Source organism: Lichenostomus cassidix, chromosome Z, assembly GCF_008360975.1.
Source record: "Lichenostomus cassidix isolate B80296 chromosome Z, HeHo_3.0, whole genome shotgun sequence".
Taxonomy (NCBI): Eukaryota; Metazoa; Chordata; class Aves; order Passeriformes; family Meliphagidae; genus Lichenostomus; species Lichenostomus cassidix.
Window position 1 is genome coordinate 65,591,944 of NC_139511.1, and position 225,927 is coordinate 65,817,870.

The following is a 225,927-nucleotide window of genomic DNA, read 5'->3' on the forward strand; positions in this document are numbered from 1 at the left end:
GAAGTGCCCTGGTTTAATCTGGGATAGGGTTAATTTTCTTCTTGCTAGTTGTTTTGGTGCTGTGGTTTGGATTCCGTATGAGAATAATGCTGATAACACACTGATGTTTCAGTTGTTGCTCAGCAGTGTTTACCCAAATCCAAGGACTTTTCAGTTTCCCATGCTCTCTCAGTGACCAGGTGCACAAGAGGCCAGGAGGGAGCATGGCCAGGAGAGCTAACCCAAACTGGCCAGAGAGATATTTCATATCGTAGAACATCATGCCCAGGAGCTACTGATAACTGCTGGGCACCAATAAGCAGATGGTGAGCAATTGTGTTGTGTCTCATTTAATTCACTTGAGTTTTTTCCTTCTCCTTTTAATTACAATTATATTTTTTATTTTTAATATTATTGTATATAACAACAACAACAACAATAACATCACAATGACAACAACAAGAACAACAGTAACAACAACAACAACAACAATTTAAAAATTATAAAACCTCTCTTATTCCAATCCACAAATTTTACTTTTTTCCCCCTGAATCTCCTCCCCACCATGGCAGAGGAAGAGTGAGTGAAAATCTGTGTGGTACTGAGTGGCTGGCTGCAGTTAAACTGTGACATCAGGGCGGCAAGAGCCTTCACCCATGATTCATCACTGCCCTTTGATCTGAGGCTTGATGTTGCTGCAGGGAGAAACTCAGAAGCAGCCCAGCAATATGTAGGGAAAGGCCAGTGAGGGCATGCATAGCTCAGCACAGCATCTGCCAGAGACCCTACAGAACACACCCAAAGGGCACAGTTCACCCCAGAGACCCTGCACTAACAAACCAACATCCTCCTGCTTGCCCTGGCTTCCTTACCTATTCTAGAGCTGACAAAAAGAAAACCTTTTGGAGGGAAGCAAAGCTGGAGAACCATTCTCCTTCAAATGCTGAGCTTCTGTTTGGGAAGGGCACATCCCACCCCAGCTCCACCAGGATGGGTGAGAGAGACGCTCTCAAGTCCCTTCTGCTCTGCTGACCTCAGGTAGAGACAGTGGAGCCCTGCTTATTTTCCCAGATGCCTGAGCAAGAGGTGGGTTCTGCAAGGAGCTCCCCACCCCTGAGACAGAGGTCACTCAGGCTGCATCTCTCTGAGTATCTCCTCAGCCTGTCCATGGTCCTGTAATCATCCACACCATGCAGTTTTCTTTCCTGACACAGCTATGGTCTGGGCTAAATAGGGCAGGTTCAAGGGAGGTCATTGCTCAGATTATTCACAAGAGGCTACATGGACACAGCCAGCTCCAGGCAGAGAATTTATTTCTGGGCTTGTCTTCCTCTGTCTGTTGCCTTCCCCTTTGGCTTCCCCTCTCCCTGCCAGGGAGCAGTTTGACAATGCTGGACTCTGGATGCCCATGGGAGCCCTTCCCCTGGAGGTCATCATTGCCACAGCCACGTGTGGGCAGTGATGCTGTGTTCAGGTGTTGGAGGAGTTGGAAAGCGAAGCATCAGTTCTATATGCACTAGAAAGCTGGGAGCTCTCTGACTGTAGGCACTTCCTCGCCCTTTCCCGTGTCCTTGTGCCCTTTCCAGGCAGGGCAGGCTGAGGCAGCACAGGCTGAGGCATGGCCTCCCTGAGTGGGGAAGGAAGGCAGCAGTGCTGTGTTTGTCATGGATGCCACTGCTTGCAGCCAATTCAATCACAGCTCTTTTATTGCTTCCCCCAGCTGCTGAAAATCTCATTATGTTTAGTGAGCTCCGTGAGCAGCCCTGCCAACCTTCCTCGTGTCCTGTCTCCTTCCATGAATCCAGGCACCCTGACTGCTGAGGAAGTGCCTCAGCACACTCCATGTGGCCTGGGATGAAAAACTCACACCCCAGCATACACAGATGGATCCGGCATGGACAAGGTGTACTGGGATTTTCCACAAAGACAGAAGCAAGGGAAGGAGGTGTGTATTGTTCTAAGCAGGGACATCTCAACAGCCTGACAGCGAGGAGACAGTGCTATCCACAGATAGCAGCTTTGTACTCCAGAGTGGGTCAAAAATGGGGAAAGAGGGTGGGTCCCACTTGGCTGTGTCAGGGTCAAATGTGATCCTGATGGTCCCAAGCTAGCACCAGCAAAAGGAAAGGATACTTCAGCCAGGACAAATGGTGGCAGGTGGGATATATGCTGGCTCCAGCACAAGGCAGAGCTGAGACAAATGGGGCAGGGCTTTGATCCTGCTGTGTCCTGCATGCTGGAGCCCAATTCCATTAATACCTTTGATTACTGTGACCTCATTTCTGTCCACCTGTGTCATGGGTGGCTGGCCACCCCACCCTGCAGAGCCCTTGTTCTGCAGTGGTCGATTGCACCAGCACTGGACTGACTGGTCTCTGGGGGGTAATTACAGACAAGAGACACCCGCTGCTGCAGGCTGTGGGTGAGCCAAGTGTGTCACCACCAGCCCAGCGCCTGGGATGTAAGTCACACCATGATGCATGGCAGGCCCTTCCTTATGGGTCATTCAGGAGCATCTCTGTGGATGCCCTGGAGCCTGGACTCTCGCAAAGAGGGACAATAAAAAGCATTATCTGTGTTTCTGCTGGCTGAAGGGGCAGAGGACTCCCCATGGGAAGTTGTGGCATGAGACAGGACCTTTCCTTATCCCCCAGGTCCACTGTGATGTTGCTTTAGGTCTGCTCAGGATCTTGCCCTTGGACTGATCTTGGGCTGGAACACACGTGACTTTATGCACGTATTTATACAACAAAGGGCAGCTGCTCTCTGAGCTCCGGGCACTGTGCCATCCACACCACTCACACTGACTTGCCAGGACGCTGTGCCCTCTTCTCTCCTTCTCCCCCACCTGCCCAGCCTCTGTGGGGAGCAGGATCATTCCATGGCAAGCCTTGGTCAGCAGCTGAAGGCTGGGGAAGACAGCAGGCTCCCGGGGGTTCTGCAGGGTCACACACTGAGGAAAGGTGTGAGCAGGAGCCCAGCCAAGAGCTCACCTTTCCAGTGTCCCATGTGTGGAGGAAGCTGCTTTGGGGAGGCATAGCATCCTGGTGATGGCAACTGCAAACCAGGACATGGACAGGCATCCTGGGATAGGTCAGTCAGGAGCTGTGCCAGCTCAGGGTCCCACTGGCAGCAGTGATGCCTCTTCCAATGCACCACTAATGCAGCAGAATGATGGGGCTGTGCAGACCACGGAAGACTAGATAGCATCACTAGCTGTGCCAGCTTTCCCCCTCCACTATGCTGCTGGCTTCATTTCATTAGAGAAACCCCTGCTTGGCTTTTTCTTCCCTTTTCATCTGGTTCCCTTTGGGGTCGGTATATTTTGAGCACTTCTCCCTTCCTAGATACCCTGAGTGGCATAGGTGGTTTCTCTGGATTTGCTTTTCTCTGGAAGCTGTACAGGCAGAGAACTGTAAAGGGGAAATCCAAGCTCTTTATTTAATGGGATAGAAGGAGAGACTCCGGGCTCCACCAAACACTGCATCTGTTTTCTATGAAAGAATTGCGATGACAGGGGTCAGCACATGGGGTGGGGTGTAACGTTCACATGGGAGCAATGCAGAGAGGCTTGGGCAAAGAAGGAGGTGCACAGTGAAGAGTCTGTCAAGGAGATAGCTGGTCAGGCAGTGGGACAGACCACTGGCACAATATGCCACCTGTGATGGAGAGCAGATGGTGGGAAGTGGGTATAAAGCACGAGGGCCGAAAGAGCAGATCAGGAGCTCTGATCTCAGTGCAGACAGTCTTCAGGCAGCAGGGTTCAGGAGAAAGCTAGTCTGACCTGAGATACTGCCCCAAGTTCTAAAATTCCCACCTGCAGGGCTTAGCCATGTTTTGTGTCCAAGAACCAGGGTGGGACATGCTGAAGATGATTCTGGGGATGGAAAAAGGAATAGGTGGGCCAGATGTGGAACTGCTTGGATGTCAGAGCTGGAAACCCCATTCACAAGCACATCTTCCTCAAACCAAAATGCAGCATCCAACATCCGCCCCAGCCTTACTCCACCCTGCTCCCAGCTGCGAACTGCTTATGTCCAATTTTATGTGCTAAAAATATCTTTCTGGGCAGTCAGCAAATGCACAGCCAAACGGGAGACATTGGCAGTCTGAGCATGAAGAGGAGTTTGGGTGTATTTGGGGTTGGTGTGGGCTGCAGTGCCAGGCCAGGAGGGCCTGGGCAGCGAGCAGTGGGCTGGCAGATTTGCAGAGGGACCTGCAAGGTGGCAGTGCCAGGGCAGAGCCTTGCTTGGCTTTGGTGTGTGCTTCTGGGGAGAAGGCAGGCACAAGTGGACTTGGAAAGGTGGGGAGATGCTTCCTGTGGAGAGAGGCAGCAGATCCTTCTCTATGCAGCAACCATAGCAAAGGGGTTATCCAGCCCCCAGGGCCTTACCCCTGCTCTGCCCAGCATCCAGAGTGCCGTCCTGGGAACCCTACGACATGCTGGGCTCTCCCCTGACACAGCTCTGCTCTCAGCACACCTGTCCTGGATCAGGCCTGGCAGCTCCTCAAGCCACCACAGGAGCAGAGACAGTAGCCTTGTGCTAGGCTTGGTAGCCTTGGGTGACCTGTTCCACAAGAGGGAGTTCCTGCCCCTGCCGCTGTCACCAACTGGGTGACACCAAAGGTGCCCCAGTGCCACCACTCTTTCGAGTCAACAAAGCTCCCTGCAGACCTCCCAGGTATTTCACTAGGTCCAAGGCAGACCATGATAACTGATCATGGCCAGGCTGTCACTTTGGAGGGATCCCTCTGCACCCCAACACTACTGGGACTCCTCTTACCCTGCTTCTGCCCATAGCTCTGGGGTTCTACCCCCAGCTCTGTAGACGAGCTGTAGCGGTTTGAGATGTCTGTGTTCTGTCCTCATTTTGGGAAAGGTGCTGGAGGGTTCCTAATTTCAGGGGGGCATGGAACATGGAACATGGGCCATTGTCCTGTTGATGGCACTGAAAGATCCCTGTGTGGAAGGAGGTTTGGGCCTGGTAGGGTTGAGGAAGTCACTGGAGGGGTGAGGAAGAGCCCATAGCTGGGTTTGAGGCTGGGTTCTGGCTGGGATCCTCTGGGCATTTTCCACTTCTCCCAGCCAGAAGAGGCTCTATGCTCTGCCAGCACAGGCTGCAGCCCTGACTGAGGCAGACTCTGCATCCTGGAAAGGGACCAGCAGCATGTGGGGACCCAGACCCCTAGATCACACAGGGTCATGTGCTTGTGCTGTGCAGGGAACAGGCGCCTTCCTGGCTTTCCTGGAGCTGGATCTGACTGGGTTACCCTCCTCAGGGCTGATCCTGACCAAGCATCCTTGGGATGACATCCCAGCCCCCATCACCTCACCATCATCTGATGAGCTACAGGTACACCCCACATTGGGCTTCCTTAGGGACACACATGAGGTAGGGATGGGGATAAGACCCTAATGTACTTCTGCTTTTTGCAAGTTCTGACACAGTAATAGACTTTACTATCGGGGAACATGGTGGCTGTACTAGCAGTGCTTTTCACAAAGCCTGATTCTCAAAAGCCACAGCTACTTCTCCTTTTCCTTGTGGTTTTGTGGATGGTTTTGAGCCCTCAGTGTTCTTCTCTATCATAAGTAAATCTGATTGTAAATTTGAGGTGGTTTGGGTTTTTTGCTCTTCGGTCTGAAAGTCTGAGTCTGGGTAGCTCTTCAGTGTCCAAATGGACCTTCAGGAAACAGACCATCAATCATGTTTGCAATGATACTGAATGCAATGCATATGGCTGAATGTGCTGGCTTTCAGTATTTCTTCAGTGTTTTCTAGTGGATGGTATACACCAGCACAACAACGAATTTCAAAACAATGATAAATTTCTAAGGAGGAAGAGGCCAAACACAGATTGCCAGGCCTCAGTATGTTTCATAATCACATCAGCTGCAATAGGAAGCCTGTTGTATCACATGTGAATTTTTGAAGCTTGGCTGTTTAATTTCATTGGTTTTGCTTCTTTCACATACCAAAGAGTGTCTGTGAGAGTGTCTGTGTCTAACCCAGGGATTTTATTAGGGCGTTACCCAGTGAGTGCTGGCTGTGGCCATTCTCCTGAGTGCTTGCACCATTTTTGACTGCACAGGGACAAGAAAAGCCTGGTTCCCAAAGCACAGGGCTCCACCAAGGAAACAAGGAGGATATAACTTAGTGCTGCTGCTTCTCTTGCTGAAAGCTTTCTAGAAGATTCCCCCCATTAACCTCACAACAGCTGCATGTGACACAGCTGGACACGATGTACTGATGTTCCCAAGTGGACCTTGGGTGACCAAGTTTACAGAAACCCCTCAGTGTGGCTGGTTTACTGGGATAATACAGATAGGTACACCAAGCACTGTCCTGAGGATGGTGGTTCCTGGGAAGGATATGCCACATGCAGCTGTTGTGGGACTCTGGGCCAGCAAGTCCCACCTGGGTGGCGAAAAACACCCTGGGTGACAGCACCTATTCCCAGAACACTGCTAGTGTTGGACCATAGAGCAATTGTGCTTGTCTGTCTAGGAAAACACAGGGAGGCTGTGTAAACCACAGAGATGAAAGAGGAAGGGCCCAGGAGAGCTGCCAGGACACAGGGAGTCAGGGCTCATGGAAGCTTGAGGCCATGCAACAGTGTGTGAGATGGAAAAGGGCTCAGAGAAGAGCTTGGTGGTGACATCTGTAGGGGCAGGAGAGTGGGGGAGTGTGAGCAAGCCCCAAATGGAGAGCACTTAAAGAATTGTCTCCCATGTCCAAGGACCCTCCCTGATTCTGACAATAAAAGGAATAAGACACCTCCATCCAGCTCCAGGAAGACCCTCTTAGTCCCATACTGTGCACACTGTGCCCATGTTGAGGGTTTCACATCCTATAAGGCACTGACAAAGGGTAGCTCAGAACAGGGTAGCAGCAATGTTTGGAGAAGAAAGGAAATGAGAACACTTCCAGGTTGAGTAGCTTGTCTTATCTGGAAACTCTGCTGGTGGGGTCCAACAGCAAGAATTTTGTAGCTGGATCAGTTCAAGGTAATAAGAAGAGACATTTTTGGAAGTATTTAAAAGATGGGTAGATGTGGCACTTAGGGACATGTTTTAGTGGGGGGCTTATTGTGCTAGCTTAGTGGTTGGACTTGATGATCCCAGAAGTCTTTTCCAACCTAAATGATTCCATGATGTGAAGGTGAAAGTGATGCATGATGAGAACACCCTAGGGTGACCTTGGGTACATTAATCTGGGGTGTGTTCCTCAACATCCTCCACTGAATCTGGAAAGAGAGAGACAGACATGAGAAGGTTTTGGAGGTGTTTGTGGGAGCAGGGCTATGGGAACCTGAGGTAGCCAGGAAAAACACTGGACCAAGACAGCTGGGAGACCACATTGAGCCTGTACCCACTGCCTGTGGGAAGATGGGTGAGAATCAACACCGAGGCTGGTGGGATGCTCTCTTCCCAAAGAGGAAGTTTCTTGCACCACATGATTCCTCTGCCTGTGAGCATTTCTGTGCTGAGTGCCTCTCCTGTGTGGAGTTACACAGACACCTTTCCTGAGAGGCTCACAGGGAGTCCTGCCTGGGGACTTCATGCCAGCATGGCCCTGCCAGGGTTGGCTCTGGCATTTCTCCTGGTCCTTGCTCCTCACGGTTCTATGAGTCCGCAGGCATATGAGGAAGCAGGTAAGAATGGACTGTGCCTCTGTCTCAAAAAAATGGGATTGCTGCTCCTCTACCTGCATATTTGCTGCACGGCCTTACCCTGCTCAGCCCAAAGCTGAGGCTGTGGGAGGGCTGAAGCTGGTGCCTGTATCAGCCTGAGACACTCAGGCATCCTTCAGGTTGTGGTGGGGCAAAGCTCTGACTGGGATGGAGAGCAGCAAGCCTTGGGGTGCTGGGAAAGCCTCCATGAGGGTGGGAGCTGTAGTGTCCCACTAGGAAGTGGGTAGTGTCCCTGGGAGCTGGAGGTGGCTGTGTCTTGTTATGCAGCAGACAGATAAATCTGGGGTAATCAGAGCAGTGAGGGCCTTTCTGGGCAGTCCAAACAGCACCCATGTCACAGGGAAAGGTGATGATGGTGTTCATCAAAGATGTGGGAAACTGTGAGATTATTCCCTCTGTTAGTTGGGATGCCTGCTCTCTCCCATCCCTCAGACCCTGGGGCTGAGGGAGCTGTAGTTTGGTGGGATTGTTCCCATTGAGAGGCTTGTTCTGTTCTTCTCCATGCCTGGAGGGCTAGGGGCAACTCCTGGGTCTCTTCCTACAAAGAAGGTGGGCTTTCCTATGGTGACTGTTGGTTGGTGGTACCTGTTGAGGTTCCCATGGGGCACAGCATGGCTAGGGGACCCGAGCTGTGAGTCATTGTCTCTGTAGGGAAGTGGGAGCAGAAGTGGCTACCAAATCGTCAGATGGGTCATGAGTCATGCTGCCCATCACTGGTGGCTGAAGTGATGCTGCCCTTCCAGCAATGGGCAGCTCTCAGCTATCCAGGGCAGGATGGAGCCTCTTCTCCTCTCACAGTCTGTACTCATGTCTGGGACTGACCCAAAAGGATCCTGGATGTCACCCTCGGGCAGGGGGTGTGTTACTTCAGGGGGTTTAATGGCAGGAGGGGAGAAGGTGTGTGAGGGGGATGCCGAACGAGGCTGGGACCAAGTCAAGTTTCAGGTAGTTTGTCACAGTGAAGCGTGTGATCTGAGGGCATTTGGAGAGACCTAGCTGAGGGGGAATAAGTTTCGTGTCTGCACCATGTGGTCTAAAAGGATGGGGCTGGTGACCACTGTCCTCAGTGGTGGAGAGCTGAGAACATGGGTGAGATGATGGCATGGAAACCTGCTACCAGACAAGGGAAGTGGTGAGTGCTGGCTGGCAGGAAGTGGGCAGCTGTAGCTGAAGAGAGGTGCTCCATCTTCGTTTAGGGAAGGCTGCCTCCATGCCCAGTGCCTCCTCACGGACTTGTTTTGCACTGAGTGAGCAAGTCTAGGTGATGTGTCTGCCAGGACAGGGCAAGGCAGACTCATTTTGGGTGAACTGCAGAGGCTGGGCTGAGCACACTGAGCAGGGTGTGAGCTCTGTGGCCAGAGGTGTGAATGTGGGTGGTCTGACAGGCAGACTCTAGTTGAAAGCTTCTTTCACTCAGCGTGGAAGAAGCTGATTAACACACAGAGTCAAGGCATTTGATTTATTTACTGTTCTATACAGAAAGGTGTGCTAAGTGGCAAATCCACACAGCCAGCACAGTGAGGCACACAAAAACAGGTACACTTACAATCTTTGGCTATTAGTGTATCTTTGGCTATTAGTATATCAATATATACTGAAGTCACTGCTTGCCTGCCTTACTATGACTCATCTTTTCCCCTCTTCACTGTAAAAGCACAGTGTTCCAAGAAGTCATGGTACATGCTAGGTGAATGGTGGTATTTTTGAGAGAAGGAGGCAAATGAACTAGGATGTGGGTTTTTTACTACTATTAAGAGCAAGGATTCATCACTAGGGTGATGAATAATGTAGCAAAACTCGTCAAAACGGGGTGTTTGTTAGCTCCCAGTAAAACATCCTGGATGAGAAGGGTGTTATCATTTTTGTTTTTTCCCTTTCAAGGACTTAGACAATTTGTTTTCTCTCTGCCTCATTCCTGTAGTTATTGCTTCCACTGCTGTTTTGCTTTGTTCTCTCGCTTGTTATCTGGCACTTTGTTCCTGTTATTCTGGCAGTCACGTCATGAGACCAAGCTGTGGAGTCTGCAATGGCAGCAGAGACTCTCTGGGTCTGGTGCACTCCCACAGCCCCTGTATTTGTGAGAGAGAGCAGCACCCACCAGGCTGCTGGATGCCTCTGGCTGGGGTCCCTCCATAGTGGTGGGTTAGCAGGATGGCCTGTGGATAACCCTGCTGCACTGTCCCTGAGGGTGTGAGGAGGGATAAAGCCCCTGGGGACTGGAGCTCATCCTGGGAGGTGGCATCTCTGCCACTCCTCTGAAGAGAGGGGGACTGGCACCCCTCTGGATGAGACACCCTCACCCCAGAGGACGTTGCCAGAGCCCAGTGACCCTCAGGCTTTCCCTTTGCACACAGGAAAATGTAAAGTTCCCAGCTGGGACCCCAAGCTGCAGTTTACCCCGATGAAGAACATCTATGCCTTGAACGAACTGGTGCAGCTGAGCTGTACTGGGGAGTCTGTGCCCTCCATCACCCAGATCAGATGCATTTCCAGAGGGGCCCAGGCTGAGTGGAATGAGACTGCCACCTGCAATGGTAAGCACAGCCCTGCATCACTGTGACCCAGGGTCCCGAGATGGTGACAGACCCTCCATGACCTGGCCATGCATGTGACAGTGCAGGAATGGGAGAGCTGGATGCCTTGGCTTTTCCCCATGTCCTGGCAGTGATGATGTTCTTTTTGTCTCACCACCTTGCTGTAGGCACCTGCTGGGGTATGTGCTCCTGGGGAGAGGAATCCTTCCCAGCCAGCACCTCCTGCCTCAGCATGGAGTAGGAATAGCTGCAGGGGTTCTGCTTGTTTGCCTGGAAAGCTTCTCTAGGGTTTAGGTTGTCTCTGGTGTGGGAGGTTGTTACTGCTGCATGGGTCACCTGCCCATGAGGGTGTCAGGGTGAATAGGCAGAGTCATGAGAGATCTGTTCCAAGTCTTCCCTCATCATCTCCCAAAAGTACTCCTCACCCAATTTTACCTCTGACAGAAAGATGCCAAAGGCCTACTTGGTGGGACCCCAGACTCCAGCTGGCACCAGCCCGTGAGAGTTACAAAGAGAATGAAGAAGTGACTTTGAGCTGCAACAGTGGTTTCCAGCCATCCTTCACCCACATCAAATGTGCAAACAGGGTTCAGCCATCCGATTATTCTGGATTTCTAAAGGGAGATGTGTGGCTGGGGAGAAAGAGCAATGATGTATGGATTGAAGTTGAGGGGAACATAGTGTGCATTGGTAAGCAGGGTGTCAGGAGGTGCTTCCTACAGAGCTCTGTGATTAAATCCTGCCCCATTCCTCCATCTCTGAGCTTCCATCATCACCACTGTGGCCAGGTATGCACTTCTGATGCTGTGTCAGGGCCACTCGGATCTCAGTGCTTTTGATGCCTGAGACCATTCCCCTGCTGAATTCTGGCATGTCTCTGTCCACCACCTGCCTGGACAGGCACCAGCCCCATCTGACACCAACAAGGACAGTCCCATCCCAAGCAGACAAATTAAGGGGTCCCATGATACCAGATGGTTGTGTCACCTTCCCTCTCCTTCCAGGGGCTAGAGGGACAGCTGGGGATTGCTGAGACCACCCCCCACATACCCTGCTCCTCCTTGAAAACTCCCAGCCCAATTAACACCCACTTTCACCTCTGCCAGAAACATGCCAAAAACCCCGCTGGGGCCAGAGACTCCAGCTGGCACCAGACCAGGAGAGTTACAAGAAGAATGAAGAAGTGATGCTGAGCTGTCCCAAGGGTTTCCAGCCACCCTTCACCCATGTCAAATGTACAGGAAAAGTTCTGTCTATTGTCAATGGAAAACCTGTACACAGAGAAGCTTGGAGTGGAAGGGACAGCAGAGGCAGCTGGATCAACATTCAGCCCATGTTCAGGGTACAGTGCCTTGGTAAGGAGGCCTCAGGAGCATTCCTGGCTGCCCTGCTCTGCCCTTCCTGAGCAGGGGAGGCAGGCTGTGGGGGCATAGGAGGTTTCTGGCCGTATGCTGGCTGGGGAAATGGCAGGTGCTGCTGATGGCAGTGTTGAGGCAGCTCCTGAGTCTGCCCTGTACCTACTCTGGGGGTCCAGGGGTGCCCTGATAGGGAGGGGGCTGATACCAGCTTTAGTCCCTGAGGGTCCTGGCAAGAGGGAACTTTGGTACAAAGGTCCCCACCTTGCTACCAAAGTAGCTGTTCTGGCAGTAACCAGCACTGCCCATGGCACAGGAGGGCAGGAACGATGCAGGGCTCCAGGCTGTGTTCTCAGGGATTTGGGAGGTGTGTGGGAGACACAAGTCTCCCTGAGGGCTTCTGTCAAGAGCATGTGCAAAGAAGTCACAGCTACAGTGTTGTAGGTCTAACAGGTGTTTGTGGCATAGGTGAAAAAGAAGCCTTGTGTCAGGGTCTAGAGGACCACAGGACACTGCTCTCTGTCACGAAACCATAGAATTGTTTAGGTTGGAAAACACCCCTAAGGTCATCAAGTCCAGCCATCAACCACCACTGCCAACTCCACCATGCCCTAAGTGCCACATCTTTTTAATATCTCCAGGGATGGTGACACTATCACTTCCCTGGGCAGCCTGCTCCAGTGCTTGGGAACGTTTTCAGTAAAGGGTTTTTATTCTAATATCCAATCTAAACCACCCTGACATAACCTGAGGCTGTTTTCTCTTCTCTATCAGTTGTTACCTGGGACAGCTGAGACCAACCCTCACCTCCAGCCCTCTTCATGTGCTGGCCCCCTCCTCATGTGCTGGTTCCTCCTCCCTGTCCCTGCTGCATGCTGTCACTGCAGAGCCAGATTTGGGGCTCAGGCTTTGTGTTTTCTCAGGAGGAGTTAGGGTGTTGTCATCCTGCTTGAGGGACAACCAGGGCAACAGAGTTTCTGGGCAGGTCTGGTGCACAGTGCAAACCTCTCATGGGCTCCCCTCAGTCCCTGACTCCATCTTCTCCTGACCTTTCCCAGGAGACCTAGGGGAAGAAGTTTGGAGTCCTTCTTGTCCTCATCCTCTTGCCAAGAATCTGATGAGGAAGGTCCACTCTATGCAGCTCCATCTCTTGCCCTGATGGGCCAGGGAAGGGGATGCCCTGCTCCATCCCCTGGAATGCCCTGTGGAGCCACGCACTGCCCAGCTAACACCTTCCCATCTTTTTGGTGCAGAGAAATGCCAGAAGCCCCAGTGGGACCCCAAGTTTATCTTTGACCAAGAACAGGGGATCTTCAACCCTAATGAAGTGGTGAAGATGAGGTGCCCTGAGGGGTACTGGCCCCCACCCATGGAGATCAAATGTGTGATGTTGAAGCCAAAGGAAGGTTCCATGATTTCTCATAGTGGCTGGATAGTGAGGAATGGCACAGACACCTGGCACCTCATGAACGAGAACTTGACCTGTGTAGGTAAGTGAGCAAGCCAGACACTCTCCCAGTGCTCTCAGTCTGAGCTCCCCAAGCGTGGAGGGCAGTGCAGCATGTGCACCCCAGGATCAGTGCCCTGTGCTTGGGGTGGTCAGGGCATGGCAGAGAAATACAGAGAAAATTCTGGATACATCTCTGGTTTGTGTCTGTGCTGTTGGCAGTTCTGGCATTTGTAGTCTGGGAGAGGGCAGAATGTCTTTGTCCACTCTGTGCTGGGGACTGGCTAGTGAGGGAATAGTGGGGGTAATGGAATTCGGTGTCAAGGCTTGAAGGGGAAAGGAAGAAGTGATCCTCTTGGAACATTCCCTTCACAGACATCCTCCAGGTTGTCCCTGAGAGCTTGGAGATTTCCAGCACCAGCATCAAACTAAACTGGACCTGCATGCTCCCTGCCACCTGCCAGCAAATTCGGGCCAGGTGCCGGCTGGAGCATCATTCCTCCTCAGAATGTGAGGCTAAGGAGGTGAAGGGAGAGCAGATGCTACAAGGCCAGGCGGGAACTTTCATCTGCTCCCCTCTGAAGCCCTTCACTGTCTACAGTGTCACCATCTCCCTGCTACCTAGCACAATCTTGTACACACGGCACCTCAGCACAAAGGAAACGGGTATGTTTAAATGAAATGTCAGGATGCCCTTCACCGTGAAGCTCAGCCAGGGAATCTGCTCCCTGTTGTGATGTTCTTGGGATCAGAGCTGCATGGAGCTTGTGGGGATCTGGGGAAGGGGCTGTGCAGGGCCCTGAGCAGGGCATGTCCCCTCCTCACTTTCCCCCTCCTCACCACACCATTGCTGCTACAGAGGCACAAGGAGCCTTTGTGGGGGGCAAATACTTGCTATCCATGCATGATCCTCTTCTCCTGTACTTCCAGTGCCAGACAAACCAGAGATGCTTGAGCTGGATGGCAGCACAGGGTCCCTCAGGTGGAAGGCGCTGCCCCCGTGCAAAGGGGAGATCATTGGATACCAGGTACCAGGGTCCATGGAGTGCCTGTGGTCTCCCCCCACCTTGTCAGGCATCTCCCTGCCTCGAGTTCTGTGCAGGCAGCCTGGGGTGAGATGTGAGCCCTCCTTGGCCAGGGCCCACAGGCTGTACACTGCTGGTGTTCCTAGTGGGGCCAGCCTCCTGTGCCCAGCCAGCAGTAGCAACCCCTCTTCACAGAGCTGCCCAGTGCAGGAGCAGGACATTGGTGCTAGCAGCTCCCTGTCCTTCCTCCAGCTGAACATCACCACCATGAGAGCAGATGATGGCAGCTTCCTCGAATTCAATCAGGTGTTGGTGAACCAGTCTGTCACGGAGTACGTGCCACCCCATCAGACAGCTGGCAGCAAATACCTGGTGACAGTGCAGGGCCTGACAGCAGCTGGGGCTGGGGCTGCATCACAGCTGGAATTCCAAACCTACGTCGTGGGTAATGGTGGTTCTGCCCTGGGTCTGGTTGGGGTGGGCTCTTGGGGGTTGGGTGCTGAGCCTGGAGCAGCTCCCAGACCTGTGTGTGCATCAGCCCTGTCCCAGCTCAGACAGGGGCAGGGAGTGTGGGCACCTGGCTCAGCAGTGGGCATGAGGCTGGGTGAGTCCTGCCTCGAGAGTCTGCATTGCCATGTCCCCAGAGGAGCTGCACCCCTTCAGCCACTGTGTGTGCCTTTGATAGCAGACCTGCCCCCTCTATTCTTCCACTGAAGAATGTAGAAGCAGCCTGCTGCAGCCATCTCAAGGGCTCTGTATAGAAGCAGTGGCCTGCTGCAGCCATCTCAAGGACTCTGTATAGAAGCAGTGGCCTGCTGCAGTAATCCTGACTTTGATAAGCAACCCTGGGAACTTTGATAAGTTCCCCTGGGAAAGCGCACACCAAAGGATTGACTCTAGCCATGAACACCTGTGTGTTGATGCCTTTCTTGCCACCCAGAATGCTGGGTGGGAGTTGTTTTTGTGCGAATGACTGACAAGGGCAGAAACATCTGCTCTGCCGGTGCTTGGTTTGGTGTTGGCTGTTTTGTCTCTCCTGCTGTGCTTTCCCAAAACTTTCCCACAGAAGAAACAGAAGAAACAGATAAACACTGAAGTGTGTTTAATAATGAGGGATCCTGCTAGATTAAGCAGTGGTCTCTGTTTTTTTCCAAGCAGCTGCAAGGAAGGCAACATCCATCCCTGCATTCCACAGGTGCACGGGTGGCTCAAGGTCAGAGAGCACTAGGGCTGCTGAGCCAGGGTCTGTGTCCTCCTGCTGTGTGCAGAATGGCTCAGCAGGCTGCCAGACCCTCCAGCTGGGGACATGGGACAAGTCCCTGTTTTCCAGACCCCAAGCACATGTGCAAGCAGGGGGAGACTGTCTCACTGCCTGTCCCTGCAGCAGCCAGGGCAGCAGGGCCTGGACACACATTTCTGCACACATGTAGACATCCAGCACCAAGACTGGGACCACTGCTGGTGCATTGGGACCACTGGCTCAGGCTGTGGCACCCACTCCTCTCTGTGTCAGTTTCAGGGCAGCCTGTGGACCCTTGGCCTGGGTCAGCAGTCACAGTAGTGGTGGTGGTGGTGGTGTTGATCCCCTTGACTGCAGGAATCATCTGGTTTGTGGTGTCCAGGTGAGTGGCAGATTTGGAGTCTCATCACTGCCTCAGGCCATGTTGTGATGTGGGGTGGGTGGGGATGGAGAGGCTTCTCCAGCTGTTTCCCACCCTTCTCTGGGTGCAGAGGATGCAGCTGGCTGGTCCTACCACAGTTTGGCTCTCAGGCTCCTGGCTGGGGCTCTAAGTGTCATCCTCAAGGCTAGGACAGGGAACCTGTGTGCCAAGAGACCCTCTCCACTTGTTGCTGTTACAGCCACCACTGCTCTCCCCTGGGGTGTGGGTGGACAATGCCTGCCAGGGCAGAGGGAGAGTGTGCAGAGCCCTCCATGCCACTGCTGCTGGGTTCAGCAGGGTCTGGTCCACATCAGCCTCTCCCTGACTCAGGACTGCCCTTTCCTTTCCCAGAAAAAAGAAGGCCTTGCCCAGCAAAGCCGAGGAGGATCATTACACAGGTAGGGTCTCCAGCACAGAGCTGACTGTAGGGCTGGAGCTGGGAGGGGAGCAGGTGTATTTCAGGAGAACCTGTTGGCATTCTGAAGGGGCTGCAGGCAGCCCAGCTGGCTTTGGCTGACCTGTTAGACCAGTGTGTCCCACATGTATTCTTAGTTGGGACCCTGCTCTCTTCCAGCAGCTCCTGGCTGGGATCTCCCTGTGGTGCCAGTGAGGGTTGGGAGCTGCCCCTCCTTTTCACCCTCTCTTCACCTCTTCCCAGCCCTGCTGTCCTGATGGTGTGCATCCCAGGGTGATCTGCAGCCCCCAGAGATGCTGCCTGAGGCTGCTCTGCTCCTTCTTCCACAGCCCCCAAGTTCCTTAGGCTGTTTCTGTCCTGTTCTCTCCCCAGAGCTCCAGCCCTATGAGAACGTAGATAATTACTGCATGATTGAGACTTTTCTGGCAGAGCAAGATGCAGGTAGGAAATGGGTTGTTCTGTGTGTGACCCCACATGGCACAGAGGGGACTGGCAGCTGTGATGGAGTGTCTGAGCTCCCTGTGCTGCAGAGTGCATGCTGCAGCCTCTGCCCTGGGTTCTCTTGCTCTCTGCAGGTAAATGTAACGAGGTTGGAGAGCCATTTCCCAAGACCCTGCCTGTTCTGGAATTCTCAGGAGACAGTCAGAGCAGTGAGGAACAAAAGAAGCAAAGTGGACATCGGAGCCTCCGTGGTGATGGCACTTCTTGAGGCTTGGTCCTCCACCACCGTGACGTCCTGGGATTTCAGCTTCTATATTGTCATGTATCTGTAATCCTGTGATTTTTAGTGTATAACTCTAGGCTACATATAGGGCGCTAAGCTACTGGTCTCAGCATTTTTAGACAAAACAATTCCTATCTAAGCTCAAAACTCAAGGACACCTTACTGTCTCAGGCTCCAAAATATGTAAACAACATTGAATTGGGATGAGCAAACTTAGAGTAACTGACTGCATTACCTGAAGCTGTAATTGGAGGATTAACCACCGACATACAAATACACAAAACTTACAAAGTATGAAAAACCTGTGACCTGTCATCCATTTTGGGTGTAGCCTCTGAGTGGGCTGTGACTGCCCCAAATGTACCTGAGGGCCCTTCAATAAATAGAAATGCTTTTAATTATCTTAACTTTGTCTAATCTCTGTTTTAAGTAAGCCTGTCAAGGCATCACCAGAAGCAGGACCATGAATCTTGTAGTGGGTTATTGCTCCCTCTCAAATTTTGTCCTTCATCAAGCTCCAGAATCCTCTGTCACAGCACAGGAGCAGCTCAAGGCATGGGATGACCTGCTTGTGCCAGCAAGGATGTGTCCTGGTTGTTCTGCAGTGCTCTAGCAAAGCCATCTCATTGGCATTCTGGTGCCTGCAACTCTGCCCTGAAACTCCTGTTTCCACCCTGTGTATCCCTGTATCCATCTAGACCCTGTGCTCTGCTCAAGTTTGGTCCAGCTGTGCTGCTTTGGATGCTGTGCTGCTCTGTCTGCACAACCAATACCTTGTTCTGGTTTGCAGGGGCTGCCTGGTCCACAACACCTCCCACCTTGCCATGGGTCCTCCTTGTTTTGTGTGTGAAAGACCTGACCCCACGAATCTTCATGGAAGAGCTTGGAGTAGGCTTTTCCAGCCCCTGGCAAGGAAGCATGTCTGATGCACTGCATGCTCCCAGTGCAATGCTTTGGGTGGCTGCTTTCCCTCCTGCCCATCCTACAGGTAGCACTGTCTCCACTATGCATAGCTGGACCTCGTGTTGGTCAGTGTCCCCCCTGTGTGGGTGTTGGTGCTCATCTCCCATTCTGAGAGGTACAGTTGTCACTGACCCTCTTGGGACATTTGCATCCTGCAGCCTTCGGGATTTGCTCAATCTTGGCTGCTGCTGCTGCCCCAGGTCCCCTCCAACAGCCACTGCCTCTCACCCTGTGGGATGCCAGTGCCCAGTGCAGCCTGGATGCTGAGGGACAGTCTGAAGGCTCTCCTTGGTGAGGGGCACACTGCTAGAAAATGGGGCAATCAACCTCTCTTTTCTCCTGCTGTGAGTGTTGCTTGTGGTTTTTCCATCTCCTCCTGCCCTCGGGCACACAGGCTCTGCTGAGCTCCCTGGACTTGGGTATGACAAACTGGTTCTGGCTGAGCTTTTTACAGCCCTGAATATAGAGTTGTCATGGGTTTTTTGCTTCAGTGTTATCTCCCTCCCCTGTCAAACCTACCAATACCCAGTGCAACCTGGAAGCTGAGGGGCAGCCTGAAGGCTCTCCTTATTGAGGAGTGCACTGCCAGAAGATAGAGCAATTGACCTCTCTTTTCTCCAGCTTTTTTTTTTAGCCTGGGATGACTTGCATGTGCTGGTAAAGACATATTTTGACAGTCTTTCATATGACCTATCTGCCTATCACCATGGTACCTGTAACTGGCCTCTGGGACCCAAGTATCTCCTTCCTGTGGACTGCTGCTGGTGTGACTTGTGTGCCTGATGGAGTCGCTCTTTGTGGGTATTGGGCAGAGAGGGGAAGGGGAGCTCAAACCTGTGTGGCTGCTGCTGTTTGAGGAATGGGAATGTGCAGGCTTGGGATAGGGAAGAAGACTTGCCATCTCCTTGGTTACCCTGCTTCCCATTCCATATCTCCATACCCAGTCAAACCCTGGGCTGTCAGCCTCATGACTCCCCCTGCTCTGTCCAGACAGTAAAAGCTCGTGGTTTGGAGAGTGCTACCCGCTGCCCCCCAGCTCCTGCCTAGTCCTCTCACTGCCCTTGTGAGGTGCTGTTCCCTGTGGGGTGCTGAGCTAATTGCACCTTGTTGAGGGGAGCCATGAGCAGGACACCATTTTTCCTGGGCAGGAGGGTGTCCTGTGCAAGTGCCACATTCAAAGCTGAGTGACAAGAACAGTCTCAGTGCCTCTGCAGCCCCTCATGTCTGATCACCCAGCCTTCTGTAACCTGAGACATCCAAAGTTAATGGATGGTTCTGGAGGAAGAGAAAAGCAGTGGCTGCTGAAGAGCAAGGGGGATGGTTTAGTATTGTGAATGTTTGCTCAAGCACCCATCTGGCACTGTAGAGCTGTGTCGTCTGCACACTTGGGGTCAGAGGAGAGTGCTGCCAGGCTGAGAGGGAGCAGGAGGAGGAGGCAGCTGAGGATAGAGAAGCGGGGAAGGATGAGAGAGGGTGTGGGTTGAGTGTTTCTTTCAGAAGGGCCACAGATTGTTTCAAGCATTGAAGTACTCCTTGCAGTTCATGTCCTCATTCCTATCTGTGCTTCTGACCAGTTCTTTATGTGCTTTCTCAAAGGTCCTCCATCTCCGGTGATCATTGAGGGGAAGTGACTCATCACCACTCTAAAACCCACGCAGTGTCAGGAAGCACTTGGATATTACCTCAGAAACAGGAGTAATAGTTCTTGAATGCTCTGGTAACTAGGAGGGTTTTGGGAGGAAACTCTGGGATCTTGGTGACAAGGTTCCTTCTGTTGAGTCCCAGAGCCTGGATGCACCTGGGGCAAAAAGATATCAAAAGACAGGAGTGCTGACAGTGATGGGAGGTTCCCTGCCCAAAGAAGAAGCTTCCTGCATCTCATGAGATGTGCCCATTTCCTTCCGGTGGTTGCAAGTCTTGCAGTCAGATACGGATGGCTAGGCTCAGAGGCAGCTAGTGGGGCTGAGATTTCAGTCCTGTCTGGGGATTTCAGGCTAGAATGGCCCTGCAGTTGCTGGCTCTTAGGTTTCTCCTGGCTCTTGCATCTCTGCTGTCAGCACGGGGCCAGGATTTCAGCATCCAAGTAGAGCCCCAGGGAACAGGTAAGAAGTGGTTCTTTCCTCTTGGAAGACTTTGCTGCCTTTCCTCCTCTAAGGTGGGTATTCATCTACACTGCCAGCACAGCCCTGGGCTGGAGCCCAGATGGACCTCTGCGGGCTGTGTCAGCTGGGGCACCCACTGTCTCTGCCCCAGGGGCAGGAGGTACCTTGCAGTGTACGCTGGGGGTGTGTGGGAGAGAGAGGACTGGGCTGGATGTTCAGTGATGAGTCATGCCCTCCAGAAAACCAGTCTGCCAATCATTACCTGGAGACAGTGGGCATGAATTAGGTGAGAATTCACACATTGTGAATCAGGGGAAGGGTCTTCAGGGAGAAGAAGTGTCACCTTCTGTGCACATCCTATTCCCAGGTGTGCCTGAGGGACAATCTGCCTGCTGAGAGCAGAGCAAAGGGAACTTGCTGCTGCTTTGCCAGACAGATGGGCTGGGGCAGGATCAGGCTGGATGCCTGTGCTTGGGGTGGATCATGGTCGTGTGGCAGGAGACAAAGCTGCTGGTTGTGGTGCTCAGATGGGCATCTCTGGCCTTCTGCTATCAGGGCTGTTTGAGAGGAAAGCCCGAACACAAGTGGCTTGACACCAGCATTTCCCTTTGTGGCTGTTCAGAAGTTGGTCTGAACCATGGGAGATCCCATGTGTGCTCATGTGGAAGAAGGAAAATTATATTTCAAGCCCTTTCAGGCCTCACAGAGCTTCTTGCAGAGCTTTGAACAGGCAAGAACTCCTTCCCAGGAGCCAGCAGCCTTGTCTGTAGGAACTCATTGCCACAAAGCCTCTCCCTGCAGCACTGGACAAAGTGCTGGGACCAGCTGTGCCTACTGAGCCTGGAGGATGGTGAATTTGGTGAGGAGGTGACATGAAGAAGGAAGGGTTGTGCCAGGAGAAAGGGACAGGGACATTGGTAAAGCAGGAGATGTGCAAGGAGAAGGCACTGCTCACCCCCATGTCCCACTGCCCAGCAGTGTGGGGCAGAGGGAGAGCAGCCAAGGGGCTGAGTGAGACACAACAGGGACCCCACAAGTGTAACAGGGGTGTGGCTGATCCAGTGGGAGGGATGAGCTATGGCTGAAGGGACATGCATGCCAGCAGGAGTGGTGGTGCCAGGGCCCAGCAAGTGCCACCTGAGCTGGGTTGGGTGACCTTCCTGAGTGAGAGATTGGAGGGAGTCTCCTCATGCAGGGATGACTGTCCTGGGCATTTCCCTGTGGTGAGCTATGGAGAAGAGAATCTGGTGTCCCTGGACACAGCGAAGTGAATGGGGGAGTTTGAGGGATGAGTGATCCTTCACACTTTCCATGCACAAGAAAAGACAAAATCCCCTCCCAACAAGGCTTGCCTGCAGGTCACATCCCAGCAGATCAATGTGTCACCTTCCTTCTCCCTTCAGAGCGTTGCTGGGGATTTCTCTCCCACCACTCACCCCTACCCCATCTCATCCCCTCCCAGCCTAAATAACACCCCCTGTCACCTCTGACAGAAATATGTCAAAGACCCCGGTGGGACTCCAGACTCCAGCTGGCACCAGACCAGGAGAATTACAAGAAAAACCAACAAGTGATGCTGAGCTGCCCTGGAGGTTTCCAGCCACGCTTCACCCATGTCAAATGTGGGAGCCAAGTCCAGTCCTTCACTAATGGGAAACCTGTATACAGAGAAGTCTGGACTGGAAAAGACTCCAGAGGTAGCTGGGTCAACATTCCATCCGGCGTGGAGTGCATTGGTAAGGAGGCCTCAGGAGCATTCCTGGCTGCCCTGCTCTGCCCTTCCTGAGCAGGAAAAGCAGGATGTGGGGGCACAGGAGCTTTCTGGCTCCATGCTGCCTGGGGAAATGGCAGATTCTGCTGAAGGCAGCATTGAGTCCAGTCTGCAGATCACCACCGGGGGTGTCACAATAAGGGTGTTCATGAGAGGCTTTGTGGCCTGTGTCCTCTCAGACCATACAGCTGTGAGTACCACAGCTTGCTCCCTGTAGGCTGGGCTCCTCCAGGCTCTGTGGCTTGGTGGGTGCAGGCTTGGCATCATCTTCTCACATCTTAGACATTCCTGTCCCCTCCAAGAGAGAACCGAGCTGCACTTGTTGGACTGTAGAGATTCTGGGACACTCAGACACCTCAGTTTTGAATCAATGGGGAAAATTGCTTGAGCAGTAGAAGTCCACTCATTCACCCACATCTATTCCTGTTCAACTCCTCCTGCTCCCCTTCGAGAGAGGTGGAGTGACCACCTCCAGTCTCTCACATTCCCTCCCAGCAGGCTGGGTGGTGAGCAGGCATGCCTCACTGCAGCATGCTTGCACACCTGGGAGGGGAAGGGAATAGAGTGACCCTCTGGCAATCTTTCCTTCACAGAAGCCATCCAGGTTGACCATGAGACCTTTGAGATTTCCAGCACCAGCATCAAACTGAACTGGACCTGCAGGTTCCCTGATGCCTGCCAGGGCATGAGGGCCAAGTGCCAGCTGGCAGTGCCTTCCTCCCCTTCCTATGAGGCTGATGAGGTGAAGGTAGAGGAGATATTACATGGCCAGGAGGGAACATTCACCTGCTCCCCTTTGCAGCCCTCCACCGAGTACAGTGTCACCATTGAATTGCCCCCCAGCACAACCCTTTTCTCATGGTTGTTCAGGACAGAGGAAGCAGGTATGTGTACAGAAATATTGGAGAAAAGGGCTGTGTCACAGGTGGATAAATGGTCCCCTCACCTGTCAGCTCAACCTGATCATCCCAGGCACAGGCCTTTGAGAGAGCTGGAGTGACCACCTTCAGTCTCTCACATTCCCTCCCACCCGGCTGGGCGCAGCTCATACCCCAGCAGATCAATGTGTCACCTTCCCTCTCCCTTCAGAAGCTGGAGGGTTGCTGGGGATTTCTCTCCCACCACTCACCCCTACCCCATCTCATCCCCTCCCAGCTCAAATAACACCCACTGTCACCTCTGACAGAAATATGTCAAAGACCCCGGTGGGACTCCAGACTCCAGCTAGCACCAAACCAGGAGAATTACGAGAAGGATGAAAAAGTGATGCTGAGCTGCCCTGAAGGTTTCCAGCCATCTTTCACAGAAATCAAATGTGAGAGTGAAGTCCAGTATGACTCTTATGGGACGCATGAGTACAGACTCTTGTGGAAGGCCAAAGACATCCATGATGACTGGATTCAGATATCAGAAGTGAAATGCATTGGTAAGAAAGGGTTGAGGAGCAGGATAGTCCTTTGCAGGGGGGATCCTTAGAATGTCTCTGAGGGGGACAGCATGGAGAAGGGCAGGACAGGGTTTTTCCTTGGGCCCAGTGCTGTGGGGTTGGTGACTGTGGAAGCAGCTCCTGCTTCCAGGCCAGAATGAAATATCTCCTGTAATGCTCTCCCATGGCACCAAAGGATGAAACATCTCCTGTTGTTCTCTCCTGTGGCACCAAAGGATGACTGCAGCCACACACAGCTCAGAGGCTTTGAGGGAGGCAGGATGCCTTTGCTGTGGCCTGTGAGCTGTGATGTAGCCCAGCTGGGCACACACTCTCTTGGATTCCCTCTCTCCCCTTCGAGAGAGGTGGAGTGACCACCTTCACTCTCTCACATTCCCTCCCAGCAGGCTGGGTGGTGAGCAAGGATATCTCACTGCAGCATCCTTACGTGGCTGGGGTGGGAAGCGAATAGTGTGACCCTCTGGCAATCTTTCCTTCACAGAAGCCATCCAGGTTGACCATGAGACCTTTGAGATTTCCTGCACCAGCATCAAACTGAACTGGACCTGCAGGTTCCCTGATGCCTGCCAGGGCATGAGGGCCAAGTGCCAGATGGCAGCACCTTCCTCCCCTTCCTATGAGGTTGTGGAGGTGAATGTAGAGGAGATATTACATGGCCAGGAGGGAACATTCACCTGCTCCCCTTTGCAGCCCTCCACCGAGTACAGTGTCACCATTGAATTGCCCCCCAGCACAACCCTTTTCTCATGGTTGCTCAGGACAGAGGAAGCAGGTATGTGTACAGAAATATTGGAGAAAAGGGCTGTGTCACAGGTGGATAAATGGTCCCCTCACCTGTCAGTTCAACCTGATCATCCCAGGCACAGCCCTGCAGTGATGTGCTTGGGATCAGGGCTGCCTGGATCCTGGGGGGCTCTGGGGAAAGGGCTGTGCAGGACCCTGAGCAGGCCATGTCCCCTTCTCATTGTCCCACTCCACACCACACTGTTATCCTTCCCACTGCTGCAGCACATGCAGCCTTTGCAGGGCACAAGCCCTTCTTAGGGAGTCCCTTTGCAGCCTGTTCCATAGCCAGGAGCTGCCTGCACCCTGCTCTGGCCTCAGCCCCTGCTCATGGGCCTGTGTGTGACCCCATCCTCCTGTGCTTCCAGTGCCGGACAAACCGGAGAAGCTGTGGCTGGATCCCGACAGGGGCTCTCTCAGGTGGAAGGCGCTGCCCCCCTGCAAAGGGGAGATCATTGGATATGAGGTACCAAGGGACCAGGGCAGAGCCTCACCTCATGGCCTGGAGCTCTGGGCAGACAGACTGGGAAGCATGGGAAAGGGACAGCTGGGATGAGCCAGAGTTCCCAGCCTGTGAATATCTGTCTTTGATGAGTACAGGTTTTTCTGTTTCATTCTGAAGATTCCTCATGCTGTGGAGATGCCCAGTGAGGTGTTGAAGGCTCCCTGCCCTCTGGGCTTACTTGCTGGGTGTGCTCTGCTTTGGGTTTGCCAGACTTTTGCAAGTTTGGTGTGCAACACATGATGATGTGTCTTCTGGGGTGGCATCCCATTGTTTCCTGTGTTTCTTGCGTACTTGCTTCTGGTTCCTGCCACAGAAAAAAACTGTGGTTTGAGTAATCCCCTGAAAGTCCCTCCTGAAAGCCTTTCCTCCAGAGAGCTGCACCATTCTGTTGAGTTTTCCTCAATGCATAGCTAGAAGCATTTCCTCTGTCTCTGGATCTGGGACCACCACTTTCCACAGCTCAGCCCTGCTCTCTAGCAGTGGGAGCTGGATTTTGTGCTGATGAGATCCTTCTCAGAGTGCTCTAGGCCCTCGCTCAGGACAGAGATCTCTACAGTGTGACAGGGACCTTGCATGCTGTTTCTTAGCTCTTTCCTGGAAACTGTCACACAAGATCTTGATGACATTGTTTGTGAGCCTGTTCAGCTGGTTACCTGCTCCCAGACACCTGTGTTTGTAGAAAGAATCCTTTTTTTCCACTTTTGAGCCTGGTGGGAGGGAATGTGAGAGACTGAAGGTGGTCACTCCAGCTCCTGCCCATTCCTCTCCGGTGCCTTCCCCGGCCGGGCAGGCACAGGGAAGCTCAAGCTGGCACGACGGTGCCAGCGGTGAGCACCTTCCCAGCGGGCAGATGGAAGCTGCTGCTGATGCCTAAAATGCTGGTAAAAAATTTGAGACGCAGATACACAGTATAGGAAAAGGGCAAACCTTGGTTTGAATAGAATCCCAGGTGCACTACAACAAAAAAGAGAGCGACGATATCACGTGTATACAATTTATGGACCTCATAGATTAGCATACCTATCTAAAATTCCCCAATAAGAAGCTTAACAAATGAAGTAATTGCCCTCTTATTCAAATTACTTCCCCCCAAAAAAGTTACAACTTAGTTTACAAAAACATGTCCCAGTGATGGGGCTTTTTCCAGGTTGGTGCTTCATGCTCTTGAGATTTTGGAGATTGTTTCGTCTTCTCCAAAGAATTCTGAGCAAGGCAATAGTACAAGGGTTATAAACATGTGGGGCTAGATACAGGGAGTAAAAAGCACATGAATGGGAAAGAGTAAAAAGGATATAAAAAGAGTATAAAAGTATAATGAAAAAGGACAAAAAACCCATCAGGCATCACTGCATTCCAGCTATGTCTCCTGTCCGCAGCTGAGCATCACAGCCAGGAATGCAGGGGACAGCAGCATGCTAGAACACACGCGGCTGTGGCTCAATGGCTCCGTCACCGAGTACCGGCTAGCAGAGCACAACCCTGGCACCAGCTACGCTGTGACGATGCGGGCACGGACGGCTGCTGGAGACGGGCCTGCGCTGGTCAGGGAGTTTCAGCTCAGCAGCTCCGGTAAGCTTTGCTACGTCCCTGTCCCAGGAGTCTGGGCACAGAGGAGCTGTGCTCTGCAGCCTGCCTTGCCCGAGGCTGCCCCTGCTCCTCACACGGCCCTGCCATGCTCGTTCTCCGGCTGTTCCCCTCCAGACACCGCGCAGCCCCTGGGCATCCGCTGCCGCAGCGTCCGTGACATCGCCCCATCCCAAGGGACAGCCGTGCTTCCCCTGCGCCCCATCGCCCTTCCCTCTGAGGGATCCATGTGAGTACAGCCCCCGCAGCTCTGCAGCTCCGGGATGGCGCTTCCCACCCCAGTAGTGGCCTGCAGAAGCCTCCGTTCCACTGTCCCCACTGTCCCCTATGGAATGCCTTAACATCCCGCTGACTTTCGGCCCTGCAGGGAGCACGGGCTGCTGGTGGTCCCGACGCACAACACCTCCGTGATCGAGAGCATCTGCTCGGGGCAGCCACAGTTCGTCAATATCAGCTTCTACCAGGCCGCTATTTTCAACCTCACAGCCCCCATGGACTTCGTGCTGGGCGACGGGAGCCGCGGGCGGGAATACCACAATGCTGCCCTCCACCCGGGCTGGGACTACACAGCCGTCCTCTTCCGCTTCTCGCAGCAGGTATTTATCGGTGTGCTCCTGCTCTCTGGGGATACTGGGCCCCTCGGGGTGTCTGGGCTGGCTGTGAGGGCAGATTCCTCTGCCATGCCTTGGCAGGATGGTGTCCCTGGTGTCCCTGGGGTCACTCAGTGGCCCTGGGTGGGGACCTTTGCTGCCAGGTAGGGTAGTGCTGCAGGAGTGGGCTGAGCTCTCTCTCCCTCGTGTCTCCTCCAACAGGTAAAGAAGGTCATCTGTGTCTGCTACAGCTTCTCCCAAGGTAAGTATCTCCTTGCTCCTGGTGCCCAAGCCTGTCTCCTGCATGTTCTCTTTTGCCATCCTGGCAGCTTCCCTGGAAATGAGCTTGCCCAGGGGTTTGAGCTCTTGAGTCTCACATGGAACAAAACGAACTTTTGTTTCACACACCTGTGGTGGTCCTCCCTCCCAGAAGAATCCTAAGCCAGGACACAGACCTACACACTTGCACATACCCTTCGCCGTCCATGGGGGCATTGCCAGCAGGAGGCCAGGCTGTGGCACCCACCTCTGGCTCTGTGTTAGTTTCAGGGCAGGCTGCGAGCCAGTGGCATGGGATTGTGATTGGACTGGTTGTGCTGTTGGCAGTCCTCCTCGTGGCTGCAGTCATCCTGTGGCTTGTCCTCTCCAGGTGAGTGTGAAGGGGACAGGTTCAGCAGGGACATACACAGTGCCAGTCTCTTACCCAGAACTCCCCTTTGCCTTGTCAGGAAAAGGAAGTATTTGCCCAACAACACCAAGGAGGATAATTAAAAAGGTAGGAAAATGCAATTCCACAGACAACCATCACAGAGGGGACCTCAGGGCTGTGGGACAGCTGGGATGAGATCAGCAATCTCCCAGGAGATTCTGAGTGTCAGAAGAAGCAGCAGCTCATACACTGCTCTGACACATCTCCCCATTTGCCTTAGCTGGGGATGGTCAGGATGGCTTTGCCCACTGAGCCCTATATAGCAGCACAGTGTGGCTCCAGGCAGAGCTTCCAGCCTGGAGCAAGGGCACAAGCAAGCAAAGATGGGATTCCAAAGGGTGCCTCATGGCTCAGCCCTTTGAGGACTCATGTCTGTGCCATCCCTCCCAGGGGATAGACCTGCAAGGAGGGGTCTCAGAAGGGTCAGGCTCAGGGACTGCTACTCACCCCTTGGCACTGACAGGCACCACTGCAGCCCTATGGTTGCACACAGCTGGGATGAAAGGGTCAGGCTGTTGGGTTGGAGGGTTGGAGCACTGCCCTATGCTCCAGCCTGTTCCCGACACTGGGGGCCCTTTTTCTCCCTAGGTAAATGTGTCTGGGCTAGAAATCAGTCACTTCAGCCCCAGCCAGGACCATGGAGACATTCAGAGCAATGCCGAAGGAGAGAAAATAGGAAGGATTACCCCAACTCAGTGCTGATGGCTGCCACGTGCCCTGGTTGTCCTGTGACTGTGACCAACATGGGGATCCTATGCAATTTATCCAATTCAGCAGGGCAAGAGGAAAACAGAAGGCCAAGGAGGGTTGCGAGGTTTTGCATTCCTCAGGCCCTTCACCTCCCAGCTTTTGCTTACCGCTTTTGTAAGGTCTTTGAATTTGGCTTTCTGTAGTTCCTTTTTTCAGGCTTTGCTTTCATTTTTGCTGTCCTGGAAGCAGGACTTGTATGCCAGATTTCCCAATCCCAGACTCACACAGGCTCAGGTTGATGGCATTCTCCTGCTGTGCTCTGGGTTCCCAACCCTTCTGCCCTCTCTCTGCTGATATTCAGCCAAACCTAGGGCTTTGCTTGGCCTGGCTAGACTGCTTTATAACTCTGATTGTTCTGTCTGGACAACAAATAAAGGCTTATGGTTTGGAGGACCTGCCTGGTCCCATCATTGCCCCTGTGGGGTGACATCCCTTTGTAGGGAGCTGATTGTTCCTTGTCGAGGGAAACCACAAGCAGGATTGCTATGGTCTCATATTCCCCTGGTGGTGCCTGACAGCTTTTCTGACTTCCTGGGCTCTGTTAGACAGCTCTCATTGAGTTTGGAGCAGATGTGTGGTAGGAATCCATCAAGGGTGATGTCCCTCAACACACATTTTGGCCAAGAGTGTGTTCTGTGCCCATGCTGTGGTCAGAGCTGAGGGATCTCTGTGCATTCAGCTCCTCTGTGGCCCCTGTAACAGGTCAAACCTGGAAGAAAAGTGAAGATCAGAGGTCACCACCACCATGGCCTTTATTAGTGAGACACAGGACAGAGAGCCATGGGGTCACTCCTGGTTCTGAAGTCTCTTGCCTTTGCTGTGCCACTTGAACCACATCCAGGATATTCAAACTGAGCCACTAGAACCTGAGATTGCCAAGGTGGAGCCAGACAGGCTGACGAAAGAGCCTCTCTGGAGCTTGTAGGGCAGTGACACTTGGAGCAGCACCACAGAGATGGAGCCCCAGGAAGAGATTGTGTGGGGCTGGAAGGACCAGTTTAGCCCTGCAGGACCATGAGTTTTTCCACACTTGGCTCTTGTTGGCCTTGGACTTCATGCTTCTCCCAAAGTAGGACAGATATCCTGTGCTTCAGAGCACCATGGATCTTACAGCAATTTGATACTTCCCTAACCAAACACAGTGTGGGTGTTGGTGCTACCCCATTTTCCTTGGGGCTACCTGAAGGGATAAGGGAACCTGCATGTTCTCTTCATCCTTGGCCAGGAAGGACAGGTCAAGTCCTGGTGCCTCTGTTCTGGTCTGCATACTCAGGCTGTGATTCCAGGTAAGTTCCTGCACAAATGCTGGGCAAACGGTCAGGTTCCCATTTCAAAGCCTGGCCACAATTTTTTGACACAGTCCAGCCTATGCTCTGCAGCCACAGAAGACCCTTGGGGTGGTTTTTCAGGGGAGTAAAGCACCTTGGGGCCATGTACATCCTTTTCGTTTCCTCTTGCTTTCAAGGGCTGATGAAGGGCTGTTAAGGGAGTCAAAGTCCCGTCCAGAGATGTGCTGTGGTCTTGCCCCTACTTGAAATTCCCATAGGTTTCAAATGAATTCAAGTAACTGAGGGCTAGTTCATAGCAGAGCCTGTACTGTTCCTGTGGAAAGAAGGATGCACATGAGACTGGTAGACCAACACCTGCAGTGGAATGTCACCATTGGTTTCCAACAGCTTCCTGAGCATGCCGGGCACAGGTACAATCCACTTCCCTCCTCACAGCTGGATTCCCCGGCTGAGGAATCACAGGCATGTGCTCCAGGAGCTGGAGGGCTGGACAACCCCAGTGCTGGAGCCAGCTGGTTTTGGGAGGAGAGCCAGCCTCCACAGCACAAAGTGTTGAGCAGCCAGATGGACCAGAAAGGGGCCATTCATCATTCAGAGTGCTTTGGTGCCAGTTCTGTTCTGCAGAACCTGCCTCTGAGTGGGTGGGTATGTCCCAGCCACAGAAAATGGGGTTTTCAAAGATTTCAACCACCCTGCTGGCCCCAGGATAATCTGAGCACAGAAGGGCTAGGGCAGCTACTGGGGGAATCGAGGATATGGCTCTTGTTCTGGTGTTGCCATCTGGGTTTGAAGGCAGCACCTACCACATCTTTAATGAACTGTCTCCGACGCCTCTTCAGCATCCTCACAGCCTGGGACACATCCACCACGCCCTCACTTTGGATCTGCTCACACAGGAAACCAGCAGCACAGAAGATCCCACTCCGGCTGGCTCCATCCCTGTGGAGGAGGGCAAGGGAAGAATCACTTGCTCTGGGATCAGGTGGCAGGGCTGAGCCTCAGAGGTGTCCCCCTAGACACCCACACTTCTCAGGATGATCTTGCCCATAGGTCCTGCACCCAGTCAGTCTCCACAGGGAAGCCTTCTTCCCTGAACACAGACAAATTCACATACATCACCCAGGTTCACTGACACAGCCTGAGCTGTGTCCAGCTCTATGCCATGGCTGCTCCTCCAGAGACATCACTCACCAGCAGGTGACAAGGATATGTCCATCTCGGCTCTGACGGTGGTGTGTCTCCACTTTCCCTAGCAAGCTGATGATGGTGTCAGGGTGTGGGGGAAGATGCTGTTGCATGGGCCAGTCTGTTAGTTGATGTAACTGGATTTCCACTGCAGATTTCTTGGGCTAGTGGGGAAGACCAACAGTGGGCTGAGCAGAGAAGAGACCTCTTGGCTTCACGGAGGAGAGGAGAGGAACAGTGCATGCCAGTCCTGGCTGAGCCATGAACACTGGATCAAGGGAGCAGCTCCACAGTGGGACAGCCCAGCCCCAGACTTTGCCCTTTTCCACTGAGTGCTCTGAGACTGGCAGGTGGACAGAGCACAAGAGGGGAGCTAAGCATCAGGTGCAGCTCAGACTGATACCAGTCCCATGTCCAGCTATTGGCAATGCCTATCCCCTTCCATGATCCACCAAAATGCACAAACTCCTACCACAGCTGGTGTCCTCCAGTTGGAAAGGCACACAAAGATACCTCTGACTGGTTCCTCTGCTTGCAGCTTCACCTTCTTGGCATTAACCTCTCTCCCAAGGCAAAAGACCCTGCCCTGGTCAGTGCCCTTCCAGGGCTCCACCAGATCCCTCTGCCATCTTTAGCTGTGCCTTTGACCCCAAATTATAGCCTGTTGGCAGCTGGTCCTCCCAGCTCTTGCAAAGGCTGTTCTCAAAGGAGTTTGCTGTCTCTGAGCAAAGGGCCCACCTGCTGCCTGTTGGTGAGGACAAGTGTCCAGGTTGTGAAGCCAGCTCCAGGCTCCTCTGAGATCAGCTCGACATGGAAACGGCCATAGTCATCTTCGCCCTGGGTGGGCCAGAACTGCACATATGTCTGGGGGAGGGGGAGAGGTGCATGATCACACACAGCCCCAACCTGCACACAGGGCAGGGCTTGGCACCTCGCGGGGTGGGCTCACACCAGCCCCTCACCCATAAGCTGTGTACACACAGCTCTGCCAGACACCTGCTGGGCACCAACCCAGTGCTGCAGCCAGAAAATAACACTCCAGCAGAGAGGACACCTGGGCAGGGTAAACAAAACCTGAGAGATGCTCACTTGCAGTGAGACTGGGGACAGACCACTGCTGTGGTGGTGTGGTGCTGGGACTGACCTCAGGGTTCTCCCAGGTGGATCCCCACAAGCAGTGGGTCCTGGTGCAAGCAGGGCTCTCATGGTAGGAATTGTGCAGGGTCAAAGGCAGCAATCATGCTGCTTGGCTCCACAGGGAGCCAGGAGAGGGCAGAGACGTGCTCAGGCTGCTGACCTTGTCCAGCTCATGGAGCTGATTCAACACAACCACCGATGTACAGGTGTAGTCCCAGACCAGAGCCCAGAAATCCACCAGCGTGGTGGGGAAAGGCAGCTGGGTGATGATGATTCTCTCCTCCTCAGTGTACGTCTGCAAAACACACCGCAATGAGTGTGAGGGGAAAGCCACAAAACCCACTCCCCGAGAGCCCTTCCCACAGCGGGAACAGCTCCCTGCCTCCCTGCCGAGATGGAGAAGACACCGGCCACCCCCGCGCTGCTCAGAGCAGCTCAGGTTTGCGCCCTGCTGCCCCCTCAGCTGATCACACCCCGGCTCAGCTCCCAGCAGGCTGTGGCCGGCACAGGCTGCTGCGCTGTCTGCACGGGCAGGGCTCAGCCGATCGCGATCGCGGGGGCCATCTCCTGGCAGCAGGGCCAGCATCACTGAGCAGGAGCCCGAGGGCTGGGACACCTCCGCCCCAGGTGGGATGCTCTGCCCTGGCCTTGCGCAGGGGGGTTCCTGCCGCCCTGAGCAGCTCCCTCTCCCGCTGGGGCCGGAGCCTTACACTGGCAAACACGGCGTTGATGTAAGCTGGAGAGCCGTCTGCGTTCACGGAAGACATCAGGATGGGCCGGCAGGAATCCGCTGCAGAGGCAAGGGGCAGAGAGAGGGAAATGGTGGGTCATCCTCCCCCTACAGAGAGGCAAGGAGCTTTCCCTGAAAGAGGTATGGTCAACATAGCTCCCTGAGGCATGGGCTGGAAAGGCTTTAATGGACAGGCACCACCAGACCCATGGCCGTGACAGGTCAGGGCACCTGGATGTGGGATGTCCAAAACTCCATGGGTAGAGGCACAGCAGGTCCACCCTCTCCATTTCTCCCTGATGTGCCTCTTCTGAGCTTCTCCACTGGGAAAGTTTAGACCAGGGACATGTTTATCCCAAGTGTACCCTATGCTATCAGGCACTGGGTTTTAAAGCAAGGCATTGCTCAGACTGGCCAGCGTTACCTGGCAGGATCCCTGGCTTGCGGTTCTTGGGTTGGTTTCGGGGTTTCCCTGCTTCTCTGCATGGCAGGAGCTGGAACAACTCAGAAAATCTCTGCAGGGCCTGTAGAAATGATTCACCCAAGTCAGTCCTGCCTGTCAGCACTTCACCTTAAGCCATCCCACAGAAATGATCCTCCATCTCCACCCCACAGCTGGGGAGGGGAGCAGCGAGGGGGTTGGCACTACAGACCAGCACCAGTGCACCATATCCTGTTGGTACCTTGAACTCTTTCTCTAGGACACTGTTGTGGCCTGAGGTCTCATCTTCTCGAAGGGAGTGGACAAGGGTGGCGATGCTCTCCACTGGGACTCCGGTGTTGCCACAGAGCAAGCCTTCGAGCAGTGCCTCGTACAGGAAGCTGTATTGCTCCTGCATGGGGATACGGGTCAGCTGTGCAGTCTGGAGACACTCCAGGAGGAACCCTGGAACTCCAGACCACCAGCTGTCCTCAAACTGTGCCAGAAGTGAGCCACGTTCATCCTTCACCTTCCTGCTGCGAATGCCTGAGGCCAGACACTCCTCATTGCAGCTAGCCCTGCTTTGGGACACATCCAGCAACTCCAGCAACCCAGAAAAGATCATCTTCCTGTGGTTTAATGCTCCCTCTCAGACCAGACCCCTGCTCTGGAGAAGGCAGCCCAGAAAACCTTAGACAAGTATCTGGTTGGTCCAGCCTAACCTAATCTTCTCCAAGGGGACCCAGCACTAAGCAGAGCATGGGGACATAGTCCTTAGGCCAGGACATGGCTGCCTAGGAGATGCTAGGAGGGCACACATCTTGAAAGCCTGAGGGACAGGTGGACTCTCATTAATGATCCTTGCCTGCAAGACAGCCCTTCTACATCAGGGTGACCAGTGCATACAAATACTGCTGATACCTCAGTCTCAGGGAAACACAGATCCCAACTAGGTTTGGGAAAACAGGATCCTGCAGTCTCCACCACCTGACAGCCCCAGTCCCTGTGGCTAGATGATGACTGGCATGGCTAGTGTGGCTTTTCATGCCACATCCCTGGGAAGGGTGGTGTTGAGAGCAAAGAGTCAGAAGCAGAAGAATGGCAAGGAGGATGGTGGATTCACTCAAGTGGCCTTACAGCTGGGAAGTGACAGTGTGAGAAATCCCATATATTGTACATAAACACCTACTGCTATTTGCCCTCTGTCTGCTTTGAGAAGTAGAAACTCTGTGTAGTGATAATGTAGGTATTTACAGAGATGTGGAAGCCACTCTCACGAACATGCTTGAGCTCCCTGTTTTGGGAGAGAGATTGAAGACCAGAGATCATGAAAGCCCAGAGGAGGTCACAACATGGCTGGTAAACCACACGCACATGGGCCCTTTTATCAAAGGGACAAACAGCATCCCTGCCATCCCCCAGGATGGACTGAGCCTGCTGGTGCCAGCATTCCTGTTTTGTGTCACCTCCTGGGTGTTGCTTCAGGATCCTCCAGCTAGACTCTTTGCTTTTCAGCCATAGTGTTGTGGTTGTTCTGGTCACCTGGCTTTGTCAGCTCCCACAGGTGGGAATTGGATCTGCAGGCTGAGATGTGCAGGGAACAAGTAACTCTCCTCACCTTGGTCTGCACCATGCTGACCCGCTGCTCCCGCAGCTGCTGCACACAGTGAAACACATCCACCTTCCCCTCAGCCTTCCCCATCTTCAAGAGGAAGTCCAGGGCGATGAAGGTACCTGTGCGCCCAATCCCTGCACTGAGGACACAGAAGATTGTGGGTCAGTGCCACCCCTGCCAGCCATGCCCAGCATCCAAGCACCCCCAGCCCAGTACCTGCAGTGCACCAACACGGGTCCAGCAGGCGATTCCAGCACCCGCTTGTTCACCACCTCCACCAAGCACAGGAGCTGGGAAGGATTTCTGGGGACTCCGTGGTCTGGCCACAGCAGGTAATGAAACTGCTCCACTGCTCTTGGAAGAGCACAGCCTGCCTGCAAAGAGACAAACATGGCTGGCAACATGGAGCTGGAAGCGACCAGGAAACTTGTGTGAAGTGGTTGCATGCCAACAAGGAGAGAGCAGTGGAGAAAACTGCTTCTGAGGGGCACCAGCACACACTGCTCCCTCCAGCACCCACACCATAAGGACTGCTCTACTATAGTTCCTTAGACAGAAAAGGGCAGATTCATCCATCACACAGCCATGCAATCAATTTTGTTCTCTGCTTCACCATGCTGTGAACAGTGAACACAATGCAGTAAATGCCGCTTGTGCCCCAGAGGAAATTATAAAAATCACAATTTTGGGTGCTTCCTTAGTCATCAAAAAGACCTGGCTTGCCCAGAAAAGATACTGCCAAAGGCTGTTACTACACAAATGTGAATGTAGTCACTTTTGTTACCAGCCCATTATGCATTTTCCCCTAAACATCATATTCACTTGGCATGAACTAATGAACTAATGCTACATCTTACCATCAGGTGCTCTTGAAGCTTTATCTTTCAGCTACATTTTGCTCTAGGCAAGACAAGAAAGGCCAGGAATATGCATAACTGCAATTTCTTTATATTGCACCTCTTTTCCCTCCTTGCAGCTCCTTCAGTTTATGCTCTTTATCTTAGGTGTAACTTCAGCAGGAGCACCCATCTTGAGAAACAACCTTATGTAGGTTATCTTAAACCATAAACTATCAAAACTATTTGTCCAGGTTTAGGACTAAAAGTGACCAAGGAGCTTCAGTGTGGACCTTCTGCAGATTGATTCAGGTGACAGGCAGGCACCTGTCCCGTCATCCTGGATGTGCAGAACTTCCATTTTATAGCTTTTGACTGCTTTTATATCCTTTGTAATCACCTCACCCAAGCCCTCAGGAATCCACAATATTCCCAAGTGCATCATCAATCCAGACACATCTGGGGTGACCACTGGAGATGATTGACTGCCTTTGCCTGACACAGAAACCTGGGACTCATGTCCTGGCATGGAATCCAGTGATAGCAACATGCTAACACCAGACCTCATGCTGGGGACCAGGCAGGGCTCCCCATGGTGTAAGTGGCTGACAGCTCTCACCAGCTGCTGAAACCCAATTGTATCCTGCATTCCCACCTCAGCTTCATGCCAGGCTTACCTTCTGCAGGCAGAAGATGCGTTTTACAAGGCCTGTGGTGGCCCAGGTGTTGTTGAGTGTCACAGTGAAGTCGCCGTAGACCTGCTCCTGCTCCGGCCAATACTGCTCACACTTTATCTGTCAACAGCAGTGAGACCTCTGGGCACGAGCAAACTCACAAGAGGAGCATTGCAGGGGTGCAGAGCTGCTCCCTGCCCTCACTGACAGCAACACCGGGAGCACAGCAGGCGTGGAAGCCTGGGCTCTGGTGGTGCCCAAGCTGAGTGTGGTCTGAGGGGTTTTCTCTACCTTGTTCTGCTCCACTAAGCCCGTCAGCATCACAATGACTGAGGTCTTCTCCTGCCAGACCATCTGCCAGAAATCCACCACCGTCCCAGCCAAGGGGCCTTGGGAAGGAAGAGGAGAGCCCTACGCTAGTGTTGAGGCCATGGGGGTGTGTTCCCAGGCACAGTTCAGATGTTCCCAGGTTTCCCTCTCCCCAGGGACAGAGGTGCAGACAGAGGGCATCAGCACCTGGCAGGGTTGCTGGGCACATCGGCTTCATCACCATGTTAGGAATTAGGACAAGGAGAAGGGAGAGAAGATGAGCCCAGGACAGGTCAGGGATTCACTGCTGCTTTAGGGGCTCCCACATGCAGACCCTCAAGATGATTGTGAGCTTCTCCCACATTTAGGGTCCTATTTCCCAAAGAGCATTTCTGCAGCTCTGCAGGGAGCCCAAGACCTCCTCATTCCATGCTGCACAGAGCAGACAAACACATCCAGGCTTTGCACTGTTGGGAGGAGACTGGATCCAAGTGAACTGGGAGCAGATGTGACAGGCATTTGCAGGATTGTCCCTGTCACGCCCCCCCGCCAAAGGGAGCAAACTAGGCTTGTGGGTGGAAGGACCATATCCTCAGACTGGGCAGTGCAGACACCAGCTCCAGCTGCTGCCAAGCCACCACTGAGAGCTTCCACGTCCTGCAGCTGCTGTAGCCACTGTCCAGGACAGAGACCCTGGAGATACAGGGCTTTGGACTGAGCCATACACAGCTCCATGGCTGCTATCCCAGTTCCCCACTCCCCAGATTGCTCATGGCAGTGACTGGCATCTCCTGAGGATGAGGTTTGGGAGCACCTACCTTGAGCTGCAATAAAGAAGTGTGGACTTCGGTAGCTCTGCAGGGGAGAGATTCAAACAGCTCTGATCACATGGGTTAAATGTTTAACAGGGTATGAAATAAAAGATCCACCTCCACAGGCACCAAACCCAGAGCCCCCAGCACAGTGTGTCCCACAGCACTACTCTTGGCCAGCACAGAGAGTGGGTACCCAGGGGCTGTACCTCAGCTCCTCACACAGTCCCCTCACACAGGTCCCTTTTTGTTAGAGATGGGAACTGCACTCAAACCCAGAGTACTCCAGGCAGCTCAGAGTGGATTCAGGGGAAGCAACATCCCAAGACCTGCTAGAACTTGAAGGCAAAAGTGCCAGACCTCAGAGCCTCCCATGTGAGCAGGACTGTCCTCACCCAGCACCTCAAGCCAGACACCTTTCCTACTCTTCCCAGGGCAGCAATTCCTCACTACCTACATCCACGTAGCTGGCATTGATGTAACCATTCCCAGTGTCAGAGGGCTGCAACACCACACGGCAGTGATCATCTGAAAGAGAAGGGAGGTGGATGCTTTAGGGCAGCCACAAAGAGACTGATTAAGGGGGAAGATGTAATTTATTAAGGTCTGTGACTGTCTGTTGTCTCCTCAGCAGCACACCAGGTCTCAAGATATGTTCAGGGGCAAAGAACGGCTGATGAGACAAAGGGTGACATGGCACAGCAGGAAATGCAATGGGGTTTTAGAGATTATGAAATGGCCAAATGTACACACCATGTGGGGCCCAGAGGAGCTTTGAATTTTGAAAGAAATTGGGTCACACTTTTCCACAAATACCTGCCTCTGGGTGGGACATGGCAGTGTTCAGCAATAACTACCATCAGGAACAGGAATATAGTGATGTTTGATTAAGTTTGCAAGAGGATTTGAAGAACAGAACAAGGATTCTCCAACTGGATATTGAACAGTGGGGCCAGAAATCCCTCTGGGTTTCAGTGGCCATGGAGGATGAGATGAATAGCTCAATATTCCTGAAGCGCTGGAGGGGCACCTACACCAGCCCAGCACCCTGTGCTACCCCAACCAGCTCCAAGTGCCTGAGGCAATTGCTGCAGAGCTCTGCTTACACGGGATGATGCTCTTGTAGCGGTTCTTGCTTTGATTACATAGCTCCCTTCCAGCCTCGCAGGGGTGCAACAAAGTGGAAGATAGTTGCTGCAGAGGAAGAAAACAAGACCACTCAGCATTGGGATGTATTCTGGGGCTGGCCAAAGCCAACTGCGTCACACATCCAGGGAAGGGGTGAGGGCTGGGTGGGCAGTGCAGCTGGTTGGGAAAGCAAAGCTAAACCAGACCTGATATTCTTTAAGAAGCCCAGCATCATGCCTGTCAACTGATTCATCATCTGTCTGATCTGCCTCCATTTCTTCCCTCTTAAACATCTTCAGAGTCTCCAGCAGTTCCTCCACTGGAATCTGTGTGTTTGGTTTGCATACATCTGCAGAGACCACAAGGATAGGACTTCAGCATCCAACTGATGCTAAACTGGCCAGCCCTGGAACTCTGCAGCTGGGACTGAGATGGTATTGCAGCTGCTAGGACCTCTCCAAACTTTAGATTGTCCTTCCCCACACAGGTCCCTTCTTCTGGGAGGCATCCCTTTCCCCATGCCAGCCAGCTCTGATCACCTTGTTCCTGCAAGGATCTTATGGACCCTGCAATCATCCCACCTGTGCTTTTAACAGACAGCCTGTCTAGACAAGGTATACAGGGCCTTTGCTCATACTTCACCTTTTTGACATCCTCTCAGGGGTATAGTGCTGTTGTTCTCTGATGCTTTTGAATTGTTGCGCTTTAGCCTGCAAAACAGCAAATCAGACCAGCAGAACAGAGAGACAGAGGAGAGGCTGTTGCCCATCTAAACACCCTGCCTCCCACCCTGCTTCATCTCAGGATCCATTTGGACACTCCCTGCCACTCAAGCTGCAGAATGCCTCACACAGGGAAGGAAAGGTGAGGCACATACTGACCTGAACAGAACAAAGAGCAGCAAAATCCCCAGTGCCAGGAATGCAACAGTCAGTGCTACTGCTATAACCACAGGCTTCCTGTCCAGCAGAGATGATGGCTCCTGCCCTGCAAGAAGCACAGCCCAGGCTCAGGCTTCTGCACAGCCTGAAGGAAGCATTGGGAAATCCCATATGGTCATGGTGAGAAAAGCAACTTTCCTTGTCTTCCACCCTAGTCTGTGCATTAGAAAAAAGATAAATAGGGGCAGAAGGAGCAGGTGCTTGCTTTATTATGGACCCTGTGTCCCTGACAGTCCCTGTCAGCCCTGACAGCCCAGGCACTGCCAGCGTCTGGCAAGGTTATTTGCATTTAGGGGTTGCACACACACTGGGGGAGCACTGGGACTAGAACTAAACATGGGGTGATGGCAGGGGTGATGTGCAAGGTCCAGCAGCCAGTGGGGCCACACCTGCCCCAGTGTCCTGAGGATGTCCAAAGTCCATCTACCATAGATCGCCTCAGGACCCAGAGAATTTCTATGAAGACTGAAGTAGGACAGCACCCAGCCACATCTGCACTGGGCAAGCTCATTTCCAGGGAAGCTGCCAGGATGGCAAAAGGGAACGTGCAGGAGACAGGCTTGGGCACCAGGAGCAAGGAGATACTTACCTAGGGAGAAGCTGTAGCAGACACAGATGACCTTCTGTAACTGTTGGAGGAGACACGAGGGAGAACTCAGCCCACTCCTGCAGCACTACCCTAACTGGCAGCAAAGATCCCCACCCAGGGCCACTGAGTGACCCCAGGGACACCAGGGACACCATCCTGCCAAGGCATGGCAGAGGAATCTGCCCTCACAGCCAGCCCAGTATCCCCAAAGAGGGATATCCCCCGAGGGGCCCAGTATCCCCAGAGAGCAGGAGCACCCCGATGAATACCTGCGATGAAGGGCGGACGAGGAGAGCCGTGTAGTCCCAGCCCAGGTGGAGGGCAGCATTGTGGTATTCCCGCCCGCGGCTCCCGTCGCCCAGCACGAAGTCCATGGGGGCTGTGAGGTTGAAAATAGCGGCCCGGTAGATACTGGTATTGAGGAACGGTGGCTGCACTGAGCAGATGCTCTCGATCACGGAGGTGTTGTGCGTCGGGACCACCAGCAGCCCGTGCTCCCTGCAGGGCCGAAAGTTAGCGGCATGGGGGACAGTGGGGACAGTGGAACGGAGGCTTCTGCAGGCCACTACTGGGGTGGGAAGCACCATCCCGGAGCTGCAGAGCTGCGGGGGCTGTACTCACATGGATCCCTCAGAGGGAAGGGCGATGGGGTGCAGGGGAAGCACGGCTGTCCCTTGGGATGGGGCGATGTCACGGACGCTGCGGCAGCGGATGCCCAGGGGCTGCGCGGTGTCTGGAGGGGAACAGCCGGGGAACGAGCATGGCAGGGCCGTGCGAGGAGCAGGGGCAGCCTCGGGCAAGGCAGGCTGCAGAGCACAGCTCCTCTGTGCCCAGACTCCTGGGACAGGGACACAGCAAAGCTTACCGGAGCTGCTGAGCTGAAACTCCCTGACCAGCGCAGGCCCGTCTCCAGCAGCCGTCCGTGCCCGCATCGTCACGGCGTAGCTGGTGCCAGGGTTGTGCTCTGCTAGCCGGTACTCGGTGACGGAGCCATTGAGCCACAGCCGCGTGTGTTCTAGCATGCTGCTGTCCCCTGCATTCCTGGCTGTGATGCTCAGCTGCGGACAGGAAACACAGCTGGAATGCAGCAGCTCCCATCTGCCCGCTGGGAAGGTGCTCACCGCTGGCACCATCCGTGCCAGCCTGAGCTTCCCTGTGCCTGCCCGGCTGGGGAAGGCACCGGAGAGGAATGGGCAGGAGCCTCAGCCCCGTGCATGGACCTCAAAGGAGAGGAGAGGAAAGAAGGCATTTGGAGCCAACACTCCGAGGGGCTGCCTCTGTTAGCAAAGGGCTGAACCTCTGTGAAGGGAAGAGGAAGGCTGTTTGAAGGGGTCTAGATACATGTATTGAGTCTGAGGACAGATCTTGCAATATCACAGGCACTGTGTTGACATCCTACACAGGAGGAGTTCTGAGCTTTTCTTTCTTCCTACAAGTCATCACGACTATCCCTTTCCCCTGCTTCCCAGTCTGTCTGCCCAGAGTTCCAGGCCAAGAGGTGAGGCTCTGCCCTGGTCCCTTGGTACCTCATATCCAATGATCTCCCCTTTGCAGGGGGGCAGCGCCTTCCACCTGAGAGAGCCCCTGTCGGGATCCAGCCACAGCTTCTCCGGTTTGTCCGGCACTGGAAGCACAGGAGGATGGGGTCACACACAGGCCCATGAGCAGGGGCTGAGGCCAGAGCAGGGTGCAGGCAGCTCCTGGCTATGGAACAGGCTGCAAAGGGACTCCCTAAGAAGGGCTTGTGCCCTGCAAAGGCTGCATGTGCTGCAGCAGTGGGAAGGATAACAGTGTGGTGTGGAGTGGGACAATGAGAAGGGGACATGGCCTGCTCAGGGTCCTGCACAGCCCATTCCCCAGAGCCCCACAGGATCCAGGCAGCCCTGATCCCAAGCACATCACTGCAGGGAGCAGAGATGCTCTGGCTGAGCTGACAGGTGAAAGGCACTTTTACATCTCATCTAGGTGGACACACACCTGTTTCTTTCGTCCTTTCGTGTTTTCTGTAAATGACCGTGCTGTGGGGTGAGTCAAAGATGACAACGTACTCAGTGAAGGGCTGCAAAGGGGAGCAGGTGAATGTTCCCTCCTGGCCATGTAATATCTCCTCTACCTTCACCTCCTCAGCCTCACAGGAAGTGGAGGAAGGCACTGCCATCTGGCACTTGGCCCTCATGCCCTGGCAGGCATCAGGGAACCTGCAGGTCCAGTTCAGTTTGATGCTGGTGCTGGAAATCTCAAAGGTCTCATGGTCAACCTGGATGGCTTCTGTGAAGGAAAGATTGCCAGAGGGTCACACTATTCGCTTCCCACCCCAGCCACGTAAGGATGCTGCAGTGAGATATCCTTGCTCACCACCCAGCCTGCTGGGAGGGAATGTGAGAGAGTGAGGGTGGTCACTCCACCTCTCTCGAAGGGGAGAGAGGGAATCCAAGAGAGTGTGTGCCCAGCTGGGCTACATCACAGCTCACAGGCCACAGCATAGGCATCCTGCCTCCCTCAAAGCCTCTGAGCTGTGTGTGGCTGCAGTCATCCTTTGGTGCCACAGGAGAGAACAACAGGAGATGTTTCATCCTTTGGTGCCATGGGAGAGCATGACAGGAGATATTTCGTCCTGGCCTGGAAGCAGGAGCTGCTTCCACAGTCACCAACCCCACAGCACTGGGCCCAAGGAAAAACCCTGCCCTGCCCTTCTCCATGCTGTCCCCCTCAGAGACATTCTAAGGATCCCCCCTGCAAAGGACTATCCTGCTCCTCAACCCTTTCTTACCAATGCATTTCACTTCTGATATCTGAATCCAGTGATCATGGATGTCTTTGGCCTTCCACAAGAGTCTGTACTCATGTGTCCCATAAGAGTCATACTGGACTTCACTCTCACATTTGATTTCTGTGAAAGATGGCTGGAAACCTTCAGGGCAGCTCAGCATCACTTTTTCATCCTTCTCGTAATTCTCCTGGTTTGGTGCTAGCTGGAGTCTGGAGTCCCACCGGGGTCTTTGACATATTTCTGTCAGAGGTGACAGTGGGTGTTATTTGTGCTGGGAGGGGATGAGATGGGGTAGGGGTGAGTGGTGGGAGAGAAATCCCCAGCAACCCTCCAGCTTCTGAAGGGAGAGGGAAGGTGACACATTGATCTGCTGGGGTATGAGCTGCGCCCAGCCTGGTGGGAGGGAATGTGAGAGACTGAAGGTGGTCACTCCAGCTCTCTCAAAGGCCTGTGCCTGGGATGATCAGGTTGAGCTGACAGGTGAGGGGACCATTTATCCACCTGTGACACAGCCCTTTTCTCCAATATTTCTGTGCACATACCTGCTTCCTCTGTCCTGAACAACCGTGAGAAAAGGGTTGTGCTGGGGGGCAATTCAATGGTGACGCTGTACTCAGTGGAGGGCTGCAAAGGGGAGCAGGTGAATGTTCCCTCCTGGCCATGTAATATCTCCTCTACCTTCACCTCCTCAGCCTCATAGGAAGGGGAGGAAGGCACTGCCAGCTGGCACTTGGCCCTCATGCCCTGGCAGGCATCAGGGAACCTGCAGGTCCAGTTCAGTTTGATGCTGGTGCTGGAAATCTCAAAAGTCTCATGGTCAACCTGGATGGCTTCTGTGAAGGAAAGATTGCCAGAGGGTCACTCTATTCCCTTCCCCTCCCAGGTGTGCAAGGATGCTGCAGTGAGGCGTGCCTGCTCACCACCCAGCCTGCTGGGAGGGAATGTGAGAGACTGGAGGTGGTCACTCCACCTCTCTCGAAGGGAAGCAGGAGGAGTTGAACAGGAATAGATGTGGGTGAATGAGTGGACTTCTACTGCTCAAGCAATTTTCCCCATTGATTCAAAACTGAGGTGTCTGAGTGTCCCAGAATCTCTCCAGTCCAACAAGTACAGCTCGGTTTTCTCTTGGAGGGGACAGGAATGTCCTAAGCTGTGAGAAGATGATGCCAAGCCTGCACCCACCAAGCCACAGAGCCTGGAGGAGCCCAGCCCACAGGGAGCAAGCTGTGGTACTCACAGCTGTATGGTCTGAGAGGACACAGGCCACAAAGCCTCTCATGAACACCCTTATTGTGACACCCCCGGTGGTGATCTGCAGACTGGACTCAATGCTGCCTTCAGCAGAATCTGCCATTTCCCCAGGCAGCATGGAGCCAGAAAGCTCCTGTGCCCCCACATCCTGCTTTTCCTGCTCAGGAAGGGCAGAGCAGGGCAGCCAGGAATGCTCCTGAGGCCTCCTTACCAGTGCACTCCACGCCGGATGGAATGTTGACCCAGCTACCTCTGGAGTCTTTTCCAGTCCAGACTTCTCTGTATACAGGTTTCCCATTAGTGAAGGACTGGACTTGGCTCCCACATTTGACATGGGTGAAGCGTGGCTGGAAACCTCCAGGGCAGCTCAGCATCACTTGTTGGTTTTTCTTGTAATTCTCCTGGTCTGGTGCCAGCTGGAGTCTGGAGTCCCACTGGGGTCTTTGACATATTTCTGTCAGAGGTGACAGGGGGTGTTATTTAGGCTGGGAGGGGATGAGATGGGGTAGGGGTGAGGGGTGGGAGAGAAATCCCCAGCAACGCTCTGAAGGGAGAGGGAAGGTGACACATTGATCTGCTGGGATGTGACCTGCAGGCAAGCCTTGTTGGGAGGGGATTTTGTCTTTTCTTCTGCATGGAAAGTGTGAAGGATCACTCATCCCTCAAACTCCCCCATTCACTTCGCTGTGTCCAGGGACACCAGATGCTCTTCTTCATAGCTCAGCACAGGGAAATTCCCAGGACAGTCATCCCTGCATGAGGAGACTCCCTCCAATCTCTCACTCAGGAAGGTCACCCAACCCAGCTCAGGTGGCACTTGCTGGGCCCTGGCACCACCACTCCTGCTGACATGCATGTCCCTTCAGCCATGGCTCATCCCTCCCACTGGATCAGCCACACCCCTGTTACACTTGTGGGGTCCCTGTTGTGTCTCACTCAGCCCCTTGGCTGCTCTCCCTCTGCCCCACACTGCTGGGCAGTGGGACATGGGGGTGAGCAGTGCCTTCTCCTTGCACATCTGCTTTACCAATGTCCCTGTCCCTTTCTCCTGGCACAACCCTTCCTTCTTCATGTCACCTCCTCACCAAATTCACCATCCTCCAGGCTCAGTAGGCACAGCTGGTCCCAGCACTTTGTCCAGTGCTGCAGGGAGAGGCTTTGTGGCAATGAGTTCCTACAGACAAGGCTGCTAGCTCCTGGGAAGGAGTTCTTGCCTGTTCAAAGCTGTGCAAGAAGCTCTGTGAGGCCTGAAAGGGCTTAAAATATAATTTTCCTTCTCCCACATGAGCACACATGGGATCTCCCAAGGTTCAGACCAACCTCTGAACAGCCACAAAGGGAAATGCTGGTGACAAGCCACTTGTGCTCGGGCTTTGCTTTCAAACAGCCCTGATAGCAGAAGGCCTGAGATGCCCATGTGAGCCCCACGACCAGCAGCTTTGTCACCCTGCCCTCCCAGCCTGCCAGGAGGGAATGTGAGAGACTGAAGGTGGTCAGCCCAACTCTCTCAAAGGGGAGCAGGGTGTGTTTGGGGTCATGGCGTACTAAGGAAACGGAACATGACCCTTTGGGTGAATTTCTCCTGTGAGAAAACTGCACCTGTTCAGTCAAACATCAGGACATATTGGGGGGAAGAGAGGGAATCCAAGAGAGTGTGTGCCCAGCTGGGCTACATCACAGCTCACAGGACACAGCAAAGGCATCCTGCCTCCCTCAAAGCCTCTGCGCTGTGTGTGGCTGCAGTTATCCTTTGGTGCCACAGAAGAGAACAACAGGAGATGTTTCATCCTTTGGTGCCATGGGAGAGCATGACAGGAGATATTCATTCTGGCCTGGAAGTTGAGCTGCTTCCACAGTCGCCAACCCCACAGCACTGGGCCCAAGGAAAAACCCTGCCCTGCCCTTATCCATGCTGTCCCCCTCAGAGACATTCTAAGGATCTCCCCTGCAAAGGACTACCCTGCTTCTCAACCCTCTCTTACCAATGCATTTCACTTCTGATATCTGAATCCAGTGATCATGGATGTCTTTGGCCTTCCACAAGAGTCTGTACTCATGTGTCCCATAAGAGTCATACTGGACTTCACTCTCACATTTGATTTCTGTGAAAGATGGCTGGAAACCTTCAGGGCAGCTCAGCATCACTTTTTCATCCTTCTCGTAATTCTCCTGGTTTGGTACTAGCTGGAGCCTGGAGTCCCATGGAGGCCTTTGGCATATTTCTGTCAGAGGTGACAGGGGGTGTTATTTGTGCTGGGAGGGGATGAGATGGGGTAGGGGTGAGTGGTGGGAGAGAAATCCCCAGCAACCCTCCAGCTTCTGAAGGGAGAGGGAAGGTGACACATCTGTCTGCTGGGATATGATCTGAAGGCAAGCCTTGCTGGGATGGGGCTTTTCTTATGCATGGAAACTGAAGGACCACTCATTCATGAGTTTCCCTTATCCACACGCTTCTGTCTGTGGACACTCGTATCCACCTCCCACAGCCCAGAGCAGGGATGTTCCCATGTTATCTCTCCCTGCTCATTTCTTCCTAGCACTGCCACACACTGCCATGCCCACATTGAGCGCAGCTCTGTTCCTGCCTGGGACAGCTCTGCATCCCCTGATGGACAGCATTTATCCTCCCCATGGTCCTTCCCATACAGCCTCCAGTCCCAATGCCAAGAGCTGAGTCAGCCCTGTACCATCAGGGTCCCCTTCATTCTCCTCCTCTCCAGCTCCTGCAGGTGCAGGACATGTTCCCCAGGTCCCTTATCCATGGACCAGCAGGGGAACAAGCAGACCTGTGCACTCCAGGGCGGCACCTGGAGCCACAGCAAAGTTCATGAAACCTCCATTGGTGCCTGGGTGGTGGCCTTGGATTCTGTCCGAAGGCCAGGCACCCATCTGGGAGCCCCAGACTTGGCCTGCTCAGGAACCACTGCAGGAGCTTTCAGCTTGCCCAGCTGGTACTACCTGGTCTGTTGTCTCCTGGCTGGGTTGTCCCCTTCAGCAGTTTGCACAGGCAACACAGCCCCAAGGAAGGACTGTGGTGTGTCTGCTGCTGAGTCAGGCGGCTGAGGGAGAAGGTAGAGGGAAGACATGGGAGAGCTGCTGCAGCCTCACTTACCCATACACACTATGTCCCTCTCAATGTGTATCCAGGCACCTGTGCTGTTCTTGACCCACCAGACATCTTCATAGAGTGGTTTTCCAGAACTCCCTTTCCGAAGTTCCTTTGTACATTTGACCTTGGGGAAGGATAGCTGGAAACCTTCAGGACAGGTGAGTGTCAGTTCTTTATTCTGTTGGTATTTATTTTTGTTTCCGGGGAACTGAAGTCTTGCATCCCACTGAGGTTTTGAGCACTTTTGAGCTGTCAGGGAGAACGTGTGAAAGTCCTTTTCAGACAGGGAATGCTCAGGCAGTAGAGAGACCAAGGCTGCTCCATGACTGACTGTGGTATCAGCATTCAATACCATGAGGAAACCTAGTGGCCCAAGAGCACAAAAGGAGCATGTGCCTGGGCAAGGAGGTGATACAGGACACTGGGAGAGAGGTGAGGGGCAGGACCTGCTCCCCTCCATCTTCGCCATGGCCTACAACTCAGGAATAGATTGGGAGGACAAGCAGGGACAGAGAAAACCTGTCCCACATGGAAGGCTTCTAACCCTCTCCATCTTGGAGCCTGCTCCCAACTGGGACCTGTCTCTGAGCTGTGCCCAAGGTGTCTCACAGATGTGGCAGGATGTCCAGGTCCCCTCCACAGGAAGAAGTGCATGCAGTGGGGGAGATCTACTGATCTCTACCCAACTTACCCATGGTGCAGTTCAGGCTCTCTGTCAACACATGCCACATTCCCCGAATGTCCTTTGCCTCCCAAGCCTTTTCCCAACCTGTAGAAATCCTGTTTGTGCATCTGATCGTAGCAAGGGGAGGAGTGTTCATAAAGCATCTCACTGTCACCTCTTCATTGAGTCTGTAAGACCACTGATCTGGGATAAAGCGAAGCCTTGAGTCCCACTGGGGCTTGTAGCATCTTTCTGCTACAAGCAGAAAGAGAGGAGAGGAGAAGCAGCACAGATAAGCAGGATGGGAAAAGGTGTGATGGGACATCTCTTGCCCTGGTTTTGACAGTGTCAGTCTCCTTTGGTTACTGCATTCAACTCCAAATCCCTCTCTTGCAGACAGCTGTGCTGCTGGCTCTCTGCATGGCACTAATTTGTGTCTCTACCCTCTGCCCAGATTCCACTTTTCCTATCATAAGAAATGCAACCCTCTGTGAGTGTTCATCCATGCAACAAATTTAGCTGTAGCTACCCAAATTTTGCCCAAAGTTAGTGGGGTGCAGCCAGGAAGGCACAGTGAGTTTTCACTGCTTCCTTCAACACCCAAATTGTGTCAAGACTCACCACAAAACCAGGAGTGCTCTGCACGCCTCACACAGCACTTCAGTGAACAACAACAGCTGCACCACCCCAGACAGAATGAAGCACCTCATGAAAAAGTGGAAAAAAACAAATACCCCTAGCCTGGCAAAACTGAGCAGCAAGTATTTCAGGCAGGTGAGAGCACATGAAGGTATTTCCCATGTTTTAATGTGTGTTTCAGGGCCCCAAATTGTGCCTGTACAGAAATTATTCATTGATGGGTATTCTTCAATCCTAGAGTCACCACAGAAATTGTTGCTTGAAAAGAATTGTGCAGGGCCTGGCCTGAAGCCAGGAGCAGTTTGAGGGGATGAAAACTCTCCAGTGGAGGCAGCCTTAGAAGCTGAGGGGGCTGTGAACACTCACAAGCATCACTGGCCTCTCCTCCGTTGCCCCACTCTTGACTTCAGTGCAAGCAGACCTCATAATTTTTTCATTTTGTAACTGTTCCACACCTCCTGGTAGCTGTGAGAGTCCCCACACCACCCAAACCACACTGGCAGCACCACACTTGACAACCAGCTGGGCAGCAAACCAGGAGGAAACGAGAAATTTTCCTTTGCAGGCACCCTGCTGACACAGGTGCAGGTTTCAAGAGATATCTGGGCCAGTGTTTTCCAACAAACATGGATGCTCTGCTGGCAGGGGTGATGGCAGCTGTACAGCACAACTCTGCCTTGCTTCCAGCTTTCCCTGAGTCTCGTCATTTAGCAAAGCTGTTACTGCTACAACAACCATGAAAGGGCCTCTCTCAGCTTACTGGGCTTCTCTGGGCAATGTGTTCCAGTGGATACCAAAATACTGACTGCAACTCTTTGAGAGTCGCTATCCAGCTAACTCCTCCTCCACTGAGTGGTCCATCCATCATTCCACACCTTCACAGTCTGGAGACAAGGATGTCTGTGGTACAGTGTCAAATGCCTTGCACAAGTCATATTGGGTCTGGCTGAATTAAAGCTCACAGCCCTCCCAGTGCTTTGCTTTAGTAGCTGGAATGATGCTGATAACAGACCAGTGTTTGGCTACTGCTGAGCAGCACTGCCTCTCTGACATTCCTTCCCCCATCAAAGGAATGGGAGTGAGCAATATCCTGAGAGGGGACACAACCAGGCCTGCTGCCCCAAATCAACCAAAGGGATATTCCATACCACATGATATGAGCTCAGATACATAAAGCTAGGGGAGAGAGGAGGAAGGGGGGCATTGGTGACTCTTCAATGTTTCAAGGACTGTAGCAGGTTGAACCTTGGCTGGGTTGAACCTGGCCAGGTACCCACTAAGCCACTCTATCACTCCCCTTCCCAATGGGATGGGGGAGAGAGTAAGATGGAGAACAACGAGCGGGTGAGATAAGGCAGTTTTATTGCAGTGAAAGGAAAGCAATAAGCAAGAGCCTGTGCAAGAAAAAGCAAAGAAAAAAATCAGTCTCTGCTTCCCATAAGCAAGCAATGGTTGGACACCTCTTGGGAAGCAGGGCTTCAGCTTGCATAATGGTTCCTCTGGGAGGCAAACACTGAAGAGTTACAAATGTCTCCCCTTCCTCCTCTCTCCCTTAGCTTTATGTCTCTGAGCTGATGTCACATAGTATGGAATATCCCTTTGGTTGATTTGGGTCATCTGGCCTGGTTTTGTCCATCCCCAAGGTCTTGCCCACTCCCATCCTTCTTCATCAGTTCCTGTCACTCCTGCCACTTTACATCCTGCAACGTACAACTTACACCATAGATTATTCTTAGCCCAAGGTTAAATCCTGAGGCACACACCAGGTCTCCTCACCCTTTTGCCTTACTCACCAAGTACATCCAGGTGCTTGGGCAAAGACAATACCACAAATCAGTTTGCCTTTTTCCATGGGGAAAGAAATCCACAATGACTTCCCCAGCCACTTCCCTATGTATAGTGTGGGGATCTTGACTCCTTCCACAGTGTCTAAGGGCTTCGTTTGGGCAGGACCAGGGTAGTTAGGAGATCCCCTTGTGTTGAGTAGCCAAGTGGCTTCTGCTAAGTTCACATCCCAGTGCTTCCATGTCCCATTAGGTTATGTCCTTAGCATAGTTTTCAGCAGCCCATTATACCTTTCAATCTTCCCAGAGGCCTGTGGATGATAGGGAATGTGATATATCCACTCAATGCTATGTCTCCTTGCCCAGGAGTTTATAAGATTATTCTGAAATTTAGTCCCATTGTCTGACTCAATTCTCTCTGGCTAGGAAAAAACTGCGCACTCTCACTTTGCTCTGAATTTCTTCTTAACTATGTTATCACAGAGGCATAACCAACATCTCTAATCGGACCAGCCTTGGCCAGTGGCATGTCCATCTTCAGAGCCATCAGGGATTGGCTCTGCTGGATTTGGTGGTAGCTTCTCACAGAGGCCACCTCCATGGCCCCCCGCCACCAAAAACCAGGCTGAGCAAAACCAACACACAAGTCCAGGTGGATGAAGTCAGTCACCCACCATGGAAAGCCAACAGATTTCTAAGACATGATTTGCTCTTAGTGAAGCCATCATCAATCACTTCCATATGCCTTAGAATAGTTTCCAGCAGGAACTGCCTTGTGATCTTGCCAGGGAGACTGACTGGTCTGCTGTTCCCTGGGTCTCCCTCATTCCTCTTTTTTAAAAAGGGGGTTGTGCTTCTCCTTTTACAGTCAGTGGGAGCTTTATGGGAAGTTCCCTGCTACAGCTTCTCAATTTGACTGGTAGTGGCTTCGTCTCTTCCTCAGCCTTAAGGACCCACACAGGTATCTCATCACGTCCCATGGATTAGTGTACCTTCAGGTACCTCAGATGCTCTCAAACCTGATCATCTCCTACAGCAGGCTGGTCTTCATTTTCCAAGTCCCTGCTTTTGCCCCCTGCAACTCAGGTAGTTACTTTCCCTCAGGTATGGATACAAGAAAATAGGTGCTGTGTAAGACTCCTGGACTGGAAACAGGTAAGAAGGGATTGCATGAACTGAGCTGGCATAACAGCCACACATTTCTGACTAGGCTGTTCACCTTGACTGGGATTCCAGTGAATCATTTCTCTTAAACCTGGGCACTTATCTGACTTAATCTTTTGCCAGGAACATCAGCCTATTTTCCGTTGTCTTTGTTTCAGGTGAAAAGGGCTTCACAGAACTGCAGACTTGCTCCAGGTTTTCCTCAGTGTTCCTGTCATTGGCTGCTGAGTTGGGGTGGTGGGATGTTCCAGGGATGCAGCGTGGTTTCCAGGCAAGAGTATACACCTGAAATGTGCTTCTACAAAGACCAAAGGTGTGCCAGCAGGGCGTCAGTGGCCACACCTGCCCTTCGGATGCAAAGACTACAGGGGAGAGCAGTCCTGAGCAAACCCTCTTGTTCCCTCCTTGCTCCTCCTCTGCCCACAGAGCCCCTTGCAAGCACCAGGGGGATTCCTGTCTTCTGTGACTCATCCTTTCCTTCCAAGCTCTCTGAGCTGTGTTTGATGCCATGTGCTAGATGAGAAGAGCTAAGAAAAGCAACCACTGTGTCCACAGAGAAAACCACTCTTTTTCCAGTGTAGAGTTGCACTGCAAGCCACTAGGAACACAAACACGGGTCTTAGAGCACATCTCTGAGCTTGGGAATGGAGGTGATAATTTGGACCCATTTTAAAATTTTCTACAAGCTCTCCATGCCCTTTGGCGTGCCTGATGTCCCCCTGTTGTGCTCAGGTATGTGACCCAAACTGGGCATGGACTGTGCTGAGCAAAGCCCGAGGTCTGGGAGGGAGAGATCAGAAAAGGTGGGCAGACCCCACAGTTCATCCCCACGCTCAGAGAAGCCAGGGACTGGAGAGTTCCACTACAGGGGAATGCATCAGCATCAGACAGTATCCTGGGAATTAACCCTATCTGACTGAGAGATGGGTATGACAAAACAGCCTTGCTTGCCTTGCAAAGGGGCAGTGCACACCAGCAAGGCAGCCTGGGGAACTGCCAGAGCCTATTTACCTCCTGCACACAGAGCACCCTGCCTGCAGTGCCCCAACATCACAGCCCTTCCAGGGCTTACCTCCTGCCCACATTCCTGTGGTTGCAGGGGAGCTGAAAACATGCAGAGTTTCACAGCATGACACCATCTGCATCCAGGCATCTACAGCGATCTGAGTCCCTCCTGGTGGCATTTCTGATGATTGTTTGAGGGTAAAGCCTAGAAGGCTCTGCTTCCTTGCAGAATGGGGAAGAGAAGACACTTTCGGTTCATGTCTGTTTTCGTACCAAGAACATCGCTGAATACAACCCAGCTTGACCTCACATCTCCAATAAGTCCAGGCCTGTCAGCCATGTGATTAGCACTTGAGACTCATTGGGAGAAACTAATCCATGACTGCTGGGTGCAGTCAAGGTGCACAGGCTGGGAGGGACCCCTCTGTCCTCACCTTCCTTATACTCCTTTCCAAATAATTCTGTAAAAATTCCCATGGGAAAAGGGCACCTCTGAGCAAAAGAGCCCGTGCTCTAACCCAGGGTGGCTGTTTGAGTGCTTTGGTGGCATCCATGGGAAGCTGTTAAGGGATCTCCACCAAAGAGCTGGAGCTCACCCCTTGTGCAAAGCCATTGAATGTACATAGGGGGCTGGGGCACTGATGGGGAGAGTGCTCAGACACAAAAGGGAAAGAAACAGCTTCCAGCCTTGTAGGGACTAACAGCATCTGGGAGAGTAATGGAACAGTCCTCAGAAACTGTTTTTCACCCTGCACAGTGGCATGCAGAGAGCCGCCCACATGCTCTCCGCCCCAGCTAGAGGAAAGAGGCTGAGTCAAGTGAAATTTCAGCAAGGAAAATAAGGTGTAGATATGACCAAATAGGCACCTCTTGTAATGTGCAATGTGTGCTCACTGTGAAATGGGAAATGTTGAATGCCTAAGATGGAAGTGACAAAAGGTTTGTCTATTTGCCTCCTAAAGGCAGATATTTACTCTTTGGAGATTTTTTTCTAGTTGATGCTATTAAATGAATACCTTCCTTACTGATATTGTTTATTACTCATGAATATAGAAAGCCTTTTACAGAAATATCTGGACTGCCTGTCCCTGCTGCAAGGAGCTATGAGGCTGGCAGGCTAAACAAAGTCCCAGCATGGGCCAGAAGGGGAGGGCCAGGAGAAAGGAGAAATAGCTATGCTGGTAATTCAGGTCAGGCTCCTGGGTTCAGCCCTTTGCTTTATAGCAAAAGGTGTTCTTTCTTACATTATATTATTTCACATACAAAGAATAAAGGACAAGGTGAAATCTAAGAAGCAGCAGGCAGAGTTCAACCCTTTTGCCAGGGCAGCTCAGCAGCTGAGAGAGGTGACAGCAAAGTGCCCTGCAGTCTTGCTGTGTTTGATGCCATGTGCTTGCTGAGAGGAGCTATGAAAAGCAATCACTCTTTCCACCAGTGGAGAGTTGCGTTGCAAGGCACTGAGAACACAAACATGGGTCTTGGAGCATCTCTGTACTCCTCACTAGCAACCAAAGCTGCTGAGTGGGCTTTAAGAGTGATAGAAAAGGAGAAGAGAGACCTCAGGGATGCTCTGCTTGGGATTCATGGCAGGGAAAAGAGGTGGCAAAGCAAGTCACTGAACGAGGCACTGTGGGAAGAGCTGGGAAATGGTGGCACTTTAACCTGTGCCGGTCCGCCAGATGCTAAAGGGCATCTGAGAGCTATGTAAGAACAGGAGGCAAAATTCATGTTTCCTGCCCAAGGCACTTCTCTGCAGTACCTCTCAGCATTCGTGTTCCCCACAGGATCTACTCTAGACACAGTTTGGAATTTGACTGACAGAAAAACCTTTCAGATTGGGTGTGGTTTAATTTTAGTTACCACCCTCCCACCCCTGGTCATTGCATCTATGCTGCTCGTTAGAACTTCTTGTCAGCTGCCACTAGATCACTACACAGTATGAAACAACCCTGACAAAAAAGGGCTACCTTTGATCACAGACCCTGCCTTTGGACAGAAAATATGCCCTAGTAACTTCTCCACTTGCTTTCCAGGTGCACTGGGACTGTAAGGGGAGGAAAGTTTTGTACAGGTAAATCAACTCAAGGAGGAAAAACGCCCTGTGAGAGCAGCACAGCAAGACAATAAGGTGACACCAAGACAAGAAGACAATGCACCCTGCTCAGTGCACGGTGTCCCCATGACAGAGTGAGAAGAGCAGCAGTGCTAACCACCCGTAGCAACCACATCCTCTGCTTGTGGCTGCACTGCTCTTCCTTGCACTGTTCTCTGTGGCACTATGCACAATGGGTTCGACCAGGGTCATGGAATATGCTCAGGGATCCCTGTATTTGATGTCTCTTGGCCAGGGTCGTGGGATATGCGCAGGGATCCCATCCTTATGCCCCCCTCTCAGTCCAGCAGCTTTACCCTGCCCCACTGACACTGTCAGCCCGTTCCACCCGAGCAGGTATGGGAGGGATTCTTCTGCCTCACCCTGGCCATCTTCCTTGCCCTGTCCCTCTGCAATAGAAGGACCCTGATCTGTCAGGTGGGACCTTAGCAGAGGTGCCAGGATGGGATGAGCCCACGTGCTGAGGACGCGGGCAGTGCTGCTCACACTGCTGGGTGTGGCCACCACATGTTTTTGTCTTGGTTCCTCTCTTCACAAACACCAAGGTGCACACTCAGCAATATCATCTCTGTCACAGGCAGCCCCAGACTCTGGTGATGGTTGGGTGACTGAGATCTGCAGAGTGTGACAAGAGCCTGCAGGCCTATAGGCTCCTGTTGCATCCCACTGTACACAGACAGATCCTGGTCTTAGTGTGCACCTTGAAAACAAAAAGGAAAGCCACACAATGCTTAGACATGGTTGCCCATGCTGGCCTGCCTGGGAGAACAGCTTCATCAGGGATCTCGGCAATGGGAAGACACTCTGGGCAGGAGAATATCCTCTGTTGCAGTTTTAGCCTTCATTTTAGCATGCTGTGTTTACACTCTCTGCAACCACATGGACATATTTTCCCTGGGGTCCTGTGACACATCACACACAGAGCAGACCCTGATGTCACTTCATATCATCAATTAAAGTTTCTGATCCCATTCCCTGGACTCTGTCACAGCCAGAGTACTTAATCAGCAGTTTTCTCTAGCCTGCACCCCCCCAGACACAGCAGCACACTGGACCAGGACTACATGATTAGACACTAATTTAACAATTTTTATCATCTAGCTCTGAGTTTAATGATTTTATCATCTAGCTCCAAGAAAATTAGTTTAGGGAAATACTCCAGACAGATACAGAACAATGCAAGGTCACAGTCCCTGGACGACAGTTCAAACGCCAGAAAATGCAGCCTGCTGGGAGGGCAGCTAACATGTGGCCCTGAAAATTCCCACTGACTCCGCTGGCATCACAGTGTGCAGCCTGTGTAGGAAGAGCCCAGCAGAACCCTGGGGGTCCTCTGACCCTTCCAGCACCAAGGAAGCCCATTAAAGGGCAATCCCAGAACATTATAACTCCTGTCTCCAGGCTCTCCTGGACACCCAGGGGCTCAGCTCATGGCTCCCCAGGTCTTTATTGGGCACCAGCACCAATCTCCTTTGTGGTGAGGATGTGGCACCCACACACTGTGCAAAGACAGATGGACACCTTGTATTCCCAACTCCATGGAGGGACACTACAGACCCTGCAGAGGCTTTTCCAGCACCCCAAGCTTTGCTGCCTTCCATCCCCAAACAGAGCACCACCTAACCACCACCCAGCTGGTGGACTTGGGCCCCAGTGTGGACATCAGACCTCTCCGATACAGCTGCCATACTCTGCACGCCATGAAGATGCCCAGCAGCTCTGCAGCAGAAGTGCAGTAAAACCTTCTCTTGGGGGCAGAGGAATGAGCATTTCTTACCTCCTTCCTGGGGTTTTCCATAATTGTTGGGATAAGGCTTACCATAATTTTGTGCTGCCAACAGAGGGGGGAGGAGCAGGAGAAACATCCATTGCAGGGCCATGTCTGGCTGTGCTCCCAGGGCAGGACTGAGGTCTCAGACACGCTGGCTGCCTCACTGCACACCCATCTGATTGTGAGAGGTGCAGGCACAAAAAGGAAACAGGCACACAGAGAAATCACATATGGTGCAAGAGGCTTCCTCATTGGAGAAGGAAACTCTGCTAGTGTCAGCGCCGCCTTCTTTCTTTCATCTCCATGACCCTTTTGCAATCTTCCTCTCTCGAATTGCTTGTCTAAAATCACAGTTTTTAGGTTTTCTGTCACGAGCAGCTACTAACCACAGCTGGATTGCCTCTTATCCCAACACAGATCTTAGAAGGACTTGTGAGATGTTCTGGTTCATGGCTGGGCTTTAGGAAGAATACGTGGCTTCCATACTCGCCTAGAAAGTGAAGCAGTGACTACATCAGGACAACCCTCACCTTACTGCTGCCTTGATGAGGATTTTGATAAAATGGACTTCTGAAAGACACAGATGATCTTAATTATCCAGTAGTGTGTGCCATGGATGGGAAAGCCAAGGTTTAGCCAGAAGTGGCTGTGTGCTCAGGACTGGACTGAGAGAAGAGACTTGGTCAGAAGGTGACAAGAGCCCTGGCATGCAAGTGCTATGGCACGTTGTGTTGTCAAAACATGGCAGCAGCAAGAATAACCACGAAGGAGTGAGAGGCCAGCACAGACAGTGGACAGTGGGATAGAAAAGGGCTGCTGGTGAGGCTGTCTGTGCAGCTGGAGGCTGATGGCCACAACAGCAGACCCAACAATCAGAGGTGGTCCAGGGCAGCAGGTGCTGAATTTGTGTTTTCCCAGCCACCCAGCAGCCCTTGCTGGATGTGCCTGGCCTCCATCGCAGCTGAAACACACAGCTGGGAGAAGAACAAGCCCTGAAATCTTCTCTGAGGCTTTGGAGCCAGGCTGCAGCCCCCTGTGATGACCCTCCTCTGTGGTGCTCCTGGTAAAGGGCTGGTGCTCCCACTCCTGGGGTCAGGCTCTGCTTTCCTCAGATTTGCACACCCTGCAATGCCTTTATTCAGCAGCATTGAGCAGGCTGGTGTGGGGTGATCCTTTCCAAATACACTCCCCCCAGCCATTCCCGAAAGCTAGCTGTGAGCAAAACATGGTAAAGTCTTGTTTTATTATTTTTCTGCCAATATACGAAGTGCTTGGGGGCAGATACTCCCACAGTATTTTACCTCTCAGGAACAGAGCTGGAGACTGCCCAGCCACATTCCCTCCTAGGCTCAGAAAGGCAGTCTCAACCTCTTCTCCCTTGTCTATTTCACCTCTTCCTCCAACAGAGCTGGCAGGGCCAGGGGTGCCCACCCCCACAAACCTGCCTTTTTTATTTCCTTTGCTCAAATATGAAGCTCACCCATACAGAGTTCACTGCACTCAAACTCACTTGTCTGAAAAAGGTGTCCTGGAGCTGCAAGTGCACAGACAGGACCCTGGCATCACAGCAGGGCACAGACTGGAGGTGCCTGGGAGGTAGCTGTGCTCTGCCTCAGGTATCTGGGAGGTTTTGGGGAGTGGGGGGAAGTAACTGCTCCTCTGCCTCCAGCAAGAGCAGCAAGTGAGAGGTCACCTCTCCCTGCTCCCTGCCTATTCAAGAAAAAAACTGAAGAGCTGCAAAAGCTCTTTTGGTGTCAGCAGGCAAGTTCTTCAATTTGGAGAATCTTTGGAAAAGGAGTGGGAGAATTCCATAAATTAAAAAAGACGTAAAAAAATCTCATCCCTGCTCCCTCTCTGCACCAATCCCACCAACACAATGGTTCTCAGCTCCTATGTTACCAACATCTGGCATCTCTGAAAATCCTCCATGGCCCCATGTGAAACCTCAAAAGCCATGGAGGAAGTGTGGCCGAAGTAGCTGTCAGAGAGATCTCTAATTCTTCCCACTTCCCCTTGCTCCACATCAGAAAAATTCAGCCTTGAGTGTAACCCAGGCTCTGGCAGGAAGGATGGAGGGGTGTTGCAAGACAATTCTGCCTTCTCCAGAGGGTCCAACCTGTTCTGGTCACACCAGGCAAACTGAAAGCCACACAGACAGCTGCACCTGGCAGGTTTGGCTCAGCTGGGAGGATGGACAGGCTGGATCTCAGCAGGTGTAGACAAGGAGCTGTGTCCTGCTGCAATGCCAGGACCCAGGCACACTGCCTGAGTGTGTCCCATTTCACCATAAGCCTTGCAGGGTGCTGGCACTGGAGCTACATATTGCAGCAATCGTGTTACCCTGGGGATGTCACTACTGCGAGGACATGGTCTCCTGTCAACCCTGCAGATATTGTGGCAGATTTGGAGCTCTTGAAGTGTTTGCAAAGAGGGCTGCTGGCTGCTTCTACAGGCTGTTCTTTGCTCCCTTTTTTGTTTGCCTTATCAAGAATTTATGTCTTACCTGTCTGATACTATTTTTGTCCTCTGGACATGACTTCTTCTTTTTGAAGGGATCTCTCTGTTTTGAATAACCTCTGCCCCTGGTGGTTATGCCTGCTGCTTCCTCTCTACCTTTTGATACCAGGAGACCTGAAAGACTGCGTTAACTCTCTGCAAGATTGCTGGACACTGTGACCAGACTGCATTATCTAAATTTCCTCATTTCCACATATTTCCCCTTTCTGATGCTGATTAAGACACTCCTGGACTTTTCAATCTTTGGTAATTGTGCAGTGTCATGGAAACAAAGCATGTTGTGGCTGTCACCAGCAGGCAGCCCTTTCCTGGGAACATGCTTGGCTCATATTTCCTGCACAGAGCTCAGTTCCCCATCTTCCCCTCAGTCTCGTGGTGCACGTGGAAAAGTCCCACACTGACACCTTGCTTGCCCCTGCCTGGTATTGCAAACCAGACATGGGGGTGCTTGAAGGCTAACAGCAGAAGCACTACACCCTGTCCTTTCCTTTCATGTGGGATTGCTGTTCCCAAAGGCGTATCCATGGTGCAAAGCGGTCTGCATCCCTCCTCTGAAGCAGGAGCCCCATCACTGGGGTCATACGTTGGAGAATCACAGAATGAGCTGAGTTGGAAAGCATCCACAAGGTTCATTGAGCCCAGCTTTTAGCCCTGCACTGGACATCCCTAAGAGTCACAACATGGGCCTGAGAGGACTGTCCAAACTTCTTGAATTCTGTCAGGTTTGGTGCTGTAATCACTTCTCTGGAGAGCCTGTTGCACTGCCTGATCATCCTCTGAGTGAAGAATCTTTTCCTGATACCCAACCTACATCTTCCCTGTCTCAGCTTCAGCCCATTCCCTCGGGTCCTGTCACTGGTCACCACAAAGAAATCAGTGTCTGAAATGTCTTCTGCCTGCAGCTGGAAGTCAGTGCTTGCACCCACATATGCTCCTTCCCTGCACGAAGCTCTTGAGAAGCAGCATCAGGATTGCCAGTCCTCCCCTGCCATGGAACACATGCAGCTCCTGGTGCCAGACTAGGCCTTGCCCCACAAGCATCCAGGCCAGGGGGAAAGGGCCCTGGGCCGTGAAAGCCACTTGTGGGCTATGCTGCCACTGAAGTTCACTCAGAGGAAGCCTCCTGGGTTTCACTGTACAGCTGGAGGCACTGAGGCAGAGAGGGAGCCAGCAAAGGGGCCAAGGGAGGAAGTCAGCACAGCAGGAGCAGATTTCACTGCCAGGCCCCAGGATGGTGCCACAACAGCAGCGCTGTCCTTCCTCCAGCTGAAGGGGAACCAGGCTGTGCCCCAGTGTCAGCTCAGCCTCAGCACTCCTGGCCCACTGCCACAAGTGGGGTCACACCCACCAGGGACCTGGAAAGTGGTTCCTGTGACACTGGGCTGGGCAGTGGCAGTGCAGGGAGGTGGCCTGTCCTCACGCTAGGCTGCCGCTGGGCTGGCCCAAAAGCTGGATGTTCAGCTGTCAGGGGTTAATATGAGCTCCTACTTAGTTTTCTGTCCCCAGTGCAGTGGTCACAGGTATGTCAGAGTCACCTGCATGCTCATCCCCAGCCTGGCAGCCGCTACCCATCCCACAGCTGCTGGAATTTCAAATGTTCAAAGATGGGGCTGGGTTGGATAGGCCTTTGAGCAACTTGGTCTAGTGAGTGGCATCCCTGCCCACAGTTGCAGGGGTGGGACCAGATGATCTCTAATGTCCCGTCCAACCCAAACCATTATTTGATTCTATTAACTGTGTGTGTGTCACTGCCCGCTGAACTTGCAGTCTGAGCATAGAATCTGGCTGCCAGGAGGGCCATAGGAAGGAAAGGCATTCCCTTCTCTCCTCCAACATGTGTCAGGCCTTTCTATTGGGCACATGCATTCTGGAGTTGCTGTAGCACTGACAGGCAGCTGGAGTCCATGGTTAGAGCCTTTGACCCGAGGATGAACCAGGTCCTGACAACCCAGGTGGAGAAGGTCCATGAGGACCTGCCAAGATACCCTAGCACTTGACAGCAGCAGATCCCCCCTTTCAGGTGGCACATGTTCTTCAGATTGTCATGCACATCTGGACTCCCACACCATCCTTAATCTGCCCCAGCCCTGCTGTCACCCCATGACTTCAGCCCTCCCACCACTGAGTCCCACAACCATATATGTCATCACCCCCAACTCCTATACCACGCAGAGCAGATTCCTGTACCATGAAACTGAGCCCCTCTTTGCTTCCCACAGGATGAATCTCTGCTCCCAGTGTTTACCCACAGAGCCCAGAACTTCTTTACTAAGACGTGCTTTGAGATCTCAAAGGAAGCCAGGAACAACTTTGCTGAGCAGTGGCTCAGAGTTGCCTGCGAGGAGTGGGAGAGGAGGATATTACTGCTGCTCAGGTGACATGAGACAGGTGACATGACACAGGCAGGACTGACTGTGCATCTTGATGCAGGTCCAGAGCTGCCCCTGGCCTCACTCTGCACCTGTGAGAGTGCCTGGACCAGCTGAGGGGCCTAGCTCTGGTCAGCAGTGTCCCCAGAGAACAGGAGCCCCCATGATGAGTATCTACAGACACCCTGTGTGTCTTCTTCGTGCTTAGCATGACCCTGACAGAGCTCATAGGCCAATGTGCCCATCAGGATCCAGGACCAGGCGACCAGCAGGACAACCCAGTGACAGCTCCATTACCGTCCCATATTGTCCCAACATCCCATGCACATTGCTGTGTGCTTCCAGCCTCACAGGCTTCAAGAGCTTTGTGCCCCCTGTCCAGTTCCTGGTTGGCACAGACTATCTGATAGCCACCAACGTGGATCTGCTTGACTCTACCCAGATGACCCCAAAGAACGCCTCAGCAGCTGCAAACCCCATAGCAGCAATCCCAAATCCAGCCTCTGACACCCTAACCACCCCTCTGTGCCTCCCCTGCATCCCATGCTATCCCAGCAGCAAGTGCCCAGTGAGCTGCTCAGTGTCAGCACCCACAGTGCAGGCAGCTGGAAATCCCCTTTCCTGCCCCAGGGCTGACTCAGCAAGGTCCCCTTCCTCATTTGGGCCAGCCACTGCACGTGGGGAGAGCAGCCTGGCTCCATGCAATCTATAAACAGCCCTGACCACTGCGCCCTCTGAGAGCTTAATCACAGCAGCCTATGTACAAGCCCTGTGCTGCTCCAGGCCAAGCCAGGGCTTTATGCTGCTTAATTTCTGTATTTTTTTCAGCAGTTTTGACGCACTGCACACATACATATAATTTGTCCGCATGGATGAGGCAAACTCCAGAGTGGTGCTCTTGCAGCGAAAGCTGGAGCCTCAAGCAGAGCTTTTCCCATCTTCTTTAGAGCTACTGAGAGGTAAAGATGTGGCTCTTGGGGTTTATTGCAGACTTGGAGGTCCAGTGTTTGTTGTGAGTCTAAATTTAAAATCCCTGCAGTCTCTCCTTGTGAGTGACTCACAGCCAGTGAAACTCATGGCCACATTGTCCAGGCTATAAGTCTCAGCCCACAATCCCTCCTTCACCTTTCCATGATCCAGGAGAAGCAGATTCCAGGCTGAAATGTGATCTCCTGTCCAAAACCTGCTTGGGTCTCTGCAAGCAATGCACAAGGAGCCCTGAAGAGTGCTGTCTTCCCAAGCCATATCACCCTTTGTAGTGCTGACTCCCCCCACCCCTCAGGCCTGAACTGACAGGTCTGATTGCTGGGGCAGCCCATCTCCTCCTGAAGGTCTGGTGTAGGCTGTGGTGAAGGTGACAGAAAGCCTACAGTGCAGTGTACCAGCTCAGGTAACCCCCAAACCCTTCCCAGAGATGCACCGAAATCACAAGGCTGGGTAGCAGGGAGGTCAATCAGCACCTTTTTTATTAATATGCATCATAAATAAAGAAATAAATAAAGGCGAGACACCTCATTCTAACAGGGAAATACAAATTAAATATGGTGCAACATCCGCTAAGCGATGTACAAGCAGGAGGTAACCTAGCAAGACCAGGGCCCCTTGCCATGGTGAAGCCAGCCCAGGCACGATGCTGTGAACAGCGTCAAGCCGGCCATGGCACCAAATACTGTCATGGCCTTTCATTAACACTGTTCCCCACCTGACAGGCAGGTGAAGATCCCCACTACAGCAGGCGGCATGAACATGGCAAGGAAGGGGTTGACTGGCATTGCCTCGACCAAGGACCCCAGGACCTCCAGTATCCCCTTGTGTTTGTGCACAACACTTATCCCCCCCACCCCACGGCACTGCTCAGCAAGACCAGAAACCCTGTGCCAAAGGGAGCACCACCCCTCCCTCCCCAGGCTCCCCAGCTCCCTCTGGGAGCACCCCCAATCTACTTGCTGGGAGCACTGCCCCCAAATCCCTAGCCCAGTCAGGGACCCTGCCCTCATTCCCTCCCCTCCAGCACCCTTCCACTGAGCATCCCAGGGCTTCCCAGGCACCGGTTCCTTGCTCAGTGTGAAGGGCACAGGGCCTCCCCCCAAAGCACCCATCTCTGCACAGGGTGGCACTACCCATCCCTGACCTACGTAACACTGAACATGCCTGTGCCTTCCTCACAACCCCACACGGCCCTTTGCTCCACACACACACACACATACCCCGTCCCCCTCCCCTGGCTATGGCCACGCACAGCCCCAGCCCTGCAGTGTGGCACCGCCAGGCCACTTGTCCCGGTACAATCCACCCGGAACCACTACGGCACACTAGGACAGGGATGCTCCAGTGTGCGGGAGCCTGCCTTGCAGTGCCTCATCAAACACAACCCATCAGTCCAGCCTCACAGGGACCTTGCCAACGCAGGATGCTCCCACCCCTGTGGCTGAGGATGCCGGGGATGCTGGAGGGTACAGACTGCACTGACACCCCAGGGAGGGGACAGCCAGCATCCTGCAACCTCCAGCATCCCACAGCTGGGCAGCAGGGCAGCGCTGCCCTGGCAGGGACTGCTTGGGTTCCTGTAGTGTACAAGTCCATGGCCTGTGGGTGCTGGAGACAGTGTGGGGTGGAGGGGGGGGTCAGGCGGTCCCTGGTGTGGCTGCATGCATGGCGATGCCTGGCAATACGAGGTGCAGCTCGCAGAAGACCCCGGGAGGCTAAGTTGGCCTTTGGCAGCTGCACAAGGAGGAGCAAGAAGGAACCACCTACGGTTACTGTATTCTGTAATGGCAGGAAAGGTAAGAAACTAGCAAGAAGCTGTGTTTGTTCCTCTGGCAGGGAAGGCTACCCCAGAGGAGCCTCAGCAGCCCAGGAAACTGTGCTTGGCCTCCTAAACATGTCAATAGTCCTCGTCCTCCGGGTGGGTGACATACATGATGGGCACCAGTCCCTTCTCGGAGCCAAGGCTGCACTGCAGCCAGTCACCATCCACCTTGGAGATGACCTGCAGAATATCCCCTTTGTTGAAGCTCAGTTGTCCTGCCTCAGTGGCAATGTGATGGCAAAGAGCTTTCACCTCACTGCAGGCAGAAGGAAAGAAGGGTTAGCTTACCTCAGGACACTCACCCCACCCAGGAACCACCACAGATGCAGAGGAGGGAGGAAAACACCTCCTGCCTCCCTTCCTAGTCAGGCTCCCAGCTGCCCCCCAGCTCCCCATCACCTGCAGATTGCAGAGTTGTGGTGGAGGAATGCATAAGCTGCATCACTGCCCAAACTGTTCTCTGGTCCATGACTATGAAGGAGGCCAGCCAAACTGCAACAGGTAGAGCTGTGCCACCCTTCACCTACCACATTCCAGCATCTGCAGGATCGACCACTTGATGTCACTCACCAGGAAGGGTGAGGAAACATCCCCCGGGCTGGTTGTGCCACAGCGGGTGTCTCAGGTGGCTCTGGATTGGGAGGGTCTGGCTCTGGGGCTGCCTCACGCCACATGCTTGCCCCAACTGTCTGGGCCACCAGCTGGAACACAGACTTGTCCAAGCTCAGCCAGCCAGAGGGCAACCTGGAAGGAGGAGAGAGAAGCAGTTAGTGGCAGGGAAGGGCAGCCAGGGGAACAGAGCAGCCCCTCTCATGGCAAGGTCACACCTTAGAGGTTTGGCTTCATGCACAAAGTGCACGGCAGTCCCCAGGTGGTGCCCCAGGTCTCCTGGCACGGAGGACTCAGCTGTAACACCACAGCCTAGACTGGGAAGACCATTTCCAGTGGTCATTTTCAGGAGCAGTAAGGGTGTATAGAGGGAGAGACAATGCAGGGAGGTCTCATACTGGGGGCAACTTCATGCCTCCCCCTCCCCTGTGGTGAGCAACAGGGATGGCTCCATGTTCTGTTTCCAATACGTGATTTTGGGAGGCAGGCTTTGGGAGGTGATGATGGGGCCATGTAGCAGGGGCCCTTCCACTGGACAGAGGGTTTAGGTGCCAAGGCAGTGGTAGAGCTCAGGCAGAAGAGGAAGGCTCAGATAGACTGAGTAAGGATATGGGAGGAATTTAGCCAGGCTGGCAGGGCTGAGTAGGGTTACAGACACTTGATGTACCACTATGGTGTAGCCCAGCAGTCAGCTATTGGCCTGACTTCCACCTGTACTGCCGCACTCCAGGTTAACCAGCCCTTCTCAGCCCCAAACCACCTCTGCCCTTACCTGTTTGGTTGCCTGGGCTCTTTTGGTACCTTCCTGGATCCAAACAAGTGTCCCCACTTGATGGGCTGGCTGCTCTCTGATGCACTGGTGCTGCTGTCCTCTTGCGGAGCTGCTGCTGCTGCTCCTGCTCTTTGCTGAGTCTCCTTCTCCTTGCTGCGCTTCAGCTCTGTAAGCACAGAGTCTGGGGGGCTGCCCATCCAGAAGGGCCAGCTCCGTTCCTTCACCTCTTCGCCGACTACTACCTGCTGGGGCTTTTCCAAGGGCTCTTCCATGGCTTCAGGACTTGGTTTGCTGGCAGCCTTGGGCCTCTCCTCCAAGGTGCCTTCAGCAATGGGACAAGCCTCTGCGCCCTCCACAACTCCTTCTCGGGGAGGTGGTGCCTTGTGGGTCTCCACTGACTTGGGCACAGGATTCAAAGCTGCTTTCTTCTTCTCAGAGCGGATGAACTTCGAGCCTTCGGCCGAGCCCTCGATGTAAATCTGAGAGGTCTGCATGAGCTGGTACCACCAGCCTGCCTGCTTGTCCTTCTTCCCCTCCCATGCGCTCTCTTGCAACTTACTCTGCTCTTCTTCCCTGTCACCATCTCCACAGGAGGCCCCCACTCCTTTGACCCTCTTCTCACTCACAGCTTGCTGTGGGCTGTGCCCTGGTGAGATGTCACCATCCCTGGCACCCCCTTGGCATGTTTCAGGGGCGGTGCTGCAACCGTCGGGATCCTCACTGCTGCCCCGGGTTCGCATCAGCTGCAGGGTGGAGTGCACAGAAAGCAGGAGGTCCTGCTTCACACGCAGCAGCTCCTTTTGCTGCTGCTGCTCTTTGCCCATCTGCATCAGGTGGTGCTCGAAGAGAAGGTCGAGGTTGAAGGGCAGCAGGGAGAGAGGTTGGAGCAGGAGCAGGAGCTCCTCAAAAAGCGGCTGGCACACGCTGTGAGACAGGCACAAGAAGCCCACTGGCTGGTAATGTGCCAGGATGATATCTGTAGGGAAACAGATATTAATTAGAGGCAAGGCTCTTGCCTCAATTCAGAGTCACCATGAAACAAGGAAAGGAGCTGGACACTAGTTTTTGCTCACAGTGTGAGGCTCAGGCCTGGGTCAGGGAGCATCAGATGCTCTGTGAGGTTTCAGCAAACTGGCCCAGACACTGCTTTCCAGGACCTACTTGGCAGACTATCAGCCTGGATGACCTCTGCCACAGAATGCCATAGAAGTAGAATGGGAATAAAGAGCATCAAAGGGTTGGCACATGTGAAAACTGTGTTCTCCAATTTGGGGAGATGAACGAGGAACTGCAGATATGGCCAGTACCAGTCCCCTGCAGATAGAGATGACAGCTGAGTACAGTCTTTCCAGGGACCTGTGGGCTGAACTGTGAGTCTTCGCAGAGAACGGACTAGCACTTCTACCTGTAACATTCATTCCTCACTTGATTTGACCACACCCGCACTACCCCTCTGTCTTGCTTTGTCAGGTCTCATGTCCAGGGAGAGAGCTGGGAATAGGATTTCTGGCCATTTGGCTCCAGTGAGATAACAAACTACATAGACAGGATTTGCACCTTACCTTCAACCCCCTCTGCCTAGCCCTCATCCCCCTGACAGCCACAGTTTTTGCTCACACTTCCAGTTCTTAATGATGGCTTGAAATAGGTGGCTGTCTTCAGCTTTAGAAAACCGGGATATGCAAAGATTCTGTTCTATTCTGTTCTATTATATTCTTTTCTATTCCACTCCATTCCATTCCATTCCATTCCATTCCATTCCATTCCACATGCATCCAGTAAAATCTGCTTTCTGTTTGTCAGGTTTTCCTTTCCATTTCTTTCTATTTCCCATGCCTGAAGAGTTTCAGCTAAGTGTGGATATTTCCAGGCATATAAAACTCTCATCCACTGGGCAGGGAACACAGAAATTTGGGGATGGTTAGATCTGATCTCCTGCAGACAGACTGAGGAGTCTGCACTGATAACCCTTGGCTACCAGCTACAAGTGGGAAGGAGAATGGATGTCCAGGCTCAGGTGGAAAGAGCTGCATGGAACTTGGACTTCCACCTGGAACTTCCCTGATACATTGAGACTGGGTATAGCTTAGTCCTTCAGCTCAGGGCAGAGAAGAGCAGCCCAAGCCAAGACAGCAACAAGAGAAACACATTTCCATCCCATGCTCTATTTGTGTGCAGAATTTGGCTCCCACTGCAGCCCACAGCCCTCAGGCTCTTACCTTCATGGTTGTAGAGGTGGTTGAACCAGAACTCCAAGGATCGGATACTGTAGGAATGGAAAATAAGCAGGGTAAGAAAAAAAGAGTGAAAATCAATTCACCACATTCATCTTCCCTGCTCTGCTACAAGAAGTGTGGCTGGAAAAGGGCATTTACAGAGCATGAACCTCAGGAAAAGGACAGTGGCTTGGTCCCATCAGCATGCCCTGATCACAGACACCCAGCCTGTCACTGAACATCCATGCAGCTTTACATGTGCACGTGTAACCCCTAACAACCATTTTTCCAGCCAGATTACTTACTACTCTGCTCCTATGTCCTTGGCAGATGTTTGCTTTGCTGAGAAGAGGCTGCTGTGGAAGAGGCAAATCATCTACAAAACTAAGACTAGTGCAGGTGGCTCGGCCCAAAATATGCTGGTATCCTGTTTCAGCAGGGGAGAGCTGGGCCACCCTGGGTGGAGAGAGCAGGGCAGAGCTTGTTCCTGCTTGCAGGGGTTCTACAACATCTGGAGATTGTGGGGACTCTGTTGCCACTGTCAGAGTTCTTGCTGACCACCAGAGAGGAGCAGAGAAACACCATCCTAGCAGCACTTATCCCTTCACCCACAAAAAGGTGCTGCTGTCCTCCTCTGTTAAACACTGAGCAGAGTGTGTACACTCCTTATCCAAACTGGAAGAGCCAGTCTGGAATCTGGGATGAGGGCAATTTCGATTCCAGAGCCTCATGCCCTGGAATCCACTGCAGCTCCAGGAAAGAGTGGTTTAAGCAGGGATTTCCTGGAGTAATTAATGCATATATTATGTCTAAACTCATATAAAGTTGGACAGACAGACTCTTCCCACCTAATGTTTTGAGGCTAAAACAGACTGACCCTGTTCCTCATTGGGCTACAGCCACCCATTCTCAGTCCTGACCTGCTGGGGAAGGTTTGATCCATGTGGAGTTACCTGAGGCTTACAGCTTCCTCTTCCCCTTGCCTACTTCTGGGAAGTGGCACCCCAAATTGTTAAGGTTTTTTTCATGGTCAACTGTGCCTGCAGTCAAGGACCAACAGCTGCTGCCAGCCCTGGACAGTGACATGCAGCCATCCCAGGAGTCCTGCTTACTTGAGAAGGCCGAAGATGAATGCATTGAACCTCATGGTGTGGTTGGTGAGCTCTGTGTACTGGCTGATCTTGCTGTAGAGGCTGTGCAGCAACTTTGTGGAGGGGCCTGTGGATAGAGGTGAGTTGTAGAGATTAGTTGTGCTGAGCAAAGCCAAAGCTGCACCACAGGATGGAGCATCAAGGCAAGACAGACGTCATCTGGGTGTCCATGTCTGTGTGTGCACTGCCTCTCCACCATGCCAACATGAGCTCACTCCATCCCAACACAGACTACACCTGGGAGATGGTCTGTCCCAGACTGCCACTCCAAAACTCTGGGAGAGTTTCAATGCCACAAGGACCTGCCTCCCACACTTCAGTGACCATCACAGCCACTGGCTCAAAATCAGTACGTAAAGAGAATGTTGTGGTGGGTGCTTATAATTTGGGGTATCTACAATCATGGAGATAACCCCAGAGCTGAAGATTTGCCATCACCAGGCTTCCCAGTATGATGCAGATATCACTGGGGAATTCATTTTGTTTTGGTTTATGTTGGGTTTTTTTAATGGTTTGCTCTGTTACAGGAGAATTTGCAAATTTCAGGGGAAATGACAATAAATACTTGGGCAGAACAGCACAGTGTCTCTCCCTTCAGACAGGAGACAGTCAACATGCACCCTGTTCCATGCTGGTAAGTGGGGAACTTTGCTCACCCATCCTTAGACCCAAACTTCACCAGCACCTCCCAGCCACAACTACCACAGAGTTGCACAATATCCATACCTAGCTGGGTGGATGCCTCCACCACACTCCAGGGAATGTTCCTCCTCTGGCCAATGATCATGTCCAGGACGTAAGCCTTGAGTCCATCACTCAGAATGTCACGGACAGCGGGGCACAGGTATTTCAGGATCAGATGTCCCACATTGGGGCTCACGGAGCTGTTCCCAAGTTTGGCCTAATGGACAACAGGCAACAGGGAGAGTGTTGGTAACTGTTTTCAAGGTAAAGGAAACAGTTCAGCCCTGCTTGCATACTACAGACACCCAGCAAGCAACATCCAGGCTCAGCAGCTCCTTGAATATGTAGGGTCTTTGCTTTCACTCCTGATGTTTCATACACCAGCTCTGGACTGCTTTGTGCAAGGTGTCCCCCAGGCTGGGAAGAGGCAATACCTTGAGAAAATAATATCCTAGCTTGGGAAGAGGATATTGCAATTAGAAGGGATGCCTGGGTCTCCCAAAAGGTATAACAGGGCACTTCTGCTGGAGGAAGAAAAAAGCTGGGAATTTTCCTGCTGCTATAGATTTTCTTGTCGCTAATTTTGGAGCAGGAAGCACCAAGTGACATAGAGCTACCAGCACCCAGGGGTTAAGGAACACTTAACTCAGAGACACGTCAAGCCCTAACTCCCAGGGATTACTATAAATAAACAGGATGAGGGCAAAATGGATGGCGAGAGCTCAGACTGAGGTGAAGAAGAAGCATGTAAGAGCCCAGCACCAGCAGAGCAGGGGCATGTTCTGCTGTTTACAGTCTTTGAGCTGCCAAGAGGTCTATCCAAATGGGTCAGGCAATGATGTTCAGGGCACAGGTCTTACCAGCTGAGCTGGAATTATACTGACCAGTTGGCACAGGTTCACAAAAGCCCTGAACTGAAACTGAACTTGGCTCAGGAATAATCCTGTCAGATCCACTGAGCACAGCAGCAGCAGCAGGGATGGATGCTGCCTTTTGACAGGTGAATGCTCAGCCCGTGGCACACTGATGCATTAAGAAACCCGAGGTTAAAACCACAGCATTGTCTGATAAGTAATGGGGGAATGTTTCCCCAAACCTACACTGCAAGAATTGGGAATTCACAGGGAAACCTTAAAAAGCCATGGGAATCTTAACAGCTCCGCTTATGTTGCACAGCCATCTCTGCATCAGCAACAGACGTAATTAGGGAAAAATTACTCTGGGCTCTGAGATAAGATTGAATAGTTTTGGAATCCGTCCCAGTCAGGTTTCTCTTTGGGGAAAGCATGCCAGGGGAGTTGTCATGTCCAAATAGTGTCACATTGCTGCCCCACAGCTGCCTGACTGAAGCTGAGCATTCAGGATTGAAAGGAGGCACCACAAACATGCTGGGTGTCACAGGACTGCAAACACTGCCTGGTATAAACAGAAGCAAAATTGCTCTGCTTCTGTGTTATTCCAGAAATGGGGGATGAGGGAGCACAGGCCAAAGACAGCCAGCCCCAGGGCAACCGAGATGCACTTCTGTGTTATTCCAGAAATGCGAAATGAGGGCAGCACAGGCCTAAGACAGCCAGCCCCACAGATGTGCTCTGAGTACTCTGATGTATTCATGGTAAGGGCTATCATGGGGGAGACCAACTGCCCCAGATGGGCCATGACTAATGCACTTTTTTATCATTACTGAGCCCTGTGAGACACTGAAGGATGGGGAACACTGCACTGTACCCTGGCACCAGGCTAGAATCATGGAACATGTGGAGGAGGGAGGCACATCTCTCCACGGAGTGAGAAAAGAAGTCTGCTGCATCAGACCAGAAGGGCAGCTGGTCTGGTATTTTTTCTTATAAAGAGCCATGGTAAATATATAAGAAAGAGTTAAACCAGAGCAAACATATATAATACTTGCCCTTTATACTTTCACAGCCTGCAACTACTTAACTACTTTCAACTCAGAGACCAAACTGGACATTATCCCTGTGTTTAGTAAATCTCAGTGAATTTCCCTTCCTGTGTTTTTCTGATCTTCCTTTAAATACATGTACTTACTGCATCATGCAGCAGGAATTGTCCCAGATTTAATATGTGCTGCATGGTGTGCTATCACCTTGGTTTGATTTGCTCTTGGTACTACTGCCTTCATTAGATACTCTGAAGTTTTTGACTGGCAAAGAATGGCAATCTTCCTCCACACTCTCCGTGTCAGAATGTTGCATGCAAGACATACCTTCACCCCTGGATCCCTGCTGGTTCCAAAATGAGCCACAATCAGGTCAACAGCAGTGTTGATAGCCTTCACCAGACCTAGAGGGAAAGGACAGGCCAGAGAGCTGCTGAGAGGCTGCTGGGACAGACCCTAACAAAACACACCTTGAAGTGATCAGCCAACAGCAGTGCAAGCCCATGTCTACACACATGCCCTCTGCCAAAAACATGCAGAGACTCTCCTAAATCCTCACCAAATCTGTCCCTGCCGGTTCAAGCACTCACCTAGCAGCCTGGCAGTAGGACAACCTATTAATATTCCCACAGGACAGGGACTATCACCTACACAGCCCATCCCTGGAGGCAGGAGAGATGGAATCTGAGGCAATGAGTCTTTGCCTGCCTTGATACCACAGGGTGGCAGGGCAGAAGCCCTACACTTGGCAGGTTCTGTAACGACTTTCAGTAACAAGTAAGTGGTGTGCATTTTGTCATCTGCACCAGAGTAATGTGAGAACAGAACTGAAACAGAAGGGAAAGCTGCCACCTGGTAATCATGAGCACACAGCTGGCAAAGGCACAGGAACGTTTCTGCACACTCCTTGCCTCTGAAATGATAACAAATCAGCTGTCAAATACCCAATCTCCAGCCCTGCCTCTAGCATGGATCCTACCACAGCTGTATCTTGTCCAGCTTTGGAATTCTTTCTCCCACCTTTTTACGGAATTTATATAATTTTATATTATTTATATAGGACTGAACAGACTCTTTACCTAAATTAAAAAATCTCAGGTTAGCACATCTGCAACATCACACAGATACACACAGGTCTACCTTTGTCTGTAGAGCCTGAGGTGGTAGCATGCCCTGTCTCAGGCTCACACTCCTGTGCCTGTCTGCTCTCTTTGCTCATTCTTGTGTACCTAAGATCCTTTCTAATCACATTTCCCCGGACAAGCAGCTCAAACACACTCCGTGGCACATTGCATGGTCCACCAGAGAGGCATGGACCCACCTTTCTTCTGCAGCAAGTCAATGGAGATGGACTCCGTGTTGCCATCTGGGGAGAGGCAGAACTCAGCTGGGGGTTTCTCTGCTAGTGAGAAGTAGTCAGGGAAGAAGTCATTGTAGGTAAGCTGGAGTTGCCTCATAGACTGTCCTGCAGGGACAAAACAAAGTGGACAAGGATCAGCCCCAAAGCCTCTTCCATGCTGTTTGCTTTTCCCAGAAGGAACCAGCAGCAGTCTTCATCCCAGCCTGTCCTGTGCTGGGACAGCAAGGTGACAGGCTTGTTCCTACCCCAGCAATGGTTCACAGTGTGTGCCTGTACAGTTGATCCCCATGGCCCACCCAATATCCATCTCCAGCTTGACTGGTGGCCCATGGGCCCTGGAACAGGCCATGGGAGGTTCACTCTCATGGGCTGGGGCTAAGGAAAACCTTGCTGCAACAGATTCTCCATGCTGCTGCAAGCAAGGTCAGAAGTCAGCACAGAGAAAATTATTCCTTTTCACACACAGGAACCCGCAGATGGCATGTTTTCTGCCTGTCCTCTGGGATGGCCTCTGTTTTCAAGGGGTGACATCTGCAGTAGTTCTTTCATGTGCTTAACTTCCATCTGTCTGACTCTGTGCTATGCATCTTCCCTTGAATAAAGGATGGAGAAACTGTTTGGGTTGGCAGAGTGAGGTATAAGGCTTTGAGGAATTCTCTCCATGGCTTGAGGCTAGCCTGTAGAATGCTCTCCCTCCCACAGACAGACCATGCTGCTCTCCCCACAGGACTCTTGGAGGTTCAGTCAAAAGGAGCCTGCCCCTGTCAGCCCTTCCTGCACAGGTTTTGGAGGTCAGGGAAGACCTTAAGAGAAAAGCATGCAGAAGACAGAGTACTGTGAAGGTCTTTAGTGTTGTCAGCTGCCCCATGAAAGCTACAGCTCAGCACCCAGTATATTGTCTGGGCTGGGGCAGATGGTCAGGCACTGTGGGGCACAAACAAGGGCCACAACTCCTGTGTGAGACAAACTACAAGCTGACCACAGTCCAGGAGCACTTTCTGAGGTCAGAGCAGGCTCTTGAGCTGTTCACTTTCCCCTTCAATCTACCGCAGAGCTGGTCCTGACTGCTCTCGCCTCATGGAGAAGGGAGGCTCCGCAAAGATTTGAACCAGCGAAGCAATTTTCACCTTCTTCTTGAACCCTCCAGCCCCACTGTGAACAGATGTATCATCCCTCCTGCTCTGAGCAGGCAGAGCAGTGATTAATCCAAGCTTAACCTGAGCCCCCAAAAACCTGAGCCTGAGTCCCAAGATCACCTCCCAAGACCCCCCAGCAGAAAGGTGGTGCGCACCGTTCAGCTTGCAGTGGAAATGGCTGGTGCTGAGAGCGCCAGGGAGCTCAAAGATGGGGTTGCCCCGGTTCAGCCGAGGCTCTTGCTGCCTCCTGTCCAGGCTGCCTGCTAAGCTGGGCAGCCCTGAAACGCGGTCCAGACCCAGGGGGTTCCTCCGCCTGTACTCCCGCCACTTCAGCGCTTGGGGGGAGAGGTGGTTCGCTGGGATACCACAGGCAGTGAGCACCAGACGGGACGATGAGAGCACACAGGAGGATGCAGAAGGGAAATGGGAAGAGAGAAGAAGAGAAAGAAGTAGGACAGAGAGAGACAGCACATTATTCACAGGTCCAGCAGCATTTCAGGACATTAGCACATGCACATGGAGACAGGTGGAGGCCACTGCCAAGCAGGGCAGGGGCTTGGGTGCCCTTCTGGCTGCAGGCATAGAAGCAGCAGGCTTGGGGTAGCAAACACCTGGCACGGGGTGCTCTAAGATCAGCAGCCCACACTGCCCTCTCTGGAGACACAGTGCAAGAGTTGGGACAGAAGGGACATGGTCTTAGTGTAGATCTTCCTGCAGCACTCAGATGAAATTTTATCCTGGTCTGTGGCTGTAAGAAATGGTGGTAGTATAGGGAACAGCCATAGCTATAGGGAGTTGGAGATGCTCCAGACTAGCAGGTCTTGGAGGATGGGTACCTACCATTGACAGGCCGTATTCCCATGCTGCTCAGGGGACCAGAGCTGCTGGTCTCACTGCCACTTCTCCAGTGGGAATCTGCATGGCTTCCAACTCTGCTCATGGACATGCCACCCACTGAGAGGGGTGGAAGGGACCCACTGTGGAGCCGGTATTCAGAGAGCGGTGGGCTCGCCTCCAGTGGGGCCTCCTTCTTGGGAAGCAGCTTGGGGTTCTCCTTTTGCCTCAGGGTATCAGCTTTGGTGGCTTTGGAGGGCTGCATGGCACTGACAGCAGGCGATGACCTTGTGGGAAGCAGGTTGGCAGAGATGGGGCAGGACCTGCTTCTAGGGGGCTGGCTGTCTTCAGCTCTCTCTGCAGTGGGCGAGGAAGACGAGTCCACGCTTTGGAAGAAAGGCACGTTGCATCGCACGGGGGAGTAACTGCCCAGCGGGGACGGACGGGTTGTTTCGGGGCCAGGCTTCTTGATGCCCCCATCGCCGCGCGAGGCAGCTCCGTCTGCTGAGCGCTGGGTCACGAGCGTGCCATGGGCTTGGCTCCCTGCCACCGCCACCTGCTCTGCTGAGGTGACCAAGGCCGAGGACTGGGAAGTAGAGATCTCCCGGCCGGCAGACCGGTTGCTGGACAAGCTGTAGAGCTGGGAAAGGCTGGAAGCAAAATGGCTGTGCAGGGCACGTGCCTTGGGTGGCTTGCTGAAATGGTGCTGAAAAACAAAGGGCTGAATGGGCAGAGTTGTGGGACGCTGGTCCTTGCTGTAGCGCACCACGGGCTTGCTGTCTGTGCCACCACCTTCAGGGAGAGAAAGGGGAAGAAAGTGTGAGGATAGGCAGAGCAACAATCATCCTCAGCCAAGCAGATTGCAGGCAACAGGAAATGTCCTCTCTGTTGAAGCAGGAAGAGGATGAGCTAGAGGCCAGTTATAGAGTGGTTCAAGTCTGCACTGGTTACACACATCAAGAGCTGGCAAGATAAAGATATGTGGCCCCAAATGCAGAGTTTCCAGCTGTCTGGAAGAGCAGTGCACTGCACCAGGAGCTTGTCTGTCCTGGTCGGGTGAACAGGTTCACAGTTTTTCCCAATCCCTTGTACCCTGGACAGCACAACGCCACGGGGTTAGGTGCCTGCCCTTGAGCTGCCTTTGCACAGCAGTACCACAAGGCAGTACCACAAAGTCATGGCCCAAAACTTTGTGGTACAGTCAGATTTCTCATCCCAAAGGACTGTCCCCTCCCACATGCACTGCAGATTTGCACCGCCGAGCACAAGCTTACATGCAATAGCACTGCAGCTCTGCATCTCACATTGCAATATATGGGTGCTGTTGCAAAGGTTGCCTGCTTCTCCTTCTCCCTCCCTCTTTCTTCTCCTGTAACTGTCCCTGCTTTGGAATGCAGAGCTTCCTCCATCCCCCTTCCTCTACCAGACCTGAGCAGGACATTCCCAACATCTTGCCTCCAGCCCTGGAAAATGCCAGTTTGCTCCAGCAAATAATGTACTGGGATGACCTGAGGGAGTGTAGTGGGCTGATCTCCATGGGTACATGCCTGCAGCTCCTGATGGAGCCACAAACATCCCAAGGGACACAGCTGAAGCATGACACACTGTGCATTCAGTGCAGAACATGCACAGCACTGGATGCACATATGGGCGTTGACTGAGATCCCTGATCAGCCCTGGTGTTGCCTGCTGCCTGTAGGGTGTTCCAGACCTTTCTCCCTGTAGCCAGCTTTTAGCAGGGCTTGCTTTCCCTCTAGTCCCTCTCAGAGTCTCTAGGCTGGCATGCTGCTCTGGGCTGGAGCAAGGCAGATATGCCTCCATATCCAGCTGTAGGCAGAAGTTTCCTGCACAGCCCTGTTGTTCCTGATGCCTGCCTTGCTGTCACAGTGCAGAGGGAGGGACCCTGTCCAGGATGTAGGCAGCAACTGCTGGGATATATTTGCCTGAAAGCTCCCGTCTGCCCCCTCCACTCTTAGCAGGGCCTGCTCTTTCCAAGCCCTCCCTCTGAAGCTAAGAGGGCTGCTCCCAAGCTGTCCTCCCCCAGCAGAGGCCTGCCTTCACTGCCATCCCACACCAAACACATATTAAAGGCTCAATAAACAAACAGGAAAATAACTACCAAACTTTTGCTCCATAGGCCAGAATATCTCCCAGCCCTGCCATGGCAATAAGTGACATGTTCTCATCTCCTGAAATTTTCAGGACCTTAAGTGGAGACAGTGTGTTTTTTGACATAGTAGGAGCTATTTACTGCAGTGGTCTGGTCAGAGGCATTTTAGAAGGGATTACACCTGTGAACCAGATGTAAGACCTGCCTAGGGCAGAGACAAAGGTCTCCCACAATGCTGGAGAAATGGCCATACCTCCAAAGGGAGTGTCGCACTTGGAGTACAAGTGACAGCAATATCAACATGGAAAACAACTCCCATATTTCAGGCTTCCCTACAGAGGTAACTGTGACAATGGCTCTCCACAGGAACCTTTGCTGCAATCCACAGCACTGTGGAGGACATGACCAGGATATTCCAGCAGAGACACACAGATTACACTATGTAGGACTCATATGGTAAATCCTAGCACAAACTGTGTGAGCTCCCTGTACCTGCATGGACAGGAGACTGCTCGCTATGCCTCTTCCCTCTCCACCTCTGCCCCAAGCAGCTCCAAAGAAGAAAATCTGTGACTCTGCTGAGCAGCTTCACATCTCTGGAGCTAAGGGTAGGTGGTTCTCGTGGACAAGCACAGTAAATATCCTGGAGGAGATACAACTCTTCAAGCTGCACAGACTCTCTCAGTGTCAATGCCATGTCCTCACTTACACAATATGAGAGGTTTGAACAAAACCTCAGGAGGCTTTAGGAATACAAGGACAGGACATTTGCACTGATATGAGACTGAAGTGAGCACAACAAGGTTTTGTCCCAGGGACTGGCAGACCAGAAACCAAACTGCACAGACACTGGTCTCCTGTCACCATGCAGGCTCCCCTGCTTGTCCCCTCATATCCCAAAGAGCTGCCTTCCTTTTTACTTCTCCGTTCTGCCTAGTTGGGCTCCTTACCGTCTGCTCGAGCTCTAACATCTTTTTGTCCGTGGCCACTGGCAGAGCCACCCGAGAAGCTGGCATCTGCCTCCGTCAGCAGGGAGAGAGAGGCTTGCTCACCTGCCCCATGCCCACTGGGGACCTTCTCACTGGAGACCGAGTCTTTGGTGGAACACAAAGCCTGGTTGTCCCCAAAAGCATGATTCAAACAGAAGCCCTCGCAGCTCCGGTTCAGGCCATGGATGAAGGGCATGGGTGGAAGACTCTGGCTGCGCCGAGCTCTTTCTTCAAGGAAGGTTGGGCAATCCCGTTGGGTCTCAGGAATAGGAGAGAACTCCAGGGAAGAATCACCACTAGAGCGGAGTGGTGGGGAGGTGCCGTTCTTTTTCCGTCCTTTAGCCAGTTCAGCAAACGATGTCACCCTCCTGGGGGGAGAGCTCTGGATGGGTATTGCCGGACTTTCACTCAGCTTGACTGGACAGCTCACCATGCGCTCCAGGGAGCCCAGCCTGCTGCCAGGACTCCTGTCCAGGTTCTGATCATAGCTCCTGGAGCGCTGACGGCTTGTGTTGAGATTTGGTGGTGACACATTGACATAGACCTGACCCTCAATCATGTTCTGGCTGGATTCTCCCTTTGGCTCCTCTTCACTGCACTCTACATTGCCTTCTTCTTGTCTCAGGTCAGGCCTTCTAAATAGATAGTATTCTGTGGGCTGTGCTGGGCTACCCTTGGTCTGGTCTTCTGAGCAGCTAGTTATGGAAGATCCTGCAGGGCTGGGGGAAGACTGGGAAGACAAGTCACATGTGACTAACTTATAGTAATTCTGAGTAGCCACAACAAGCCGTGCTTGGCTCTGGAAGCAGGCAGTGAGGTCTGAGCTCTCTGATGTGCAAGGCTCACAGTGGAGATGGTAGGAGTTGCAGTTAGCATCAAGGACAGGTGAGGAGGAGTGTTGACACCCACACACCTTCCCTGAACTCTCTGGGTTATGAGACTCACAAGACATCTTGGATTCAGTGGGTGATGAATGTAAATCCAGGTAAAAAGCTCCTGTGTCTGAGTGGCTGCAGAAGGAAGAGTCACAGGACAGGTTGGCTGAATTCAGGTTGGATTGAGACTGGCCATTCATTTTGTTGTAGAGAGCACTGAAGTTCACCAGTACCCCATCAGAGCTGTTGCAGGAAGAGTCACTGATGTAGCCCATTTGTTGGTCAATCACTTCAGACTGACTTGAGGAACTGTAGCAGCGACAGTGATGGATCTCTGAGCTGGAACAACTGCATGTCCTGTGCAGGGCATCCTGATTCCTCAGCGATTCACCTGTGTTCTGGTTCCACTCCTGGTCACCGCTGTCAAAGGAGAAGTTGGAGGAGCTACCACGATGGCAGCTGCATTCATCCAACTCCATGCGTTCCGAGGCCTGGTGGCACCTGTTAGCATTGTTCCTCTTCTGGATGTCATCGCTGCTGAGCTTGTCCTCTTGCCCGTCTACCACACCAGACCGGCTGGCCATGTTCCAGGACTTCACAATATGGTTGGAGTCGTGAAGGTGGAAAGGGGGCAAGGCCAGATCCTGCAGACTGAAGGGAGGTTTGCCATCGACAAGTGAGTTGTGAAGGTGGAAAGATTTTTGACCCAGGTCATCCCCAAAAATGCTGAGGTCTTCACCCTCACTCAGTAGGAAAGGGTTGTGTCGCTTACTGACACTAGGGACAATCAGATCCCTTGCTTTTCTTTCTTTGTTGTCTGAGGCCTCTGCTGAGGTTTCAGAGGTCTGGAGAAAGCTGCTGTACACCAAGGAGTCAGTCTGTGAAAGGTCTCTGTCTGGAAGGGCAGAGGTCCGTGTAATGCTGAGCTCTGGCTGGCAGAAGGGGTTGGTCCTTTTGCTCACGGAGCAGCACTGTCTATCAGGGACCTGGCAATGCACCAGGGGAATGTGATGGACAATCAGCGTCTCACCAGTCAGTTTGGGTGGACTATCCATGGTGAGGAATGCTCTTCAGGGCATCAGTGAAGCTGGTACCACCCATGAACAGGTAGGGCTGCACATGAGAGGCAGGGAAGACACTTCTCATGAGGGAATTCAGATACCTACAGAGAGACAAAATCACAAAGGAAGTCACCTCTCGGGAAAGGCAGTGACTATTTAAAGCATCCTTGGTTTGACTGAAGATTTCATGTGTTGACAAGGATCAAACAGACTGGTTCCTTGTCAGCACAAGTACCTGAGCACAAGGTCCTTCTGGGAAACAAACCATCGAAATGCTAAACAAACATGTCACCCCCCCTGCAGGCTCCTGGGACAACACTTGTGATTCCACCTGACCCCTCTCAAAGTTGTCTGAAGAGAGTAACTGATTTCAGTCAAGTGGCCAAAGGGCTGTAAAGGCTTTGGGCCAAACAAAGACCTCACTGCAGATGGCACTGTGTGCTCACAAGAAAACAGCACAGGGTCTGAAGTGAAGCACTGCACCCTGGTGAGAGCAGTCTGTCTTCTCACACTGGATCATACATCTTTGTTTCCTTTTATTGAACTTTCCTTCAAGAACCAAACACTGCACGGTCTTGCAACAGACACACACAAGTCCAGGCAGAGACTGGAAAGCATGAGCAGACTGGAACAGAAAAGCAGCAACAATCATTCCTCTCCAAAATCCAGTAGACACCGTGAGGTCTTGAGCCTTTTTAATGGTCCCAGGGGAACATGCCGAAGTATGCAACTACTTATGTACACAACCCTCCAGTGAAAAGGAGTGGATGACTTCAGTGGGGCCATGGGGAGCCACTGGCATTGGTCAAATAGGTCCCACACAGCACACTGGCTCTTGCTGACCTTTTACTGATGGTGAAACCTCATCTCAAACTGGTCCCTAACGTGGTCTGGGAGGCCTGGTTCACATTATCTGTGGTATTTACCTGCTTATCTTATTACCTGCTGCACTTCATAACTGTATGAATGCCACAGCCCTAGGAACCATACAGGCAGGGCACTGCACAGGCAGGGTACTAAGAGCCCCACTCTCCCTGTGTTCAGTGAACAGCAGGTTCTCACAGAGACAGAGAAAAAAAAATGGTTTGGTCTGAAGGGACCCTAAAGAACACTTCATTCCACCCCCCCTGCCATAGGCAGGGACACCTTCCCTAGAATCAGGTTGCCCAAAGCCCCATCCAGCTTGGCCTTGAACACGCCAGGGATGGGACATCAACAATTTCTCTGAGGAACTCAATCCAGTGCCCCACCACCTTCATAGTAAAGAATCTCCTCCTAATATCTAATCTAAACCTATCATCTCTAAGCTCAAAGCCTTTCCCCCTTGTGCTGTTACTCCCTGCTGGTGTCAAAAGTCTCTCTTCATGTTTTTTGTAGATGTTCACCAGCATTTGACATGCAAGAGCAAAGGACAAACTCATTTCTGTTTCCCCATCTATCCCAGAGGTCGAGCCTACAAGCACTTCCAGCACAGTCTGCAGGGGGTTTTCCTCTTGCCTTCCCTTCAACACATCAGATAACCCAACTCAGACAAGTGCATGGGAGGGCAGCTAAGGCAGCAAAGATATGGAGAAACCACAAAAGACACCAGTGATCCAGGGTGAGTCTCAGAGATTAAAAAATGACCTAATGCTCTCACAGATCTACCACTTGGTCTGAAGACCCTGGCCCAAGCACCCTTGGTCAGCATTACACATCTTGTAACTCATCCAGGCATCCTCAGTGCTCACTGCACCCTGAAAACTGCACGCTGGGATCCTGCTCTGGATTCCAGGACCCCCAACACTGACCTTCAGACTCCAGAAAAGTGGTATTCACAGTGGCCTTTGCCAACCTTACCCCAGTATTTGTGACTGTGGGGTGAAAACGGATTTGGAGCAGACCTGCAAAGGCACATGGGAGCCCAGGAGGGAAACTGAGAAATGTGGGTTAAGTGAAGTTAGAACAAGAGCATAAGCAATGAGGCAGCTACACAGAAACATCAGGAACTTTACTTCTTTCAGCCTCAAGCTGTAAGAATAGCAATTAGAAGATTATAAAAATGATCAGAAGAAGTACTCTCCTCCCACGCACAGTAGTGCTTCTCACAGACAGAGGATGATGCTGGCAGGAAATAAAAATACAAAGATGGAAACAGAGCTAGTGTTTACAGTAAACACCCGATAATGCAGAAGTTAATGCTAACACCAGTGTTGGAATAGACAGGCCTTCTAGTAGATGCTACCAGAGACTTACATGGCTGGGACACTCCCTACATGTCTGCTTCTCCTGGGATGTCTCATCCAGGTTTATGCTCTGAAGAAGAGGGATCACCAAACCACTTGGACCACATCCAACTGGACTATTAATTGTGAAATCCTAAACTCTTCCTCACCTTTAGTCTCCCTAAAACTCTATCAGCCTTTACACCCCTTTCAGTGACTCTTCTGTCTTACAAGCCCTTGGTTCCTTTCCCACAAATGCTGCAACAGAGGCTGATCTGTACTCAGCCCAAATCCGGGGGGACAGATTTTCTTCATCAAGAATTCCTAAGATCCCATTGTGCAAGAGCCTCTGTGGATAACAGCAGCTCCTGACCCTGAGCCTAGAGCACACATACACACACTTGCTGAAGTTGTGTTCATGCCCCAATTTGGGCCTTGTGCATCACTGATGGCACAGCAGGAGCTCTGGGTTTATCTGATTTTTTTCTATATAACTCAGCAGGGGTTTATCCTATCTTCCCAGCCCCACCTCACAAGCATTTTGGGAAAAAAGCGGGACCCCCAGTGCCTGTCTCCTCATGTAGCCCACCCCTGCCATTGTTACTGCTCTTTTACCTGACTGTAATGCTCAGATCATGTCTCTCCAGCAGGCTTTTCTGTATCCCGTGTGCTACCACAACACAACCACCTGAAAAGCATAATTTTGAGGATACAGACAATGATGGCAGCACACCTCACTGCTGAGGCACCAGGTCTCTGCTGCCTTTGGGAAATGGCTGCTTGGATGAGGCTCCCAGCACCAGCACCCATCTGCTGACAGGCCTGGCTGAGCAGCACACAATTCACGTCAGCGCAGAAGCTGCTGTGGGAGGACGAGGCTTGCACAGACACACTTTGACATTTGACGGCAAAATGTCAGAGCTGACATGCAGCCACTTCCCATCTGTCTCTCTGGTGCTCTGGCTGTCACACGCAGCTTTGCCCAGCTCTCTGGATCTGGTAGCAGCACAGGATGCCGGGTGGGCTGTGATTCTGTGCCCTCCACAGACGCTGCAGCAGATGGACACCCATCCTGCCTGCACCCATAGCCTGCTCCCAGTGCCAGGCCCTGAGGTGCAGGAGCACAGGCAACATGCAAGACAGCTCCTGCCATCAGACATTTAGATGAATTCTCTAGGGATAGACATGGCATTTTGTGCCGTAGCTATTCCTTTTTTCTACCTTGCAGCACCTCTCCTGGCTTCCTCCAGACTTAGGGGAGGAAGGCTGCGCCTTAGGGGCACAGGAAGGCTGGCAATGGCATTGCCAGCACAAGGATTATTCAGTTCCCAACACCAGAGCATCCTCCCTGGCTGCACCATCAGTTGACCCTTCCTTGTTTTGGAAGATGTAGAAGTATCCTTCCTCTTCCTACTCAAGTTCTGCTATGCTGGGATTGACATTGGGGAATAAAATGCAGCAAGTGGACTAGTTTCATATTTTGATGGGTTTGATCAGCTCTTTGTAAAGCCCTCACTCCCCTTTTGCAGCAGGAAATTGGCAGATCTGCATAGGCAGTTCATACCTGAACATTTTTTGCCAAATCAGTAAATTCTTCTTATAATTGTGCTGAATCCTGCTCAGTCCTATACACACAACAGCAAACACAGCATCCAGCACTGATCCCTGCCTAGAAAAGCATGTCATGGCAGTGCAAAGCAGGGAGGCATGCAGCGAGCACCACAACTCTAAACATGTCTATGCATCAGCCATTTTATTTTCAAATGTCAGAATTCTTGCCTTCTCCACACTGACACCATCTGCTGCAACATGGCAGATATGGCTTGTTTATTCTGGGAGCTCCTCCTTGAGGTGCTAAGGGTTACCCAGAGAAGGTGAGGGCCACACTGTGGGTGTTTCATTCCAATCAGGATAATACAGAGCAGAAAGAATGGCTTTTTGTAAGATGTCTACATTTGGTACGGAATTGCTCATGAATGATTTGTACCCCCATGGAAATAAATATACACAACAAAAGCTCCTTAGCTGCAGCAAAGCTTGAGGTAAAAAGCAGGTGAGTGCTGAGCAGCAAAGGATGGTTCAGCACTGACCTGAGAGCTGCCTACCAGGTGATGTCTGCGCTTTAGAGAGGCGGCAGCATGCTGCAGGTAACAGAAGCAGGCAGAATCCTTTGGGCTCAGCACTTCACGCCTTTTAAGCTTCAAGTCCTTGCTGACCATTACACAGAGGCCCCCAAACCCCACTCCTGTTATACCCCTAATATGGAGGACACTGTGCTAATTTAAAGGTGGTCGGTGTGCGTCGCTGTTGGACCAACAGCAGAGTGAAGAGTCCCGAGTCGTCAGAGAGTGCTAAAATTACTAAATTTATTAAATAATTAACAGATTTATATACACGTGAGAAGGCTATTCCAATTGGCCAACAATCATCCACCCCCCAGGGATTGACTGGCCCAGGCATTTGAGCACCTGTTTTCCAAAAGCCGCTTTCAATAACATGAAACTTTATTGTTATTTAGAAAACATAAAAGAAGAAGAGAAAAATTCCTGTGGGAAAGAACCTGTGCTGCCACAGGTGCAGCTTCACAGCTCCTTGGGTACAAACTCCTGCCTCTGTAACACTGCTGAGAAGATGAAAAAGCCACCAGACCTGGCTGCAATTGCCTCCAAGGGCTGATGAGTTATGTGTGGCTGTACATGAGAGCAGAAACTCCATGATTTTGGAGTTCTAGAGCTGAACCCTTAATATCCAGCTTGGCTCAGCGCTGTCCCCTGCCCACATGTGGGGCAACAGGGTTCAGCTCACAATTACCCAGGCTTCCTCATAAAACATAATGCATTGGAGGAGGCATGCAGAGATATAAGAAATAAATGTGATTTAAATTTAAAAAGACTGCACATAGAGCACAGAGGATGAAGAAGCAAGAGCAACATCATCAGAACTGTCAGCTGGAGGCAATGTTGGCTTTTTGTAGGATGGCTTTTCTGAACAGATTATTGTTTCTACAAACCTCAGTCACTTCATCTATGAAATTGAGTGTCCAAAGGAGGCCTTTAACTGTGAGGGTTGCTGCTGACTCTTTCTGTATAGCTATGGTTTCACAGTCATCATCACCCTCCTCAGATGGACTAAGATCTATCGTGTCATTCAAGGGTGAAAGATAGAAAAATGGGGTAAAAATTTACCAGGCATTCAGTTTCATAGAAGAAGAAAAAATTCTTTTGTATCAGAGCTGCTTGTTCTTTGAGGGTTGTTCCATGTGAATCCCTGACTCCTACAGTGCATTTGTATTAACATGCCTGAAGAAACCACACAGTCCTACAAACAGCCCTACAAAACAAGCACCAGCAGAAATGCTGCAAAAAGCAATGGTTTGTGTGATCTTGCAGACAAAGGCGCAATGCAGACATCTCCTCTTTGCTCCATAGGGGGAGACAGATTCAGTTTACTCCCTGTATGTCTACCTCCAGGCAAAAGAGCTGGGAGATTAATCCAAGCTGAAAGCCACCCTTCAGACAGTGTGGGGGATCTCAGGGCTCACTGTATCCAGCACCAATACTGCAGTTTGTCTCTGCCTCAGCTCTGTCACTCCAAAAGCTGCCAGAAAGCAGGATGGTTTTAAACAAAAACTTAGCAGGAAAATTCGAGGAAACTGGAGGGCATTCAAGGAGCAGCATCAGAGAAGATGGATAAGCTAAGTGGCACAGGGTGAGTGGCCTGGGGATGGGTCTGAACCACGGGGCTGAGGAAGCAGAGGGTGGAGGTGAGGAAGACTGTAAGTTGTTGTAGGATGGGTCTAGTTAGTGGTATTTATTTGGACACCTGTTTACTTCTTGCCAGCTAATACATCTCTCTCAAATTCACACCTTCATTAAATACTTTATTAAATCATCCAGTCTGTTTAATGAAAGAAAAGGTGCAAAAGGAAATGCTAGTTATTTGACTCATCCTAAACCTCCAGCTCTCCTTCCCTGCCTCAGGGGACAGGGAGCATAGTCAGGGTGGTCTGCATGCTCCCAGGGTGACTATTCCAGCACTTTATGCTTAAAGGGAGCTGCAGAAGAATAGAAAGACTAAATACTTCCTGAATTTCTGCCTCAGCTCAGGCTGGTTCCTCTTGTGGTGCTGTGCAGTAATTCCTGAAAAGATCACTTCCCTTTCCACAAAGCCCTGCCTTGGCCAGGGCTTTTTCCAGTGGTTTCCAGGACAGCCTGACTAAACCTATGATTAATGTATCATTACATCCCAGAACTATATGGGATTATGATGTGTTCCAAATGTAAACCACAGCACGTGACAGTCAGTCAAAGCCCTCATGCTCCTGGCAGAAAGGAGCTGCCTGGGTCAGGGATGAGGGGTCACCAGCACACACAAAAATATGCAATAGGTTGATGCCTGATGGGTTTTTTGTCCTTTTTCATTATACTTTTATACCCTTTTTGTATACTTTATATCCTTTCCCATTCCTGTACTTTTTACTCCCTGTATCTTAGCCCACATGTTCATAACCCTTGTACTCTAGCCTAGTTCAGAATTCTTTGGAGAACACAAAACATCCCCACAATCTCAAGAACATGAGGCACCAACCTTGAACGGAGCCTCATTTCTTGAACACGTTTTTGTAAACTAAGTTGTAGCCTTTGGGGGGGGGGAGGTAATTAGCATAAGGGGACAATTACTTCATTTGTTAGGTTTCTTACTGGGGAGTTTCAGATAGGTATGCTAATTGGTGAGGTCCATAAAATTGTATACGCGTTGTACCGGAGCTCTCTTTTTGTCGTGGTACCACCTTTGACGAGGGTGCACCTGGGATCCTATTAAACCAAAGTAATACACTTTTCCCTGTACTGCAATGTCTGTGTCTCATTTTTACCAGCATTTTAGGCATCAGGTGTAGTGTGTGTATTCCTGCCGATGACATAACCAGCATGAGGCAGGTACTGCCTCCCAGTCAGAGGACAAGAAACCCCAGCTGCTCTGTGCATTCAGAGTTACACAAGACATCAGAAATAGCTCAAGCAGCAGATCTGTACCAGCTAACACAGGAGCCAGGACAGTGACCGAACCAGTTTCTCCCATTTCTGTGCTCCCTTGCACTGTGACTCATCATCTGGCATGTGGCACTCGGCAAGAGCCATTTACAGGCCGTGACTCAGAGCATCCACTGAGGTGCTCTGGAATGGAACCTGCTCCTCCTCCTCCTCCTCCCTGCCCCAGCCCCCACCACATATGCTCCTAATTACTTTATGCAAATCCGCAGAGAAGAAAAAGACTGATGTTTCTAGCTGTTCATATCACACAGAAACTGCTGCTGAATTAAACTGCAGACACAGTAAATCCTTTCTTATCACAGACACTCTAGTAGCAGCAGCAGCAGGAGGAGGGACTATGCTTGTATAGCATCTTTCTGCCTGAGCACTCTAAAAGCTTACTGAAGATCTTATAACAGCAGAAATCACACAATTCCATTTTGAAACACGGACCTGCCTAAGTGTTGGAACCTGGGTGCAGCAGGGTCACCAGAGCATTCAAGAACCCATGCACAGAGAAAGAAAATCGTGTAAGCATATGAAATTTCTGCGCACACTCAGTATCCAAAGATGCCAAGATTAACTCCTCCCTAACTGCACAGCTTGGTCAGGGCTCAGTGATCCTGACCTAATGGGTGGCTTCCCTGTCCATGGCAGGGGACTTGGAACTAGATGGATGACCTTCAAGATCCCTTCCAACCCAGGTCACTGTGTGCTTCTATGATTTGTGCAAAGCAGGACTGTCAGGTGGCTACCTCATCAATGGGCTCCTTCTACAGACCTGCCCAACTGAGGGCCCCAGGAACCAGGAGCTGAGTGGTGTCAAAGCCACAGCCAGCACCTGTGGGTGAACCTGAGTCAAAGCCAGCGGAAGTCTGGACTGAAAGCTTTCCTAGCAACTCCTGTGCCTGGGAGCTGTAAGATCAAAGCTCACCACCACAACAGCCACAGGAGGCAGGGAATGGCGTGTTTGACTGAGGGAGGCAGGCACCAAACTCAGCTCAGCTTCAGCAGTCAAGGCCAGCTCTCTAACCTATGCCTGCTCCCCAAGTCTGTCATATCTCTACATGCAATGGTGAGTGAGCAGTTGCTCTTGCTCAGGTGTGCACTGCAGGGGTGAAGGCTCCTAGGATGACACCAAGAGGTGGTGAGAGCACAGATGCTTCCTATGGACAGAAATAGTCTCAACAGCACTGGAGATTTCAGGGCTTGATGAGGATCTGTAGCATCCCTGTAATTAGAACTGCAGAATCATAGAATATGCTGAGTTGGAAGGGACCCAACAGGATCATCAAGTCCAATTCCTGGCCCTGCACAAGACACCCCAAGAGTCACAGCATTGCAGGGAGGGAAGGGTCGAAAGTGGAAGATTTGGCAAGGAGGAAAAACAGAGCTGTTTTCACTCAAGATGACCTGGCAGCTGGGGGATGCTAAGAATATACAGTGTGAGAAATGTCACATATTGTGTTTGCTTTGTGTTATTTTCTGTCTGTCCTGAGACATGGAATTTCTGTGGAAAATAAGAGAATGCTGTCCATGACTTAAACCTCCTTCTTCACAGGTCTGGGCCTTCCCACTGGGAAAAAGAGAGGCAAGAAGCTTGGAGGTTATAGAAAGCATGGAATTGTGAAGCACTGCACATGGGCCAGGCCCTTTGAGATACTGTCACTGGGGAATGGGCCCATGTGCTTTTTGCCCCTGCTAAGATGGAATAAGCTTAGCAGGGTATGTGTCCCTATCTGGTTTTGAAATCTTCCAGCCTAAGAGGTGACAGGATTGACCTACTCTTCCTACTCCAGCTGTGGTTGCCTTGGTTACTTGCATTTATCAGTTCACACAACCATGCACCACCCTTTGGAATGACCTCTCAAATTACTTGCATTGGACTTTCTTCCACAACACTTACTGGAATCTGGCTTCAGGCAACATAGTGTTGGCCAGACCATGGCAAAGCAGATGACCTACTTATCCAAAGCTTATGGGAGGATAATTTCAGTAGCAAGCTTCATCTACACAAAAAAAAAAGCACAAGGCCATTTCTGCTTCAACTAGTCTTATATCCTCTACCACCATCATGACTTTGGGAAAAAAGATGAGCTAAGTCTTAAAACGGACAAAGAAGGTCTATCTTCATTGTGAACAAGATCCTGCTGCAGTACAGCTCAGCACATCCATACAGACCCCAACTACTCCATGGCAGCATATCTTTCCTGCTGCTTCCTTTCTGAGCAGATTAAAACTGGCATTGCATTTCTGTCCATGCAGACCATGCATTGCAGGAATCACAGCTGCAAAACAATCCCTGCAAGAACAAAAACCCTCCCTGCAAGGCAAAACATCAGTGACCACTTGAGAAAGCCCGACAAGAAAGGAACTCAGTCTTAAGATAACTCAGTTAAGGAGGCTGTAAAATGATGTTTACTGTCTCTTCAGCCCAGAGTGCCACATACGTAGAAATCACTCACTGTCAAGTGAAAAACAAACATTTCTGGGATGGCAGATTACAGATGTACAACCTCATGCAGCACAACAGCAGAAACAGAACAGGCAGCAGAGGTGGCTACAGGAGAGTGAAATAAAACCACAGCCAGGCCCAGTTCTTCAAATAAAAATATATTACCACACAAGCCACTGTAAATAAAACAGCTAGTGATGTCAAAAAGCTCCAGCAGGATTATTTTCAGACTGGAACACAGCAGTGCTGCAATGGTTTGCTGCCACATCCCAGTGAAGAGGAGAAGCAGTGCAGGTATGGCATTACCTGGGAGTGATGGACATCAGATCTGCCTGGCAGCCTGAATGCCTGCATCTGCAGAGCTGTATTAAATGATGCAATCCTACACGGAATTTAATGCACACTGCGTGCAAACAAACCAGGAGAGCCAAAACCAGGCACAAACAGAACACATCCCAGCAGAAGCCTGCTTTTACTGGATGTTCCTCTTCCACACTGCACATCTAAATGGTTTTTCAATCCGCAGCTGTGACCAACAGCTGACTCTTGCTAAGGCTACAGGAGACTTTAACCCTTCCCAGCCCTAGGCTGTTCTACCAAGATCAGAAGAAATGCCTGGATACACAGGGATTTTCTGTGTCTCCAAGCCAGGAATACACAATGGTCTGTCTGGAGGCTGGCAACTCCCTGATTTGGGGATGATAGCATTGTACAAAGCAAAAAGGCTCAGTAGCCCAATAAAGGCAGCATCTGATGAGATTAACACATTAAATTTATCCTTCCTTCTGAAGACATCAAGATCACATATAATATATATGTTAATTATTAATTATATTAACACATGAATATATCTAATACATTATTTATACAATATATTAATAAAGAAATATATATAATAATAACACTGGTACCCAAATTATTTTAGACCACAGGCTGGATTTTACAATCCCTTGAAGGTAGCTGGAGGAAAAGATCCTGTACACTCAGATTTGAAAATGGAAATTGCCTGATTACTGTTAAGACTGTGCATTTCTTGACCCTTTTTTTGGCCAGGTACCTGAAAAAAGAGGTCTTCTGCAATCATAGCTGAATCTCATTTCAGCAGAGTTGAGTGTGGGGAAAAAATAAAAAGGGCATAATGATTCCTGGGACAATAAGACAAGAAGTGATTGATGTAGGGACAAATCCTTGGGCCATCGTGAGACTACCCAGTCACAAGCAGCCTCCTTCATTTGGGAAGAGTTTACATTGCAGAGCAGGTTTCATAACCTGCCCATAAAAATAAAGCAGACTGTACAGTCATCCCTCAGTGTCCCTTTTGTTTTTTGGAATTCTTGCAAATTTTTAGAGCTTGTGACTTCCCAAACCAGTGCCATCCAGACCAAATTACACACCACACTAGTAGTTATCTGTCAGTACTTTTGAACATAGGGATATTTAACTTCATTGCTTGTCCTTGGGCTAGGGCGTGCAGATCATATTTTCTACTCCATTTGCCAGCCTTCAGTGCCAAGACCTTCATTCTGCTCAAGTACAAGAGTATTCCCAGATCCTTGGTCCGATTACCAACCTCTCTCCAAGTGTCCTCCTGATGCGTGGGTGTGTTTGTATGTTCACATGGCTGGCAGCAAGGCAGAACTCAAGAGGATCTGGATGAAACCACGGCATCAGTTTATATAACAGAATATTTTCCATGCAGCAGAACTAACAAAAGGCAAGCCAGAACCTTAATAAAATACTTATGAAGCAGACCACGCACTTCTAATGATTACACATACTTTTCTTCTGAGAGGGAAATATATCCCTTGTAGGGACTGGCAACCCAAACCAAGCTCAGTTTGTAAAGCTCTATTCAGGACAGTTTATTTTAGGATATCACTCCACAAGACAGCTCATGTGCTAATTAGGCTTGGAATGACTGGGCTCAACAGAGTATTAAGGGTAAACTAAATCTGATAACCACGGATTAACCAAGGTCTTCTGCTGAGGATGTTTGCCTACACAGACCTATTGACTACAGAGAGAAAAGGAGGGCAAACAGGGATGATCCTTGACTCTGTACTGGAAGAGCAGTCAGAGTCCTCCACCAGGTTTACTTGAAGCAGCCTGGTCTAGTGGAAGGTGTCCCTGTCCATGCAGGGGAATGGAATGAGATGGGAACTTCAGGGTCCTTTCCAACCCAAACCATCCTATCATTCTGTGAGCAGATTCCCTTTAATCACTTCAAGGGTGTTTGAGAGAACTGAGGAGACATCCTAAGATTGCAGGCTCCCAGATCTTCACAGCTGGGACACACACATTTGAATGTCTTCTTTATTGAAGCTGTTGCATCCTTTCTGGACCAGAAGTCTCAGAGAAGACAAGCAGCTGAGACAAATGTTTGCCTGTGTTAAGGCCTTGCACTGAGATGGGTCTCAACAAAACCACAAGGTTTTAAAACTCTGCAACTTCTGAACACATACTATAAATACACTGGGTAGTCTTATTCACAAGAATACCAAACCATTTGGGAATACTGCTGGGCTTTGAAGTTTGGAAGCAAGATTCATGGACTAATTAATCACAGTGTGTGAAAAGTGTTCATATTATCAGTTGCAAATAGTCCTCCTTAATTTCCTGGAGTGGTTTCACGTTACTATCAGGGCACCTCATAAATCATTATTTTCTTTTTCTAGATTGTTCATTATTTCATATCACAAACCCTACAGTTTCCCATTTAACACAAGTAACTTCCATTTCTTCAATCTCTCCTCTCAGGAGAATTTTCCAGGGACTTGTTCAGTTTCCTAGGCAGTTTCTCAATCCCCTCCAGCTATGCATTCATGCTTCTGAGCTGGGGTGACTAATTTCACACAGTTGTCCAATTGGCAGTGGGATTAGAAGCTGTAAAATAGGTTCCAAATCCATTTCTTAGGTATCTTAACATCCATATGTTCATGCCCACCAGGTAATGTCCCTTAAGACCAGGGTGACAACCAATTACTTTTTGCAGTTTAATGACATCAGTTTAATGACTTCAGTTTAATGACTTGGAATGCATTTAATCAGTTTAATCATTTGGAATCTGACAAAGTGTACTTTTGTGAGTATCTCCTCTTACACACACTTATGTAACTTAGCATCAAACTAAAAAATCTCAAGATTTGCAACAAGACTACCCTAGAAGAAATCAGGGGATTTTCTTTTTTTTTACGTACCCATTCTCTGAGGAATGGAGTTCCTTTTCCCTCCTCTCTGGAGTGTGGGTTTTGGGGGTTTGGTCTCTCAGGCTGCACAAATTCTTGGCGTGTCCCCACGCAATTTCTCTTTGAGGTCCCCCAGAAGATAAAAGGGTCTGCCAAACTTTACTAGGGTCTGGGCTGAAATGTATTTCTCCATAGTGAATTTGCCTTACTAAAGCAGTGAGGTCTAGCGGCTTGCACCCTGGAAAGAAGATTCCCCTTTCATTTTGATGGGCAGGCCAAGAGGTTCCTGTGGTTTTTCTTTTCAACCTCAACTCATGCCAAGGGGAAAGCAGAAACAAGGCACTGGACCAAAATCCTGGCTGTTGAATGTGCTCTGGTACAGAGGGGAATCGCTCCTCAATGCCTCTGGGACAAATGCAAACACATTATTTCAGTTTGGGGCGTTTCCCTACCCTGGGGTACCAAATCATGTCACCAGCACAAAGCCTGGGAGAGGTCAGGCTTATGGAGACGGAAATACTCTATGGGGTCTCTGAAACTTTTGCGAAGTCACCAAGAAAACCAGAGATAGCAGAAACCCCAGTGGGCCAACAATGACTCTCAGTGTCTCAACCAGATAGGGCCAAGCATAAACTGAATGGTTGTGGCTGGAACACTGCCACCTTTGTGCATTAACCACCTTCATGCCATTGCTTGTCAGTGCCAGGACACACCTTTTTTCTTGCAGTTTCCCCCTTCCTCCTCTCCTGCTGTGCTATGAGCTGGCTAGTCCCCCTGACAAGGGTCAGGGATGCCTGAGGTCACCCTGTGCTCCATGCTGCCTCACCTCTCCTCTGAGCCAGTCCTCCCTCAAAAACAGCCACTCTGAGGAGCACATGGGAACAAACAGGCTCTCAGGCTTAGTGTAATAAGCAGTCACCACCTTCAGAGCGCTTTATAAAGACAGTAATTATAAATAGCAAGTGCCTATGGAAATGAAACGAGGCATATGACAAATAGCTGAAGGCAGGAGGAGACATCTGGGTAAGGACAATGTTCTCCTCAACACCATTTCAAGCACTATGATCTGCAGCTGGAGGACAACCCTCAGCAGTAGGGTAAGTTAGATGCTGTGGACAAGTGAGGACAGCTTGTGCCAGTAGGAAATGGCTAAGTGCAGGTGCATGCTGAAATCCTCTTGCTGATTTTCTGAAGGGAGCTACAATCACTGCTCAGAGTAAGACACACTTGGGCAAGAAATCCCTTAGAAGCTGCTACAACAACTCACAGAATAGCAAGCGGTGAAGGAGAGGTCAACCAGAGTAAGCCAAACCCCAGGGTGGATGTGTCACTCCAGGTATCAATCACCAGAATGAACTAGGCAAAGCCAAAGAAAATACCCCATGTGGGCCAACAGTATCTTGAGACCAGAGATATGAAATATTTATTCCTCCCACTGGACCTTCTCTTTGTGTGGGCTTACCATTCTGCCACCTGAGTTACTGGAAAAGGTTTGAGGGTGGAACTAGAGGGAAAAACGCCATGTAAGCAAACACTGTAATGAACCTGCCAGCTAAGAGCAGAAAACTGCACTAGCACAATAATCAAGACAGGTCATTCTCCCTGCTAAGAAGGGCATCTAGGAGTGCAGCTATGCCATTTGAGCTTACACAGGAGACATGTGGCCATGAAGCCTGAGGCACTCATCCCTGCTCTTTGCCATGGGACCCCCAGAGAGGGACCAAAAGAAGGTATCTTGCTGAACAATCCTGGCAAATTTGGCCTAGAGGCAAAAGGAGGCAAAGTAACCATGTGCTTGCTCCTCCAGCAATGCAAGCAGAGCATAACAGAGAAGAACCAGCCCACTGAAGGCACTCAGGGCATGCTCTTCCAGAATGGCAGCTGCTGAGAGTTTATAAAGAATAAAGGGCAGCTCTGGAGTCAAACTGATGAGATTAGTATGAGTGTGTAGGGAGCAAAGACTCTAGTCTGAGATAACAGTGGGTCTGAGTAAGTATCAGGTGAAAACCTGCTGTCTATTTGCCAAGGGTTTCCACACAGGCTCTAATTTCGTATTTTTCCCTGTAACTCTCAGAGCAGAAACTCCCCTCTTGCCAGAAGGAACTGCTAGCATTAATACACTCTGAGATATCTCTGACACTGTCCCCAAAAGCACAACAACAGGACAGTGACACTCTTTCTCTGCTTCCAGAGAGCATTTAGTGTGGTAGCAGAGAGTGGCATTTAGTGTGGGAGCAGAGAATGGCAGCTTGATATTAAGGCCAGTTTCCTATCACTTGCCAAGGGTCATTACAAAGCATTGCTGCCATCACTCAGATATCGATTATTTATCACTCAGAGGTACTGCCAGCCCCACACCCTCAGCACTGCACAAAGACCAACACATGGTCTCTCTTCCAAGAGTCCAAACTCAGAGGTTGAGCCTGAGCCAGGAGCTGCCATCAGTCACATTATGGCCACTCACCTACATTACAGCTCTGCCTTCCCCCTCCATCCCCTTTACAGCAGTTAACAAACACGGTGGGCTTTTGTTTGGTTTTTTAGGGGGATAAAAATACTTTTTATCCCCCTATCTGTTGATACAGCCATCATCAGCCTTGCACAGTAAAAAGTATTTGGCTGTGTGTGAGGGATAGAAAAAAAACATTGTCTACATGATCCTGAGGCTGCAACACAGCTATGGTGGGGAGAAGAAGAGCTTGTGGACCAGCCTGCTTTTGTGCTCATCTTTACAGGTACATGCCTGCTTTGACCCACTTCTTTCAGAAAATGAACATTAAAATCATCTTCAAGAGAGAAAACTGGAGCAGGATTAGGGACCAGAGGTATTTTGACAGCCCATTTCTTTCTTACTGCAGAGTAACCAACTTTGAGATGAGTGTGAGGGCACATAGGGAACCTGCTTGGCAGATAACATGGCAAATCCCTGGTCAGGCTCATTACCAATGCAGCTGTCATTGATCATTGCTATGGATTTTACCCCCTGCCAGCCAAGCTCCCTCAGCTTCTTCAAGCCTTATCCTGCAGCCTTTTGCACAGCTCTGGAACACCTCTGGCTCTTTGAGGCTTATTGACTGGACAGCCAGAAGCACTTTACCCACATCAGAATGCTCCCCATGAAGCAGCACAGGTGGAAGACAAGTGAGGTCTTCCGCTACCAGTCATATTTCAATGGTTTCCACGAGCATGAGGACAAAATCTTGTTGTCCTTGATTCCACAGCTGGCAGGGAGGTACCTCCAACCTCTAATCCTCCACCTCTCAACCACCTGCACAGATATCCACATCTCTTACTTTTTTGGATAGTTTTTTTGGCTCAACTATCAGAACTGTGCCTACTGAGATGAGTTTTCACCCAGCATCCATGATACAGAAGTGGCTTTGGATTGAATATCTCAAGCTGACCCAGTTTATATTAAACAGAATGGTAAAAAGCAAACAGAGCTGTAATGAAACCTTTTTAATTTTTAAAGAGCAGATCTCCGGCGTGTCAGGGTAAACAGTTATAATGCCAACAAGAACAAAGAGCTTGAAGAAGTACTGCAGAAAATACTTTGAATGTAAGTAAAAACAAAAAACAAAACAAAAAAATCTGGATTCACCAACAAAGATGAGGAGATTGGAGGAAAAAGGCTAGGAGAAAGGCTCCTGACCAACCTGAATGGGTAACCACACCAAGGAGGATATTAGAGGTAAGAAAAACAGCATCTTCCATGCTATTTTGGCAAGACAAATATTGAAGCTGCAGCAATGACAGGGTAGATAATACAGGGGGAGGAAGGTGCAGAAAAGGATATGAGCTTTTGAATGGAAACGAATTCAAGAAGATGAAAGCACTCAACTCAGAAGGACATGATATTCTTATTCCCGGAACAATGAAAGAATAGCTGGTTGATCACAGCTGGCAACTGTGCTTTTGATAAAAATACCCATTAGAAAAGAGAGGAAGAAGGTGAAACCATGTGGCTGACAAATACTAAAGGTAAAGGTCTGCAGCTGTTCTGCAAGGGCAGGGAAAGTGACCCATGTTAGATTTATCAACCGGCCCTTACTATTACATAAGTCTTTCAGGAGACACTGGAAAAGAAAAATATGACTGAAAAATAAATTAAAAACAGGGCAAAGCACAACAAGGGGCTGCAAAAGGCAACCTCAACTGTGTATAAGGAATAACACCAGAATGAAATCTTGACTCACCAGGAACATCAGACTGGAAGAAAACAAACATGTCTGGGACTGAGAATTTGCTCTCTGTTTGCTCTCACAGCCTCAGACACCTGAGTGGCAGTAATGGAACTGTGGCCAGGCCATTCATGAGTTCACAGCACATTCTCCTGGGCCACCTGCACTTTCTGCAATGCAGGTCCAGGTCTTTTGTACCTAGAGATCCACTTTATCTCCATCATCTGCACTGATGCAGTGAGGAAGACACACTCCTGTGAATCATTTCAGTCAGCCCCAGTCACCACAACCTCTTGCCCATCTTTTAAGCCTCTCAAGGCAGAGATTATCTGTGCACTCTCACTGCTTAACAGATGTTCTTGTAAGAGTGGTACCTACTAGCCAGGCACAGTCTGTATGCCCTGGGGACATTCCCACCCCTCAGAGAAGAAGGCTGCATCACCTTCCTTTTATTCCTTTAGGCACACATGGTCCACACAAACCACATATTCATGAACGTTCTTCCTCACGCTGATACAGGTATGTGTGTCCTGTATGTTCTCTTGCACATCCACATGATGTGCTGTACACAGTCATAGTGAGGTTACCCAACACCAGCCTCCCACAGGAACCTGCTCTGCAGTGGCACCACAAACCCAGACTGGTGCACACCTGCAGGAGACATCCTGCTCCCTGCTCCCATCAGCCTGAAAGGGATGGACTCTGGGAGACACAGGGAGGTTTTCTCCAGTCCAAGAGCAAGACAGGGGTGAGAAGGAGCTGCAGTTCAAGCAGCCTTATGGTGCTTCCAGGATATTGTCACTGATCTGCGAGAAGACCACATGCCGCTTTGAGATTTTGCTGGAAGCTCTCTCCTTCTCACCTGGCACCCTGCACTGGAACTCATCACCAGGTGTAAAGGCTGTGGAGCCTTTCCCCTCCATAGGGATGGAGAAGGAGCAACCAAACCAGAACCTGCAGCAGCAAAATGGTTCCTCCGGAGAACTACTGCAGGAAAGGCTGTGCTGAGGATCACCCCCACCCCCACAAACCCTGCAGGGCTGCACACAGCACCAAACGTCTCGGGGAACACAGTGAGAGGCTGGGGAATGACAAGAGAAACAACACATTTGCATTCCCTGACAATGACAACCCTGAATTTCCCCTCTGTGAGCTCTCCCACTGGTCTCTGACCCAAACCTGCTCCCCCAGCACTGCAATGCCTCTCATCTGCCTCTTCCTTCCATGGTTCCTCTACAGCTCTGCCAAACATTTACCATTTTATCTACATTTCTCTTACCATCCTGTTGATCTTTATAGGCCTAAAAAAGCTTTGTCTGAATTATTCTCGGGTTGCTGGCAAATGGGAGAGAATTTTTGTTAATAGGTAAGACCTGCCAAGCTCACTCTGTAGCAGCACTGGTATAAAAAGCTGCAGGTGTGTGGAGATAAAAATGCAGGTCTCTACTTTCACTGTACTCCAACACACCTTTATGACACCCATCAATCCACACCTTGTATGATATGTTCCTCTGTGACTCCCATTTACTCCACATCCACCCAAAATCCTGCAATTGCAACCCCACACCCTCAGCATTTTCCATAACTCCAAAAGACTGAATCTGCTATTCGATTATCTCCTTTTGTTATGACATTACCATTTGCACATTCCCCTACAGCCACGTCACTTTAACACATATACCAAAATCTCATTCTTTTATACCTCTGCTTTATTGTTCTCACTGTCATGCTGAACATCGCCCCTTCAGCATCCATATCCCTATCCCACATACATCCTTCGCTTTGTTCCAGCCCTTCTCCCGTTTGCAGAGGCAATTTAATGGAAGGATTTGTGCAGAGGGTGGGGGAGGGAGGAAGAAGAAGGAAGGCGGGGAGGGAAAAGAGGGATTTGGCTATAACAAGACCATGTAATTAAGCTCCAGTAACTGGTACCCAGCCTGGACCATTCATTTCAGTAATTAAAAGCAGTAATTCCTCCATTCCTAGATAACCTTTCTCATCTGATCCGTGAAAAGAGGCAGGGAGAAAGCATCCATTTACACAGCCAGCACAGACACACCCTGGCAACACAAAGGACTCCAGCCTGCACAGAGACCATTTATCTCTTAGAAAGAAGGACGGGTTTTACATGCCATGATGTTTTACCCTAACGCCTTCTGAACAAATAATTTACCAGTATTTAAGAGGGAAAAAGAAGCAGGGCAGAAAAAAAAAAAAAAAAGAAGCCAAAAGCCATAGTGACAGCAACCTTTCCTCTGTCTGAGCCCTTTGTCTCTGTCTTTTCATGGAAGCGCTGTCTGTCAAAACAGCTTTTGAGCTGCACAGCAGCATCACCGCCAGGGATGCACGGAGAGCACGGTGGCTGGCGGGACCACAACAATCCGTGTGGGCTCGGCTGTCATGGCAGGCACAATGGAGAGCTGTGCGGGGGCACTGCCGGGGCGAAGCACGACTCGCCTCTGCACAACCAGCCCCGGACATGACAACTGCTATTTCACAGCCACAATGGACAAACACACATTCTGCGCAGCAGCCACAGCCACTGGCTCGCTCACATCCATGACAGCCACCGCCAGCTCCATAGCAATGCAGCCTCTGAAGAGACAAAGCAAACCTAAAATCCTTAAGCTTCACCGGCTAGCTGGCATCCTCCACAAAAACAAACCAGCCACTGTGCAGGGCAACGAGTGGCCTGAAAACCAACAGCACAATTGACGCCCACCCCGATAATTTTTTCATCTCACCTTTCCACAGATCCTTCGTTCCCCGTCTCCTGTCAGCGAACACTGTTCCGGCACTCCTGAGCGCTCAGATTCCAGAAGGCTCCGTGCTCTCTCACCAGGATGCTGTGGGAAACACAGAGTCAATTTTTTTTTTTTTCCAGATTTTATTTTTTTTCCCCTTCACAGCTGCATCCCTGGCAATGCAGAGGGTCTGCGCAATCACATCTCCGATGCTGCTGCTGCTGTGACGTTGCTGCGTGTGAAGGAGCAAGCATGCCCACAGCACCGCCGCTCCAGCTCGCAGTCAGTCCCTATGGAACCTCAGACAAGGCAGGATGGGAGGGAGCAGAAAAGGAGGGGATGATGGAGGATTGATTCTTATAGGAACTGGGAAATCAGGAAGGCAGAATGAGGAGAAATAAAAAGATCGAAGCCCGTCCTGTAAAATAGAGCTGCAGCATCTTATTCTGTGATGAGCTTGGATTTCAGATGCTGTGTGCTTGCAGGCTGTCTGATCTCTTACCCTGTGTTTGCAAAGGAAAGCAAAATGGACTGGACTGTTATGTTCCTACTGTTGTGTTCCTACTGTTGATAATGGCAGCTAGAACCCATGGAGATAAAATGGCAGTCTGCACAGAGGAGGAGGAGGATGGGAAAAATGCAAGAAGCTTCCTGAAGCTTCTTTAAATTTCTGTAGTGCATTGTCCTAAACACCTTCATCAACAGTATCTACACAGCGTCCCTGAAACACAGCCACCTCCAGAGCAAGATGCAACCACCAGCACTTCCCACAGGGCCGAACCCACTTGGCAGGGGCAGGATGTCTGCAACCCCTGCTCTCACAGGGGACCTCAAATCAAGATCCCACCAACTTAGCTCCAGTTTGTGACTGAAGTGCTGCCCATGACCTGAGCTAAATCCCAGCATCTTGGTAAAGCAACCCACAGCAGATCTTGCTACCTGAAACAGGGAGTCACCACCTGCAAAACTCAGCCTCTCTTGCCATCTGAAAGGATTTTTCCATATCCTTTTCACCAGAGGCAGCTGGTGAAAAGGGGTGATGGAACTTGTTCCATAGGCAGAGTACTGCAGCTCCTGGCAGGGCACAGGTAGCTGTGCAAGGGACAAATGTGGCCACTTTTGATTTTCTACTGGGTGGGGCATAACCACACTGCCCAGAAATTCAGCTGTGCTCCAGGCTGTGCCATGCCAAGGGAGGCATTTCTAGCACTGGAGCAGCATCTATCCTGGAGGGACCACTCACATTACTGCTCTTTCTCACCCAGCCCTGTGTCTGTAGCCCTGCGCAGAGCCAAGCTGAGAAACAGGGGCATCCACATTGGAAAAATCAAAACCTCTGAGTGCAAACCAAACCGCATCTCCTAAACTGAGACTCCATGGGAAGTGAGCAAGTAAGTCAGAGAAGGGGTAAAATTGTCGCACGGACACAAAATTCAACAAAATTAAGAACTAATTAATTCTGAGTACTTTTTACTTTATGCCACGGTGTACCCAAAGCAACAAACAAGTAACACAAATACAACAATCCAGACAATATCACTTTACAGAAGATCCTGCCTCTGAACAGGTCAACACAAAAACAGTTATGCCAGAAAAATGTTAGACTTATTACTGGAAGTGACTGCCAATTACCTCAGACCCAAGAACATGATAAACTTTTAAAATATCTCTTCAAGTAATACTTAAATCACATTTCTGACAGAAAACCCAGGGGCTGGGGGTGGCTCCCACCAAGGGCATCAGAGGCAGGAATCCAGGACTCCCCCCCCGGCACAAACAGACCATTCCACTAAAAAACAGAAAGGGTGTTGGGCTGTGAGCTGTGCAGACTGTTTGCAACGCACTGGAGCCGGCATCACAGATGCAGTTCTGCTACTCACCTCCAAAACACGGGGAACGATCCCTCAACCAGTCCCAGAGGTGAGGCTCCGCAGGTCCCTCCTGGGAAGTTGAGGTAGCTACCCTATCAGTGCCACTGGCAGTACTCCCCAGCACACTGCCTGCCTTTCCTGGGATGTTTGGGTCCCACACCACCAGCTCGTCCTGCTCAAGCAGCAGGGATAAGCCCCCAGGAGGATACAGGAGTCAGGGACCTACCTCCATGCCTGACCATTACAGCAAGCAGAAAGCCAGTCCTGGCAGGCTCTGCTCCAGCCAAGCTGCAGTAAATGAGACTATTTACTGTGCTCCCATTAACGTGCAGCCCCAGAACCCCTGGTATGGCCAGTCCCATTGTACTGTCAGTGTTAATTAAAGCAGGCTCTAGCAGACATCTCCGGCCCCTTCAGCTGGGACAGTCAGGGAGCAACAGCGAGGAAAGAGATGGAGAGTTTCAGCTGTGGAGCTCTGTGCAGAACAAGGAGCATTTGTTACCCAGGAGACTCGTTCCCACAGCAGAGAGGAGAATGGAAACTATTTCGGTGCCCTCCCCAGTCCTCCACAAGCATTGCCAATGCTGACGCCAGGAGGTATAAATGCTGGCAGGCTGAGTGCTTGCCTTCATCCCTGTCCCTGCCACAGGACACTGGCATTAACCAATTCACTGACAGCAATGCCTGTCTTGTGTAGCAGACACACATACACACCAGAGCTGATGGAGTCGGGGGTATTTTATTAAAAATCAGACACAGCAATGCAGCAGACAAGGAGCTCCCTGAGAAACACTTCTATTTACACATCTGTTCCCAGCATAAAAATCTGTATTCTCCTCCCCAAAATACATCCTCCATGTTCCCCAGATTTCAAACTCACATGGCCTCAACCCTCTGCAGCACACACCCGTTTGCCGCATCTCCCTCCCCGATCTGCCTCTCTCGGCAACAGGGCTAGGAGCTGATGGCCTGTCCCAAAGCTTTGCAGGCAGCAGGAGATCTCAGGCACTAATGAGGAAGAAGAAAGATCTTTCTTGCAGACTGTCTTTAAGGAGATGACTTCTCTTTGATCACAGAGATGAGTCAGTGCAAGAAGGGGAGCATGGCTGACTCCACAGTGTCACACAAGCAGGGAGCAGGAATACAGCAGGCTGGTGACTGTATTCCTTGGAGAAGGAAGGGGAGGGAGATGGAGCTGTCAAGACATGCCTGCCCCTACAGTAACAGTGGTTCCCATCTTTCTTCACCTGGGCAGGTAACATTAGGTGCTTCCCACAAACTCCAGCACTCTGTGGTGTACGCAGCTTGGCAGAAGAAAATTCCTTACAAGCAGTGTCAGTCCCACTTTATCCACAAGCATCCCAGGTGCCAGACAGGTTTTTTGCCACCTTGCCTCCTTACCCTTTGCTCCAGGGCTGTCAGAACTGAATGCACAACAATCTCCCACCTGTGAGTTCCAGTAAGGAGGTACATCCTGCTCCCAGTCCTAGGCTGCAGCAAAGCTTACCACTTTGGGTGAGCCACAGGTCCTGCTCTCACACTGGACAGGTGCTGCACTTGTGCCTGGAGATCTTGCTGACAACAGCTAAGACACAAATAGATTTACTGGATGTTTGTTAAAAAACCCAACACATTTCTGTCTTGGTCTTGGGCTTCTTCCTTCATATACCATGCAGGAATTGGCTGATAAGGTCAGCACACGCCCACATACAAGAAGAACCCATTCCACTTTTGCTACAATTGTGCAGCAAAATCACCCACCAGCTGACCCAGCCTCCCACCTATTTGCTGCAAAGCTGCTCCAGTGATGTGTGAACTGGAAACAGCTCAGCCCCAGATTCCAGTCAGCTGTCAGGGCTGTACCCCTGACATCAAGTACTGAGCTAGAATAGGTCTTAATCACCTCTCACCATCAGGTGTGGGGCACAACCTGACCACCCTTGAAACTGCCAGGCAGCCCCAGCTCCTGCCTCTGGCTCACAGCTATACCCTGGCAAAGGGAGTTGTCTGCCACCTCCTCCAACAAAGTGGGCATTTTGACCAAACTCTCATTACCTTCAGTGTGTCCATGCCTCTCAAGCAAGCAGAAAATGGGACAAGCAACAGCAAGCTCTCCATCACAGCAGAAAGCCAGTGCCTTGCTATCTGCAGGTTCAACATCAGGAACCTGCCTAGGATACAGATTCTGGCCACATTTGTAGTGTGGCCACAGGGACATCTTCACTCCTTCCCACGTGCTGGACCACTCAGGAGCAAGGTGAAAGCAGCTCAGTGCCTTCCCACCTGCTTACCCATTTCTTGTGGCAGAAATCTAAATCCCATGGCAACCCCACCCAGGCTGTTTGGGAAATGTCGGAGAGAGGGATTTTGGTCAGAGTTGAATTAAGAGCATTGCTCTGCTCAGCTGGGGCAAGGGGTAACCAGAATACAGAAGCTGACAGGAAAGCAGATGATGAAACTTTACAAAAAATTCTCATAGACAGAAACCAAAATAATTCCCCATTCCTTCAAGTCCTGTGCTTCAAGGTCAAACAACATCTCTCTGACACACAGAGATCAATATGGGCTGATCGTTACTGACATGCGCTCGACATCTTTTCTATTTAGTGGGAACAGATATGGGAGCTTTTGAACAAGGGGTCAAAAATCCAAGCAGACTGATAAAAACACATGTTAGCACAGTGGAAATGCCTGCCCTTAGCCCTCACATTTCCCTGGGGGATCACTAACTGATCCCCACTGAACCAGCTTTCCAAGGGGATATGAGGACAGAGGCACAGGAATTTGTGGAGTTTTGCTGGTCAAAGACACATTCTCATCAGCCCACCATGATGACCTTGTGTCCTTGTGAGCCCTGCCCACACCACCAGTACTGATTTCTTCAGGGCTAGAAACCCGAGGCAGGAACCACACCTCCAAATGAGAAAATGACTTCAAAAGAGAAAGTTGTTGCTGTTTTTTAAAAAAAATAGACATTTCTTGCTGCTTGCTAACTGTCTTCTAACAGAATTAATTCCCAAAGTTCATTCCTCTGATGTTTAAGAACATTCTCTGAATTTCCAGCTTATCTTTATCCATGCACAGCTCACCCCTATTCACTCATGTTCCAAAAATGAGCTTTAACGTCAGCATTTATCCAGCCTGTGTTTAAAGTTATATCATCTGAGTTCTCTAATCACTTCACATTAGGTAAGCTTTCCATTTCTTTGATCATACTCATATTCCTTCTCTGGACCCGACCCAGTTTGCACACAGCCTTCAGTGACTGACTGAAATTGTACACAGTCTTCCAAGAAAGGTCTCCCATGCTTTTATAAGCTAAAATTTCCCCATCTCTGCTAGACATGCTTTGTCCAGTGTGTCACATTGGATGACATTTATCTTTGTCATGGCTACATCATGTTAGATGCTCACAGTTATCTTGCACACCCATTTGAGACCCTGAGTTTTCTCCCCATCACTCTCACATTCCCCCAGTGAGCTCCCAAATGGATTTGAACATTTTGCTCATTTTTCATGCACACAGCCATGCAATTTTGAACTATCCAGTTCCCATTTGTATTGCCCCTTAAGGAATAATCCCAGCTCTGCCTGCTGAATAACACGAAACAGCTTCTGATGATGCTTCCTTAGATTTGTGTCTTTAGGAAGTATCAGACTAGTGAAGTCTTACTTTTTGGTGCACAGAGCATTATTTCATGTATTGAACAGCTTCCATTTTGAGGCTGATCTCCACTAACAACTTCCCTTCAGAGCACTAGTTCCTCTTTCAACATTCCTGTTATCTTCCTCTAGTCTGCTTACTGCCTCTTAGTTATCAAAAGGTACTATAGATGGAAGATATATACATGGATTCAAGGGGAGGCACTTGAGAGATTAATTTCAGGTTACTAAACAAATAAAATAATAGCAAATCTCCTGAAAAAAAGAAAATAGGAAAATAGGATAGGATACTTCTGTGTCCTGCTTCCCCTCTTTGCTGACCACCTGCAATGGCTGCCAGAAAAATCATACTGGACAAGGCGGTTCCTCCATCCCAATCACCATCTGAATTCCCAACTTCCAGTGCTGAGGTCAAATCCCTCCTTAGTGCTGGCAGTTGATGCTTCACTGCCCAGGAACAGAGGCCCTCACAAGCTCCATAAAAAGTCACAACTACCAGTTAGGGCTAGTGCTGGCACAGTTCCCCACAGGGCTGGGCTCAGTTCCACATAACTCGCCACTACTGAGGCATCTATGGGAAAACCAAACCCTGCCTACAACCAGCTGTCTGTCTCCAGTCCCTTCCAGCCCAGAATTCCAGTATGTTTGTACCCCAAAGGAGACTGGGATAACAGGGAGATGGGAATCACTCAGAATTCTGTGGGAAAGGGAGAAACAACCCTGAAACCCAACTCTTAGCTCCCATCTTCTACTCCTAATACTTAGTGCTGCCCAAGCAAGAGCACAAAGAAATAGCTGAATGTTTCTAGACAGAAGGAAATCAGAACATAAACAGCAGCACAGATCCTGAATCATGTCTGAAGGCTCAGCTTCAATCTGACAAGCCAGACTCATAAAGCTGCACAGAAAATCTTGACTTAAAGCAAAGCCTGGACATAATTGATCCAGCCTGAGGTTTCAGGGTGTTTTAAGTAGCAGCTCAGCTCTAAGAGCAAAGCTATTTCTTCAAGCACTCACTCAGATATTGATGCTACACTGATTGGGAATATAAACTCTCACCAGTCAGAGCCTTGACAAAAGAAGCAGAAAAGGTGATTATTAAAAAAAAAAAAAACCAAAAAAACCCCCCCAAAAAACCCCAAAACAAACAAACAAAAAAAGAAACAAACCAAACAAACACAATAAAAACCCCAACTAGCAACAACAACAAAACCCCAAACCTTTAAATCTGGCAAACAATCACTCTGAGCAGCCATGGTAACAATGGATATTAAGGTGTTACTGGTTTCACTCCTATTAAAATTACTTTTCAAAACAGGATCAGTGCTGCCCCTAAAGCACCATTTACCTAAATGACCAGCTTCACAATAACTTAATAGTTGCCCACTGCCATAAGAAAAGCCTTAAGTTGCCACATAACATAATACACTGGAGCTGGTGAACTTCACAGTCACAGCACTGCTGCATTCTGACCTCAAATAAAAATTATGTACTTCCAACTAAGCAGCTGAAAAGCTGCAGGGCTGAGCTGAATCTGCAGCCCTGAAATGGTTCTCTGTGCACACAGCGCACACTGCTTGAGGATGGTGACTGCCTGTGGTTCCCATGATGTGCACCGAAGTGACATTCCCTTCCCACTCCAGGGGCATAGCCGGGCTGACTCAAAGTGAGGGTGACTGCACCACACATGAGGCTCAGCTCACAGGGACTGCAATGGAAGGGATGAAGCAGGGAAAGGGCAAGCAGAGAAGAAAAACATCACTGTTGGATACACAAGAGGCCACATCCAAGAATGGAAAAAAACCTCCCGCCCTCTTGCTCAAAGACTGAGTCATAAACATTTCAGTTTTCCAAGGCAACAGTAAGTATGAAAACTGGTCTGGATTTCCCTGCCTAGGGCAGGGAGGTTGGAACTAGATGATCTTTATAAGGTCCCTTCCAACCCAAACCATTCTATGATCCTATGATTCACACAGAAAACCCGCATTAACATCACTCTGCACATGCCAAAATCCTTCCCTGCCATCCCTGTTCCGAGCAACAGCAAAAGTCAGAGAGATCTGTGAACTGACCACAAAGAACAGCAAGTTCCCAGCAGACCTCCCTGCTCTCAAACATTCCCATTCCACTTTGCAACGAAGCCCAGGGAGTACATAACCACCATCTGATTTATTAGAAACACATGAGATCAGTTATGGTTGTTTATACCGATTTCCCATCTAAGTTTGTCCACTTACCTCCCAAACTGGACATGCAGCACTGCTCCTGCAGTGTTACCTGCCCCAGCTGCCTATGTCTTAATGGCAAACAGAGCAATGTCTTGGCAGCTGCAAAGCACTCTGTGATTAAAAGAGACTTGAAGATTCACTCAATCCCCACCTACCAGCGGCAATGCAACAGCACAGTATCAGCAGGTACAGGACTCCAGTGCTACACAAGAGACTGCCTGGACTCCTGAGCATCCACATCCCAGCAGGCACCTAGAAAAACTGCAGAGGGGAGTGGGAACAGGACCACTGAAAATTTCTCGAGACCCTATCCACGACTTGTACATTAACCTGCTGGCTCTCAGATGGAGCAGTTGTCTTTCACCCTTCACCTGTGTTGTCTACAGTACTGTTAGCTGAAGGGGTGAAGTCTATACACAAACAGCAAATTGACATAAATTATAGCCATTACCATAACACCTCACACAGCACGGACTGCACATCCCCACCCTTAATCACCGTGCATGACCTGCTCATTCAGAAGGGATCTGTGGTTACTGCAGATCACAGGCTGAGCTTGAGTAATAGTGGCATTTTGCTTTGAAGCAGGCAAACGATAGGTAGGGCTGTATGAATAGGCATGTCATATGCAAGACTTGGAGTCATCCTTCCCCTCTGCCCACACTGGCACACGGCTCATGGACATCTACTAAGTGGACAAACTGGTGAGAGCTCAAAGACAACACGGAAAAAAGGAGAGAAAGGAGTAAACTGCAAAGTAAGTGGGTTAGCTCTCTGGGGGAAACCACGGGGTACATTAAAGCAATTCCAAAATGTACAAAAGGCTGCTGCCAAGAGCTAGCAGACAAGCTGTTCTTCACATCCTCAACAAGAAGAGGATCCCTGAGGAGCAGACAGGGAAGCTGAGGTTAGACATCAGGTATAACAGATAAACTAGCCATTCACAATTACCAAAAATAGCGCAACAGTCAGAAGGTAAGACTGGCCCAAGTGAGTCTTGTATATCTCACAAACTCTGTGCTGTACTTATTTACAGGCATGCACTCCTGTTAATCTTCACAGGCCCTTACTGTTAAAAACTGGAAAGAATGTATTTTTTCCAGCTTTGCTGCCAAACAAATACCCATCTTAGAGTCTTGGTCAACCCATGACATCAGGAGATATGCAGAGAAGGAAGGGACTGGATCGCTAAAATTAAGGATGCAGCAGGTAATGTCCCTAACAGTGGCAGCTTCCAGAGATTAAATGAGGAAACCCAAGGAATGGCATAGCCCAACTGCACTGTGCCTGGTCAGGGTGACGTGACTATTACATGGCTTTTGGAGGTCTTATAGTCTTGTGACTTCTGTTTGACTCAGAGAAGCAGGAAGCCTTTAATGCGGGATTAAAAGCTGAGAGCAATTTATTCTGTGAGGCTGAATACCTGGAGAAACACAAACGTGCTCCTGGAAAGACACAGCAAATGTACAGGTGCAGCTGAGAGTGGAAAAGCATACTGTGCCAGCTGATCTGGCTGCTAATCCACCTGGCTGTTAAAAACATACTCCAGATGCATTTTCTCTCTAAGCAGAATATGCATAGTGTGAGCTTTCAGACAGTGGATTCATCCTCCTTTCATCCACCACAGTGAAGAGACCTTTTCCTCAAGAATTTGGTCTTGTTGGAGACGATCCACAGCTGAGAACCTTTTTGAATTTCTCTCTGGTTATTATCAATGTCTTCCCATCTAACAGAGCAAGCTGTCATGGATCATCAGTCAGCTGTATTTAAGGTCTCCATGTCAGGTCAGCCCATGATTAAGCAACCTTGTGGCTGTATGTGCTTATCGGTGTACACTTAATTAACACAAAGAGTCTTAACTCGCAGCTCCCAGCTGCTGTGCAAGTTGTGCAAGGTCTACCTCCTCCAAAAGTCACGTTCAACCACCAGGCAGCTGTCCCATACACAGACAGGCACACAGAGCCAGACATAGGAAACTTGTTGGATGCCAGCAACGATTTTGCCCAGGTTGGAGACAGACCCCCTGTGAAGAAACACTATAGGGATAAAGGGGATCTGTGTGTGGGAGGAAATCCTGTCCTGTTCTTTAAAATAGAAAATAAAAGCTGGCAGAGGCAAAGCCCAGGCAGCAGTGGTGAGGGAGGCCACGAAGGCAAAGCAGGTCACAGGAGATGGCTGACAAACGTGCCAAGCTTGGATTGTGTCAGGCAGACTGAAATAGGGCTCAGCCTCCTGTAGGCAGATGAAAGAGCTGGGGCAGACGGCTCTACAAGTTCCCCATGGAGACATCGTGGCACTTCAGGAACTCCTGGAATCCCTGGTGTGCAGCTCTGGCACCGCACAGACTATCAGGGAATAGTCTAGAAGGCTGTTCTACACAGAAGAACTACTAGAAAGCCATTGAGGAAAGTCCAGCAAAGAGGTGCCTGAGGACAGCAAACAAGACGTGTCCCACACACTCCAGACACATTCCAGTTGGAAGAACAAGAGCATGCTACGGTGCAAAGAGCCCTGAAAGAGCCCTCAGGAGCTCTGTTATATATGATGATACACAGAGCCTTGGCTGAGGCCTTATAATAAGCAGCCACAATGGTGACTCAGAGAACTCTTTGTTGGCTGGACATCGGAGAGAAGCAGGAAGGAACACAATAACTGAGGAGCAGGAAGCCCCTGAAGAAGGACTGTTTGCCTAGAGCATGATCATGGAGAAACAGACACATGCATTTCATCTCCATGACGTAGTTACACCTCCGGACAATTTTGAAGTCTGTGCTCTCAATATACACTTCAGAAAGCACTCCATCCTGTGCACACACCCAGCCTGTGCCTCTTGACACACAGCAAGGAAAACAGAAGACCAGCCAAAAGCTGAGAGGGGAAGAAGAATGGAGCACTGGACATACAACAGTCCAAGCCAGAAGCCAAGCATCTTCTCTGCTCTCACTCATTCTCAGTGTCACAGCCAGAGAAAATGCTTGGTCATGATGTTCTAACAGGACCTACACTCCATCCCTGGGAGCATCTGCCAGAATTAGTAATCCTGTATCAGAGGAGGTGAAGCACTGAGTGTCCAACAGCACTTGTGACCTTTTTAGCAATTTTCGCACGCCTGGTGCTTTCACAGCAACCTTCTCTTTCAGCTTAAAATAAACGCAGCCCTTCTGAAAGTGCTCAAAGACTACAGAATCACAGAATCATTTAGATTGGAAAAGACCTCTAAGAGCATCAGGTCCAGCCATAAGCATCCACCCCTTCCTCTACAAAGCCAGAAACTGGAACTGATGTATCTCAGGATGCAAACATGGGGGCCACAGAGCTGCAAAGGGGGATTAATGCTGACATCCTGAATTCCAGCATCTGAAAGAGATGTGTCTGTGTCCATGATACTGCTGCTTTCAGCTCAGAGCAGAGAGGTGAGCCCCAGCTTTGCCTCTGTGTTTGCACCCAGAGGATATCTCATCTCTTTCCCTTCTCCTGTGTATGAGTCTTTGTGTATTAAGCTGTGTAATTAAGGAGTGGGTGCTCTACTCCCACAGAGGCTTCTACATCCCATATGAGACCAGGTCAGGGTGGAGCCACATCCTCACTCTGCAGGAGGGATTAGCTCTTCAGACAGGGTTTCTTTGAGCATGAGCCCCTCAAGAAGCATTTCTGTGAGCTCTGGGCTTCACACACTGAGCACAAGGACTCAGTGAGGTCTGCTGCCTTCCAGTGAGGTCTCCTGCTTTCCAGCACACAGCATGATGCTGCTGCAGTATGAGAGTAGCTGAATTGCATAACCAGCATAGAACCTGACCAACAACAAGTAAAACCCAGCCTGAGGGAAACAAACCAAGCACCAGCTTCACAGTGGGATGGTGCATCCTGTGCTGGCTACACAGCTCAAGGAGCATGGCTCCCCAGAGATCTCTGCTGTGTGGTCCAGCCCTCAGTTACAAGCACCAACTACACCATAGAAAGAGCAGAATTTGGGGATAATGTTCATGTTCATATGGATAGCAAGAAGGTCCAGAGCTGTAGCCATAATGCAACACACAGATTTAATGTCCTTTCCACAGTTAAACTAATCTCCAGCTACCAGTCCTCAGGATAAACCTAACCCAGAACAAGAATGTCTCCATATGACATTTTACAGCCCAAGACTTTCTAATGAGGCAGTGAGCTCTGGCTACCAGCAGGGACCTGGAAGCAGGCTAGATTAAAGCTAGATTAAATTTCCTGTACCTCTCATTAGACCCAGCAATAATACTCAGAACACACAGGGAAAGCCCAGTGGCAACTAACCTAATTAGAAGTGAAAGTCTCACACCTCCTTGGTGACCAGCATATCTGCTGAAGCTGAGGGTCACAGTCCTCTGTGGTCAGCAGGACATCAAGAGGAGGAAAATAGGGGAAGCTGGGCCCCCTCCTGCTGCCCCCCAGCAAGGGTCCAAGGCTGCTCTCTATGGAAGATTCCCAACACTTTGGCTGAAATGACGCCAGCACTTGGGCAGGGCTTGGTGTTATTTTTAACACTTGCTCACATAACTCTTTGGATGAATCCTGGGAAGAGCTTGTCACCAAAATAGTACACTGTGGGCACTATTTATACACCCACTGGCAGCACCGCAGGATATGCTGGGGAAAGCTAGAGCACCCCTTTATCCTCCTCACAGGGATATAGCAGGGCCCTAAAACGTGGTTTGCTGTTTGGGCTGCTCCTCAGAAGTGAGCCATCACCTGCAGGAGGCCTGGTATCCCTGTCTGCCCTGCTGAGGAGACAGACTCTCATCCATATGGGAGGGAAGCCCAGGTACATTAGGCTTGGGGAAGATGGATGGCTGAGCACACATCCCAGCTGCTGTGGACTAAAAAGGGAACAGTTGTGGCTAAACACAGAAAATGCTGATGCCTTCCTATTTTATCTCTCCTTGGCTGCTGCAGGGAAATCCAGCAGGAGTTGGGTTTGCTGGTCATCACCTTTTTTCCCAATGAGGCAGCAGCAAAGGTGCCCAGTGGTGGGGGCAGGTGAAGCACTAAATGTCAGAAAGGTCCACTGGAAAGGAGGCATCAGACTAACAAGAGTGACTGTCCTTCATCCCTAGGGACAATAGCAGCCTCGGGCCTTTCCATATCAAAACAGCATGCCCTAAAGGACTAAAGGGGAAAAAAATCAAAACCAAGCCACCCTTTTGAGACTATCCAGGGAAAGGAGACTCTTCCTCTGTTTGGTTTTCTGGGTTAAAAATAACTTCTCCAAAGCCATTTCCAAGCCTATTCAACTTCCTTGATTTTTGTCTTCAGTGAGTTTCTCCTCCCTCACCCTTCCTCCCAAGACACATCAGATTGCTCTCTACTCTCACATCTCCTGAAGAAGCAGGTGACATGACCTGGAGAGAATGCACAGGATGCTGCATGAGAACAGACAAGACAGAAAAGAGAAGACTCCATCTTGAAGCAGAAAAAGACTCCAAGTTTGGTTTTTGCTGTGCGCAGGTAAAAATAAAGTGTATACATACATTTTCTTTCCCCACATGAGGCTACAGGCTGAGCAGCATACTGACTGTTAATCAGAGCAACAGAACAATGCAAAATAAACCCACTAATTGACACATGCCGTAAAGGCACAGGCAGGACTGGTCTCATTACTTTTAGCAGAACAAACGGAAGGGATCAGCTCCTACCTTGCCAGATACAATCTCCCCAGGACGTGGGCTCAGCTCACCGCAGCTGGAAGCCGAGCGCAGCAGCAATGGCATGAGAGCCGCAGGAGGAGCACAGCATGCAGAGCCAGCGATAATCCAAAGCAAAACCAGCTTGTCCCCGTGCCGGCTCAGGGATCAGCGAGCCGTGCTGCGGGGCGTCTCCGCCGGCTGCTCCCCTGTTGATGCAGGATGGCGGGCAACAGGCAAGATGACAAGGCACTTCTTCCAGACAGGAGCTGGCTGAGGAATTCCTCCTGCTGCCAGCCACCTGCCCCCCGTCAGGCACAGCGGTGCCAGGGTCTCACTCAGGGAGCATGTGGGCAGCAGAGAGGAGTGAGGGCCAGAGTGCTAATGAAAGCCCCAGTGTAAATACAGATGCGCGCAGGAGAGGGCTATGGCAGAAATGCAGCTCGTGTTACAGAGAGCCATTTACAGCAGGCACAGAAAGCGGGGAGAGCGTGGCAGGGCTGTGCGGGATGGGTGCACTGCCTGCCTGCTCGGACAGTGGGCTGGGAGTGCAGCTGCCTGCCAGGGAAGCCAAGGGGTGAAGTGACCACTAGCGAGGGGAGACCTCCCCAGTTCCACATCCTCCATCAACTCCTAAGCTCCATATGTAGTACCTGCTAGCAGTAATGCAAACCCATCCAACTTCCTGTGCTGCGCCCCACTTGGGACAGCCCCAGCCCCACAGCTTCTCTGGTGCAGAGTGCCACAGCAGCCCACCATGCCAGGGAGAAAGGCTGGTTGGAGCATTGCTCCATTCACCTGCGAGACCAGATCACAGTGCAGGAGCCCATTCCTGCTGTCCAGGCCTTCTCCCCAGGGGCTCCAGGGGTCCACATTTTTGAGACTTACCCTGTCTCCCCATTTCAACTTCTTTGGTACCTCCTGCCAGGATTCTTCCTTCCCTGCCATCTCAGGGTAATTCACAAGCTGTGCTGCAGCTGGATTTACACCAAATATGGAACAAGGGGGATAGGGACTAGGTTGGCACAGAATCACAGAATATTCTGAGTTGGAAGGGACCCACAAGGATCATCAAGTCCAGCCCTTAAGTGGATGGCCCATACAGGGATCAAACCCACAACCTTGGCATTAGCAGCACCACACACGAACCAACTGAGCTCATCTCAGGGTTAATAAGCAAGATCTCAAAGGGCTCAGGGGCTTTGCCTCCACTGTGCCTTCAACTAGAACCAGTAGCAGAGGAGAGTCTTGCAGGTTTCAACCACTGCCCATTAAACAAGCCTTGGAAGGCCTTAGGGAGAGGCTGGGAAGGAGCTGTTCCAGCACAGCAGGCACTGCCTATAAGCCCTGTGCCAGGCAGGCATGTAGCTCACATCAGTGACCTCTGCGAGAAACCAGCAAAAAGGAACAGGGAGTTCATGTAGCTCTCAAGCAACTGTGGTCCATAAGGACATGGGGGACCTCCAGCTCAGCTGTGTGAAACCTCAGAAAGACCATTTCCCCGCCTGGTGCCTCAGTTTCCCTCCCAAAAAACAAGGACTGTAACACTTACCACGCTGCAGTGGGTATTGCAAAGTTAACTTCGTCATGGGATGCTGGCAGCCTGTAAACAGGAATGAGCATTCTCTGGGACTCTCTTCCCACCCATAAAGCAGAGATTCCTCGTGGCTTCCCTTGACATACACTGCGGCTCGCAGCTTTCTTCACCCTCACCACAGCAGGTACCCTGCAAAGACAGGGATCCCCATTACCCCCAAAAGCAGGAGCATCAATCCTTCTACCAGCTGCGCCCAGGCCATCTGCCAGGCAGGAATGCTGTGCACCAGCCCAGCCTCAGCCGAGCTGTCAAAGCAGCGGAAGGGCTGAGGCTGCACTGCTCTGGAATTCCAGAAACGCACAAACACCCTGTCAGCCTGCACCAGGAATGACTCCTCCCTGCCCCGGACCAGGCTGAATCACTGGAAATACCAAAACAACGATGAGGTCACGTTCCCAGAGCAAGGAACTGGAGCCAGATATAGCTGCATGGAGAAGTGTGCTAAAAAGGGACTCGGTGTTGGGGCTGGGGGCTCTGGCAGACCGGCACCATGGGCATTTGTCTCGTTTAAAAACAGCTTGAGGCTGCCAGGAGACTTTTTTTCTTCTCGGTAGAGAGCAGGGAACTGGGTTTTAAAACTCCTTAACTGTCCCACTGAAAGAGGCACAAACATTCTAATGTTCATGAGTTCAAGGAACGAGGCAGAAGTAAAATGATTACTGGATTCTGAGTCCAGTGCTCCCAAAATCGCACTGTGATGAGATGCTCAGGTTTAATCAGTGAAGAATGCCCTCACAGCAAGCTGAATGGCACACAAAAATAATATTTCCATTATTGCTTTTTGATTTTGTTACAGCCTCGGCCAGCTTCCACAAAAAAAACCCAAACCAAAACCCCAGAAATATTGATGTGTTAAGATTTAAACAACATTAGCAGCAAATCACAGTGGCTTCTGATAATGGTCCTAAAATGCATATTTCATTATTGGCAAATAGATATTTCAAGGCTTTGCAGCTCCAAACTTTCACAGTTCTCTGTGGAGAGAGACTGGAGACATTTTGCTATTTAGACTGTGAAGGAAATTGCAACACAGGACTTGGAAAGGATAAAGGAATTCACAATAGAACTCAAATAGCCTGTTCTTTCCCTTTTCCGTAGGACATGACATTTGGGTGAATAACAGCACCGCCCATAGTTATGTAAAAAAGAGGCTCTAAGAATCCAGACTTTGTCCAGCAAGACATAAACCACATCCTAATCATAAGCCAAGAGGGAACAAAGATAGGACTGGACAGCTTATGCCAGGCATGTCACCTGCCTGGTGGGGCAGTGGTCACTGGGGTGCACACCCTGCAACAACCACAGCGGTGCCTGGCGCCCAGAGCCAGCTGATGGGCTATGCCTGCACCAGTCCCCTCCTCCTGAAAGTCCCTCCAGACTTGCCAATAGAAGTGGTAAGAAAATCCATGGTGACTTGGGCATGACTCCCGCAGCAGAGTCATGAGAGCAGAAGTGCTCAAAACCAAATCAGTTCATTTTCACCCCATTGTTCTAGCACATTCTGGTAACTAGAACCACCTCAGTGGGTTACACCAAGAATTCTTCTGGTCTAGTGCCCTATCTCTGACAATGTGCCACTGGCCATAGAAATCACAGAGTGATTTCACTGAGTGCAATCACGAGTGATCTCCCCTAAGGACACATTTTTCCAGCCTACAACAATCAGGAACTCCTAGAGCTGGAGGTCACAGACTGACCATCACGTTTCACAGACACTGAAACACATCTCTGCCATTGAGGTGTCTGGTTCCTTTTGGAATCTGTGTATATTTTCAGTCTTCATGCCATCTCGTAGCAACATGTTCTACAAATCAACCGTGTTGAAAAAGGACTTCCTTAACCTCATGTCTAATAAATTATTTTGCTGGATGCGCTTCCCCTGCACTGTGAGAAACAGTAAAGTTTATTAAGGTCATTCTGAATTCAACTTCTCCCTGCTGAACACTATATTACAGACCTTTGCTCTTTCCCACTATCATCTACTTCGTTTGATCTCTCTTCCTACAGAACCTATCCCATATTAATCATCCTCATTCCACTTTTCTCTATCATTTCCAGGTCTATGTAAGTCTTTTTGAAAGAGGGTGACTAGCTGATATGTGGTACTCAAGATGCAGGAACAACATGTATATTTAGTATGCAAGAACATATACCTTTATTTTTTGTTTCTAGTGTGAGTTCTGCCTTTTTTGGCTACAGCTGAACATTTAACTGATGTGCTCAGATAACAATCCACAGTGACTTGCTGTGGGCAGTGAGAAACTGTTTACAAATCACCATTACATGTGGCATTTATCAGCACGATCTCCCATTTGCTGTTTTATTATGCTAATAGCTCTGCAAGATGCTCCTGTAATTCTTCACAAAGTTTTCAAATCACCCTGACTAACTTAGGATTATTGGAAAACTACAGTCTTCACGATGTCTTCCAAATCATAGCTAGATGTGAGCACAGGGATCCCTGTGGGACTAGGCACTGCAGGTACCAGAGCTGTGATGACCTGCAAAGCCTTGACAAGGAGTGCTCCAAGCACAGTGACCAGAAATGCTATGTAATCTTTTATGTCCCTTCCAACCCAAACCATTCTATGTTTCCTGGTCACTGGGAAGCTGCTATGCAAATGAAGCTTTAATTGAAAATACAATTCAGCACCATCGTCATTCTGCCAAGGATTCCTGAAAAAGCCTGTGGTATTGTGTGTCTGAGATACACTCCCATCCATGGCTCCAGTGAGGACTCAGATGGAAGTACAGAGTCCATGTCAATGCGTAAGGACTACAAATATGCTCACCAAACACTCACCCCAGGCACAAGAGATGTGAATTGTGGAAACCGTAATTTCCAGTCCAGCCAAACACACACAGGAAGGAGAAGAGGAGGAGAAACTGTGGGCTTTGTTTGAGCAGCAGGTATCAGTAGGAAAAACTAAACCAGGCTTCATGTTCCAGAATCAGAGGAACAGAAAACTAGAGCTGGCAAACCTCAGAAAACACTCTGCTGTGAGTCAAGAGCTTTGGTGAAGAACTGGGAATTAAGTTCAGTGGGAGGCAGATTACATAAGGCCAGAAAGAACTGGGAGTAGCCAAACTCCCTGAACATCTGGGAGGGACACTACAAGCAAAACTCTTCACAGCCAAGTTTCCCCTGACACCACACAACCAAGTTTAACCCGAGGCACTCCAAGTTGACCTGGCAAACCAGCAGCATCTGATGGCCCAGCTGCAGCAGAGGTTACCCCAGGAAAGGGCATCAGGCAGCTACAACTACACACAGTATCTGCATTTCATATATTCCCAAAGCTCAAAGCCCAGGGATGGAGTGGAAAAGGGTGAAGGAGCATTACATCTATGCTTCACCTTTTTAGCACAACATGCTGCTCACAGTCCCAGAAGGGAGACAGAAACCCCAATGTAATATCATGGTCTGGGATATTACATTCTCCAGCTCACATAAAAAAAGGAACAGATTATTCCTGCACATTGTCCATCGAACACTGCCCTGTAAACAGATGCACTGATCCATCCAAAAGGCAGCACAACCAAACGACTGAGTAGGGAAAATACAGGATACAAGGCATTCTGTGCAGGAAAACGTGTCAGACAGCATCTGCTGCCACAGCAAAAACTGAACCAGAAGCAGAACTGCAGACAGAATACTGCACAGCCATAAACCAGGCTTGCACCTTCTGAATATTCTATGATCCCTTATCCACAGCCTGAAGGTTTCTGAGGGATGACTGCCAGGAGGTAAGGAAGCCTCTGAAGCAGCTGCTCTAGGTGTTGCTGTCTAAGTCAAAAGAATGCAAACCCAATGCTGCCAGCAAAAGGTCACCAGACTGGAACCTTGCCCAGCAGCTTCTATGAAGAACACTAACTAGGAGACTTTCAGACTGCAATTTCTCAATATGAGAGTACTAACTAGTTTTCTAAATACAGACCTGTACTCTATATGGAATGAATGGCCTGGATGCCCGCAGGGCTGATGGAGGGTAGCACTTGATGACACAAAAGACTTCAATTTAAAATCCAGGGCAGCTACTGACTCCCTGAGTCACCTTGGTGTGCATACTTCAGGCCCCAGCTCCCTGGTGAACGAGGAGATACTCATGTTCCCTGCCTCTCAGAGGAGCTGGAATGCAATAAAGCGTAAAAGATCTCAGGATCTCTGTGATAAATCCCAAAGTTAAGGGAGGCAAAGCATATTGCTTATTATGTACAAAAGCCAGGCTTCTTTAATTAAGTGCCTGATTAGGATGTGGAGGCAGGATGCAGCCAGTTACAAAAACATTGGTGTTCCCTAGAGACACAGTGCTTGGATTAGATGGTGCTGCATTTGTGGGGTGATGTGTGGGGTTGGGGATGGCACCTGCAGGGCTGATCCAGCCTGGCACTCAGGTCTGGGAACAGCTGCTCTCGCAGGGCACACAAGGAATTCAGCAGCACAGCCCTCACCAGGGCACACACAGCTCCCCCAAAGCCAGGCACAGTGCTTACAGAGAACCCACAAAAAGCGAGCACTTGGGTCATATGTTTTCCTAATTCAGAGGAAGCCTGGCCCAGCTCCGATATCCCGCAACATCTCTTGGTGTTGAGAGTGGAGGCTGGAAAAGTCGAGATCCATTTATAGCTGAAAAGTCTGGCAGAGTGCTCAGTGTTGTGTGGAAAAGCAGGAGCTGACAGCTCAGTACAGTCAGCTCCACCCAGCTGGAGAGGAGAGGCAGGCTGGAGAGAGAGACAGGGGTATGGAAACCACTTCCCTTCAAGCTGGGAGTGATGGCAGAGAGGTGGCTTCTCGACAGTGCCAGGAAGAGAAAAAATACTCTCTACTCCTAAATGAATTATAAGAAGTAGGGCAGCAGAAGACTAGGTTTGGAAAAACTGAAGAGTAGCTGTGCTGCAGATATGGCCAAAAGCACTCAGAGGTCAAGCCCAGGCTGCAGGACTCTGTGTCCTTCTTCTGAGCCCTTCATCACATCCAGCCCTGCAGCAACACAGACTTTTATCACTGGGACAGGGACAGAGCCGTTTGGGAGCTGTGGCTGGGAACTCAGCCCCATGATTATTGCTGGGAGAAATGGCAGCTCCTTCACTCCAGCATATTTACATCAGCCAACACATCAGCAGATGTGGCAAAATGTCCTTGCCAGCCCTCATGGAAAAAGCTTGCCCCTGAGGACAAGGCACCAGTTTAAAGCATCAGCATGGGCAGACTTATGCTGTGATGACTTCAGCTCCTCCCCATGTTGTCAGGCATGAGAGGAGAGGTATTTATGTAGCTAACCCAATTTAGCTAACAATTGTGCATATTCATAATAAAATTAGGGAAAATAACCACTAAAGCTCAGAGATTATGAGGCCTTAAGAAAAGCAAACACAGTCTAGGTGAGGCAGTGGAATACCAGAGCTATTGTATAGGCACTGATAAAAGAAGCATCATGCAAAAAAAATTCTGGTCACCCACATTTAAAAATGATAAACTCAAATGAACAGGTGCAGAAAGGGCCTGAGGGAAACAGAAAACCTATCAAACAAGAAGAAACTTAAGAGCCTGGCTTGTTTAGCCTAGCCAAATGTAGGCAGAGAGCGGATAGGATTGCTGTCTAAATATATCACAGGAGACAAACAAAACTACTGAAGCAAAAGTATAATGCTGGCACGACAACAAGAGAATAAATGCAGTGAACACATTTAGGTTGAAAATTAGAGAGAAAAATCACCCTTAGAACAGGAAGCTTTCCAACTAGAATGCTAGATTTAGGATGAATTTTATCAGTGGTCTGATGGGGTTAGAGGATACAGTGCTCGTGCCCACAGATATCCAAGAGCTCCCTTATGCTCCTGTTTTTGTTCCAGCTGGTAATTAGCATGGGTCACTACTGAGATGTCTCCATTCATACAACAGACTTTGCTAAGGATCATTCCAGCTGGAGAGCCCAGGGCAAGCATGCAGTGCTCCTCTGCCCTCCCATTTCCTAAGAGCTGCTCACAAGCAAGGACTTCCAGGCTACAGGTCAGTGGGAGAGAGTTGTGTGGATGCACACAGATAAAGTGAGACCTACCAGGCAGCCTAGAAGGAATGCAGGTGTTGCAGCTGGGAATGGAAAACACCCTTGAGGTGCCTCTGCCCAAGTGCACCTGCTGCCCCTTGGTATTAGGGACAGAGAGTGCTCAGTGTCACCCTGTGGATTCAGGGGAGAGAGAAGACATTCTAAGCTCTCCTCTGCTGCAGTGTAAGTTATCAAGGAATCAGAGAATGGTTTGGGTTGGAAGGCATCTTAAAGATCATCTCGTTCCACTCCCCCTGCCCTGGGCAGGGACACCTTCCACTAGACCAGGTTGCTCAGAGTTCCATCCAGCCTGGCCTTGAGCACTGCCAGGGATGGAGCATCCACAACTTCTCTGACCCCCAAACTGCAGCCCAGCAGGGTGACAAGTATAGGCACAACAGCAAAACAATGTTCAAACTGAATATTTCTACTGTGGAATAATGAGGAGGGGAAAAAAGGGAGGGGGGTGAAAACAAAATCCAAGATCTATTTCAGGGATTAAGTTTTGACACATCTGTGAAATATGAGAGCCTCATAAAAGACTAAATTACAATTTTTAGACGCGGCACAGACGATGACACACGGTTCGACCTCCCCCGGGAGACCAAGCAGAGCACCGCGCACACGAGAAGCAGCGACCCCGCTCCTCCCCGCACCATTCCCGCACAATTCCCGCACCATTCCCGCACCATCCCCGCACCGTCCCGCCGCCCCTTACCGCTCGCCCGCATCGCTCCGCTGTTTACAGCCGCTCCAGGGGCGGGCTCTCCACGCTGCCCGCCCCCACTGGGTCCTCCGCCTAAGGATGTCTGACGTTTCCTCTAAGTTTCCTCTTAAAACATCCCAGCCAGGATGGAAAATTTTGGGAATTTGTGTGCTTCCCGCATCAGGATACCGGATGAGGAGGGTTGCCGTCTCAGACCCGTTGTCCCACAGACCATCCCCCCCCCGTGCACTTCTGCTTATAAACTCCTCACATCAATAACAGAGAGCTGAGGAATCTATCATCCTAATAGTCTCTTTTTATTTTAAAAAAAATTATTTTACAAAATCAGGAGTGATGCAGGACAGACATCACTGCCAGCTGATGTGTTTCAAATGCTGATTGTGTCAAAACCACTGAAAGAATTGTGTCTGGTGCAAGATCACCAACAGCTTTATTATCCCCTACATGTTGTATCCAACATTTTCGAATCCCCTTTTAGCCAGAAGGTGAGTACTTTGCACGTAAACCGTACGAGAAGAGAGGCACAGTGTCAGAGTTTCCTCGCTCTGTCAGCACAAGATCTGCCTCTGCTGCTCTGCAACATATTTTGCTGCATCAGATGCCAGGAACAGCTTTTGATAGGACTTGCAATCCACAGATCAGTCTGGGTATCATGGGGATGTCTGCTTATCTGCACAAATTCTCCTTTTTCCTCCAACCCCAGGAAGGCTGTCTGTGAAAGACATAATCCTCATCAGAAAGCTATGATTGTCCCTGCAAAGTGAATGGTAAATCAGGGGGAGGTGACAAGCACTATCACAGTGGTTTCCTCAGCCAGAATGCAGGCTCTCACTTTACTCAGGTGTCTCCTTGCAGGGGAGATCACCCGATAATTTGCTCCTTCCCTAGCATGCAGCTCCTGGACACTGAAGTCTGGATCCAGTCCCAGCTCCAGTTTTGCACTGGCCATGCTGAAATTTAATACCACAGTTTGCAACAAGCCTCCCCAAGCAGCAGGTGCAATAGACTGCTTTGGTTTTGTTTTTTGGTTGGTTTTTTTTTTTTCCTGTGCCGAGTTAAACACAGGGAGATGAAACCTTCTATTAGAGCTTAAACAATCGCACAGAGTAACTGCTGAAACTGGGACTACAGGCAGCAGGGTGTTCCATGAAATGGGGACATGGCTGGCCTGTTGCCATCACACGCTGCCTCCACTGACAGCTCAGAGACTCACAGCACAGTCTCATAAATATCAGGTGGTTACTGCACAAAAAAAATACATTTCAAAAGAAGGAAGGAGTCTAAATTGGTACAAAGCAGCCAAAACAAAACCCCAAACTCAACCAAAAAAATCCCAAACAACCATCCAACAGCCAGGGCTTAGTCCTCTGCACAAAAAAAAAAAAAAAAAAAAAAAAAAAAAAAAAAAAAAAAAAAAAGAAGAAGAAGAAGAAAAAAAAGCTGCCATTTAGACAGCTCAGCAATGCTGGCCCGACAGACTCTTATGCTGCCACGCTGGCCTTCCACCCAGTAACCCTGCTGATTAAGGAGTTGGTGTAACAAAACAGCGAGCAAATCCCAGTCCCTCAAGATCAGCATGTCTTTGGCTACGTCTGTGCATTTTAGGTCCCTCTGCTGGCAGTCAGACTGGTAGGATTTTCAGCTCTCTACCACCCGTGTCTGACAGATAACCTGTTCCCAAGTAAAATTTGAGCCAGCACAGAGAAACACTGCGGCTCTGAAACACTGCAGAGACTCCTGAGTCACTAAGTTCTGGATTGTGACCACTCCGCTCATGGGGAAGGGTGAAGGAGCCACCATGTCATGCTTTGTCCCTTGCACTGAGCCACAGCACCAATGGAGTAAAGGCTGTTTCAGCTGCTGGCCATGAAATAGCACCTCTGGCTTCAATACTTCTGGTGGGATCACCGTCAAGCCAGATATGCAAGCACCTCAGTCTGTTAAGTGGGGGCAGATGCCTGGTCCTGGCAGCTCAGTGAGCCCTAACCATGGCACAGGCTTCTCAGATTTCATAGTTTCATCCATAAGGGAGCCTGAGCGTCTTCTGCTCTTTTATTTTAAGTCTAAATGAAATGGCTGGTGCCCAGTTACAAAAGTTAAGAGGGTTCTAAGGACAATGATCCCTTACAAGAGCAGATTTGCAATGCAGATATAACAGGGCAGGCTGATGAGTGTCAGCTCCTGATCCCTTGACCAACTAAGGGTTTCTCTGAGCTTGCAGCACTTCCTGATGGCAGATGTGGGAAGAGGGTGGTGTTTGGGTACTGGCCATCTCTTTAGAAAGTGGATTACAGTCAAAAGGCTACAAAATCACACATGTTACAAAGGTTGTGGATTTGTGGGTTGCGTGGCTGGACCTAAGGCACACCTGGGGTCAATACCCCAGTAATATGGCCCAGTGTAGATTTATGAAGAAAAATAAAGGCACATGAAAGACATTGCCAATTCAGCCTTTTCCTCAGACTGGAATTCTCTTTGCTCTGAGGTATGTAGTTAAGGGAGAGAAAAAAATAGCGTTATGAACAATCTCAGGGAGCAGAGATGCCTCCCATAGCACATTCTGTCTTGTCCCAGGGAGGCCCTCTGGGATATTCTATAACTCTAGCTCACCCTGCCCACCTTCTTCAGCAGCAGCACATATCTTTGGAAAATAACCTGGAATCAGAGGGTGCATGTGGGTGAAAGGAAAGGCCCAAGTCCTTGCTTTGGCAGCCTGGATGGCAGAGCTCTGGGCAGCCACTGCTCGGTGCCTTGAGGACCACAGCCTCCTCTCCTGACAGCCCTTTACTTTGGTTTGGTTTGCTTTGCTAATTTTAAGAGGGATAAGGGGATATCTTTTGGTTTTCTCTCTCTCTCTTTTTTTTTTGTTACAATCCTTTGTGTTTATATTTTTCACTATTGGGTGAAAATGTTCCTGTTGTGGCAAAAGGTGATTTTGGCCGCATGTTTCTCCCAGACATGATGAGTGCTCCGAAGCCATGCTGATGGGAGAAGGCGTAGCCAGAACGGCGGGTGCTGGTCCGGCGCAGGCGGCGCTTGGGTGAGGGTGGAGGCGGACGCTTTTTGGCTTCCTTGATCTTCATCAGGACCTGAAAGCAGAAAATAAGGCATAAAAAGTGGAAAGTGCACCATTATTCACAAGCACAGTGGAAGAGGAGCAGAGGAAGAGAAACAAAAGCAGGGATACAAAGACAAAAGTGAGGAAAGGGCAATTTCTATTCTATTCTAAAAGGTGTTAATGGGAGCATTGACTGTTTTCATGGGAGGGGATGATTTCCGTGTATTCCCCACACTCTGCAATGCCATGGTTGGTGTATTACTTCAGGATTTTCAGTCACATCACCCAAAATGTGAAAGCCATCTCAACGATAGCCAAAATTCCAGAAAACAAATAAAGAAACAGGTAAGAATTGGCATATTTAACATAGAAAACAGACTACTAAATGGAATTTCTGATTAGTAAAAACTTTTTATGATGATAATGATGATCATCATAGAATCACAGAATCATAGAATCATATAATGGGTTGGATTGGAAGGGACCTTGATGATCATCCCATTCCAGCCCTACTGCCACTATATCAGCTTGATCAATACCCCACACAACCTGTCCTTGAACACTTACAGCGATCAAGACATTAGTGTATTCCTTGGCAGATGGGAAATAAATATTGCACTTTATTTGCAGGTAATGTGCTTTCTGCTCCCATGTGGACACCGAGTTAATCTGCTATCAAGCTTCTTTTCAGAATGGGGCTGTCCAGTGCAGGAGGCTGGTACTGAGAGCCTGTGGATCAACAGAACCCCCAGCTGCCAGACTCCTGTGCTTCTTGCTTGGCTCAATGGCAGTGGCAAGGTCCTTGGCCTCTCTAAACATCAGGCCTGTTTACTGCCAGCTGAGGAATTCCATGGAGCCGGAAACCCACTCCTCTCCTCTGACCATTCACTTCCAGGAGGAGGCAGAAAAGTAATTTTTTGCTAGAGAGTGAGAGACGCTCAACCTCAGCAGTGAGGCTGGGGTTCTGGGTGGCAGCTGTGTTTGACTTGTACTCAGCTGAGGGGTAAACTCAGCCCATTTTTACACCCCTGGACTGCTTTGAACTGTGTCCCAAGGATCTCCCTACTCAGCAGTCTTCTCTAGCACCCACCTACCATCTCTGCAAGGGCTGAGAATTCCCCTAACACGTTCTCCTACAGTCCTGGAGAACCTGTGGAGCGCCACAGACATCCCGAGGATAACATGGGAGTGCGGTGCATTCCCTTGGGGCTGTGCTCTGACACAGATTCCCGGCAGCTCGGCGCAGGGAGAGGAAGGAAGCACGAGGTGGCAGTAGCATTCAGCAAATGCTCCTGTTTGCAAGCGAGCCCGGGGAGCTCAGTGTGCACTGATGTTCTTGAGGGGTGCCTTGGCTGCAGTGAGCTCTATGCTCCCTGCCCACTCCATCACTCCCTGCCTCTCCTTGCCCTAGTGCCCTCATCTTCATATTCCCAGGGATGGCAGGGAGGCTGGTTCTAGAGGGAGCATATAACCATTGGCTACAAAAAGCAGCAAATCCTGAAATAAAGAAAAAAATCTCCAGCAAGCACATATTCCTGGGTGGAGGGTAAGGCTTGCGGTCTGCCAGGCTAAAAACTGCGCAGCATCAGGGCAGGAGGAACATGCCACTCCTTTGCCACTCAGCCACAGCGCTTAAACCCTGCACCTAAAAATAGTGCAGCTTTCCTGCCTCAGAGCAGTCTAATCCACATCTAAATAATCTCAGCCTTGGGCCCAGCTGCAGATGGTCTGAAATGTGCCAAACCCCAAATTCAATCCTCCTTCTCTGGGGAGTAGGGGACAGACGGATGGCAGCACTTGCACCGACAAGGACACTCACTCCAAGCAATTCCAAGCCCTTGCAATGTGGCTCCACAGTGAGGCTGGGCCATGGTAAGCAGGATTTCTGGTTTAATGAGGTTATCTCCTTACCTTGTCACTGGGAGTTGGCTTTAACTGAGTCTTCAGGAATCGATAGCCAACCACAGGCAGCACGCAGAGGGTGATGCTGAGGAAGATGGCCAGCCACACGTTTGGTTGGCTGAGAGTGTTTCGAGCCGTACCTGGAAAACAAAAGTGTGATTAAAACAGTAAAACAGCACCTCCCACTGTTACTCCCTTTTGCTCTCTGTGAGTTCAGAGCACCTGGCAAACAGACCAAAATATAAGGCCGACATCATCTCCAACAGTGAAATCAACAGGCTGTAGAGAGGACAGCAAAACTAGTGTCAGTGTCTGAGATGAGCAAACAAAAATGCAATGTCCAGACATGACTGAAGCAACAACCCAGGCAGACAAGGGAGTCAGAGTGAACCTCTTCTCTCTGAGAAGAGTCAAATCACTGCAAAGGATTGATATAAACATTCAGGAGACCTTCACCAGCAGCCCAGACTCCCAGCTTTTGCCAGGACTCTAGTGGAGAGGGAGGAATACTCCCTTCTTGCTTTCTAGCACCATTTCCTGAAGGGGGAATTTCTGGGGATCTGCACAGACAGCATAGCCTAATGGGGCTATTGGCAGAACTACTGCCATGTGCTGGCATGTCACTGACACTTTCTTTGAAACCAAAGTCCTCACTTCTGGCTTTTCCAAAACTGAGGGAATGAAAGATAGAACAAACAGTCTACAAAACACTCATTACAGGGCTTAATGATGCTGTTGTTGGCAGTATATTTGCTGAATGTTTTCCTTCCAGTTGGCCAAATTCTGCTGCAATACAACTCCACTGAAATTTAAGTAAACAAGTTGTCTCAGTCCAGACTAGAAACACTTTCATTAAAAATGGTTTCAGACTGAGACCTTATTAAGTAGCCCTCAGCATTATGGCTACTTTGACCAATGTAGTAGTAACAGGGCAGCAGATGAGATCCCCCTGGCAAGTGAGTTAGAATCATCACAGAATCATCATGGCTGGAAGAGACCTTCAAGATCATCCAGTTTAGCTGTCCACCTGCTTTTGGAAACTGAACAGACATCCTGTCTTCTCTCACTCAGCATTTTTGATTCTAAAAGCTGTTCTGAAGTGGATGTGATCATCTGCTTGAAAAATATGTTGCACCAGCTGACCTGCATCTCAGATATTTCTAAGTTGGCTAAGCACCTTGCTATTGCAGCGAAGATAGTCAAAACAACTTTTTACCGAAAAAGCCAGTCAAAAATTAAGGCATTGATTAATAAAAATATCTGAGACTTGAAATAAAAAATGTTGGGATTTCATAAGTAGAGACCCATAACAATTTTGTATCTGTATTGGCTATGGATGCTCAGAGCTATTAAAAACATCTGAATTACTCTGCTAAACTTATATGTTCCTCCTGGTCAAAGTCTCGGGAGATGGACTCATTTTTATGTTAGCTTTCATTTTTTGCATGTGTTCAGAAAGGTGTTATGTAAAATAACTACAAAGAGCTGGTCATCACTGGTATGTTTTGTTGTGGGGAATTTGCCATTTAACTTGGCAGAAGGCTCACCACAATCACATGGTATTTTTCTTATGTCTCACTGGATGTTGTACTTCTATGCCAAAATGTTAACTTATTTACAAAGATCACACATCTTTCTGCAAGTCAGATTCTAGAGTTCTGTAAAAATTGGACATCTGGACCCCAAATATAGAAGAGCAGCTGAAAGCATTCCATCCACCTTAGTAGGTTTATTTCATCATTCCTGTGACTGCATGGGAATGTCCACTCTTATACAAGGAAGGGAACATGGCACACATCAACCTGAATGGATGGGACACAAAATAAGTACTCCCAGCAACCCTCAGAAATATCCTGGCATTTCTCGTAGAAAAGGCAACCAATATATTCTGAAATATACTTAGAAGCACTGGGAAACTTTAAGCCCTGCAGTATGTCCATTCTGAGTACAATCCAGATTTGTCCAAAGGCTTACCAATGAAGGGAAAGGAGGCTGTGAAGATCAGGTACATGCCATCACTGTACATGGTGAAGGTGATGGCAAAATAAACAGACAGGCTGCCCCAGATGAAGAACTGGTTGACAACTGTCCAGTAAGAGGTGTCCAAGCCAATCTGAAAGAACAGAGCAATACAGCCATTGTCAGTGCCTTCATTATTTAGCAGATTTGTACTGAACACAGCTTGTCTGCTTTGTACATCTCCCTCTGAGAATGCTACTCACTCAAGTCTCAAGAAATAACAAGTCGAAAATCACAAGATTCTTGGAAACCATTCAAGGCAGGATTACTACATTTATCCTATTGTTGCCCTCTTCTCAAAACAATCACTAGTGGCCAGTCCTGGACACAGGATATTAAGGGACTTTGAAGATTGTCCTGTTCCAACCCCACTGCCATAGGCAGGGACACTTTCCACCAGACCAGGTTGCTCCATCCAGCCCAACCTTGAACTCTTCCAGGAATGGACCATCCACAACTTCTCTGGACAACCTCTGCTGGTGCCTCAACACCCTCTCAGTGAAGATTTTTTCTAATATCTAATCTAAACCCACTCTCTTTCATTTCAAAGCCAGTAACTCTTGTTCTATCACTACATGCCCTGGTCAGAAGTCCCTCCTCAGCTTTCTTGTGGCCCCTGTTTTAAGTACTGGAAGGTTGCAGTGAGGTCTCCTTGGAGCCTCCTCCAGGCTGAGGAGCTCCTACACTCTCAACCTCCTTAGCAGAGGTGCTCCAGCCCTCTGCTCACATTCATGGCCCTTCTCTGGACTTGCTCCAAACAGGTCCTCATCCTTTTTATCCCAGAGCTTAACACAGTAAGTTCAAATGAGCCATGTTTTTTCCCCACCTCTAAGCTGTGATGTAGCATTGAAAGTTAGGAGGACAACGCTACAAGTCTTCAGACAGCTGAAACTATTATCCAGGGAGGTGTGATTGATAGGTTTTCTTTTAAGAAATCTCTCTCATCCTGATAGTACCAATCTGAATTTTCTACCACCCAAGTCTTAGCTATTTCTTCCAGGAAGTTCAGGCTGCACCATGCATACATCATGCACCAGGCCAGGCTGCAGAGACATCTCCATAATGGAGAACCTATAAATAACTGCCTGATGGCAGACAGACAGTCCTGTGCTTCAAATCCTTCCCATAAAACTAGAACAAGTTATATTCTCTGCCTTAACTGATTTGTCTGTTATGACTGCAAACTTCCCAAGGCAAAGACTCTTCTTTCCTGTCACTCTGATCTTTCATAACAAACCTCCTGTTCTGTGGAACTGAGGAGACTAATATGGAATCAAGAGACTTTTCTTCTTCAAGAGTGCATGATGCAGTAGCAAATACAATGCTGTCAGCACCCTAACTGGCCCTCCAGATGCTGCCATCATGAAACAACAACTAATTCCTAAAAATGTTAGGTGGGATGCCTTACCTGTACAGACACCACGATCAGTAAGCAGGTCTGGGCCATCAGAGCAAAGGACTGGTAGTCAGCAATGGCCTTCCCATCACTCCTCATTGTATTGTACATGGCCCCATAGGGGATGAAGAACAGGATGAGGGAACTGTAGATCCCTTGCAACATGCACTTGACAAATACCACCTTGTTAAAATAGAGGTTTTGCTGGCCAGGCACATACAGCTGAGGGAACAGCATGCTCCAGCGATCATCCACATCCTGAAGGCAGAGAGGAGATGGTCTGATTTGCTGGCAGCCCCCCAACCAAGCACACAGACCCACTTAGGGCTGCCAAGTCCCATGCATTTCCATGGGAAAAAGCTCAGCATGCAATTCAGTCAGTTGTGCTTCCTGGCATGGCACATCCCAAGGTCACCTGGGCATACTTTCCATATTGTATTTTACCTTTCTTGTGCTAAAAAAATTAACAGCTGATAAAAAAAAAAAAAATATATATATATATACATTTCTTCTCCAGAGACTTGACAGGAAGCTATGGGTTAGAAAATACCTCCCCACACAGGCAAGGTTGTCTGACTTAGATCCCTTAAGTGTCCAGAGCAGAGCACTGAACCACTGCAAAGTTGCCAGTTCCTATTTATTTAACTTGCAAAATGCATATACAAACGGCTTTATTGCTCCTTTGTCTTGTCAAACAGTAAAAATGAGGTTGAAATTTGTGTGTGAAATTACTGCAGAAAGAACTCACTAGAAAGGCTGAACTAGCAAAATCAGGTTTCAAAGATCCAGTTAATTAATTGTTTTGTCTGGTCATTAGAAAGTCACTTGCCAGACTTTAGGAGCACAGGTAGTAGGGTATGACTGCTCCAGGGGAGTGTTGCAATGGCAGCCAGTGCTGTAGGCAGCAGCCTAACCTAAAAGTCTCACCACACACTGGAACCTACAGGCCAAATCAGGGTAATCATATGTATCTCAACTCCCTGCTCCTCACAGGCCCACCTAAACCTAAATCATATGACTAGGAAGGAATACCCCATCTCTCTGGTACATCCTTTTTTTGTGGTCTAAGTTCTCCCTGTTAGGATATTATTTCAGGGGTTACCACAGTATGTAGCCAAAAGGTCAGCTGCTTTTGCTTCATGGAACCAGCTCAAAGCACCTGGAGACAAAACCCCCATGAAAAACATCCCCAAAGTGGTGACAGAAACAGTACCTGATCAAAGAGACTCATTCCAAGCACTGGGAGGGAGGTATATACCAAATTGTAAAGTGTAATGAACCATTCATCATAGACAGTCTGGAAAAAAAACAAAAACAAAACATGAAGTTAGCAAAAGGTTGTCTTTTCCATTCCTTTGAAAGCAATTAATGGCTGCAACACCTTGGTTTGAGATGTTACTGAGACAAAAGAGATAAGATGACTCAAGCTCAGTGTCCCTGAACAGGGGAGGGATCACATCATGCCAGCACAGTTTGCTCACCACCCATTGCTAGCTGCGGCCACAGAAGGATCCCTCTGCACCACCCTGCACCCCCAGCCCCTGTATCTGCACTGCTCACAGCTGGCTTTAGTTGGAGGCTGGTTTGCCTTGAATTAACACCAGTTTTTTCACTCAAGAGGTAGTCCTCTTGCAAGCTCCTAATGCCCACAGGCATCTCAGAGTTAAACTGCTTGCTCCAAATATGTTAACAACACAAGCACAGATCTTACAAGATCTGCACCAAACTCTAATCTGTGTCATCAGCTGATGGCAGTAATCATTTGGAATACTTTTGAAAATCCTGCAAGTGACGGATGTGCTTCATAATGCACCTAAATGCCAGAGGTGGTTTAGATTGGATATTAGTAAAAAAATTGTTCACGAAAAGGGTGGTCAGTGTTTAAAACACATGTGGATGTGGCACCTGGACACATGGTTTAGTGGTGAACATGGCAGTGTTGGCTTAATGGCTGGACTTGATGATCTTAGAGGTCTTTTCCAACCTTAACAATTGTATGATTCTATAATATATATATTCTGTCTCCAGGCATCCCCCCCATCAGCACAATGAAGGCAGCAATATCTGCTTTATACCCATGTAGCTGAACAAGTCAGACCTGGATCTGTTCAGTGAGGTGGGAGGAATGACTTAGTTTATTTCTTTATGAAATGTTTCCAGGTACTTTTCTTGAAAACACTAGATAAAGACTCATAGAATGGTGTTGGTCAGAAGGTACTGTAAAAGTCATGTATTCCAACCTCCCTGCAATCAGCAAGGACGCCTTCAACTAGGTCAGGTTACTCAGAGCCCTGTCCAACCTGATCTGGAATGTACTGAGAAACAAGTCATCCAGCACCTCTCTGGGCAACCTGTGTCAGTGTTCTACCAACTTCATTGTAAAGAACTTCTTCTTTCTATCAGTCTAAGCTTCGTTTAAAACCATTACCCTTTGTCCAATTACAATAGGCCCAGCTAAACTGTTCCTCTACAGATCTCTTGTTGCACATTTAGGTACAGAAAGATGCTCTAAGGTCTCCCTAAAGCTTTCTCCTCTCCCAGCTGAACCACCCCACCTCCCCCAGCCTCTTCACAGGAGAGGAGACCCTCTGACCATCTCCACGGCCCTGAGAAAACCAAAGCTGGACCTACCTGTGCTGAGAAGCCAGAGAAGAAGCCATACCAGAAGTGCACCAAGGTGAAGGCAAAATTCTTGTAGAAGAAGTACTTGAGGAACTTGCACATGCGGATGTAGGACCAGCGGCCGTGCACCAAGAGCAGGCGCTGCAGGTAGCGGAACTGTGCGAAGGAGAAGTCACTGGACAAGACTGCCTGCATCCCCTCCTGGCCACTGATGCCAACCCCAATGTGGGCAGCTGCAATGAGAAGGTCATTGGTCACGTCGTTACACTGAGAGTTCTCATTACTCTGTTTTCAAAATTAGTTACCCTGCACTGAACACTGTGTTAATTCCCTCACAGCCTTCATAAAGTCATAATGAAAAGTTATTAAAAAAAAGAAAAAAAATTGGTGCACTAATTCTTTCAGCAGCACTATGGTTTTGGTTCTGCGATGCATTTCCCATAACTGGTCTTGTATTATTTGAATGAAATTATAGGATCAGTGACAGTTTATGTTTTCTTTCCGAACAATTTACAGCAGCACAAAAATTGTTGTTCAAAATGGCTGCTGTTATGAAAAAATAACTTGAATTTATATTGGCATGTGACTTTTATTTACATGCATGAATGTCCTTCCAGCAGCTTAAAACGTCATCCCGGACAGGCAAAATCTTCAAACCATTTTAAGTTTCTCAGACACTATGCTAAAAGGCAGACTGTAGCCTTTTTTACATTTTCAGGGCTTTATTAGTTCAATCAAATAATTAGATAGAAGAGTTACTATTTTTTTAATAGTAACTTGCATTTATTAGTCATGGACATAAGTTTAATGTGACAGCTAATTATACAGCTTTAACTAATGAACACAGTCTTGATGGCTGAAGGTTGGCTGGATTCAGAGCTTTCCACTGAACTGAACTGATAAAATCCCAAAGTCCCAATCCTCTTGTGGGGTGAGTGGGTTAGTTTCTAATTATTATGTACACTTTAACTTTTCTTCTCCTTTCTTTGCTGACTGCCTGACTTATCTCCCTTGAAGCTCTCTACTTAGTGTCTTCTTTCTTAATTAAAAGGCTCCAGTTAATCAATTCTTGCAAATTAACACAAGGAAGATTAGCAATAGGTAGTTCTGAATAATCTTAATTTAATTATACCTAGTTAGGATTTTTTTTTCATAAATTCACTGAGGTAATGCAGCATCAAATGATGCTCAAGGGTGGAGGGGCCTGGAAGCCTATCAACTGTAACTCAAGGGAGATAATTAACAAACAGCCCTAACACAAAGAAATGGTAAAAAAACCCACCCCACATAATATTATATGGAATACACAAAGATTTTACTTCTGCTTTGAGTCAGGCCCTCTATGATATAAATTCTTTTGTTAGATACATTGGCCTTTTGATGTTGGCCATGCAGACACACAGATGGACACATCACAACCCATGTGGGCTTTTCACAGAATAATAGAATCATTTAGGCTGGAAGAGGCCTATAAGATCATTGAGTCCAACCACTGTGTGTGTTCTAAGGTAGAAATAGAAAAATAGGCACTTAGTCCAACCTTTGCTCCCAAAGGAGCCCAGTGTTCTGTCACTGGCAGACAGAAAGAAGGCAGGAGACACAACTGACCTGTAGTGAGAGTGCTCAGCAGAGACCTGCCAAAATTTAGGACACAAACACTTGTTCCCACAAAGAGGGTGGTACAGGAGGCTCTCAGATATGTGTTCCTGCTGCTAGCCCACCTCAGAGAGCAAATACATCTTTGAGTCAGTCTGCTACAGCATGCTGGCTCTTGGTCATCACTCACTTTTGATCATGCTGACATCGTTGGCTCCATCTCCAATCGCCAGGGTCACAGCCTTCTTGTACTTCTTCACCAGCTCCACCACCTGGGCCTTCTGCAGGGGAGTCACCCGGCAGCAGATCACCACTTTGCACATGCAGGCAGTTCTCACCAGCTCCAGCTCCAGGTTCCCTTCCAGCGCATAAGCCTGGAAAGGAGGACAGGGAGTGTTCAGGGCAGGCTCACAGCAACTCCTGGCCTGACAAAGAGGGTGCAGCGAGGTGGCAATGACAGCTGAGCCAGGCTCTTCCATTCATGTGGGTGAATCCATCCACCCAGACACAGGGAGATCCACACTGCACATCAGGCTGTGCACCCTACACCTACAAGATTGCACTTTGGGTGCACCACAGCTGGATATGCACCACATCTGGATATGCACCACAGCTGGGTGTGCTCAACAGCTGGGTATGCTGCTCTGGCTGATGTAACTTGACAGAGGGCAGAGGTGTCAAACACCAAGAGCAGGAAGTTGCTGTAGGGCCTGAGACAGCCTTGTGTATCTCCATGTGAGACAGTCTCTGCTCATCCCTCTTAGATTACTTTAGGCTCTGGGAGATATATAGGAAAGATTTCAATTTATTAAGTGCTTAATTAAAAAAAAAACATGCAAAGAGTTAAGCTCAGGTGGGCATGACAAAGCAAAACACAAAACTAGGGAGAAAGCTGCTTTGCTCTCAGTGCTGACCTTTTAAATCAGTCAGCTGTGCTATTTCTGTTCAGGAAGCACTGAGATAATTGGATGTCTAGTCACCCCTCCAGCTCTGCATGAGGAGGAGTGAGCAGTGTTAGCTTTTCATATTTCTCTCAGAACATGCTTTTTGGCCGTGTTCTTTGTTGTCTCTTTTTAGCAGACGTGTACGTAAGGAACCTAGAGGGCTCACTTCTGCTCAGAGCCATTACAGCAAGCCCCCTGCCCTTTCTGCATAAGGCAGACAGTCCTTAGGCCACATATTCATCCTTTTTGAAACAGAGCTGTGAGTCACCAGTGTCCCCACTTTCCTCTGTCAGTGGCAGCAGAGTTGCTCCACAAGAGACCTTTCCATGGTTTAGCTTGAGTACTGCTGGTCAGTGCAGTCAGAGATGGCTTTTGCCTCAATCTCACTGCCCAGCACCAGCAAAATGTTACCATTTTTTATATTAATGGTGCATATAAATTAACTGGCATCATGATGCCATTACAGATGTTGACAAATTTATGTTCACTGCTTTGTTCAGGCAACACCAGATATGAGCATACCCCAGCACTGCCCTCCCACCCCTCTGCAGGCAGGGATGTAGCCCTGAGCAGATGCTGTGTGTGGGACAGTATCAGCACTGCTACCATTGTTCAAGCTCATAGAAATAAATAAATGACATCTAGGTTTGTCTACACTGTCCTTGTGGTCCCCACCGAGCAGAAAGTCATCATCTTGGTGAGACTTGTGTCCACTCTGTGTGGACTGGCTGCTCCCACACACACCAGATTTGAGTTTCTTAGTGTGGGACATTTCCCTTTGCCAGGGTGTGGGTCAGTATGTGTTTCTCCAGGAAAGTAAGGAAAGCTTTGCCATGGCTGCCAGTGGTGTTTTGGTAGCACAGCACTCAGGGTCTGAACGGTATGAAGGGTAGCACTGCAGGCTGAAGGGATGGAGTAGGAACAGGCAAGAGGCCTGATGTCCATGCAATGCACATGGACCAAACCTGACAGACCTCATGTCTGCTTTGTAGTGGGAATATAAAGGGTTTTATGGCCCTGCACTTCAAGAGGAAGTGACTGTAAAAGAGGGAGAAAGGGTACTTAACCTACACACTGTCTGAAAGTGTTTGGGGTCCATATACATGGCACATGAGCCAAAAGAAGAGCAAGATGATATTTTCTCAATAGTAATTTGCTTGCCTGGTATAGAACTGGGAGTGAAAATTTCTAGACTGCCATCAAGAGAAGCAGCAACCACAGGGAACAGAAGCACCTTGTTTCTGAGAGGCAGCACCTCCCAGAACTAAATATGTCTATTTACTTTCACTGAGATCTGGGAAAGTAAAATACAACAGGTAAATAAAACTGACATAAATTAAGTTTTACTTGCAGACAGGTTTAAATTGATCAAAATTGTTTTTTCTTTCCTCTAACTGGCTCTAAAAAATTTCCAAGCATGGAAAATTTATAGCAGAGCTTCACTATTCTCATGAGGAAGACATTTCATCCAAAAGTCTCTTATCTCAGCTTAATTCCATTACTTCGTTTACCTGCTATAATTTGAAGAGTATTACCGAGACTGATCAGTATTCTCTAGGCTCAGAAATCCCAACTGACTCAGTTTCCCCCTATGCTTTCCAGATCATGCCTGGCTCCTCTCAATTTTCTCTGTACTCTCTCCAAGCCTGGTGTTACCTGCTCTTTTTCTAGGCAGTTAATGCAAACACTGAGCATAAACAGATGTGGGATAACCTTCTGCAGATGACAGCTATTTCAATTTACATCGACAGTGAGCCCTTCAGAGCCACACTTCTCAAGCAGTCTTTCATCTGTCACTTAGCAATTTCATCTAGAGTGCATTACTTCAGTTTTCTTGGAAGAACATAACGGGAGAGAATAACAATATATTAGTTAAGTCATAGCTTCTATAGCCTATCAATTAAGCGTATCTGTTTTCAGCTGTATTTAGTAGAACATGTCCTTGGCACTGTAACCCTTGTCTGATGTTATCTTCTTGCTGCAAACACAAACCTGGTTGTTTTTTTAGTATCTTTCCAGAAATTAAAAATGACCCAGTTCTCTACTGCTCTTGTTCACCAAAGATAAGGGCCAACTCTTCTCTGTTCCCATCTTCTGAACTTTGATGTCTCAGGTAACCACTGAACCTCATTCTCAATTAGGGGGGAAAAAAAAAATCTTGTCCTCTGGAGTTGAGTTTTTAAAGCATTTTTCAGACTTCCAGTATGTCTTCCAGTAAGCTCTTCAGGGAACTCATCCCTAACCTAACAAGGTTTTGAACCTTCCTTACCAGGCTGTGGCCAGTGATAACCAGACCATACACTCCATTTGCTTGCTCATCAGGTATAATCATTTGTTTTTTTGAAGATTTTTCAAACTGAATGTTGATTTCATCACTGTCCAGAAAGGAGTCTGGCTTCATCTTTTTCCTTGCATTCCTAAAAGAAAAAAGAAAGAAAGAAATTCAGGATAATAATGAAAATCTTGCAAAGATTTATATGTTTTGTTAAAGCAACTTTATGAAAACAAAAAACTGATGATTCCCTTCAACAGTTCAGTCCAATTTTCACTGTACCCCTACAGCAACATGCACTCTAAACAGTGTTGCTAAACTTCTGATTTAAAGTCAAACAAACCATCGGAGTGTCATGAAGAATGGTATCCCAAAGAGCATCCAATTTTCTGTGCACGTTGTCTGGCAACCATCTACTCCAACAGCAAAGGCCTGCAAACCATTCCCATTTTCCACCTTTACCTAAGAACCTCTGTCTACAGAGGAGGTGAGGAAGGAAGTAGCAATGTGAATAAATGGCAACAACAGTAGAGCAACAGCACAGCTCAAGTCTGGGGCCAAAGCCTTTGTGGCTCGGGATCACTTGTTGGTGAATGCCAGCTGATACTCCCTGTCTGGCTCTGCTTTCTTGTATCTTTATTTCATTTGAGCTCTTGGACCAAGAAGCTTCAGCATTTACTCTCAGAGATTTCTACTTTGTGTTTAGCTTCTGCATTTACTCTCAGAGATTTCTACTTTGTGTTTAGCTTCTGCATCTTCCAGGGAGACAGCTCTCCCTTATCTAAGGTCCCTCAATGAACTGCAACAAGGAAAGCTGACAGGAAAACAAAGGTGGAACGATACAAAACACAAACAGTGCTAGTGCACAGCAGTGAAACTGTTCCAGCCATTTACCTCAGCTCATTCAGTACATCATCAGATGTGCTGCCATCAATAATGAAAACATCTTCCATGTCATCATTCAGCAAGTTGCAGGAGTAACCAATATTCATTGCTGTCTCTGGAAAAGATAAACCAGGAAGATAATCCATCTTAGCAGCCCCAAATTCACCCACTTATGTTGTCTTTTTGTACACATGACAGAAACTCTCTTTCTGACTCAAAAGAACTTGGAGCCTTTCAGAGTCAACAGTAAGACAGCCAGGAGGGTCACTTTGATGGAGGTAGCAGCAAATTTGTCTTCACAAGACCACAGGAAAAAAATAACTCTACCAACATGAAAAAGCTTTAGCCACCCTTTGACCAACATACTTGGAGCAACAAAAAACATTTCATGTTGATTCAAAATTCTTTTTTCAGGATTTTTAACTTGCCCTCTCCCTAGTTCCAGAAAATCCCCAAACCACAGCTCTGAAAGAGAATATGACGTTTGGTCCATAAAATTCCAGAAAACATATTTTGGTATTTTATAGCAAAATTACTGCATTTGGAACATGACGAAATGAAACAGTCCATTTTTCTCAAATATTCTCTGCTCATGTCTTGCATGAAATTATTTGCAAACACTTTTTACCTCCCTGAAATACCATTGTTTCAGTGAAGACATTATGTCTCCAAAAGAATTCACTGGAGTCTACTTGCTGTTCTTTCCATCTCCAAAAGCCTATGTTTCCTCCATTTCTGTTCTGGATTATGAGAGCCAGAAACAAACTGGAACTCACCCAACACCCATTTTAACACTGAAGTTACTGGAAAGCAGGACAAGATTTTTTTCACCTTCATCTGAACGATCAACTGGATGAAAGTGGCAGTTTTCCACAGTTTATGTCAGGGACTGTGGAATGATGACAGGGATTATGACAGGAATTATGACAGGGATGATTACTGTCACTTCTCCAAAGGCAAAGAATGCCCTGCTTCCATCCACAGGACAGAAATTAAGGGTAGGCATGAGCTACAATCATCTGTTCTAATTCCAGATAACTAAAATTTTGCATAGCTGGCAATGAAGCAAAGCCCTGTAAATTTGTCTTCTGTGCGGTTTTCAAGGAATGAAAATCCAGATCTTAGCAGAACCACCCCACCTGCAGGAGAGAAGAGAAGCCTCCAAAGCTGTAATGCCTTTACCTTGCTTATCTCCAGTGAGAACCCATATCTTGATGTTGGCTTTGGCAAGAGTCTCAATTGTCTGTGGGACCCCATCCTGCAGCTTGTCCTCGATGGCTGTGGCACCTAGCAGCTTAACAGAAATGGCAGGGAGCTGGTTAAGTCCTCCCATTGCTACCAAAGGAGAAAGAGTTAAACCTAGAGGTGATTACTCAAGCAAACACAAATGAAATCCCGAGGAATAAGGTTGCACTGATTGCCATTCCTCCTCAGCAAATTTACTGTACAGAGTGCAGCCCTGATCCTGCAGATGTTCTTGTCTCTAATCCCCCCAGGCTGTGATGGATTATGAATATGCATGAAATTATTTGCAAGAATGTTTGCAGAGCTACAGGTCTGTGTTGTTCCATGTGTTTTCTTCACAGCAGAAAGACCTTTAACAGAGGGACAAAGACACTGGATCCATGTCCCCAGACCTCCTCTCGTGTGGAGGTCAATCCCAGCTGTGCTGTACTGCAGCTCTCACATGGCTGCTAAACATCTTCTCCAGCCCTTGACAGACCTGTCCCCACCTCTGCTCCACACTGTCACGCAGCTAAACCATGGACTGCTTAGGACATAAACCTTAATTTTTTCAAAGTTACCGCTTTTTCTGATATTTGGAGATAGTTGGTGGCTTTAACCTGTCATCAAAGGGACATGGATGTTTCACTGCTACCTCAGGTTTCACTGCTACCACCTACCTCCTGCTGCTGGGAGACTAAATTCAGGGGCTGGCTTTAAGCCCAGGATCCCTTCTGGCATCCTGGGTTGTCCATCATACATCAGCTATTATCAGTGTAGGTAACAGCTCTGATGGAACTTCTCTACACGGTCCTCAAAATTGTACAATCCCTGTTTTACACTAGTCCCTGATCCAGCCAGAGAGACTCTACAACTTCCAAAGGCCAACATCTCCCCAGCTCACACTTGCTTCTTCCCTGGACCCTGTAGGCATCCTGAGCACACAGCAAATGTTAGGAGCAAAGGTATTTCCCAGGATTTCCGGGATTTCAGGAAAGCACTGCCACGAGTGCAAAAGCTGGATTGCTTCTCCTCAGATCCCATACATCATTTTCAGTCATTACTCATGGCTCTAAACACAGGCAGAGCCTCCAGGGCATTTAAAAACTGTAACAAGACTGAGGGAGAGAAGAATGACTTGAAGATCAGAGTTTAGCTCCATTTCAAATTGACACAAACATGTTCATGGATGTCATCTACCCACCCTGCCCAGGGGTGGAAGAACAAAGGAGACACTCTCAGGGGCACTGGGAATTATTCACTGCCTGCTGTTTCAAAGGCTGGAAAATGAATAGATCAGCCATTTGCACATACAAAGGATAGCTATGAAATATTTGTGTCCACATCATCTCCCGCAGGCTCTGATATGTCACTTCATCACGAGAAAGCTACTCTGACACCCACGTGAGTTAAAATAAAACCATTCCCCTGCACTGGTGGCTGACACCCCAGTTCTGGGCTCCTGTCAGAGGTGCCAGTGAACACCCAGGACTGCCATGCTCTGAACTGCTCCTGTCACACAGCCCACTGAGCTGTTTGCAGAGCAGTGTTTACCAAAGTCATGCTGAGCTGTTTATTGACAAACCACCACCCTCGCTGCCTCCCCCAGAGCTTGGCCCAGATTCCCTGAATTACCAACCATTAGGTCTTTTTCAATCTCTTCATATAACTCCGACAGTTTGTCTTCCCGTCCTTCCAAGGCAGTGCTTGCTTCATGGTGACGCCTGATCCAATCCTGGAAGTAATCTTCCTCCAAGCTTTTATAGGCCACCACAAGTGTCCTCAGACCTTCTCCAGCAAACTCCTGCAAGACAGTGGTGAGGCAGAAAGGTCCAAGAAGAACAGTCTGGTCGCCTGGGCTTACAAAGGACCCTCAGAAAGCAGACCTGTAAAAGTGTCCTGGTAAAGTTTGTGGAGGAAAGGTGAAAAAATGACACCTTTAGGCCACAAATATTGGGGTATTTTTAAATAGTAATTCCAGACCACTTTATCATTGACTCCCATGGTCCTTATGAAAAAAAACTTCAAAAGGGCTTTTCTGCTTTCTGGCTCTAAAGCTTTACAGTGACCAGGCATTTGTTTGTCAGGTTCGTTTTTCTAAAAAAAAGGTCCAAAATAGTGAGACCTAAATAAACACTGAACACAGCCTTGAATCTGGGGCATGGGTTCAACATTTTTAAGGGATGAATTCTGGCTGAAATGCACAGCATGAGCACAGCCAGTCATTGCATCTCAGCAAGTCCTTGTAACTGTGCTTTCTGATGGACAAAATGGATCTCAGTGTTTGGTGGAACAGCAGAGGTGAAAATGGAGGTTTTTCCCCAGGCCTGAAGTAAAAGTGCATCAGGAACAGGTCATGGGTCTTCTGAATGTCCTGCATCGTATTTTCCATCTCTGTCCGTATTATGGAATCATAGAATGATAGAATGTCTTGGGTTGGCAGGGACCTTGTAGATAATTTCATTCCAAACCCCTGCCCTGGGCAGGGACACCTTCCACCAGACCAGGTTGCTCAGAGTCCCGTCCAACCTGGCCTCGGACATGTTCAGGGATGGAACATCCACAGTTTCTCTGGGCAACCTGTTCCAGTGTCTCATTGCCCTCACAGTAAAGAATTTCTTCCTAATACCTAATCTAAATCTGCTCTCTTTCAGTTTAAAACCATTAACCCTTGCTTTATCACTACCTGCCCTTGTAAAAAGTCTCTCTCCAGCACTCTTATAGCCCAGTGAGGTACTGGAAGGTGTTATAAGGTCTCCCTAAAACCTTCTCTTCTCCATGCTGAACAAACCCAGATCTCTCAGCTACAGGAGAAGTTCACCAGCCCTCCAATCATCTTCATAGCCTGCTCTAGACTCACTCCAACAGCTCTATGTCCTTCTTACTTTGAGGATCCCAGAGCTGGACAGTGCTCCTGCTGAGGTCTTATAAAGGCAGAGTAGAAGGATAAAATCACCTCCCTCAATCTGCTGACTGTCCTGGACCAGTTCAAATGGCACCTGGTGCTCATACTTAGGCAACTAATCCGAGGCCTAAGGCCACAGAAATTAATTTCTTTCTCTATTCCATTACTAAAAATTGGTGCTTAGGTGCTCTTTCTAAAATCTGTCGGTTTTTGTCTCAAGACAAAGTATACTTCCTTACCTGGAAAAAAAGGAAAACATCAAATACAGAGAGAGATGTTACTGGAAAGGAAACACTTACATTCAGGTGTTCTGTGGTCTCCTCTTTGAGAGAGTTGCAGGAAGGGTGAAGCAGTTCATAAAGAATGGTGTCAGCCCCCTTGCAGTACAAAGTCAAGTCACCTTCTGGACTCTGCACTATGAGAAAGAGGAAAACAAATTCTACAAATCTGAGACTGAGGCTTTTGGGGTACACAGCCTTTCCATCAAAACCAAAAAAAGCTTCTACTAGTGTCTGAATTTCCACAAGTTTTGGCAAGCTTGCAGGAATCAAGACAAGCTCTGCTAAGAAAAGAAGAGAGTCATTGTTCTGAGCAGACACTACCTTGTCCCTGCAGACATAACTTCATTCAAAAGTTAGGAACAACTTCTTTTTTGGGAATTGGTCCTACTTCTCCTATTTCTCCTATCAGTGAACTGTAACTACAGTTATAATATTCCTGAAATATTTGAGTATGTTGGACGGTTAATAAAGGCTACATAAAGTTTCTTGAATAATTTCTCCATTTTCTCTTTGGGAAAATGGGTTTCTCAGTTCGTTCTTGCTTTCTCCTTTCCTAGTTCCTCAAATTTCACTGACAATTCAAAAGCTGATTAGAAGAAAGGCCTTTCCTGCATTGTAATGGGGGCAGCAAGATATATGAAAAGCTTAGTGTCTTCAGGAGGCTGTCTTGCATCACTGTGGTCTAGATGTTGAGATTTCTCCCACCTGCCTCCTTTTAAGTATTTTTCTGGCACTGTTAAATGTGTAATTAAAAAGTCAAGGCAGCCCATCTCAAGCCCTCAGAAATAAATGTTATTCAGAGCATGTTGCAAAGGAGCTCTCCAAGAAAAATGCATCACAGCAGAATGAGGGACAGATCCAGAACCTAGAAGGTCAGGAAGGAAAGAAAGCAGCAAAGGGAACATACCAATCACAGACATTCGCTTGCGAACATTGTTGAAATCAAGAATAGCCAGGAGTTTGTAGATTTTTGTTTCTCCCATTTCCACGACAGTGATGGTCTCAGGTGTGCGAGCCCGGAACACAAATCCAAAGTTTCTGGCAGCAGTGACTAGGGCCCCCTCATCAGGAGATTGTGCTTGATACACCAAGTTACCTGGCATACAAGAAAAAAAAGTGATTTGGCTTCTGACTTATTTCTGAGGTAGAAAACTACAAAATCAAAGACATTATATAGCAGTTATCCCTTTGCTTTTCTGTCTATCCACAGAAGTGCAGCACTAAAGCACCTTATACCCATGCATCTTCATCAGGTCCCAGCAACCCATCCTCCAGGACAGTGTAAGATTCCTGCAGCTGGATTCTTTTGGGTACTTTAATCACACTCTTTGGAGTCTCACATCCCACTGAGAGGACAAGTTCCTTGGGTTTAGCCGCTTTTTGTTAGATCTGCATGTATTTTTCTGATCAGTATTTTCACCTGATACCTGTCAATTAATTCTAGCCTTTAAAGCATGGTTTTCATCCTGTCTGGGATTTGAGGAGGCTAACCTAGTAGCTGTGGGAACACTGGGTGAGAGGAGCTAATGAGTCTCCAGTGGATAGGTGCTCTATATTCTTTGCTTTTTGGGACTAGAAGCAGAGTAGAGAAAGAGTGGGGCAAGCCTCTGCCACCTTAGGGAAGCTGTGGCACCTGCAATTTCCGCACTCCAGAGATGTGGTGTTTGCAGTAGTGTCGGCTCCACCACAGGAACACACAGGGAGTGGAGACCCTGGTCCTTTCTCTTCCCCTGTGGAATCTCCAAAGACACTGATTTATGTGTAGCCATACACTACAAAAAGTCACCAGGGAGCCAAAAGGACCAATAACAGCTTCTGTGGAGAGAAGACATGCTGTGGTGCAAGTGAACGTAACTGCTCATTCTGGTGCTTTCAACAGTCCTCACCTTCCTTCTTCTCTTCTGGCATCACTGTGTGGCAGAGTGAGAGCAGACGGAAGAATCTGTGTGTTGGGACATCATTCAGCTTCACTGCTTCAACCAGGCTGTGGTCATAGAAGGCAAACTTTGGGTCGGCTAATGGGTTGTATGAGAAATCAACCTTCTCTGTATTCTGAAAGAACATGGCTTGGTGTTATTTGTTGGGTTCTCACATGGCTGTACACCAATGCCTACCCAACACAGCCCCTCTCTCCTCCCCACATTTACAAAGGATCCCATCCTGCAGGGCTGCTCACTGCAGAGATTGGTGGATTTAAGGAAGTGGGAGGTCATGAGAGGTATTTAATCATAGGACAGGATGGGCACTAGATGTGTGAGCAGCACTCAGGGTAAGAACCAATTAGCTAAACTGCCTCTCTGAACGGCAGCTAATGCTCCAACAGAATCCCTGCCAATGGATTACTGCAGCAAAGAAGTGCCTGCCTTCAACACATGCCTGCTTGGAGGCATTGTGCTCGTGATGTCAAAGGCTGCCTGTGATAGTGGAATGCAGGAGCCCAGTTTAAAACAGTTCAAAAGGCTGTATTATCCACCACATTCTCCCCAACGCAGAAAAAACCCTAATATGGAAAAAATAAGGACAGACAGGTGACGTAAAGGTTACACTCCACAGGCACTGCCCATTTTGTCAAAAAACAAGGAGCCCCAGGCAGAGTGGAACATGCTGGAGAAATGTCCAGAAGCTCACAGCATGATGTGTCGCGGAGTAATGCACTGCCAAGCCTGCCTCGGACAATTCTGCCTCCCACCCCATCCCTGATGAGCTCAGAGTTTCCAGGATGGGAATCATCCTTTTGACCTCTGCATGCTGACATTTAGCACTTAGCCCAAGAGCACAGACCGACCCCTCCCACACTCGTCTGTGCAGTGAGGTCCAGGCACAGCAACATCATGGATGTGTGGGCAGCAGGACTCTGCTCCAGAGAGCGTCACGAGCAGCAGGGTGGGGTGGACAGTTGGCAGGACTCCAGTGTGTGTGTCACCAAGCAAGGCTGACAGAGAGAGGGCAGGCTGGAGGCACAGTATTGAGCACAAACAGCCTGTTTCAGTGGGCAATTTAAGTTCTAAATGGCCTGGAAATGAATCATTGGAATGAGGAGTGGGATTTTCATCATTGTCTTGCTGTTTGTTATTTGGATTGCTGCATGCAGCTGTCAGACATTTTAGAAATGAAGACAAGTGCGTTTGTGCCAGCAAGCAGAGGCTAAGGAGAAATGTAGAAATTACACATTTTCACAGTTTCTGAAGTCCAGACATTAGTGGAAGTTGACAGTGACCTTGCTTTGCTATGAACTGCACACACTATTTCATTGCTAAAGATTTAGTTAACTGCCAAGGTTAATAAAATTCACCAATGTCCAAGCCTTCAACAGAAACCAATGGTCAAGTATTCAAGAGAAGCTGTGCATGCACCAGAATGTCAGGTGAAGAAGAGGGGACAGTGGGCTGTTCCCAACCTGCAGGTTTAAGCCAGACTTACTGGAAAGGAACTTAACTCTGAGAATTCTCTGACATCCAGAGGAATACACATCACTGCTATGAGCATCAGGACCATCAGCTCTTGCAGGGTCAAAAGCATCAGCTATGCCTCTGTGGGTTGTGTCCACTGGTACATTATCCAAGTCCACTGAAAGCACACATCCTGACAGCACTTGAGCACTTACCTCATTTATTTCTATCCTTTGCCCAGACATATCATACACATCACCTGCAAGCAAGAAAGATTAAATTATAGCCATGAACCATGGGTAAGTGCAGACTCTGAGCCACAAAATTGGTTGAAGTGTTTCTACGATAGAATCTATTTTAAAAGTTTCTGTAAATTGACATGGGCTCTGAAGACTGATGATACATAACAATCAGTTTCTATGTTGGTCCATGACAAAATCCAGAGACTGATAGGTGCTTGAAATACAATGCAGTTACCATAAAAATGACTGACTTTGGGGTAAAGAAGACTTGTCTTGAGCTGAACCCAGAGAGGATCTAGTGCTAGGTAGGAAATTAAAGTCCTTCCAGGGTATGACTTCTCTTGTACCTTGCTCTTTCAAAACCCAGCTCCTGGATTCTACTACATTTGCAGCTGTCCTTGGACACCCACAGAAAAGGAGTTTTCAAAGTCCATTCTTCTCACATCTAGGTAGCAAGGCTGCTTTATTAATTTTCCCTGAACAGATGATCTGATCATAGGAATTGAAGACATCTCATCTCCAGGAAACATAATTAGAAGTTCTGCCTGGAGAAAAGTTTCACTTGGAAGGTCTGGACTGCACCAAGGCCAGCCAGTCGCAACACTTCATTGAAATAAAACTGAAATGCAATGAGTTACAGGAATGATTGACTCATATTTGCATCAGCAACCTCAACTGAGACCAAAGTCAATTGTAGTGCTGGTGTGCCTTCACAAAGGCCCCAAGAGTGTAAAAGACACACAGTCAACCTCTCTCCTGAGAACCTAAACATCAGCTGATTCCCTGGGAACCATAGCCAAGAGGCTTTTGTACATCTCCTCCTCCAGAGGAGAGCAGAACTAAATCAACCTTTCTGGCATGGCTTTCCTGAAGGCCCCTCAGCAGCAAATCCAGAGAAGTACTGTGCTAGGAAGAAGTGAAACATTTAGAAAACTACAGGCAATAGATTGTTTGCCTTCATGTATTTCCCATTCATTTCTTGAAGCCTTACCCTATATCTATGTTAGTGACTTCTGCTTCAGAAAAGTCCATTAAGGATACATGATGAGAGAAATCTCAAACTGTTTAGCAGTACTAATGTTAGATATCACAGTAGCACTATTTGAGATATGGTGGTCTCCAAACGTGCACAGATTCATAGGAAGAAATATCTTCTTTTATTAGGTCAGCTGATAGCACTGAGAAAAGATGCAAGCTTTCTGGCACATGAGTGCATCAACAGATCTGACACAGACAAAGCATGCATCCATATACAAACAAGCGGTGACTAATTTCTCTGGGGCATCTAATGATGTTAATCAATTAGGCAGCTTGCAAAAGTGTTAACACCTCTTGAAGAAAACTGCCTGGGGCCACAGCATGAACAAGCCTTCTAAATCAATGACTTCTAGGATCCAACAGAACTAATGATGTTTGTTTCCCATTTTTTTTCTACTCCCTATAAACTTTTCTCTCTTCTGGCAGGTGAAAAATGTCAGGCCTAAAAACATAGACCAGGCCATTGACTAGTCCAGCTACCTGAAAAAGATGTGGAAAATCACTGCTCATGACATGAGAAATTGCTGAATGTGAGACACAAAGTGTGAGAAGCTGACAAAATTTGCAGAGAGCCCCATGATGGATGGCTGATTTCGTAAGTGATTAGGAGAGAGTTAGTCATGAGAGTTACATGTTATGTTTTGCAAGATTAGCAATGCCTGGGTGACCATGTCAAAATTACCATAAAAAGCTGAGATTACCTAACTAGTGATATCAGGAAAAAAAAAAAAAAAAAAAAAAACAACCAAATTTGAGTACAGATGCTGTAAATCTGGGACAAATGAGGAGAAATTAATAGTGTTGGTTCTTTAGCTGGAATGATAGTGTGGCAGAAAAAAGGAGATAAAAGAGTGAGAAAAAAGGGAAAACTATTAATTTATGCAAATGATGCAATCAGGCTGTCCAGACATCCCTGATGGGCAGCCTTGCACTTGATCACTTACATGGCATGCTGTTCTGGATATCAGACTTAGTCTCTGAAGATGAAGAGGCACACAATGAAACAAAACCCAGAGAATAAGACAAACAGATAACATACCATAGGATTTGCCGTTGATGGAGCACTTGTTGAAACACATGATGTTCTGGGTCAGAGTTCCTGTCTTGTCTGAGAAGATGTACTTGATCTGCCCCAGCTCTTCATTGAGTGTAGTGGTTCTGGCCTGAGCTGGCGTGTCATTCAGTGGGTAATACATTTTACGGTCCCAGTCGATGTAGAAACTGTTACCCAAGCGTATAATCTCCACACTGATGAAACAGAAAGAGAAGATGATGGAATGTTAATATTCATTAGCTTAAGGAACAAGCTCTTTATCTTCAGCACCACCATTAACAATTAGAAGACAGCTTGAAAGGCAATGACAGGTTGAATTCATCTGCCCATAGGTGGCCTGTGGTAAAGGATGTTTAACAAGTCCCACTGCTAAGTTTTCAGCAAACTCACTTCCTTTGTTTATAAAACAGTACTTTATAAAAGTACTTGGAATGTTTCAGAAGTTTTCGGACTGAGAAGTGAGGCAGGAGCAGTGGGTTTCACTGGGTGCTGTTTCAGGAGATGGTTTCCAGCAGAGCTGTGGGCTGGGCTGAGCCCAGTGCCAGGGGATGAGCACAACCATGTCTCAAACAACACAGACTCCTCCAGCAACAGAGCTATTGTGTCACTCAGTACAACCACGGAGTGGCATCAGCTCACAGATGACATGAATTTTCACTTTGCAGTGTGACATACTGGACAGGAATGGAATTCATTCCTGATGTTTACCAACACGAGAGTCTCAGTAGCAAGGCTGACTGAAGGTAGGTACAATGATAAACTAAACAGGGCTATGCAGTCTCTACCCCTGCCCCAAGTTTTGAGAGCATCACAGACACATTGGCTACCTGTCACCCCTGCTTGGCTATCACTAATAACCAACACAGCTCTGCATTGTCTGGGAAGAGGCAACACTCACACTGCCCATACAGAACCAAGAGCTTCAACCTGATTACACCTACTTGCCTGGCAATCCTCACATGAGTCCTAAAGCCTCCTCAAAGCATAGCCCATTCATTCAGTGTTAGCAAGATACTTTCAGACTTGCTCCTATAGTGTCCTACACACCTACACCTCCCCTTTCACTGCAAAATCATCCTCTCCTCTTCCAGAGCTCACTGCTGTCCCCATCAAACCCTGATAAAGCCTTATGAAGGCAGCAGAAATAAGAAAAGCATTGACCTGATGTGTAGGATCATCTCTAATGGGGCTGTGCTAAGTTTTAAGGAAAATGCTGCTCACAGTTAAGGCAAAAGCTAAACCTCTCCAAAGATGAAAAGTGAAAGGAGCTTCTGGCACGTACCTGACGTAGAGTGAAATTGGTACCACTGTGTTTAAGATGATCACATATGACCAGAACATCAGGAAGCCGGAGTAGGAGGCAGAATTGACACCCTCTGCCCAGGGCAGATACACCTGGAAGTAGTAGCCCTTATCATGCTCCCAGATACCATTGCCAATGGCTAGGATGAGACACATCAGTGCTAAAAACGCAAAGATCTGAAAAAAGAAAATTAAAAAAAACCCAAACAAATCAAAACCAACCAAAATGTATTGCATTTTAGAAACAAGGAATTTTTTATGTATTGGTTAATCAGAGATGAGATAGGGCTGGATAGCCTGAATCACAGGAAATTGTTCCTAGGGATGAAGAGGAAAAGAGAGCAAAATTATGATACTTTTACCTCAAGAACAAAACTACACAGTGCAGAGTCTGGCAACTTGGAATTAAAAGTCCTCAAACAGCTGGGGATTTAAATCCCAAGCAGACATCTCAACTAGGGGGATCAGCTGCAGAACACCACATCCCATTAGAGAAGAATTGAGCTAAGGGTACTCAAACATCTGGCTGCACACTTGGGAATACAAACTGCCTGGAGGACTCTACCTGGCTATTTGCCAGATGTATCACAGTCTTCCTCACAGTTTCTGAAAAACTAATAAGGACAATCCAGCACTGTACCATTTGGAATTCAGCACTGGGTATTATTCAGATGGTTAGAGGAGAGTTAATTGCTTTCTCAAAGCTAATGGTTGCCTTGGTATCTGCCCTCACAATTTGATTACATTTCCTTTGAGCAAACAAAAAGCAACACCAACCAGTGATGTGTATCCTTGGGCTTTAGAGAAGCCTGTTTCCTGAAGCCTAAAGCAACCAGGGCAACAGCAACTGGGAAGTGAATTTCCAAGTGGGAAACCTTAGTGAAAACTGGGGCTTGCACTGGAACACCATTTAACACACACAAGACCATTACATAGGTCATAAAGCAGTTTTTTTATTTAAAGAAGACAAGACTGTAGCAGTACAAGCATATGGAAAAGAATACAAAAAGAACAGAAGAAGCAAATTTAAAAGCAATTTATACAAACTGCAAGGCATTCTAGAACTGTGAATATCTAACAGTCAGAAAATATCAAGAGAAGAAAAAAATAAAGCATAAACAAGTGTGTGAAAAGCAATCGTATTAAGAGACAGTCCTACAGGAGGAAGGAGGAAGGAGGAAGGAGGAAGGAGGAAGGAGGAAGGAAGAAGGAAGAAGAAGGAATTATCTCCCCTACAGTAGATGAAAAAGGCAGATTATGTTCAGACACAGAGCACTATGTGGCTCTATCTGCTAATAAGCATTTTCAATGTGGCAGGTCCATCTAATTCAAAGACAGAAACTTAGAGGTTAGTTTTTAACCTTTGATAAGGTTAGTTTTTAACAATGCTTTAAAAACTGGGAAGCCCCACCATCTTGGAATGCTGCTGATGTAATTACAACATTTATAAGGTAGAAATGGTGATGCTGGGGGAGACAAACTGCACTTAACTTGACATCCTTCCTGGACAAATGACAATAAAATAATTCTTTTGGCATAGGCTTTTCCAAACATTTGACATAAAACAACCAATATAATAATAAAAAAGTGAAGATATGGAGTCAACAGGCTGCACAAAAGAGCAATTAAAAATCATCTTTTGCAAATATAATCATTAGGGAGGACATATCAGTAAGTTGGACTATTTTGTAAAGGCCATACAGCAACAATCACATTAAAACAGTAATCAACCTTTTTAAAAAACAGTAATTGAGGTACAAGTATAGAAAGGTTGATGGTAAAACTAATATTTGTACTGCTGAGGTAATCTATGGGAGGAAGAAAGATAATTCTATGGAGTAATATGAATCACTTTGGTGAAAAGTTCATGCCTGATCAACTCAAGTTTTAATATCAAAAAGCCACAAAAGGGAACTGCAGTAAGAAAAGGTAGCAGGCTGAGTTTCAGGGGACACATTTATTTCACACATGAGTAGTAGCTTTTCTATTTAATTGTGCAAAGCCAAATAAATTACTCAACTTGTGAAACAGAGACAATATTGCTTGCTGGTAAGGAATGTGGTGCAGTGTTTTTAAACCTCTGTGAACCAGAAATTAAAACATACTTCAATCTGCACTATTGTAATTATAAGGGATTAATGATATTATGAGAGGCATGACCCACCTCGCTGCCCCACAGGTTAAAAATTATCCATTTACAGAATATCACAATCCCTGTAGGAATTTCAATGTGTGATTCAGCAATAGAAATACACATGGGGCAAGACAAGAGCTGAAGTTTCCAAGGTATCCCTGCCCGTGGCTGGGGTGTTGGAACAAGATGATCTTTAAGGTCTCTTCCAACTCAAACCACTCAGTGATTCCATACGACAGCAGCTCTTGCCTGCAATGGCACTTGATTTATGTACATTTTGTTTTCTGTGCATTGGGCATGTCAACGCTCTCACAACCCCACTCATGTGCAACACTCATGCTTGCACAAAGCTCACTAACATGCTGATTGCTCTGAGACAAATGCAAAAGACCAAGCCATTAACAGCAACCCTGGAGATTAATTTCTGCGCACAGAAACAACTGTGTGCAGGGTGTTGCCACTGTAACCACAGCCCTGATGAGAAGGACATGAAAAATCATAGACTTGTGCATGCTTATAGGCTTTCTTGAACATCCTCCCTCCCTGGGTCCTGCCCATGCACTGCCTGCTAAAGATCCTCCTGGCAAGAATTTTGTAAAGAGGAGGTGAATTTTGACTTCAAGATAAACATTGACTGATGGACTGTGAATTGTAACAAGTCTCAGTTTCTTGGTTGGTACTTTGAGTTCTGCTCCGGGATTTGAAGCAGTTAAGTTGTTTAAGAGATGAACGTGAGAGCTCTTTCTCTGAAGATTTGCTCTCCCAAGAGTGCTAAGAAGCAGCTTTTGGACAAAAAAGCATTTCTGGAGCTGGCAAGTGCATCCCCAGTGGAGGAGCATTAACTTCTCTCTCAGATCGATGAGAAACACCCCCAAATGTGAAAAAACAGCTATGATTGCCATCTGGAAAGGTTCAGTCCTGATTAACCCTTGTTGGGACAGACCATGGCAATATTTAACAGGCACTCCCTTGGTGAATTTGCTTAAACACTGCTTTGTGCCTGGAAGCTTCATGGCAAATAAACACAAAATAACTTTGCCAGTGTTACTGTGGAATAAGTTTCACTACATTTAAATGACTTATTTATAGTAAGTCATGGCTGCTTTGTATTATCAAACTCAAGAGCACAATATATTGCCTATTTTTATGACCACACTCTGTAACCTTCGACCACCCAGTGAACTGGAAAAACCACATCCCCTTAGGTGTGCAAAGAGTCTGGTGTTCAAGCTATGATAGAGCTTTACTTAGACATCAAAATTTTAGGTTCCTTAAAAATGTGTAAAGGAGACAAACACACCCTTGGCTCCTCCAGCGCCCAAGAACCCAGGCACAGGCTGATGCAATCGGCTGCAACTTGCTCAATTTTTTTTAAAACAGAGCCAGGAGGTAAATTCATCTCATTTGTGTTTATAAAGAGAGGCCAAACTGAAAGTTCTGGGTGGGTGGAACCTTTGGCTTGTGAAAGGAGATTTAGCAAATCTTAATTGAAAGTTAAATTCCAAGTTCCCTATTCAGTTTTTCTTTGCTCTGTTTCTGTGCCTTGTGGATTCCCCACAGCCCTTTCTCCTCTCCAGTAAGAGCACAGCAGAACACCTATAAAAATGTGAAGTTTTTCAAATGCTTGCAAAATTTTGAATGTAAGAGGCCCAAACCTTATTTGTTTTTGCTGTCCCCTTAAGAGGAGGAAGGGAAAACACTGAGGGAACCAAGCTGGTGATGATAACAAAGATCTTCCCTTGGCAGAGATTGGTGCAAGTTTACTAAAATTAGGGGCATGTCCTTACTGTACACAGAGCAAGGCCTCAAATGGGATTGAAGACAACCCTGGAGTGGCTGTCTGTGCTGTGGCACTGCTGGACATCCCTGAGCCCACTTAAAGGACTTTTGGGACCTCTAGAAAAAAAGGAGGAGTAGAGGGGCTGAGAAGCAGTATGGAGGTCAGAGGGTGGTGCCACCCTGGAGATGTCTGTGCTCTCAGTGCTGAGGAGACATGAGGTCAGAGAGGGCAGGGAGAGGTCAGGACAGCCTTGCTGTGATCCACAGACTGCTGCTGGATGCCTCCTCCAGGGCTTGTTCCAGTACCTAGGGATGGATCTTGTTCCCAGCTGCCTGCTAGGGTGATCTGGAGAGCAAGAGCAGAAGGGAACAAGCAGGAACAGTGACCACTGACCACCAGACCTTCCCAGTGCTGTAAATGGAAGGTAGTGCAGCATGCATGGAAAAGCATGACAAATTTGCACTCAAAGGAAAATAAAGTCTGAAACTAAAGACATTTTCTTCAAGCAACATTGATTAAAGTAGTGTCAGAGTGTGTGTCTTCCTCCCCTGAGTGGCTTTGAACTCAAGCAGTAAAATCTTGAGAGAGGCTGTAAAAGAATCACTATTTCTGCCTAGAAGTATCTGCCATTTGTTAAAACCACTTGGAGCTTTATCCTCAAATTAGATCTGTTTTTCAACCTGAGAAGAGTGCCTGCTATGTAGGATTAGTGTTCTCAGATCTCCCAGCTGCTAAAAACACCACTTTCTCAGCATTAATGAGACCATGTCTAATAATTTATCCTAATGTGTTAAGTCAGAAGCTGGCCTCATGTAAATTAACAAACTCAATTACCAAGTCCTATGCAGATATCACCAGAGATGCCAAGAAATCAGGAGGAAGAGAGAGAACTGCTAATGTTTATTTAAATAGAAAATGACAAAATTACTAGAAGAAAAAAGGGCTTTGCAGGCTTAAAAATATTTCTCACACAAACACGCAGAGCAAGGGAGAGCAGAGAAAATTACAAGCTCAGAAGAAAAGTCCTGAATTCTGTCAATGCCTTGCTTTGCAAGATGGGCTGGCAGAGGTGCTGCAGAACTCAGGCTGCTGATAAACTATGATGTACTTTTTCTTTATCATTAGTCACTTCTGATATTCCCTCATTTGTGCAGACAAAGAGGTGGAGCATCTGGAAATGATGAACACATCTGAAGAAAGGAAGACACATTAAATCAGACTTACCACCAACACAAGGACGTTCATGAGCCGATCAATGCTTGTTCTCTTGAAAGTTGTTTTTCCGCTGTTCTGCATGAGTTTCGTGTCTGGCCCTGGAGATGAAGCACACTTGGTAATTTTAGTAATAAAGCTTAGCTGTTCTAAAGCTAATTCCCTCTGATGCCCCACTGTGCTCTTCAGCATAAATAACCACGACAGCTCTCCTGAACTCAGGTACGTACAGTCCAGAGTGCTGGTGGGAAACTTGGGCAGAAACAGGCTAAGGCATTTGTCTGAGATTATATGGAGAGAATCACATAAAACCATTAAATCTGGACTTTGACTCTGCTCTCTTCTTTCAACATTGAACCCTCCCTCTCAGGTTTAATTACTTTTCACAGAATACCTGATATTGCTATGTTATTGGTGACATATTATGCATTATCTCACATGTCTAGAGGAGTATAGAAACAATAGGATTATGCTCGTGAAAAGCATAGAGCTAATCAATAATATTATTGATGACCCTGATATTCCAATATGGATTAAAATCACATAGAAATGATACGTAGTGCTTAATTCAATACACTTCAGAGAATTCTTAACCAAATTTAATTGCTACATTCTCTCTTACTCATCAATCAAAACTTCCCTCCTGTACTTTGCTACATGCATTTCTGAAATAAGAAACTTTTTTCTTCTCATACCTGGTGGAAACATACTTTCCAAAGGAAAAAATACTTGATGCCTTTGTGCATGCTGGGTGTGATGTACTTCCATGCTAGTGCTGCTGTGCTTTGCAATTCACATTTTTACCAGTCAGTCCTTTTACCTACCAGCATAAATAACAAGTCCAAAGCACCAGTCTGTGTTCCTAATAGTACAGCCCCTCAGCAACATCTTCTCATTGTCCAGGGCATACTTCTCTCCTCGAAGAGTAAGAGTTCCTGTGAATTTATCCAGTTTGTTATTTGGTGCCTCACATCTGACTTCTCCTGTAAAAAGAAGGTAAAAGCAAAAATAGAAATCTTGGTCCAGAAAGGTGTCATCAATATTGCATTCCCAGCTGTTCCTCAGAGAGACAGTATTTCACACAGTAGTTGCAGTCGACTCCTACCCTTGTCATTCCCATTCTATATCTTATATTTACTGATGTTCTGGGATGTTGCTCCTTCCCCATATTCATCTCGTAATTCAAGGGACCACAATGAACTTGGATATATCCAGTTCTTTGAACGTGGCAGTTTTTTATTGGTAGAGTACAAAACAAAGTTTCCACAACTTTTATGTGGGTGAGAAGAAATGTTGAACCAGCAACATACTTTTAATCCATTCCCAGCAAGTTCATAGCAGTACGATGTCACTGGATAACTTTAGCTAAAAGTGCTGACATCACCTTTTTTCCTATTTCATTTTCCCTTCAACTGCAAGAGCCCAAGTGAATAAAATCATAGCCTAAAGGCTGCAGAAGAGTAATTAACTGAGGTGTCTTTGTTCGCTGGTTTTTAATTTCATCTCTTTTATAACTCAAGTCCCAGGAGCACATAAAAAAGATACCACTACCTTCTTTTGCCACAAAGCTGACACTGTAAGTGATTGGAGTGTCTATTTCCATGCTTTATATTTATTTCTTGTAATAAAATGTGTTCAGATACCTCAGTATAAAAATGACTATTTAAATCAACAGCTGCACCTGACATTTAAAGATTCAAAGCAGAGCCCTGTGGATGTATTGAAAGGAACTGGAAAATACAAATATGCCTTATTGAAAGGCAGTTTAAGAGTTCAGTCTGTTCACTTAATCAGCAGGAACATTAAAGTTATTTTGACCACAGGCTGTAAATACCTACAAAAAAGACTAGCATTTGCAAAGAGTACAGTTTTTCTAGCTGTCCTCAGATTAATACACCAGGCTCAAGAGACTGGAAACAAAATCCAGAGAATTCCAGAAGAAAAGTACATCTCTAAGTGTCATAGCAGTCTTCACCACTATGCATTTTAAAATAAAAAATAATTAAAATTATCAAAAAAGTAGCTCTACTCTAGGGCATAAAAATTATCAGACTTGAAAGATCAAACAATTAGGAAATTCAGTGACACATGTGACATCAGAACTCATCGTAACAACTGTGTTGATCTTCTATTTCACCATCTGGTTACTCCAGCAACAACCAGACCTATGCCCCATCATTTCTGAAAGTCTGCAGTAACCAGGACCACCTCACTGCCACCCCTGCAACACCTCAAAAAGCACAAAGGAAACAGAGGCTTTGCTCTGTGACCTCAAACAGCAAAATGCTTGGCAAAGCAAACCCAGGGCATGGTCTCCCACCAGGAACACTGTGCCTGCCGTGGGCTCCTCAGAGCACCTTGTGTGTCCACGTTTGCTTTTCCCTAAATGGGCAGGTCTGGGTTACTGATGTGCTGATTTTGAGATCAGAAGGGATTCATCCACATGAGACTGACCACAAAAGAGTGAGAAGCTCTAAAGATGCCCCCAGGACAGCTGCACTGAGCCCAGTAACTCTGCAGCTCAAGGCACCACAGCCTGGCACCATTCCCCCTGTCCCCCTCTCCCACTGACAGCAATAGGATATCGGGAATACATTTCAGCTGAAAGAGTTAAATAGTGTCAAGCTGACAAGCAGTTTGTAACTGAAAAGTATTGTTGTCTTTCTGGTCTCCCAGTTCCCCAAATCAAAGAAGTTCAGGGTTTTGCAAGCATCTTCCTTATCTGAACCATCAAACAAACATCATAACTCACATAAAGCATTCCACTGAGTGCCTGTATTAGCTGAGCAACCCTGTTCTCTCTTCCTGTCTTAAAAAGTAATTAGATAAAGAGTTACATAAATATTTAAGTATTTCTGTGGAGGTTTGCTAAGGGAAATGCAAGGCTGGGTCTGATTCCAGGCACTCTTCCCAGTACACTGTCAAATATAAATCATCCTGGGAAACATTTTATTCATTTTAAGTACTGTGAACAGGGCACTTTTATTTACAACATAAGTAAAATAGAGAGCTGCAGAATAAATAAATAAATATCCGATAAGAAAATTCTCAATTTTCCAGAATATTTTTAAACATTTTTTTAATTAAGCACTTCCAAGAACACAGTGCCCTTAGATAAGCATCACACTGAACATGCTTGAAAAATTATCCAAGATTAAGATTTTGCTTACAAATTGATAGACACTTCAGCCTGCACAGGAAAATAACTAAGGCATGCCACTCCAATTACTAACATAAAGCATATAACTGCACCTGTAAAAACATATTTCTCAAGACCTAAAACACTCAGAACCTCAGCCATCACTTCAAAAAAATCCTGATGTACTGAGCTGACACTTGGCAAAAACCACACACATTATTGCATAAAACCTCAACAAAGAAGGCAAAAGAAAATCTACCAGACAGTCTCAGCTATGCTCTTTGCCACATCCCCACCACTTGTCCTGGAATCATCTACTTGTTTCAAAAACTCTTTTTTCTGGAATTATATTCCCTCCTTATCTAAAAATATTTCCTGAGAGTCTGCAATCCTTGAGGCTTTCCAAGGACAGCAGCACTCATTCCACCCCTTTCCACACTGACTCCTCCTGTAATCCTGACCTCATATCTAAGCCAGTGGGTCACTGCAGAACGTGACTAACACCTCCTGGGCTGTTCCCTCATGTTCTCTCCAAAGACAGATGATGTGTGAGCATGGAGTACTCTGGTTTTGACAGGCCTGACTCCTTTCTGTGTGTGTGCTGCTATGTATTCCCTGGTATCCACCAACAGGACACATGGGAATGGTTAAAGTTGCACAAGGAGAGGTTCAGACTGGATGTCTTAGGAAACATTTCTTTACTAAGAGGGTTACAACTCACTGGAGCAGGCTTCCTAGAGAGGTGATTGATGCACCCAGCCTTTCAGGTTTAAGAGGCATTTGGACAGTGTTCTTAAAAACATATTTTAATTTTTGGTCAGCCCTGAAATGGTAAGGCAGTTGGACATGATGATCATTGTAGGTCCATTCCAACTGAAACATTCTATTCTATTCTATTCTATTCTATTTGTCCTAGGTTGCAATATTGATGTAGTTAAGTATTCTATTACCACCAGCTGTGGGCCATTAGCTGCTATCACCCACTCCGGATGACAGGCAATGGGCCATCCGTTAGCTATTATCACTTGCTAACGACCCACCCCGCATGACAGGCAATGAGCCATCAGGGACCCACCGTGTGACTCATGGACTTATCTCATCCCATTGTGAGATGCTCTGCCGAGGAGAGAGGAGCCAGGTGTTCCCACCTGGATATAACCTGGCCTTGGAACTGCCTGAGCTAGCCCTGTCTACTGGGTTCCCGGAGGACAAGAGCTACCACTGAATCTTCAGCTGGAGACTAGACCTTCACAGGATCACTGCTTCAACTGGACTACTTCAGTTGGACTGCTACTACCACCCTAACAGGGTGTTAGGTTGTATCTGACTTTGTCAGTGCTTTTCCTTGTATTATTTCATTTATTTTTAATTTCAATCTTGACTTGTGATCTCCCACTGGTTTGTTTTCAAACCAAGACATATTTTGGCGCCCAACGTGGGGCTCGACCTGGGGAAACTCAGAAAATCATATCACCATGATGATCAGCCTGTCTATGTGGGTAATGTATCTTACCCTTTATATTTTCCCTCAAATGGGAAACTATCTACCCGTTGCATTGCTCCTGTTGCGACCAGGGAAAGGCATGAGAATTGCTGTATTGGTTTATTATGCCTATTGCATGGTAACGTGTGAGGCGATGAATACCATTCGGAATATATACTCGACTTTGTCTGCCTGGCCTAACCTGAGCTGCTTCGTCTGGGACCTCCTCAGCAATCGCACCCACCCTCTGGGGCTAGGAGGAGAGAGTGGTTTCTTCCAGCATTTCAGGCCAGGCACAGCCATCTTTGACAACATTGAATTCTCTCTGGATGCTAAGGATGGCATAATCTTCCTGTTAGTTCTGTTTTCTTTCTTCTCTGCGACCAGCACAGTGTACCTCATGCTGAGAAACAGAACAATACCTGGTGTTGTACAGCGTCTTCTCAAAGAGGAGGAGAAAAGAAACAAGTCAGCAGGCAAGAGGAAAAGAACCAAAGGAGCAGTCAATGTCTCAACACAGACCATTGCCGAATCAAAACAGCCAAAGCCAGTAGCGGTTGCCCCCGTCCAGAAAAAGAAATCCAAGAGCAAATCAGTCCGCACAGCGACTGATGAGGATGCGGCAGGACCATCTCACCCAGCAGAAGAGACAGAGCCGGAGATCATCACTCGCTCTCTATCCCTGGGGGAGCTGCGGGACCTACGGAGGGAATTCACCCGGCAGGCGAATGAGTCCATCTTGACCTGGCTGCTCCGTATCTGGGACGCCGCAGCTAATGACACTATTCTGGATGGAAGTGAGGCCAGACAAATGGGATCCCTGTCTCAGGATGTGGTCATTGACCAGGGGATTGGGAAAACCCAGGAAACTCTCAGCCTCTGGCGGCGATTGCTGCTGAGTGTACGGGACAGATACCTGTGCAAAGAAGACCTCCAGATGCACCAAAGGAAATGGAACACAATAGAACAAGGTATCCGATGCCTGAGGGAATTGGCCGTGCTAGAGATCATTTTCTCAGACAACGAGAGATTCCCCAAGAGCCCAGATAATGTCCGGTGCACTTCACAAATGTGGCTAAGATTCGCACGGCTCGGACCAGAGATATACTCTCGTTACCTGGCAACACTGCAGTGGAGGGAAGGCGAAGACCAGGTGGGCGTGTTAACAAACAAACTGAGAATTTATGAGGACACTGTCACCGCTCCACTACGCACCCAGGTCTCATCGGTAGAAACAAACCTGGCCGAGCAAGTCCGGAGTTTGATTGAAGAGAGCCTCCAGAAACTAAGGAAAGAGTTCAAAGAAGGATTTTTCCATGTCACACCGAAACCAACCCGAGTCTCTGCCATCAGGAGCAGACGTACTCCAGTCAGGGAAAGAAAACAAACTCCACGACGTGACCTCTGGTTTTTCCTTCAAGAGCACGGGGAAGACATGAGGAAGTGGGATAGGAAACCCACCTCCACCTTAGCAGCCCGGGTACGTGAATTGAAAACAGAAACATCCACCTCAAGAAGCTCATCTAGGTACAACACTGCCCCAGTCTCTTGTGGACAGAACCCCCGACAGAATGGAAGTGATAATATGACTGATCCTCTTGAAGGGACCTCAGGAACACATTTACAGGAGAAGAACATCGTCCACCAAAAACAGGATTAGAGGAGCCCTGCCTCTAGCCAGGTAGAGGAAAGGGATAATCGGATCTATTGGACTGTGTGGATCCGATGGCCTGGCACATCTGACCCACAAAGATACACGGCTTTGGTTGATACCGGCGCTCAGTGCACCCTGATGCCATCCAGGTATGTGGGGACTGAATCCATTTCTATTTCTGGGGTGACAGGAGGATCCCAGCAGCTGACTGTACTGGAAGCTGAAGTGAGTTTAACTGGGAATGAGTGGCAGAAACACCCCATTGTGACTGGTCCAGACGCCCCATGCATCCTCGGCATAGATTATCTCAGGAGTGGATATTTCAAAGACCCGAAGGGACATCGCTGGGCTTTTGGGATAGCAGCCGTAGAGACGGAAGACATAAGACAACTGAATAGCCTGCCTGGTCTCTCAGATAACCCGTCTGCTGTAGGACTACTGAGAATTGAAGAACAGCAGGTACCAATTGCTACAGCAACAGTGCACCGTCGGCAATACCGCACTGACAGAGACTCTGTGGCCCCCATCCATAAAATGATTCGGGATCTGGAGAGCCAAGGGGTGGTCAGCAAGGCTCACTCACCCTTTAACAGCCCTATATGGCCGGTGCGTAAGTCCAGTGAAGAATGGAGACTGACGGTGGATTACCGTGGCCTGAATGAAGTCACACCACCACTGAGTGCTGCTGTACCGGACATGTTGGAACTTCAGTATGAGCTGGAATCCAAAGCAGCAAAGTGGTATGCGACCATTGATATTGCCAATGCCTTTTTCTCCATTCCTCTGGCAGCAGAGTGCAGGCCCCAGTTTGCTTTCACCTGGAGAGGTGTGCAGTACACGTGGAACCGACTGCCCCAGGGGTGGAAGCACAGTCCCACCATCTGCCATGGACTGATCCAGGCTGCACTGGAAAAGGGTGAGGCTCCAGAACATCTGCAGTATATTGATGACATCATTGTGTGGGGGGACACAGCAACGGAAGTATTTGGGAAAGGAGAGAAAATCATCAGAATTCTCCTGGAAGCCGGTTTTGCCATCAAGAAGAGTAAAGTCAAGGGACCTGCCCGAGAGATCCAGTTCCTGGGAGTAAAGTGGCAAGATGGACGGCGTCAGATTCCTTCTGAGGTCATCAATAAGATCATCGCGATGTCTCCACCAACCAACAAGAAGGAGACGCAAGCCTTCCTAGGCGCCATAGGCTTTTGGAGAATGCACATCCCTGAGTATAGCCAGATCGTGAGTCCTCTCTACCTCATAACCCGCAAGAAGAACGATTTCCACTGAGGCCCTGAACAGCAGCAAGCCTTCACCCAGATCAAACAGGAGATCGCTCATGCGGTAGCCCTTGGCCCAGTCAGGACAGGACCAGAGGTAAAGAATGTGCTTTACTCTGCAGCCGGGAGCCATGGTCTGTCCTGGAGCCTTTGGCAGAAGGTGCTTGGTGAGACCCGAGGCCGACCACTGGGATTCTGGAGTCGAAGTTACAGAGGGTCTGAAGTCAACTACACTCCCACCGAGAAAGAAATCTTGGCAGCTTACGAAGGAGTCCAAGCCGCCTCAGAGGTGATTGGCACAGAAACACAACTTCTCCTTGCACCCCGACTGCCAGTACTGGGGTGGATGTTCAAGGCAAGGGTTCCCTCTACCCACCATGCCACTGATGCTACGTGGAGCAAATGGATTGCCCTCATCACACAGCGCGCCCGTATTGGAAACCCGAATCGCCCTGGGATTCTGGAAATCATAACAAACTGGCCTGAAGGTGAGACTTTTAAATTATCTTCAGAAGAAGAAGAGGAGAAAGTAGCACGTGCCGAGGAAGCACCCCCGTATAACGAGCTGCCGGAGAGTGAAAGACGCTATGCCCTCTTCACCGATGGGTCCTGCCGAATTGTAGGCGCAGATCGGAAATGGAAAGCTGCAGTATGGAGCCCCACACGACAAGCTGTACAGGCTACCAAGGGACAAGGTGGATCGAGTCAGGTTGCAGAGCTTAAAGCCATCCAGCTGGCTTTGGATATTGCTGAACGAGAGAAATGGCCAAGGCTCTATCTCTACACCGACTCCTGGATGGTAGCCAATGCACTGTGGGGATGGTTAGATCGCTGGAGAAAGGCTAACTGGCAGCGCAGAGGAAAACCCATCTGGGCCGCTGAGATTTGGCAGGACATCGCCGCCCGGGCAGAAAAGCTGACCGTGAAAGTTCGACACGTGGATGCACATGTACCTAAGAGTCAGGCTAATGAAGAGCATCGTAACAACGAGCAGGTGGACCGAGCTGCCAAGGTGGAAGTGTCACAGGTGGATCTGGACTGGCAGCACAAAGGAGAATTATTTCTAGCTCGTTGGGCCCATGATGCCTCTGGTCATCAAGGGAGAGATGCGACATACAGGTGGGCTCGTGACCGAGGGGTGGACTTGACCATGGACAACATCACACAGGTCATCCACAGCTGTGAGACTTGCGCTGCAATCAAACAGGCCAAGCGGGTGAAGCCTCTGTGGTATGGTGGACGATGGTCAAAGTACAGGTATGGGGAAGTATGTCAAGTTGACTACATCACACTTCCCCAAACCCGCCAAGGAAAGCGCTACGTGTTGACCATGGTGGAAGCAACCACGGGATGGTTAGAGACCTACCCTGTGCCTCATGCTACTGCCCGGAACACCATCTTGGGTCTGGAAAAGCAAGTCCTGTGGAGACATGGTACCCCTGAGAGAATCGAGTCTGACAATGGAACCCATTTCAAGAATGGCCTCATAAGCACCTGGGCTAGAGAACACGGAATTGAATGGATATACCACATCCCCTATCATGCACCAGCTGCCGGGAAAGTTGAACGGTGCAACGGACTACTGAAGACAACTTTGAAGGCACTTGGCGGGGGAACCTTCAAAAATTGGGAACTGAACTTAGCAAAGGCCACCTGGATGGTTAACACAAGGGGTTCTATCAATCGAGCCGGTCCTGCTGAGTCCGAACCTTTGCACACAGTGGATGGAGATAAAGTCCCTGTGATACACGTAAGAGGTTTCTTAGGAAAGACTGTTTGGATTAGTCCCACCTCAGGGAAAGGCAAACCCATCCGTGGAGTGGTTTTTGCCCAAGGACCTGGTTATACTTGGTGGGTGATGAAGGCAGATGGGGAAACCTGTTGTGTACCACAAGGAGACCTTATCTTAAGTGAGAACTGTGTAGATGGTAATAGAATAAGGGGTGGATAATGTCCTAGGTTGCAATATTGATGTAGTTAAGTATTCTATTACCACCAGCTGTGGGCCATTAGCTGCTATCACCCACTCCGGATGACGGGCAATGGGCCATCCGTTAGCTATTATCACTTGCTAACGACCCACCCCGCATGACAGGCAATGGGCCATCAGGAACCCACCGTGTGACTCATGGACTTATCTCATCCCATTGTGAGATGCTCTGCCCAGGAGGGAGGAGCCAGGTGTTCCCACGTGGATATAACCTGGCCTTGGAACTGCCTGAGCTAGCCCTGTCTACTGGGTTCCCGGAGGACCAGAGCTACTACTGGATCTTCAGCTGAAGACTAGACCTTCAGAGGATCACCGCTTCAACTGGACTACTTCAGTTGGACTGCTACTACCACCCTAACAGGGTGTTAGGTTGTATCTGACTTTGTCAGTGCTTTTCCTTGTATTATTTCACTTATTTTTAATTTCAATCTTGACTTGTGATCTCCCACTGGTTTGTTTTCAAACCAAGACACTATTCTATTCTATTCTATTCTATTCTATTCCTATGTCCATTCCATTCCATTCCATTCTTAGTCCATCCTATCCTATCCTATCCTATCCTATCCTATCCTATCCTATCCTATCCTATCCTATCCTATCCTATCCTATCCTATCCTATCCTATCCATCTTGTATTTGATTTAGCAAACAGTGCTGAGAAAGGACACATTTCCTGTTAAGCACATCTATGCTGCTTGCCTCTAGATATTTTAAAATTCAGTCTTTGTTGTGGCACTGAGAGAGGAAAGGAATGGTTTCAGGGTGAGGCTTCAGGCTGGAAAGCAGTCACCTGTCCTGTGTGCACAGTTAGTCTTCAGGTCTGTGTGGTGTCTGGGAAGTGCCACTGATCAGAAGATAAATGTAATCAGTGCATCAGCATTCCTACATCAGTGTGAAAGTGCAGTGTGAAAATGTTTTGAGGTCAGAACTAAGCATAAGGTTTTGGGAAAACAGTTTTCATTGTGCAGCTACATGAATTCTTGTGCTGGGGTTCAAGGTGGGTAATCCTGACATGTACAGAGAGAAAAGTGTCCATCCAGAATTGCCACCAGTGCACTGTCAGGTTACAGCCATGCATGGCACCAAGACCTGCAAGCATAGAGAGACCTTTTCCTTTACACATGGTGTTGATACCTACTGTACAGACTGCAGTGTGCCTGTTCAGTTTTGCTGGCACCATTTCCAGAGAAGTCCTAGCAGGGGACAGCTTGGAATGAAGAGTCCCAACCTCTCTGTAATTTGGGCAAATCCTTGGAAATTGAATTTTCCATTTATACTCACCATTGAACTCTGTCAGCTTCTGAAGATCTTCTCCAAGCTCTGCAGTGACTGTCAGTGCCTGCTTCACCTTCAGGTTTGTTTCACTGTGACAAACAACATGAGACAAAAACATGAACTGAAAGTCATATGTGAACTGAAAGCTCTCCCTGAAAGTCACTTCTGCTCTTGAGGACAGTCTTCTTCCTAGACAACAGAAGGACTGTGATACCATATACCTGTTTCGCCTGGCCAAAGCGTGCAGATTGTCTCTTTCAGTCACAATGACAGGCAGTTCAGAGGACTTCTGGGCATGGTACCAAAGGTACCAAGTCTCTGCCTTCCTAATTTCACCACAGAGCACCCCACTGCCTAACCTGTCACTCATGACACATTTAACCCCAAGGTATCTAGCATATAGGAGAGCTCTTAATATTTTCATCAGAATGGTATTTCAAACTGGGGAGTTTGAAGTGCAATGTCAAAAGAATACTGCATTTGTTCAGGGCCTCTTAGAAGTGGCACTTGTGTGTACAAGCACAAGCTCATTTTCAGTGGAAATCAGATGGGGAAAGTCCAGAGGGCTGTCTGCAGGGTCTTGGGAGAGACACAATTTCTTGAACTCTCTGGTCTTGCTGAGACCCTCAGACTGTTGCTAGCTCCAAGCAATGCAAAAAAGGTAATGCAAACTGGGTCATAAAGATGAGGTCACCTCTGGTTTATTCCAATTAATACAAGTTGCAGCCCTCTGATTTGTGGCCAGCTGTGTCCTGGAGTGGGCAACATTTGGAAGCCTTTGCTGTGTGCCTGCATTGATATTATTCTAAACAGTTGAAAGGAGATTACTGGAGTTATTCATTATGATTATCTCACCCAGACAATCTGTCTCAAAGAAAATACTAAAGGAGATAGATAAAAGTAACAGCTTCTGGTGGGGACCTGTGATATTGCAGGAACTTGTCTCTAACTAACTTTCAGTGTTAGAAGAACTGTCACTGGAAAGTAAAGTCCTCTCCTCACATGACATCTGCACTCAAGAGGAAAAAGCATCCACCAGAAGATGTTATTTTCAGGATACCTACCCAAAGTTTATTCTGCTTTTTATAAAACTCTTGCTACCAGAGCTATTGCAGATATGCCTGTGGCACCCAGGGTCACCAGGCATGTGGCTTTGCAGTGATGGCAGCAATTGCTTGCCAGGGCTCACTTACCCATCCAGCTCAGCCGTCTCGATGTACGTCAGGCTGTGTGGCTCACTGCTTGACAGCAACAGGAGATCAGCCTGAGCACAGACAGACAGACAGAGAGACTTGGCATGAGTTCACACAGTCAGGGACACTGCACCGCAGTGCTGCTTGTGGTTACTGCCACATCATCACCATGACTGACTTTCTTGTAAGTGATAAGAGTGGCAGAGATTAACTGTGATCAGGATAGAGAGAAACAGTACTCACTGTCACAAAGTTGTTGTTTTCGAGTTTTATTATATCCCCCACTTGGACATTCATCCATTTTTGCTCCTTTAACCTGCAAGAAAACCTCTAGTAAGTAAGCACACACAGCAAACGCCACTTGGGAAGGTGGAAAACTTGGCTCAGACTGTAGGTGCCATCAGGGCTTGGGAGCAGGGCCTGCCACGATGGGTCCTCATTCAGGCTAAGCTGGGGGACCAACACAGCACAAAAAAACCACAATAAAAATCAGTAAAAGCACCGGTTGGCCTGACCATGCTGCTTTGAGACCAAGCCCCACAACAGCAGCACAGTCCCTGTGCACTGTCCTTGCCCTTGTCTCTGGACTGACGACTCCCTTCCTTCCTTCTCTTGAAGGGCCACATTGTCTCAAGAAAACCTCTCCGCTTTGTGTCAGAGACTTCACCTGGGAAAGCCGCAGGTTTTGTTAGGTTTTCTAAGTGGTATTAAGGGCCAGGGCAGCCAGCTGCCTGAAGATCAGTGCAAGTGCTTTGGCTGTGCACTTGCCTGTCTGAGCCATGTCTGCAGTGGTCTCCACAGCATTCAGCCAGATGTGCACGCCAGCAGACAGCTAAACTGCAAGCACAAACACAGCCAAGTCATGATAGCTGTATATGCAAATTCTAGGGGTGAGAAATATCAGTCTCTGTCTCAAAACAGAGGACTGGGGGCTCAAGCTTGAACTCAGTTCAATCTTGCTTATTCAGAGCTGGGCAGGGCCTGTGGTTTACAGCTTTTGAAAAAGGCAAAATATTATATAATTTCTGTGTCAAAATGTGTTTCCTAGACACAGTAACTAATACACAGTAAACTAAGAAACTGGTTTACTTAGCAGAGAGCACAAAAAAGCATGTTCCTATTCTTCAGTTTCCACTTGTATTTTTAACTGTTTGATCATCCCTTGGAGTTTACACAACATACTGCTATCTATAGTATGGAAAAAAGTCACAAAAGATTTCACAGCTGCCTACAGCTGTGTTGTACACATAGCTGGACTCCATGGAGCTGCAAGTAAACAGCACATCTGCCTGCCATGACAGCCAAAGCCTCTGCTATTTTTTTCTGCAGGAAAGAACAGTGCTAGCAGTACAATGTCCAAAGCACGCAGCTGGAATATTTTGGGTACATCTAAGCCAGAAGTGCTACACACGCTCAAAGTACAATGAAGTGTATGAGGCAGATATTCCAGCTTCTTAATTTGAAATAATTTGTTGATAATGCCCACTTTTGCTTTAAGCATGAGCATAAATGGACACAAAAGATAACCTTGCTTGTTATTTCTAGATTAAAGAGTAAAATAATATAAGACTTTGAAATTCTTAAAATATTAATACCCAGGAACAGAGAAAGAGTTTAGTTTTTGTCAGCACAAGGTCACAGCCATAATGTCTGCACAGATTGTGGTATTGTGTCTAGGGATCATTAATCAGACACATAGTCCAAAACTGCATAATGAACTAGTGGTATGAAACACAATTCAATTTTAAATTGTTTAGTGATCCTTGAGAATCACACATACACATGCACACACACACAAACACATAAAATCAAAAATATTACTAATAAATTGCTTTTCCCTGTCAAAATTACAGAGAAAAGGACTTACATGCCATTGATCAGGACCTGGACTGGGCGGTTGTTGACATGTTTGTCACTTTTGTGTCGATTCTGAAAATTGGATCAGAACATTGAAAGGCATTTTGAGAAAACCAAACACACAGAAGATGTGGGCAGTTCATTAATATTTTAGGTTTCCACCCAGCTGGCTGAATGGTCAGGCAGATTAGGGTCACAACTGAGTCAGTGTCCAGCACATGTTTACAGCAGTAACACAGGGCATAACCAGACTGCAAAGGACAACAGGCAACACTGGACTTGCTCTTGAAGAAGGAGAGTAGAGCCTTACATGTCACTTTAGCACTGCCCTGACTCAGCTGGCATTGCTCCTACCCACCTCAGTTTGTAAACACCAGAGAAATTAATTCCTCTGCTCTCAAATGGAAGGTGGCCCTTGATGTTCTGGCATTGATCCACTGCACAACAAAATAATTTTAATAATGAGAGAAAATCAGATGTTAAACTCAGCTCTAATATCACTCTGTGAAGTCAGCTGGGCTTTTGACCATTAGCTCTGATGGCAGCAGACTTTGGTCAAAGCTGGGCATGTTTGAAAAATCACAGGTGGGTTGAGCACTTGCTTCCTACCACGTTTTTTTTTTCCACCTACATTGTGCTAGATGACAGAGGATGAGTTCTCCAGAGTGGAAGCCTAAGGAAAGATTTCTGTGCCTGTGTCCAGATGTATCTATCAGCGACCATATTTTCAGACATGCTGAGCAGTTTCAGAGAAAATCAATTGAGCTGTTTGGCTGCTCAGCAATTTGGAAATCCTAGCTCCTTTTTAAGTAACAAATTACTGATTTTGGGGACTTAATCTCAGACCCCATCTTGGCCATACACCAGTTCTCCAAGTGCCTGCCACTTAGCTGTGTTTCAGTGGTTTATTTCAGTTACTGTGCTGAAGAATCACAGGCAAACTCCAAAGTAAAGGTTAGAAACACAGGTCTTACAAAATCATCAATGGCATCCTTGACTCCTGACACAGCCAGCACCAGCACCAGGGGCACCACTGTTGTAAACCAGGCCAGTGAGGAAATCTGAGGAATCAACTGTGGGAAGAAAAGATCTGAGTTAAGACATTTCCTACCAGTTCACAAAACCACTGCTTCCTAATCAAGCTTCAGACAGCACTTTTCTATGATGCCTGAATATAGAATAAAGACAGAAATGCAGCTTTATCCATGATATGTGACCCCCCCAAAGGTGGGAGAGCCAGGGAACCCATGCTTTCCTTACAAAACAAGCTATAATTTCAGTTATAAATATGGCACTGTCAGAAAGTGTAGTGGGTTGCTCTTTCTTGTTGTTTGCAGAATTAGGATTGCAAAGTCCCCAGTGGATTTCTTTGGAAGTACTGACATGGGCAAGCCTGCTGTGAGGGACTCAGAGCTATCTGAGCAAAACCAGCTGTGAAGAGCTGTCAAAAGCTTCTGTTCTTTGTTTCAGTAACTTTTCTCATTTTGCTGAAGAAAATTTCACATCTCTGAACAATGCACAGCTGTTGCCAGGGCTGACCTTGCTCTCCCCCAAGAGCAACACAGACATTTCTGTTTCCTACATCTTTAACAGTGAGAGGACCAAAGAGTTAAAGGTTATTCTGTCATGCCTTAAATGATGCAGAGGGGAAGTCTTACCCACACAGAGTCCTCCCCTTCCTCTAGAAGCACAGCACTAGGAATGGAAGCAATCCCTAATGGTGAAACCAGCACTAGCATGCCCATCAGTTTGGATTTGGGAAGTGTCAACTCCATGTGCATTGTGAAGTTGATATTTATGCACTGTCACTGCCTGGATTCTACAGGCACCACAGCCCTGCTCAGCTGTAGAGGCTGCAACTGCTGCCTTCTCATCTAACTGGGAACTTGCATTTCCCACTGGTCTGTCACAAAGGAGTGGGAGACAGAGTCCCTGCAGCCTGCCCATCACATCCAGTCCTAATGCAGGAATTGTCCCACAGGGATGGAGTGAGGAAAAAAATTAAATGGAACAATATGTAGGTATAACAGGCTAATGCCTGCCCTCTTTAGACTACCTTGATGTAAAGAAAAAGTTGTGTGCTTTTATACATTGTCAACCCTAGATGGCCCAGCAAAACACAGAGTGGAATAATTTAAGGCAAATAGTTTGAAATACTGTGAATTTGACAGACAAACAGCTAGAGTGCAGTACAACAACGCAGGAACTGTGCTCTCAGCTGAGCTGAAAAGCCACCTTCACTGGCTTATTGAAAAACATACAGGCAATGAAATTTCAAAAATTCATTCCCTGTAAATAAGCAAAAAAGGAATGTGGCTTGCTTCAGGCTTAGCCACATTTCACTTATGCTTTTTTGAGCTAAAGTGGTTAAAAAAACACATTTGACATGGGTTATTTTGCAAACCTGTGTGCAGTGAAATGGTCAACTTTAAAATATCACGCTTGAAACATAATCAAAATTATACCCTTTTTCTGATAACGTCTATTCCGATATGACTCAACAATGGCAGAGTACATGGCAAAGGGGCAGAAATCCTGATATCAATTTATCCAGTGCGTTCAGCTTTCAGGGTATCATTACCAACAGTGATGAGCAAAGTGCAACTCAATGCCTCACAACCCACAGGGTTCAATAGTGCTGCCAGTGTCTGACACACTCCATACTGGACACTTTCCTCACCCTGGGGAAGGGAGCAGCAACGTGCAGCTTTATGCAAACTAGCCACAACCTTGAGCTTTCCTGATGTTAACTCCTTCCTTCCCAGGGAAGCACCACAGGTTACCAATTTGTCCTTCCTGCTGTTTCTTTTGCGACTGCCTGTGGAATTTGCCTTAAAATCCATGGGTAAGAGACAACTTGTCTTTATACTACAGGATGAGTAAGTAATGCAAACCTGAGGACAGCCAGGAGCTGATGTAGACACAAAGAGATAGTAGGGCAGGGCGTGAAAAAGTTGCACAATTTGTTGAAAACTCTAATTACATTTTTTTTCTTCATTTAGTTCAAACCCTCTTATCCAAAGGTAAGAGAGAAAATTGCTTTTTTCTGCCCTACTTTCTAGGTACTGTAAGGTTTTACTGGGATGCTAATTCATGCTTGCACTTCATTACACCTATCAAACATAGACTGGCTTTGAAAACAGAAAACACAATCTGCTGGAAAACAGCAGAGTGATTTCATACCTGCAAAATCAGCAAGAAAAGAAAGTAAGCATTGGCTATTCGCTGAAACTGTTCAAACAGGTTGAGAGGCAGGAAAGTGAAGAAGTTGTATTTTGATGTTTTAATTGAATTGTTCTGTAGGAAAAAAAAAAGAAAATAAGTGGGATTGGTAAAACAGGAAACAAAATTACAGCACAACACATTTCAACTGTGTCTTACTTGCTTATATTTAGCAATAGCATTGTTTCCAACAGCAGCTCAAAAACCATTTCCTTTTCCCCCACACAATCATGCCAAGCCTGGATAAACAGAAAATTCCTCTTGGAATGGGTGAAAACATGATGCTCAGCTTATGCCAGTGCTGCTGCAGGTAGATAAACTTGCATATAGTTGCTCACAAAGAGACTCATCTTCCCTTTATTAACAGTCTTCTTACATACACAGTGCTCAAAAAAAATTGAGAACTGTAACCAGAAGACAGCAATTTTGCTGTTAGCATCTACAAAGCAAGGTTAGCAAACACATGCCAGGTCAACCATCTGTAGCTTGTCTGAGGCTCTGAAGTACCCATTGGCTGGAGAACCCTAGAGGAGTTCTCCCAGTATATCCATATATCTCTCAGTATACATCCTCCCAGAAGCAGAATATGACATTATTATTACCATTTTCAGCTGATTCAGCAACCTTTCACTTAGCAGCTTCAAGGGGTGGCTTGTTTCTCTTCCACAAAAATCACTTGGATGCAGTGTTGTGCAAACACTTCAGTAAGCGAACTGCAGCTCTGTTCCCTATTTCCAGTTTCCTTTTCTAATTGTGGACAGCCCTTCCAGCCACAAGAAGTGGCTGCTCCCTGGTCTGTCTTTTGCAAACCACAGAAGGACCTCAGCTTCATATTGCAGAACTGGGTGTTTTCTTCCCCAAAGATCAGAGCAGTCTGGTCCAGTACTTGCCAGCAGCCAGGCAGACTCAATCTGGGGCTGTCCCTTCAGTTTTTGGGTGTGCTAGAACCTTCTTTTCATATGAAGTTTAACAGGCCCCGGTCCTGGTTTAGTTCTGAAAGGATGAATGTCACCTGTTGTGAGAGCATCTTAAATTTTTTCCCTCTAGAAGATCTCCAGACAATGCCCATTAACCCTCTCCCAAAGTACCTAAGGTGTGACAGCACCAGGTGAAGCACACCTGAATTCCACAATAAATATGCTGGTTCATCAACAGAGAAAATGGTGATTGCAGTATTTGTACTAGCCTTTAGATATTGCTAAGTTGGTGGGAGGACAGGAGCTACTAAGTATGAATCACAGCCCCCTTCTAATCCATGCATTAATCCCGGATCTCGACATCTACACTGACATGCATCAGCATGTTTCCAGCACTAAACCAATTATTTCAGGTTACCTTTGAAAGGTATGTGTGGGGGAAGCTATTCCATTTTAGGCAGTTACTGGATTTCTCTATGTTCCGACACACAGTACAGCATATGTTCTTCAGCATTAAATTCATATTTTATACCTTGGACAAGCCAAATGAGTAAATCTCTGAAAGGGCAGAAATGAAAACAGCCTTCATAGAAGCGCTAGCAAAATCCTCCTGTTGGTTGCACTCCAGCAAGAAAATATATTTATCAGTGATCATCATACAAACAACATCACCTCTCTCCTGGTACCATGCAGCCACCTACAAGTATGGTTAACTCTGTCTGTGCCATGACACATAGTTAAATTTGGTTTATTTCAAAATCCTTAACCATGGCATATGTGTTGCAGACAGGCTCCATGGACACTCCTGAAACAGAAGCAATGGAATAGAAGTACCCTCTGCAAACGCAGGGTACTGAGAACTAAATTGCTTGACAAGACTGTGCCCACCAGGCACAGAGTCTAGCAGATTATTTAATAAAACTGATCTAAATATGCTCCTTGCCCACTATTCTGAGGAAAAGTTACCATGGTCACTTACAGAAAAAAAGAGACAACAGTAGCTGCAGGAAAAAGTAAATGCAGGGGACTTGACCTTTGTGTGTCAACAGATTTCAGAGGGTCACATATACCATGGGAAAAAATGCTCAGTAAACACTCAGACAAAGTTTATAGATCTTTGCCTGCAAAAATCTCAGAGGGGAATAAGAAAAGAATGGGAGTGGTTTATTTCAATTCCTGCCTTCTATTTCTGTCCATTAATTACGTCAGGAAAATCACTGAATGAACCACAGCCATTCATTTTATTTCCTATTGCCATTAGGCATGGTAAAAACCCCAGACATAACAGCTTCCAAATGCTTAACTGCAGGAATCAGGACATTCAATGTTTTCTCCTAGTGCTCAGGATCATGATACTGTTGGGCACACACTGTGTTTTGGGACACCAAGGCACTTTAGAGTTAGGATAAGGACAGGGAAAATTATCATGGATCTTCTCTTTACTCTAGAATCTATAATTAAAATGAATTACCAGAAAAAAAGAACTTGTAATTACCATAAAGATTTCTAATTCAACACATAACTTGTTCATGGACCTCAGGGGCTAAATGAATATCAATAGCAAATTATAATGACAAACTAAGGAAAACTTCACCCTTTCCAAATCAAAGCTCTGCATTCCCACATCACAGGTACAGCTGAAGCACTATGCAAAATATATAATCACAGAAACATAGAATGGTTTGGGTTGGAAGGGACCTTAAAGATCATCTTGTTCCAACCCCACTGCCATGGGTGGGGACACCTTCCACTAGACTAGGTTGCTCAGAGACCTGTTCACCCTGACCTTGAGCACTTCCAGAGATGGAGCATCCACAGTTTCTCTGGGCAACCTATTCTAGTGCCTCACCACCCTCTCAGTAAAGAGTTTCTTCCCAATACCTAATCTAAACCCACTCTCTCTCAGTTTGAAGCCATTCCCTTGTTCTGCCACTACATGCCCTTGTAAAAAGTGCCTCTCCATCATTCTCACTCCCTTCATGCACTGGAAGGCCACAGTTAGGTCACCCTCAAGCATTCTCTTCTCCAGACTGAAAAAACCCAGTTCTCTCAGGTATCACTTATGTTTTCAGGCAATACTACAGTCTGTGTGCTTTGACAGCTCAGGCTCTTGGCCAACTACAGGAAAATCTCAGCTGGCCTCTGCTCTTGATCTTATCCTATTCTGTGATGCTTAACATCATCAAACCCTGTCATTCTTTAGAGCTGTACCAGAACCTCACTCTGGAGTGGGAGGGGTGTTACGGGAGCCTGCAGCACCCCAGAGTGTTAAACAGTCCACATGAAGCCATCATTTTACAAGCAATGCCTCTAACACATCATCTGCCTCACCTTCCCCATGCTTTGCCTTCAGTGAGGGAGACTCCCACAGAGAAGAAATCATGGAGGGGAATAATCTTTATAATAGCATTTAGGTATTGAGTAGCCTTACTGAAACTTCTAGTTTCCCTATAGATTCATAAAAACCCACAGCTAGGAAGAGCAGCTCTGTAGGCTAAGCACAAAGATGGGGATGGGGAGCTTTACATTAACTCCCAGATCTGCCCTAGACTTCTGGTTGTCCAAGGGCAGTCCCTACATGCACCTGTGTCCCAAATGAGCAGGTCTGAGCGTGGTTAACCACAGGCAGCCTGAAGCTCCCCAGATGCGAAGCTTGACACCAGAGCACTGTTGTCTGTGGGTGAGGGATTATTCTCATCTGCTCTTTTCAGGGGCTAGATTCACACCTCCTGGAGGTGTGACTCCACCAAAATGCTGTCCCTAAGAATAGTGCTCATCTCACCACAGTTACACAAGTCCAGATCTGGCAGATGAGCTGTTACTTTGGGGGTGTTTTCAGAAGCCCGCCTGTGACGTCCGACAGCAGGCAAAACTCAGCAGATGGCTCCTACCTTAGTTCGCTGAGCAAACAAATCATCTCCTTGCCATAAAAGTCACTGGAAGTTAAGAGACACTGCTGCTTTTGTGGCTAGATTACAGGGGCTAAAGGCTATGGCAAGGTAGTGACCCTCTGAATTTATACCCCTGGCTCACTGACATAGAAGTTTCCAGCAGCTGGACAACCCAGCCAAAAGCAAATTTTAGCTTTGGTGAACCCACAGGGTGTTGTTAGGCCACAACACCTGGCAATTTCCCCAGTACCTGTGTAGTACAAAGTAAAGAGCAATGGAAAGCTGAGAAGCAGAAAGGTCCTTCCCAGCAGTTTTGATAAAGCCTCACCAAGGAGGTGGCAGGAGTACAATTCCATGGCACCCTGTTTAACTGCAGCAGCGCCACTGGAAAGCACATAGAAGCCACAAGCAGAGATGTGACCACAGGGCTCATGAAGATATTTCATAAACTCATGTATCAGTGCATATGGTGCCACTGCGGCTTTGTTTTAGTAGGGAGTATGAAACAGTCAGACCGGATCAGTTTTAATCCTCCCAAGTTCATTGACTTATTCGTGAGGGTGGACAGCAGACCCAACTCAACAGAAGATTTATAAAGGCTAAAAGGATGCAGTGGTGTTAATCTGGTCCCTGTAAAACAGCAAATTCCCAGGAGTACAAGACTGACCAAACACCAGAAATAAAAATGCCAATTTCCAATTCTCTTTTCTTCCCTTTTTTCCCCCCAATTTTTTTTTCCTTTTAACAGAAAAAGGATGGGAATGCCTTACATACGTAACCCCTCAACTCTCTCTTGACAGCACCAATGAAGTGAGTTACAGGATCTCATCACACATTGGGTATTCCAGGAAAATCTGTAGGGAAGTGTGGTCACTGGCTGTGTTTTCCTGTGTTCCTTCTGCCTGGTGTCATCCATTAGTGAGCAGGTAATCATCACTGTGGTGAGTGTCCTCATCACGGTGGTGCAAAGGGGTGGCATGGCTTGACAGCCTCATGTCATTGCTCACAGACAGGCCAAGCACAGCACCTAAAGGTCTTGTCTCTTAGTCATCCCCTTTGACAACAGTGTGCTCTCCTCTGGCTTTTGGCTCAGTACCTGACCTGTTGCCTGGCAGGAAGGAGAAAAGAAGGGGAGGGCAGAACATTGCTGAGTGGTGCAAAGGAGGCAAACCCCAAACCACTGTGTTCATTAAGGTCTCACACGACAAGACTCCCAACCAGTGCAGTAGGAGTTTCCTCTCCATGAGATTTAATCTGATGAAGAGTGGAGGACTTGATCCAAAAGGGTATATGGACTTCACTCACATCTGGCACAGCTCTGTCTTTCTGTGCTTCTCAAGGCCCTAATATGCCTTGAGGGCCTTGACCTCACCTGGTGTCACAATCCACAACCCCTGTCCAGAGCTCAGAGCTCAGTTAAACTCAGCCATGAACCTTCTATCCTCACTTGAGCTACTTTGTCGGAGTCCCCAACTCCAGACTGTCACCTCTCCTAGTTTTCCAGATTCATCTGTCCAGCTCTACTTCCCTGATGGACCTTGGACCTCTGGTGTAACTTGTCTCCAGTGCTGTCTCTTGCTGCTCCTGCCTTGGCTCCCTAATAGGGCCCTGGACCTGGTTCATCACCCCACCTTGTCTAGAATGGTCAGGATGGACCCTGTGACCCTGCCCTGTCCCTGCCAGCCAGATGCTGCAGGACTGCACCCTGGTCAGGGAGAGCTCTGCCTGAGCTGGGTCACCTCCACTCCCAGCTTGCCCCTTCTCATAGTACAGCCCTGCTCTGGCTGCTCCTGACAGTGCCTCAACTGCTCTTTGGATTAATTCAGTTTACACCTTTGGAAATAAAGGAGCAATGCAGGTTGCTGCTGCAGATGTTCCTTCAGGGACAAACTCAGACCACATTTCACTTGATCAGACCACACTCCCTTCAGCCTTGAGCGTGAGGGACACTGGGAAACATTCACAGGTCGGGACAGGAAGAGGGGGCAGCTGGTGCCAGGACTCTGACCACACTGATAAGGTCCTTGAGGATCACCCACCAGGCGTCCTTGTGAGATCAAAGTGTGCAAGCAGATGAGATAGAGCAGACCCTGAGCCCACTAACAGAGCTCCCTGCTCTCCGATTAAATTTCAAACAGATAAGAGCCCAGCTGCTGATCCAGCCCAGGGCAATGTGTATTGGCTATAGGAAGTTATATACATCCCTCTGATTTCACTAAAGACTTCAGCAGGTGACCTGAGTCCAAGCGGCTCCCTTGCTGCTGGTCCTGATGAAAGAATGCTGGTTTGACCCTGGGTCCTGATCCAAGATGAAATTTGTCATTGACTCATAGGCCTTGCATTTCCTCTCCTATTGTCTGAAAGCCAATTTCAAAGTTGTTTTCGCAGCCCTTCATGACGTCCCAGTGCAGCTGTGCTAAATTCCAATGTGAAAGCAAAGAAATAAAAAGGAGCTAGGATCACAGCAAACATTAAAAGCCTTCAGAAGAGATTTTCTTCTCCAGAGTGTGATGGAGAGCCCATCGTGGTGGACTCACAGAGGCAGTCCCCTCTGTAGCTGTGCTGTGGACAGTGCGGACAGATTAAATTTATTAAAGTCCTTAAATCTTGCTGTTCCACATCTGCCACCCTGCTTTTCACTTTATTTCAGTCTTTACACAGACAAACCTTTTTCTGAATTCAGGAAGGATCTTTCTGTCTGCAGTGTGAATAAACACAGGATTAGGACTTGACTTTTCATTTTTACTGACCTATATTAAGTACTTTTATGTGCTGCTCTAAGTGCCTTTTCATGCCACTCATTCACACTCGGTTTCTGAGTCATTTCTAACTAATTTTGTGAGCTGGTGGGTAGTGTACATACCTTCACACTCAGCCCTTCCAGCTAACTGCACAGCACTTTGTTTTAAAGTTTGTTCAATTTTTTTAACCCTCCTGCTCAGCTAAAGAGGCCCCATAGCTGGAGGAGCACAGCAGACAGGGACACATTGCAGTTTAGCATCTCATGTAATATCTGACGAGCTCTGGGAGGGAATTTGCCCTCTGAAGTCTCCTGCAAGTTCTAGTGTGATGGATATGGACATGCCCTTGCACGCACTGGCAGACACAGCGCAGCACCAGGTTCCTGCAGAGCTGGTTTTGAGCATTATTCGGGACTCTTGCTTCACACCAGGAGGGCCACCTTTCAGCAGCTGCCAGAGCTGATGTCAGACTCCACACACGATATAGTTTTCAAGTCCTTATCAGCTCGTCTCTTCTCCCTTCATAGATACCCTGCAGACTTTGCACCGGGAAGGGACAAAGTCCCACCAGGAACAGGGATATTCCAGGACAGCACACCCACCTCTGCTTGTACTTTCCCACTTCTCTGTTCTCACTGTGATAAGGGAGGACAAAGCTTCTTTGTACCCTTGATCTATGCCTACATAATAGAAACTCTCCTTTTAGTGAAAGGCTCAAACCTTCACACCAGCTGGGACATTAAGCCTGGCCACAGCAGTAAGCCAATACACAACACCTCAGTTTGCATTTCCCTTTCTTTTTCCTTACTGGCCTTTCTCAGCAACTGCCTCACCCTAAAGAAACATTTACCGCCTCACCTAGCTTTGTTACAAGAACCTGTTCTATAGGTTTTATGGCTAATGTGGCCTTGAGTTACCACTTAAGGAACCTCACTCCTGCGGCTTTCACTGTCTGAGATTGCTTTTAGGCTTTGTTATGTTGGTGGGCTTCCTTTGGATCTTGGTGATCTTTCACCCTGAACCACATCCTAGCGCTCAGCAGTGCAAACCCATCAGACAAATCTGAATGTGAGGAAGGTGCCCGAATTTAACCCTTGCCTGGAAGAGCTAACTTTCAGGAGCATCATGGGTATGTTATGGGAGAATGCCAGGAGACTACCTCCCTTTTTTGTCATTTCCACATTCATCAGCAATCTACAGCATGGCATCTGAAGTGATGAGCAAAGTTTGTTCTTTTCATACACCATAGTAATGTCGGGTTAATAAATTGAACTTTTGTGAGGACTTACTGGAAATAAGCAGCCCAGGACATGATGTGCAGCCCTGTATGGTTAGGGCAGTGCTTGCATCACCACCTAAAGTCTTTTAGTACATCACCATCCACTCACCACTTCAAGGCTTGTCTCTTTTTGGGCAGTCTTCTGGATTTCCTAAGCCTTGGTCTATACTGCAATCAAGAAATGACAAGCCATAGCTGACTAAAATAAGGGGCATGATTCCTGAAACTCACTGCCAAGTTTAACACATTATACTGAGCTGGCTTTTTGGCTGCCTTCACTTTATCACCTCATCACAGACTTATGGAAACTCTGAAGTGTTCTCAAAGTCATCTACCTAATTGTGGCTATTTGCAAATCCTTGGGCACAATCAAGCAATCAGCTGGGAAACAGTGTCATGCAAAGTCACTTTTCTGAATGGCTTTTCACAGAAGAAGGCGAAGGACCAGCAGAGTTGCTTGTTCTCTCTACCCTGACATGATTGCCCATCTCCCTCCTATTTTCCTGTCCCACTGCTGCACATTGCAATCATTCAGTGGAAGATGACAAAACCACATGTAGTGGCAATACCCACCCCAGCATACTACTGACAGGTTGTGTGCAAATCAAGTGTACTTCTCCAGTCTCAGATCACCAGTCTTGATAAGACATTCATGCTGCATAGTACATCACATAAATATTAACTTCCATGCATTTCATATTCAGGTCATATGCAGCAGCTCTGGACCATGGTACTCTCTAACCTATGTGATGTATTTCGTGGATGAAAAGTGACCACTAAAAACCACCATACTGATATTAGTCAAACCTGTTGGCAAGTCAGACTCTTCCTGTTAACGAGAAATTAGATTGTTCTAAAATGCTGAGGTTTTCAGTTCTTGCCAAGAAAACACTTTTGTGATGTTCCTAAACCAAAACATGATTCAAAGGAGCTCCCGAGGCACTGAATGATTAATTTTGCTGCTGGAATTCAGATATTCAGAAGACAAAAATTCACAAAATTTACTTGAGTATTAATTGGCAGCTGCAAACACTTTGAAAGAATGCAGTTTCAGGATAGCCTCACAGGGAGGATGACCCTGCAAGCAGGCAGGACACATCTACAGACTGAGCTAGCCTTCCTCTGCATACAGCATCAACAAATGGTCCACAAGGTTCAGAAATCAAGCTGCTTTTGGGACTCCCTGGCAAATTATCCTGGCAGACCTGGGACACAGCCAGCCCGTGTCAAGGCTCTCTTTGGAATCACAGATTTCATGGCACAATGTGAACCTAAGTAGGCTGTTAAGAATATGGCAGAAAAGCTGGCAGAAAGCCACAAGGGTCAGATTCACAACCTTCCTGACTGAGATGATTTCACTGCAAAAGCTGAGGAACTGACACATTTCCTTTCATGTTTTACTTTAAATGGAGACAAATTTCCACAGAAAACCCCTCCCTGGTTCTGTAATTGAAAGGCTTTGGAGCCTGATCCTGCAAACCCTTTGACTCAGAAATAATTTTCTGGAAGTGTGCAAAGTCACTGTGTCATGCTTTTCCAGAATCGGATCTCCTTCAACTGCCCATTTTTCAGGCTGACTCAGCAGCAATCCACCTCTGATGGTTCATCTGGCATGTGTTTGCCTGGTTTGCAGAGACATAGCTGGCATGCAGTTCTGTTCACCCCTTTAAAGCAACACTTGAGACATGAAGCAGATGCAGCTACATCTGTGACTACATCTGCATGAAACAACATACGCTGGTTACTTACAGCATATTCAAACTGTAGATTGAAATCCCGGTTGTTTGCTTGAAGTTGTCTCTCTTCCTCTGCAAAGGAGAGGAAACACATCAGTCATGCCTGAGGGCAAGCAGAGTCAATACAGATAGGAATGAAGCATCAGAAAGTGCGAGGAGAGCTGCTAAAAGGGAGTGAATTGGAGCCCTGTGCCAGTTGTGCCATGTCAGGGACCTGAGGTGGCTGGTGGCACTGATGGAGCAGCACTGTGGACTGGTACCATGGCACTCTGACTCCATTCTCCTCTACCCACAACTCACTGCAATGCCAGTGCTGGGGCTACAGGTTGTTCAGCTTCTGGGTGGAATTCTCACTTAACTAGTGGTGCTTTCTGTTTCTGCCCTGCTACATCTCTTCCCCCTAAAGTCTCTGGAGCTCATCAGCCCACTGTTGGTGCCCTTCTTCCAATACAGGTGCATTTCTGAGCATCATCCCACTGGTGGGGTTGTCACCACCACAGCTATCATGAAATCTAAAATTACTGGAAGGATATCAAAATGTCATTAAATCTGATCTTTACACCAAGGCAAGGTCTTGCCTGTCTCTCCCCAAAAATGTCATAGAAAGCTCCAGTGATGCCTGTTCTTCAATTGCCTATTCCAGGACTGAAGCTTCCTCCCCTTATGGCAGGTTTTCCGTGCATTATCTAACATAAAACTCATTACTTCAATTGAAAGAAATTTTATCTTCTCGTGGAAGGGTCAAAGCTGCTCTTCTGCTTCCCCTCAGTTCCTTGTGCTACTTGTCAAGGATGCAGAGTACAGACAGTTGAGGGAGGGGATTGTTCCTCTCTGCTCTACACTGGTGCAGCCTCATCTTGGGTCCTGTGTGCAGTTTTGGGCACCACAATATAGAGAAGCCATAAAAGCTATCAGAAAGAGAGCAAAGAAGGGTGATATGGATGGTGAAGGGACTGGAGGGGAAGCTGTGTGAGGAGTGGCTGAGGTCACTTGGTCTGTTCAGCCTGAGGAGACTGAGGGGAGACCTCACTGCAGTTACAACTTCCTCAGGAGGGTAAGCAGAGGGGCAGGGACTGATCTCTGCTCTGTAGTGACAGTGACAGGACCAGAGGGAATGGCCTGGAGTTGTGTCAGGGGACGTTTAGGTTGGATATCAGGTAAAGGGTTTCCACCAGGTTGTTGGGCACTGCAACAGCTCCCGGGGGAAGTGGCCACAGCACCAAACCTGGCAGAGCTCAAGGAGTGTTTGGACAATGTTCTCAGGCATGTGGTGCAGTTCTTGGGGCTGTGCAGTTCTGTGCAGAGATTCCATGATTCTGTGATTTCAAGTTCACTGTGTATTGAAGGCTGTTATGCCTTACACTAGGCTCCCCAAGGGTAAGCAGCTCTGGTTTCTTCAGTCACTGCTTGTGCATTACTCCACCAGTAGGAGCATCACTCTTGCTGCTCTCCAGCAGGCTTCCCAGCTTGTTCACCCCATCCTGGATGAATGCCCAAAATGGGCCATGTTTTGCAAGTGAGGCCTTAACAAAGCTGACCAGAGCACAAGGGGCATGCAACTTTCCAGGCAGACAATGCATATCATGCATAAGAACTCACCCAGAAGTAATTTAAAGTTATATCCTTACGCACCACCAGCACACAGAGGATGGCTTCCCAGAATATGATCCATTTTGGCAGATCCTTTCTGGCAGAGCCAGATGTCTCATCAGGCAATGCAAATCTTTCATTTGTCCTTGCTGAACTGCATCCAAATTCTTTCAGACTATTTCTCCAACTAGTCAATTCTAATCCTATATTTGAGTGTGCTTGTAGCTCCTGCCAGTGTGGTGCCATTCACAGATGTACTAAGTGTGTTCTTTATTCTGTCAGCCAAGATGTAGAAGTAAATATTGAATACCAGACTCAGGATGGGATATATCCCTGATGGACTTTTTAAGTTTCTTAATCAGTCATCAATATCTATTGTTAATGTCTTTTTTTTTTTTTCTGAAAAATCTGGCAGTCACTGCATTATGATTTTATCTCAAGCATGTATCTCCAGTTTACTTGTAAAAATGCCACAAGTGACAGTCAAGATACATGGCAGTGATCTGAGGCTTTTTCAGTAGCCCTCCAGCTACCACTAAAACAGAATTAATTTTGGTTTGATGCAGTTTTTCAGGACTGCTGACTGTTAATCATCTCTTCCCCACACACACACTCCTAGTTACTTTGAAGTGGTTTGCTGTATTGTTTTAACCTTTACTCTGGTGAAGCCAATACATCTATAATTGCTCAGCTTTTCTTCTTCACCTGTTTCAAGATAGATGCTGTGCTTGCTCTCTTCCCAGTCTTCTGAACTTTGCCTGCCTGTGAGCCAGACTCTCAAAGGCAGCACTGCTCCAGGGCATGCTTTACCTTACCCACTCAACCCATTCTCTCTCTACTCCAGCCCAAAACCTACCCCTTTCGCCTCTGCTCCTGGCAAGGATTATGTTAGATGTCTAGAGGAAAAAAAAAAACCAAAAAACATCACAACAAACCCCCTCTGATTTCTTAGCTTTATTTGCCAGGCTTTTTCCACTGAGCCTCCCCAGAGACCCCAACTCTTATAGAACAACTTTTATTGCCCTTTATGTCCTTGATAGCCTTTTCTCACTTTGAGCCTCTGCCACACTGCGCTGGATAAAACAAACTGTTTTGCACCTTCTACAGGCATCCTGCCTTTGTCTGAAGCAAATGGGGAGCTTCTGATTTCACCGTTTCACTCATCCTTCTGAGCCTTTCTCTGAAAGGTGATAACTTGTACATGTGCCCTTAGTATCAATTAATAATATATGTGCCCTTAATATAAATTAATAATATATGTGCCTTTAATATCAATAATTTAAGGAAATGACAGCTCTGTCTAATTCTCCCTCCACCCAAGGATTCCTTCCCATGAGATCTCAGTTATTAGTTCTTCATATTTACTGAAGGTTTCCTTCTTGAAGTCAATGTTAAACAATTTGATATTGTCACTTTTTCCTAAGTATCATCCCATCATTTCATAATTATTCCTGTTTACATCCTTCCAGCTTTCAGAGGACCAGCCAGCTCCTCCCATTCCCTCCCTTTTGGAGGGAATCACTTCTAAAACAACCTCCTGTCATCTCCAAAAGATCACCCACCTCTGCACCAATACTCTGTGCCAGCTGAGTAAGTCGGGCTCCTCTACAATTCTCTCCAACTCTGCCTCTGCATTTCTTAATTTACCACCATGTCCTGCCTCTCATAAAACTACACTTTCTTGGGGGTTTTTTCCCACAAAACACTGCCCTTCTTGGTTTGCTATGCCTGTGTTCTTTACCTCGTAGCATTAGTCAGAGATCTGCAATTTGTTCATCTCTTTCTTCAAGCTGCATCTCAGACCACACAGTCACACAAGGAAAGCCTCTGTTAACCTTACAGAATCAGTTTTATTCTTTTCTATTAATATTCCAGCCTCGTGAGTTATCACAGCACGTGTCTGTTACACCTATTAAATGATGTGTTAAGACATCAAGTTTTTCCTGTTTGTTCACTCTTGCATTAGCAAGCATCTAAGCTGTTCAGTGCTTTGAACTGCTATCCTTCCTCCTTTTCCTCCAATGATCCTGTAAATATACAGCATCCCTAATTTTTAAGCCCTTTTACAGATCACCATTTTTTGGTCTCTGTCTGTAGGCTGTTTTCATCAAGCTCTCTAATCACTACTGTAAAGCTATGTTAGCAGGCAAATGTGCTTTTCTCCTTCTTCAGGCACATCTAACAGTATCAGTCGTTTTGAAATCAGCTGCCATCTGCCCCAAATGGATGATTCAGATCAACCACAGCGGCTTCATTCAATACCCTCAAAGTGCTTAATCCTTCACTGCTTTCCTCAGACAAATTTTTCTTATCTTCACAATGGGGAGAACAATGTACTGAGAGATCAGAGTCACTTATCTGGTGTCCCAGAGGAAAACAGAAGCAGAGCTCAAGAGGTTCAGACTTGCTGGGCTTCAGCTATTGTGTTGTGTGCTCCTTCAGGAATTTTCCTGAGAGCAACCGGTATTCTCAAAGCCGATGAAAGATAAAGCTATTTGTTAAAAACAGAACTTCCCAACACTTGCCTGTTTCCTGCCATACAGTAAGTGCCACCCTTATCCCCTCCTCAGGGGTTCCAAGTCTAGTGCTGGAAGAAATGTCACAGAAAAGATAAATGGTGTTAATGTAAATAGGAATAGATGACAAAGCTTGAAAGCCTCTTGGGCTACACGGCAGAGCCTCGGTGTCACACGGCAGCTTCTGAAGTCCTCAGTAGCTTTCTGTTTTGTATGCAGAAACGGAAATCCAAGTGCTGCAGGCAGCAGCTGAACATGCTCTGAGCTCCTTTGCTCTTCCCAGGACACACAGTGGGAGCAAGAAGCCATCCCCTTTCTCAGGTTGCCCCCAGGGTCTTTGCAGCCAGGGAGGAGGCACTTGACACATGGATTTGAACTCAAGCATCTCAAATGCTCTTAGAAGAAGCTGACACATGTATGTGCCCCAGTGAGGAAAGGAGCCTCTCAGAACAGTGAGAGATGCACTCTCCAAATGGCTTTTATTTGAGAAACATTAATGGCAGAAAACGGCTCTGGGATGGCACAGAAACATGAGGCAGTGGGATATGAAACAGAACAGAAATGAAAATCAAGGCACCGCACTCCCATATGGCACCTAAGGGCAGGTTTGCTGTGATAGCCCTTTTCTGAAGGCCCCAGGTAACTGTGAACTTGGTTCCAAACTGAATGGAGTCTCTGCCTACTGTAGCCATCCATCCCTCTGAGAGGCAGCATCCCTGAAGGCCAAAATATGAGGCTAATTTCTAGTGGTGAGAATTTAATCTTTCCTGCTGGGTAACAGCCAATACCTTTGGCTAAAATCAAGAAAAACCACAATAAATTTCACAGGGAGCCTCATCCAACATCATCACCAAGGAGAACTTCCTGTCCTCTGGCTACACCAAAGGAGAACCACTCTGACCACATGCACAGGACAACATCACTGCCTCAGTGGTTTTCACCAGCTGAGGACTGTGAGGTTCTACTGCTGTGCCTCCTAGTCCAGCAGTTCTCAACCATCATAGACCATGCAACTAATTTGTTTCTGGAACAGTCTGGACAGAAATGAAGATTCTTGGATGATCACAATAAACAAAAATTTAAGAAAAGTCAAGTATTACACCAGCTTTGCCTGGGAACCATAACTCACGGTTTTTTGGCTGTAGATCCAAGCATGCATGTCTTATCATGCCCTGTTGATTCTGAAAGCAATGAGGAAAAAGGGAGGGGAAAGCTGTACGGATATCAGATGAGAAGTTTTTCATTTCTTGAAACTTTTTAATATATCTCTGAGCAAGTCAAAGGTTCTGCTTCTGCAAATTGCATTCACTGGAAAGAAGGAATGGTATTTGTGCTCCAAGTTATCATTTCACTGCCACTGAAAACTATTTTAAATTATTCATCAGTGGAAACTCGGCGTACATAAATATGGCTTAGTGCCCAGTTCTTGGTCTAACCACTGAGACCAAGTCACTGGGAAAGTGCCTGTTTTCTCAAGCAGACAGTTTTAGAAGCTAAACCTCAGAATAACATCTGTATTTAATAAAATTAAACCTGTGCCAAAAAATCAGCTATAAATGTAACTGGCCAGCCCACCAGCCTTCTTACTTTAGGACCGTTGCATGGAAAAGTTCTGCAAAAGGTTAGACTCAAGATCTGGTCAGACACCCTGGAAATTTGTTTCTGGTTTATGCTAAGGAGCATGTGCCAAGAGCAGTACTTTCAACGGGGTATTGGAAAAGTTCTGTAGATATTGGGTCTTGTGGCTCCAAGAAATGGGAGGTTAAGATCTGCCTGGTTTTGCCAAGTCCTATACAAACTAGGCACTGATACCTCATGCACGAAATGAACACAGCCCAATTAGGGCAGTGCCTGCGTAACTAACCCTGACAACAGAACACAGACAGCATAAACTCTGTAAAAATAATAATCTCTCCTCCACCCTTTAAACAAGTGACCTCAAGAGCAAAAACTCTGCCCTAGATCAGCTACAAAGAGTGGCATTCAGGAGCTGGACTCATCTTGCTAGCTCTCCTTATAGAGTGGTTCTTAGCAAAGCTGTTATCCTTACCAAGTTGTAAAAGCTGTAACAGAGTTGTTCTGGTTCCAAGGGCACAGAACTGACCCTACTGAGACTGTAATTCAGGCTGCAACAGGCTATCAACAGTCCCAGAAGACCCCTCCAGTCATACACTTCATGATGTGTCTCCTGCTACCTCCTCCTTGTCCCATATCCCTCCTACTTTTGGGCACCTCTTCATCACTGTGTGGCCCAGCTTTTGGTGCTACCTCTCAATTGTGGCACAAACACCACCTCACACCCAGCATCCAGACCACCCATCTCTTAACAGGCAAAGAAATCCTAGCCCTGTTTTCTGGTCTTTGCTGGGCTGTTCCTCCATGTGCACAAGACTGAAAACTGCCGTGGTGAGTCAGTACCTCTATCCTCCCCTCAAAAAAACTGGGAATTACAGTCTCCATTGAAAGGCAATTCCACAGGAGAGGGCAAGTCATCACATACTGTGTTAGGCAACCAAAATCTTTTTCTCCTAGGAGGTTATTATACAAGCTAATAGCTAAAATCTCCTTGTACCTTAAAGCAATGACTGCTCCTTTTTGCAATGATTAGGGGTGAAAGAACCATGCAACAAGTGTCTTGATTAGCAGGTGCTGTATCTGGGTAGAGTCTGTGTCGTTGGGGTAAAGACAATGGATTATTTCTTACAGCACTGATACCACAGGATTTCACATTCATAACACAGCAGTGCCCTGATGGGATCAGAGCTGCAACGAGTGAACTCCATCCAAAACCAAAGCCAAGGATCTTTACACAAAAATTCATCATCTAATATGGATCAGAGGATGAACGCATGAAGCAAAGAGCCATATGACAGGTCTGAGGGTCATGCTGGTTAAATATCTGTATTTCACAGCCACTCTGGGGCACAGACATTTGTTGGACCCTCATTACTTGAGTGTCACGCTGTAACCTGACCTGTGTCACACACCTGCTGCTCTGCAGCACGAAACCAAAGCCCATCCCTGCCCTGAACTGCAGCCAGAGCCTGGCAGGGTTCAGTGAGCATGGCTGGGGCAGGAGGAGCAGTGAGAAACCAGTGGGATGGAAATGGGAGAGGGAGGTCAGAGCCAAACCCAGCTCAGAGCAGGAACATGTCCAGCTGCCTGGCAAACAAACATGTGGGTTTTTGTTGACTCAAACGAGGGGCTCTCCAGGACTCCATGCCACAAACCCACACATTTGTAACGTGTAGATGCCCCCTCTTCTGTGGAGACTCTCTGGCTGCTCTGGCTGGAGAACATTTATGCTGGCAATCACATACATTTTCATCTCTGAAATGGAGTAGATTGCGCTGAGTGTGAGGCATTTAATTTAAAAAAAGCATGCATCATGACCTTACAGGGACACCACCATCAATGGGTTTAGCCCTATTTCCTCCTTCCTGTCCCTCCATTATTAAATAAATATATTTATTATGTCTTTTTGCCTCAATTAAAAAAAACCCAAAAACCAAAAAAACCACTCAAAAAAACCAACCAAAAACCAGGAATCCTCCTTCCTCCTGAAGAAATAAAACGCAAGAAATACACTTTTGTGGTCACAGACTGCATCTTTGTGCTTGGTACCGAGCACAGCCTCCTGCTCAGCATCAAACAAACGCCACACATAATGGAATTTCTCACACAGATAGAAAATTTCATATGTTCCTGGTATACAAAGCAACATTACTTTGCTACTGGAATCACTAACAGAGGGCTTACTTAGGTGATACACTGACCTCCTGCATTTTCATACTGCAGAATAAAGGCCTGAAATATAAAACCCTGAGGGTGAACTGGAAGTATTTCCACCTCAGGTCTAGTAAATTTTTAATATGAACATGAAGTTCAGTGGTAGATCCTGCCCTTTTCCAAAATCAGCATTTTATATCACCACCATAAGAAGAGAGAAAAGAAGGAAAGAGAGCTCCAAAAGGATGCCTCAGATTTGCCCACAACACTTGTGGCCAAAACAGCACTCTTGGGGCACAGGTAGAAGTGTCAGATAACCTTAAACCTGAAAACATTCCCAGTTAGGTTTTTCTAGGAAGGGACAGAAACTGACTCATCTTTCCCTTTCCCCATCTCCTGCAGTAACACCAGTTCTGGTTTTCCTTCCTTTCCTAACCCTGGCAATGTCTCACCCACCAGCCCTGGGCAGAGGTGGGGACTCACCATGTCTCAAAAATGCCTGGCAACAAATTAATTCTTAAGAAGAATCTACATATTTGCATATTTGTTTCAGTCCACTTCAGAATGAAAGCATACAATTTTCAATTATATAGCAGTAGAAATTCTCTCTTCTTCATTTTGAAAAACCTTATTTTTCCCCCCCACACAATTGGCTTAGAATTTTATATCACTCTGTGTCCTGGTTTTATTTGTAATAGTAGTTCACAATATTTTGACTAATATTAGCATGCCAAAAAAAGCAGCTGAAATAGTCTTTTGTTTTTATTTTCAAAACTAGTCTGACAGTGGCTGGCTGGCACATATGATTTCCTTTACTAGAAAACAGTATCTCCTAGACATGCTGGTAAATGCCACAGCTTGACACAATTGCACATGTTGTTAATAACAGCAGTGAACAGTGATAGGAAGTGATGCAAAAAATCATAAAAATAAATACAGCTCCGAAACGAACTTTGAGAAGTTTTTCAATTCAGTTATTTCCCTCATGGGAAATTATGTAAAAATAAATACATTTTTCATACTCAATGTCTGTTGTGGTGAGACATTTCCTATCAGATCAGAATGGGGATCCCAGGAGGCAGCTGAGCTCGATGTCCCATAGTGCCACTCATGGTTTGCCTCCTCCATGAGCTGCCAAGATCTGCCCAGAGCCTGACTGCTCCAAGCCTTGGTGAGCAGCAAGAAGGAAAACCCACCGTGGAGCTTTCCAAATGCCCTAGCTCAATTTATAACCTTCCTCTTCCTCTCACAGTGCCCTGAAGCTAGGCTTGTGGAGATGAAACTGCAGCCATGACTGCTCTTCCACCTGCGTAGATGAATTCTCCCTGCACCCTATTCCCATTTTTTTCATGGACAGTACCTCCAATGCTGAGCTAGACTGCCATGGGATGAAGCCAGTGAGGAGAGATATTCCATGTTTATCAGCCATCTCCAACCCTATACACACCCAGTGCTCTATAAGTGCTCCCCTTCCTCTCTGTCTCACCCACGTTCACTGTAGGTCAAACCTCAGAGTAAAAGATGTCAGGCACCTTTTCCACAGAAACACTGCTGCTGCTCATCTAAGAGTTTTACTTCCCTGCTTCAGCTGGAAGAGCTTCACCAATATTATCCAGTAACTGGTTTTCTCCAGGCATCTTTGTGTGTCTGACATGAACTCCAGCTTAGTTCCTGATTACTTCCATAAATTACTTGAAATTATAAAAAGCTGACTCTTATCTCCAAGAAACTTGGACCATGTAACCTGTCCTCTTAAACTACACCTATCCAATTTCATCTGCACCTCAATTTCATCTGCACCTCAGCTCATGTGGAAACCATGTCCTGCTGGGGAGAAATGCTGAATCTCATGGGAGCAATCCTGATGCCTGAGGTAATCCATTCCCTCCCATGAAAGTCATACCATGAGCATGGCTCTTGAACAAGGTTAAACATCATCTAGCTTTGGTTTTGGAACAGAAATTTGGTGTTTCCATAAGCGGTACTGCCCCTCCAAGATGAGCACATGGGATGTTTCCTGTGGGATGGCCTTGCCTGCTCTCAAGCAGCACAGTCCTTCAGACTTCTGCAAACACAAAGCCTTTTAGACTCTGGGATTAAAATAGCACTTCAACACTGGCATTTACGCCTAGTGAAATGTTTGCAAGGAGCCATCATAGCTTTAGGGCTGCAAGGCAAAATAATTAAAAACAAAGGGGGAGGAGAAAACACTCTTTTAGCTTCCTGTTATGGAAGCTCCTCATTCCCTGATCACCCCAGCTTCCTTTATCCTCCCAGTTTCTCCCAGTTTGCCTTCACTGGTTTTGAACTGATGATCAGATGTGAACAAAAATTATTTTTTCTCAACAAAATACATGGTTTATATCTACGAAGATCTGACTTTCTCAAATACATACTTGAAGGGGGGGTGCTGAACTCTTCTCTGCTAAAACCCAGGCACAGGCCCAGACAAAACACAAAACTTTCCTAATATAGCAACAGAATCTTTTTGATAATCAAACAGCTACTGCTTTACCAGTGGGGATGCCCTGAGTGGACAGTGGCTCCCAGACAAACCTGTACTCCCTCATCTGCAAAGCCAAGATGGGAAAAAAAAGTCTGAGGCTGGCAGAGATCCTTCCCTGGGAGCAATCACAACCTCCTCTCCTGAGACTGTCAGAGAAGAAAACGGATGCCCCTGTCTTAACACCAGGGCTCACAGTCTGCCCTGGTCCAGGAAGGGGAAATAGCAGCACAATTGCAAAAATAAACCCCTGGGAAAAAGCTGTTCAGTCCTCTGAGCTCAGAGAGGTTGGAAAATAATTTCATGTCAAAACACAAGTAGGGCAATAATTCCACATTCATCAAATACAGGGAGGAACACCCTGAAAGGAAAGGCTAGAGACTTTCCCTCTTCACCATGTCTATAGATGTGGATTCCTGACCAGAGACTGCACACTGGGTCTCTCAGGGTGCACAGACTGTGCTCTCAGAGTGCATTTCTCTTATTTACTCTTCTTCCTCTTTCTGATTGAAGGGAATATCTGGGCCATTGACATCATAAAATAGAATCATACAATTGTTTCAGTTGGAAAAGACCTCCAAGATCAGCAAATCCAACAGTTTATCCAGCACAGCCAACACCACTAAACCACGTCCCTAAATGCCACATCTACACATCTATTAGACACTTCCAGAGATGGTGACTCCATCACTGCCATAGAGAGCCTGTTCCAGTGCTTGACAACCCTTTCTGCAAAGAAATTTTTCCTAAAATCCAATCTAAACTTCCCCTGGTGTACCCTGAGGCCATTTCTTCTTGTCCTGTTGCTTCTTACCTGGGAGAAGAGACTGACCCCCACCTAACCACAGCTTCCTTTCAGGTAGTTTTAGAGAGCAATAACACCTCCCCTGAGATGCCTCTTCTCCAGGATAAACATTCTCAGCTCCCTCAGCTGCTCTTTATAAGACTTGTGCTCCAGACCCTTCACCAGCTTCTTCTGCCTTCCCTGGGCATGCTCCTCAAAGTCTTTCTTGTGAGTGGCTTGAAACTGAACACAGAATTTGAGAAGCACCAGTACATTTCATCATCCAGAGACTGCACTGGCACTCTGCACTGTGCATTGCTCATCCACCCACTCCTGCAAAAGATTCTTGAATTAAAAAAACACCAAAACTCAACTTCCCCAAGGCAGTCATGTGTCCCAGCAGTGCACAAACTCTCTAGCTGGCTCTGTTGCAGATGTGCCCTCGTTCACTGGCACCCAGTCCACCCCACTGCTCCAAGGTAGTAGGAAATGCAGGAAAAGGAAAGAAAGTGTGTCTTCCCCTCCCTTGCTCTGCAAGGGCAGGACATGATCCCAACCATGAGCTCAAGGACTGCACGTGTGCTGTATTCACATTCCTTTGCTCCTGTGACAATGGCATGGCCACACTCACCTTTCAATTTCTTCTTTCCAAATTTTAATCCAAATAGAGACATCCCAAAACTTTATTTTAGTCCAACTCCATGGAACTTCTGCAAGAAAAAAGAGAAGGCAATTCACAACACATACAGCAGCACATACATGTAATTCTATGCCCAAAAAAATGGGGGAAACAAACTCCTAACCACTGTGGCCAACAGCTACAGTTTATAATCTGGAATGCTTTAAAATGCAAAACAATCTTAGGTTTTCAGGTTGCACTGCATCAGTGGGCTACCTTACCTTGGGCATGCTGTTCAGTTCATCTCCTGACATTGCACAAAGAAGGGGCCAGTGGAGGAGAGACTCAAAGGGACATTCCCACTACATTGGTGCTGCGTGAAAATGTGAAATACACACGCAGGGCTGCACTTAAGGTACAGAGGAACTGCGTGTCTACCCAGAGCATGACCAGCCTCCTTGAAGAGGAGGAAGCAGCGGGAAGCACTGGTTTCCTGTAAATCCGCCTCTGCTCAACACGTGCTGGCTCACACTGCTGTCCATTGCTGGTCATCCTTGCATGTTTGGGGCAGACTGGAATAAAATATCTCCCCTGCTGGCTGCAAACTACCTGGCCCAGAAGCCTAAAGCCAGGTACCAGAAATGCATTTGAAACCCTGAATATATCCTGATAGGCAGAGAGGGATTGAGCATTAAAAATAATAGATCACATCAAAACCGGCTGGTAGTGAAACTTTCAGTGTCCCAAACATCAGATAAGTTTATTTAAAGGATTTGAAGGTGATGTTGGTGCTGACAACCTAGAGGATCTGTGGACATGAGAAAAGCTGGCACTGCTCTGTGACCAAGAGCCTAAATCAACAGTTGCTTAAACGGTCAGTGAGCCAAGCTGAGACACCTGAGGGAGTCATAATCTATCCAGAATAATTTCGAGGCGGCAGAATGTAGTTTTTGCACTTTATCCTATGTTATCTGTTCAGAGCAAGGGTGCCTAAGGAGACAGGTATAGCAAATATATAATACTTTGGAAACACACACATGCAAACACAGTCTGTGCTACTGCCCAAGGTCAAGCCTGATACAACATCACCAGTGCTAGCCGGGGCTTCATGTCTTTTCAGAAAATAAGGGTAAACTCAAAGGAAAACTCTACAGTCCTTGCATAGGATTGTATCTATCCTAATTTCTGCACAGATCTCTACTCCAGATGCTGTATTTAGCAGCTGCAGTTCAGTGAGTCTGAATTCAGTGAGGGCTTTGGAAGCTTCTCTGTGCCCATTCTACTTGGAAGAGGTCCTTTTTCTATTCACTCAATCCAATTGCTGCTGCTCATCGTGACAAATGCTTCGGCAACACCTCTCCCAAAAATTTCTCTGCCCATGAAGCCAAACCACTTTAAGTTAAAATATGCAATGTCACAACCTAAAGCTTTCTCGACCCTACTGACCAAAATTACTTTCACTCTCTGACCTCAGTCTATCACTTTCAACATATTTCTTCCATGATTTAGAATTACTATTGTGTCGTACAAAACCCTACTAACCAGGATAAAGGGCTCCCCATAAGATGTTGGGAAGAGTGAGACACACTACCCACACACACAGAGGTAATGACCTCAGATTTCCTAAAGCACCAGGAGCCACAGAACTGATAATCACTAATCTGGTAATCCTGGCAGCACAAGGATGCAAAAGGTTGACTGGTTGTCATCAGCATATTGATGATTACATGATCCATATGAACTCTGGATGTTGCTGTATTTGCGAAACATTTTAGAAAAACAACAGTCACTGCTCACCATCAGCACAAAGATGTAAAAGGCTGACTGGTTGTAATCATCATATTGATGATTACATGATCCATATGAACCCTGGATCTTCTTGTATTTTCCAAACATTTTAGAAAAACAACCTCCAGTTACCAAACCTCTCCCAGCTGTGTACCCAACTGACATGGCATATAATTTCAGCAGAGGGTGAAAAAAGGATGTTTATATTTTTAAGGGAGAGCAGAGAAGAGAAGGTGGTTATAAGCCGTCTTTCAGCAGTAATAACATGAACAAACAATAGACTTTCACATCTTCCAAACAAAAACCTGAAACTTCCTTAAGCTCTGACACATGGCTTTTGTTAATTACTGTGATTCTTTGAACCCTGGTTTCTGGTGGGGCTGCAGCGTGACAAGAAGACTGAAACAATACACTGTTTTGATATGGAAGGCATGTAGTTCCCACAGCTTCTCAGTGCATTAAAATAGGACTGCACTCATTGAATATCTTCACTCAGCAGTAAATTTAATTTACCATCATGGCCAGCACAAATACCCTTATAGGCTTTCCATTCCCCCAAAACCTTGCCTTTTAGGGCAGACATGGGAGATAACTTTGCCACATCCATTTGTACCAATTACATCCCCAGTACGTCATTTCCACCACACAGACTTGGCATACCTGCTCACTTAGTTAAATCCCAGGAGTTATGAATCCTTCCCAAGCTGACCTGATCCTTTAGGCAAAACTCAGTTCCTGGCTTGCCCAAACCACAACCTAATTTGAGAATGTGTCAGTACTCAGTGGGCACACAGACGATGGCATTAAGGGCTGGACACACCCCTATTGCATTGAGGTGTTCCCTTTATTTTCATAATATTGCAAATATCTTCCTTTGCTGCTTTGTTATTGACTCACACATCTAATCCCCATGCTTCTTTACTGAGGAAAGCCACTCTCACGCTGGCTGTAGCTTGTGTGTGAGGCTGCCTGCTCACACCCCCTCCGTGACAGCACACCATCACACTTCCAGCTGTCTGCTTTCAGTCTGAGGCTTCATTGACCACCGGCTGCCAGTGTGAAAACAAACACAAGCAAGTAATGGTGAATTTGTCCCCTTTGGTGGAGTGACAGGTACTGCTCCCGTTTGTCTCACTCACCACAGCTTGTGCAGACAGATGTGCTCTCTTGGCTGACCTTGGCTCTTCCTGCCTTTCAGTCCCAGGTCTTTTTTCTTGGGTTATTTTAGACTCTCAATTTTACCTGAAGGGTCCAACACCTCACACCTGTATTTATCAACAGTCTCCCTCAGGAGATTTTTTTCCTCCCCCATTATTTTTTTTTCCTACAGATTTCAACTGTAATCAAAATCCACGCCCCTGTTCAGTTTTTTTTTTATTTTCTGGTCTTTAAATCTGACATTCAGTTTCCGTTCCAAAATTTCAATGATGGGTTATCAGCCTCCTATCACTGACATCCATTTTTCATTACAGTTTCAATTTCTCTTTGTGCTTTCTGGGAAAAAGAATGATCTAGGAAAAAACAAATCTCCTATTTAATTTGTGGTGTGGTATTAAGTACCGCTCAAATATTGGTAGGACAATTTCATAGCCTCCTTTTCCTGAATTAATTAAAAACTCATAAACACACAAAAAACATTCTGTAGTCAGAAAACAGGCAATTTCCTATTTGTCTTAATTTTCCCAGGCACCAGCTATGGTCAGGCAAAGTGAAGAGCTGCTTCTGTCTCCTCTACTTGCTTTCCACAGTCTGTGTCAACCCTTCTGGACTCTTTGTTGTTGTTGTTCCATTTTCCACTTGATTTTTTCAATTATTTTCTTGATTTCTTTTTACCCCAGGTAATCTGCACTGTTCAGTAATCAACTGGGGCTCAGAGTATGTGAGCACTCATGCAGGTCCAACCCCTCAGATTAACAGGACACGTGTTGCTTCCCCATGTTTTCAGGGCCTATAGCAGAAATCATTTAAGGCTCAAATTCCCAGCTCCTCATTTCTGGGGAACTGGGGGTACAAGCTACAAATAAATTATCCCCTCTCACCATAGAACTCCTTTGTACCCACAGGGCTCTGTGAATTGTCTCTCCATTGCTTGCACGTCTGCAAAGACAATCCACCTTGTGGTTTGATCACAGGCACTGAGTATTTTAAATACCCACAATGAGAAGCTGCTTTCACAAGTCTTGAGTAGGGAAGGGCTGTTTTCTCACAAATCAGATTCAGCCTCATTTAAGAGAGATAGAAGGGATCAAGGCAATCCCAAGCAGAGGCTGGGGAGAGAATGGATTGAGAGCAGACCCGAGGAGAGGGGCTCGAGGGAGCTGGTGGGTGACAAACTCAACATGAGCTGACCATGTTCACTCACTGCCCATAGAGCCAAACGTGCCCTGGGCTGCATCCAGAGCCCTGTGGGCATGAGGGGAAGGAGGGGATTCTGCCCATCTGCTCTGCTCTGGTGAGACCCACCTGGAGCACTGCATCAGCTCTGGGGTCCGTGCACAGGAGGGATATGGACCTGCTGGAGTGAGTCCAGAGGAGGCCACTGAGATAATCAGAGGGATGAAGTATCTCTGCTGTGGAGAAAGGCTGAGAGAGTGGACGCTGTTCAGCCTGGAGAAGGGAAGCCTTTCTGGAGATTTTAGAGCAAATTTCAGTACTTAAAGAGGCTACAAAAGAGCTTAAGAGGTACTTTTGGCTAGGCATGTAGTGACAAGACAAGGGGGAATGGCTTCAAGCTGAAAGAGAATAAGCTGAGATTAGATATCAGGAAGAAATTCTTTACTGTGAAGGTGGTGAGGCACTGGCACAGGTTTCCAAGAGAAGCTGTGGGTCCCACAACCCTAGAAGTGTCCAAGGCCAGCTTGGATGGGAGTCTGAGCAGTCTGGTCTAGTGGAAGGTATCCCTGCCCATGGCAGGGGTTTGGAATGAGATGACCTTTAAGGTCCTTTCCAACCCAAACCATTCTACAATTCAATGATTCGGGTTGAAAACAGAACTGCAAAACTCCTCCTGTGTGAGGAGCTCCAACATGTGGAATTTATAGAGGTTCACTGAGCGCTGTACTGCAAACTGGAGGTGGAGGGAGGCATTTCCCACCACCACAGTCTTGAGCAGCAGAATGAGAAAAGACATGGCACAACCTGGATGAACGCAGAGCAGATGGATGGAAAATACGTCTCATTTCTCGGCCCCATTTCTCTAGACAAAGCTATATAATACATCAGATTCAATGATAAATATGAATTAGAATATACTTGGTGCCTCTGCTCCTATCATTTCATTCCCAGAGTCTGTGAAATGACCCATGTTAAATACAATCATTTTTGGAAGGGTTATTTTAATCCAGATCATGGGGTGTAGTTCAGTACAGACTGAAATTCCTGCCCAGGCAGTGGTCATATCAGATCTGAGGGCGCAGCAAATTGTGCCTTAGTATGAGAAGCAAGCACCCAGAAATGAGGGGAATTGGTCAGAAGAACAAGATTTCTCCAATCACTTTTTCCACCAAATATCCTGTGGTATGTATACACACACAAAAAGTTTAAACAACCCAGTGCAGGTACAAATTCAGAAAGCCTATTTTGCCTCCACTCACCTTTTCATATCAGGTCAGTTTTTGCACATAAGTTTGGGTTTTTTTACATTTGTGTTCAGCTGATGTAATGATCACAAACACCCACAGGTCTTAGAATTCTCTTATTTTTCAGGCTAAAGTACTAACCATCCAACCAATAACTCAACGTATGAGGAAGCAGATCCCAAGCACTGAGCATCATGACAGAAAATCTTGAAACCTTCTTGTGTTGCCCATTGCTCTTCGTGAAGTAATGATGTTAAACACCAGACATAGGTCCCTAAATTTTGAACATGTATCACTTTACACTGCATTTGGAGGCACAACTGAGAAAATATTAAGGGCTTAATGTAGATTAGGTCCTCAACCTCCCTGTTTTCTCCATGCCTCTGCTGCCATGGGCTAGAGCTGGACAGTCACATTCACTCCCAGGAATTGCTAAGGACATCATAGTGCAGTGTTTGCCAGGTAAGTGTTTGCTCTGGTAAGAGCAGTGTAAAGGCCTGGCACACTTGGCACAAACTGACCTTGCCATGTGCCACACAAAGGCATGTTTGCAAAGGCGCCTCTTTGAACTACAGCTGTGCCAGCTGTTTCTGTCAAATTTGTCAAAATTTGGTTCCAAAGAGAACAATGCCTTTGCTTTTCCCTATGAAAAGCAGAAGCAAAAATTCCAGCCGTTAGAAGTAATTAGTACTAATCATCTTTTAGCACTGAAATACATTACTATTTGCATTTCTCCACCCCTCCTTACAACCTCTTGTGTTTGAATACCTCCAGAGCAAAACAGGGAATAGCATGTGTTGTACCACTCCCCGCTTTGCAAACACAGAAAGCGAGCTGCAGGGTGGACAACCAGAACGTGTGTTTTGAATCCCAAAACTAATCTTTTTCAGGACTAATATCAGATTTGGCAGAACTAAACCCAGAAGAAGTTTAAGGCATTGTAAATGGTCACTCTTGGCATCAGTTTACAAAAGGAGCGTAGACTCCGGTTGAAATCTACTGACTCAGGACAAAGTGCTTGAAAGTATCCCTGAAACCTCCCCGCTTTTTCCATACCTGAAGAGGTATCCTGGATGAGGTGAGCCAGCCCTACAGCTATTTTCTGGTGCTATTCCAAGCTATATATACAGAAACCCATGAAACTCTGCATTCCCACCCCTACACTCAAATGTGCCAATGCAATTAGCTGTAATTGCTGGGAAACAGGCTCAGTCTGTTATCTGCCACGTCTTAAAGTAATGATCCAACATCCTCCATCTGTCTTCATTAAAACACTCTTTAAACTGACACCGGGATGGCAGTCAAAAAACTGCATTCAGCTCCTTTGGGTGAGTTAGTTGCAAGGACGCTCAGGTTACGGATCAACAGCTGTGGCCGAGCGGGTTCCCAAAGAGAAACGCAGTCTGATCCCTCTGAAACAAACAATAGCAGCTTCCCCGGGCGGCTGCTGCTCCTGCTGCTGCTTGGAATCATGCACAGCTCAGCTCACTCCACCCAGACGTCTCTCAGCTCGCCCGTAGGAAAAGCTCAACCCCGAGCGCTTTGATTAAGCTTCGCAAAACTCTTGGGTCTGAAAAAAAAAACCCCGCAAGTTTTCTGCGCCCCCCAAAACTGGCAAGGAGAACAAGCGAGAGGAAGGGAAGCGTTAAATCTTACCCTTGAAGGCTTGTAAAAGTCACAACAACAAACTTGCTGCCCTCCATAGCACTCCGGTACACTCCTCTCTTCTCATTTACACGCAGCTTTATCCCCTCCCAGGACCGACGGCTTCGCTCGCAGTCGCAGCGCCAGGACATTCACCTTATCTGCGCTGTGCGATGGGCATCGCGGGTCCTCTCCGACACCCTTAAAACCCGCCGCTGACTCTCTCTGACATACAAAGTCCCGGCAACTACACTTACTCCAAGTTCCCTACTTCTTACTTCAGTGACTGGTTTGGCTCCTTGCCAAATTTTTTTTTTTTCTTTCCCCTTTTTTTATATTCTGTTTCCTGTAGATAGAGAGAGTGTAGTAGCTCCCTTAAAAATAAAATGTTTCAGTGCTACAAACCGTGGAAGAGTAAAGCAGAAAAGCAGAGCACCTAGGCTTGGGGAACCCCAATTAACTCCAGAGGCAACAGCTGCTCGCTTTACCTACCTCTTGACGACGAGGAAGCTTTCAAAAAGAAAGCAAGCAAGTCAAAGAGTCCAACATATCAAATTCGTTTCAAAAAGGATGAACTTGAGAATGGATCCATTTCTTAGCAGCAGCCCTTCTCTCTGTGTCTGTAATGCTGGAGTTGGTCAGGACTCCTTAAACCCAGAGACACAGTCCTACAAGCTCATCCCAAGGCTCCACCTCACCCACTTTCCAAAGTTGTGTGTAGCAAAAACTCTGCAGAGAAAAGCCTCATAGAGCACACTTGCATAACCCAACCACAGAGCTTCCTCCAGCCAGCCAGAGGATTGCTTCGGCACCGAATTGCTTGCTCATCCCGAGAGCATGACCTTCCCTTGCCCTCTGGGACACCTGCCTGGCCTCACTGCTCACAGGGACCATCCTCACCAGAACCCTCCACCACTCTTGAGAGCCTTCCAAGCTTCCCACCTCTTCCCACCTCTTCAAGGAACAAAAGATTTGCATTTTTTCCCAAGTTGTGGGACCCTTCACAATACAGTGCCCTCCTATATGCCAGTCCCCTGGCATTTTACCTACCAGGTGCTCTAATCTCCAGATCAAAACTGGGGCAACTACAACTTTAATCCATGCGTAGCTTCCCTGTACCTATGAATTGCAATTATTTTTAAAGCACCATATTATTTACACAGTCATGTTCACACTGTGCCAGGAACATGCCATTTATTGTGACAACAAAAGAAACTTTAACATTTCCATGTGTATTTGTGTCTGTTTTTTGCCTTCAGTTTCTGAGTTTTCCTACTGGGAAGATCATGAACACTGTTAAAATTAATTTCAAACCTACCCACTTGAATGCATTAATCAGCTGATTAATTATAGTAACACGAGAGTCAAAGCTTTGCCAAAGAGTATTTTCTAGAAAGTGAAATCTTCAGTAGTCCTGTCAAGAGGAAAGGTGTGGAGGACTCTGGAAGCTGCAGTGGCAGTAGTCCAGTGGTCATGAAGGTTGAGATTGAGTGACAATGAAGAGGACACTCCAGCACCATAAGCAATTTCTGAAAGAAGAGCAAGAGTCTTTCCTTTGCCACGACTCCAGGGATATTCCAGGCCACACCAATATGAGACAATGTTCACTGAATTGGCTTCCTAATTTGAACACACAGTATCCACACACACACAGCCATCATGGGACATGGCATAGGACTGATCTCCTCAAAACCCAGGTCATTTTCAGATGATTATGACCTTGAAAGCATCCAACTGGAGAAGAAACTCCCCCTGCACTAGCCATTTCTTATATTCTCACCACCCACACCTCATTTCAACAGCAACAGCCCTAGTATCACATTTTTTCCTGCAAGCAAAAGTGCAAGGATCTGGATTAATTTCAGTCCTTCTACATATTTGGAGAGCCCCTTGGTTTTGCCTCATTCTGGAGGTTTCCTCCTTCTTATAACTTTCATCTGCTTTTCTTCATGACATTTTAATATGTTGGTTGATGACGAGTCATTCTACACTACTCCTACTTTCTTTGCTGCTTGTCTTTATATTTGCTTCATACTATTTTGACCTCGGCCACAGTCATATTTTCTTTCCTAGAGTTAGGTTTGTCTCCTTCTTCTGACATACAAGTGGCACCAACCATAAAGTCACCCAGCCTTGGGGCTTGTTTAGACTTCAAAATAGCTAAAAGTTTAGTAGGCTGTTTTGTTAATGATTTTTCTTGGCTCTGAAATCCATCTCACATACATTGGCCATGACTTTTTCCTTCTGCTATGCTTTCCTTGTGGACTCCAGTGAACCTGCTCACATAGGAAGCTCAACATACATGGAAGCACCCAGAAGAGCAGGAGTGACTCAGGGTTATGAACCCAGCTCTGGGTTCTCTTGTCCTTGCCTTACACTTTGTTTCCTGGATAGCATCTTCCCAATTGCCACAGGATTTGCATCCTCCTTTGCAGATTTCCAAACACTCCAGGGAGCACTGCTGCCTGCAGTGTCACCTGTCACAATTTCAGTTCCTGTATAAAGGGTGTACACAGTGTCTGAGTGTCCCCTGCAGCCAGCATGGTTTGGGCAGAGATTCAGCTGCAGCAAGGCAGCAGTGACTTGCTGAAATCCATAGTGGTGGGAAGAAGTTAAATCTGTAGCTTTTCCAGTAAATGAGCTATTTTCTTGGTCAGGCAGCCTCCTCCATACTGTGCTCCCTCACCTTTGAATCCTCCACTTTTCCAACTGCCCACCAGTCACAGAGGGCTAGCTAGAGTGGGATGGATTTAAATTCATGCCATTAAGAGCTTATCCTAGGACTGTATCTGGGAAAATGACTTCCAGTCACTCAGCTTCTGCAGCATTTCAGCTGTGATCAAGACACAAACCTGAAGCCTCACTGACAGTGTTTTAAGGGGTGCCCTCAGCCCACCCTCCAGATCAGATTCTCTCTCCCTCCAAACAGCAAAGCTGACAGAGCAGAGGATCCTCTCTGGAGGACCCAGAACCCAAACATGTCTGATCACCTAGTTAGGCTTTGAAAGTCTTACTATGCCTTTGAATAACTGGGGAGAACTAGAGGATAGGAGAGAAACAGGAGAGAAGCACATGCTGGAGCATCCCACAATGTAGGCTTAAACCCAATGTCAGTCCTTGCGAGAATCCTTCCTTATGATAATGCCATTTTTAAAATTGCTGTTATCTTGATGCTTTCCCAACAATCCAAGATCCAATGTAGTTCACAAGGAGCACTGGTGGTCTTTGCTTTCCCTTACAGTCTTATAACTGCAGTCTGCCACTCCTGACCTGCAAGGTTTGGAGATTGACCTGCTCTACCACAGCTGCTGCCACTCTCTCTAGAGAAGCAGCTGTGGCTAGTGAGCCAGGCTGGGCTCCTCACATGCCCAGAGCAGGTGCAATCTCCATTTCCACCCACCCAACCTCATCTCCATCTCCCAGAACAGCACAAGTTCATTGCTCATCCTAACCATGCTAGTCACTCTTCCAGAAAAGCCTCTCTACATGACACTGGAGGGTCTCCTCACACACCCCCAAGGGCCTATCTTAGATGACTGAATCTCTTCCCACAGCCTATGCTTTCCTTGTCCCACCTTTCCCCACCAGTCCTGACCAGTGAGGAGGTCCTTGCACAGGGGAGGGATGAGTAGCCTATTTCACTGTGGGGATCCCTGGAACATCTGCTGTTTCGAGCAGATGGGTGCAAGGGGTCAGATGGCCACCTTGTCCCAACTGGCTTTCCTATGAGAGACTTTATGTATCCTCTTGCTGTCAAAAGTCAGTGTAGGATGCATGAGAGATACAGGACTGAAAGGAACAAATCGGGACATTATTGTCCATCCCTTGGATGTGAGAGAACTGTTTAAAAAATAGAGTGTAAGGAGAACATCCAAGTAGCAAATTGCTGTAGTCCAGGGAACACCAGCACAGTCATAAAGGGAATAACGAAAGACCAGGGGTCCCAGAATACACTGTTACCACATGTGAAGTGCACTGGCACTGTCCTTGATCCCTGTGGAGGATGTGGCAGATGGAACTGTCCTACTGGGAGCAGAAAGCACACCACAACTCTGCAGAGGAAGGGAAAATGAAATCCTACATGTTCCTGTTACCACGACCTTGCTGTGGGTGGAAAATGAAATGGGCAGAGGAAGGAATGTCATGAAGTGACCAGTTGCTCCAGGGCTGTCCTTGCCTTTTGGGAGCTACTCTGCCCAACTCATTTGACTGCTCCTCCAAAGAATTCCAAAGTAACTTAATTTGAAGGGATGCTCTGGATTCCTACCTGTATGCATCCATCTCTCTGGGTATAATCTGAATTGTGCAGCTCTAGCACTGCAGGTTCATACAGAAGTATTCCCACACTTCACCCGCTGCTCCAGAAGCTGTGAGATGTCCCTGTACACACCACATGGAAATGGTCAGAAAATAGCTTCTGTGAGTGTGTGTGGAATAACATGACTCATACTGATCAGGATATGGTGGAGTGCCACTTACCTGCAGCAGGGAAGGAAGGGTGTGTGGCTAGAGATGCCTTTTCTCCACCAACGCCCCTTGCCCAGTATTCCAAGCCCTTAACAACGGCCAGCTAAGGAAATCATGAGGTATCAACAACGCCCTAGACTCAGGTCTTTAAAAGGAAAGCAACAACTTGCTCGGGCAACTATTGACCTCATCTTCCTGGCACCAAAACCTGCAAATGTGATACCATCTGATGCTTTAAAACAGAAATTGAAATAGTGTCTCTCTCAGTTGTTGCCTTTGCAGCCCAAAGGAAATGCAGCAGAACTGAAAACATTTTGGCCAAAAAGCTTTCATCCAGGTACACAGATTGCTGTGAACTAATTATTCTGCCCTCAGTTTGCACTAAAGGGCAGATAGAACTGCAGAAAAAATCAATTCTGTAGGGAGCAAGGCCCAAGGCTAATTCATTTCTGAGTCCAGTTCCCACCAGATTCGGGATCTTGTGTTTACAAACACCCTTCAGCCAAAAATTTCACTGCTCTGGTAGGGAAAAGCCTGTTGCAAGGGGAGAAGTCTCCTGGGTACCTGAAATATTTGCTCTGATCCCATGAGAAACAGCGATTTGATGGACACAGATATTGGTGGAAACTGATGGACATCCACCTGTCTCAGTGTTATGTTCCTGGAATAAAACTCTGTGTCTCTTCCTTAGCCCATGGCACTGCACATGCCCAACTGCACCAGCAAAGGACAGGGATTAATCAGCTCCTGCAGCAAACCCCAGAGGTGTCCACACTGCGTTTAACACATATTTCCTAATCACTGCCAGTGAAAAAGAGGAGAATCCAAGGGGGATACTTGGGAGGGCTTGTAAAAAGCTAATCATGCCAATGTAAATAGAAAAAAAAAATCAATAGCTGAGGGCAAAGCAGCAGCCCAGCTCGTTAGAGTATCTGAGGAGAGTGCCCTTTGTAACAGGGATGTTGCACAAGGCAGTGGCTGCCAAAAACACATATGCCGAGCCTGGTGACACTTCAGACACTATCACATGGCTACTCCTCAGATATACATCAAAAAGCCCAGCTCAAACCACTGAGGAATTAGGATACCCCTCAGTTGGACCCCATGGTTGAACACAGAGGAAATCCAACCCATGCCAAACCTCCACATTTTACAGTCTTCCCAGACTCTTCCACACTTTTCTGCACTAGGTATGTGTGGAAAGGATGGGAAATCCCTGGATATGTATGGGGTAGATCACTTCTGCATTCCCTTAGCCATCAGCCAAGAGATCTGAAATTAAGTCCTTCATGGTTTTCATTACATGTTGCTCTGACAGTCAGTTATCCATCCCATGAAAGGCTTAGCGGTGTTCCAAGAGAATTCCTGTAAATATCATGTCACATCCATTATGCTCATAAGCATTTTAACCATAATTCCAAATTAAACATACTGCATGCACATATATAAGTACTGTCTGTTTTCCAAGTTAAAATCATATCTATCTTGCCAGGAAAAATATAGAGACAACTTGCTGCCTTCCATAAAATTATCCCTAGTATCAATGACCTTTTGCATCTTTTTTAGTAATATTTACTGAATTAGGTGTTCAAGGCCTGGCTAGATTAGTCTGGTGTAGTGGAAGCTGTTCTGTCCATGGCAGAGGGTTGGGGCTAAGATGACCTTTAAGGTTTCTTCAATCCAAATCATTCTACGATTTTATAGTTAGGTCCTTATAATATTATGATAGCATTTGATGGCTAGATGGTGATAATCTGAAAGAATTACCATCTCCCACTTTAGAGAGGTCAGAGGGCTTTGGGAGTCACTGGCTGATGTTCACTTCAGGGATGTGTGGCAGGACCAGCATTCCATGAATCCATGATCCCAAAAGGGGATGTGAGCACACAGGAGTACAATACTGTAATATAATCTGTAGTGCTGATGTCTGGGACTGAGTGACTTCTTGACCTGTCAGAACTCAGGTTCTGTGAACTCTGAGAAGAACAAGGAAGCTCCAGCCTGGTGGCAAAGGAGCATGGTCAGGAAAAAAAAATAGCCATCATATAAAGCAAGGCCCAGGGAGGCTAATGTATTGACAAGAGAGAACTCGGCTTCCCTCTGGAACATCAAACTTTGGATAATTTACCAATGATCTCTAAAATATCTGTGCTAATGCCATATTACATAAATAGACACAAACCAATTTATTTCCCTGGATATTTCCCCAACAAAACTGCATGACATTTTAATCAACAGTTTGCACTTCAATTGCAGCACCACCTTGGCAGTAAATAAGCCATATATATCCACAGCTCTGCCAGCATGGCCACAGCACATCTCAGGTCCCAGCACTGCCAGCCTTTCCTTTTATTCAGTGCAGGTTTGATTTATGTTACATTGTTCCTGCATCTGTTCTCCAGGTATTTAACAGAAGTGCATGTTCCTTTGCACTTGCATAGGTGAGAGCAAAGACCTGCATTATTCCCATCTCCATGCACATGGACAGTCATCTTTTAGGCAGTGAATTCCTGTTAACTGGGATAGAAGTTGTGGATGTGAATCCCTCTGCAGCCATATGAAGGAGAGGAACAACCTGGGGCCTTCAGGATGTGATGTTAGAGTTAAGGGGTGCATGCTTTTCTCCCAGCAATTCAGGGGAACCTGAAATGCAGCAGCAGCAAAGTCAGTGAGAAATGTGCAGTGCACACAGCCACCAGGATGCTGGGGGTGCAGCTCATTTGAGGTTAATCATTGCCATTTCTGCTGTTGGGGTATGATGCAGTATCACAGAAGATCCCTTTAAAATCAAGGAGATGTATGAAAAGGGGGGCAGGTATTTAAATTAAGCACCCTATTCCCAATGTTAAAATTTCTCTTACCACTTCTGGTTTTCATGTGCTGCTAAAGGGTTAAATAAGTTGTGGGCCACAAAAGAAGACACAGCATTTGCTGTTTCTGATAGAGTGATCAAGGTTTTGTTGGTGTATCTCCAGAAGGCAGTGACACACAGCCTCAAGCTGGTAATGTGCTAATGAAGATACAAAAAAAAAAAAAAAAAAACCTCCCAAAAAAACCATAATCAAAGACTCTGGGACTAAAGGGAATGAAGTAAGCTTTCAGCAGTACTGTGCAGCACCAAATGCCTAGTCAGGAGAAATAAAGAAAGTAGTTTTCTTAAAAAGGAAGTTAAAAAAGCCCCACAAAACCCATGGCCCTTTATCTTGGTGTGGCACCGAAGCATAAAAACTGAACAATTTTTGATGCCTCCTCCCCACAACGAGATAGATAATCTTTAGATAATCACAGGATATCCCAGCTTAAAATAATAGAAAGAGAGGTGGAAACTGCCTGAGGATTAGTGCAGACAATGAGAAACTGCTCTTAAGCAAAATCATCAGGGTGTGTTTTGTTATTTTAGGTTATTTTTGTGCTGTGTTCCATCATTTCCAAACCTGCGTTTTTAACTTTCTTAGCAGCTTTTTAACATGCAAAGGGAACATACAAGAAGACTGGAGAGGGATTTTTGACAAAGTCATGCAGTGATAGGACAAGTGGGAATGGCTTTAAGTTGAAAGAGAGTAGGTTTAGATTAGATATTAGGAAGAATTATTACTGAGAGGGTGGTAAGACACCAGAACAGGTTGCCCAGAGAAGCTGTGGATGCTCCCATCCCTGCAAGTGTTCAAAGCCAGGCTGGATGGGGCTTTGAACAACCTGGTCTGGTGGAAGGTGTCCCTGCCTATGGCAGGGGGCCTGGAAAAAAATGATTTTAGAGTCCCTTCCAACCTAAACCATTCTGTGATTCTATGCTTATAACCTTGAATCTTGGCAAAGACAACACATTCCTCATTCCAGATGTGTCACAATTCGAAAGCACTGCTCTGCACTGCTCTGCACTGCTCTGCCTGTGGCACAGCTCCACACTGGGCTGCTGGTACCCCCCGTGCCCAGCTGCCCATATAACTGCTTAGGCTGGTTTGACAGCAAATATTCACCGGGCTTGAGTTAAGCAGAAATGTCTTCTAAGGACTGTTAGTATCTGGCCAAGTTCCCTGGGTGAAGCCAAGTACTAGAAAACACATGTAATCCCTAAAGACTTTGTAAAGATGGTGTAATCAGAACAGAATAAATGCTTTGTGTCAGTAAATGAAAGCCATAATTTCTCTTAGGAAAGCAAGATTGGATTAGCTCTGGGGATGAGTGTGGTACAGAGATGTAAACAGGTCAGACAGAGGTCTGAGTGTTTCTCTGGATGCCATCTGCTTAACAGGTGGTGTCTGCTCAACCAAGGACTTGAATTTTTTCCTACCATCAGATTGCTGTTTTGGCCATGGGAGAAAAAAACAGCATTAAACACAGAGGGGGTAGTCAAAGGCAGTGTCCCAAGTGAGTTTGCAGAGCATATTTGGGAAGAGCATATTTACACTAGTCCAGAAAAAAAATGCTGAGAAAAAAATGCTGTTTGTAAACCAAATAAAGAAAAGCACATTTGCCTGGCCAGATGACCTGCAGCACAACTTTGCAGCCAGGGCTGATCAGAAATGAAACTCATGACAATCCAGAGAATGACAATCTCTGGCAAGATCACAAAGTCAAAAGTAGTATCTGGTGTCCAGCTGGAGCTGAGAAACCTCTCTGGCACGTGGTGAAGTTGTGCTTCACACAGCTATACCTTGAGACTCCCAAAAATGCCTGGGACATGAGACAACCATGCCAGTGAGGCATGAAATTTAAATAGACCAAAGTGTATATTGCTTCATTAATCAATATGTGATGTAGTGGAAAGATTTTGGATGGATGGTTTCTTGGAAATTTGTTTCAGTCTGCAGCTGATCTTGCAAGCAATCTACAATTTGGTTCAGGTTTTTGGTTTGTTTTTCAACTCTTTTGTTAGTTAATGAAACAACAAGAGGCCTCCGTGGAGGCTCTGACATCACTTGAAGGGGAAGAGTCAAAGAAAGAAGGAATGCACTTGTGGAGCTGTGAAGGCTAGGCAGCAGACACAAAAGGATTGACTTTAGGAGCATACCAGGATGAAGGGAAACAGCCCTAGAATCAGACATAAATTGAAACACAAACCCATTGCTTGATGGATATAGTAGAAAGGAAAAGCATTGGGAACCAATAGATTTAATGTGGGATGCCTGTGTTTGCAGGCAGGAGAACCTGGAGGTTCCTGAAATGTATCTGGGAGGTCTGACACAGGCAGTGAGGCATCAATTGATCTTGCATCAGATAGAGCTGGAGAGGATGTTAATTGGAATAGTCATGGTTTGCAGTCCCACAAATAAACATAAATCAGCATCAGTTTCAGTTTACTCTCACATGACAGTTCCTACAAACTACAGCAGATCAGGAAGAGATACACATCAGTTTGGATGGCTTTGCTGGGGGGGAGACTCATCCCAGCCAGTACAGATATACAGAGCCTTTGGGAAAAAAAACACTCAGAGGACCTGGCTCCTAGGGCAGAGGGGTCTAGAAGACAAGGGAGAGCAATCCTAATGGGAATGCAAGACATCACTCCCTTGCAAACATGCATAAATTAAGCAAACCCATTGTTCTGACTCTCCTCACACCTGTACCTGTATCTTTTGTAGTCTTGTAAAGGCAAATCTGTACATTTAAGATGGAAAAGTAAACTAAGCCCTGTTTGTCCAAGAAGTGAAATGGCAGGTGGGGAGTGCATTGGCAACATTTTCCAACGACAACAAGACTATAAATTGCACACAGCAGCTCTTACAGAAGGGCAGGGGAAAGCAAGTGGAGGTCTTAAACTAGTGAGTAATCCAGATTCCCACTGAAATTGCAACCAGCAGCAGCTGCACATCCCAGTCAATTCAGACTCACGAGAACAACGGATCAGGAAGGAAGTAATGGATGAAAGAGTAATTGAATCACCTGTGGAGGCAAGCAGGGAGCTGCACACACCCCTGGAGTGAGTCAGGGGAAGGCAAAAGGAGTATTGTTTATCTATGGATCACATCTCTTTCTACAGACCTTTCACTGCTCCTGATTGGAGTATGGCATGGGAAGCGCTGGCAAAATCAAAACATTCCACCTTTAAATTGTGAAAATCAGCTTTAAATATTTAAATACAGATGTAGATTAGATACAGAGCTGTAGACAGTAGAGCAGAACTCACCTCCTTGACCTTTCCTGTTGCGTGAATCTCGGGTACTCAGGTGGGTTTTCCTCCTTGCTTCTACACCGCTTGTGCAAGAACCCCCAGGGCTGAGCACAGGCGAACATTTATGAGTCCCAGACTGGACCCATGGGTGTGAGGGACTGGACAGCTACCCAGACTAAACACTGCCAATCTAACTGTGTGGAAGGTGAGTCTCCAAAGAGCACAGTGTCCCTCTGACACAGACAACCGACTGCCTGGTCATAACCCAGGGATCTGTCTCCTCTGATAAACTATTCCCAGTGAAACTGGGAGTGTGTTTCCTGGCTGATTTGAAAGGAGCTATACTGTCACCAAACAGCATGATTTACTGTGATACCAGCAAATTAGCCTACATCTTTGTTTCCTTCCTTACAGTGATTTTTTGTTTTGCTTAAGCCTGGAATAGTGACTTTCAGTAATGCAAAACGGTGTGTAGGTCATGAATAAGCTAACACGTAGAACCAAAGCTGAAGTGCAGTAAGTCACACATTTGACTAAATAGAGATCCACAGGGAGCTTTTATCACTAAGAAAAATAAGCCATCCACTAGAAAGGAAGTAAACAGTTACTTCAGTACTGTGAATTGCAGTGTTACCTTCCTCTGATGCCTTGCAACCGAGTTAATGCTGAGGAATTGAGTGCTTTGTATCACCAATGGTAGGGCCTTAGCCTTTGCTTTCAATTCTCTTTTTGAAGTAATTTAACATTTGCAAAGTTAGGTAGCACTGCAAGTTCACTTCATCTAAAACAAAAAGGCTCTTTACCCCATGGTTTCATTTAGCAAAATATCCTAATGGCTTTCATGGGACATCTTTTTCCTGTGTCAGGATACCTGAGTAGTCACAGGCAGAGAGAGAAAAGCAATGCTTTGTGGAGAAAATCCTCCTTCAATACCTGCTGAAGTGTCTTACTCCTGTGATGAGAGTCAAAATAGTGCCAGATGTGAGGAAACATCAGAGGACTTTATATCTGATGAGCGAGGATTTGAGGGGGGGGGCGAAGGGGTGATTTTTCTCAGTAGTACAGAAGATACTTTGGATGTGTTTCCTCTAGGAAACACTTTGCAAAGTCTTCGGGCATCCACGAATCGCCCTTTTGCACTGTGTCACATAGTGCCTTAATGAAGCAAAAATAACTACGCCAAGAAAAGACTGTCCAGGAGAATCCTAACGCTGTGATTTCTATATAAGGGTCTTAAACAAGTAGTGCAAATGCTTTTTCCCAGTCTCATACCCTCCAGTTTTAAAGGCAGTGAGACCATTTGTCACTTAGCACACTACAGGCCAGAAAACAACTTTCTAATTGGCCCATCTACCAGTTTAAGAGAGGGCACATCTCCTCCAAAGATACTATGTCAGTTACTGTGCAAACCCCTTCATGATGGAGGTTTGCATTACATCATGTCTTTATTGTTAAATTAAAATGCAATTGCCCATAATGATGATAGGGAGAACTCAGACCACCTTCCACAGAGGAGGAGAAGCCCAGCTCTCCCTTCAGAAATTAATACAAGGAGAGAAAGGGGGCCTGGATCCAAAGCTAGTAAAATGAACTTGTACTTTCACACTGACTTTGGAGAGCTTTGCCAAAGCCACGCTGCTTTGGCCCCAGCTTGCTGACACAGTGAGGCTGGCACTACAAACAGAAAACTCTGACACCAGGCTCATTACTGAGAAACAACATTTAGAGATGCAGGAATATTCCAGTATGAGGGGAAAAAAAAGGGGGAAAAAGTTGCATAGGAAAAGCTAGCTGAAATCTGGGCTTCTATGCAAGTTTTTACACTTTTGTCTTAGAAGAAGAAAAAAAATAAATCGCCCCACCTGGGTGTTCTGTGTCGTCTCTTCAGCCTGGAGCTGTTTGTCAGGACGAGCAGAAGGGATTGTTTTCAGCACCATGCGAAGAGCCGCAGCCTCCTGCGAGCTGCCCGGCCGGGGGGAGAACCGGCGAGGGAACACCACGCTTTCCAGGATCCAAACCCGAGCAGGGGCAGGCTGATCGCGACCCAGGAGTTACAGGATGTCTCGGTGTGCTCCGTGTCCTCGATAAGGGCTGCAGAGAGGGGAAAGGCAAAGTTCCCGGGGCTGTGGGTGGAACACAGTGGCACCGCGCAGCGCTGAGTAAATAAAAACCAAAGTGATCCTTGGACTCGGGTGTGACACCAGGTATTGCAAAGGTTTGTACACCATCGGCAGGACTCTGTTTCATCTCCGAGAAGTGCAGCCCAAAAACCCGGCTAAAGCAACAGCGAGACCCTGAGCTCAACTTTTGGCAGTCAGATTTGCCTTCTTGGACAGCACTCAGATGGAGAATCTGAATGGTAAAATATATTCTCTCTTACAGATCTGACATTTCGCTGCCTCCCATAAGGACGGATAAAATGCATAAAACTACACTACTTCCGTGGGGTAGTTGGTTGTCTGGGGAGTTTTATGGGGAAAATACAACAGGATCCTGATTCACATTTCTGAATTCCATGGTTAAGAGGGAAAATAGTGTAGGTCCAACTTTTGACACAGTTTTTGTTTCAATGTCCTCTTCAGACTAAATAAAAGGTTTACAAAGATAAGTCTAAGATAGAGAAGAGACAGAACTAATCTAAAAAAGCCACCTAAGCACAGCGGTGATAGGGTGCAGTGTGAAAACTTGCGATAAAATTAAATTGTCTAAGTAATGACATTTATCTGCAACACCAGTGTTGCATACTTTCCTACAGTTTGATAATGCAGAGTTCCAGTGCTAATTCACAAGTTTTGATTTGCTTCTTTAAGGTCTTTTTACAGCCTACTTTTAGGTTTAATGACACCTTCTGCCTGAAAAAATTCCAAATTAGTGTCAGGTTTAAAAAGATAAAGATTTTTTTTCAAAGAAACATTTTTTTTAACATTCCTTGCAATATGCTAAATTATTGAAGCAGAAGCCCTTCTAAAAGGTAATTCACACCTCCTTAACCACCTTATCACTTTGGGGTTTTTTTGTTCTGTCTGTTCTTGGTTAATGAAAAGAGATTCATCAGTACCACTGTTCCCTGCAGCCTTTTTCAAACGAGATCTATTCTTTGGCTTTCCGTGCAGCAGATGGGATTGCAAACATAGCAGTGAAAGCTTACCATTTTATATAAAGATCTCGCAGTAGATAATAGGCCATGGTTATGACTAATAGGGTCATGTGGACATGACCTAAAGAAGGAAGGAGAACAGCCTGAGCAACACTGAAATGAGACTCAAACCCCCTCTCACATCTGTGATAGATCCTGGGCAAGTCAATAAATGCTGCTGTGCTTCTATTTCCTTATTCATAAAAGGAATAATAATGCCTCACTTCATCAAGAGACCAAGTAGGAGGCATTGGCAACTACAAGGTGTTCAGAGACACACCACTGACACCTCAGAACGTGAGAATTTCTCAGTCTCTTTCGTGTAACAAAGGCAGAGGAGTCCCAAAGTCCTGTTAAACACCCCCCAGCCCCCAATTGGGAATAAGAACATTTGTGGGGATCACAAATGAAAAAGCTCTTTTTCTGTTTACTTTCCAGTTCTTTTATTGGTTCATGATACTATTATTGAATCAGAAAGCCTTCTTGAGGAAAAAAAGGGGCCACAGAGTGCAACAGAAATATTACAGCCTCTCCTGTTAGCATTTTGCCTCCAAGCACTACAGCTATGAGTCAGAGAGCTGATAGGAAGACTTTTTACATAGCATTCAGAATTAGTCTTGGAGGATGCATGAAATTACAATTCTTTCCTGTCCTTGCTGTGTTGGTCACTAATGTAAAAATAACTTCAAATTAACAATGGTTAACAATTTGGAGTACAGTTTTAGATTAAAGTTTTTGTAGCATGACAACTCCCTTTGGAGTTTAAAAGCTACTGTGTAAGAATGATGCAATTTTTAAGGGAAAAAAGAAAGACATGCTGCTGCCTGATAGAAAGTGTTGCAAGAACTGCTTAAATGATCTGCTGTTCCCTTAATGACCCTCAACACTTTTCCAGAAGATGACTTCCAGGGGAGCCTTTTCAAAAGCTGTTGTCCCCTTTGCAAAACACAACTTTTTGGGGAGCATTTCCCCTTTCTCCCATCTTGTGGACTGTGGGTCACACCATAAACTCTTTCTTTCTCGTGCTCTGTGAATTCAGTGTCTGTTCAGAGCTACTGAGGGAGTTTCTTCACCCTCAGTTTCTGCTTTAGAAATATCCTGCTGTGCTGTAGCTTCCTCCTGTAGCTGTCATGTGCTGGGAAAGGCATGGCAATGGACAGACTTCTCGTGATTTCTGATGGACTCTCATGCTGCCAGTAACAAACACACCAGAAATCCTGGAATTAAAAAATTTAGAATGATACTGCAACAGTGAGTTATATCTTAGTTAGCCAGGAGTTTTTGAATCTTCAAAATTTTTGTAGTGAACTGTGTTTGATTAGTTGAGGAATGTTTGACTGTGATTTTAGCTGGTTTTGATTTAAATCTGTGTTGGTCGAGTGTCAGGAGAAAACTCTGAAAAATTGTCTCAATGCACCTGCAGAAAGTAATTCCATGGATTTATACCCCCTAGAGAACTTAATCAATAGCTGAAGAACAAAATTCAATAGAGAATTGTTTAATAGTTATCATATAACTAGAGATTAATTAGAAGTCATAGAACAAGAAAGGTATCTTGAGAAAGTTAAGGAGTCAAAGGCCTGTACACCCCAGAAAACTTGATTAATATATTGCAGGTGCAGTAAGAGAGCAACTTTTCAGGTCTGTGCAGCCCAGAAAACTTAATCAATAGTAATGGTCTAACAAGGACAGCAAATTTAATAAAGCACTGTTTAGCTGGATAAAACTTGGGTTATCCATTAAACAAAGGTAGGTGAGATATTCTGGTAGTAACTAAAAGAAACAAAACACCTATAGCATGACACAATAAATTGAGCAGGCTTTTGGGAGTGTCTGTAAACAAATCTCAGATATTTTGGTATATATAAATACCTGAAAATTGTTGTTTCTTTGAACGTGTCTATGGTGAATAAATTCCCGATATGTTCTCAATTTTGACTCAAAATTGTTTTTAGGAACGTTTGTCTAACAGTTTTTTGCTGTTAGATTTAAAACTTACTGTTTCAACTGATAGGTGAAGCAGCAGGTATTTGGGTTTGCCCTTCTGTATCTGCAAAAAGGATAAAATCTAATGGAGGAGCAGGTCCTGAAACACAGGTGCATTCATTAGCCACACAATTTCATTTTGGACAAGGACTATCCCTACTTGCTTCTCTAGGTCTTGCCATGCAGGCCACAAAGACCACCCAGGTCCTCAGATATACATAACTGAGTATCTAAGAGCATGTATTGGTTGGGTGTGAAGAGAAATGGACACTTTGTTTTACGGACACCAAACCTCAGACTGGTTTGGCACAGAACTTCCTGCAGAGATTCCTACAACCATCAGGGCAGTTTCATGGGACATCCATTTCAACACAAAACCCACCCCCAGAAGGTTCTGTTTGCTCCCATCATCAGACTGGAAGCCAATTTGGGGTGGGGGGAAGTGCATTTTTATTGAATAGTTTCCCTTATGGTACTCCCCTTAAACCCCAGAAAATTTTCTCACAGGGATTAAGGGGTGTTGCCTGAGGAAGGTGACACAGCTGACAGCCTCCTGAGGTGCCTTTACACCAATGCACATGCCATAGGCAAGGAGGAGGTGCTGGAAAGCTACGACCTTGTTGCCGTTCTTGAAACCTGGTGGGACAAATCCCATGACTGGAGTGCAGCTATGGGTGGCTACAGGCTGTTCAGAAAGGACAGGAGAGGAGAGAGAGGCAGGGGGGTTGCCCTCTACATCAAGAGGTGGATTGAGAAGAGTTGTCTTTGAAGAACAGTCATGAGCAAGTTGAATGCCTGTGGGTAAGAATCAAAGAGCAAGGAAACAAAGGGAACCCTTTGACTGGTGTTTACTACAGTCTCCTGACCGAGGGGAGCCTCTTGACAAAACCTTCTTGCTCCAGCTGCAGGAGGCTCTTGTCCTGCTGGGAGACTTCAGCCTCCCCAGCATCTGCTGGAAAAGTAGCACAGGGGGCTGTAGGCAATCCAGGAGACTCCTGGAATGGAGGATAACTCCTTGAGCCAGGTAATAGGCAGCCCTACTAGAGGGGATGTGATATTGGATCTGATGGTCACTGATGCAAACAAGACAATTTGGGACATCAAAACTAGAGGTAGCCTGGGCTGCAGTGGCTGTGTGTTGATGGAGTTTTAGTCCTGAGGGATATGGGTCAGGTAAGGACCCTGGATTTTAGGAGTGCAGAGTTCCAGCTCTTCAGGAAGATCCCCTGGGAGAATGCCCAGAGGAACAAGGGATTGGAACAGAGCTGTCAGATCTTTAAGGACATCTCTGTTAGAGCACAAGGGCTAGCAATCCCCAGGAGCACAAAGTCAGGCGAGGAAGGCAAGAGACTGGCATGGCTGAGTAGGGAACCACAAATGCACAGCCAGCTGAAGGGCAGGTGAGCTGGGGGGAGTATGGAGACAAAGGATGGTTTTGCAGGGATGTGGTAAATTAGGCCAAGGCAAAGCTGGAACGGAACATGGCAAAGCACTCAAAGAAGAGCAGGAAGGGTTTCTACAGCTGTGTTAACCAGAAGAGGAAGGTCAAAGAAGGTGCAACCACCCTGATGTGCCATGTGCCCCCCTGAGCTGGCCAAGCTTGAAGATTGGGTCCATTGGAATGTCATTAGGTTTAATAAAACCAAGTGCTGGTGCTGCACCTGGGTCAGAGCAACCCCTGGTATCAGCACAGGCTGGGCATGAGCAGATCAGAGCAGCTCTGCCCAGAAGGACTTGGGGTGCTGTGGGTGAGAGGCTGGACATGCCCTGGCCATGGCACTCACAGCCCAGAGAGCCAAACGTGTCCTGGGCTGCATCCAGAGCCCTGTGGGCAGCAGGGGAGGGAGGGAATTCTGCCCCTCTGCTCTGCTCTGGTGAGACCCACCTGGAGCACTGCATCAGCTCTGGGGTCCCTGCACAGGGGGACATGGACCTGCTGGAGTGAGTCCAGAGGAGAGACACAAAGATGGGGGGGATGGAGCATGGCTGAGAGAGTGGGGATTGTTCAGCTTTGGGAAGAGAAAGTTCCAGGGTGACCTAATTGTGGCCTTCCAGTATGTGAAGGGAGCCAACAAGGAAGATGGAGAGAGACTATTTGCAAGGGCATGTAGTAACAAGAGGAAAAAGGGGGAATGGCTTCAAATGGAAAGAGAATAAGCTGAGATTAGATATCAGGAAGAAATTCTTTACTGTGAGGGTGGTGAGGCACTGGCACAGGCTGCCCAGAGAAGGTGGTTTTGCCTCATCCTTGGAAGTGCTCAAGGACAGGCTGGATGAGACTCTGAGCAGCCTGGTCTAGTGAAAGGTGTTCCTGCCCATGGCAGGGGGGTTGGAATGGGATGATCTTTAAGATTCCTTCCAAACCAAACCATTCTATGAGTCTGTGATCTGACTGACTGGCATTAAGGCAGTGACAACTGGTGAGGTCTGCTTGTGTCTGCTTGAAGTTATTGCCAGACAAATCAGACAAAAAGGCTTTACATTTTTTTTCTTTGTTGAAAAAAATACGTATTTTCAGCCACTGAGTTCAAAACAGGGTCTCACAAAGGCTTGCACTGTCACAATCCATGTCAAATAAACTGTGGTGCCAGGGTTAGGCAGAGGTTAACTCTGTAACTGAGCATTATGACTGAAAACAGTGTCTCACAGGAGCGTGCAGAAACACATGGCAGAAACAACAGCAGAAGTCTCCCAGTGGTGCCTACAACGTGGGTCAGAGTGGATGTTACTGAAATGAGGGAAGAGCAAAATATCTGCTGTTGAATATTCAGCCTGACCATTTACTGAGAACACTGTTTTATGAAGAGTATTTGCAATGAGGCAGCATTAATTTGCCTTCAAAGACATGACTTAAATCTCTGCAGGGAACTCCTATGTATATTCAGGACAGCTACCCAAACTCACATGCAGAATTTAGAAGTCTCCTACTGAGAAATATGCCAGCAGATGCTTCCTGACATTTAATGCTAAACATGCTATAATGGGGCTATAAACAGCCTTTCACTCTGAAACATATGAAGGAATAGCATAAGACCCCAGGGAAGGACAGCTCTGTAGAAATGGGGTTGTTGTTCCTGATTAGGATTCAGACAGCCCTCCCTGGTGCTTTTAGTACTGGTTTGATTTGTTCTAAGGCATGTCAAATGTTTGTTGCACAAACAGACTCCCTGATGCTTTCATCATGATGAAAAATTAAAAATAAGAGGTGTTAAGTAAAGAACGGGTGCCACAATCTGAGTCTAAAAGCAGCACATGGTCATGTAGTCACTACAACCCACTGCTGTCATGAGAACTCCTGACCAAGGTTTCCATTTCAACTTTTGCAATAGTGTGGTTTTCACCTTCCAGTGAATTTCACAAATATTCATGTTCTACTTCCCTTTGGCTGCTGTGAAAATCTCAGTTTCCCAGCAGTTTGTGAGAATACCAGTGACATAACCTTCAAAGCAACAATTTCTGAGGCTTCCAGAAAAACTGAGATTTTTCCATCATGGCTGAATACCTGAAGAGAAACCTTTCGGCTCTCTGACCAGCAGTTCAATGGAGAGAACATTGCAAGAAAAGAACATTAAAAGTCATGAGAGGCATCTGTATGAAATAGCAGCTAGAGAACAGTAACAGAATAAAATCTGCCCCCAATTAAGGTAAAATGGAACCTTGGATAGGGGTCAACAGTGCGTTCAGAGCTCATTTTGTTAGAGGTAGGTCAAGTCTTGTGCAAGGCTTCTGCTCAGGTTCATCTCACGTTTTCTGTGATTGAAATTAACACCATTAATATGATCCACAGTTAACATCATAGATGTGGTTCATAGGTAATATCATTAATGTGACAGGACTTTGAATTTACAACGGCATCATAAATTAGAATGTGACCCTGTGCACTTAATTGTGCAAACAAGCAAAAGATCACATGTGTTGAATTTGAAATTGTTAAACACCCATTAACTTCTACCAAAAAAAAAAAAAAAAAATTGCAAGTAATTGCTGACATGTGTCTGTCTGGCATCGTCCACCCTGAATTGGTCAGGGAACTCTAAAACAGCAGAAAATACTTTTATTGAACATACCACAAGTGCAATCACAACAGTGTAAAAAGAACAACATAATGTATACAGTTTTAATCCCCCACAAAAGCAGACTCAAACACACCAATACTCATTCTGGCAGAGGAGAAGTTTTGGTGAAGGACTTGCAGATGCATGTCTAGTTCTGTTTTTAAGAAAACATTAAAGTTAAAACACTCCCTCAGCATGACAGGCAAGGCAGAGTATATGAGACTCAGTTTCCCCTGTGGAATGAGTAACTGAGGGCCATTTTATGTCCCTGCTTAAGTCAGAATTGAAGCCAACAAACTGTGTGCTAACCAAGGATTGGCCCAAGTTTTTGGATTTTCCAGGCCAGGTGGCTGTTTCCAACCTGCAGTATTAGGCAGTTGGTGCCAAGGGCCCTCAGTGAAACTGACCTGCAGCGTCCAGCAGATGAGAATTCATCCCACTGCTCAATTTCCCATGATTTGCTGTACTGAAGACCTTACACAGGTTTTTGGCTCTTCATTATTCGATGTGTCCCAAGAGGTGCTTGAAGTTGCCAAGACTCTGGAATAGGTTTGGGGAGGAAAAACTAGCCAGGAATTGTATTTCTCCAAGACTTGTCTCATATTCCCATGTTCTGAGCATGTGAAGAACTTTCCATCTCCTCCCAGGACAATTTGAGTTAAGGCAATATCACAGACATACCTGAAAGCTTCTGTTTAACCCAGCACTATTATTTAGGGTTTTGAAAAGTGTCATCTGACAAATAAGAACAAGAAAAACAATTTCAAAAGTGATAACCCTAAATAGAGTTTAAACTGTCAGGGGAGTAAGTTAAACAATTATGTTACCTTGTTAGCATCATTTCCCCTTTTCCCTACATGTTTTTGGAGTGCCCAAGTATGTTCTTTGCATGCTGGTGACATCAAATGTTGAGAGATGCAAATTCAAAACCACGGTGAAGACGTCTCTGATATCCCCCAGCTACAGAAATAAACTTTTGGTTTAGCTTTGCAAAATCATCAAACTTCCTGCTCTCTCCCATCTCCTCTCAAGAAAAGATAAATGCTCTCTATAATAGGTGCCCTACTTACCTAAGGCTTTGATCTCTCTCAACTCTCTGCTCGCAGATTTCTGGAGGAGCCCCAGCGTACGCGAATTTACAACGCAGCGAGCTGCTGTGCTTTCCAAGAGGGCTGGTTTCAGCACTACGTCTGCAAGACTTCAAAGGAGAGGGGAAAGTTATTTTTCTACTTATCGCTCCAATTTCCCTCTCCACTGCCTCTGGACACTGTCAGTCCTAGGAGATCATAGAGTGGCTTGGGTTGGATGTGATGTTTTTCAGGACAGGCTCTACGCTGAACTTCAATGAACCTTATCCAAGGAGAAATACACTCGTGAGGTGCTTTGGGGTATTTTTTTATTTCCTTGCAGGAGTCAGAGTGTGAAATACTACCACTAGATAGACTGCCCTTTGCTTCAGAGACACAAACACATATTTATGTGTTATCTTTCACTTCAAAACAGCTACCTGAACCAGTAGGCAAGGCCTTGACTAAGTCAGCACTCTCCTGCAATCTTATGGGAAAGTGCTTAGACCTTGGCAAAGTATGGACAATATTTTGAGGGTTTGGATTCCTGTCCCCTCTTTTAACTGCAGTGACCAGTTCACAAAGATTATGCCAATTGGTCACCTGGGAGCTTTTTCAGGTCTCCAGGCATAAATCATAGCTGCATACGAGTTCCTGCACTGCTGGGCATTCCCTTACCTGTAATCTCTCACCACCCTGAGAAACCATGGGTGGTTCATGCCAGGAATTGTTCAAGGCCAGGCTGGATGGGGCTCTGTGCAACCTGGTCTAGTGGAAGGTGTCCCTGCCTATGGCAGGGGTTGGGGACAAGATTGTCTTTAAGGTCCTGTGATTACCTGTGAAACCATCCTGCAATTCTTTGATGACAGAGCTGCCCTTCCAGCTGTGCCTTCAGTTCTGGTGGTTGATTTAATGCCAAGCATTCAACACGTGGATGCACACTGTGATTGCACAGCCTTTGGCACCACTGAAGGCTGTCATGAAGTGCCAGAGAAGTCAGCTTGCCCGACGGCATGAAAACTAACCAAAGTCTGAGTTCTGTTAGAATAGCACTTAATGCTGCTTTAACAGTGATTACATATATGCAGCAACACTACACCATTTTATTTAAAATACTTTTTTCCCAGACAATTGTGATTTCTCATAATTTTCATCATGTCTCATGAGTCTTTGTTCCAAGTTCCTTATTAATGAACTCATTGTGCTATACTGGAGCAACATCCCTGCCAGACCTAGGTCCAAAGAAAAGCAATACAATTAACCTGGCAGGGAGAAGCCTGTGGCTGGCTGGAGTGGCAGTGAGCCAGCAAAAGCACAGCACTTGCAGGATCTCATCCCTGGATGTCTGCACAGCCCTGGATTGTGCAGTATCAGCCTCTCCAAGGTGGCATCCTAAGGGAGGCAGGACCTTCAGCAGTGGTGAAGGATGTGTTAGTCCTGGCTGAAGGCCCACAAGCAGACCAGGACTCAGGCATGCTGGACTAGCAGGTATGTGGGAATTCTGCTTATGCTGCCATGCTTTAGAGGAAATGAGGTTTGCTTTCCTGACATTGGACAAGAACATCCTATCATCACCAAATTCCCAGTGTCAGTGTTCCTAGTTCTGCAGAGCAGTCCATTACATAATTACAAAACACCTGCTCCATGCAAATGACACACCTGGGGGGGCTGTGGGGCCCAAAAGGCTCCCAGAGACCTGTGTAATCTGGCTAAGAAATCCACCCAAAATCAGATCCATTCTCCAAAAGGGACAAGTTATGAAAGAAATGAAAGCAAAATCTCTGCTGGAGGAAGTTTTACTTGCCATATTTGTACACCAGTGACACTTCTTTTTTGTTTGGGAACACTTGAAAAGAAAGGGGAATTGAAAGAATTTCTGCCTAGGTTTCCTATCCTGCAGAACTCTCTAGTCAGTTCAGATGGTCTGAGGAACAGGCTGGGTGTAGATGAGGAGGTGGGAAGAAGCCACTAATTGACAAAAATATCTCAGTCCTGAGAGAGCTGACCTGCTCATTACAGGCAGTGGGATTAACTGAGAGGCCTCCCATGGGCAAGGTTTTTTCTTGGAGAAAGCTTTACTTGGGACAGAGATGACAAAGAAGCTTGGAAAGTTGTGAAGAAGAGGTGGGTGGAAACCCCCTGCATGTCCAGTTAACACAACCTGAGAGAATACTTATGCTTGATCCCAAATCAATTAACCAGTACAACACTGGGAGTCTGAGTGAGATGCCCAGTCCTGGTTCCAGCCAGGATCAGTGGGAGGGATTGTGGCCAAGGCATCACAAAATTCGGTATCTCCTCACGTTATTGCCAGGGGTGGGGAAAAGGGACAGTCACTTCCAGGAAGAAGGATTTTCCTTTGCAGTCAAAAGGAAGCATGGGGTGGTGGGGAAGAGCTGGTCGGTATTTTGGTGTGAGCTTTCTGTGTAAATCATGTCTTTGTGCCATACCTTTTGTTGTTACTGTCACTGTTACTGTTAATTTTCTTATCTCATTGCTGTTTGCAGTAAATTGTTATTACCACTTTGCATTTTGTGTTTTCAGCTTGAGGGGAAGTCAGTGGCAGCATGTTTACTGTTGGTGGTTTTTTTTAGCAGGACTACTAAATTGTGGAATACCATTCCTAAACCATGACATGCAGCAACCAAATGTTGGAAGAAAATGGAATCTTTGAGCTGCCCATAAACCATAGAGGAGTGTGTAAGATTAATCTCTAGTGCTTCTCAGGAAAGGTGGGAGAAGGGAGCTTGTATTTAGTTAGCTTATTTCTGACCAACTGTTCAGTGAGATGGAGAGGGGTGGGATGCAGCCTGATCCTTCCAGGAGGTTTCTGAAATACCAAAATACCTGGAAATGCCTGACAATGGTGTGTTATCTCATGGCATTTCTTGTTCATTCTGGACTGATTGGGTCCATGTGGGTTCATTTCAGCAGCTAATGCTGCTCTGGTAAACCTGCAGATAGACAGCACCAGTTAAACTCGCCCACTTTTTTGCTCTGAACACTTGACCTTCTGTCACAAATGTATATTAAAGAAAGAACCAGTGTCTTCAAGTCTCAAACCAAATAAATGAGTGTTAGAAAGCTAAAAACTCGCAAAGCAGTTACCAACAGGGCAAAACACCTACATCCGATCTCCATTTGTTAGTGTTTCAGCAGCAAGATAAATAATGTTTTTTCTGGTAGAGTTGACAAATGCCTCCAAACCACTGAGCTCTATACAGGGGTCACTGGTTGTGCACTATGGCCTGGGCAGTGCCATATGAGGTGAAATTATCTGCTGGTCCTTCCCTGGCTCTAATTTTATGGATGTTACACAGGGAATCATAGAATCACAGAATGGTTTGGGTTGGAAGGGACCTTAAAGATCATCTCATTCCAACTCCCCTGCTGTAGGCAGGCATGCCCCACACTAGGCCAGACCTCAAACACCTCCAGGGATGGGACATCCTGCAGTCATCATTGCTGTGGTGAATATAAGAAAAGTCTGCAGTGAGCTGGGCAGATGGTGTGGTGGTAAAACAATGAGAGAAGTGGTGGACTCTTCTCTCACAGAAGTTGATGGCCTTTATTAAAACTCACAATGCTGCTAGAAAACTAGCAATGTTTTCTGACAAATCAAGCTTTTCTGTCAGTGCTCTCAAACCACATTACATGGCTCAGATGAAACCCACAGAATGGACAAAAGTGGCTGCAGCATCATTAGCTCTTGGTTCACTGGTGCTCATGAAGGTGATGCTCTGCAGAACAGGCAAGAGCTCTTACCAAAGGTGAGCTGTTACTGCTTTGGCACCAGGATAGCACCAGACAGACACTGGAGACTGAGATGTATCAATGTCAAGAAGCAAAACACATTTCTTTATTTCCCATTTCATCATTCCTCACCATGCAGGGAAAACTAGTGGTGGATATCCTCAAGCCATGTTACCTTTTTGTCCCTGTTTCCCCTTGCACCTTATGCACATTAGGTAAAATTTTTGAAATCTCAGCAAAGTGACTGAATGCTACAGTTGGTCCAGATGGCACATAAGAATCCTTTTTGAAGACTTTTTGATGTCAAAATCGAAATATTGAACACAGGTACAACTCACCTTGGCTATCTGGAGAAAAAAAAATGTTGTGACATAAAAGATAAAGCCACTAAATGACTTGTCAAGGGCAGAGAGGAAAAAGACTTCCCAGGCAAAATGTATCAGTCTCCATATTGTTTATTGCTAATTTTAGTGGAAAAGCATTCGCTGATGTCACAACAACTATGAAATTTAAGGGTTGTGTATTCCTTCAAGAAGCACCTTTTACTGTGAAAGGGACCAAATCAGGCTGAGGAAAGGTGGTCACCAAGTGCCATTGTTCCACTTATGAGATGGCTGCTGGGAAGTGTGGTTTGTATGCACTGGCTTATGGGAATCCTTGTTTCTGCTTGCACAGAAACGTAGAGACCATTTGAACACATGAGAGTGTGAGTTGACCCAGTGGGACTGGTTTGGTTTGTCATCCTGGGGTTCACACACTCATGTTTTCACTTTTCCAAGACTGCTCCCCCCCGAAAAAAGTCACTGGGGCTACAAATCTGTGAAGCAAAACTTCCTCTAACAGAGATTTTGCTTTCATTTCTTTAATAACTCATCACTTTCTGATCTGATCATGTCTGGCACTCACCAGGTGACTGAAGCCTTCACAACCTCCTTCATTTGGGGAATAATAGCAGGAGTTTAGTTAAGTTGGGCTCCAGTTGAAAGAACAAGATACTGTTTTTCTTGTTTCCAGTGTCTAGGCTGGATTACAGGCTTCCCTCTGCATAAAAATGTGCAAGGGTTGCTCTGCAGTGCAATCAGGTGTTGTCAGGAAAGGGTGGCTTGCAGGAATCAGCCGTAATTCAGTAGTTTCATATCCAGCACTGGCCATGACTTCCCACTTCTGCTTCTGTTTTGCTACTTCCAGTGTGGAGAAGAAAGGCAAGGAGGAAAATGCCCCAAAAACTTCACACCTGTAGCATGTGGGGATTGAGGGTATTTGTAACAGGCTGTGTGAGTTTTTTTGAAAATGTTTGAAAACTGAGCAAGAAACTTTCCTGAAACACAGAGGGTATTTATGTCTCCAAACCACACACACAAATACACACAGGGGAATAAGGTATTGCTGCTGCCAAGCTTTGAGAGAAAACCTTGGTTTCTATTGTGTTTTTATTGCATCTGTGATGGTCATCCTCAGAAACTTCCTCCTTTGATGAAACTGATGACCTAAGCTTGACTCCAGGCACATGAAAATAATTCCAAATAAGGACCTGCAGCCTGACAAGCTGCTGTGCTCCAGAGAAGGATAAACTGACCATGTTTATCAGCAACTTAAATTAAAGGAGGCTTTTTGATTTCATCACCTCTTCCAGCTGCCAAAGACACACACCTCTCTGCACCTCTAACTGTGATTAGGAAGGAGGCAAATCACTGTAAATTGTATTTTCTGCTTCTGGAGATGCTGACAGACAAGGCTTATGTTCC

The 225,927-nt window shown here is 47.7% G+C and overlaps 5 protein-coding genes across 19 annotated transcripts; 2 read left to right on the forward strand and 3 right to left on the reverse strand.

Moving 5' to 3' along the window:
- The first annotated feature begins 7,522 nt into the window (after positions 1–7,522).
- LOC146425137 (uncharacterized) lies at positions 7,523–17,242 on the forward strand. Its single transcript, XM_085043348.1, has 12 exons — positions 7,523–7,635; positions 10,029–10,208; positions 10,653–10,898; positions 11,315–11,563; positions 12,817–13,053; positions 13,386–13,676; positions 13,941–14,038; positions 14,288–14,480; positions 15,549–15,657; positions 16,048–16,094; positions 16,484–16,552; positions 16,687–17,242. The coding sequence occupies exons 1-12, from the start codon at positions 7,551–7,553 to the stop codon at positions 16,818–16,820; spliced, it is 1,938 nt and encodes a 645-aa protein (XP_084899474.1). The 5' UTR covers positions 7,523–7,550; the 3' UTR covers positions 16,821–17,242.
- A 2,469-nt stretch (positions 17,243–19,711) lies between these two features.
- Positions 19,712–28,432, forward strand: LOC146425138 (uncharacterized). 3 transcript variants are annotated; one of them, XM_085043344.1, is made up of 13 exons: positions 19,712–19,900; positions 21,394–21,636; positions 22,265–22,555; positions 22,858–23,097; positions 23,600–23,890; positions 24,270–24,367; positions 25,783–25,975; positions 26,108–26,219; positions 26,358–26,586; positions 26,803–26,842; positions 27,124–27,229; positions 27,309–27,355; positions 27,878–28,432. In XM_085043344.1, the coding sequence occupies exons 1-12, from the start codon at positions 19,798–19,800 to the stop codon at positions 27,349–27,351; spliced, it is 1,989 nt and encodes a 662-aa protein (XP_084899470.1). In that variant the 5' UTR covers positions 19,712–19,797; the 3' UTR covers positions 27,352–27,355; positions 27,878–28,432. The 3 variants fall into 3 exon arrangements, with proteins under 3 accessions (XP_084899470.1, XP_084899473.1, XP_084899472.1); XM_085043347.1 differs by lacking the exons at positions 22,858–23,097; positions 23,600–23,890; XM_085043346.1 differs by lacking the exons at positions 22,858–23,097; positions 23,600–23,890; positions 27,309–27,355; positions 27,878–28,432 and having other exon boundaries at positions 26,803–27,236.
- A 341-nt stretch (positions 28,433–28,773) lies between these two features.
- Positions 28,774–56,186, reverse strand: LOC146425139 (receptor-type tyrosine-protein phosphatase S-like). Of its 2 annotated transcripts, XM_085043342.1 has the most exons (31): positions 56,024–56,186; positions 47,527–47,751; positions 46,839–47,084; positions 45,709–45,948; positions 43,938–44,180; positions 43,018–43,308; positions 42,476–42,715; positions 41,683–41,973; positions 41,232–41,329; positions 40,571–40,763; positions 40,327–40,438; positions 39,975–40,203; positions 39,706–39,745; positions 39,057–39,162; positions 38,818–38,885; positions 38,382–38,524; positions 38,154–38,241; positions 37,505–37,575; positions 37,054–37,090; positions 36,218–36,315; positions 35,930–36,046; positions 34,633–34,790; positions 34,420–34,555; positions 33,064–33,213; positions 32,805–32,904; positions 32,361–32,440; positions 31,811–31,945; positions 31,252–31,377; positions 30,520–30,677; positions 30,132–30,267; positions 28,774–29,641 (listed from the first exon to the last, which is right to left on the reverse strand). In XM_085043342.1, the coding sequence occupies exons 1-31, from the start codon at positions 56,082–56,084 to the stop codon at positions 29,567–29,569; spliced, it is 4,491 nt and encodes a 1,496-aa protein (XP_084899468.1). In that variant the 5' UTR covers positions 56,085–56,186; the 3' UTR covers positions 28,774–29,566. The 2 variants fall into 2 exon arrangements, with proteins under 2 accessions (XP_084899468.1, XP_084899469.1); XM_085043343.1 differs by lacking the exons at positions 41,683–41,973; positions 42,476–42,715 and having other exon boundaries at positions 55,982–56,186.
- Positions 56,187–62,309: 6,123 nt separating this feature from the next.
- Positions 62,310–121,072, reverse strand: RUSC2 (RUN and SH3 domain containing 2). 7 transcript variants are annotated; one of them, XM_085042240.1, is made up of 14 exons: positions 120,942–121,072; positions 114,132–114,305; positions 99,167–99,268; positions 77,393–79,468; positions 74,339–75,124; positions 73,654–73,854; positions 72,324–72,467; positions 71,330–71,406; positions 69,145–69,319; positions 68,380–68,485; positions 67,271–67,317; positions 65,052–66,027; positions 64,241–64,414; positions 62,310–63,926 (listed from the first exon to the last, which is right to left on the reverse strand). In XM_085042240.1, exons 4-14 carry the CDS (start codon positions 79,359–79,361, stop codon positions 63,746–63,748), a joined length of 4,836 nt encoding a protein of 1,611 aa, XP_084898366.1. In that variant the 5' UTR covers positions 79,362–79,468; positions 99,167–99,268; positions 114,132–114,305; positions 120,942–121,072; the 3' UTR covers positions 62,310–63,745. The 7 variants fall into 7 exon arrangements, with proteins under 7 accessions (XP_084898366.1, XP_084898370.1, XP_084898365.1 ...); XM_085042244.1 differs by lacking the exon at positions 114,132–114,305; XM_085042239.1 differs by lacking the exon at positions 120,942–121,072 and having other exon boundaries at positions 114,132–114,450.
- Positions 121,073–121,216: 144 nt separating this feature from the next.
- LOC146425141 (phospholipid-transporting ATPase ID-like) lies at positions 121,217–212,310 on the reverse strand. Of its 6 annotated transcripts, XM_085042250.1 has the most exons (30): positions 212,048–212,310; positions 204,086–204,281; positions 203,874–203,986; positions 192,609–192,687; positions 180,869–180,927; positions 171,253–171,366; positions 169,044–169,142; positions 168,080–168,141; positions 166,456–166,528; positions 166,213–166,283; positions 165,026–165,108; positions 155,030–155,188; positions 154,218–154,306; positions 149,060–149,256; positions 147,763–147,971; positions 145,659–145,702; positions 143,941–144,106; positions 142,962–143,150; positions 142,073–142,188; positions 140,508–140,672; positions 138,827–138,938; positions 137,654–137,759; positions 136,757–136,904; positions 133,734–133,917; positions 131,957–132,180; positions 130,539–130,622; positions 129,338–129,583; positions 127,885–128,023; positions 125,920–126,050; positions 121,217–124,039 (listed from the first exon to the last, which is right to left on the reverse strand). In XM_085042250.1, the coding sequence occupies exons 4-30, from the start codon at positions 192,649–192,651 to the stop codon at positions 123,818–123,820; spliced, it is 3,534 nt and encodes a 1,177-aa protein (XP_084898376.1). In that variant the 5' UTR covers positions 192,652–192,687; positions 203,874–203,986; positions 204,086–204,281; positions 212,048–212,310; the 3' UTR covers positions 121,217–123,817. The 6 variants fall into 6 exon arrangements, with proteins under 6 accessions (XP_084898376.1, XP_084898374.1, XP_084898377.1 ...); XM_085042248.1 differs by lacking the exons at positions 203,874–203,986; positions 204,086–204,281; XM_085042251.1 differs by lacking the exons at positions 203,874–203,986; positions 204,086–204,281; positions 212,048–212,310 and adding an exon at positions 210,201–210,326.
- Positions 212,311–225,927: the final 13,617 nt, after the last annotated feature.

Coding starts and splice junctions, on each gene's coding strand:
- LOC146425137 (XM_085043348.1), top strand. CDS start 7,551: ATGGCCCTGCCAGGGTTGGCTCTGGCATTTCTCCTGGTCCTTGCTCCT. Junction 11,564..12,816: donor GTTCAGGGTACAGTGCCTTG/GTAAGGAGGCCT, acceptor TTTTTGGTGCAG/AGAAATGCCAGAAGCCCCAG. Junction 16,553..16,686: donor TCTGGCAGAGCAAGATGCAG/GTAGGAAATGGG, acceptor TGCTCTCTGCAG/GTAAATGTAACGAGGTTGGA.
- LOC146425138 (XM_085043344.1), top strand. CDS start 19,798: ATGGCCCTGCAGTTGCTGGCTCTTAGGTTTCTCCTGGCTCTTGCATCT. Junction 23,891..24,269: donor GCTCAGGACAGAGGAAGCAG/GTATGTGTACAG, acceptor CTGTGCTTCCAG/TGCCGGACAAACCGGAGAAG. Junction 27,230..27,308: donor CTGTGGCTTGTCCTCTCCAG/GTGAGTGTGAAG, acceptor TTGCCTTGTCAG/GAAAAGGAAGTATTTGCCCA.
- LOC146425139 (XM_085043342.1), bottom strand. CDS start 56,084: ATGGCCCTGCAATGGATGTTTCTCCTGCTCCTCCCCCCTCTGTTGGCA. Junction 38,525..38,817: donor CCTGAGAGGATGTCAAAAAG/GTGAAGTATGAG, acceptor TGGTCTCTGCAG/ATGTATGCAAACCAAACACA. Junction 34,556..34,632: donor CCCGTGTTGGTGCACTGCAG/GTACTGGGCTGG, acceptor CTGTGTCCTCAG/TGCAGGGATTGGGCGCACAG.
- RUSC2 (XM_085042244.1), bottom strand. CDS start 79,361: ATGGATAGTCCACCCAAACTGACTGGTGAGACGCTGATTGTCCATCAC. Junction 73,855..74,338: donor GGGAATACGGCCTGTCAATG/GTAGGTACCCAT, acceptor GTGGTATCCCAG/CGAACCACCTCTCCCCCCAA. Junction 67,318..68,379: donor TTCATCTTCGGCCTTCTCAA/GTAAGCAGGACT, acceptor CCATTCCTACAG/TATCCGATCCTTGGAGTTCT.
- LOC146425141 (XM_085042248.1), bottom strand. CDS start 192,651: ATGTCTCTATTTGGATTAAAATTTGGAAAGAAGAAATTGAAAG. Junction 155,189..165,025: donor GAAGCTGACAGAGTTCAATG/GTGAGTATAAAT, acceptor TTCTTTTTACAG/GAGAAGTCAGATGTGAGGCA. Junction 145,703..147,762: donor CATCAACGGCAAATCCTATG/GTATGTTATCTG, acceptor TCTTGCTTGCAG/GTGATGTGTATGATATGTCT.